This window comes from Anomaloglossus baeobatrachus, chromosome 4 (assembly GCF_048569485.1).
Source record: "Anomaloglossus baeobatrachus isolate aAnoBae1 chromosome 4, aAnoBae1.hap1, whole genome shotgun sequence".
Taxonomy (NCBI): Eukaryota; Metazoa; Chordata; class Amphibia; order Anura; family Aromobatidae; genus Anomaloglossus; species Anomaloglossus baeobatrachus.
The window spans coordinates 88496687-88785044 of record NC_134356.1 but is presented as its reverse complement, the minus strand read 5'-3'; the positions used below and the strand labels follow the sequence as shown (position 1 = coordinate 88785044).

General features: G+C 44.3%; 1 protein-coding gene across 2 annotated transcripts; it reads right to left on the bottom strand.

Moving 5' to 3' along the window:
• Positions 1-68498: 68498 nt before the first annotated feature.
• Positions 68499-188543, bottom strand: MACROH2A1 (macroH2A.1 histone). Of its 2 annotated transcripts, none has more exons than XM_075344456.1 (9): positions 188218-188543; positions 164870-165061; positions 161799-161905; positions 154294-154491; positions 141649-141759; positions 136936-137035; positions 123458-123547; positions 97409-97583; positions 68499-69394 (listed from the first exon to the last, which is right to left on the bottom strand). In XM_075344456.1, the coding sequence occupies exons 2-9, from the start codon at positions 165039-165041 to the stop codon at positions 69229-69231; spliced, it is 1119 nt and encodes a 372-aa protein (XP_075200571.1). In that variant the 5' UTR covers positions 165042-165061; positions 188218-188543; the 3' UTR covers positions 68499-69228. The 2 variants fall into 2 exon arrangements, with proteins under 2 accessions (XP_075200571.1, XP_075200572.1); XM_075344457.1 differs by lacking the exon at positions 136936-137035 and adding an exon at positions 130028-130118 and having other exon boundaries at positions 188218-188538.
• Between the last annotated feature and the right edge of the window lie 99815 nt (positions 188544-288358).

Genomic DNA, 288358 nt, shown 5'->3' with positions numbered 1-288358 from the left:
GCTCATTTTAGCTGTCCATTTTTCTGTTTTGATAGGTAAAACAAAAAGATGAAGAAGCCATAGCTTATTTCAGCCAAGACAACAATCTTGAAAAATTTTTAAGCAAGGAGAGCATTTTGGTTGTAAATTTTTTTACATTTCTTGCCCACTGTACATATAGAGTACTGCCTATGAAGAAGCAATGGCTTTTAACATACCATCCAATTGCGTTCCCATTTTTGCATTGACAAACAGATTTGTTATTTGGAAAGTAAAGCAGCCACGGCAATTTAACAGTCTGAACAATAATTATCCCGTTGCCCTGGTGCGGTGGCAAACGGGGTAATAAATGCGGTTGATATCAGCTGTGAATTGCCAGCTGACATCAAGTCCTGGTATTAGTAATGGGTGGACATCTAATCCTGCCATTGAACAAAGAAAAATTTAATTTGGACAAACACCCCCTGACTACAGCCCGCATTCACCAATTTAAAAATATGTCCAACATAATCCATAGCGACGTCCCATTATGATTTCCAAAACCGAACCTGAAAGATGTGAAACGAGAAAATTATTAAAGAAATAAAGACAAGAGACAGCCTCATTGACCAATTTATTCCCCTGCAAAATCCCTACACTTCCCCCCCTCCCGAGGGCCCACTAGTCAGCATCGTATTTTCAATTGTATCGGCATCAATGCAGATACAATTGACAGCAATGATGAGAGAGGGAGCGGAGCGTTCCTTCTCACATCATTTGCTGTGTCTGTGATGCTCTGACAGCTGAGCACAGCAGAGCACAATGACGTCTCTACTGCACACTACTGTGCTGAGATGTGTAACACACAGGCCGCAGCTGGGGAATGAGGGGGGGGTGAGTATTTATATATTTAATAAATGAGTACACAGTGGCTGTGCCTAATGCTATCTGGGGCTGCATAATACTATATGGGGGTACATAATGCTATAAGGGGCTGCATAATACTATATGGGGCTGCATAATACTATATGGGGCTGTGCTATATGTGTGTGCATTATTCCTTATGGGGCAGCAAAATGCTATAACGGGACTGCATAATACTATATGGGTGTGCATAATGCAGGAGGACTATGAGGTGCATTATATTACATGGAGGACTATGGGGAAGCATTATAATTTATGGAGGACTATGAAGGAGAATTATACTTTATGGAGGACGATGTGGGCCAATTATATTTTATGGAGGACTATTGGGGAGCATTATACTATATGAAGGACTATGTAGGGCCCATTATTATATGGAAGGGAGAAAAAGATTCAGCTCACCTGCTAGCCAAACTGCTCAAATCCTTAGGGTGCAAGGGTCCGCTGGTAGGTCCACGCCAGCATGGGATAAGCAACAGCAAAATGGAGAGGAAGGATCCAGCACAAATTCCTTGTTGATAAAAAAATTTTCTTATTCTTTATTGAAGTTTTAAAAGCAAAAACAAAAGGAGACCGAAGATGGGAAACATACATTAAAGCATGGGTGCTCTTAACGCGTTTCGGACTTTAAATAAAAACAAACTAAGTCCTTAATCATAAGTGACCCATACTGTGCAGAGTACTGCTCTTATAGACTGACTAACAAGCTCTAAGTTAGGGGTAGAACGAAAAAGCAGTAATTAATTAACAAAAGGGTGTAATTGAGTTAAGCTAATTGAGAGGCAGTGAGTGAACCATGGGGATTGCAAGGTATATACCGTGGCGATGTTGAAATATTTCAGACATCTACAAAAAGTCCACATAACGAGCAAGATCCATAAATGCCTATATACAAACCTATACACGTATAAAAACATATTGTTATAAAGACTATATGAAAAAAATGTATATATAAAGAAAGGAGGATATATGTATCAGTAAATATATATACATGTATATGCATTTAAACGAACCCAATCGTGTGTCAAATAACCCAAATGTATGACAATATAACATAAATAAATAAATAAATAAATCACACAGCAAAACTACAAATGTGTGAATAAATAAATAAATAGATAAATATGATAGAGATGATGCATGTTGTAACACCCAGTTCATTGTAAATTAGGTCCATGTGTATTTCATTATAACATTTATACATTTACAAAATTGACTAAAATCCTTGGTTATAATGAATATAACAAATATCATAAAATGGATAAATAAATATATGATAGGTGTATGCCTGCATGATCCCTATCATAAATGAAAAATTTGAAATATGTGAAAAATATATATGAAAAATATACAAAAAATATATATATATACAAAAAAATATATATAAATATATATGCATATCCTATGATATAAAATATACAATTCAATCAACCACTGAAATGTAAGCACGGGTAGTCCTATAAATAAATAAATTGAACCTACTGCAAAGACATATAAGTCTGCACATACATAGTATAAATATGTGTATATACATATGTGTGTATAGCTATGTGAACACTAGCCGCCAAAATGGGGGTGTGGGTCTAATAAGGATTTATAATGAATATGGAAAAATGTGTACATATAAGTGACTGCTACCAGAGGGAAGGAGTGGGGGGGGGGGAAGGGAGGTGGGTGGGGGGGAAAGGGGGGGTATGGGGGAGGGGGGGGACGGGACGGATTCCGTTCTCTCACGTGGCGGTAATTAAAAAATATAACGGAGGTCTGAACGATAATTGAGACCCTCAGGGTACCTAGTATTAAGTCTGAGGATCCAACCTGCTTCTGCATATAATAGTGCCTGGAACCAATCTCCTCCCCGGAGAGGCCTGGGGATGTACTCGATACCTGTAACTACGAGAGAAGAAAAATCAGCAGCATGATGGTCTACAAAATGTTTGGTGAGACCAGACAGAGAGCGTCTCTGTGATGGAAGCGTACAGGAGAAGGCTGTATCCTGAGACTGAGGAACCCGTGTATGTTCTGACATTCTAACTCTCAGGGGTCTGGAGGTACACCCAATATAACTCTTTTTACAGGTAGTACACGTGGCTTGCCACCTTCATGCACAAAGCAACCTTGATATTTAAGGAGACCGAAGTCTAGAATATTTTTGGGCACATACATTATTTGTTGAGAGACTGCAGCATACTGTACATCAGTCAGTATGGACACTTCTGATTTCTTGGAGAATGAAGAACGGAGGAAGAGGGTGGATACTATTTTTTCTGAGCCCACTGATGCATATTCAGCTCAAGATACTCATTTACATAATGATGGTATACACACTTTCTGGGACCTGGAGAAATTGTCTGTACAAAGACTAAAAACTTGGTGGGACTCAATGACCCTTAAAAAATACATTGAGAAAAATATGGTCCCCAGGGGCCTTAGAATTAAAAAGAATCCCACATATGTTTTTTCGGACAAATTCCTGGAAGAATGGAATTCCATCCTATCATCCTGCTCGCTTAAGTTAATGGACCTTATTGTCAGAGAAGAGCTATTACGGATCTCAGATCTAGACAGTAAAATCAAGGGCGTTCATGATTACCTTGTTAAAACCTACGATAAATCTGACTTCGATAAGCTGAATTCTAGATTCAGAAATACCATTGACAACATTGAAGCTGATATAATGGAACTTAAACAAAGTAAATATCACAGAGATGTTAAAGATTACGAATCCAAGCAAGTGTATACTTGGCAGAGCATTAGGAGACACAAATCCATTCTAAAGAAACGCCAGCATTACCCTCAGGGGGATAGATCTGTAAATTTTTCCTCAACTGAGATGGATTCAACAGATGGTAGCCTGAGTTCTTACGAGTCTACCAGGGAGATCCATACCCCCACCATACAAAGGACTTACCGCTTGCAAAAAACGGAAATCGCGGAGAGGGGGGAGGAAACATAAGCACTGCAGAAAAGAGATATTCCCTGCGCCCCAAGAAACGCCATTACTGGAGGAATTAAAAACAACAGAACCTGATGAGATTGCTATCGTAAACCTTTCCGCATGCTCTCTAAGCTCCGCCCAAATTGATGTTTTGCAAAAGGGTCTTAATTTTGCTCCGAACAAAAGAGCTAATTTGTTCCAGACAATAAAGGACGTAAACAGATTTATTCGGAATCTCACGATTAAAAAACATTTCTTTAACATCGACCAGGACGATACGGATGGCAGTTATCCACTAACATCAGAGACGGATGATACTATTTCAATCCCTTTGCATCTTAATCTCAAGGAACAGATTTCCATCTCTAATCTCCAGGAACTCAGTGAATCCCATACCATTTTATCCAAGCAACCTCCTTTCAATATAAAGAACCCAGTCTTTTATCCTGTGGCCTCTAGGGTGCCTGTCATGGACACCTATCAAGATCTCATAGAGACAGAAGTCAAACAAATCCTAGAGTCCACATCAGGCATTCAGGACAATTTATCCCCTCATGAGAGGAACGCGCTTAAGACACTTAAGAGTAATAAGCACATTGTCATCCGAAAAGCAGACAAAGGGGGATCGGTGGTCATATTGGACAATACACTATATGAGAGGGAAATTAATCTGATATTAAGTGACACCACCACGTATAGATGTTTGTCCAATGACCCTACTTCCATTTTTCTAATTAAACTTCAGAAAATATTGTCACAAGGACTTGAGTGGGGTTTTATCAGTAAAAAAAACGTTTGAATACCTTTTGGTGAATAAACCAGTATGTCCGATATTTCAGGGACTTCCCAAAATCCATAAAGATGTATTCCCTCCCCCCCTAAGGCCTATAGTGGCGAGTACAGGGTCCCTGACAGGCAACCTTAGCGATTGGTTAGATAACATTCTTCAACCATTGATGAAGCGTACAACAGGCTACATAAGAGACACTAAGAGTCTGTTACAAAACCTGGAAAAAATGAGCTGGACCAATAATTCCTTTTGGATCACTAGTGATGTGATATCATTATACCCAAGCATTCCCCATGATGAAGCCTTGCAGGCTCTATTTTTTCATCTAGAAAAATACAGTTCACTGGAGGATGGTTTTAAGGAATTTATTCTTATGGTAACCGGTTTCCTCTTAAGGCACAACTATTTTCAATTCAATGGCACCTATTACCTTCAAATTTCGGGATGCCCCATGGGGGCTAGTTTTTCATGTGCCTTAGCTAACATCTATATGGCATATTGGGAGGAGCAATACATTCACATTGACAGTAACCCTTTTTTGGATCAAATTTCCTGGTACGCCAGATATATAGACGACCAGTTATTAATATGCAATATTCATGATCAGGGTACTGTACAAGAATTTTCTAACTCATTAAGTGCTTACCTCAATAATAACAACCTAAATTTGAGGTTCACAGTGAACGTTTATATGCAACAAGCTCCTTTTTTGGATATCTCATTATCCGGTAATTCCATCACTGGTGCCATCGAATCTGTCCTGTATAGGAAACCTATCAGTGGCAACGCATCCCTCCACGCGAATAGTTGTCATATGCCCCACACATTACAGAACTTACCTGTGGGAGAACTTTTGCGTGCGAAGAGACTTTGTTCCTCTGAATCATCCTATTCCAGTGAAGCTGTCCGTATTAAAAATAGATTAGGGAGGAGGGGCTATTCCAAGCACACCATAAATAGAGCATCCTCCATTGTGGATAATAAAACCCGTGCCAGTTTACTTCTTGACACTGATAAATCAGCTGGACGTATGGAGAGAATCACTTTCTCCACTCCTTATAGTGTAGATTTTTTTCGGATTAAAGAGGTTATTCTTCGCTTCCTCCCCCTTCTCCAACAGGACAGGATATTGAATTCCATTCTCTCGCAAGGTGTTAATGTAGTAGCTAAAAGAGCCTGTACTGTAGGTAACATGGTTGCACCAAGTATGTACACAACCCAGAAGTCAAATTCACATAAGAACTGGCTTAGTATTTCAGGCTCGTTCAAATGTGGTTCGAGTCGTTGTGGCCTATGTAAATTTATGCATACGACCAAAATTGTTACTGGTACCAACAATAGGGAATATAAGATCAACACTTTTATAAATTGTTCCTCGACACACATTATATACAAAGCCACGTGTACTACCTGTAAAAAGAGTTATATTGGGTGTACCTCCAGACCCCTGAGAGTTAGAATGTCAGAACATACACGGGTTCCTCAGTCTCAGGATACAGCCTTCTCCTGTACGCTTCCATCACAGAGACGCTCTCTGTCTGGTCTCACCAAACATTTTGTAGACCATCATGCTGCTGATTTTTCTTCTCTCGTAGTTACAGGTATCGAGTACATCCCCAGGCCTCTCCGGGGAGGAGATTGGTTCCAGGCACTATGATATGCAGAAGCAGGTTGGATCCTCAGACTTAATACTAGGTACCCTGAGGGTCTCAATTATCGTTCAGACCTCCGTTATATTTTTTAATTACCGCCACGTGAGAGAACGGAATCCGTCCCGTCCCCCCCTCCCCCATACCCCCCCTTTCCCCCCCCACCTACCTCCCTTCCCCCCCCCCCCACTCCTTCCCTCTGGTAGCAGTCACTTATATGTACACATTTTTCCATATTCATTATAAATCCTTATTAGACCCACACCCCCATTTTGGCGGCTAGTGTTCACATAGCTATACACACATATGTATATACACATATTTATACTATGTATGTGCAGACTTATATGTCTTTGCAGTAGGTTCAATTTATTTATTTATAGGAATACCCGTGCTTACATTTCAGTGGTTGATTGAATTGTATATTTTATATCATAGGATATGCATATATATTTATATATATTTTTTTGTATATATATATATTTTTTTGTATATTTTTCATATATATTTTTCACATATTTCAAATTTTTCATTTATGATAGGGATCATGCAGGCATACACCTATCATATATTTATTTATCCATTTTATGATATTTATTATATTCATTATAACCAAGGATTTTAGTCAATTTTGTAAATGTATAAATGTTATAATGAAATACACATGGACCTAATTTACAATGAACTGGGTGTTACAACATGCATCATCTCTATCATATTTATCTATTTATTTATTTATTCACACATTTGTAGTTTTGCTGTGTGATTTATTTATTTATTTATTTATGTTATATTGTCATACATTTGGGTTATTTGACACACGATTGGGTTCGTTTAAATGCATATACATGTATATATATTTACTGATACATATATCCTCCTTTCTTTATATATACATTTTTTTCATATAGTCTTTATAACAATATGTTTTTATACGTGTATAGGTTTGTATATAGGCATTTATGGATCTTGCTCGTTATGTGGACTTTTTGTAGATGTCTGAAATATTTCAACATCGCCACGGTATATACCTTGCAATCCCCATGGTTCACTCACTGCCTCTCAATTAGCTTAACTCAATTACACCCTTTTGTTAATTAATTACTGCTTTTTCGTTCTACCCCTAACTTAGAGCTTGTTAGTCAGTCTATAAGAGCAGTACTCTGCACAGTATGGGTCACTTATGATTAAGGACTTAGTTTTTATTTAAAGTCCGAAACGCGTTAAGAGCACCCATGCTTTAATGTATGTTTCCCATCTTCGGTCTCCTTTTGTTTTTGCTTTTAAAACTTCAATAAAGAATAAGAAAAATTTTTTATCAACAAGGAATTTGTGCTGGATCCTTCCTCTCCATTTTGCTGTTGCTTATCCCATTATTATATGGAAGGCTTTGTGGGGCCATTATATTTGGAGGGCTATGAAGGAGCCTTTATACTTTTATAGTTTTTCGAGTTATTTGAAGGCCATTATACTGTATTCAAATAATTATACAATGTGAAGGTTTGTGTAGGGTCTATCATATTGTGCGGAGGGCTGTGTGGTTGCCATTATCCATTATAAGATTTGGAGAGATAGTAGGGGCCATTATTCTATATGTAGTCCCATTATACTACATGGCAGGCTGTTTGGGGGTCACAGTTGGGAATTATTCATTGCTGGGGTAGTTGAAGGGGGGGTACAGAAGGGTCATCATACTGTGCATGTGAAGGGTACTGTGGATGAATTCACTGCGGGGAGCATACAGCATTTGTGGGGCCCTTTCGTTGCCATCATACTTTATGGCTGCAATGAAAGGAGAATCAGGAAGCTTCAATAGGAGGAAAATTACTTTGTTAGGACTGCAAAGTTGTGAAATATGCTCTTCTATGACCAAGACAATTTTTTGTGTGTGTGGGGGAGGGGGGAGTGCCCAATTAGCAATTCTGCTATGGGGCCTCGTGATTTCTATGGAAGTATAAGAGTAAGGTCAGGGACCTTAGATGAGAATCTCCACTCCAGTGGTAAAAGAGAAAAAACCTGGAGCAGTGCTTTAAGGAGTGTATTACCTTTTATTATACCCTGATATTAGCACTTTTTACCACACAATTGGTGCACTTATATTTATTTATATGAAGCTATAATGGGACTCAAGATTGATTTTCTCTGGTGGGCCCATAGTACTCCAGTCCAATGCTGGGAGGGACTGTGATTCAATTCTGCTACAATTTTAAAAAGAATCTGACTCCGAAAATGGGAAAGTCTTTGCACTCAATGAGAGGTCTTGCTAAAATTAAAAGGACTCATTGCAATACAGCAAGCAAGAGACGTAGAGGAGGGAAAATATTTTTTTTAATTACTAAGAAATAGGACTTCTAGACTGGTAAAGTGGATGCGCCATGTGCAAGGGGTGCCAAAAATTTGAAGGAGGCAATTCGATACACCCTGGAAGAGACGTAGAGGAGACCCTCAGAAATTGTTTTTCAGCCATTTGGAAGGAGTGGGACTGCTACACAGGTAAAGCCAATGCACTAAGTGCAATGGCTGAAAAACATTTACCTACCTCTGGGGGTATATATATATATATATATATATATATATATATATATATATATATATATATATACATATATATATATATATTTGAAATTATATGAGGTAGGCCGCTAAAAATGATGCATTAGAGCATCATACACATCCTTGAAATATTAAGAGGAGGGCCACATCATGACCATGTTGATATGGTGGAAGAAACAAAAAAGAAGAAAACAAAAACTGTATGCCCGTGTTTGGGTGGGAAGCAGTGCATGGGAATACATTGCAATATAAGGAACCATGCAATTGCCTTTAGATTCGACTGTTGTCATCCGCTGGGATTGAGAAGTCTGGAATAATCCAGCGCATCAGGGCCTGGGCATTGGGGGGGGTCTAATGAAACTGTCCCAGACCTTTGATAGTGCTCCCCTTTCTCTTTTGGTCCTGCTGTGTGTTTCCCTCCTTTCCACTCCTTGGTCATCCAAAGAACTGTGACCTCTGCCGCCAGCATTGTCTCATGGGAATTTTTTAATCAATTCTTTAACTATAGCCTTCTGGTTTTGTACCACTTTAGTAGCCCTCTTCACTGCAGAAAGTAGAGAAAGTAGAGATGTAAAGTTCTCCTTTAGTTGCATGAGTTGACAAGGTGCACAAGTAATCAGTGATGGCCAATATGTGCATAATGCGAGGCACATGGGAAAGGCAGTGAGACATAAAGTCTAATGTGTGCCAGACTCACAACAGGCAAGACTTCTATGTCCCCACCAGAAGGACGACACTCCACCTCATCTTGCTCGTCCTCTTCATACTATCCTTGCTGAACATATGAGAAGCTGGTGTTGGTAGTACCTTCTGTAATACCGACAACCATCTCCTGCTCCTCCTCAGCATCCTCATTATCACCCAATCTATACTGGGAAAATGAGATGAGAATGGGCTGGGTAGTATCACCCTGTGTACTTTCTTCCTCCATAACCATCTCGTCTACATAAAGCTTCCTATTTAATTGTGAGGACTGTGCGTTTGAGAAGAGCTAGAACTAGGATGGTTATGCTGATTATGGCATCATCGCTATTTAGCATCTTCATTGAGAACTCAAAGTTTTAGAAAACTGCACAGATGTCAGACATCCATGGCCAGTCATCAGTTCTTATGTTCGGAGGCTTACCTGAATACCAACAGGCGTGTTATAACTGTGACGCTCCTGAACTAGTCAGGGTGTCACAGGGTACTGCACTCTTTTATCTTTTGGTGCAGGACTCAACCCTCATGGTTCTGGGATCTTAACTTTTGGTATTGCTCCATCAGCATGCAAATCCTAGTCACACCTTACACCCTCACACCACACCCTGTCAGGCACACTAGTGGATGGTCTAGCTGGAACAGGGCCTCCCGCCTAGGGGTCAGATAGACTGGTGGGAGGGGTAGAGTTATTTCTGGAGTAGCTCCCAAAGAGTGAGGAGCTGGGAGTTGGAGCTCCCTCTGAGAATTTGGCTAGGTCGCAGGCGGTGGTCTGGGACCGAAGGAGTCGGAGACCCAGTCGCAGGGTATTGGAGAAAGGTGCCAGGCTTAGTTTAGGGGAACGGTGGGTCCTGGAGTATCTAGTAAGCGAACCGGTACCGAGCACGGCAGGGTACTGGACCCTAGATCAGGGAGTAGCTTCACGCAACCTGATAATAAACCTGTGGAGGATAGTATCTCTATGAACTTTCCCCAAGAGCTCAGAGATCGAAGGCATCAACACAACGAGGGGGATAGGGCTTTCAAGCTTATGAGGCGCACTGAAATCCCAAGTGTCAGCCATCGAGAGCACAGCTTCACTACTTAACAGTGGGGAGCAGGACCCCGACAGCTTCAATTATAGGGGTCACAATGAACACTAAAATTCAGTGCATGGAGGCAAGGTACAGATCATCAGCAATACCAAAGGGAGCGGACTCCCGGATGAGCTCCCCTGAAGTGGCAGCAGCACCCAGAGACTTGGTTTACCTTTGTGTCAGTCTGCTTTATGGTCGCATCACTACGAACACTGCCTGAGTGAGTACGCTGTCCTCCCCTGCTTCCAATCTGCACCACGCTCACCTACACCTCCACCATCCAGAGTTCCGGGCCTCCCCTACCCGTGGAGGGAACGTCATCTGGCTGCCCCACTCCATCTCTCCCAGGTACTCCCATCGGCAGCGGCGGTACTCCCCTTACCAGGAACCATGGGTGTCGTCATGAACTCTGTAAATACCCCCTTCTCATTTGAAGTGGCTGTGAGCCCCTGGGTCTGGAGACCCTCGAGCCACAGCAGATCCCGGAAACAAGTGGTTCAACCACTGTAGGGGTGGCACACTTCAAATCTCTGTCGTCACGAACAGGATTCAGACTGGGCCCACTAACCTGGGTGACGTGCGCCTTGAAAATGCAAGCTGCGGTGTCAAAATTCTGTTCCCGCCATTTTCTGCCATCTTTGGTGCCAAAAACGCCATCTTCCTGACCAAAAGAGCGTGAAACTGAAGCCCCGCCCCTTGTCCAGAGAGCGCAGCCGGAAGCTGGAGAGCTGGCTGCCAAAAAACAAGGGGGCGTGTCGGGATGTAGCAGCGGAAGTGGAGCAGGGACGCCAGGACTCTGCCCATAAAGTTCCTGGACACCGCAGAGGTAAGATGGCGGCAGCAAAGGACTGGTTACCGGAGCGCGCTGCTCCTGGGACCGCGACCTGGTTTGAACAAGAGACTGAGCAACTCTGCAGGAGGATGCGGACGCAGTTCCTCTATATCCTGGACCATTGGAGGGAAGAGATGAGGAGTCTGGCTATGGTGGTGCGGGCCCGTGAGATGGAGGACCCGCGCATGGAGCGGGTAAGCAGTCACCCAGTCTCGGTTGACCCGGCCTACCCAGCCGCGGGATCCGGTCTGCCTCCGGCCACCGCAAGCACTCAGCTACTGCCACCCTCGCCCTCGGCGGACGCCGAGCCGCTACCCCCAACACCGGCAGAGGAACCTCCAGTCCCAGTCTACAGAGAGCAGGCTGCAACATCTCCGGCTTCACCACTGGCCAGATGAGACCAGGCCGTGATGCAGCTAGTCCCAGCACTGGCCTGATCAGACCCGGCTGCATCACTGGGCCTATACCTCAGTACGGAGCACCCGGACTCTGCAATCCCGGCTGCGGAACAGCTGGTTTCTGTACCCACCACAGCGGAGGCGGAGCCTGTGGAGATGCCAGCTCCACCGCCGCGCGGCCACCTGGCAGCTGCCGGGGCACAGGAGCCGACTTGAAGCCGGTACCCGTCGGGGAGTTGTAGCCCGACATCAGCGCTCATGATTGGTTAAGGCATTGGCGACGGCTGATTCGGCTGCATGCTGAAGTGCTTGCTCGAGAGCAGCGCAGGAGGAGGACCGCCGCCCACCTCAACAAAGAGGGTCCAGAGTTGAGAAGGTCGACCCGTGTTAACTTTGGTCAGCCCCCACTGAGATATAGAGAGTAATGGTAGTGACACCCAGCTACCCCATGTATAAAGTTAAAGTTTAAGTTTTTATGCTGCTAATGTTGAAAATGTGATTGATTGCCAATGTTGAAATCATACCAATTACCCGAGTACCTCATCTAATTTACAATTTGCACCTAGTGCATGGACCCTGTTCTATTTTTGTTGCTAAGTAATATGGACCATGGCTGCGGGACTGGCAGCAGCCAGCATAAACTTGTGCTATTGTATATAGTTGTGCCTCGTGCACCCACCAGAGTCATCTTTAACACCTCCAGGACTTCAATGCCGTCACAAGGAACCGGGGGATACGGGTTGTTTGGGTGGCAGGTTGAAGGGAGAGGGACAATGGGAATGGACTGTTGCAGGAAGGGGCTGCAGCGGAGTAGGCTGAGCCACCGGCTACCACTACAAACGGTAGCATTCCCATGGTTCTTATAAATATGAACTCTGAGAGTTTTTTATGCAATGTTTAACTGATGTGCCTCCCCTGTGTGGGATGATAAATTGTTACATTAAAAATGTTATTTCCCTTTTCTTTCAGTTAAAACAAAAATAAACCTCTGGGTGTTCTGTAGCTCGGGGACGAGCTACATTTAACCAAGGGGGAATGTGACGCACCTGAACTAGTCAGGGTGTCACTGGGTACTGTACTCTTTTATATTTTGGTGCAGGACTCAACCCTCATGATTCTGGGATCCTAACTTTTGGTATTTATAGAGAAAAGAACAAAAACCGCTCACCACTGCAGAGTCAAGCCTGAATATATCCTCCTGTTAATGTCCTTTAGTCCGGCACGGATTACAGCAGCAAGCTGAGAAGGTAATGGAACAGAACAATGGAAAAGATCCAGCTGGACTCCAAGGAGATGAATAAAAATGCTTCTTTATTTGTAACTTGGTTAAAAATAAATATTCATATTGGAAATGAAAACACCGGCTTGTGCACACTGATGAATGGCAGATGTATACCACAACGCGTTTCGGCGGAACGCCTTCCTCAGGACCTGAGGAAGGCGTTCCGCCGAAACGCGTTGTGGTATACATCTGCCATTCATCAGTGTGCACAAGCCGGTGTTTTCATTTGCAATATGGATATTTATTTTTAACCAAGTTACAAATAAAGAAGCATTTTTATTCATCTCCTTGGAGTCCAGCTGGATCTTTTCCATTGTTCTGTTCCATAACTTTTGGTATTGCTCCATCAGCATGCAAATCCTAGTCACACCTCACACCACACCCTGTCAGGCACACTAGTGGATGGTCTAGCTGGAACAGGGCCTCCCGCCTAGGGGTCAGATAGACTGGTGGGAGGGGTAGAGTTATTTCTGGAGTAGCTCCCAAAGAGTGAGGAGCTGGGAGTTGGAGCTCCCTTGGAGAAGTTGACTAGGTCGCAGATGGTGGTCTGGGACCGAAAGAGTCAGAAACCCAGTCGCAGGGTATTGGAGAAAGGTGCCAGGCTTACTTTAGGGGAACGGTCAGCACCGGAGTACTTAGTAACCGAACCGTTACCGAGCATGGCGGGGTACTGGACCCTAGATCAGGGAGTAGCTTCACACAACGTGATAATTAACCTGTGGAGGATTGTATCTTTATGAACTTTCCCCAAGAGAACAGAGATTGAAGGCATCAACACAACGAGGGGAATAGGGCTTTCCAGCCTATGCGGCCCACTGAAATCTCAAGTGTCAGCCATCGAGAGCACAGCTTCACTACTTAACAGAGGGGAGCGGGACCCCGACAGCTTCAATCAGAGGGGTCACAACGAACACTAAAATTTAGTGCATGGAGGTAAGGTACAGATCACCAGCAATACCAAAGGGAGTGGACTCCCGGATGAGCTCCCCTGAAGTGGCAGCGGCACCCAGAGACTTAGTTTACCTTTATGTCAGAGTCTGCTTTGTGGTCGCATCACTACCAACACTGCCTGCTGTCCTCCCCTGCTTCCAATCCGCACCACGCTCCCCTACACCTCCACCATCCAGAGTCCCGGGGCCTCCCCTACCCGTGGAGGGAACGTCATCTGCTGCCCCACTCCATCTCTCCCGGGTACTCCCATTGGCAGCGGCGGTACTCCCCTTACCGCGAACCATGGGGGGCATCACAAACTCTTATCCCCTGTAAATACTCCCTTTGTATTTGAAGTGGCCGCAAGCCCCTGGGTCCTGAGACTTTCGAGCCACAGCAGACCCCGGATCCGAGCAGTTCTACCGCTGCAGGGGCGGCACATAGCTGGTGTTCAACTACTGGGCTCTGCTGCTCACAAAGCCTTGCCAACATATGTAATGTTGAGTTTAGCACGTGGAAAGGTCGCAAACCAATCAGTGAGCTGCTACTTGAAGCGCTGCTGCAACACTGCCAGATCAGTGGTAGATATAACTGACTTCACATTCAGCTCAATCAAATCTCGGAAGGCTTTTTAGAAACCGCTGAAGCACTAAACTGAGCACGTAGGCCAGGCATGGTACGTGTGGCAGCTTGCCAAGCTTCAGAGCCACCACCAGGTTATGGCCACTGCATACACAACCATGCCTGGTTGGAGGTTCAGCAGCGAGAGTCACAGATCTGTCTGGTCTGTTAGACCTTTCAACAACTCTGCAGCAGTGTGCTATTTATCACCTAAAGATAAGAGTTAGGCTATGTGCGCACGTTGCGTACTGTCCCTGCAGAAATTTCTGCAGTGGTTTGAACAGCACACGTGCTCTTCAAATCGCTGCAGAAAGAGTCCGTAATAAAAAAAAAAAAAAAGCCGATTCCATGCACTCTGACTGCAGCCCCTCCCATAGACAGAGCAGGGACTGCATGCAGAGCGCAGGAAAGAAGTGACATGTCACTTCTTAGAACGCGCGCTTCGGGCAGCAGCCGAAGCGCTGTGCTCTAATACGCCACGTGCGCACGTCTCCTGCATAATCTTCATAGATTATGCTGGGGACGCAGGACGCATGCAGTTACGCTGCGGTGGAGATGGCAGCGTAACTGCATGCAAATACGCAACGTGCGCACATAGCGTTACAGCAGAGCCTGTTACTGCTTCACCAAGGCAGTGCTGTAGGGCTTTCAGCTCACAACTGATAGGACAAGAATTCGGAGATGAAGTATGAGGAAGGAGTGCAGGAATTCTGAGGTGGGGGGGGAAACCCTGATGGACTTAGGGCCCACATTTCTAGGTGTTGGTAGCATTGGTTCCGTCCCAGAGTTCCGGCCTCCACAAGGTTCACCCAGTGTGCTGTCAAGGAAATGTGGCATCCCAGGCCATAAGCAACTGTGCACGTGATAGTGCTTAAGTGGACATTCCAAGTAACTGCATTGGTGAGGGCACAAGTGATGTTATGGGACAAGTGCTTGTGTAAGGCAGGGACGGCACACCTGGAGAAATGGAGGAGACATGAGACCTAGTACCGAGTGCCCAAGGACAGCTGTCGTCATTAGGTTGCGGAAAGGCTCAGTGTCCACAAGCCTAAACTACAACATTTCCAGGGCAAGCATTTTGGAAATGTAGCCATTTAGAATTTGGGTCTGTGGGTGAGTGGCTTGGTATTTCCACTTGCATTCTAAGGCCTGAGGTATACTCAACGATATACTGGGACAAGAAAGTGGATGTGGCTGCTGATGTTGGTTGCAAATGTGCAATGACAGATGCAGGGTAGGAGGAATCCATGCCTGCATCCTGGACATGGGATTGTCCAGCATGTAGCACAGCAGAAGAGGCAGTGATGTAACCCACAGACTCTAATTGTGGACACAGGCGTTTGGCCCACCTAGTTGGGTGCTTGGATGACATATGTCTGAACATGCTGCTGGTAGTCACGCTGGTTGTAGTCTGGCCGCTGCTGAGCTTGGTACTGCACAGGTTGTAAATGTCCATTTTCTTGTATTCTGCGCTTTCCATAAAAACGAATCAGACTGGGGAACACCTAACCCTTGGTCTGGGATTTGCCCTCATGTGGATGCTCTGGGGAGCAGTTGACGACTTCTCCTTCTGGACACCCAACTGAATATTCCTGCCTGTTGCAGTATTGTGGATCCCTGCCCCTCTGCACTGCTCTACATGCCATCTTGCCAAGTTGGGTCAATGACTTCATCATCCATCACCTCGTCTAAGGGGTGCTTCACACACAGCGAGCTCGCTGCCGAGATCGCTGCTGAGTCACGCTTTTTGTGACGCAGCAGTGACCTCATTAGCGATGTCGCTGTGTGTGACACTGAGCAGCGATCTGGCCCCTGCTGCGAGATCGCTGCTCGTTACACACAGCCCTGGTTCGTTTTCTTCAAAGGCGCTCTCCCACTGTGACACACAGATCGCTGTGTGTGACAGCGAGAGAGCGTCAAATGAAGCGAGCAGGGAGCAGGAGCCGGCGTCTGACAGCTGAGGTAAGCTTGTAACCAAGATAAACATCGGGTAACCAAGGTGGTTACCCGATATTTACCTTAGTTACCAGCCTCCGCAGCTCTCACGCTGCCTGTGCTGCCGGCTCCGGCTCTCTGCACATGTAGCTGCTGTACACATCGGGTTAATTAACCCGATGTGTACAGCAGCTAGGAGAGCAAGGAGCCAGCGCTAAGCAGTGTGCGCGGCTCCCTGCTCTCTGCACATGTAGCTGCATTACACATCGGGTTAATTAACCCGATGTGTACTGTAGCTAGGAGAGCAAGGAGCCAGCGCTCAGTGTGCGCGGCTCCCTGCACACACAGCTAAGGGGTGTGCGCTGGTAACTAATGTAAACATCGGGTAACCATACCCGATGTTTACCTTAGTTACCAGTCTCTGCAGCTTCCAGTCGGCGGCTCCGTGCAAGCGCAGCGTCGCTTGCACGTCGCTGCTGGCTGGGGGCTGGTCACTGGTCGCTGGTGAGATCTGCCTGTTTGACAGCTCACCAGCGACCATGTAGCGATGCAGCAGCGATCCTGACCAGGTCAGATCGCTGGTCGGATCGCTGCTGCATCGCTAAGTGTGAAGGTACCCTTACACTTTCTCATTCTGGTCCTAATCCTGACTTGTTGACTTAACATGACTTGTTAGCAACTGTGACTCCTCATCATCTACCTCTTGAGACAGTAATTGCTGATCTGCAACGTCAGCTTTTGATGACAGTGGCTGCTCACATATTTGAGCATCACTGCACATTATCTCACGTCCCTCTTGAAATGTGCATGGTGAGAGGTCAAAGAAGTCATAAATGGAAAGGTAACGAGCTCCTTGGAATGTCCATGTGTGGGGTCAATTGTCTCCTAGGACTCGTCATGGTGGGACGAAGAGGGATTAGAGTGAATATTATGTCGTCCAGGCTCTTGGCTAGTTAGACTGGATCGTGTGGTAGACAGGGTGGTTTTTGGAAACAGACTGGAAGCAGTATCTGCCATCTAACCAAAAGTAGCAATAGTACCAGCACAAATCCGTAAAAAAAATGTTTCAATTCAATTTTCAATTTTATTCAAGCAAAAAGGCATAAATACAAGAAGGTAGTTGGATTAAAAATAAAACTGATACAAGACAGGTACAGGTACTTGTGGCCCTTAGACTTAACCATCTTCCATCTAACCCACAACCTGCCTGCACTCTTCTGGCTTCAATAATAGTTTTCCATGCCCCCTTACAAGATGGAACAAGAAGGTAGGTCTAGATGATGCATGTGTTTGGTGTGCTCCTGCAGCAGGCACATTTTGCCCTGGCCCACGGCAACAGCCTTTTTGTGCACCACCATCAGCAGGACATCCTCTTCTACATCCCTTACCTCATGTCTTGCACATTTTAAATTATGTACACAGCTAAGAGAGGTATTATTAGGGAATAGAATCTATTTAAATTGTTCCTGAATTGAATTTTGTTTGTAGCGCAATGAGCCCTGCCTAAATGCCTCTAATACACTAGCCGTATTCTAACAGCTAACCCTACTCTCATTATAGAATAGAATCAGTTTGAATTAACCCTAAAAAGGACTTTTGATTGTACATGGCAGCACTAAAGACTGTAATGTAATTAACCCTGCCTAAATGCTTCTAACATGCTATCCCTACTCCAGCAACTAACCCTACATCATTTGCAACTAAAAGCAGTATTATTAAAAAAATAGAATCTATTTTAATTAGCCCTAAAAAGGACTTTTGCTGCACCAAGGAAAGTAATGTAAGGAACCCTGCCTAAATACCTATAGTGCACTATCCCTACTCTAGCAGCTAATACTGCACTAGTTACAGCTAAGATCAGTATTACTATGGAATATAATCTTTTTGAATTAATCCTGAAAAGGACTTTTATACGTGGCAGCACCAAAGACTGTAACAAAAATTAATTCTACCGAAATTACTCTAGTACACTATCCCTACTCTATCAGCTAACTCTACACTAATTTCAGCTAAGAGTAGTACTATTATACAATAGAATCTATTTGAGTTAGCCCTGAAAAGCACTGTTAGTTGTACATGGTAGCACCATGGGTTGTAATGCAATGAACTATGAATAAAATTCTCTAATACACTATCCCTACTCAAGTAGCTAACCCTACATTAATTTCAGTAAAAAGCATTATTACTATAGAATATAATCTATTTGAAATAGCCCTGAGAAGGACTGTTGGTTGAATGTGGCAGCACCAAGGACTATAATGCAATGAACCCTGCCTAAATGCCTCTGGTACACTATCCCTACTCTAGCAGCTTACTATACACCAATTGCAGCTAAGAGCGGTATTATTATAAAATAGAATCTATTAGATTTAGCCCTAAAAAGGACTGTGGGTTTAATGTTGCAACAACAGGTACTGTAACGCTAAAACACATTGTCCCTTCTCAAGCAGAAACTCTTCCTACACTATTTCTAGGAATAGTGCGCCGAGCATAGAGTCACCGGGTCTTATATAAACTCAATGGCACTATGCAGCTGGATAATCAAAGTAATTCCAGTAGACAACATAACTACAACATTACCATGACTTTCATGCAATCTTCTCATTTTTAGTGGCTGAAAATCAGCTACTACGAAACATGCCAGGTGGGGACTTGAGCATGGTGCCCAATTACCAGCATACTCAATCTAGTACCGAATGTCTCAAACATCAAGATGCTCAATTGAGTACCGAGCAATGCTGATCATGCTCACCCATCACTAGTTACTAGATCTTGTCCACCACCCAATCGTTACCATCATCATCCCTGACTGTGCATGTTTTTTTTTCTTTCTTTTACATTACCTTGTCCATTGTGATTGCAACTTTTCCTTTACCCTATATTTTTTTACTGCACTTAACTTTTGTGTTGTGAACCACAATTACGCTTTCTGAAAAAATAAGCAACGAAGAAATGCCAATTACACAAACAAAACGACAACAACAGTAACATGCAACGTTATTGTTCAGATTTGCTGGGCTCAGCGTATTCCTATATATTCAATTCACATTCGATTTGCATCAATATCGATTCGCTCATGTATAAAATTATCCTGCACAATACACTGGAAATGAAGCAAAAAGCTCAATAGTTTCATGTGTGTTTGCAAACATTACAAATTAAAGAGTATTTTATATTTCTCTTAAAACACACTGAGGTACTGCATGTGGTATGTAGTATATTGTTTGCAGATGTAACATGCTCCAAATTATCATGTATTTTTTGCACAGCAGGGGATTGAGATATCATATTGCAATGTGTCACTTGTACTTTGCAGTAAAGTAATACCTTGTTGCATTCTTTACTTCTACCACTAGGTTGCACATCAGAGTACTGTAGTAAGATCTGATGTTACTTGTGCTGTTTGTTGCTTTGAGACACACCTTTCCTTAGCAACTTAGTAATTAAATATTGTATTGATTCTGATTCTATCTATTCAGTTGAGTCTGACTCTTGGTTACTCTATAGGCCAGTTCTCACCATGCATCTCTGTTTTCCATGGCTTTTTTAATTGCTTGATATCCATTACTGTGCCATTCTTGATGTTGTTCAACCAATGGGCCTTCAGTGTCCCTATTTCTATTTACCACTGGCTATCACCTTTTCTAGTGAAATTGCCCTCATCGTATGTCCAAAAATAAGTCAGCTTCTATCTGGTGATCTTCTCTTTTCCGAATAGGTCGCCGCTATTCAACTATTCGTAAATATTCGATGTGCAATGTAAGTCTATGAGAAACCCGAATAACAACTATTCTGAACTATTCGGGCTTCCTATAGACTTACATTGCGCATTGAATATTCGCATATCGGCGACCTATTCGGAAGATATTCGCAAAGCCAAATATTTGAGGTATTTGATCATCACTAATTATCACGAACATCTTTGTTGGTGATCCTACCTGTCAACGGGATTTGAAGAAATCTTCTCCAGCACGACAACTCAAAGGCATCAATTTTTCTTCTGTTTTCTTTCATGACTGTTCACACCTCAAAGTCATATGCTGTAATTCAAAACACAATGGCAGTAATCAGTCTTTCTTTGACAGTGAAGAGGTTTGTGATGTGATCACATGGGTTCTTCGACCCTTATGAAATCCAACTTGGGCAACAGGAAATTCTGTATTAAAGATGTTGCCTAATAGCTTCTGAATAATCTTTAGAAGCACCTTGCTAGAATAAGGAGTCAAGGTGATTGTTCCATAGTTGGCACAGTCCCTGGTAGCGACGTTCTTCAAGAGTAAAATGAAAACTGATTTTTTCCAGTGCTTTGGACATGTGTAGGTCCTCTAGAACTTCTGGTATAATACGGTCAGTGCAGCTGTTGAGACTGGCTTGAGCAGCTCTGCACTAATACAATCAATGACAGGGGCTTTGGTGATGGCAACTTACACGTTTTGGACTATGAATAAGGACTATATTTATAGGGTCCAAAACGTGTAAGGTGACATGTTGCCTTTCCATTTTTAATGATGTATTAGATTTTAACCATACGTCAATAAAGAGTTTTTAATTTATCCTTTGCGAGACTCTATCAGTGCTGAATATTTCTCTCCTTTTTTCCCCCTTTTATGTATCAGTACTTCCTTTCAGGGATACAGACCCGAGATCCATCCTGAAATTAACTATCTCATAGATAACACCATAATGGTACTACGTTAGGCTGATTTTTTTCTTTTTCTTTCACCCTACATAAAGAAAACACAATTGAATTTATAAGTGTAGAATCAAAGCTGTTCTGTAGTAGTAATATGAAGTAAAAATACTGCTTCAAATCTGTACCAAAATCACATCAAATAAGGGGGAGAACACATTAGAAAAAGCAGCAAAAATGCTAGAATCAGAGAAGATTGTTTTTGTGTAGTGTGATAGCAGCATTTACTCTACACGATGCATGAAAATTGCTGTTATGGAAGGAAACAGAATGGGGAAGATGCCGGGACTCCCAAGGTCACTACTGGGAATTAAAGAAATAAATAGTTTTAAAAAATGGCATAGGTTCCCCCATTTATCATAACCAATCAAGGTAAAGCAGACAAGCTACAATCATCACAGTCACTGGGTAGAGTGAAGCCTGACCGGAAGTGACCTATGAAGCACCAGTCTCAGAACGAGGCTCTGTAGGTTGTACTCCAGAATCAATGGACATCGTGGGAAAGTCGGAGCTGTGGGGATTTTTTTTTAATTATAAATTGGTGACTGAGGGACTGACTCTTGTTTTTATTTCTTTACCTCTCTCTTTCTATGTCTCACAGGATCCCATGTGTGGACAACGTTGGATTTGGTGGACTACTTAAGATCTCCATTGCTATTTAAAAAAAAAATAAAGTGGTGAACCAGGGCAAGAGTTCGGGAGTGTTTTTTTAAAATAAAATATTTTTTGTGTATGTTCTTTGCTTTTTTTACTTATTAAAAGGACTATTTAGGATTTTGCAGCAGGAATGCTATCTCATAGAACGCACTGCACTGTCCCTATTCCTGGTTCTACGATTTACACAGCTGCTAGCAGCTACTGGACACTGTGTTCAGCCCTTACAAGGACTATTATTAGTTGGCTCCCGCACACAGTACAATCTATCTACAGTGCCTGCTCAAGCATGAATGCGTGCACAAAATGGCGGCTGCCTTATATAGCCCCTATGATGCTGTGCGGCTAAGCCAATCACAGTAAGACCACAACCAAGATGGCTACGGCGTTACTGTGAGGGAAAGCAACATCAGATGTGTTCATTGGCTGGCAAGAGGTGCCAGGAAGGCAGAAATGAAAATGAAAGTATCGGAGCGAATACCATATTAGCCGTCGGATAGCGAATAACTCAAATACCCCATTAGCCGTGTGATGCCCAATAGTGGCGTATACATTTGCTCATTCCTATTAAACAAGTCTAGAAACACCCTTTAGTGCCACATGAAAGGAATTAAAGGGTGCAAGTGTACAAATCCTGCTCTAGTCTAAGCTCTTCCTCCTACATGAGCTCTTCTTGAACTGCTGGTAGAGGAGACTGGGCCAAGCATCGCACCTCCGGCTCTCATATAAGGCTCTATAACGCGAGCAGCCAGTTAATGACAGTAATGCCAGTAGACAACATGGCTACAGCATTATCGTGTATAGCAGACAATGCCTACATGCTTATTGGTTGCCTAATAACCATGATACTCAATCAAGTAATGAGCGCCCCAATTCTTGATCGAGTATTGAGCAGTGGTGAGCATGCTCGCTCATCACATCATAACAGCTTCAACACACCTCCTGTATGGAGAAACTAGTTGCATGCATTTCTCAGATGTGATTTTCACTCATTCTTCTATACAAACACACTTCAAATCCTGAAGGTTTTGTGGGCTCCTTCTATGAACTCTCAGCTTTAGTTCCAATATTTCTATTGGGTTCAGGTCAGGTGATTGGCTGAGCCATTTGTTTTCTTTCTCTGAAGCCAATTGAGAGTTTCTTGGTTGTGTGTTTGGGTTGATTGTCTTGCTGAATCTTCGTTTCATCTTCAACATCCTAGTAGATGGCAAAAAACTTTTTTATCAAGAATGTTTCGGTGCATTTTCCATTCATCCTTCCTTCAATCAATTGTTGATATGTTATTTTGGAAGTGAAAAACTGGCTTCCAAAGCATTCAATTTTGGACTCATATGACCCAACTATATTCTCCTCGTATTTCTCAGACTTGTCTAAATGTTGTTGAGTGAAATTTAGATGCACCTGAACATGCTTTTTGTTCAGCAATGGAGTTTTGTGTGGTGAGCGTGTATATAGGTCATAGAGGTTGAGTGCATTACTTAATGTTTTCTTTAAAAGAAATGTACCTGCTGATTCCAGGGCTTTGTGTAGCACTCCACAGGTGGTCCTAGGCTTTTGAACAACTCTTCTGATAATTCTTTTCTCTCCATTGTTTGAAATCTTGCGGGGAGTAGTGATGGGCAGACCTGGACTGTAAAAGTCCGGATCCGCGCATTTTCAAATGTACCTGAGTGTCGGGCCTGGAATAAAACTTATTGAAGTGTTGTGCCCGGAATTCTCGGATCTGGCAACTCGGGAAATAAAAAAATAAAAATAAAGGACAAATAAGGAAAATAAGAGGCAAGTGCTTCATACATACCGAGGCTCCGGCGCAGCTGTAACTGCTTCCACAGCTGCTCATTCATTCCCGGGGCCGCTTATTATCCTTCATTGAATATGCACTGCTTTCCCCGCCTACTGGCATCTTTGATTGGTTGTGCTAAGACGTGTCCCCACCCTGAGTGATAGCGTGTCTGATGCTTCCAATCACAGACCCTGTCTGCGGGTCTATATTGCAAAGGGAACACTGCACTCTCTTTATTGTACAGTAAAAATAAATGAATAAAATATTTGGCATAGGTTCCCCCATATTGTGATACCCAGCACAGATAAAGCATATGGCTACAGGTTGCAGGCTCCAACTGTGCACTTATCTTGGCTGTGTATCAAAATAAAAGGAACCGCATGTGGCTTTGTTTAATATTATTATTATTTAAATAAGTAATTTAAAAAAACAAAGGGCAATACCCCCCCCCCCCATTTTTCATACCCAGCCATGATAAAGACCTACAGCTAAGGGCTGGTATTCTCAGGCTGGGGAGAACCATGCTTATTGCCTCCCCAGCCTAAATATAGCAGCCTCCAGCCACCCAGAATGGCTGAATTCATTAGATGTGACAGGCACTTTACCAGGCTCTTCCCGATTTGCCCTGGTGCAGTGGCAATCGAGGTAATAATTGGTTAAAGTCAGCTCACAGCTCCCACTAAGTCCTAGATTAGTGATGGGAAGGGTCTATGAGACTCCTCTATTACTAATCTGTAAGAATCCTTGATTTGAAATAAAATACAAATACATAAAAAACCTCTTTCACCATTTTATTAACCTCAAAAACACCTCTTCAGGTCCAATATAATCCACACAAAGTCCCATGACGATTCTAGCTCTGCTATATTTGAAGCTCACAGTGAGCGCCATAGAACATAACTGCTAAATGTGAGCTTCAGGCAGAGACTGACTGAACCACGCGATACATCATGCTATAGCACAGACGCTGAAGGGTCCAAGTCCTCTGAGACAAAATACGAAGGAAAGAATGGAGGGAGTGACGTGTCTTTAGCCAAAGATTGTGATGGGAAAATACAAAATAAGAAAGACAGCTGAACATGCCCTGGAAGAAGAGGCCAAAATAGAGCTGCAAAAAGAGAATGCAGAGGATCTAGATATGGCAAATCCAATATCACAAAACCCTGAGTTACACCAGTTCTCTCAAGAGGAATGGATCCAGATTTCTACCAACTATTGTGAGAAGCTTGTTGTAGGATATCCAAAACAATTGAGTCAAGTCATACAGTTTAAGGGCAATGGTACCAGATACTAATGAAATGTATGTAAACTTTTGACTTTGCAGAAAGTAATAAAAATGCCTTTAAACATTCTCTCTCATTATTCTGGCAGTTGGCAAATATAAATCTAAAATGGGATAGGTTTATTTTAATTTCATGCCACATAGTGAGAAAAACATGCATATGTGTAATTTTAGATAGTGTATGTAAACGTCTGATTTCAACTGTATAATGCTCTCCAGGAACATAACTCAAGCCGTCCTCCATCTTCTAAGAATATAAACACGGTTTACTGTCCTTTTCCCTTGTGGTACCTCTGCACAGGTTTGGATACAACATCACCCCAGAGATGTCCAAGGAAGATGTAACTGTCTCCACACACCGAACTTGCCGGGCCAGGTTAAGCTAACCCTCTCTCTAAGAGGTTCCTTCTGGAGTTGCAACAACCTCCACACACTGACTATGTGTCAGAAAAAAGACACCATTTTTAGATATGAGACACACTCATGGTTGGAGGTGTGAGGATAGCCTGACCTGCCTGTTTCTTTGGCTATCCATTAAACATGTCCCCAGAACACCATAATAAGCTTCTTGGCACTACAGGTGCTAGAGTAAACTTGCAGGTTTTCTGTGATACATATTACAATATATATTATAAGGTAGCGACGTTGGCTATCCAGAAACGTGAGGCAGTGACCCAGGATCTTGTTCACATCAAACAGTCTTTTTATTGTCCAAACACAAATAAGCATTTTTCCACAGACCTGGAATGTCTTTCCAGAACTCAGCCTGCTCATGCAAGTACTGTCTTATACAAAGTCTGATTACCAATGCTGTAGGACTCTGTACATGTAGGGGTCCAGTTGTTGTCTCCAAGGTTCACAGTGTTGTCCTAAGGCGGGCTTTGCACATTACGACATCGCATGCCGATGCTGCGATGTCGAGTGCGATAGTCCCCCCCGTCGTACGTGCGATATCTTGTGATAGCTGCCGTAGCGAACATTATCGCTACGGCAGCTTCACATGCACTCACCTGTCCAGCGATGTCACTCTGGCCGGCGACCCGCCTCCTTCCTAAGGGGGCGGGCCGTGCGGCGTCACAGCGACGTCACACGGCAAGCGGTCAATAGCAACGGAGGGGCGGAGATGAGCAGGATGTAAACATCCCGCCCACCTCCTTCCTTCTCATAGCAGCCGGGACGCAGGTAAGGGGATGTTCCTCGCTTTTGCGGCTTTACACACAACGATGTGTGCTGCCGCAGGAATGAGGAACAACATCGTACCTGTCGCTGCAGCGGCATTATGGAAATGTTGGAGAATACACCGATGATACGATAACGATGCTTTTGCGCTCGTTCATCTTATCAAAAAGGTTTTACACACTACGACATCGCAAGTGACGCCGGATGTGTGTCACTTTCGATTTGACCCCACCGACATCGCACCTGCGATGTCGTAGTGTGCAAAGCCGGCCTAACTCCACACAGCCACCTCTCACAATCCTGCTGCTCCCACAGCCTGGCTCCCAACTCAGACACACCCTGCTGTACACTGCTAGATTAAATGCAATTCATGGCCATGAAAATGTTGCAAGACCCATACTGGAGAGAGAGATCTGTCCCAGTACCAATCCTTCAGATCTCTCCAAAAATAAAAGCCCCAATAGGTTTACCTAAACAACAGACTTTGTCAAATAACTTGATCTCCAGGATTGTCCTGTATATTGCTCAATCCATCTTCCCATCTTCCCATCAACTCTGATTAATCTAACCATCCCTTCTAAGGCCTCTGCCACACTTGCGTGCCTCCGGTACGTGTGTGCCTTTTTTTTCATGTACCGGAGACACAGGCCCACGTGGTCCTATGTATTGTTATTGTTTTGGACACACGTAAGTATTCAGGAACGGAACGTGTGTCCGTTCCGTACTTACGTGTGTCCGTTTTTTAAAAACGCTGACATGTCCGTGTTGCTCTGGCAGCACGGATGTCACACGGCCCGCGCCCGTACCACACGGATGTAGTGTGGATGCGGGTCCATGTGACACGCACCGGAGAAAGACACGTCACAGTGTAAAAATAATAAAAACACATACTCACCTCCACCATACCTGCAGTCTCTGCCGCGGCTGTCCCCTGCATCCGTCCCCCAGTGAATTTGAACAACGCTTCTTCTTCACTGGGGGCCGGAAGCAGCGTCAGCAGGGCATGGCCTGTGCCAGATGCTGTCATTCAGCACCACAGACAGCGCCGGATGATGCAGGTAAGGCGGGGCTTTACGTTCTCCGTGTGTTATTACGTATAACACAAGGAGAACACGTACGTGCCATAAACACAACACACGGGGACCAAACAACCCCTTTAACACGTACGTGACAAAAATGATACGTTTTGTCACGTAAGTGTGGCAGAGGCCTAAAGAAAAGCATCCCCACAGCATGATGCTGACGCCATTATGTTGACGATGGGATTGTTTTTTTCAGGGTGATGTGCAGTATTAGGCTATGTGCCCACGGGACTCTGTATCTGCGGATTTTTCTGCATCAAAATCCGCAGCTTTCCCCCGGAATCCGCACCTTTTCTTAGGTGCGGATTTTGTGCGGATTTGACGCGGATTTAGTTGCGGATTTTACGATTTTTTTTTTAATTCAATTGAATAGGCAAAATCCGCACGAAAATCCGCAACAATAATTGACATGCTGCAGATTTTTCCGCACGAAAATCCGCACGATTTCCGCTGCGGAAAAATCTGCAGCGTGGGCACAGCATTTCCCAAATGCCATAGAAATGGCTGGGGAGTAGCTGTGCTGCAGATTTCTGGAAAATCCGCGGCTTTTCCGCGAGAAATCCGCGGCAAAATACGCGCCTTTTCCGCAGCGTGGGCACATAGCCTTAAGGCTAAATGCAAAATGCTATGTGTGGAAGAAATGCCATGTACGGTGACCTCTGAGTCCTGGTCGCAGCCAATACTATCATCCTGGATTGAACAGGTAAATGATGCGACTGAGGAAATGTAAAACTCAGGCCAGATATGCAACAGGCACAATGGATGACTGAGTTGTAACAGCAACAGATTTTTATTTAGGTGGGAACAAGGAGATAGAGAAGGGATTGGTACGCAAACATAAACAATACAGAAGTTCAAAGCAAATAAATCAAATCCCTCAGTCTCTGAGTCCCTTCTCTCTCTCACACACCAGCCTGACAAAAAGAACTGAGATGCATTTCCAGGGTTGCTGAACGGAAATGGAAGAGATCTCATTCCACCAAGCATTTCATCACATACAAGCATCCCTCAACAATTTTAAGTCTGCACTCACTGCTGCAAAACAAACCTACTTCTTATCTCTAATATCCTCCCTATGTCACAACCCTAAACAGCTATTCAACAGTTTCAATTCTCTCCTCTGTCCCCCAGCACCTCCTCCATCTCATCTCAGCTGAAGACTTTTCCCATCTCACTACCTGTGCACCTGACCCACCCCCGTCCCACCTCATCTCCAACCTTACCGCAGTCTTTGTCCCGACCCTAACCCACCTCTTCAACCTATCCCTAACAACTGGTGTCTTCTGCTCATCCTTCAAGCATGTGTGGCGCTCCTGACCTGGTCAGGCACCACTGAGTACTGCACCCATGCTGGGTAATCCAGAAGGCTGACCGAGGTGTGACTACACAGGCGCATAGTAATCAGGTCTCACACATCTACCTTTGGGAGGACCCCTGAGAGATTACAGGAGGGGGCGTAGCCTCCATGTCCACTCAAGGGGTGTGGTAGATGTCACGCTCCCCGGCTCCCCTGCCACGCTCCCCGGCTCCCCTGCCACGCTCCCCGGCTCCTTTGCCAGGCGTCCCTCGCTCCACGGCCTCCATGCTCCCTCACCTGCGCCCTCCAGGCAACCCGGTCCCCGGTCCCGGCGCCCATCTGCGATGCTGAGCACTCCTGCCTCCTGTGCACCGCTCCCTGCTCTGGCTTCTGGCACCCGGGCCTCGCGCATGCGTATTAGGGCGCGCGCGCGGTCCTTGACCCTCTCTGAAAGGGCCAGCGTCCTCCAACAGGATATTGAAGATTCAGGTGCAGGGTATATAGGGGGTTCATTTCCAAGTGGGCGGGGCCTGTTCTTCGTGTTTGCTAAGCTAGGAGTCAGGTCTCCCTGTGCCATTGTCTCGTACTTACCTATCTCTCTTGTAGAGCCGCTCCTGTCTCGCCAACCGGCCCTGACGGTTCCAGAACCCCGAACGGACTGTCCGCCATCTTCTCAGTTCCTACCGTCTCCGATCCCTGGATCCGTGTGGTGACCGACCTCCCCGTTCCGCTGGTTTCGGACCCTACCTGACATCATCTCGGCCTCCGAACCTGCGCTCCGTCACCCGGACTACCTTCAGAGACTCCGTGGTCCCAGGGACTTCTACACCCACTCCTCTGAACGGACTGTCCTGCTACCCGTAGTGCTTCGGCTACCGGGCACCTTGCCCTCGGTGGGGTGCTCAGTCCAGTGGATCCACCTCCTGGGCCTACCCGTCATCCTGGTCCTAACAGTAAGAACAGGCCATGGATCCCGCCGATGCATTAGCGTCCCAGCTGGCTGGATTGCAGCAGGAACTCGGACGACAACGCGAGACCCAATCCCGCATGTTAGCCTTCATGACCTCAGTGGACACCCGTCTGAATACGCTGCAAGCCACAGCTACGTCCCTGGCATCACAGTCCACGTCCACGTCCACACCTTCCGTGGCAGCCTCCTCAGAAGCCTCTAAACTCCGCTTGGCCTCTCCACCCCGATATGCCGGAGATCCTAAGACCTGCAGAGGATTCTTGAACCAGTGTTCCCTCCACTTTAAACTGCTTCCGCATCTGTTTGCCTCCGATCAAGCCAAGGTGGCGTTTGTGATGTCCCATCTAGAGGGTGAGGCACTTGCCTGGATGAACCCCTTGTGGGAGAAGGAGGACCCTGTAACCACTGACATCCAGGAGTTCCTGCAGGCGTTTAGAACCACCTTTGATGAACCCGGACGTGCCGCCGCGTCCGCCTCATCACTCCTCAAACTGCGCCAGGGGACCTTGATGGTGGGTCAATACAATACGCCATCCGCTTTCGCACCTTGGCCTCTGAATTAGGGTGGAATAATGAGGCCCTAACCGCCGCCTTCTGGGAAGGACTCTCCAGTCGTATTAAGGACGAGCTGGCCGGCCGCGATGTTCCTTCCACCCTGGATTCCCTGATCGCACTAGCCACCCGCGTGGACCTCAGATTCCAGGAACGATCCAAAGAGGTGTCCCGCGAGAGACGTCCGATATGGCATTCCTCTCCTCCGCAGAAGCCCGCCGTACTTCAGTCGGCGTCATCTGGTGTCTCTGTCCACGAGCCCATGCAGATTGACCGTTTGCGGCAGTCTGAACAACGCCGAGCAGAACAGCTCGCCAAGGGCCTCTGCTTCTACTGCGGAGAGGGCACACACCTGCTACGTTCCTGTCCAGAGAGGCCGGGAAACTCCAAAGCCTAGGGCTGGTAGGAGAGGCCACCCTAGGTACTGGGACTCTCTCAGACCCGGTTACGTGGACGGTTCAAGTGACAGCAGGAGAGACGCGGTTCACGGCGGAAGCGTACCTCGATTCCGGGGCAGCAGGCAATTTCATCCAGCAGGCCACAGTGGACAAGTACCAGGTGCCTGTTACTCCACTCGACAAACCCCTCGTGATTGCCTCTGTAGACGGGAGACCCCTCTCTGACACCATCTCTTGGATCACCAAGCCTGTAGTACTATGCATCGGTGCCCTGCACACTGAGAAAATCACCTTCTACGTCCTCCCGCATATGTCTCATCAAATCCTGCTGGGACTCCCCTGGTTACGGACACACGAACCGTCGGTCAGCTGGCGTGCTGGCGAAATTACCCGATGGGGCCCCTCTTGCCACGAGAACTGCTTGAGGTCCATACAGCCCATCCGACGACCTCCGGTCCCGGAGTCCCTACCAGGACTGCCTTTGGCCTATTGGTCCTTCGCGGACGTCTTTGAAAAAAAGGAGTCAGAGGTGCTGCCGCCACATCATCCTTACGACTGTGCCATCGACCTACTCCCGGGAACCACACCACCTCGAGGACAGATATATCCTTTGTCCCCTGCTGAAACAAGGGCCATGTCTGCCTACATCACTGAGAACTTGGCAAGGGGATTCATCTGGAGATCCTCCTCTCCTGCTGGAGCAGGCTTCTTCTTCGTTAAGAAGAAAGAGGGCGACCTGCGCCCATGCATTGACTACCGGGGATTGAATCAAATCACCGTAAAGAATAAATACCCCCTGACGCTCATCCCCGAATTGTTTGATCGGCTTAGAGGAGCTCGTTTGTTTACCAAGTTGGATCTTCGTGGTGCCTACAACCTGGTCCGCATCCGCTCTGGGGACGAATGGAAGACCGCATTCAATACTCGCGATGGGCACTACGAGTATTGTGTGATGCCCTTCGGCCTGTGTAACGCACCGGCAGTCTTTCAAGAGCTAGTGAACGACGTGTTCCGGGACCTTCTCTACGTCTGTGTGGTGGTATATTTGGATGACATCCTGGTCTTCTCTCCGGACCTCCAGACCCACAGAGAGAACGTGCAGCTGGTACTACAAAGGCTTAGAGAGAATCGCCTGTACGCCAAGTACAAGAAGTGTGTCTTCGAGCAGTCTTCTCTTCCCTTCCTGGGTTACGTAATCTCCGATACCGGCCTGCAGATGGATCCGGAGAAGGTCTCTTCCGTTCTCAACTGGCCCCCTCCTTCCGGACTGAAGGCAATTCAACGTTTTCTCGGCTTTGCGAACTATTACCGTCAGTTCATCCCTCACTTCTCTGCCCTGACTGCGCCTCTCTCTGCCTTGACCAAGAAGGGGGCTAATCCGAAGGACTGGTCACCTGCGGCCGACGCCGCGTTTGGCTCCCTGAAGCGGGCATTTGCTTCATCTCCTGTGCTCCACCGTCCTGAGTTAAACCGACAGTTCACCTTGGAGGTGGATGCCTCCTCCTCTGGGGCCGGGGCAGTGCTCATGCAGAAGTCCTCCACCGGGAAGATGGTCACCTGCGATTTTTTCTCCAAGAGCTTCTCAGCGTCCGAACGCAACTATACCATCGGTGACCGAGAGCTATTGGCAGTCAAACTGGCTGTGGAGGAATGGTGCTACCTTCTGGAGGGAGCAGTGTACCCCGTGATCATTTACACGGACCACAAGAACCTGGAATACCTGCGGTCTGCTCAGCGACTGAACCCACGACAAGCCAGGTGGTCCTTGTTCTTTGCCAGGTTCGATTTTCAGCTCCATTTTCGGCCCGCGGATAAGAATGTGCGAGCAGATGCCTTGTCCAGGTCATTCGTGCCCATGGAACAGGAGGAGGAGACATCCCAGCCCATCATCTGCCCAAGTAAAATCATTCCGGTGGCTCCTGTCACTCTGGCCCAGATACCGCCCAGGAAGACCTATGTCTCTGAAACTGACAGACAAAAAGTGTTGCACTGGGGCCATGCCTCGAAAATAGCCGGCCATGCTGGTCAGAAGAGAACATGGAGTACAATTGTACGTCACTATTGGTGGCCATCCCTTCGCACGGACGTCGCGTCCTTTGTCTCAGCCTGCTCCTCTTGTGCCCGGCACAAGACGCCCAAACACCTGCCATATGGTCGTCTTCTGCCGCTGCCAATTCCCTCCGTTCTGTGGCAACACATTGCAATGGACTTTATTACAGACTTGCCCTTGTCCTCCGTACACACAGTCATATGGGTCGTGGTGGACCGTTTCTCCAAAATGGCTCATTTCGTCCCTATGGCTGGACTCCCCTCTGCCCAGGAACTCGCTGATGCCTACATACAGCACATCTTCCGGTTGCATGGCTTTCCCTCACACATTGTGTCCGACAGAGGAACTCAGTTTACCTCCCGCTTCTGGAGGGCTCTCTGCAAACATCTGGGAGTGACTCTGGACTTTTCTTCAGCCTACCATCCTCAGTCGAATGGCCAGGTGGAACGAGTCAATCAGATCCTGACTTCCTTCTTACGTCACTACGTTAACGCCCATCACGACGACTGGTCCACGCTTCTTCCTTGGACTGAATTGTCCCATAACCATCACGTCAGTGACTCCTCCTCCAGCTCTCCCTTCCATGTCGTTTACGGACTTCAGCCTTCCGTCCCATTGCCTGTATCTTCTTCCTCGGATGTCCCTGCTGCTGATACCGTAGTCCGTGACTTTTCAACGATTTGGGACTCTGTCAAGACAACCCTTGGACGTGCTTCCCTGCGGATGAAGAGACACGCAGACAAGAGGCGTCTGGATCCTCCTTGTTTCTCTCCAGGAGATCTGGTCTGGCTTGCTTCCAAATATGTCCGATTGAAGCTACCATCATACAAGCTGGGCCATCTCTACATCGGGCCGTTTAAAGTCATCGGCAAAATAAATGAGGTCTCCTACAAGCTGCAGCTGCCAGCCACGATGAGGATACCCAACTCCTTCCACGTCTCCCTGCTCAAGCCGGTTGTCCTTGGTCCCTTCTCCGCTACTGCAAGTTCTGCTCCTCCTCCTATTGCTGACGATGACATTTATGCGGTAAGGGATATCGTGGCCATGAAGACCGTGCGGGGCCGACAGTTCTTCCTGGTGGACTGGGCTGGGTATGGTCCTGAGGATAGGTCCTGGGAACCCCGGGAGAATGTGGGTACTCCCCTGATACGTGCCTTCCTGTCCCGGTTGCGGGGAGTGGGGTGTGGGGGAGGGGGTACTGTCACGCTCCCCGGCTCCCCTGCAACGCTCCCCGGCTCCCCTGCCACGCTCCCCGGCTCCCCTGCCACGCTCCCCGGCTCCTCTGGCACGCTCCCCGGCTCCTTTGCCAGGCGTCCCCCACTCCACGGCCTCCATGCTCCCTCACCTGCGTCCTCCAGGCAACCCGGTCCCCGGTCCCGGCGCCGATCTGCGATGCTGAGCACTCCTGCCTCCTGTTCACCGCTCCCTGCTCTGGCTTCTAGCACCCGGGCCTCGCGCATGCGCATTAGGGCGCGCAAGCGCAGTCATTGACCCTCTCTTAAAGGGCCAGCGTCCTCCAACAGGATATTGAAGATTCAGGTGCAGGGTATATAGGGGGTTCCTTTCCAAGTGGGTGGGGCCTGTTCTTCGTGTTTGCTAAGCTAGGAGTCAGGTCTCCCTGTGCCATTGTCTCGTACTTACCTATCTCTCTTGTAGAGCCGCTCCTGTCTCGCCAACCAGCCCTGACGGTTCCAGAACCCCGAACGGACTGTCCGCCATCTTCTCAGTTCCTACCGTCTCCAATCCCTGGATCCGTGTGGTGACCGACCTCCCCGTTCCGCTGGTTTCGGACCCTGCCTGACATCATCTCGGCCTCAGAACCTGCGCTCCGTCACCTGGACTACCTTCAGAGACTCCGTGGTCCCAGGGACTTCTACACCCACTCCTCTGAACGGACTGTCCTGCTACCCGTAGTGCTTCGGCTACCGGGCACCTTGCCCTCGGTGGGGTGCTCAGTCCAGTGGATCCACCTCCTGGGCCTACCCGTCATCCTGGTCCTAACAGTAGAGAGCCTGGTTGCTAGGTTGCGTAGGCAAGAACAGGAGAGGAGGAAGTAGTGAGCCCGTAATTAATTGCAGCTCAGGGAGAGCAGTCGCATGCAGCAGACCCTGGAGTCTGTCACAATCTGACAACGTACGCGCAGTGACTACCGACAGGGGAGATCGGTCACCTGGCAGTGCCACCCGAAATCCACCCAAGGCTGGAGAGAGCAACGGAGTGGCAGAGTAAGGGGACTGCCAGGGAGGTACTAGGCCCGAAAGGGTAACAGGTCCCAGTGCAGAGATAGATTCACCTTTCTTCTGCCAAACCTGCTGGTGGGGGCACTCCAGACCCACACCATACCACCACAAAGTCCGCAGCCACGTAGCAAAGAGAGGGCCCATAGTTCACAGGAGGCAAGCAGCCGGAGTGACCTGGTCCAGGCTACAAGCAAACGGGCCGAAACGAGGGGAGAACAGGCAGCAGCAACTTCTCTGGGTGACCCCCGTAGGGACTTCAAGTCGGGGTCACCACAAAAAGACACAGGGCTAAGGAAGACGAGTTGGTAGTCAGTTAGTCACCCTCATCAGCCAGCCGGAAGGATACCTGGTTCCAGCCTGGTTCATCCCAGCTATGCCCGGGTTACTCACCCTGCCATCTACTGTGAGTAAAAAAATCCTGAAAGACTGTCTGGACTGTGCCTGAGTCATTCTGCGCCTTGTGGTTCCACACACTTAGACAGGGCCCTGGGGCTTGCCTCACTCTCGGGAGGCCACTACAACTGACTGCACCCACCATGAGCCCCAGGCACCCCTTAATCTGCAGTGGCGGTCCCCACTGACCGCAATACCGAGAGTGGCGTCACGAAATCCTAAAAGAAGGTTACCTACCTGTTACCAGACTGTTCCATCCACGTGGAGTCCCTGAAGGTAATGCACCGACACAACACCTGTGGGGCTTCACACATGCATCAATAACACCTATCCTCAAAAAAGCGTTTCCTCAACCCATCCTTTGTTTCTAGCTATTGCCCCATATCACTTCTCCCCTGTGCCTCCAAACTGAAACAGCACATCCATCTTAAACTTTCCTCCTTCCTCTCCACGAGAAAACTCTTTGACTGGCTACAATCTGGCTTCCGACTGCATCATTCCACTGAAACTGCCCTCACTAAAGCCATCAATGACTTACTAACTGCCAAATCAATGTGACACTACTGTGTCTTCCTCCTAGACCTTTCCTTTGTCTTTGACACTATGGACCATTCCTTTCTACTACAGATTCTCTCTTCTCTTGGCATAACAGACTTGCCTCTATCTTGGATGTCTTCATAAATAAGCAAACAAACTATCAGCGTCCTCCACTCTCACACCACTTCCTCATCTGGACCCCTATCTATCGGAGTCCCGCAAAGTTAAGTTCTTGAACCTCTGCCCTTTTCCATCTACACCTTTGGCCTGGGACAGTTCATAGATTCCTAAGGCTTTCAGTATCATCTCTATGCTGAAGATATGCAGATCTACCTCTCTGTATCTGATGACCTCCTTATTATCAAGAATACCACAATGTCTGTCTGCTATTTTATCCTCTTTCTCTGCTTGATTTCTAAAACTTAACATGGACAAAATGAAATTCATCAACTTTCCTCCTCCTCACTCAAACCTATTCATCAAAGTCAATAGCTGCTCACTCTCCCCAGTCCCGCATGCTCGCTGCCTCGGGGTAACCTCCGACTCTGCACTCTCCTTCAAGCCACACATCCAAGCCCTCTGCACTTCCTGCAAACTCCAACTGAAAAATATGTCCCCAATCCTTACATTTCTTAACCAAAAATCTGCAAAAACACTAGTGTATGCCCTTATTATCTCCCGCCTGGACTACTGCAACCTCCTGCTCTCTGGCCTCCCTTCTAACACTCTATTCTAAAATCTGCTGCCTGACTATGCCATCTGTCCCCCTGATATTCCCCAACTCCTCTCTGCCAATCCCTTCAATGGCTTCCCATTGCCCAAAGACTTCAGTTCAAATCCGTCACATGACATACAAAGCCATCTACAACTCTGTACTCCAAGATATCAGAATCTCACCTACCTTAGAAACCTTCAAAGGGAAGTAAAAAACTCAGCTCTTCTGACAAGCCTACAACCTGCAGTGATCCTCACTCCACTATAGTGCTGTACAACCAGCTCTACCCTCAAGTACTGTATCTTCACCCATCCCTTGTAGACTGTGAGCCCTCGCGGACAGGGTCCTCTCTCCTCCTGTACCAGTCTGTGCAATTGGATTGTTCATGATTATTGTACTTGTCTCTCTTATGTATACCCCCTTTACACATCTCCATAGAATAAATGGTGGTATAATAATAAACAATAATGATAATTATGCAGGAAGAGAGAGATAGATAAAGGATGGGTAAGCAAAAATAAACAATACAAAAGTTCAAAGCAAATAAATAAAATCATAGTTGAAACATTTCACAGTTACACTCGACTGTTCAGGTACATGCAATCACATCAAGTTATTATAAACAGATTTTCTTTAACAATAACCTAACGCATCAGGAGAGTATTAGTTTCACCCTTACTTATAGTCACAGTATGCAATTAAACAAGAAAAACGTAGACAAACGTAGATAAATCAATCTACAAAACTGTTTTTTAAACATGGCGCCGATATGTTGCAATGCACTACACCAACAGTTAGGGGTACTTTGCACGCTGCGACATTACTACTGCGATATCGTCGGGGTCAAATCGAAAGTGACGCACTTCCGGCGCTGGTAACGACATCGCAATGTGTAAAGCCTAGATGCGCCGATAAACGATCGCAAAAGCGTCGAAAATCGGTGAGCTGTGTAGCGTCGGTCATTTTCATAATGTCGCACCAATAGGAGATACAATGTTGTTCCTCGTTCCTGATGCAGCACACATCGCTGTGTGTGAAGCCGCAGGAGCGAGGAACATCTCCTTACATGCCCCCACCAGATATGCGGAAGGAAGGAGTTGGGCGGGATGTTTACGTCCCGCTCATCTCCGCCCCTCCGCTTCTATTGGCCGCCTGCCGTGTGACATCGCTGTGACGCCGCACAACCCGCCCCCTTAGGAAGGAGGCAGGTCGCCGGCCAGAGCGACGTCACAGGGCAGGTAAGTGCGTGTGAAGCTGCCGTAGCGAAAATGTTCACTACGGCAGCTATCACAAGATATCACATGTGCGATGGGGCATTATGGGGTATTATCGCGCTCGGCATCGCTAGCTGATGCTAGCGATGTCGCAACGTGCAAAGTACCCCTTAATGTTGGTAATCAACTATTTTCTCTCTTAGAACTCTCTCGTTAAGGCGATAAGTAATGGCCCAGCTCACTTGGATTGTGCTCTGGAACAAATATTACTTTCTCAGTCTCTGGTTTTCGATGTCTAATCTTCGGTGTTTGACCGCATAGTCTGATCCTCTTCTGGTAATGGTATTCCGTCCTTTGGTGATGGCATTTGGTCTTCGGGTTACTCTGGGCTCAGTGCACTTCCAGATGTTTCCCCCGCAAATGACACGGGTCTGTCCTGGTTCGCACACATTGGTTTTCCTGATAGTCTTGGCGTCAACTCCACCTTCTTGCTGCTGGCTGAGCCTTTTATATTTTGTAACTGCGGCATAGTTGTCATCTGAATCGATATATCCCCTTCTAACTCATGCATCATGGAAAGCCACTTATTACAGATCGGTTTTAAGTGACCCTGGTCCTCCGGTAGATGCCGATTTTAGTGTACAAATGTAATGGAGCAAAGGATATGAGTAATCTCTTCTGGCCACCCGCATACAGAAGCAATAGAGTCAAGCGACATGCGACAATGCTCATTGCCTGCTATCTGGTCCTCAGGAGCTATTCTTTCTACAATCACAACTTCAGCCTCTCCACTATAAAGGTTACTCACATCACACATCACATATTAAATTAAAATTTTATCAGATCCACTCATCTCTAGCCACAACCTCAGAGTTTGGCTGTTCATCACAGAGTTCTAAGCCTCCTACATGGCTGTTTCTGTCTCAGTGATACTTCCTGTGAATGAAAATGAAAATCATTATCATCTGTTTGGTATATTTGGTTTGTGAAAATATAGCTAAAAGAATTAAAGGGAACCTGCCACCAGATTTGTCCCCTATATGCTGCAGCCACCACCAGTAAGCTCTTATACACACGTCCTACGTCATCAACACAAAGTCCGCCATTGATCTCCTGTGTACATGCAATTCTCTCTGCCCAGCTGAAGGCAGATCAAAGTATTGTAGTGCACAAGCAACGGCGTTCTTTGACCTTTCCCTGCACATATGCATTACAGTACTTTGCTCTGCCCACAGAAGGGCAGAGAAAAATGTGCATGCGAGGCCTGCAATGAGTTTTGACCACCATGCAGCAGCTCAGTTCCAGTCTGTTGGCAATCTTCCTATGACCTAGGCCATCTTTATGTAGAGCAACAATTCTTTTTTTCAGATCCTCAGAGAATTCTTTGCCATGAGATGCCATGTTGAAATTCCAGTGACCAGTATGGGAGAGTGTGTGAGCGATAACACCAAATTGATCATACTTGCTCCCCATTCACACCTAAAACTTTGTAACACTGATAAGTCACATTACACTGGATAGGGAAAATGCCTAATTGTGTACAATTTGAGCATTTTCATTTAGAGGTGTACGCACCTTTGTAGCCGGCTGTTTAGACATTAATGGCTGTGTGTTGAGTTATTTAGAGGGCACATCAAATTTACACTGTTATACAAGATGTACACTGACTACTTTACATTGTACCACCACAGATAGAATATTTACAAAATTGTGAGGGGTGTATTCACTTTTTTGATGCACTGTATATAATATATACCCGTATATATATATATATATATATATATATATATATATATATATATATATACAGTGCCTACAAGTAGTATTCAACCCCCTGCAGATTTAGCAGGTTTGATAAGATGCAAATAAGTTAGAGCCTGCAAACTTCAAACAAGAGCAGGATTTATTAACAGATGAATAAATCTTACAAACCAACAAGTTATGTTGCTCAGTTAAATTTTAATAAATTTTCAACATAAAAGTGTGGGTCAATTATTATTCAACCCCTAGGTTTAATATTTTGTGGAATAACCCTTGTTTGCAATTACAGCTAATAATCGTCTTTTATAAGACCTGATCAGGCCGGCACAGGTCTCTGGAGTTATCTTGGCCCACTCCTCCATGCAGATCTTCTCCAAGTTATTTAGGTTCTTTGGGTGTCTCATGTGGACTTTAATCTTGAGCTCCTTCCACAAGTTTTCAATTGGGTTAAGGTCAGGAGACTGACTAGGCCACTGCAACACCTTGATTTTTTCCCTCTTGAACCAGGCCTTGGTTTTCTTGGCTGTGTGCTCGTTGTCTTGTTGGAAGATGAAATGACGACCCATCTTAAGATCCTTGATGGAGGAGCGGAGGTTCTTGGCCAAAATCTCCAGGTAGGCCGTGCTATCCATCTTCCCATGGATGCGGACCAGATGGCCAGGCCCCTTGGCTGAGAAACAGCCCCACAGCATGATGCTGCCACCACCATGCTTGACTGTAGGGATGGTATTCTTGGGGTCGTATGCAGTGCCATCCAGTCTCCAAACGTCACGTGTGTGGTTGGCACCAAAGATCTCGATCTTGGTCTCATCAGACCAGAGAACCTTGAACCAGTCTGTCTCAGAGTCCTCCAAGTGATCATGAGCAAACTGTAGATGAGCCTTGACATGACGCTTTGAAAGTAAAGGTACCTTATGGGCTCGTCTGGAACGGAGATTATTGCGGTGGAGTACGTTACTTATGGTATTGACTGAAACCAATGTCCCCACTGCCATGAGATCTTCCCGGAGCTCCTTCCTTGTTGTCCTTGGGTTAGCCTTGACTCTTCGGACAAGCCTGGCCTCAGCACAGGTGGAAACTTTCAAAGGCTGTCCAGGCCATGGAAGGCTAACAGTAGTTCCATAAGCCTTCCACTTCCGGATGATGCTCCCAACAGTGGAGACAGGTAGGCCCAACTCCTTGGAAAGGGTTTTGTACCCCTTGCCAGCCTTGTGACCCTCCACGATCTTGTCTCTGATGGCCTTGGAATGCTCCTTTGTCTTTCCCATGTTGACCAAGTATGAGTGCTGTTCACAAGTTTGGGGAGGGTCTTAATTAGTCAGAAAAGGCTGGAAAAAGAGATAATTAATCCAAACATGTGAAGCTCATTGTTCTTTGTGCCTGAAATACTTCTTAATACTTTAGGGAACCAAACAGAATTCTGGTGGTTTGAGGGATTGAATAATAAATGACCCTCTGAATAAACTTTTCACAATTTAAAAAAAAAATAAAAAAAAGAAATAACATTCTTTTTTGCTGCAGTGCATTTCACACTTCCAGGCTGATCTACAGTCCAAATGTCACAATGCCAAGTTAATTCCGAATGTGTAAACCTGCTAAATCTGCAGGGGGTTGAATACTACTTGTAGGCACTGTATATATATACAGCTCTGGCAAAAATTAAGAGACGACTGCAAAATTGTCAGTTTTTCTGATTTTCTCTTTATAGGCATGTTTTTGAGTAAAATGTAAATTGTTATTTTATTCTATAAACTGCTGACAACATGTCTCCGAATTTCCAAGCAATACATTTTGTATTTATTTTCTGAAAATGAGAGATGGTCAAAATAACAAAGAAATGAAAGCAAAGAAAACAAGTTCATAATCATTTAGAAACAACAATACTAATAATGTTTTAACTCAGGAAGAGTTCAGAAATAAATATTTTGTGGAATAACCATGATTTTTAATCCCAGCTTTCAAGTGTCTTGGCATGCTTTCTACCAGTCTTTTCACACTGCTTTTGGGTGACCTTTTGCCACTCCTGGTGCAAAAATGTAAGCAATTCTTTGTTTGATGGCTTGTGACTATCCATCTTCCTCTTGATTACATTCCAGAGGTTTTTAATGAGGTTCAGGTCTGGAGATTGGGCTGGCTATGACAGGGTTTTGATGTGGTGGTCCTTCATCCACACATTGATTGACTTAGTTGTGTGGCATGGCGCATTGCTGGAAAAAAAACAGTTCTTAGAGTTGGGGAACATTGCCTGAACATGCAGCTTGATTCATACGTCCTTCGCAAAGTGTAATCTGCCCAATTTCTAGAGTAAGGTAATCTTCTCTGATGAGTCTAATTTTCAGCTTTGTCAAACACCTGGTCGTCTAATGGTTAGATGGAGACCTGGAGAGGCATACAAGTCACAGTGTTTTGCACCCATTGTGAAATTTGGTGGAGGATCAGTGATGATCTGGGGATGCTTCAGCAAGCCTGGAATTGGGCAGATTAAACTTTGCAAAGGACATATGAATCAAGCCGCATACAAGGTTATCCTGGAAAAACAGTTGCTTCCTTCTGCTCAGGCAATGTTCCCCAACTCTGAGGACTGTTTTTTCCAGCAGGACAATGCACCATGCCACACAGCTAGGTCAATCAAAGTGTGGATGAATGACCACCACATCAAAACCCTGTCATGGCCAGCCCAAGCTCCAGACCTGAACCCTATTGAAAACCTCTGAAATGTATTCAAGAGGAAGATGGATAGTCACAAGCCATCAAACAAAGAAGAACTGCTTGCATTTTTGCACCAGGAGTGGCATAAGGTCACCCAAAAGCAGTGTTAAAGACTGTTGGAAAGCATGCCAAGACACATGAAAGCTGTGATTAAAATCATGGTTATTCCCCAAAATATTGATTTCTGAACTCTCCTTGAGTTAAAACATTATTAGTATTGTGGTGCTCCTGAAACTTCAGTCGCCACAGGGTACTGCATCTCACTTAAGGTGCAGTACTCATCCCAGGTAAGGAAGAGTTTAATTGCTGGTGTTCACCTCACTCACAAACCACACACAGTCAAGTGCTTTCCCACTGGGATTGGCCTGGGGTAGACAGGGGGGTGGCCATCATGAGACATGGGACTTTTCTGGTCACTTAGACAACAACCTGGGGGGTGGGCACCACTTGGGGAAAAGGAAGGAGCATCTACACACTTAGAGAGTTTTATCCCAGGCACAGCTTGGGGTAAGGAACACAGTCAGGACCTCGGTCCGGCATTTTTCTGCCTCATACTTCTGGAGCACTGCAAGACCCGCGCCTTGGAGCATGTAGCTCAGCCCGGGCTCTACACAGCTACAATGGATTCCAGGATCTGCGGAGAGTTCAGGAAACACCCGCAGCCCATTCCACATTCCACCCATGGGATTGGAGGGACCCCGACCAGAAAGGACACACAGTGGGAACACCAGTGGTGACCTCCAAATTATCCAGGATCAGCTGGGGCCCATCACGGCAGAGTCCGGCTCTCCTAGCGTGACAACTGGACTGTGAGTAAAAGACCATGAGCTGCAACCACTGAGTCAGCCCCTTCATTGCCGGCGCCGTCATCTCCAATATCCTCAACCCCTTCACCCTTCTCCACTTCACCTTTCGTGGACACCTCAGGGTAACGAAACCGGGCAGGGCCACCCATGACAACTCCGTGACGAGTATTCCCCAGACCCCGTGGGGTGCACTATTTTGGCGTCTGACAGCATAACGTGACCGCAACAATGGGTACTGTGCGCCTTAAGGAACTGTGTAAAACTAATTCTCCAAAAGCAACAGTCGCCATTGACCATTCCGCACGGGAAGAAGAGGGGTCGTGCTGTCGTGGGTGGCACCTCAAAAAGCTCGCGAACAGAGGCCCCGCTGTTGGAGTCGAGTGCTACCCACCTGGGGAACCAGGCAGAACTGGAAGGAAAGATCCTGTCGATTAAGACAGATGACCAGGATGATCCAGACATCGCACCCGTGACACCAGAGATGCTGGACTCCAGGCCTTGTACTTCGGGAGAGGAGTGGGCACCGCGGTGCTCAGAAGAAGTGACCCTACTGAGTGTGGGTGGGGACAGATTCTGCAATTTGTCAAAAGCATGCCCCCCAATCGAGACTCTCCTGATGTCCCCTATGGCCCACCCGGGTCCCTGGGTAGTCCAGCGTTGGCAATATAAATACCTGGAGCTCCGCGATGGAGGAAAGACTGAGGTAATTGCAATCCAGCCTCTGCAGAGTGTTTTACCAGGAGGGCGCTCCAGAGGTGCTCCTGAGGAGAAACCCACTGCTGACACCATTGACATCCTAATAAAGGTTTGTCACTGTTGTGAGCAGGCTGTACATTTCCCCAGAGGATGTCCCTTGAGTATCCAGAGCCAGGGGGCTGAGACTGGCCCTCTGGCAAAACCAGCAGACAAGGAGTAAATGTTTTCTTATACAAATGTTGATGTTTCTTTTCTTGATGCATTCGATCACACTGCTGACCGGTAAATGTTTATTGTTGAAATGTTTGACTGATAATGCCTCCCATAAAGAGAAGATTGCTTATATGTTCATTGCATAACAAAAACTGTGATGCTCTTGTCGCGGGCGGGGAGGAGGGTGTCAGCACTGCGCTCACCCCTCTGCTCGGGTCCGGCTGCTGCTGCTCAGTGGTGGCTCGAGCGGTGGGCCGGATCCCGGGGGTTCTCGAGCGGCGCTCCTCGCCTGTGAGTGAAAGGGGATTGGGTGTTGGGATAAAGTCTATTGTCCGTGACGCCACCCACGGTTGTGGTGATTTGTTAGCACCACCGCTGCTCGGTGTAGGGATCCCGGGAGTGATGGTGTGAAGCAGCAAGTTGTTGTGTTGCTCCTCCGTGGGTAGGGGTTGGTGATCCCGGGGCCCAGTGATGAGGTGGGAGATGCAGGGCTTGGTGGGCGCAGGGACGCGGGTGCAGCGCTGTGCCTTGCGGCACTGTGGTACTCACTCAGCCTGAGACGTTGACACAGTTCTCGGTAAAACACACGGCTGGAAAGACGGTTCCCACGGACGGCTGCACTTGCTTTCCCCAGTAGGTGACGGTGATGTCCCTTTTCCTGCACCTGATGTTGTTGATGGTCTCGATGGGTTCCCATTGTTGCCTTCAATCGGGACTTGGTTGTTGGGGGATCGACGTCCCCTTCACTGATGGATTTGGCAAATTATGGCGACTCCTAGCCTTGCCGGGGTCCAAGAGGCCCCTGCCCTGTTGCTGACTGTCCTTTGTACACTGCTCCAGACCGCCGGGCCACCACCCGTCCGCGGTACTTCCAGGAGCTTCCAAACGGTCACCCCTCCGGACAATCACCGCCGTTGCTGACCTTGCTGACTCTGTCCTGCACACAGCTGGACCAACTTCAGGCTTTTCTACTCTCAATTTTACTCCTTTTTTCCAGTTTTCTCCTTTGCTCCTCTACCACTTCACTTCCTTCTACTTTCACTTCCTTAACTCATCTTAGCTGTTTACACCTTCACTTCCCTAGCTTATTTGCCTGGTTCTTCCCGCCTCCAGAGCTGTGAACTCCTCGGTGGGCGGAGCCAACCGCCTGGCCCACCCCCTGGTGTGAACATCAGCCCCTGGAGGAAGGCAACAAGGATTTTGGGTTAGCTTTGGTGTTCCTAACTGGGGTGTAGGGTGTGGTGGTGTAATGACCTGTGACCCCTGGCTTGCCCAGGGCGTCACATTCCCCCTTAGCAAAATTCAGACCGTCCGCGGGCTGCCCGTCCAACACCGGTTTTATTTTTCTGAAAATGCATAAAAGTAAACGGTAACATATTTACATATTTAATACTTCTTCCCACAACGGGAGGCACATTTCTTAAACGTTGCATAACGGTTTACGGTTACGGTTTCCGCTCTCTCCCACCCAAGCAACCTGGCCCTGATGCTGCCCCTAAAACCCAGGCACCACCCCTTGACCCACAGTCCAGCACAAGTTACCCGAGCGGGATCTGTCCTTCCCCTCCAGAGGGTAGCCACCAGTTCCTTTGGTGGCTGGGCCCCAGCCTGCTCTGCTGAGGGCCCTCCCTCTAACCTGCCTCTCCGGAGGCGGCATTGCAGAAACGGTAACGGCAAACAACTTATTTACAAGCCACTTAACGTTTGTGGGTGCCCTGCAAGTTCACGGGCTTGTCCATGAGCAGTTCCTCATGCAAAACAACTTTCAAACGGTCCCCACGGGGACAACGGTGCCGGCTCCGGCTGGTTCAATCACTGTTAGACAATCTGGTTAAACTTCAGTAATCATTTTCATCATTTTCAAAACTTTCACACAAACTTTTAAACAAAAACTCAGTGGTGGCCCTAACGGGGGCTGCTGCAGCGGGCATCCGCTGCCCTACTCCGGACTTTCAGCTTCTTCCGAGGGAGGGGGTGCGGGACTCACCCTGCTCTCCTGGCTGCCCCGCAGTTTTACATCCAGGGCAAACCAACCTCTCTCTCCACAGTGCCGGGTGTACTGTACAATATCGCCCGGCATTAGGTTACGGCCGGGATGTTCTTCAGGCAGGTGGGCATTCACATCCCGCCGGGCTACAAACACTTCGGCCTCCAGGCCCGGTTCATAGATAAACCCGTAGCCCCGGCGGACATCAAACCGCCTCACCTGCCCCTCGTACAGCGGTCCCCGGACACGGAATGTTGCTTGTCGGAGGTTTTCTTTTTCTCTAATGGCTCTGGCCACCAGCTCGGCCTTCTTTCTCTCCCGTTCACCGATCTCCATGCCCAACGGTACCGGCTCCCTATCCCAATATGGCGCTGCTGTGAGCTCCGGCGCACAGGTCGGGCCCCGCGGGACATTCTGGACGTTGCCCACTGTCAGGAATCTGGGCGGCGTGTCCCGCGGTGTCTTGGCTTTGGGCGCTGCCTTACAGCAACAACCCGGCGCTACCTCAGCCGAGGTGTGGGGGATGGGCATAGGGGCTTTCCGCTGGTGGGCCTTCGGCTCGGAGCGGGGTCCGGCTGCTGCTGCTCAGTGGTGGCTCGAGCGGTGGGCCGGATCCTGGGGGTTCTCGAGCGGCGCTCCTCGCCCGTGAGTGAAAGGGGATTGGGTGTTGGGATAAAGTCTATTGTCCGTGGTGTGGTGATTTGTTAGTACCACCGCTGCTCGGTGTAGGGATCCCGGGAGTGATGGTGTGAAGCAGTAAGTTGTTGTGTTTCCCCTCCGTGGGTAGGGGTTGGTGATCCCGGGGCCCAGTGATGAGGTGGGAGATGCAGGGCTTGGTGGGCGCAGGGACGCGGGGGCAGCGCTGTGCTTTGCGGCACTGTGGTACTCACTCAGCCTGAGACGTTGACACAGTTCTCGGTAAAACACAAGGCTGGAAAGACGGTTTCCACAGACGGCTGCACTTGCTTTCCCCAGTAGGTGACGGTGATGTCCCTTTTCCTGCACCTGATGTTGTTGATGGTCTCGATGGGTTCCCACCGGTAACCCGCTCCCCGGCTTCAAGCTGGACCGGAGGAGCTCTACTCTTTGCCCGCAGGCGCTGGCCCTTAGAAACTGGTGCCCTGGCGGTGGTGGTGTCTCTACTGTAATGGTTGGGCTGTTGCCTTCAATCGGGACTTGGTTGTTGGGGGATCGACGTCCCCTTCACTGACGGATTTGGCAAATTATGGCGACTCCTAGCCTTGCCGGGGTCCAAGAGGCCCCTGCCCTGGTGCTGACTGTCCTTTGTACACTGCTCCAGACCGCCGGGCCACCACCCGTCCGCGGTACTTCCAGGAACTTCCAAACGGTCACCCCTCCGGACAATCACCGCCGTTGCTGACCTTGCTGACTCTGTCCTGCACACAGTTGGACCAACTTCAGGCTTTTCTACTCTCACTTTTACTCCTTTTCTCCAGTTTTCTCCTTTGCTCCTCTACCACTTCACTTCCTTCTACTTTCACTTCCTTAACTCATCTTAGCTGTTTACTCCTTCCCTAGCTTATCTGCCTGGTTCTTCCCGCCTCCAGAGCTGTGAACTCCTCGGTGGGCGAAGCCAACCGCCTGGCCCACCCCCTGGTGTGAACATCAGCCCCTGGAGGAAGGCAACAAGGATTTTGGGTTAGCTTTGGTGTTCCTAACTGGGGTGTAGGGTGTGGTGGTGTAATGACCTGTGACCCCTGGCTTGCCCAGGGCGTCACACTCTATTCTGTTTTGTTGCAGCCCCAGAGTGCTGCGATTTGCTGTTGGTGCAGTACTCATCCCGTGTAAGGAAGAGGTTAATTGCTGGTGTTCACCACATTCACAAACCACACACAGTCAGGTGCTTTCCCACTGGGATTGGCCTAGGGTTTTCAGGGGAGTGGCCATCACGAGGCATTTCCCAGTCACTAGGACAACCACTTGGGGTCGGGCACCACTTGGGGAAAAGGAAGGAGCATCTACACACTTAGAGAGTTTTACCCCAGGCACAGCTTGGGGTAAGGAGCACAGTCAGGACTTCAGTCCAGGCATTTTTCTGCCTCATACTTCTGGAGCACTGCAAGACCCGCGCCTTGGAGCATGTAGCTCAGCCCGGGCTCTACACAGCTACAGAGGATTCCATGGTCTGCAGAGAGTGCAGGAAACACCCGCAGTCCGTTCCACATTCCACCCATGGGATTGGAGGGACCCCGACTAAAAAGGACAAACAGTGGGAACACCGGCAGTGACCTCCGAATTATCTGGGATCGGCTGGGGCCCATCACGGCAGAGACCGGCACTACAAGGGTGACAACCGGAATGTTAGTAAAATACCTTGAACCGCAACCACTGAGTCAGCCCTTCATTGCTTGTGGCATCACTCCGCACTCTGGCGTCAACGGCCATTATCGTTCCTATCATCCTCCCTGGGGCCTAGCTCTACCTGTGCGGAGCTTAACCATCCCAGCTGCGACACCATCCGCCCCAGAGGACAGCACCAGCAGCGGCGACTAATCCCCGGCCGCCCACCACAGGTGGCGTCACGAGACAACTACTACTTCTAATATCCTCAACCCCTTCATCCTTCTCCATTTCCCCTTTCGTGGACACCTCGGGGTCACGAAACTGGTCAGGGCCACCCGTGACAACCCCCTGACCCTCACCATCCCAGTGAAGAGTATTCCCCACACGCCATGGGGTGCTCCAGTATTGTTTCTAAATGATTATGAACTTGTTTTCTTTTTCATTATCTGAGGTGTCTGAAAGCAATGCATTTTTTGGTTATTTTGACTATTTCTCATTTTCAGAAAATAAATACAAAATTTATTGCTTGGAAGTTCGGAGTCATGTTCTTAGTAGTTTATAGAATAAAAGAACAATTTTACATTTCATATATACGGTATGGTATGTACATATATATATATATATATATATATATTCATATATATGTACATATATAGATGTATATATACAGACATACACATATGTATATGTATATATATATATATATATATATATATGTACATATATATATATATTTATATACATATATGGACATATATAAATGTATATATACAGATGGACACATAGGTATGTATATGTATATATATATATATATATATATATATATATATATATATATATATATATATATATATTTTTACATGAATAATTCTATTTTATTGCTATTATTTTGTGTACATAAATAAAAAATATTCCCTAAAGAATCTCCACATAGCAAATTTATTCGAAAGAAAACACCCTGTACAGTTACTTCTACAATTCTGCGATGGCCTATAAGAGAGAGATGTAGAAATGAAAGTGTAACTACTACATCTAATGAGAGGCTGCAGTCCATTCAATTATCCTAAGCAGTCTGTCTTTTTGCTGTTTGATTGACAGCTAATTATTGCGGTGCCATTTTTTTGGCTGTGGGATTTAATCTCCCAGATGGAAAGCAAATCAGCTGGTCCTTGCATCACAGCTGAGGTATAGTTTGGCTCATATTTAATTTATTCTTTTAAGCCAAAAGCGACTCGTAATTTTAAGGTACAAAAAAGCTGACCAGCCAGACTTACAGGTTTTATGATTTTCTGGGGAACATTGACACAATTTGATATGCAACTCTCTCAAGTAATGTCATATGTGGATGATTCCCATTTCGAGATGTAATGGTGGCATTTTGACTTGGGAGCTTTTTGTGATGGTTAAACATGAGGTAGGGAAAGCATTAAGTTGGATTGTAGAGAGGAACGAGACAAATCTCTGAACAACACAGCGCAGTGAAGAATCAGTCACAATTTTGAATTTTGCGAGCTTTCAAAACATGTCAGTTCCCAAGTAGGTTTTACACCAGGGATATAAGAGCAATCCTTTTACTTACCTGTACTACTGAGATCTATCAATTATCCTCCTGCCTTACAGTTCCTTGGCCAATTTAGGTATTATCCAACCATGTACAAAATGTAACATGCATAACCAAGTGATATCCCATTCTAACTATATTCTCTGCAGCAGAAAGTCATATAACAAGAGAAGAATTAAAGTGTTTAGTGGCTAAAACTTTGTAATACCCAACTTGTTGGAGAAGACAATACATTTTTCAAAACAGAGTACATATCGTTTAGATTGTGTATAATGTTTTTCACACTCGAGTGCGTCTGAAATATTCAACTTTTATCATTCATGATAAGTTGGTAGAAAGGAGAATATTATTTGAAAAGTCTACTAATATTTAGCAGTTATGTATAGAAGCATTGAAGTAAAGGAGAGGTCGCGGAGATTACGGAATAAGGAAAACCAAGTAAATTAGGAAAATAGATTACAAAATGTATTTATGGTGGCCAGTATTCAATATACCCAATGAGCAGCCAGTACCAAAATACCAACTAAAGGCTTCTTTCAGACATCAGTTTATCATATACAAGTTCTGTTTGTATTTTTCATAAGACTATCAAGCTATTCAGAACGGTGTAATTTTGGAGACCAAGCAGTCCACTTGAAAATCACAGAGGCAAGTCCGATTTTGATCCAACTCATAGATAACAATAGCCAGTGTAAAGCGGGCTTTATATGCTACGATATCGTTAATGAATTATCGTCGGGGTCACGGTGTTTGTGATGCACATCCGGCGTCGTTAACGAGATCGCAGCGTGTAATACTTATGAGAGCTCTTAAACGATCGCAAAAGTGGTGAAAATCGTTTGCTGCTGAGAGGTCGTCCTGAAACAAAAAAATCAATTTTCAGCTTATTAGCGATGTTATTCGTCGTTCCTGCGGCAGCACACATCGCTGTGTGTGACACCGCAGGAGCGACGAACATCTCCTACCTGCGTCCCGCCTGCAATGCGGAATGAAGGAGGTGGGCGGGATGTTACATCCCGCTCATCTCCACCCCTCCGTTTCTATTGGACGCCTGCTGTGTGATGTCGCTGTGACGCCGAACGAACCGCCCCCTTAGAAAGGAGGCGGTTCGCCAACCAGAGCGACGTTGCAGGGCAGGTAAGTCCGTGTGACGGGGTTAAGCGAGGTTGTGCGGCACGGGCAGCGATTTGCCCGTGTTGCACAACCGACGGGGATGGGTACGATTGCTTGCGATCTCGCTAGCGAGATCGCAGCGTGTAAAGCCCGCTTAAGTCTATGGGTCTTTGAAATAATTGGACAGCACTCGGATTTTCATGTTTGAAAGAAGAAGCAAACTTTTCTTATGCAAAAAAATAAATATGATAAAACTGACACATTGACCAAACATTGATGAAAACCTAATCTAAAACAGTGATAAAAATTGTTTAGTTTTTTGCATTACAAGAAAAATATCTGACATTAGTATGAGGCCTAAAAGAGGTAGAATAGCGAGCATTAAAAATGTTTAAAAAAGGTTATATGAGATAATGCCACGTGAGAACTTCAACTAATCAGCAGTCACTGATGGGCTGCACCGCTCACACTTCCCTCAGACACCTGCCGAAAGCGTGAACAAACCAACTCATCAGTGTCATCGGTGGCCGGTACTGTGCCATCACTGTGTACATTACACCTGTACTGTAAGGAGTGTTACTATAGCACCTAAGGCCATAAAGGGGGTCATAATCATTACCATTGTATGGGTGAGACAGATGTAAACATTTATATTGTATGTGGGGAAGGGCACAATAGGGGCATCGCTACTTTAGGCCAAGTTCACACATTGTAGATGTTTTTTGGATTTGTGGTATGAATCTACTGCTCTTTGTGTAGTGAGTTTTGCTCAGTAACAGGACAGTGCTTATATTTAGACTCTATGTGGTGATAATATCACGTCATGATGTGGCGGAATTATTTTGCAATATATAGTAGCATTATTGATCTTGGTATGGTTGGTGTTTTGGCAGCGCCGACTTCCCGGTCTTTAAGTATGGTATCTGGTATCCATGCACTCTCCTCTCCCCAGCAGGGATTTCTCCCATTCAGCCATCCTTGTGCTGCGTGGTCTTCTATTCGCCCACATGTCCACCCACGTTCTTTGTGGGAGGGACATAATGACTTTTTATCAGGTTATCTTTACGATTACGTGCCTGCCTAGCTGTCATTAGGGAGGACTCAGGCAAAGAATTGGCCAAAATGAGATCCATTTGAGTACTGCGCAATGTAACAGTGCCTGACTCTCTCTGAGCACTGCAGTCCCTGCAAACAGCGGAGTAGCTGGAGCCAACAAACCAAAGGACTCCACAGTAAACAGTGCTAAAAATAGTCTGACCAAAGTGCCTCACAGTATTAGTGATACATAGAGATGATCGGGTACCTAACTATTCGCACTCGCTATACTCATAACGAGTACTGTCTAATACTCACGTATTCGTTCCGAATAGCGTGTGTCAACCCTAGTGATATATTTACTGCCTCCACAAAAATAATTAAATAATAAAAATCTATGAATATCTCTACATTTTTTTTAGTAATGCATCTACAAAAAAGCTATACAATTACCAAATAACACATACTATGTAGTCTAACTGAGCAACATTGTAACACTGACCGTAGTATGTAGAGTGGTCATCTGCAACCCTGTTTTGCCGTCCACATGTAGTGCGGTCCCCGGTTCTCAGCTCCCGCCTAGGCCAGGGGCCTGTTTCCTGGTCTCAAGCTTAGGAAATGCACACGTGCTTTCTGTTCCTTTAAGAGGAGGCGTGCGCATCTTACAAAAGTGTCCCCAGACTGTTGCTGGGAAGCACCAGGTATTTAAGGCTCCCTACCCCCTGATGGGAGGTGCCAAAACAAGACTGTAGGATTCTATCCCGCAACCTGTGTGTCGGCCCAGCCTGTCTTCTCTGGTCTGTCAGTCTCCAGAACCAGTGCTGCATTCATCCAGTTCTGCTCAGCTGTGTCTGTCCTGTCCGTTTCCCTGGACCTGTCCTGTCTTTTCCCTGATACCAGCCTGTATCCTGTACCTATGCCCCTACCAGTCTGTATCTAGTACCCGTGTCCGTACTAGTCTGTATCCTACACCTGTGTCCATACCCGCCTGCACCTGTCATCCTGTGTGCCTCAGCTGTCACGGCTACACCTGTCTTTAATGTCTTGTACCTTGTGATCCGTGCCTGATGACCTCGGCCCTGACGACCAGAGTTCTTCCTGAAGTCCTGTCGCAGCTGCACCTATATCTGATGTCCTGTGCCTGATGTCCCATGCCTGGTGACCTGAGCCTGATGACTCATGCCTGACGTTCTGTACCAGCATGTACCCACCCTGCCAGTACCCATCCTGCCTGTCCCTGTATAGACTGTGCTTCCTGTCCCCTGCTTGTCCTGCCAGTGCCTGTCCTGTTTCTGCCCTGCCAGTCCTGCTAGTACCTGTCCTGTTGTCTCCCTGCTCTGCTCAGCTGCCACAGTCCCAGTTATTGCTTTGGGAGTGGCACTAGGTGTTATGCCTCACGACGAACACTTAGTTAAGCCCCTCCTACTAAAAGGTAAGCCTGCGTTCCAAAATACATAAATTAAATACAAAAGGGTGGCATCAAGTATTGTGTCATAGAAAAGGTACAAGGCATGGGTTCCCCCTGGGTAAGCCTGGTCCAGTGAGTCTACTCCCACTCGCCACCTTCACCAGCGGTCAGTGTTATAATGTTGCTCAATGTTGAACACTATATAGTATGTGTTATTTGGTAATTGTATAGCTATTTTGTAGATGCATTACTAAAAAATGTAGATATATTCATAGATTTGTATTATTTAATTATTTTAGTGGAGGCAGTAAATGTATCACAAGAGTTGAGCGAGTACCTAACTATTTGTACTTGCTATACTCATAACGAGTACTGTCTAATACTCATGTATTCATTCCGAATAGTGTGTGCAATACAAGTCAATGGGGAAAAACTCACAAAGTAACGAGTAACTCGAATGCCGTACTATTCATGTGAGTAGCAAGTAATGCGGAATTCGGTTACTTGTTACATTGCGAGTATTCCCCATTGACTTGCATTGCACACGCTATTCAGAACAAATATGCAAGTATTAGACAGTACTCGTTATGAGTATAGCGAGTACGAATAGTTAGGTACTCGATCATCTCTATGTATCACTAATACTGTGAGGCACTTTGGTAGGACTATTTTAGCACTGTTTACAGTGGAGTTCTTTGGTTTGTTGGCTCCAGCTACTCCGCTGTTTGCAGGACTGCAGTGCTCAGAGAGAGGCAGGCACTGTTACATTGGCCAGTACTCAAATGGATCCCATTTTGGCCAATTCTTTGCCTGAGTCCTCCCTAATGACAGCTAGGCAGGCACATAATCGTAAAGATATCCTGATGAAAAGTCATTACATCCCCTCCCATAAAGAATGCATTTGGCACAAGAAAACCAGTACAGGGATGCTTCCCTTGCTGTCTGACTGCACCAATGTTCTTCATTGTACCACATTTTATTTCACTGATGGAAAACGTATTTTTGACATTAAAAATGTCATTATTTGTGGTATAACGCATGTGGTATATTTTGCTACATGTGCATGTCTCCTCACCTATTTGGGGCTCACTTCCCGGGAGCTCCATGTGTGGGTGAGGAAACATGTGAGGGGCATTGGCACGGCCAAGTTGGTGAACAATGTCTCTCTTCTTAAGACTTTGCCACACTTTAAGTTCCACCATGGATGTGACCCCAGATTACTTAAATTAAGGGGAATTGATGTGATCCATCGTGGGAACTGGGGTGGAAATTTAAAGAAATTGCTGGTCCAATGTGAGGCAAAATGGATAGCTACATTAGGGACAATTGTACTTGGGGGACTTAATGAAACCATTCATTTTTCAACATTTTTGTAGAGGTTGTCCATCCACGGCTTCATTATCTTTCTTTTCCACATGTTTGCTCCTTCTTTCTTCTTTTTCTTTTCTCTTTTCTTTGTTTTTCTCTATCTGGTTTTAGTATTTCTTTCACATTTTATTTTATTATTTTCTCATACCAGATTTATCCATATTCTGTGCTGGAGTCGTTGGTTGTAAAGATGAATATTGGGCCAAGAACTGATCAAACTAAGTTAGCAATTAATGTTTATATTGAAGGACAAACTTTATTGGATATGCCGATGGATGTTATTTGGGCATATGATATGAACACCACTATTATTATCATGGACATTTTAGGGCACGTCATATAATTCTGCCTTTGAACTGTAATGTATGCTTACCCAATGATGTAACAGTATAATCGGCATCTCATCTGTCCTTCTGACTGTTGTGCGCATGCATGTGTACTCGCGTGTTCCCGGCCTTTCTCTCTGGCTTCCAATATTGCGCTTGCCTGGGAGCCATGGATTTAGTCATGTCTCCCACACATGCGCTGGGTGCTTGGATCACCGGGGCATCGGCACGGGAACACGTCGACTACACGCGCATGCACCTCTATCCCAGTCCACACCTGATCTGAATCATCAGGCTGGTGTTACCTTTAAAAGTCACCTCCAGCACTTTCTTGTACTATAGGTTTGTCTTCCCCTTAATGATGCTGTTTTGATACCAAACAATGTGAAACGTACATTGGGGTCTCTTACCCGGAACTTGTTCACTCTGGCATTCCGATGCTGTCCACAGTTCAGTTACCTTACTTGCATTGGTATGTATTTACTGATAATAGTATGCTGTTACATACTATGTTCCATGCAGAGTATCTTTTTTTATGATGATTGCAGGCTAACAACTCCTCCCCATCCCCCTTTTTTCTATATGCACTCAGGCAGTGTGACTTATAATTACCTATTGGTTTGCCTTATACCCATTACTTTTACACTGTTGCTTTACGGGCTGGTATGCAATATTCCTTGATTGTGAACATTGTATGTGGATGTACATTGTATGATGTGCCGGTGGGTTCATATTTCTGGGTTCTATTATCTTTTTTTGGAAACCATTGGTATTTTAACTAGTCACGTTAATAAATAAAAATAAATATATTTTTGCATCATACTTCAAGTTTTCTCCTCTATTTAATTATACTCCTGTAGTGTTTGCCCTCCGATTCCCTCACTTAATTGTGAGAATTGGTGAGTTTGAGTTAATCTAGATGGATATTGTGATTTATTGTGATACGCTGGTGGGTATTACTCTCTGTGCCACATCACCGGATCAACCAAGAGGGGGGTAACTAAGCAACTACCTCGTCTTCTCTAGAGCCACTGATGGTGAGTATACGCTTGTGCTGGAAGGTAGCCACAAGGTGGAATTCCAGGAATATCTTGGCACTGTGGGAGCTGACTCCATGGGTCGAGGATGCAGGGTCAGTCTCAGGTATAGGTAGAACGGCTTGTGTAGACTGGACCGATTAATCAAGCCGGTAAGTTGGTTCAGGCTGGTACAGCGGGTACGGCAGGTATGTTCAGTACAGAACTTGCAACAGGTATGGCAAATATAGCAGGTATAGAAGGTACGACAGGTGCAGCAGGTGAGTCAGGTATGGCAGATACGGCAGGTACTGCAAGTTCAGGCAGGTACTAGAACATAAGTATGGGTTAGCAGGCATAGGTAACAGAGAGTATACAGGAAACAGAAATGGGACCTGATAACTAGCAAGCGTGTCTCTAGCAGTAAGACCACGTGCTCAGGCACCTCCCACAGGAAGAAGATGCCTTAAGTACCTAGTACCTCTCAGCCATAGTCTCCAACCAAGTTTTTGGGGAAACTCTAGAGGAGATCCTTGACTGTAGGGTTACCAGAGGCGGTAGCCAAAGGTAAAGGAATATTGGTCTGCTGTCCATATACAATGGAAAATGGAAAATTAGTGGAGGACTCATTCATATGAGTGTTGTAGGAGAATTCAGCCAAGGTAAAAGTTTGCCGCAATCGCTATGGTGTGCATTGACGAAGTGCCACAGGAAATTCATTAAAATCTGGTTGACCCAGTACACTTGACCATTGGACTGAGGATGGTAGGCTGATGAGAAGTCCAGGGTGACATTCAGCAACTTGCAGATGGCCCTCTAGACTCTGAATGTGAATAACCTTTCTACCTTTCAGATATTTGTAGATCGCTATTAAGTCTCCTCTCAGCCGTCTCTTTTTCAAACTAAACATCCCTAGTTCTTTTAGTCGTTCTTCATATGACATGGTTTGCAGACCTTCTACCATCTTGGTTGCTCTTCTCTGGACTTGCTCCAATATATTGATGTCTCTCATGAATTGGGGCGCCCAGAACTGTACAAAGTATTCCAGGTGTGGTCTGACCAGAGCAGAGTATAGGGGAATAATTACCTCTCTTGATCTAGATTCAATGCTTGTCTTGATACATCCCTGAATTTTGTTGGCCTTTTTAGCTGCAGCTCCGCATTGTTGGCCATGTTGAATCTGGGATCCACTATTATGCCCAAGTCCTTTTCCCTTGTGCTATTACCTAGTTCTATTCCTCTCATACTATATATTATTTTTTACATTTCTTTTATACAGATGTAGGACTTTGCCTTTTTCCATGTTAAAAACCATTCTGTTCTACTCGGCCCATTGTTCGAGTGTGTCTAGATCTTTTTTAATACGCTCTCTTTCCTCTCTGGTGTTGGTCATTCCTCCTATCTTAGTATCAGCTGCAAATATTATGAGTTTCCCAATAATTCTGTTGTCCAGATCATTTATAAATATATTAAACTGCACTGAGCCCAGGGCAGAGCCTTGCGGTACCCCACTTTTGACTTTCCTCCAGGTTGATGTGCAGCCATTTAGTGTCACTCGTTGTGCGCGATCATTATGCCGGTTGTGAATCCATCTAACTGATTTTTGAGGATGTTATGGATACTTTATCGAATGCTTTACTGAAGTCAAAGTATGCTATATCCACAGCATTCCCCTGGTCCAATCATTCAGTGACTTTGTTATAGAAGGAAATCAGGTTGGTCTGACAAGATTTATTGTTCATAAAGCCATGCTGGCTCTGGTTAATTAATGCCTTCCCATCCAGGTATCTAAGTAAATGTTTTTTGACAATTTGCGCAGAGATTTTTCCTTTAACAGATCAGGCTTACTGGCCTGTAATTACCTGGGTCCTCCTTTTCCCCCTTTTTGTAGATAGGAACCACATTTGCCCTTTCCTAATCTAAGGGTACCTCTCATGTTTCTCATGACTTATTGAAGATACTGGTAAGCGATACTATTTTTCCTTAGCTATCTCTTTCAAGACTCTTGGGTGTAAATCATCTGGACCTGGGGACTTGGTTTCCTTTAACTTGACTAAAGGCCGCTTTACATGCAACGACATCGCTAACGAGATGTCGTTGGGGTCACAGAATTCGTGATGCACATCTGGCCTTGTTAGCGACGTCGTAGCGTGTGCAAAGCACGAACGACCGTTAACGATCAAAATTACTTACCTTATCGTTGATCGTTGACACGTCGTTCAATTCCCAATTATCGTTGCTTTTGCAGTACGTAGGTTGTTCGTCGTTCCTGTGTCAGCACACATCGCTATTTGTGACTTTGGAGGAACGAGGAACATAACCGTACCTGCGGCCGCCAGCAATGAGGAAGGAAGGAGGTGGGCGGGATGTTCCGCCCGCTCATCTCCGCCCCTCCACTTCTATTGGGCGGCCGCTTAGTGACGTTGCTGTGATGCCGCACAAATTGCCTCCTTAGAAAGGAAGCGGTTCGCCGGCCAGGCCACAGCGACGTTGCTAGGCAGGTAAGTATGTGTGACCGTTCTTAGCGATGTTGTGCGCCATGGGCAGCGATATGCCTATGATGCGCAACCGACGGGGGCGGGTACTTTCACCAGCAACATCATTAGCGATGTCACTGTGTGTGTAAAGTGCCCTTTAGTGTTCTAATATCAAATCTTTGCTTATTGTCAACGTGGACTCCTCCTGACCATCATTTCTACCATGATTATTTTTGATGCTTCCATTAGTTGTTTGGGAGAAGACAGATATGAAATATAAATTTAGTAACCCCACCTGCTGTTCCAACTTGTTGACTGTTTCACCTTTTTGATTCTGCAGAACTCCTATATTCTCCTTCACTTTTCTTTTGCTTTTAACATACCCCCAAAATCCTTTTACCTTACTCTTGGCCTCTTTTGCAATCCTCAATTCGTGTTTGGCCTTAGCTACTTTGACACTTGTCTTGCAGAGTCTGCAAACTGCCATGTATTCTTCCCCAGGTACGATCCCCATCTTCCTCTTGATGTATGTTTCCTTTTTCATTTTAAGCAGGTGATGTAATTTTTTGTTCATCCATCCTGGTTTCTTTAGGACGTTCCCATTTTTCTTCTTGTTAGATATTGTTAGTTCTTGTGCATTAAGGATTTCCTTCCGGAAGATTTCCCATCCTTTGTGTGCAGTTTTGTGCCTAAGAATTAGGTGCAATGCAATTCTACCAATCTTTTCCTTTAGGCCCTTGAAGTCTGGTCTGCTAAAGTCAAGTCATTCTGCCTCCATGTTTTTTCATCCTGCCTTCATATGTCTCTTCATTCTTTCCCCATGTGTTGCTTCATCCTGCCCTCATGTTTATTCATACTGATCCCATGTTTCTTCATCCTGCCTTCATGTTTTTCTTCATTTTGTCAACATATATCTCTTCATTCTGCCCCCATATGTTTCTTTATTTTGCCCCCATGTTTCTTCGTCCTACCCCCATGTTTTCATCGTATTGCCGCCTCCCCCCCAAAAAAAAAGTTCCTCCTCACCTGGATGTGGTCCATTGATGTCCTTTTTCTTCCTCATATATGCCGGTGCATGACAGCTCCAACGTCGGCTATTAGCCACTGATTGGCTGGTGGCTATTAACTCTTCCCAGGTCGGTAATAAGCAATATATTTGTTGCCATTTTTTTTTCCAAGAAATGCAAATTTGGTGCTGAAACTTATACATCATATTCATGCACCTCCTGGCAACAAAAAAAAAGCATCAAAACAGCATTATAACACAACTGGTTTTGATGTTTTTTTTTGCCAGGAGATGCAGGTTTGGTGCAGAAATGGTGTGTATAAATTTCAGCATCAAATATACATCTCATTTTTATGCTGATTTGCTGCATTCTTTTGCCAGGAGGTGCAAATTTGGTGCAGAAATCTGATGCAGACAATTCATAGTTTTCTGCCAGGAAATAAAGCTGAGTGAACACAGTGACCTCACCTGAGGTGAGGTAACGGAGTTTAATGAGGTCACCTAAGGTCAGGTTATCTGTGGGCACAGGTGGAGGACTGGGAATGTCACCGCTCATCTCTGCAGCTAAGTCAGTCTCTGCCTGAAGCCCACAGCGTGCAGTCATGTTCTATGCCCACGTGTTGTGCCTTCAGTAATGTAGCGGAGCTGGAATTGTCGAAGGACCTACTGTAGATTACGTTGGAACTGGGTGTTTTGGGGGTTAAAAAAACAGGAGAAACTAGGTGTTTTTTTTAAAAAAAAAAAATAATTTCAAATAAAGATTTTTTTTCTTTTTCTTTGGTTTGTTTCTTTTCACTTACAGATTAGTACTGGGGGTCTCATAGACACCTCCCATTACTAATCTAGGGTTTACTGGCGACTGTGAGCTTTCATTAACCCCAGATTTCCCCGATTGAAACCATACCAGGGCAATCGTGATGAGCCTGGTAAAGTTCCGGGATTGTTGCATCTAATGAATGCGACAATCCTGGGTGGTTGCAGGCTGGGTGGGGCCCAATAACTATGGGTCCTCTACAGCCTGAGAATACCAGCCTCATATGCTTTATCTGTGTCGGGTATCAAATTTTTTTATGTATTTTTACACTATTGACACACAGACTGCGTCTGTGATCGCAAGAAATCAGACATGCTGTCACACAGGATGGAGGCGCATGTGACTACAACCAGAGACATGGAGACTGCTGGTAGGCGGTGGATGTATTACATATGCATGAGGGATAATGAGCCCCGGAAGTAGCATTATAGTCATGCGGGATGCTGGTAAGTATATCGCACATGCTTTTCCTTTTTTTTATTTGTTTCTTTATATTTTTTTAGTTACCCAGGTGGCCGGATCCATATCAGTACCTAGAGTTCCTGGAGAACTCTGGGTCCGGGGTTGATTTACAGGCACTTTTAAACGCCATGTGGATCTGGACTTTTACAGCCCAGGTTTGCCTATCACTAGTCCAGAAGTAAAAGCAGTGAATAATATCATCAAAAATAGGATCCCTATATTGCACCAAGACGAAAACATCAGCAAAATTCTATCAAAACCCATTAGATTCACTGTAAGGAAAGCACCATCATTAGGAGACATTTTATCAACAAGCCTATTTTTGAATATTAAATCTGCAGAAAAGGCCTTGCTGTTAGTCATTGGTTCATATAAATGGGGGCATACAATTTGCACATGTTGCAAACACATGGACAACACAAACAATGTTTATTCATCTGTCATCAAGGAGTATAATATTGATGGTACATTATTTGTAATACCAGTATTGTTATATATATATATATATATATATATATATATATATATATATATATATATATATATATATATTAGTCAACTGTGTAGCATGTAATATCCAATGGGTTGCACTAGTGTCCCTTTAAAACTACATATTCGGTGCCACATATCTGATGCAAACAACAAAATTATTCACAAGAGTTCAGTATTACCAAACACTTTATTAAAACACACAATTGTAACACCACCGATTTTTGAGTTGTAGGTATTGAACGCGTGAAGCCACTAAAACGTGGTTAGCAATAAGATGCAATTTAACCAACAGGGAGACTTGATGGACGTACATATTAAAGACTAAAGCACCACTAGGTGTGAACATTCACCAAGACATTATTTGCCATTATTAGAGGTCTTGTGGATTCACTTAGTTTTGACCCACCAAACTAATTATTTTGATAATTGAAAGTGAATGTGCAGGGAGTGACCATTTGCTTGTGGAGGATATCCAGTATCAAATATATTTGGTGATACTAATTATGTCGCTTCTCACATCTGCTTTTCAGGTTTGTCTCGGTCTGGAGCACAGCCAACTCTCTGTGATAAGATTGGTAAATCATATACATCACATAACAGACGCTGTAGATACATCACAGGAGACCCTGAAGGCACATATATTACATAGGAGATACTGGGACTGCTGTATATACATCACAGGAGACACTGGGGGCACATACATCACACAAGGGGCTAGGGGCATGTATATGCCCCCAGCACCTCCTGTGATGTATATGTCCCCAACCCTTTCTGTGATGTATACGCCCCCAGCATCTCCAATGTGATGTATAAGTCACAGGAGACGCTGGGGCACACACATCACAGGAGACACTGAGGGCACGGACATCACAAGAGATGCTGGGGGTACGAACATCACAGGAGAAACTGGGGGCATACACAACACAAGGGGCTGGGGCACAGACACCACAAGAGGGGCTGGGGTACAGACACCACAAGAGGGGCTGGGACACAGACACCACAAGAAGGGCTGGGACACAGACACCACAAGAGGGGCAGAGGCACAGACCTCACAAGAGGGGCTGAGGCACAGACCTCACAAGAGGGGCTGAGGCACAGACCTCACAAGAGGGGCTGAGGCACAGACCTCACAAGAGGGGCTGAGGCACAGACCTCACAAGAGGGGCTGAGGCACAGACCTCACAAGAGGGGCTGAGGCACAGACAGCAAAACAGGAGCTGAGGCACAGACATCACGAGAGGAGCTGATGCACAAATATCACGAGAGGGGCTGAGGCACAGACATCACTGGGAAAGGAGTGGGGGGGGGGGCACAAACCTGGGGCGATACAAAGCATTGGAGGGCACACAGCACTGACGGTTGGACGCAACTCGGGAGGGTGGGGGTGGTAGAACTGGGAGGGGGGCCACAAAGCACTGAACGGGGCACACAGCAGCAGAGGGTGGGCGTTTCACACACTTCAGACACACACACCGGAGGGAGAGGGCGGGCACACAGCTCTGGAGGGCAGAGGGTGGGCATAGATCGCTGGAAGCTGTGAGGCTGCTGTGGGACAGAAGCGTAGAGCGCTAAACCTGCCCACAAAGTAAGTCCTCAGCATGCTGACACTGGTCAGCGCGAGAACTAATTGCACGCACAAGCAGCATATGTGGGGATTTAAAGGGCCGGCGGGCCGCAAGACCAAAGTGACAGCTCGAGCACTGCCACCCCAGGAATGTGCCCAGGGGCTGCAGAAAAGGTCATGGCACGAAGGTTCCAAACTCTTAGCTTAAAGGTGAGCTGACTTTTTTCACGTTTCTCCCTACCACTGCTATACATAATTATTTCAGCATACATTATATAGAAACACAATACATTTCCCAATACTCAATATGCTTAGTGTCTCAGGGGAAAATGTGACAGCTCATCCACATTCCTCCCCTCTTTAAAGATGGTCGTCCTCGATCATCTGGAAGACACAAATATATAATACCATTCACAAAATAATATTTACACAACAGCTTAATCTATTCTTCTTTGGAACTTAGAACCAAGATGATGTCTTCTCTTTTTTTTAGAGCAACACTGAACCTGTCCTACTAGGTCAGGACCCCGTAACCAAATACTCCAAGTCCATTTTTTTTTTTATAAGGAGCAGTCCAAAAATCCATCAGATAGTGATAAAGTCCTTGACTCCAACCTGATAAAGTGATCGGGCACTCCACTTTCCGCCCTACCCGCAACAAAAGTCCTTAAGTCACACGCAGAGTCCATGATGTATAAAGTTCGTATAGATTAAGGCAAAGTTCATAGGGGGTTGGGCAAAGTTCTGTTTTTGAAGGGAAGAGTCCATAACTGAGGGTGTTACCTCTCCAGTCACTCTTGAGCCCCTAAATAACCAGTAGAAGAAGGTGCCACAGGCACAACAATAAAAACAACCAAAAATAAGTTCAGCATATAAAGCACAGTTGAGGCCTATTTGCCCTTGAGGGAGAACAAAAACAGTTCTTCTTTTTTCCAATAGACCTGACTGGTTCCAGCTTCATTTTTAGAAGGGCTCTCTCAAACTTGCCCCACTCTTAACATGGCCTCTCCTCTGCATTGATCCTCTTCATACTCTTCCTTCTCCAAGGAATATTGAGACTACTCTCTGTACTCCACACCTTCTCTTACTTCCTCTGCTGGGAGATCCCTCTCTGAGCTGGTCTGTGGGCCATCCGAACTCTGACGATATGCCTGTCTCACACACAAAGTCCACAGCTAGATCACAGCAATCTAAAAATAAAACTGATGGCACATCCTACCTTTTTAATGTGAACAGGTAAAAAACTAAACATGAAACACTAATAAAAAGGAGACAGTTGAACTCTGTAGTGCTAAGATATGTGGAACAATAAATATGGGAATATAGACATGCATTACTACTATGAAAAACATGAAAAAATCTAGATACTTAGCACACAAAAATGGCCGGTTTTATGTGAGCCCAACAGCCAACGGCAAGGTGACCTCTTTTTGTTGCGTCCCTATCAAACTAATGCCTCTCGGAGTTAAAAAAAAAAACCTACAATTTATGGGCGAACAGGAGCCTGCAAATGGAGGGTCACACTCTATTGGGCCAGGTACCAGCTGCCAGGCATATCTTCTTTTGGGCCGACTCTCCAATGGACGAGGCACATTTTTGCGCAGTAGACTGCCATGAAAGGCAGATGCTCCCCCTTCCTGTCCATGACCCATCACCATCTTGAAGCCCCTGCTTCTGGACGCCATCGTGGATTGAACAACTTCAGTCGCTTTTCCACTTGTGCCATGGGTCTTCACTACCCTGTTTTCTGCTTGTGATGTATATAGGGATGTTAGCCGTCGGCAAGGTACTCACTTTCCTCTTTCTGGCATGCTACAGAAATAAGGGGCTCCTGGGTGTATGTGATGTTGTTGTTACCGTGGACACCTTCGCATTCAGACCTGACATGCACTCAACAGCATTCGACCCCTTTATCCCCAGGAATGAGGATGCCAGACAAGTGGGTAAAAATAAAGTTCTCATTACTTAAGCACAAGCTCAGGTAAAAAGGGTGGCGGTATACTTGTTACCTTCTGCATAATAGAGAGGCATATACATTGTGGTTTTGAGTGACGGCACTTGTCACCATTAAACAGGCAGAACAGATACAGTAAACCTCCATCTTCCTGATTCAGGACCAAATGGGTCAATGGGTTACGCTGTGATCCCTGACAAGAGCCACTAGCAGAGCCGTTACCATCTTCACGTGTCCACATCTGGACAGATCCTTTTCCTTCATAAGGTCCTCCATGACTGGTCAACACTGGACTCTCTTCCGTAACAAGTCTCTCTCTAGCAGGTTTCACCCACATTACATTTCACAGTACATCAATGCCATTGGTGTCTTCAGGGAGGAACGTGACAGCGTGTCCACCTCCTTCCATACATAATCAAAGTTTTTAGATTTAGCCATGCAACAGAGCTCAAAGAGAAACCCCCACCCTCACCAGGCTCTGTATACAGAGTACAGACAGTGAGAAGCTGCTAATCATAGCAGGGGGTGTGCCAGAAGAGTTCCCATAGGCCAGCTAGGCACATCAATAAGCTACTGGTGCTAAAACAAACATTGCAGGTAAACAACACACTTTGCTGGATTTTTTTGTGTTAACCCTTACAGCATGCCGACTTCATATAACGTAACAAAAACCTGCTAACATATTAGTAATAGCTTTCTTTTCATTCTTCACACAGTGCAAACAACAGGGCAGTATTAAATCCCTCCTGGCTATTTTTGCAACTATAACAAAATCCTTAATCCAATGATATGTCACAGAATGTGTGCTTCCTACATTGGAAGAAAAGCAAGCCATTTATTTTTTTTTTGCTTTGCGGTTGAAGGTGCTAGATTTTGAAACAGGAATCTAACTTTTCTTGTCTAGTCTTATTTGGTAAAGACATCTAGCAGTGTTTTTTCTTTTAAATCTTTTAAATTAAGGTCACGTTTTAGCTTTTGAACATGTGTTAAATTGTCCAATTTATCAAATGTACACTCCAAGACCATATTGTATGTGGTTAATGGCTTTTCCTTAACGGTTGTGAACCTTCGTGTAGCTATTTCACACATTGCATTTTAGCGTTCTATTGCTTAAATTATATTTTTGTTAAAAGAAGGGGTTAGTTAAAATGTAAAAAGAAAAAGATTTTACATATACAGCTCTGGCAAAAATTAAGAGACCACTGCAAAATTTTCAGTTTTTATGATTTTTCTCTTTATAGGAATATTTTTGAGTGAAATGTAAATTGTTCTTTTATTCTATAAACTACTGACGTCGTCTCCAAAATTCCAAGCAATTAATTTTGTATTTATTTTCTGAAAATGAGAAATGCTCAAAATAACAAAAAAATGCATTGCTTTTAGACCTCAAATAATGCAAAGAAAAAGAAAACAGGTTCATAATAATTTAGAAACAACAATACTAATAATGTTTTAACTCAGGAAGAATTCAGAAATCAATATTCTTAAATCACAGCTTTCGTGTGTCTTGCTATGCTATCCACCAGTCTTTCACACTGATTTGGGGAGACCTTGTGGCACTCCTAGTGGAAAAATTTAAACAGTTCTTCTTTGTTTGATGGCTTGTGACTATCCATCTTCCTCTTGACTACATTCCAGAGGTTTTCAATGGGGGTTCAGGTCTGGAGATTGGCTGTCTGTGGATGGACACCATGTTTGGTATAGGTGGTCTCCTTGACTGGAGACTGCCCTTCCCGTGGTTGTTTCTTCCCGGTGAAAGACCTGGCTAGTTTCCTGCCAGCGTTGAGAAACACGTGATGGTGTCTCCGTGGCTTTCTTATTTGCATACTTCCCAGGGGGCAATGCTCTAGAATCACTGCGTTGAGAAACACGTGATGGTGTCTCCGCAGTGGATATGTTGATCTCCCTAAGGTCAACAATGCTTGCTTAAGTAGTCTTTTACTAGGCATTGCCCCCACTAGCCAGATTCCTACTCCACACTGATGAGGGGCAAATACCCCGAAACGGCTGTCTGTGGATGGATACCATGTTTGGTATAGGTGGTCTCCTTAACTGGAGACTGCCCTTCCCGTGGTTGTTCCTTCCCGGTGAAAGACCTGGCTAGTTTCCTGCCAGCGTTGAGAAACACGTGATGGTGTCTCCGTGGCTTTCTTATTTGCATACTTCCCAGGGGGCAATGCTCTAGAATCACTGCGTTGAGAAACACGTGATGGGGTCTCCGCAGTGGATATGTTGATCTCCCTAAGGTCAACAATGCTTGCTTAACAGGTCTGGAGATTGGGCTGGCCATGACACGGTTTTGATGTGGTGGTCCTTCATCCACACATTGATTGACCTAGCTGTGTGGCATGGTGCATTGTCCTGCTGGAAAAATCAGTCCTCAGAGTTTGGGAACATTGCCTCAGAAGAAGGAAGCAACTGTTTTTCCAGGATAACCTTGTATACAGCTTGAGTCATACGTCCTTCGCAAAGTTTAATCTGCCCAATTTCTAGAGTAAGGTAATCTTCTCTGATGTGTCAGCTTTACCGAACACGGTCGTCTAATGGATAGACGGAGACCTGGGGCCCAGTTACCACTTATTTTTGGGTCTTGAGTGGTTTTTAAATTATACCATTTTTGGCTAGATGCGATGTTTTGATCTCGTGTTACTGTACTTTAATGCAATGTTGCGGCGACCAAAAAGCGTAATTTTGGAGTTTTGGTTTCTTTTTCTTGCAATGCCCTTTACCGACCAGATTAATTAATTTTATATTTTGATAGATCAGGCATTTCTGAAAGCGGCGATACCAAATATGTGTATTTTTTTATTGTTTTATTTTCAATGGGACATAAGGAGGTGTTTTTTTTTCATATTAAGCCTTTTTTTTTTTTTACATTGTATATTGATTTTACTAGTCCCCTTAGGCCCTTAGGGAACTTTATGCCTGCACTGTCTGATTGCTTCTGTTAGAGCAATGCTTCAGCTGATCAGCAGAAATGCTGATCTCCTGTGAATGTCTGTGCTCTACCGGCATTCAGAGGAAGTGATTCATGACAATGACAGGGGTCATCATCTGACTCCACACTGTCATGACAACCCATTGGCGCCCTGTGACCACGTCAAGGGGCCCCCGATGGCGGAGGCGAATAGAGCAATCCTCTCAAGGCCGTGTTAGATCGTGCTATGAGAGTTTGACAGCACTATCTAAGGAGTTAACAGGAGCGGGTGGATTGGAGATCCACCCGTGCCTGTTAACTGCAATGTCTGGGGATCAGATTAACAGATATGTGGGGGAAATAAAGTGAGCTCGCCGCGTGAGCCCACATTAAAAGGACAGGAACGGCCAAGGATGTTTATATACATCCTAGGTCATGAAGGAGTTAAATCACCTGGACAGGTGATGATTCCAACACCAGTGCAATGCTAAGGAAATCCTGAAAAATGCACTGTTGGTGGCTCTGGAGGACTGGACTTGGGGATCACTGTTGTATAGCATACTGTTTGTTCCTAGCAAAGCAAACAGTTCAACTCATTCTATATTTATGGCATGAAACTGACAAGATCTCAGCTATCGTTCTACGAAAGTCTCTATCTAGACACAACCCATAAGCCAGTTTTAGACCGTGATAATATTGCAAATATCCCCTTCAATAGCACAACCTTATAGTGATCAGTAGACATTTGGTTTAGAGGACCCATGGTAGGTCAGGATTTCTGAGCAGTAATACAGATGCTTAAATGCAATATATAATGTGCAAGACCTTTTATGGTGCAGAATTGTTTACAGCAGACAGTCCATTTCTTCAAAATCAGGAAAGAGGAAATAAACTTGACATTTATTTAGCAAATTCATGATATTTCCAATGCACAGAATATATACTTCTCCATAGTAATGTCCCTCTAAGCTCAACTGTCTGTTTATGACCTTTTCTTCAATAACAGATGGCATCATTAACCGCTGAGTCCTTAAACAGTTGCAATAGCGTCCATCGTTCAGTTTACTTGTGCTTGTAAAATATCCCTAATGAGCTAAGGGTTCAGAATTATGGACATTTCTTCATTCATTGGAGGTTATTAGGAAGGCTGATTCAATTAAGCTACCATAAAATAAGCAGAAAGATATTTTTGTGTTTAAATATTGGACTATGAGACATTAGACACAATGTGAACATCTCTCTTTACAAAGGGGAAAAAAAAAAAAAAAAAAATAAAAATCGAACACCATATACTATACGATAAAGCACCAAAACACATTTACAAAATAGTTCTTCCGTGTCATCCACATACAAAATACAATATACTCCCGACTACAATCTGTATAATGTCATACCTCAGTAAAATAAAACTATAAAAATCTTCTAAATTAAAGACGCCGCAAATATAGTGCATCAAAAAATGTAATGCCAGCTATCAGTGCCACAAGAATTTTTTTGTTTTTTTTTGAAAGGTCACGTGGAATCCTTGGTTTCCCAAACTGTGGTGCAATGTTGCAAAAAGGTGTAAATATTGTATTTTAGTAAAGAGAAGAGTTGGGGGTTTGCTGGATTCGAAGGCTTAGTTGGCATCTAGTTTTGCCATTTCCTGCACGTATATGCCTATGCTTTCACTGTCAAAAAGCACAAAATACACAGTTTTGATTGAAGATGACATTGTAGACACAAAGTAGTTGGAAATCGCTTTCAGGATAAGCTGCGCCGCGGTCTGCTTCGGGAATCCATTTCTGCAAAACCAAAAGGGTAAAATTACAGTGGGAAGAAGTCACATTGGATCATCAGAATAAGAATAGTAAATTACTGTAAAATAAAGTGACACACAAAAATTAAAACTACCACATTTAATTAAAAGCTCATATAAGAAAAATAAGAAAACTGATCTATGGAGGTCAGATTACTACTCGTAGAAAATGGACAGCAGTAATCACAGGAACACGAAGCATCTTTGTGGTTTATGAAAGTTTGGCATATGTGTGCTAGTCATCATATACACTGACAAGGAAAAAGATGTTTTGAACTTTTATGCTTTCAGGCTGCATATGTCACCATCTACTACAGCTTCGATCGTTGGACTACCTTCATTTTATAGACAATCATCTCGGCTATCTCATACGTAAATTTGACTTGCAACTATTTAGCATATGATTAGTTATGCAGATACTTGTCATGGCATTACGTTGTAACTGTTTTACTACTAAAAATTTAAATTTGTATTATTTTGCTAGTATTTTGTAAATCCACCTTTGGCTTTCAACGTTTCCTGAATCCTTCTTGGCATGCTCTTGATGAAATTCAAGCGTGTCTGGACCAAAATCTGATCCCAGATCTCTTCTTCACATTCCCAATGTTGGTGCATATTGGGTGACTCACTTGGGTATGTATACAGCTTCAAACAAAAGTGTTCGATTGGTTTGAGGTCTCAGAACTGTAGGGGTCAATCCAGCATCATTGTCATTGAACCACTTCTTTGCCTTCTTTTCCTACTAGAACAATAAGTTATCTTTTTCATACCCATAGTACTCCAGTGTACAAAGTAACTCATCTTGTAGGATACTGACATATAGCTCAGCATTGTCTTTGAAACAAGACAATATATCGTCTACCGAACTTGGACCGTTCCTTTACTTTTTCGATCCGTTAGCCCCTTTTTCCCTTGTTTCTGTCAGATCCATTTACACCCATTAGAGCCTAGTCTATTGAAATTTGTCTTAATGCTCCAAATAACCTGTTTCCAATCTTCTACTGTCCACTTTTCAGACTTTTTGCAAACTCAAGTCGACACTTCTTATGACGATAATGAAGTCGAGGCTTCTTCACCTTTTTTCAGGCCACCATTCCAGACTTCTGTAATATGCGTCGCACGGTGCTTGCATGGATGTCTGTGATCACACTATTACAAGGAATACGAACCACCTCTTCTACCTTGTTTGTTGCTCCAGAACTGATAAGACTGATGAGTCAACTTATTGACACCGATATAAGGCCTGGATGTTCACATCTACACTTGAATAGATGGACGGACTTCTTTTTGTATTTTTCAAACTGTCATGGCACTCACATGATGCAGTTTAGCAATTTTCTTGGCGAAGAGACTGTCAATGATGGGCTGGATGAGACTGTTTCTTTTTTCTTTGGAAATCTTCCTCATGGCTGCTCCTCAAGTTGAACCAGTGACCTTTCGCTTGGGAATCAACCTAATAACACACTGAGCTATTAGGCAATGTAAGAACAGGTTGTCAATTGTAGTATACCAAAAGAAAAAGATTTTTCTACCACTAGGAGCAAAACAGTACCAATGCAGTGACATGACAAGAATCTGCATACCTAATCATATACTAAATAGCTGCAAGTCAAATTTACGTATAAGATAGCCTGGATGATTGTCTATAAAATGATGGTAGTCTCACGTTCGAAGCTGTAGTGGATGGTGAGATATGAAGCCAGAAAGTAAAAAAAGTTCAAAACACTTATCTTTTTGCTTGACAGTGTATTTGATGACTGGCGCACATACACTAATCTTCCATAACAGTAAAGCGGGCTTTACACGCTGCGACATCGCTAATGCGGAGTCGTTGGGGTCACCGAATTCGTGACGCACATCCGGCCGCATTAGCGATGCCGTTGCGTGTGACACCGATAAGCGATTTTGCATCGTTGCAAAAACGTGCAAAATCGCTAATCGGCGACATGGGGGTCCATTCTCAAATCTCGTTACTGCAGCAGTAACGATGTTGTTCCTCGTTCCTGCGGAAGCACACATCGCTCCGTGTGACGCCGCAGGAACGAGGAAGCTCCCCTTACCTGCCTCCCGGCTGCTATGAGGAAGGAAGGAGGTGGGCGGGATGTTACGTCCCATTCAGCTCCGCCCCTCCGCTGCTATTGGGCGGCGGTTCAGTGACGTCGCTGTGACGCCGCACGGACCGCCCTTTTAGAAAGGAGGCGGTTCGCCCGTCACAGCGACGTCGCCGGACAGGTATGTATGTGTGACGGCTGTTGTGCGACACGGGCAGCGATTTGCCCGTGTCGCGCAACAGATGGGGGCGGGTACCCACACTAGCGATATCAGGACCGATATCGTAGTGTGTAAAGTACCCTTAAGGCTAAGTTCACACGTTGCTTTTTTGTTGCTTTTTTTCTGCAGCTATAACCTGATTGCTTGCTCAATTTTCCTGATTGCCAATACGTGACCTTCCAGAACTGACTATTCTCTAGCTGTCCAACGGATATCACGCCTTGACATGATGTCTGTCCCAATATAAATGTGGTTGTGTTCAGAATTAGCCAATCACATTTACACTCATGTTAAATATTAGTAAGTACACAGCTGCCATTTGCAGTAATTCCGATTAATCCCATGTTCTAAAAGAATTTTCCTGACATTTCTTAGTTGCATTTTACAGCAAAAGCCATGGTTCATAACAGCTTACAACACAGCAAAGGGATCTCCTTGTTGAAAGTTACAAAAATGTTTCTAGGGTATGAGATGTACCATGGAATACTGTGAAGACTGTCATCAAGAAGTGGCTTAAGTTTGGCAAAACAGTGACATTAGCTAGAATTACACATAGTTCAAAAATTGCAGAAAAGACAAAAACGAAATTGCTCCAGAAGGCTGCTAAGGCTATGTGTCCACGGTAGAATGTTGCTGCGGATTTTTCTGCATGAAAATCCGCGACTTTCCCGGCAAATCCGCACCTTTTCAAAAGGTGCGGATTTGCCGCGGATTTACCGCGGATTTTTTTTTTTTTCCCCAATTCTATAGCCAAAATCCGGATCAAAATCCGCAACAATAATTGACATGTTGCAGATTTTTCCGGATCAAAATCCGCAACAATAATTGACATGTTGCAGATTTTTCCGGATCAAAATCCGCGGCAAATCCGCAGCATGGGCACAGCATTTCCAAAACGCCATAGAAATGGCTGGGAAGTGCCGCTGCTACAGATTTTCGGAAAATCCGCAGCTTTTCCGCGAGAAATCCGCGGCAAAATCCGCGCATTTTCCGCAGCGTGGACACATAGCCTAAGAGGCCTACAGCAACATTAAAGGAGCTGCAAACATTTCTGAGAAATACAGGTTGTTTACTGCATGGAATCTCAATCTCTCAGATTTGTAATATATATGTTCTGTGGGATGAGCTGTCAAGGTGAACACCATTTCTTACAAAGAAAGAATGCCAAGCCTAGCTATGTTTTGCCAAAACCTATATCAAGTCTGCCAAAAGTATGTGGGAAAACAAGTTATGGTCTGTTGAGACCAAGGTTGAACCTTTTGGCTATAATTCCAAAGGGTGTGTTTGGTGCAAATCCAACACTAACACTATGCAACACTGAAGAACACCATACCCACAGTGAAGAACGGTGGAGCCAGCATTAAGCTTTGGGGTTCTTTTTCGGCAGCTGGAATGGGAGAGTTAATCAAGATGGAGGAATATAGGAAAAGTTCTAAAGATCAGTCAATTTTGCAATAAAACCTTCAGGTTTCTGCTAAATAGCTAATGATGAAGTGCAATTTTAACTTTCAGCATGATAAGTACCCATATAAAAGATCAAAAACTCAAATCAAATGAAGAATGGCTTCACCAGAAGAAGATCAATGTTTTGAAATGATCCAGCCAGAGCCCAATGGAATCCAATAGTAAAATCTGTGGATTGACCTGAAGAGAGGGCTGTACAAAGGAGATGCCATCACAATCTGATAGATTTGGAGTGCTACTGCAAGGTACAGCGAGTTAAGATTGCCAATTCTAGTTGTGCTATACTGATAAGATTCCTACCCAAAATGACTGAATGTTTCCATAAATTCAGAAGGGAACTTCAACAAAGTATTAGTTTAAAGCCTCTTTCACATGTCTGTTAAAAACCACGCACGTTTTTCATGGACGTGTCAAAGGTGCGTTTTGCCCTCCGTGAGACGTGTTTATGGCTCACGTGTGTTCTCCATGTGTTGTCTGTGATAACACACGGAGAACGGAAACTTTCTGCTCACCTGTCCCTGGCGTTGCTGTCCGTGGTGCTGATCTTCGGTCTCCGGTCCTGCCGACTCCCCACTGCTGCTGCTTCTGGCCGCAGTGAAGTGAATATGCAATGAGCATAATGAGCGGCGGTCTGAAGCAAGTGACAGCTGCGGCAGAGACAGGAGGGCTGGAAAAGGTGAGTAAAGTTGTTTTTTTTCTCGCAGATACATGTGTTTTCTCCGATGCGTGTCAGACGGAACACATCCGTGTGGTCCGTTTGCGTTCCGTGTGACCTGTTTGCATTCCGTGTGACACCCGTGATGCCGGAGAAAACGTGGACATGTCTAAGTGTGGAGCACACGTATGCTCCACACGTACATACGGTCCATGGCAGAATACGCAAATGAACGCAGACCCATTGATTTTAATGGGTCTACGTGTGCCCATGTCTCCGGTACATGAGAAAGCTGACCATACACGTACCGGAGGCATGGACGTGTGAAGGAGGCCTAAGGGTGTGCATATTTGTGCAAGCAGATCATTTTAAATTTTCATTTTTCTACCTACAGATTTTTTTCAATTGTACAAATTAATAGGTGACATTAAAATCAAATGATTTTTCTTGGTATAATTTTTTACATGACAAAAATCTGTAATTTTAACATGAATATAGACTGTTTATATCCACTAAAATCTGTGCTATTTACCTTACCTGTCAGTGGTTTACTAATATGATTGTTATGGTAATGGTTGATGGACTTGCCTCATCTTCTGCATGAGCACAATGATGAATTCGGAGCTAACAGTGCTATACAACAAATCACAGCAGAGCTTACAAGCTGTATAGAAAAGTGTTTGTATGCACTATACATTTTTAGCCACTGCAGTGGTGGCTGGTTCCCTAGGCAAATACCAGTCAAAGTATTGATGTGCTACAATTAAAAACAAAACTACAAAAAAAAAACCAAACACTGCAGCTCAAAAAATGCAAGGAAAAAAATGCAGTGTGAATAAGATTTTAGAAATCTAATGTATTTTGCTGCTGCTGTAAAACACTTTGTTTTTATTGCACAAAAAAACAGCCGCGTGAACATATCAGGATTGCTAGGATGAAGTAGAGACTCGAGGAGACTTGCCCCTCTCCAAGACAGGAATAGCTGGTTGGATTTTGACACAATTCCGGAACTTTATCCGGCTCATCCCGATTGCCATGGTGTTGTGGCAATCGGGGTAATAAGAGGTTAATGACAGCTCACAGCTGCCACCAAGCCCTAGATTAGTAGTGGGAGGCATCTATGAGACCCCCCCTCATCACTAATCTGTAAGTGAAAAGAAATAAACAGAAACACTAAAAAAATCCTAAGGCACACCGTAGGTCACAACTCAATGAAAGCCTCGTTATTGCTCTCAGAGTTGCCTTGGCAACTTGTGACATAACTTCTCAACTGTACAAGTAAAATATATCTTAAAACTGTAGTCAGTCAAAAGTTAGTCACGGCGCTGAAAAACCAAAAAAATGTGGGAAGGTGAGTAGAATAACAGATACAGCAGCTTAGGTTTACAGCATCCCTCCAGCACTGAAAAAAATGCTGGCATGGTGCTTTAAGGCTATGTGCCCACGCTGCGGAAAATGCGCGGATTTTGCCGCGGATTTCTCGCGGAAAAGTCGCGGATTTCCCGAAAATCTGCAGCAGCGGCACTTCCCAGCCATTTCTATGGCTTTTTGGAAATGCTGTGCCCATGCTGCGGATTTTTCCGCGGCGGATTTGGTGCGGATTTTGATCCGGATTTTGGCTTCAGAATTGGGAAAAAAAAAAATCTGCACCAAAATCCGCGGCAATTCCGCGGCAAATCCGCACCTTTGAAAAGGTGCGGATTTTGCGGGAAAGCCGCGGATTTTCATGCAGAAAAATCCGCAGCAACATTCTACCGTGGACACATAGCCTAAGAGGTTAAGATGACAGAATAGTGACATGCCTCCCAACCCAAACCTACTGAGAACTGTGGATCAATCTTAACAAGCAATTTAATGGGAAGCAAAACAGTACACCTCTCTGAACAGTGTTGGGGAAGCTGTGGTTGGTGCTGCCTAAAGTTAATAGTCAACAGATTAAGAAACTGACAGACTCAATGGATGGAAGACTTATGATTTGTATTGAATAAAAAAGTGGCTATATTGGTCACTGATATTTTTTTGTCTGAAATGTATTTTTTACATTTTGATTTGTTAGATTATTATTCTCACTTTAACAGATGAAAATAAAGAATTGAGATAAGAAATGTAAGTAATTCATTTAGTTTTTTTAATAATTCTGCACACTAATATTTGCCCAATAATTTTACAGACATGTATCCCTAAAAATAAGATATCTGTCTTATATTACTTTTGGACCTGAAAATGCTTATTTCCGGGGGAGGGCTTATTCTTGGGGAAACTGGGTTGGAGGTAAGTTTACCCCCCAAAAAAGCCGACCCCTTCAAGAGAATCATACTTGTCAGACCCTGGAAGTCTGCGTCGCTCCCAGGCACTCCTATGATCCTTTGCGGTCACTCACAGAAGGTATGCTCCACAGAGGTCCGCCCCTGCTTCCGGCCGGCATTTAAACATCAGATTGCCACACAAACACACAACATCCAGTGATACTTATTGCTTCCGGCCAGCAGGGAAATCTGGGAAGCAGTCAATGGAACGTGAGGACCTGCGGTGGAACCCACTGCGTCCCAGGATCCCCATCCAACCTGAAGCATTAGATATCACCAGATGTTGTTTGTGTGTGCGCGAAATGATGTGTGGGCATGCATTTCACCGCAGGTCCTTGATGGGTTCCACCACAGGTCCTTCCGTTCAGGGTCTGATGAGTATGATTGTGGGGGTGTCTGCTTTCTATAATGAAGTGTCTGGCAGTATTCTTTAACTTTCTTAGCTGCACTAACACTATTATTGAACGGCAACTAGGGCTTATTTTAGGGGTAGGGCTTATATTAAAAAAAAAAAAAGCTGAAAATTCCTGCTAGGGCTTATTTTTGGGAAACACGATATATATTCTCCTAAGAAAGGCAAAATCTCGCTTTTACGCTATTAAATATTCATATTTCAGGTTTATTAACCTTATGGATTGACCGACTGCACTGTAGTTGTGCAGTAATAAAATGAATAATCAAAAATACAAATTTCCTAATTGTGCACACAATATATTTTCGGAGATATATTTTATGATTTTTTTTTTTCTATTTAAATAATTTATCATTTTTTTTTTTTAAAGTGCATTTTTCTTTTACATAATTTGAGTTCATAAAACATCTCAGGGAAACATTTTTTTTTATATCTTTTTAAACTCTTTGGGAGCCACAGGGAAAAAAAACAGCATACTACAGTGACACAACTGGAGCTATTCTGGGTATGCTACCACCTAGGAGTTTTGCTCTTTCAGCAGACAACCAGCGATCACATCTTTGCCAGTGCCAGGTTATTTTTGTTTCTTTCTCGTACACAAGCATTGATGCTTATGTGCACTGCTTAGCGCTCATTGACTGCCATGTAACCAGCAAAATAGAATACATAAGTGGTGTTAAAACACTTTCTTATACCTAAGGTCTGAAAACCTGAGACCAGACCCGCTCCTGATATGCTGCAGGAGATTTAGCCCCATGCCGTAAATTTTCTAAAGCGCATAGTTAACGCTCTGAACCAAGCACAGTAAATTTACAGCACTGTGTCATTAAGAAGTTAAATATCTGAGAGAGTTCCTAACAAGGTTTTACTCCAATACTGTTGGCACGCTAATCCAGTATTTTGGAGGAATTAGATGTCAATAAATTAGTATTTAGGGCTGTGATAACCACATTTGCAGTATTAAGTAAATCATGAAAATATGATCTGTTGGTGTGCCTTAAAGGGGTACTCCCATTTGCAAAATCTTATCCCAATATGTAGTAGGCATAATAATATTAGCAAATACCTCCAATTAGAAATGTAGTATAGTTCTCCTGACAGCTATGTCTTTTACCTCATGTGCTGGGCATTGCAGCTTAGGCACCTATGGTTACATCCACTCGTAAAGTAACAGTTAGTTGCTTGTGGTCATAACCATGGATACCTAAGCTGCAATGCCCTGCACATAAGGTAAGAGACATGGATATAGCAGAGATATACTGCATTTCTGCTAACATTATTATAATTACACCTACTACATACTGAGATAGGATGTTGGAGATGGGAATACATCTTTAAGGACTAATGATGAGGAACTTTTAGGGGATTGTTATTTAATTAAAATAATTTAATTTAAAATTATTTAAACACTGTATAGCATTATATGACTACAGTGTTGTGTGGGGAGTTGGTCACCAAACGACATTACAATTTAAATACTAAACATCATTCTTGTTTGGCCATCCTAGTTGAAATGTTCAACACTTCATGTAGAAATATAAATTTGTCTGTTCTATTTTCATTCAAACAAAGGGAGACAACAAGACGACCATTAGAAGCTTCCTTATAAACAAAAATACATTCTACTTGTTACACTGTAGAGTCCTTATTTTGATTTCTAAATCAAAAGAAGTTCTGATGTCCTTACATCATTATCTATAGAAACAAATACCTTTTCAAAAGCTTTTTGTTATGGTGCCACACAAAAGGTTGGTAGATAAAATGATAATATGTGTAACTGGATTAACAACTGGCTCAGTGATAGGAAACAAAGAATGGTTATTAATGGCATAGTCTCGGATTGAGTCACAGTTAACAGTGATGTACCGTAAGGGTCAGTACTGGGCCTTCTTCTTTTAAACATATTTATTAATGACCATGTAATGGCCATACAAAGTAGAATTTCAATATTTTTAGAGTATACTAAACTCTGCAGGATAATCAACACAGAGGAGGATTATTTAATATTAAAGAAGCATTGTAAGCTAGAGTCTTGGGTTGAGAAATGGCAATTGATATATAATGTACATAAATGTAAGAGCATGCATGTGGGCAGAGGAAATATAATGTATAAATATGCACTAATTTGTAAGACTGGGTAAAACTGTCACTGAAAAACACTTGGGTGTATGGCAAACTCAACTTTAGTGACCAGTGCCAGGCAGCTGTTGCCAAGGCAAATAAAATAAATGGGATGTATTAAAAGAGGCATACATGCTTATGATAAGAACACAATTTTACCTTTATACAAGTCACCAGTGCAGCCAAACTTAGAATACTGATTACAATTGTGGTAACTGGTGTATAAGAAGAACATCACTCAACTTCATCAGGTACAGAGAAAAGCAAACAAGGCTATTAAGGGAATAGATGGACTGCAATACCATGACAGTCTTTTAAACTTGGGGTTATTTAGATTGGAAAAGTGAAGGCTTAGGAGTGATTTTATTACAATGTAAAAGTATAAGGAGGGGGCAGTACAGAGATCTTTCTAATGATCGTTTTACACCTAGGCAGGGGACGAAGACAATGTCACGATTCCACCCTACAAGTCTGGGGTGTGCTGGGCTGTCAGTATGGTGAGTGACAGCCCAGTTATCCAATTTGAGTTAGGCGCGTGGTGGGTGTGTTAGAATTATTATTGACAATCAGCTGCCCTGTGCGAGGTTTTCTACAGGAGTCACCCATTATAGGTAATTACCTGGCTCTTTCGTTTGCAGTGATCTGATCACTGCCAGTGGTAGCTTTAGCTCAGTGGTGTATGCGTGCCTTGTTTTCCAGTGTTCTGTCTCTGATCTATTGATGCCAGACCTTGGACCTCTATTGATGCCAGACCTTGGACCTCCCTTTTGATTATGCGTTTTGCCTAGCCCCTTTGTATTGATCTGCTACCTTCCCGGTATTCTGACCTCGGACTTTGGTCTGTATATGGCTTTGTTTTACCACTTTATGACAAGTTCACTCGGTTTCTGACCCCGGACCTCTTGATACCCTACCTCACGGATTCTCTGTGAGTAGTGACTAGTGTCAAAAACAAGGGGGTATCTTCTACGTCTAGAGAAAAGAAGCCTTAATCATAATCACAGATGCAGATTCTTCACTGTAATAGCAATGAGACTATGAAACGCTCTGCAACATGATGTTGTAATGGTTGATTCATTACTATTAAGAAGGGCCTGCATGCCTTTCTTGAAAAATATAATATTACAGGTTATGGGCAATAGATTCTGTGATGGGGTGTTGATCCAGAAACTAATTTGATTGCCATATGTGGAGTTGGGAAGGAATTTTTAACTTAACATGGAGCATATTGTCTGCCTCATGGGTTTTTAACCTTCTTCTGGATCAATGTGTTAGACTTAAATCCATCGTTCAACCCATAGCCTATCTTCAACCTTAAAAACTATGAAACCATGAAATGAGTAGCAACCACATTGGTGCCTCCATGTCCCACGTAGAAACATAGAACAAATGATGCTCTACAGTAGACAAAAAAAGAATCAGAAAACAAGTCTGGGGGAACATTGAACCCAAACATGACAGAAATAACCCCACAAAGGAGTAAAGAGTTCACTTGTCAGGTTATCATATAGTTTATTTCAGCATAACCATTGTTGCAGGCAGCACATTAATACATGCAAGCAGGAGATGTTCTGCTGATAAGATGATACTGTATGGGGATGGAACGCTTGTATTACTCAATGTTTTTTACCCATAATTGATTGTCAGTCTGTATAAACAGGGGATGTGTTGCGGAGAAAATAAAGACTAGCATGAGTAATCATTTTGCCTTTACCACTGTTGGTCGGCCTACGTAAACAGACCATTAAACGAGCGCTGGACTTGTTCTATAGACATTAGTGCCCAGCAAGGTGCATAAATGGGCCACAACTAAACGCACCATTAAAGAGGTGGTCCACTACAAAGAATAGTGGCCACATCGATGTAAAGCTGTGACAGAAGGGTTTTTCTAAATACCTTCTGTTGCCAATTCTGCCTGTGAGTGGCGGTCTCGCTGTCCGTTCATCCCCATCACGTGACCTGGGTTGCAGTGACCTCTGATGTGCGATGAGGTCACATCAACTTCCGGAATTGGAAGTTGACCCGGCATCATGGAGGCAGGACCCAGTCTCCGTAAGTGACTGGGCTATGGGCGGCGTTTCATTGCATGTCACAGCACATTATTTTGCGTTTTTTCCTTTACCACAGAGCGCCGCAAGCAGGAGTGATGCTGGGCTGTGATGAGTGGTGAAACGTTGCCCACAGCCCAGTCACTTGCGGACACTGGCTCCCGCCTCGGTGATGCTGGGTCAACATCCAATTCTGGAAATGGAAGTTGATGTGACATCACAGGTCATTGCAGCCCAGGTCACGTGATGAGCAATGAGCAGGCAGCGATAGCGCCTCTCACAGCCAGAATTTGAAACAGAAGGTATTAAGAAAAAGCCTTCTGTCTCAGCTTTCCATCGATGTGGCCACTATGCTTTGTAGTACCTCTTTAATGGTGTGTCTAGTTGTGCTGGTTGTGGCCGATCAATGCACCTTGATGAGCAATAATCGTCTATATAACAAGTCAAGCGCTCCTTTAAAGGTCTGTTTACACAGTCCGACCAACAATGATAAATGCAAAACGATTACTAATGCTATTCTTTTGTAGCCATTTGGCATCACTTTCTCTGCAGCTCATCCCCTGTTTATACACACAGAAACAGAAGGTATTTAGAAAAAGCCTTCTGTCACAGCTTTACACTGATGAGGCCACTATACTTTGTGGTGGACCACCTCTAAGTGTAAAAAGCAGAAAAAAGGACCCTATGGAGCTGCGAGCCACCTATACTTCTGGAGTAAAAAAAAGACCTAACTTCACTCAAACCTGAATTTCCCATTCTTGGGAAGGACATATTTTTCAGCAAATACATTTATAGTCAAGTTTTACCATCCGAAATAGAAAATGATATCTTCATTTAAGTTACCATGAAGAAAATTATAGAAAGTGACAGATGTGTTATTTACGATGGATAAAAACGTAAAAAGAAGGTTTTCAAAGTACAAATGTGGGATTTGTACCAACACTACACATATAAAAGTACTGTGCAAAAGTTGTGTTTCATTTCAGCTATGTGAACATAAGTCTTTTTTCTCTCCTTGAAGTAGAACATGATTTATTTGATCCTTCTGCCCAAAGCATAATCCTATTCTGCAGTTATAAAGAGGAATTAGGCTGTTTCTGTTGCTTTCAGAAGTCGGGTCTGCCCAACAGATGTTTTCAGTTCGGCAGCTGCACCACTAGAAGTACTGTAGATTGTTTTCCTAATGCAGTTTGACTTTTAGTCCTTTTATAAATAGGCTTATTTTCTGAAATGTATCTTGATCACCAGAGTCTATAATGGGGAAATACTACTATTCCACTGGTGAAAACAAAAAAAAAAATCAAACTTATGTTGTCAATTTGAGCTATTACGACCGAAAAACCATTGTTCATAACCTGCGTCTGGTTTTGCAACTCGGCCCCATTAACTTCAATGTGAGCTGAGAAAACTAGGCAAAGGCCTAAAAGACAGACATCATGGTAGAAAAAAAAAAAAAATCAGACACATTTTTAATCCTAAATATTACATTATGTCCCCACGGTTCTACTGAACTAAAGAAGGGCACAATATGCCGTCTGGAGAAATGAACATATACAGAAATGGAGCAGAAGTAAGGAACAGATGCGAAGGGAGCAGGCTACATAAAACACTTCTGGCTGCGCTACATTTAATATACATCTATAGATGGATAGGTTTGTTATTTTTTTTTTACACATTAACTAAATTATCTGTGCTGCATCGTCAATGTGCGCTATAGAAATACATTTTTCACGGTTTTACTATTGTAGATATTTTCTGACACATTGCTCCGATCATTGTAATGAATGGAAGAGAGTAAAGGGGGCTTTACACGCTATGATATCGCTAACTTATTATCATCGGGGTTACGGTGTTTGTGACGCACATCCGGCACCGTTAGCGACATCGCAGCGTGTGACATGTACGAGCGACCTTAAACGATCGCAAAAGAGGTAAAAATCGTTTGTCATGGAGAGGTCGTTCTAAAACAAAATATTGTTATTTGGGCACTAGCGATGTTGTTCGTCGTTCCTAGGGCATCACACATCGCTATGTGTGACAACGCAGGAGCGACGAACATCTCCTTACCTCCGTCCACCGGCAATGCGGAAGGAAGGAGGTGGGTGGGATGTTACGTCCCGCTCATCTCCGCCCCTCCGCTTCTATCGGCCGCTTAGTAACGCCGCAGTGACGTCGCTATGACGCCGAACGCACCGCCGCCATGAGGGAGGGATTGTTCGGCGGTCACAGCGACGTCGCTGACAAGGTATGTGCGTGTGACGCTGCCGTAGCGATAATGTTCACTACGGCAGTGATCACCACATATCGCACATACGACGGGGGCGGGTGCTATCGCACTCAACATTGCTAGCAAACGTTAGCGATGTCGCAGCGTGTAAAGCACCCTCAAGTCCCATTCTTAGCTAAAGTGGGTAATAAGGAGCTTTTTCCTTTAATCTACCAATTACTTTTTCATGTCTTGACCTGACTATGGCTAACATGGACAAGGCAGACATGGAAGGGTATTAGAGTGCAAATAATGTTATGGTAGATAAAAATTTATACAAGTCTTATTACTTGAGTGCCCAAAGAAAACTTTCTAAAATGTCAATATCTGCTAATGCTCTTCTAATAAGGCTCCCTTCACATGTCTCCCGTACATGTGGTGTCTGTTTCCACACGTACTGGAAAGACGGACACATGTAGGAGGGTATATTTGCACGTCCATGTTTTGACATGGACTGTGTGGAGCACACACGTGTTCATGTGCGGCACATGGAGACATGTTCGTTTTTATTGGCAGCACGGATGTCACATGGACCGCACACTGATGGGATCCGTGTGCCATCAGTGTAACTAAAATGTGAAATTAAATGGATTTTTAAACTTGCCTATCTCCATCGCTGCTGTTGCTTCTGGGTCCTGCTCATTATGCCTCATGAATATTCACTGCACTGTCTGCAGACCCAAAAGCAACAGAAGCTCCTGAGACAGCAGCAACAGAGACAGGCAAGTATACAAAGTTCATGCTGTCCATGTGCTATCCGGATGTCACACAGATAGCACACGGACAGCACACTGATGGCTCACACACTGACACACGGATTGCCCATGGAACTCCACAACGGACTGAAAATTGTTCAGTTTTTGCACAGACGTGCGAAGGAGGCGTAAAACAGGAAAAAAAAGAAAACGTTGATGCATTAATTGCAAATCCTGGATGTAAAATACACTGCAGACAAAGTAAAGGGAAAAAACACACAATACTAATTATTATTATTTTATAGGAATTTTCTCAAAAAGAACTCAAAGCACCGTATGTAAAAGCTAAGTAGCCAACATAGGCGAAAAGCATTTCAAAAATTGGCCTAGGTTTAAGTATTTAAAGGGATTTTCCCCACAAACAAAGTTAGAAAAAGCTTGGGAACAAATTGCCTTTAATTACTTTTTGCAACACTCGCCGGTGTTGAGTCGAGCAGGAGTAGGAGTGGACCAACTGTACCATGTGGGGGACATCAGGCTTACACTTTGGTATGAGGGGCTTGACTAAGTCCTGTCTGCCAGCCATTCTCGCAACAGGCAAAGCTTGTACAGACTGGTATGGTGGGCACAAAAGGGACAGATAGGTATGGGGAGGCGGACTCAAGAAAAGGTAATGGGACAGGAGCACAGGACCTGACAACTAGCTAGCAGACAGATGACTAAATAAGGACGTTGAGCAGGCACCTCCCCTAGTGGGAGGATGCTTTAAGTACCTAATGCCTCTCAGCCATTGGCCGAGGCACTTTTAGCAAATAGCTTGTAGGCCTTATAAGAGGAGGACATGTGTGTGCGCGCGCCCTAAGACCACACCCAGGGAATCTGTGCTGCATGCACAGGCCCCGGGAGGAGGAAGAAGCAGGAGCACATGTGGATGGCCGTGGGAGTGCGGGGAAGGGTGCAGCCCGGCCGCGGCAGTGAGTGAGTCTGCATCCCTGATAGGGAGAGGCAAGGTAGGATAATGCAAAGACGCCGGCGCTACAGATTTACTGCATTCAAATTCTATAACTTCAATTACGAAAAGCTGGGCTGCTGTAAAAAGTGTAAAATGTAAGACAACGAGAATGCAATGATATGGAAATCTCTTACAGCCATATTATATTCACAAAAGAACAGACAGCTGAGATCAAAAGTTGAAAGTTTAATATTTTTTCTATTTAATTTGAAATAATGAACTTATTTAGAAATTGATGGCAGCAGCACATTTCAAAAAGTTGGAACAGGGGTAACAAAAGACTGAAAAAATAAGGTAAAACAGCTGAAGGGTCAATTTTCAACTAAGTCACATGACCGTATAGAGAGAGCATGTTAGAGAGGCAGAGTTTCTTCGAAGCAAAGATAGTCAAACTGTGAATACCTGCATCTAAAAATTGGGGAACAATGTAAAAAAAATTTCCGCAATGTAAATTTGCAAACATTTTGACTATTCCACCATCTATCGTAAATGTGACCAAAAGATTCAAAGATTGTGGAGGAATTTATGTGCACAAGAGACAAGGCTGACAGTGAATATTGGATGCTTATGATCTACAGGCTCTCAGGCAGCACTGCATTAAAAACAGGCATGGTTCGACTACACAAATCAATTCATTGGCTCAAGAATACTTCCAGAAATCACTGTCTGTGAATATAGTTTTCTGAGCAATCCACAAGTTCAAGCTCTATCATGCAATGAAGAAGCCATATATCAGCACAATTCAGAAACACAGCCTGTTATAAAAAGAGAGAGAGGATGCCAACAATAGTAAACATGGCCCTGCCCCATCTTTTGTAGATGTGTTGTTGCCATCAATTACTAAATAAATTTAATTATTTTCAATCAAATGGAACATTTACTGATTTTCAACTTCTGGTGTTAGTTCTATGTTCTTCTGGAATAAGAGATTTACAAATAATGCATTTTTGTTTTCTATACATTTTACAAAGCGTCCAAACATTTTTGGAATAGGGGTTGTATTAAAGGGAATCGGTCACCAGATTGTTCATCTATAAAATCAAAACTAGCACCTTCAGCAGCGCCTGCGCTGCATTCCATAAAGGTGCATGTTATCTCTTGCCTCCCCCTGTATACCTCCAAATGCCTTTGAAAATCTCCTGCGCTGTATGTAATCTGGATGGCCAGGTCTGATGGGTGGGCTTCTTCTACCTGTCTGTGCAGACAGCAGTCCTCTTGTTAAGATTGTTATTGTAGCGCCTGGTCCCACCAGACCCCGTCGGGGGCGCGCTCCCTCATATTTGCCCAGTCCCAGCATGGTTCCCACGTGCACTCCCGGTCATAGCCCCAGGCAGCGACGGCCTTCCTCTTACCGGTCCCATGGCTCTGCAGGAGCTGCCCCTGGTCCGGGTCCTGCTGTACGTCCTGCTCCCAGGCCTGCTGCAGCCTCTTCCTGTCTCCCGTCCTCACACAGAATTGCAGTGACTCTAGGCTGCGCGTGAGGCCATGCACCCTTTCTTAAAGCGGTATGCCCTGTTTTCTGGAAGTGACCTCAGAGGTCACCTGTTACCTAATGGGTATTTAGGTTCACCTCCCCCGGCAGCAGGCGCCCGAGCAACGCTTCCATTAGAGTTTTGCCAGTGTCCAGACCCCTTTGTGCTGTTATCTGTGCATTTGATACCTGGTTCTAATCGCTTGTCTCACCGTAGTGCCATCCATACCATTCTGGCTGTGGACGTCACTGCTCATACCTGCAGTGGACGTCACCGTGCCCTACCTGCCGTGGACATTATCTGTGCCGTACCTACTGTGGACGCCACCTGCTGTGAACATCTCCGGTGCCATTCCCATGTTCTGCCGGCTGCGGACGTCACAACTTTGCTACACCTGGCCTTACAGAGACTCCTACTACCGGTTCCTGGCTGCCGTGCATTTAGGCCTTCTGGGGAGGCGCCGCACAGTCCCTGTATAGGGGTTCGCTGCTGGTCGCCTTCTCAGGGGAGTCCGGTGCACGGTCCAGTGGGTCCACCTCCGGACGCTTGACGCTCCTCGGTGAGCCTAACAGTTATGTTATGAAGTTGTTGGGTGAAATGTAGCGCCTGCACAGAAATCTTGCCGTTCTGCGCATGCGCAATTATATATTAGGCTCTTCTGCAGTAGGGTAGAGCAAAGTGTGTCTGTGCGAGCTGGTGATGTCTCTGCGCAGGTGCCAGATTTTAGCTGACTGCGGATGAGGCAGGAGGCATCATCCATGTCAACGATAACAGGAGGACAGCCATCAGCGTAGAGAGGAAGGACAGATGCCGCAGCAAGCACGCCCATTGGACTGGATCGTCCAGGTTTACATACAGCACACCAGATTTTCAAAAGGTATTTGGAGGGTGTACAGCAAGAGTCAGGAGATAACATGCACCTTTATGGAATACAGCACAGGCGCTGCTGAAGGTGGTAGTTTTGGTTTATACATGAAAAATCTGATGACCGACTTACTTTAAATAAGTCTGTGTCCAGAAAATTAATAGGAGTTACTCTAAACTTCCTGAAATGTATAGTCATCCTTTATAAAAGTAAGGATAAGCATCACTGTCTGAGTTTCTTTTCATAGCCTTTTTAGAGTAGACATAAGATTGATGCAGGCTTGAATATATTTAGAATCGTAGACAAGTCAGTAATAAGAAACTGGCTGGAACACAACAGTTGGAGATCACCTGTAAAGTAGGGATTGTTTGCAAACATATACAGTGCCTTGCAAAAGTATTCGGCACCCTTGAATTTTTCAACCTTTTCTCACATTTCAGGCTTCAAACAAAGATAAAAAGTTTAATGTTATGGTGAAGAATCAACAACAAGTGGGACACAATTGTGAAGTTGAACAAAATGTATTGCTTATTTTAAACTTTAAAAAAAAAACAAAAAACTGAAAATTGGGGTGTGCAATATTATTCATCCCCTTTAAGTTAATACTTTGAAAAAAACAGAGAAAAATTGTATGAAAAATACCCTGAATAATAATGAATAAACTGCAAGTGCTTAATAACAGGGTACTTGGTATATACATTTTTGCAAAAACGTAAGAAGCCGTCCCACCTCGTCACCGTGTAACCATCTGGGACGGTCCCTAACCAACTAAAGTTAAAACCATTATACATACTTGACTTGTGTCTATCAAAACTCCAATGTGAATGGTAACAAGTGGTCAGCTGGGTCCCAGATTAAATACACAGCGCAGTGGGAAGCAATTAGTTGTTTAGCCTCAGTAAAGGGAGGGCTGCACCCCCAACTTGCAATAAAGCAAGATAGACAAAAAACACCAAAAACTGAGCTGTAACAGTTTATTCATTATTATTCAGGGTATTTTTCATACAATTTTTCTCTTTGTTTTTTTCTTGTCTAGAGGCTGCCATTTACATGCTTGTGATGTTGCATGTTTACTGTTTTTTTTTGTTGCAGCTCAGTTTTTTTTTGTCTGCCATCTTGCTTTATTGCAAGTTGGGGGCGCAGCCCTCCTTCTACTGAGGCTGAACAACTAATTGTTTCCCACTTTGCTGTGTATTTAACCCCTTAACGACCCATGACGTACTGGGTACGTCATGGATCGTGTGCCGGTAAGCCCCGCCCCTGCCGCCGGCGAGACGCACACATATCAGCTGTTATCAACAGCTGACGTGTGCCTGCTAGCCGCGGGTGGAATCGCTTCCACCCGCGGCCATTAACCCCTTACATTTCGCTGCCAAAGTCTTGGCAGTGATATGTATATGGGCGCCGCCATGACAGTGACTTACCCCACCCCCACCGGAAGTCACGTGAAATGATCACGTGACTTTCAGCGGTTGCCATGGTAGCACAGGGTCATGTGATGACGCCTGTAGCTAACATGACTCACTTCCTCTCAATGCCGGAATACAGCCGGCATTGAAAGTGAAGCTGCAAATCTGCAGTTCTCAGCTCTGTAGCCGAGATCTGCAGATAGTGCAGAGCGATTGGATTGCTGATCACAATAGCCCCCTAGGGGGACTAATAAAATAAAAAAAAAAAAAAAAGTAAAAAAAAAAAAGTTTTAAAAAATTAAAAAAAAATAAAAAAACCTAAAAGTTCAAATCACCCCCCTTTCACCCCATTGAAAATTAAAAGGGTTAAACAAAAAAAATACACACATTTGGTTTCGCCACGTTCAGAAATGCCCGATCTATCAAAATATAAAATCAATGAATCTGATCAGTAAACGGCGTAGCAGCAAAAAAATTCCAAACGCCAAAATTACGTTTTTTTGGTTGCCGCAAATTTTGCGCAAAATGCAATAACAGGCGATCAAAACGTAGCATCTGCGCAAAAATGGTACCGTTAAGAACGTCAGGTCGAGACGCAAAAAATAAGCCATCACTGAGCCTCAGATCCTGAAAAATGAGAACGCTACGGGTTTTGGAAAATGGCGCAAAACGTGCTCCACGTTTTTTGGACAAGCTTGTGAATTTTTTTTAACCCCTTAGATACAAGTAAACCTATACATGTTTGGTGTCTACAAACTCGCACCGACCTGAGGCATCACATAGATACCTCAGTTTTACCATATAGTGAACACTGTGAATAAAATATCCCAAAAACTATTGTACAATCCCACTTTTTTTGCAATTTTTCCGCACTTGGAATTTTTTTGCCGTTTTCCAGTACACTATAATGGTAAAACTTATGGTTCCATTTAAAAGTACCACTCGTCCCGCAAAAAACAAGCCCTCATATGGCAAGATTGATGGAAAAATAAAAAAGTTACGCCTCTCGGAAGAAGGGGAGCAAAAAACAAACGCAAAAACGGAAAGTGCCCGGGGGCTGAAGGGGTTAATCTGGGACCCAGCTGACCACTTGTTACCATTCACATTGGCGTTTTGATAGACACAAGTCAGGTATGTATAATGGTTTTAACTTTAGTTGGTTAGGGACCGTCCCAGATGGGTACACCATGACGAGGTGGGACGGCTTCTTACGTTTTTGCAAAAATGTATATACTAAGTACCCTGTTATTAAGCACTTACAGCTTATTCATTATTATTCAGGGTATTTTTCATACAATTTTTCTCTTTGGTTTTTTCTTGTCTAGAGGCTGCCATTTACATGCTTGTAATGTTGCATGTTTACTGTTTTTTTTGTTACAGCTCAGTTTTTTGGTGTTTTAAGTTAATACTTTGTAGCACCACCTTTTGCTGCGATTACAGCTGCAAGTCGCTTGGGGTATGTTTTGCAGATCGAGAGACTGAAATTCTTGCCCATTCTTCCTTTGTAAACAGCTGGAGCTGAGTGAGGTTGGATGGAGAGTGTTTGTGAACAGCAGTTTCCAGCTCTTTCCACAGATTCTCGATTGGATTCAGGTCTGGACTGTGACTTGGCCATTCTAACACCTGGATATGTTTATTTGTGAACCATTCCATTGAAGATTTTGCTTTATGTGTGGGATCATTGTCTTGTTGGAAGGCAAATCTCCGTCCCAGTCTCAGGCCTTTTGCAGAAACCAACAGGTTTTCTTCAAGAATGGTCCTGTATTTGGCTCCATCCATCTTCCCATCAATTTTAACCATCTTCCCCGTCCCTGTTGCAGAAAAGCAGGCCCAAACCATGATGCTGCCACCACCATGTTTGACAGTGGGGATGGTGTGTTCAGGGTGATGAGCTGTGTTGCTTTTACGCCAAACATATCGTTTGGCATTGTGCCCAAAAAGTTCGATTTTGGTTTCATCTGACCAGAGCACTTTGTTCCACATGTTTGGTGTCTCCCAGGTGGCTTGTGGCAAACTTTAAACAATACTTTTTATGGATATCTTTGAGAAATGGCTTTCATCCTGCCGCTCTTCCATAAAGGCCAGATTTGTGCAGTGTACAACTGATTGTTGTCAGCTGTAGATCTCTGCAGTTCATCCAGAGTGATCATGGGCCTCTTGGCTGCATCTCTGATCAGTCTTCTCCTTGTTTGAGATGAAAGTTTGGATGGTCGGCCGGGTCTTGGTAGGTTTGCAGTGGTATGATACTCCTTCCATTTCAATATGATCACTTGCACAGTGCTTCTTGGGATGTTTAAAGTTGTGGAAATCCTTTTGTAACCAAATCCAGCTTTAAACTTCTCCACAACAGGACCTGCCTGTTGTGTTCCTTTTGTCTTCATGATGTTATCTGCACTTTAAACAGAACACTGAGACTATCACAGAGCAGGTGCATTTATACGGAGACTTGATTACACACAGGGGGATTATATTTATCATCATCAGTCATTTAGGACAACATTGGATCATTCATAGATCCTCAATGAACGTCTGGAGTGAGTTTGCTGCACTGAAAGTAAAGGGGATGAATAATATTGCACGTCCCACTTTTCAGTAAATATTTTAAAAAAAAAGTTTAAAACAAGCAATAAATTTCGTTCAACTTCACAATTGTGTCCGACTTGTTGTTGATTCTTCATTCTTCACCATAAATTAAAATTTTTATCTTTATGTCTGAAGCCTGAAATGTGGGAAAAGGTTGAGAAATTCAAGGGGGCCGAATACTTTCGCAAGGCACTGTACACAAAACTGTAGCATCAGACTAAACAAATTATGACCGTAAGTCGGTTTTTTTTGTCTAATTATATTATATATATACAGTTAGGTCCAGAAATATTTGGACAGTGACACAATTTTCGCGAGTTGGGCTCTGCATGCCACCACATTGGATTTGAAATGAAACCTCTACAACAGAATTCAAGTGCAGATTGTAACGTTTAATTTGAAGGTTTGAACAAAAATATCTGATAGAAATTGTAGGAATTGTACACATTTCTTTACAAACACTCCACATTTTAGGAGGTCAAAAGTAATTGGACAAATAAACCAAACCCAAACAAAATATTTTTATTTTCAATATTTTGTTGCGAATCCTTTGGAGGCAATCACTGCCTTAAGTCTGGAACCCATGGACATCACCAAACGCTGGGTTTCCTCCTTCTTAATGCTTTGCCAGGCCTTTACAGCCGCAGCCTTCAGGTCTTGCTTGTTTGTGGGTATTTCCGTCTTAAGTCTGGATTTAAGCAAGTGAAATGCATGCTCAATTGGGTTAAGATCTGGTGATTGACTTGGCCATTGCAGAATGTTCCACTTTTTTGCACTCATGAACTCCTGGGTAGCTTTGGCTGCATGCTTGGGGTCATTGTTCATCTGTACTATGAAGCGCCGTCCGATCAACTTTGCGGCATTTGGCTGAATCTGGGCTGAAAGTATATCCCGGTACACATCAGAATTCATCCGGCTACTCTTGTCTGCTGTTATGTCATCAATAAACACAAGTGACCCAGTGCCATTGAAAGCCATGCATGCCCATGCCATCACGTTGCCTCCACCATGTTTTACAGAGGATGTGGTGTGCCTTGGATCATGTGTCGTTCCCTTTCTTCTCCAAACTTTTTTCTTCCCATCATTCTGGTACAGGTTGATCTTTGTCTCATCTGTCCATAGAATACTTTTCCAGAACTGAGCTGGCTTCATGAGGTGTTTTTCAGCAAATTTAACTCTTGCCTGTCTATTTTTGGAATTGATGAATGGTTTGCATCTAGATGTGAACCCTTTGTATTTACTTTCATGGAGTCTTCTCTTTACTGTTGACTTAGAGACAGATACACCTACTTCACTGAGAGTGTTCTGGACTTCAGTTGATGTTGTGAACGGGTTGTTCTTCACCAAAGAAAGTATGCGGTGATCATCCACCACTGTTGTCATCCGTGGACGCCCAGGCCTTTTTGAGTTCCCAAGCTCACCAGTCAATTCCTTTTTTCTCAGAATGTACCCGACTGTTGATTTTGCTACTCCAAGAATGTCTGCTATCTCTCTGATGGATTTTTTCTTTTTTTTTCAGCCTCAGGATGTTCTGCTTCACCTCAATTGAGAGTTCCTTAGACCGCATGTTGTCTGGTCACAGCAACAGCTTCCAAATGTAAAACCACACACCTGTAATCAACCCCAGACCTTTTAACTACTTCATTGATTACAGGTTAACGAGGGAGACGCCTTCAGAGTTAATTGCAGCCCTTAGAGTCCCTTGTCCAATTACTTTTGGTCCCTTGAAAAAGAGGAGGCTATGCATTACAGAGCTATGATTCCTAAACCCTTTCTCCGATTTGGATGTGAAAACTCTCATATTGCAGCTGGGAGTGTGCACTTTCAGCCCATATTATATATATAATTGTATTTCTGAACATGTTTTTGTAAACAGCTAAAATAACAAAACTTGTGTCACTGTCCAAATATTTCTGGACCTAACTGTATATATAAATATAAAATGCAGAAGTGAAGAGGTGCTTACAATGTCTAATGTGCACTGATTTACATAATAAGCTTTCCTGAAAACAGTTTTCATGGAATATGGGTCTTCCACATGTTGTGATGTTAGTTACATGTGTGAGAATAGTGGGTGTACCATTATTATTTTAGAGTTTACCTCTAGATACTTAAAGTTTAGATACATTGTAAATAAAGTAAAATTAGGTGAATTTGCTACTTGGTGGTCTTAAAATCCCATTAATCAAAAAAATTCCAAGTGGATAAACAGGAGTGTTACTTTATTATTGAGCACAAGTACAGATGTGTCCTTCCCTACCTTCACTTGGTTTAACATATCCAGAAATGTGTATCACAATATATGAATAGCATTTTTTAAAAACATGATTTTCTAATATTCGATCACAAGATATGAATGTTGCATGTATGTGTGTTTGGCCACCCAGTGGTTGCGGTGGGAGTTTCAGCTGGTCAAGGGTTTTCAGTAGAGATGAGCGAATCTTCTTAAATTTGAATTCACCGAATATAAACCAAAACTTAGATTCCAATGTAAATAAATGTGCTTAAAAGCTCAGTACTGGAAAGTTATTAATTGATGGGAAAATACACATGGGGAGAGGAGAGAGAACCTCACTGACCATATGAGCTTACACTTCACAGGCAATAAAAATAAAACCCTGCCGACAATAACAGCTTACAATTTGCATGTGAGAAAGAAAGAAAAAATGACCATAAGAGCTTGCACCCTGCAGAAGAAACAATTAAGGGTGCTTTACACGCTGCAACATCGCTAGCGATAGCACGATAGCACCCACCCACGTCGCTGTTTCGTCATGGGGGTGATCGCTGCCGTAGCGAACAATATCGCTACGGCAGAGTCACACTCACATACCTGCTTAGCGACGTCACTGGAGGCTCGTTCTGCGTTACTAAGCGGCCGCCCAATAGCAGATATGGGGCGGAGATGAGCGGCCGGAAGATGCCGCCCACCTCCTTCCTTCCTCATTGCCGGTGGACGCAGGTAAGGAGATGTTCGTCGTTCCTGCGGTGTCACACATAGCGATGTGTGATGCCGCAGGAACAACGAACAACCAGCGGCATGCACTACCAACGATATTATGAAAAGGAGCGACGTGTCAACAATCCACGATTTTTGACATTTTTGCGATCGTTGATCGTCGCTCCTAGGTGTCACACGCTGCGATGTCGCTAATGACGCTGGATGTGTGTCACAAACACCGTGACCCCGACGATATATCGTTAGCGATGTCGCAGCGTGTAAAGCACCCTTTAGGGCCAGAGTCACACTTGCGAGTGACTCGGCGAGTCTCGCATCAGCATCACCGGGCACGGACGCTCACGGTCTTGACAAGAACAGGTCGGCTGTGTGTTTCTATACAGCTGAGACGCTCCTGTCAGGAGAGTGTGCGGCCGTGCCTGGTGATGCCGATGCAAGACTCGCCGAGTCACTCGAAAGTGTGACTCTGGCCTTACCCAATGACTCTGGTGATCAAAGTGTGCTCTACTGGGAACCACTAAGGCTAAGTTCACACATCCTGTGTTTTCAATCCGTCAGGTCCGTCAGCAACGGATCAGTCATTTTCAAGATGTCAACTGATGCAACTGATGTGTTTTTCACAGGATTCCTTTCACAGGAATCCTGTGAAAAAACGGATCAGTTGCGTCCGTTACATCCGCTGTGCGTCCGTTTTTTGACGGATCAGTCATGATCCGTCTGTGTTTGGGACAGCCCAGTGGGCGTGCCAAGCATGCTGGGCATGCTCAGTAGAGCATGACGGAATCCTGCGCTGGATTCCGTTGTAAGACGGATTACGACGGAATCCAGCACCATAGACATGCATTACAAGCTTGACGGATGGCGACGGATTCCTGCGCGGCGCGTTAATTTTGACGGCCCGAAAAACGTTACATTCTGCGTTGCTCCCCGCTCGGCGGTCAGTCAAAAACGACGGACCGCGACGCAGCGGATGCAACGCAGGGTCATCAGTCGCAATCCGTCGCTAATAGAAGTCTATGGGGAAATACAGGATTCCTGCAAAATATTTTGCAGGTTACCGTAATTCCCCAAGGCGACGGATTGTGACTGATGCAAAACACAGGATGTGTGAACTTAGCCTAATCTGTGGAGGCCCAGGTATTGACCCCCAGTGTACAAAGTATGATAAGACCCTAGATATCATAGATGCAGGGAATTATGGGGAAGCTCGCATTGCAACACAAATAAAGTTTTCCTGCTCTGTGATGTTTCAAAAGTTTTATTTTGCGAAGAGTGAATTGAATCTCAAAATATTAGAATTTGTTTGAAAACATGAATTTCAGGAAATTCGACTCAAACTCGATTCTTTGCAAATCGATCCATCTCTAGTTTTGAGGACGTCATGATATACTATTGACTACACCTTCACGCAGATTTTAACTGTTCATTTGCTTCCTAAATGGAAACTTGAGCAACTTTCATCAATAAAAAAAAAAAGTTCTACAAATTTGCTGTTACACAGCGCCTGTATATCCTTTAATTAGGTGGGTGATCTGCAAAAAAGGATACAAATCAGAGCTCCTATGCTTTACAGTATTCTGCGCTCTCCTACATATAAAAGGTGGGGAGAGAAGGGGTTAGGATTGCTTACAGATTTGCAGTGGAGACAAAGGAAAGTATCTAAAGTTTTATGGAGGGCAGAGAAAACAGACTGTAGACTGGGAGGAAAGCACATGGAGTGGAAATAAGGACAGTATTGGAGTTTTGCAAATATATGAATAATGCTAAGATAACAGATACCTAAATACACAGAGCTTCCAACCCATGTGTATTAAAAAGAGAGGTATAAGACCACAAAACAAAAATATGAAACTTGGATCAGGACACAAAGTGATTATCATGGAGCCTTATAATCAAAGAAGGAATGAAGATTACAAAGTGAAACTTTTGGAATTTTTTTTTGTCACCTAAATGTAATCACGAACATCTGAAAAATATATATATTTTTGATGTAAAATGTGCTCATAGCTTTTAACAAAACTCAATCAAAAGTGGACACCTGTAAAAAGTCGGCTGTGCGCAGTTGGTGACAAGAGGTCATCTGTGGGCAGCTGGTGACAAGAGGTCATCTGTGGGCAGCTGGTGACAAGAGGTTGATAACTGTACAGATTTCTAACATATTATTAAGTATTCCTCTGGCCCTGGAGCCAAAATAAGTAAAGATGAGTAAATGAATTTGTCAGGGCCTGGTCAAGTGGTCACGTTATTAGTCTGTGGCTCCCAGATGGAAGCCCTGAAAACTGCCTCCTATGTGCCAGTATAGTCAGCTTTACCATTGGCTCTTTGACTAATAGGCCAATAGGAGCGGGTAGAAGGAGATTTTCAAGGCTACAGTCCAGTGGCTAAGGAATACTGACATAGCTGCTGGAATGAAACCTGCAAATTTGCTCAACTCTAAAAAAGTATTGAAAAACAACGGTGTAAATGTCCCAGTGTCCTCATGTTGATACTAGAAGCCATGCATTGTAGGCCGTAATGGCTGCCAAGGTCTTGCTTGCCATCCAAATCTTACTACAGAAAGCCACTTGGTAAGTATCCATGAGTGTTTGGAAGTAGAAGTTTGTATGTAAATGTCGATGTCCCATCGTGCAGCCTATTTGATCATCTAGAATGTGTTCATTGCGTTCCTTATTCTGACAAGTTGTTCCTGAGAACTGTCAACACTTATCAGACATGTTTGCAGCTCCTAGGAAGAACTTGTCAGAATAAGGAATGCAATGTACAGATTCGAGATGATCAAATATGTGTCGATTGGACATCAACGCATAAATACAAACCTATACTTTCAAACAGTGAGCTCCAATAATGTAGTGGTCCAATAACCCTATCCTGGCATCCACCGTACATGTGAAGTTGGTAGAAAAAAAAAAATATAAAATGTGATCAAAATTTTATATAGAGCCCAAAATTATATCAAAAGGTGAGCTTACAAGTTTCAATAAAACTAATAGAGGAATTGCGAGTTTTTTCACCGCATCTTCAATTTTCAGTACACAATATAGTAAGATGAATGATGTAATTCAAAACTACAACAACTTTTCCTTTAAAAAAACAACAAAAACAAAAAAAAACAGCCTTTATACGGTTATGTCAGAGTAACAAGAAGAATAGGAAGAAAAAGAAAACCTCAAAAAAAGTAAAATTGGCTGTCGTGGGAAGAGGTTAGAGGAAGAGGGTACAGTACCATAAAACCATCATCAGAGCAGTATAGACACTGAACTAGAGAATTCTCTGATATTTCACCTCTGAAGAATACAGAATAGTGAGTACATACTATAAAATTACTGACAACTCAGTACCAGAGATGAAAGCAATACATCTATGATGTTACTGATTTTTTTTATGTACTACTTGTACCCTGTAAAACGTGACTTTACATTTGAAGATCATCGCTACCAGCTGCCACATTAAAATATCACTCACCTTCCGCTACCAATTGAAGGGAACGCGATTGATTTGATTTTTTTCTCATCCGCCAAAGCCAAGCAGTTCTTCACTGTCTTTTCCAGTAGTTCTTCACACTTGTCAGAGCCCCAGCTCGGGCTGTTGCAGTGGATTACAAACTTTGCCGGCAATCCATGACCTGAACTTACTGCGGCTGATCAGACACGGGGGAGAAGAAATAACAGTGTAAGAAAGGATATAGTAATTGGAACCATTCCCCGTGTGCTCCATTTCTCCTGTTGTGTGACAATGGGATCCCTCATAGATTACAGATGATAGTTGAACATTTTGATCAGCTTATAGGCAAAAAGTTCCTTCTAGAAAATATTTCAATAGGATAAGGCACTTCTACCCAAAAATAATTGCTAGGGTGCTCAGGTAGGTTTCTGAACCATATGTAGCAAAATATAAACAAGGCACTCCTAGATCCAGTGAAAAAAATATTTTTTATTAAATACTCAATGTAGTTAGACGTTGCGGCTCACACATGGCCTTCATCAGTAATGGAAACAAATTAACAAAATATACAAAATTACCAGAAAGTAAATAAAATAAAATATATGTATATATAGTGTCATTTATCCATAGAAGAACAACTGTCTGGATAGTGATGCACAAGATAAAAGTAGAGAAGACCAGTAAAATTGGGGAACATCACATGAATAGATACATACAATATATTAAAGAATCTGGATCCAAGAGGAAAAGCAAGAAAACAAGAGGGTGATGTGGGGAAAGAAAACCAAAACAGAAACTCAGGTGCTAGGTAACATGGGTGCACATCTCTATACTACCACTATTCTACTACCATTGTTTTCTGTTTTGGTTTTCTTTTATTTTATTTACTTTGTGGTAATTTTGTATATTTTGTTAATTTGTTTTTCAGTTAGGCTGGGTTCACACATAGCGATAGCGACAATGACGTCACTGTTATGTCACCATTTTCTATGACGCAACAGCGACCTTGTATGTCGCTGTTATCATCGCTGCTTAGCTGTCAAACACAGAGACGCAGCAGCGATCATAACGTCGCTACATGTGCAGAGAGCAGGGAGCCGCGCACACTGCTTAGCGCTGACTCCCTGAGCTCCTAGCTACAGTACACATCGGGTTAATTAACCCAATGTGTATTGCAGCTACATGTGCAGGGAGCAGCGCACACTGCTTAGCGCTGGCTCCCTGCGCTCCTAGGTACAGTACACATCGGGTTAATTAACCCGATGTGTACTGCAGCTACATGTGCAGAGAGCAGGGAGCCGGCACTGGCAGCGTGAGAACGGCGGAGGCTGCTAACGAAGGTAAATATTGGGTAACCACCTTGGTTACCCGATGTTTACCCTGGTTACAGCTTACCGCAGCTGCCAGATGCCGGCTCCTGCTCTCTGCTCGCTTCATTTCGTCGCTCTCTCGCTGTCACACACAGCGATCTGTGCGTCACAGCGGGAGAGCAACAATAAAAAAACGAACCAGGGCTGTGTGTAACGAGCAGCGACCTCACAGCAGGGGCCAGATCGCTGCTCAGTGTCACACACAGCGAGATCGCTAATGAGGTCACTGCTGCGTCACAAAAACCGTGACTCAGCAGCGATCTCAGCAGCGATCTCGCTGTGTGTGAAGCACCCCTTACTGATGAAGGCCATGTGTGGGCCGCAACATCTAACTACACTGAGTATTTAATAAAAAATATTTTTTCATTGGATCTAGGAGTGCCTTGTTTATATTTTCCTTCTAGAAAATAGGCATTGTCTAAAGTGGAAAACAAAAAAGTATTCAGCAACAAAACAAAAGTAAGCAACTCAATCTGTAGGTAGAAACAAGACCTTCTCACGTATGCAAGATTTATTTGGGTTGGCGCATACTACAAGTTTTAGCTATTTAATAGTTCCTGTGAATTCAGACAACTTTTTATTGTATATAGTAATTGGATAGATAATGTGATAAATATACAATAAGCTATTCCCTTCATTTAAAAATTACTTTGTCTAAGGCCCTGTGCCCACAGGAGCTTGCTTCTGCGGATTTTGCCGCGGAAAAATCTGGATTTTCCAGATAAATCCGCAGGTTTCAGCAAGTACAGACACTCCCCATGTTATCCTATGGGACATAGGGAGTGTCTGTGTCCATGCTGCTGAATGTGCGGCTGCGGAATATGCTGCGGAGGTCCCGCAGCCGCACATAACTGCATGTCAATTAATCTTGCGGAAATCCCGGACCTCCACTATGGAGATAGAGGCCGGGATGTCCGCAGGTAAATCGCATGAAAGTCAGCAGGATTATCGCAGCTATTCCACTGTACTACCGCAGCTAAAAATAGCTGCGGATGCCGGCGGGCAGCTGCGGTAAACCTGCGACTATACCTGCGGATATATCCGCAGGTACGAGCTCCCGTGGGCACATAGCCTTACATCTGAAAAATCACTTCTAAGTTATGGCAACTAGGTGTTTCCTTTTCCCTCTAACGTCCTCTTTGCTGCCTGTTGTCAAGTGTAATCCATCTTCAGAAGACCAGCTGCCCAGACGGGTTAAAGGGAACCTATCACCGGGATTTTCGTATATAAGCTAAAGCCAATGCTGTACTGGTGGTATCAGGCTGATTATCTACATACCATTAGTGGTCAGCTCGAATGTTTAAAGCGGGCTTTACACACTACAATAAATCTTACGATGTGTCGGCAGGGTCACGTCGTAAGTGACACACATCCGGCATAGTAAGTAATATTGTAGCGTGTAGAACCTACGTGTGATTGCGATTGAACAAAAAAAAAAACGTTCATCGCATGTACGTCGTTCAAATCCTAAAAACTGTACGTCGGGTTGTTCAATGTTCCCGAGGTAGCACACATCGCAGTGTGTAACACCCTGGGAACGATGAACTCAGCTTACCTGCGTCTCGCGGATCCCGCCGGCAATGCGGAAGGAAGGAGGTGGGCGGGATGTTTACGTCCCGCTCAACTCCGCCCCTCCACTTCTATTGGCCGGCTGCCGCATGACGTCGCTGAGACGCCGAACGTCCCTACCACTCCAGGAAGTGGATGTTCGCCGCCCACATCAAGGTCGTATGGAAGGGTAAGTACATGTGACGGGAAATAATAGTTTGTGCGACACGGTCAACAAATTGAACGTGCCGCACATACGATGGGGGCGGGTCACATCGCATACGATATCGTATGTGATATCGTAACGTGTACAGCAGGCTTTAGTTTTCAAATCCAAGAAAGTAAAGTTTATAAAATCAGCAGCATCTTGATTGGCATTTGCAACAGAGCAGATAATCTCTGGGTGGTTATTCATATGGATTCCCGTCCCCCTGTCTGTTGTTCCTCCCTCTCTCTGTTCTCTATGGTAAGTATTATACAAACGATTCACTGTGCTCAAGGACCTGTGTGAGGCCATACCCATGTGACCAGAAGGGGCGGGGCCTCAGCCAACAAAACTAGATACCGGGTCACATGGGTATGACCTCACATAGGTCCTTGAGCACAATGAATCGTTTGTATAATAACATAGAGAACAGAGAGGGAGGAACAACAGGCAGGGGAGTGGCAATCCATATGAATACCCCCCCCAGAGTAGTTGCTTAATTTATAAACTTTACTTTCTTGGATTTGAAAACCTAAACATCTAAGCTGACCACTAGTGGTATGTGGATAATCAGTCTGATAGTGCCAGAATAGCACTGGCTTTACTTTATATACGAGAATCCTGATGATTGGTTCCCTTTAAAGGATGTGGGAGGAAATACAATACAAAAAGGTTATCTATAAATGAGGCACAACCAGTAATCAAATAAAATCTACAAAACAGTAAGAGTTTGTTTACATCACCCCTCCAGCGGGGTTTGTCTTCTGCAATGGAGTGTCACTTTAAATGTCCCTAGAGGTACACTTACCCGATGGCAGTCAGAACTTACATTACAAGCTCTAGATGCAACTCTATGAGAGCCAGAATGAGGCTCTCATAGACCTGTATTGAGATGTGACCTCCAGCGTGCTCCAGCACACACTGACAAGTCCAAATTGCTAAAAATCGAAGGGAGTGGCGGCGAAAGATAAAGCCTCCAGAAGGTGAGTATTAGACAGGAGTCTAAAATTTAAAGCACCCCTCCAGCGGTGCAATAAAAAAAAAAACAAATGCTGGTGTGGTGCTTTAAAAGAGACCCCATCGGGAGATTCATGCTGCCCAAACCGCAGGTAGCGGGAAAATCAGCCTTTGCTGAATGATTGCTGTCAGGTAGATTGTTCCCTGAAACACTCTGGCTTGTCACTTCATTACCACCGGAGCTGTCGCAACGAGCCCACGAGGAAGCCCACTGACAACACGTGTCAGGGTTGCAGGCTTGAAGTCTGACAGAAAAGACTCAGGATTTAGGATACCGACTGTTTACTGGAGTCTTTACAGTAACTCTTACAATAATCTAGTGACCATTCATCCTTTCCTTTACCTGTGATCTCCTTATTTCTCACTACATTATAAGTGTAAATTACTGCAGTCAGTAGATGCACAATGTTATAGGCCCTATTTAAGTTGCCCCTCTTTATTCCTCATTGGAACCTGCCGCCCCTTTACACTTGAGTCTTCGCCTTTGATTTTATTGCTATACGGCTACTTTTTTTTATATGAATTTTGCCATTTTTTTTATTTTCTCAATAAATTCTACTGTTTATTATATTTTGTGGTTTGACTCCATGTTTTTGTAGGAATTATCTAAGTCTACAACGGTCATCTCCTGTAGCAGCCTCTGACTGTTATTTTGTTCATTGTATTTTATAGTTGTATTTTGTATGTAAACCCCTTTTCACATGTACAGTACCATGGAATTAACGTTGATCTAAAAATAAATAATAATACTAATAAAAACAGACTAATGTTAAATCGAACCTGACGATATCGATAGTCAATGGTCTAATGTGTATGGAGGTGTCGGCCAAATCATGGCAGGGATAGATGTCAATTGCACATGTCCCATTTTGAACTTCCCATTGCATAATGTCATGCTCAAAGTGGGAGAAGTCCACATGCATGGCGTGACAGATGCACTCAGACCTACGGTTGTCTGGCACACTACGAAAAACACCACAACCAAAGAGGGAACACTAGGTAGTGGGAAGAAGGGACACCTCCTGCACTCACCTGCTGCTGCACCATGCACACCTAGACAGTCCTGAACAGGTTCCGCTCCTGTCGCCTAGCAGGATACCTGAAACCCTCGGAAAACCCTGCAGTAGCCCTAGCTAGTGAGCTGGCAGGTATCAATAGTCCCACCACTGCACTAATACAACATAAGGGAAAGGTACACACAGGGGGAAAATGATACAACACAAACTCCATGGCTGCAGCTAGACTCCAAGGTAGCAGACGGATAGGCTCAGGTCAGAACCCCAACAACGCCTTCCACCTAGGCAGCCAGAACAGAATGAATTCTATCAACAGCAATAGTTGCTGGGAATTGCAGCTGCTTAAAGGTGATGGACGTGGTAACTAAGCAGCTACACTTGACAAGTACTGATAGAAAGCTGCTGGCAATAAAACTGACATTAACCCATAATACACCAAAGGAAAGGAAACTAAATTTAATCACCAAAGTCTCACAAGGCTAAGTCACAAGGCCCAAACCTGTCACAAATCTCCTAATATCAGAAGATGTGTGTGACACATTGCTCTCTCTGAGATAAGCCACTGGCTAACATGTCATTCAGCGGCATTCTCACAGAGAACACACACAGGAGGCCTCAGCTGAATGAGTGCTCCTGTGTATGGGAGAAAAATGAAAAGACAGCGTCTCCAACAGGGTGAAAAAACTTACATCCTTAAGTGCTTGATAAAGACCCTGTGTAGTCAAAACGTTGCAATGGTGGAAAAAAGTAAGGATGTAAGTTTTTTCACCCTATTAGAGAAGCTGTATTAATTTTTTTGAGATAGAGATATATATCTATATATATATATCTATATATCTATATCTATATCTATATCTATATCTATATATATATATATATAGCCAAGTGCACTCCTTAGAATTTTTTGACGTTGCGTCCCATGACCTTGTGGACTTTGTGTCCAAAGAAGGTGATGCAAGTAGTTATACATTTCCTGTGTATGGAAGACTCTGTTGACTTAGCTGTTTGTCAAAGAATTCCCAAAGCATCGCTCTACCAACAACCATCTAATGTGTATGTCCGACCTAACACACAAGAAAGAGCTCACGGCACGGAAAGTTAACTCTTAAAATCCCATAAAAGCCATTTCATTTGTATTGTTAGGTATCTGGTCACCCTCTTCTGTGCAGAGATATCTTTGTTATTTTTAGTTACATAGGTTGAAAAAAGGCCTAGGTCCATCTAGTTCAACCTTCCTCCACAAATTCTACATTTTGTCCCTAAGTCACTTATAATCAACAATGTTGTGTGTACTGAGGAAATCATCCAGCCCTTTTTTTAAAAGCTGTTATAGTGTAGTCTCTGCCATTACTACATCTTGTGGTCGGCATTCCACAGTCTGACTGCTCTAACTGTAAAGAACCCTTTCCTATTTAGCTGCCAGAATCACTTTTAGAAATGGCTACATCCAGGGCTGTGGAGTCGGAGTCGTGGAGTCGGAGCTCATTTTGGTGGGGTCGGTATAAAATGCACCGACTCCGACTGCTAAAATATATAATAAATTGGGGACAGTAGTGCAATGCAGAATGTGCTGAATATTTTACTAAATAATATTTAGTATAATGCTTATATTTGAGTGAAACATTTATTGTAGTACAATGTGAACATCAGACATTTAATTATTTTTATGATGTAATAATCAAGATATATATGTAATCTACTGTATATTACATAGTGTATTACTTATTTACAATTTATTAGTTTTTTGTGTTCTAAAGTTGTATTCCAATAAATATTTTATGTTCTATCCAAATATCTTGATTATTGTATCATAAAAATTATTAAATGTCTGATGTTCACATACACATGTTCATGTACTACAATAAATTTTTCACCTAACTATAAGCAATATATGTAGGAGTCGGAGCCGAAGTCGTAGTCGGAGTCGGTGCAAGAGAAATTGAGGAGTCGGAGTCGAAGGTTTGGCTTACCGATGCCACAGCCCTGGCTACATCTGTACTCTTTTCTCAAACCAGCGCTGCTTGTCTACTCATAGTGGTTTGTCTCCTGACGATCTTATGACCTTATTTACATGCATTATGACATATGAGAGATAAAAACTAGGAGTGGTGCTGCTTCAAAGGTTACGTATGCACTTTTCTTATTTTATGCAGTACATGAGGCACATTGAAAAGGGTAGATTCTGTCAAGAATTATATTGGTAGCCCATTTACACCATCTTCTTTCATCTCCTAGGCATGTTCACCAAAATGTACGCTTTATTGGAAGCTATTAGTGAAACATTTACCATTGATGAGAACTCTCTAAAGGTCCAGTCACACTAAGCAACTTACCAGCGATCCCAACAACGATAGGGATCGCTGATAAGTTGCTAGGAGGTTGCTGGTGAGATGTCACCCTGCGACACTCCAGCGATCCCACCAGCAACCTGACCTGGCAGGGATCGCTGGAGCGTCGCTACACGAGTTGCTGGTGAGCTCACCAGCAACCAGTGACCAGCCCCCAGCGCCGTGTGGAAGATGCTGCGCTTGGTAACTAAGGTAAATATCGGGTAACCAACCCGATATTTACCTTGGTTACCGGTGCACGGAGCTACACGTGCAGAGAACAGGGAGCAGCGCACACTGAGTGCTGGCTCCCTGCTCTCCTAGTTACAGCACACATCGGGTTAATTACCCGATGTGTGCTGCAGCTACATGTGCACAGAGCAGGGAGCAGCGCACACCGCTTAGCGCTGGCTCCTTGCTCTCCTACTTACAGCACACATCGGGTTAATTACCCGATGTGTACTGCAGCTAAATGTGCACAGAGCAGGAGCCGGCACTGACAGTGAGAGCGGCGGAGGCTGGTAACAAAGGTAAATATCGGGTAACCAAGGACAGGGCTTCTTGGTTACCCGATGTTTACATTGGTTACCAGCCTCCGCAGAAGCCGGCTCCTGCTGCCTGCACATTTAGTTGTTGCTGTCTCGCTGTCACACACAGCGATCTGTGCTTCACAGCGGGACAGCAACAACTAAAAAATGGCCCAGGACATTCAGCAACAACCAACGACCTCACAGCAGGGGCCAGGTTGTTGCTGGATGTCACACACAGTAACATCGCTAGCAACGTCACAAAAGTTGTTCGTTAGCAGCGATGTTGCTAGCGATGTTGCTTAGTGTGACGGGGCCTTTAGTCTTTCTTCAGTCAGTTGTAATATATTATCTTAATTAAATAATATCCATGAACTCCCTACAGCCTGTAACATTAGGAATAGTGCCCGCTACTTCTGACCTAAATTTACCAAAGCGCCTGAGGCTAGAAGGAAGCTTCACATTTATGGATGGAAGGCAGATGTTCTCCCAGCTTTACCACGTAATAAGTTGCCATCAAATCATCTGTTCTTGCAACCCAACCAATATGTTTTACAATGTAAGACAAATTATCAGTAATGATCGTGTGCCTTTGATGCTCCTCGGTCTGCACAAATCCATGTTTATCATATATGCCCCATTATTCTGTGGAAGCCGTACGCACATGTGTGCTCACCATAGTCTTCCAAAAGATCTCAATTATGAAATTTCTTTGCAAACATGGTCATAAAACCCTATGGATGCGGTGATTTTCACAGTTACACTCCGCCGCTCTGTGTCATGATACATCTGCAGCTTTTAAGTTAAACAATTCAAGACACTGCTGTGTAATAATATTGCAATATGTGCACGTAATTGAAAGCCAGTGTTCGTCAGATCAACATCTTTCAGGAGGTGACCAAAAACCCCTGCTTTTATTTGGTATGAACAAGCTCATTTCTTCGACGTTATTGCTTTTCTTTTTCTGCACAGACATAAAAGAGCCATCATCAAGGACGAAAATTAAAGTGATTGCAGGAAAACCTGGGTCACCTATAAATTTCATAGAGTAAGGGGAGCACCAGGAACTATTGTGCACTTGGGCGTTGTTCTCTAACATATTGAAGAAGTTGAGCGCTGGACATTTCCAATTTGTTCTAATTTATGTTTCACTGTTTCATTTGGCATATGGAGAATGCTTCATAAATTCAAGAGAAATCTAATAAAACAACCTGACATTCCTGTAATCAGATGGGGAATTATATGCAAAATGTGGCCAATATGGCAACTTAAGCGTTTCACCTTAGCACTACAACTTTTCCTCCAGAATTAGAAGTTATCCATGGTGTGTGTCTGTAAAGTTTTCTTGTCCTTGAAAGATTACGCACTTGGGGAACTTTACAGGTTAACACAAAACAGCGAGCAGTTAATAAACCACTATCACAAGTGTAAAAGGAGTTGAACGGAAGAGTAAAATACCATTAATTGGTTCCAAGAAACAGGCCAATACCATTATATAGCTCTCTCCATCTATATATATATATATATATATATATATATATATATATATCTATATATCTATATCTATATATCTATATATATATATATATATATATATATATATATATATATATATATATATATATATATACACACATAATGTACATGTGTAATGACACTTTGATACAACGTAGTCAGTGTACAGCATATTTAGCAGTTTAAATTTGGTGTGTCCTCTGACTCAACATAGCTAAAAATGTTTAAACTGCTTCCAACACAAGTGAGGACACCCCTAAGTAAATATGGCCAAATTGTGCCCAAAGTGTCAATATATTGTGTGCTCACCATTACTTTCAAGCACTGCCTTAACTCTCTTGGGCATGGACTTCACTAGAGCTTTATAAGAGCCGCTGGAATCCTCCATCCTCCATAACGACACTACAAAGCTGGTCAATATTTGAGACCTTGCGTTCCTCCACCTTATGTTTGAAAATATCCCACAGATGCTCAATAGAGTTTAGGCCTGGAGACATGCTTGGCCAGTTCAGCACCTTCACCCTCCGTTTCTTTAGAAAGGCAGTGATAGTCTTAGAGATGTGTTCGGGGTCCTTATGTTGGAATACTGCCTTGCAGCCAAGTTTCTGAAAAGAGGGGATCTTGTTCTGCTTCAGTCTTTTGTTTTTCAGATCCACAGAGAATTATTTGCCATGAGGTGCCATGTTGAACTTAAGTTATTTAGAGAGAACATCAAATTTACGCTGGTATACAAGTTATACACTGACTACTGTACATTATATCAAAGTATCATATCTTCATTGTTGTCCTATGAAAAGATATACTAAAATGGTCACAAAAATGTGAGGGGTGTACTCACTTTTCGAGGTCCAGAAATATATGGACAGTGACACAAGCTTTGGCATTTTGAGACTTAAACCGAAACTTATTCAAGATACAGGTAATAATCAATATGTGCTCCAGTGCAGACTCTCAACTTCAAATTTTAATGTATTCACATCTTAATTGAAGTAAAGCTTTAGGAATTACAGCTTTTTAATATGTAGCTGCCTCTCTATAAAAAGGGACCAAGATAAATGGACAATTATCTCAAAAACTCTTAAATGGGCTGCATGGGCTATTCCCTTATTAATCCATCATCAATTAAGAAGGTCTGGAGCTGATTCCAGGTTTGAAATTTGCATTTGGAAGCTGTTGCTGTGAACCCACATGCGATCAAAGGTGATCTCAACGAAAGAGAAACAGCCCATCACTGGATTGAAAAAAGGAGAAATCCATCAGAAATGGCAGAAAGTGCCAAAATCAACAGTTTGGTACATTATGCAGAAATAATAAAGAGCACACTGGTGAGTTTGGGACCTCAAGATGGCCTGGATATCCACAGAAGACAACAGTGGTGGATAATTGCAGAATCCTTTCCATGGTGAAGAAAAACCCTTTCAAAATATCCACCCTCATGAAGAACACTCTTCAGGAATTAGGCGTTTCAGTATATAAATCTACCATAAAGAGAAGACTTCATGAGGGCAAACACAGAGGGTTCACCACAAGGGGAAAACCATTAATTAGTTTTAAAAATAGAAAGGTTACACTTTGGCAAAAAAAATCCAAAAAAATCCAGCCCAGTTCAGGAAAAGCATTTTTTGGACAGATGAAACCAAGGTCAACCTGTACAAGGATGATGGGAATAAGAAAGTATGAAGTAGGCTGGAAACAGCTCTGTAACACATGGTGGAGGCAATGTGATGGCCAATCATCCATGGCTTCCAATGGTACTGGGTCACTAGTGTTTGTTGACGATGTGACTGAAGACAGAAGCAGCTCTCCAGTGCAAGGTCTAAGGCTGTTTTAATAAAGTGCTAAATACTTCTTGCCTTTTGAACTTGTAGGCTTTTTGCCTAGAAGAGGTAATTGGTCACTCGGGATTTTCTTTAGGGGTATCAGAGTACAGGGGGCTGAATACAACTGCACATCACTTTTTACAAATTTATATTTTTAAAATATTTAGAAAATCATGTATCATTTCCTTATACTTCACAAATACTTTCTACTTAGTGTTGGTATAAAACAAAATCACAATAAAATACATTTAAGTTTGTGGGTGTAAAGTAAAAAAAATATGGAAAAGTTCACGGGGTATGTTTGAGCATATTGGGATCTCTATTGGGAGACTGTATCGAAACCTTAAACTCTGTCATATTTCTCAAACCACTCCAAAACAATACCTGATGTGTGGTGGGGTCATTATACTGCTCGAAGAGGTCATTGCAATTAGGCACTACCATTTTCATAAAGGAGAGTACTTGGTCTACAATGTTTAGGTAGGTGGTTCTGGTCAAATTAACAACAACATGCATGTCAGGTCCCAAGGCAAGATATTGACCAGAGCATCACACTGCCTCTGTTGTCTTCTTTCCATGTCTTCTCCACTAGACATACATCCACAGAGCCATGAATATAATTTAAAGAAAAGTAGGATTCATCAGAACAGGCCACCTAGAACCAAAGCTCCATGGTCCACTGCTGATGTAGGCGCTTTTGCCAGCATCATTGCAACTATGACTGCTCTACACAACCCCACTGTACGCTGTGGTGCAGAGTATCCGTGTATCCTGACAACTTTTTATCACCATCATTAATTTGTACTTCAGTCGCTTTTTAGTGGCATCAGCCCAAACACACGACCTTTCACTCCCCATGACCTTCAGTGAGCCTGAGTTATCCAACATCATTATTTTGGCCCTCGTCATACACATCAACTTCAACTATAAGGCCACACATAATGAGATCGTGAACGAGATCGTTGCTACATCACAGTTTCTGTGATGCAACAACGACTTCACCAGCGATCTCGTCCTGTTTGACACGTACCAACGATCCGCCCCCTGCTGTGAAATCGTTGGTCGATGCTGAACAGCCTTGGCCACTTTTGGCTCATTGGAGTCCTGCTGGGAAGGATGGATCTGTATGTTTGACACCTAGCTAACGATTTCATTAACAACCTATATAAGTGATTCGAGATCGGAATTGTTACCACAGCTGTTGTGTGACAGGGACCCGACGATTTACAAGATCGTTACACGGGTCGCATGTTCGTTCCTAAAGTTGGTGTGTGTGACAACTCACATACGATTTCACCAACAACTCAGCAACGATCCGGGAACTGTGACGTAGTAGCGATCTCGTTCACGATCTTGTTATGTGTGACTGGACCTATAGACTTTACTTGCAGCCTATATATACAGTATATCCCAAGGTAAGCAATGATATCTATCTACTTCACCTGTTGATTTAATGGAACGTCTTATCAGTTTACTTTTACGATGACTATATCCACTAATAGAAAACTATCCTTTAAAGTAGCATTCCAAAATTATTTTTTAATTCATTATGGAACTGATTCGCCCACATTCCAAAGACATACTGATAGGGGCCTTAGATTATGAGCCAATGGGGACAGTGCATGATGTTTTTAAAGCGCTTTGGCATTAATAGCGCTATATAAATGAATAAATATATATACACTGGTCTGCTCATCTTCACTGAGGAAGTGTGCAGCACTATCGCCGCATAAGTGATAGCCGAGCTTCGGCTGTTACTGCCAGGACTGTTGCTCCCGCTCCAGAACTGTTGCACCAGTCCTGGCTGTTTAACCTCCTAAATGCCGCGATTAATAGCGATTGCGCCATTTAGGAGGCTAGGAAAGGAAGTGCACTCCTTCTCCAAAGCGATCGGCACCCCCTTGATGTAATCGCAGGTTACCAATCATGGCCATGGCAACCTGAAGTTAAATAGTAACCTCAGGGTCTGCCAGCTACAGTGGCCTGTTAGATCATGCCAGGAGCATGGTCTAAAAGGTGTTATGTCAGTGTAACACTGACAGCTGTAATGTATTACAATGCATGTGCATTGCAATGTACTAGACCAGTGATCAGTTTAATAAAAGGTAATGTCCCATATAGGGGGTTTACACGTTACTGGTAGCAAAAAGGCTCTGAAAAGGCTCTATGGCCCCTCGACCCCCAAAAGAAATTCAGCAAAATCTGTGCTCCCAAATTCAAATGCCATGCTCTCTTTTGAGCCCCCACTAAACTACACTTAGCGTCCATTTCTGTAGTGAGGAAAGTCCACTAAATTTACGGGGTGCGTGTCTCCAGAAGAACGAGCTTTGAACAATATACGGGCACTACAATATACAGGCACTACAATGTAGAGGGCACTATAATGGCAGATTTGCTATTTTCACTTACATTTCTGCTTGTTTCTGGAAAAAACGAATGGAGTCAAAATCGTCACTACACCCGTAGATCAATTCCCAGAGAGGTGTAAATTTTAAAAGGGGGTTACTTGAGAGGAGTTTTTACTCTTCTGGCACCTAGGGCCTCTGTATATGGAGTCTGCAAACTATTCTAGGAAAATCTGTGCTTCAAAAGTCAAATAGCTCTACCTCCTTCCCGAGTCTCGCCGTGTGACTAAGCAGTACTGTACAGCCACACATTGGGTATTGCCACGTTCATCAGAAGTTGCACTACAAATTTTTGTGCCAGTTTTACCCATTTCCCCTTCTAAAAGCATAAAATCCGGGGCTAAAACAACATTTTTGAGGTAAAAATGTAATTACTTTTTTTTACTACTCAATGTTAAAAAAAAAATTCTGTGACACACCTACAGTGTCAACATGATCACTGCTTCCCTAAATTAATTCAGTGAGAGGAGTATTTTGTAAAATGGGGTCACTTGCGGGGGTTATGCTGTTCTGGCACCTCAAGGGCTCAGCCAATGTGACATGGCATCCACAAACCATAATAGCAAAATCTGAACTCGAATATGGTGCTCCTTCATTTCTAAGCTTTGCACTGTGCTTGACAAGCAGTTCCCAGTTACATGTAGGGTATAGGTGCACTCAGGAGAAATTGCACAACAAACTGTGGTAAATTATTTTCTATTATCTCTTATACAAAATGAAAAACTTGGCACTAAAACAACATTTAAGTGGTAACAATATAATTATCTTTTGTTTACCACTCAATGGTATAAAATTCTGTGAAGCACATGGTGCCAATATACTCACTACACCCTTAGATTAATTAATTTGAGAAGTATAGTTTGTAAAGTAGGGTCACTTATAGGGGGTTTGCTTTTTTTGGCCCATCAGCGGCTCTGCAGGGATATGTCACCCTCAAACCATTCTTGCAAAATGTGCACTCCAAAATGGTTCTCATACATATTTCAAGCCCTGCCATATGCCCCGATAGTAGTCTTCAACCATATATTGGTTATTGGATTCTGGAGAAACTGCACAACAAATTGTGAAAATGGAAAATTTGGACAAAACCAACATGTTTCTGGGAAAAGTATATTTTTTCATTTTTACAGCTCAACATTATAAAAATTCTGTGGAGCACCTGTGGGTTCAAGGTCCTAATGGCACCTCTAAATAATTTCCTTGAAGGGTGTAGTTTGCAAAATGGGTTTACTTGTAGGGGGTTTCTACTGTTTAGGCACATCAGGGGCTCTGCAAATGAGACATGACATGCGCTATCTATTCCAGCCAATTTTAGGCTCCAAAAGGCGCTCCTTCCCTTCTCTGCCTTGGCCGCAATCAGTAGTTTTCCATCACATGTGGAGTACCCGCGAATTCAGGAGACATTGCCCAACAAACTGTATGGTCCATTTTCTCCTGTTATCCTTGTGAAAACGGAAAATTTGGGGCAAAACCAACAAGTGTGTGGGAAAAATGTATTTTTCCATTTTTACGGCTCAACGTTATAAAATTCTGTGAAGCACCTCTGGGTTCAAGGTGCTCTCTATACCTATAGATAAATTCCGTGAGGCGTCTACTTTCCAAAATGGGGTCACTTTTGGGGGTTTCCACTGTTTAGGTACATCAGGGGCTATGAACACACAAAATGGTATCTGCTATCTATTCCAGACAATTTTACGTTTGAAAAGTCAAATGGCGCTCCTCCCCTTTCGAGCCCTGCCGTGCGCCCAAACAGTAGTTTTCCACCATATATGGGGTGAAAATGTAAAATGTGGGGCTAAAGGTGGCTTTACATTCTACGAGATCGCTAAAGCGATCTTGTTGGGGTCACGGAATTTGTGACGCACATCCGGCTGCTTTAGCGATGTCGTTGTATGTGACACCTATGAGCGATTTTGAATCGTCGCAAAAACGTTCAAAATCGCTCATCGGTGACATGCCCCCCTCTTCCCAATTATCGTTGCTGCTGCAGTAACGATGTTGTTTGTCGTTCCTGTGGCAGCACACATCGCTATGTGTGACGCCGCTGGAACGACAAACATCTCCTTACCTGCGTCCACCGGAAAAGGAGGAAGGAAGGAGGTGGGTGGCATGTTCCGACCGCTCATCTCCGCTCCTCCTTTTCTATTGGGCGGCGGTTCAGTGATGCTGCGGTGACGTCGCTGTGACGCTGAATGAACCGCCCCCTTAGAAAGGAGGCTGTTCGCTGGTCACAGCGACGTCGCAGAGCAGGTATGTGCGTGTGACGCTGCCGTAGCGATAATGTTCGCTACCGCAGCGATCACCACATATCGTGCCACCGACGGGGGCGGGGGTGCTATCGCACACGACATGGCTAGCCAAAGCTAGCGATGTCACAGCATTTAAAGCGGCCTTAAAGCAATATTTTTTGTGAGAAAAGAAGGGAATTTTGTTTACTTACCGTAAATTCCTTTTCTTCTAGCTCTAATTGGGAGACCCAGACAATTGGTGTATAGGCTATGCCTCCGGAGGCCGCACAAAGTATTACACTCAAAAGTGTTAAGCCCCTCCCCTTCTGCCTATACACCCCCCGTGCTCCCACGGGCTCCTCAGTTTTGGTGCAAAAGCAAGAAGGAGGAAAAAGAATTAAAAACTGGTTTAAAGTAACTTCAATCCGAAGGAATATCGGAGAACTGAAACCATTCAACATGAACAACATGTGTACACAAAAAAACAGGGGCGGGTGCTGGGTCTCCCAATTAGAGCTAGAAGAAAAGGAATTTACGGTAAGTAAACAAAATTCCCTTCTTCTTTGTCGCTCTATTGGGAGACCCAGACAATTGGGACATCCAAAAGCAGTCCCTGGGTGGGTAAATAATACCTCATAATAGAGCCGTAACGGCTCCGTCCTACAGGTGGGCAACCGCCGCCTGAAGGACTCGCCTACCTAGGCTGGCATCTGCCGAAGCATAGGTATGCACCTGATAGTGTTTCGTGAAAGTGTGCAGGCTCGACCAGGTAGCTGCCTGACACACCTGCTGAGCCGTAGCCTGGTGCCGCAAGGCCCAGGACGCTCCCACGGCCCTGGTAGAATGGGCCTTCAGCCCTGAGGGAACCGGAAGCCCCGAGGAACGATAAGCTTTGAGAATTGGTTCCTTGATCCACCGAGCCAGGGTTGATTTGGAAGCTTGTGTCCCTTTACGCTGGCCAGCGACAAGGACAAAGAGTGCATCCGAGCGGCGCAGGGGCGCCGTACGAGAAATGTAGAATCTGAGTGCTCTCACCAGATCTAACAAGTGCAAATCCTTTTCACATTGGTGAACTGGATGAGGACAAAAAGAGGGTAAGGAGATATCCTGATTGAGATGAAAGGGGGATACCACCTTAGGGAGAAATTCCGGAACCGGACGCAGAACCACCTTGTCCTGGTGAAACACCAGGAAAGGGGCTTTGCATGACAGCGCTGCTAGCTCAGACACTCTCCGAAGTGAAGTGACTGCTACTAGGAAAATCACTTTCTGCGAAAGGCGTGCGAGAGAAATATCCCTCATTGGCTCGAACGGTGGTTTCTGAAGAACCATCAGCACCCTGTTCAGATCCCAGGGTTCTAACGGACGCTTGTAAGGAGGAACGATGTGACAAACCCCCTGCAGGAACGTGCGTACCTGTGGAAGTCTGGCTAGGCGCTTCTGGAAAAACACAGAGAGCGCTGAGACTTGTCCCTTAATGGAGCCGAGCGACAAACCCTTTTCAAGTCCAGATTGAAGGAAGGACAGAAAAGTGGGCAAGGCAAAAGGCCAGGGAGAAAAACCCTGAGCAGAGCACCATGACAGGAAAATTTTCCACGTCCTGTGGTAGATCTTGGCGGACGTTTGTTTCCTAGCCTGTCTCATAGTGGCAATGACCTCTTGAGATAATCCTGAAGACACTAGGATCCAGGACTCAATGGCCACACAGTCAGGTTGAGGGCCGCAGAATTCAAATGGAAAAACGGCCCTTGAGACAGCAAGTCTGGTCGGTCTGGTAGTGCCCACGGTTGGCCGACCGTGAGATGCCACAGATCCGGGTACCACGACCTCCTCGGCCAGTCTGGAGCGACGAGGATGACGCGGCGGCAGTCGGCCCTGATCTTGCGTAACACTCTGGGCAACAGTGCCAGCGGAGGAAACACATAAGGGAGCTGAAACTGCGACCAATCCTGAACTAAGGCGTCTGCCGCCATAGCTCTGTGATCGTGAGATCGTGCCATGAACGTCGGTACCTTGTTGTTGTGCCGGGACGCCATTAGGTCGACGTCCGGCCTCCCTCAGCGGCAACAGATCTCCTGAAACACGCCCGGGTGAAGAGACCATTCCCCTGCGTCCATGCCCTGGCGACTGAGAAAGTCTGCTTCCCAGTTTTCGACGCCCGGGATGTGAACTGCGGAGATGGTGGAGGCCGTGGCTTCCACCCACATCAAAATCCGCCGGACTTCCTGGAAGGCTTGCCGACTGCGTGTTCCGCCTTGGTGGTTGATGTAAGCCACCACTGTGGAGTTGTCCGACTGAATTCGGATCTGCTTGCCTTCCAGCCACTGCTGGAACACTTTTTAGGGCAAGATACACTGCCCTGATCTTCAGAACATTGATCTGAAGCGAGGACTCTTGCTGAGTCCACGTACCCTGAGCCCTGTGGTGGAGAAAGACTGCTCCCCACCCTGACAGACTCGCGTCCGTCGTGACCACCTCCCAGGATGGGGGTAGGAAGGATTTCCCATGCGATAATGAAGTGGGAAGAAAGCCACCCCCTAAGGGAAGCTTTGGTTGCCTGAGAGAGGGAGACGTTCCTGTCGAGGGACGTCGGTTTCCTGTCCTATTTGCGTAGGATGTCCCAATGAAGAGGACGCAGGTGAAACTGCGCGAAAGGAACTGCCTCCATTGCTGCCACCATCTTCCCCAGGAAGTGCATGAGGCCCTTCAAGGGGTGTGCTTGACCTTGAAGGAGAGATTGCACCCCTTTCTGTAGTGAACGCTTGTTGATCAGCGGAAGCTTCACTATCGCCGATAGGGTATGAAACTCCATGCCAAGATATGTCAGCGATTGGGCTGGTGTCAGATTTGACTTTGGAAAATTGATGATCCACCCGAAACTCTGGAGAGCCCCCAGAGAAGCGTCGGGGCTGTGTTGGCATGCCTCCTGAGAGGGTGCCTTGATCAGCAGATCGTCCAAGTAAGGGATCACCGAGTGACCCTGAGAGTGGAGGACCGCAACTACTGTAGCCCTGACCTTGGTGAAAACCCGTGGGGCTGTAGCCAGGCCGAACTGCAGTGCCACGAACTGCAGGTGTTCGTCTCCTATGGTGAAGCGCAAGAAGCGTTGGTGCTCTGGAGCCACCGGTACGTGGAGAAAAGCATCTTTGATATCGATCGATGCAAGGAAATCTTCTGGGGACATTGAGTCGATGACGGAGCGGAGGGTTTCCATCCGGAACCGTCTGGTCTATACGTGTTTGTTGAGCAGTTACGGGTCCAGGACAGGACGGAAAGACCCGTCCTTTGTAACCACAAACAGGTTGGAGAAAAACCCGTGACCCTGTTGCTGAAGAGGAACAGGGACCACCACTCCTTCTGCCCTCAGGGTGCCCAGCGCCTGCAGAAGAGCCTCGGCTCGCTCGGGAGGCGGGGATAACCTGAAGAATCGAGTCGGGGGACGAGAGGCGAACTCTAACTTGTAACCGTGAGACAGAATGTCTCTCGCCCAACGGTCTTTTACCCTTGGCAGCCAGGAGTCGCAAAGGCGGGAAAGCCTGCCACCAACCGAGGATGCGGATTGAGGAGACCGAAAGCCATCAAGAAACCGCTTTGGTAGCGGCACCTCCGGTGGTCTGTTTGACTTAGACCGCCATGAATCGGAGAGCCCTTGATCTATTCAGAGGCCTTTTGGACGAGGAGAATTGGGACCTGCCCGCGCCCCGAAAGAACCGAAACCTCGACTGCCCCATCCTCTGTTGGGGTATGTTCGGTTTGGGCTGGGGTAAGGATGTATCCTTTCCCTTGTATTGTTTGATGATTTCATCCAAACATTCGCCAAACAGTCGGTCGCCAGAAATTGGCAAACTGGTTAAACGCTTTTTTGGAAGCAGAATCTGCCTTCCAGTTCCGTAGCCACAAGGCCCTGCAGAGTACCACCGAATTGGCGGAAGCAACCGCCATACGGCTCGCAGAGTCCTTCGGTCTGGATTGCTCAGTGGATCCTGCCGGCAGAGGGGTCGTACATGCGGCGCAGGCAGCATAGTAAGCCTGTGGTTTGGCGCTCCTGCCTTTTATGGGCGCCATGCTGTTGACTTCCCTGAGCAACACAATATATATACAGAATCAACTGTGCACCATACAGTGTAAAGCATATCTTATAAACATATGATTTAAAATTACACTCCTGCACAAATGGGGCTAGCACCACAGATGCTGCATACCCCCCGCATAAAGCGGTTGTGAGGCCACCAGGGTCCCTGCCTGGGTCTGTCAGAATTTGTCCCCCTCTGCAGCATTCAAGGAGCTGACAGGAATGGCTGCCGGCTTCTGAGGAGAGGACAGTGAGGGGGGTGGAGTATGCAAAGCATGCTCCAGCCCTCAGTGCTGCTCATCCTGTGCAGCGTCCCGCCCTTCCCCTGCTTGTCAGGGCTGTGGGCGGGAGGAAGAAAGACTAGGCCGCAAAAGCCGGGGACTCGAGTAATAAACGCGGCCGCCGTAAAAGCGCGGCCGCGCGGAAGTCCCCGGCGCACTACAAGTCCCAGCCGCGCCTCAGTGTCAAAACATGGCGGCGGCGGTCAGCGCGGTAGTCTCCCTACATAAACACACTCAGCGATGCTGAGTGTGTAATGGCACGGCTGCCGGCGTCCTGAGAGAGGAGGAAGACGTGGGCGTGACCCTTAGAAAGTGCGGGAACTGGTGCCTCACAGTGCAGTGAGGGGAGTGGAGTATGCAAAGCATGCTCCAGCCCTCACTGCAGCTCGTCTGTAAAGCGTCCTGCCCTTCCCCTGCCTGTCAGGGCTGTGGGCGGGAGGAGGAAACACTAGGCCGTACAAGCCGGGGACTCAAGTAATAAGCGCGGCTGCCATAAAAGCGCGGCCGCGCGGAAGTCCCCGGCGCACTACAAGTCCCAGCCGCGCCTCAGTGTTAAAAACATGGCGGCGGCGGTAGTACGGTAGTCCCCCTACATAAACACACTCAGCGACGCTGAGTGTGTAATGGCACATTAACCCGGTCAGCGCCGCGGTCCCCGGTGCACTAGCACACCCAGCAATGCTGGAGTGTTGCTGTGCGCGGTCCCCACAGGGACACAGAGTACCTTCAAGTAGCAGGGCCATGTCCCTGAACGATACTCGGCTCCTATCCAGCAGAGTCTTAAAGGCTGTGGATGGAGCACGGTCTCAGTGCCTGGAGACCGGTAAGATCCCACTTCACCCAGAGCCCTGAGGGGGATGGGGAAGGAAAACAGCATGTGGGCTCCAGCCTCCGTACCCGCAATGGATACCTCAACCTTAACAACACCGCCGACAAGAGTGGGGTGAGAAGGGAGCATGCTGGGGGCCCTATATGGGCCCACTTTTCTTCCATCCGACATAGTCAGCAGCTGCTGCTGACCCATCTATGGAGCTGTGCGTGCATGTCTGCCTCCTTCGCACAAAGCAAAAAACTGAGGAGCCCGTGGGAGCACGGGGGGTGTATAGGCAGAAGGGGAGGGGCTTAACACTTTTGAGTGTAATACTTTGTGCGGCCTCCGGAGGCATAGCCTATACACCAATTGTCTGGGTCTCCCAATAGAGCGACAAAGAAAGTAACATTTTCATTTTTTTATTTACACATTCCTGTGGAGTATCTAAAGAGTTAATAAACTTATTGAATGTGGTTTTGAGCAGTTTGAGGGTGTCACTTGAGTATTTTCTGTCAACTAGGTCCTTCAAAATCACTTCAAAATGGGATGTGTTCCCTAAAAAAATGATTTTGTAAATTTTGTTGGAAAAAAAAAAATAGATAAAAACTCAATCCTAACTTCCTAGCAAAAAATGATGTTATGTATTAACTATTTTGTATGGATAACTATCTGGTTTAAGGGCATAAAAATTAGAAGTTTGAAAATTGCTAAAATTAATGTTTTTTGGCAAACTTTCAATACTTTCAGAAATAAATGCAAATCATATTAAACAAACTTATAAGTAACATGAAGTGCAATATATCACAAAAAAACAAATCTCAGAAACAGTGGAATTTACTACAAAATGACACTGATCAGAATTGAAAAAATTGGCCAGGTCAGAAGCTAAAAACAGGCTCGGGGGTGAAGTGGTTAAAATACAGCCATTGAGGCAGTTTTTACCCAGAATCACCACTGAAAAGGTACCACACAATTAAAGGGAATCTGTCACCACATTTGAGCTATGTAACCTATTAATATAGGCATACAGGTTAGAGAATACAGAAAAAGTGGTAATTGTATACCTCATACCAGACGCAACATGCGGACAGATTCCCTTTAATGACAGTCTATGAAATACAAGACCAGCTTAAAGGGGTATTCCCATCTCCAAGATCCTATCCCAATATGTAGTAGGTGTAATAATAATAATAATAATAATAATAATAATAATATCAGCAAATACCTCCAAATAGAAATGTAATATAGTTCTTCTAAAAAGCTATATCACTTACCTCATGTGCAGGCCATTGCAGTAGCTTAGGTATCCAAGGTAAAGGCCACACATATAGTTACAGTTAGTTAGTTGCTAGTGCTCATAATTATGGATACCTAAGGGTACCGTCACACTTTAGCGACGCTCCAGCGATCCCACCAGCGATCTGACCTGTCAGGATCGCTGGTGCGTTGCTACATGGTCGCTGGTGAGCTGTCAATCAGGCAGATCTCACCAGCGACCAGCCCCCAGCCAGCAGCAACGTGTGGAAGTGATGCTGCGCTTGGTAACTAAGGTAAAAATCGGGTAACCAAGCGCTTGGTTACTTGATATTTACCTTGTTTACCAGCGCACACCGCTTAGCGCTGGCTCCCTGCACTCGTAGCCAGAGTACACATGGGGTTAATAAGCAAAGCGCTTTGCTTATTTACCCGATGTGTATTCTGGCTACGTGTACAGGGAGCAGGGAGCCGGCACTGGCAGCCTGAGAGCGGCGGACGCTAGTAACCAAGGTAAATATTGGGTAACCAAGCAAAGCACTTCACTTGGTTACCCGATACTGTATTTTTCGGACCATAAGACGCACTTTTTTTCCTCCAAATTTGGGAGGAAAGTGTGGGGTGCGTCTTATGGTCTGAAGCTGCGGGGTAGGGAGCTGTGTGGAGTCAGCACTATGCAGTGGGATCACAGGAGGCACGAAGGGTCGCTGCTGTAGGAAGCCGGCGCTGGAGAAACCACGTGTGCCCGCTGCTTAAAGTAAGTAAATATTCATTAGCTGCTCCCCGCCCACCTCTCTCTGCAGTCAGTGGGGGTGAGGAGCAGCTAATGAATACTTGTTTAATGTAAACAGCGGTCACACGTGGGTTCTCCAGCCGCCGGCTTCCTGCAGTGGCTGGGGAGACTGTGTCCACTGTTTAGGAGGCAGGAGCAGGGGGCCGCTGCAGTCATGTCTGGCCCGGAGGAACTGCACATCACTGCAGTGTCCGGTCCAGAGCACGGCATACCATCACAGCACAGCCGCAGTCTCTGTGCTGAGGGCTCAAATTACTTCCACTTTGCTCCTGCTGGCTCTGCACTAGAAACTGTCTCCCGTAGCTGACAAGGACCTACAGTGATGTAATGCAGAGAGGGGTGGCCAGGGCAGCACAGAACAGCACAGTGCCCGCCTCTTCATTACATCACTGCAGGTCCTTGAAATATGGGAGACTTTGTAATGCCCGGACCAAACAAGCATGGTGAGCAGCACAACAGTAAAAGTAAGGCAATAAATAATATAGTATAGGCATTACTGTACACCTGGATGGGGTTGGATCATATATATATATATCACACACACACTATATATATACACACACACACACACACACACACACACACTATATAATTCTATACACACACACAAGATAACTATATACACACACACACAAGAGATTTATATATATATATATATATATATATATATATATATATATATATATATATATATATATATATATATATATATATATATATATATATATATATATATATATATATATATATATATATATATATATATATATATATATATACACACACACACACACACACACACACACACACACACACACACACACACACACACACACACACACACACACACACACACCAGGTTGGGAGGATCACACATATAATGATGAAAAACGTACATATTCCACGGTGGGGGCCATATATACCTGAAAGGTACCCAGAATGGGGTATATGAGGACAGAATTTGGGGATATTATTACCTCAGTAACACTGTCAGCAGTAAAATAACAGTGTGTCATGACCACAGTCTTTTACTTTAATTTTATTTTTTTTCTATTTTTTCCTCCTTTAAAACAAGGATGCGTCTTATAGTCCGAAAAATACGGTATTTACCTTGGTTACAGCTTACCGCAGGCTGCCAGACACCGGCTCCTGCTCCCTGCACATTCAGATTGTTGCTCTCTCGCTGTCAAACACAGAGATGTGTGCTTCACAGCGGGAGAGCGACGTCCAAAAAATGAACCAGCACTGTGTGTAACTAGCAGCGATTTCACAGCAGGGGCCAGATCGCTGCGCAGTGTCACACACAGCGAGATCGCTAATGAGGTCACTGCTGCGTCACAAAAACCGTGACTCAGCAGCGATCTCGCTATGTGAGAAGTACCCCTAAGGTACTGCAATGCCCTGCACATGAGGTAAATGACATAGCTTATTAGGAAAACTATACTACATTTCTAATTGGAGGTATTTGCTAATATTCCTATTATTACACCTACTACATATTGGGATAGGATGTTGGAGATGGGTAAAACCCTTTAACTCTACCACAATGGGAGCCATTTGCACACTCCGTATTGGCTAACAGAAGGTGTGTCCTAAGCAGGAAAACCGCATCTACCATGTCCATAGGTCCTAATATATTTTTAGGATGCATTATGCTTCCACTACAATTGCAAAGCAGTAAGGGGCATTTTACCTATTATTTAAGCTACAATTGCTCTTTCTCCATTCCATAGGAATTCATTGGAACTATATAAGGTTACTTACTTATTGACATGACCACTGGTTTCCCTTAGTAATAGATGATCTGTACAAAACTGGTTCATAAGAGAGGATATTAGGATAGTGTCTACAAGTACTGGTTGCAGTGCATAAGGAATATAAAATGGTATATAGGCAATCCAATTAGCCATTTAAAGATTACCCTTAATGTCTGTTCACCACACAGGGTGCAGAGTTGTTCACAATATGCATCACAAGAATAGGCAATAGTCCAATTACTGGCCCCGGTGTGGTATCATCAAGGATGGCGATTGGCCAGAGTGGTCACAATAATAGCAAGGGACATTATCATTGGAGGTCAGAGAGGAAGGAGCTTGTCACGCTACCAGATATGACAGGCATGGCACATGCATTAAGACCTATGGACGTCTGATGCATGACAGAAATACAAGACAAAAATAAGAGGGGGGGGGGGATGCCGGGACCCAATTACAACGGTGCGTCCTAGCTCTAATGGGAGGGGTACATGGGACACCTCCTGCACTCACCTGCAGCTGTCTCTACTTTTCTAGCCAGTACAGTCTCCTCAACGGTCATCGAGCCGGAACCTGAGACCTTAAGAAAACCCTGTAGTAGCCCTAGCTAGTGCATCGGCAGGAGGGAGACGCTAGCCCCACTGCTGCATTATTATGAGACAAGAAAGTTAAGACAAACAGGGGGAAAAACGCAACAAAATGTATAAAGTCCGACTTCAGGAACAAGCCTTTACAGGACCTTCCAACAAGGCAGCCAGAGAACAAATGGATTTGTAACTTCAGCAAGGATTGCTGGGTAACACCTCTACTTAAACCCGAAGGGACGTGGCTACATAAAGGCTGTAGCTGAAATACTCAACTAGGAACTGCTGGCAACAAAACTGACATTAACTCATGATGCACTGAAAGAAATTAAACCACATTTACATGCTGAGTGCCAGATGGAAATGAGGGATCCCAACCCTAAATCAGCCACTAGTCTCTAAAAATAGAGAAATGACCATGACAGAGCTGGGCTGGAAGAAATATGTACTTTAATTTCTATATGGGCATTACCCCTTTGTCTAATTTTAGATTTCCTTCATTAAAGTAGCCCTACAAAGCAGAACAGCATGTAGAGTCATTACCTCCGGCTATGTCCAAAGGTCCATTCTTCTTCTTCAGCTCAATGACCGCTTCCATGAACTCTTTCCCTCCTTTCTTCTCTAAGGCACTGCCTAAGTGCAAACATGGATCAGTTACATACAGGCACATTTATCATGTCACAGTCATAAAGCATTTGTTTAATTAACCTTGATTGTCATAAGATGTAAACTTGATAGGAAAGTAGTGCGCAATAATCAAATGATAGTGACTAGTAAGAACACCATTCACTTTACAGATCTGGATAGAAGATATGGATAAGCCATTCCCTGAATTGTAGAGCGGCATCTCTACAGAAAGACCATACACAAGTAATAAACATAGCTCTTCCCCTCTCCTTTATACACTTGTGATCACCACTTTTGGCATCCTTGATTGCTTTTTTTTTCAAAAATTCTGTATTTTCAAAAATATGTAGATATGTGCCATCTGTGTATCAATAGAATACTTTAATAGCATGTCAAACAAAGATTTGGTGACCACGAAAAGTAATTCTGGCATTTCGATATTTTTTCTCTTTTCGGTACCGTATGGATTACATAATTTTAGATTTTGATAGATTGGACTTTTATAGGCACTGCAATACCAAATATGTATATTTTTCTTATTAATTTTTAATGGGGAAACCAGGTTGATTTCAATGTTTATTTTTTTTAAACTTTTTTTTCTTTTGTTTTACCTTACTTTTTAGTCTCTTTAGAGGATTTGAACCTGTAATCATTTGATTGCTTTTTAATGGTACACTAGGTAGAAAAAGAGCAAGCACTCACCGGTTTTTGCTGTGTGAATCAGTGGACCTTTAATCGTGCATGGAAGTTACATGTGGCAAGCGGGGAGGGGGTGAGACCGGACAGCACATTTAGACGACGGCCATTTCGCACTCGGGTTAGACCTGTCGAAGCACTACTATAGAGTGCGAAACGGCCGTTGTCTAAACGTGCTGTCCTGTCTCACCCCCTCCCCGCTTGCCACATCTTCCATGCACGATTAAAGGTCCACTGATTCACACAGCAAAAACCGGTGAGTGCTTGCTCTTTTTCTATCTAGTGTACAATTGGAATTTTTTGTAGGCTTTTTTGAGCGTGCACCTCGGAGCTGTACTACTGTTTTCCTGTGGCCAAATCCCTTGTGCTTCATTTGCCTAGAATGTGGTGGTTCAACACATCATGTGAATATTAACTAAACCAGTAACAGAAGTAGTGCCCTGCTCACCTTCTCCTCCATTACATTTGATTGCTTTTTGTATACACTACAATACAGCTTCTGAGTCCCCTCCCTACCATGTGGACCCCAGCACAGAACTATATTATGTCCTTTTGCGCAAAGAGGTTAATAGAACAGTGGACCCATATGTCCAAGCCTCAATGGGATTACAGTTTCGGGACTGCCAACATGCAATGATATATCATAATAAAATGTAATAAAATTTTAAAGGCAGAAAATCCCTATAATAAGACAGTTTCAAGTAAGCATGTTGACACCCATACTTAACCTTTTTATGAATGGTCGAAATTTTTTTGTAAATCTAATTTTTATTGGGTTTTTAGTATAAAATCTTGAAGCATAGTACATTAATTATTACATTAATCATTTTATAAACACAATCAACCTATACTATGCCCCAATAACCTAAAGTCTCCCCAGTGGAGACCCCTATCTGGTCCATTCCAACCTGAAAAATGGGGGGGGATGGCCCCCGAAGGCAGTTAATCTCAACGTGGACCAATGTTGCTATAGGGCAATAATACAAGACATGACAAACAAGGCTGGGGAGGGAAATGGGGGTGGGGAGGAAATGGAGGGTAGGAACAGAAGGTTCCCATCTGGATTCATCCACAGCTAGTAGGTAGTAGATTGTGTCTAAAGTGTGGTCTGCAGCATCTCAGTTTAATCAGCCCAAATCCTGAAGCCATGCAAGGAATTCCGGGGTCTCCCTGAGCATAAGCCAGGACGCCCAGATCTCAACAACCTTCTCCCACGTACCAATATGTTGACCTATCAACGCCTCCATTCTATACATCATGTTGAATTCCGATAAGAGTTCCGCTCGCAAGGGAATCTCCTTCCTTTTCCAGTACCTAGGGATTAGGCTTCTCGCCACAGTTAAAACGTGCTGTGCCTTCCCCTTTTGAATCCCGAGATTTGCCCCCCCCCCAAGAGAAAGGAGCGCTACATCCAGTGTGGGTCGGAGTTCCTCAGATTAAAGTTTATTTATCAGTTCAAACACAGCGTCCCAGAAGCTCGTCGACTAGACAAATTTTTAGTCTTGTCCTTTTGTTTTTTCCTCCCCTCCTCCCAAGAGCCATAACGTTCCTACTTTTCCGGTAACATAGTAGTATGACCGCTTATTTATTCTCCTGGAGTGAGTTGAGGTTTTGATGGACACTGTTCGTTTTAGCATATAAAGTACTTAAAAATGGAAAAATTCCAGCAACTACAAACTTTGTGTAGTGTTTTTATACTCTAGTGAATGAAAAAAATTCTTAAACTTAGAGAAAAAAAAAAACTTTGTTTCTGTCGACGTTTTCTGCAAAACATTTTTTTTTCTCATTTTTTGCATCTGTAAGGTGAGCAGAAAAGTCCAGAAAGAGAGATATATATCAACAAGGTTGATCACTGTGGTGATGTAAGCCCGGAAGCAAGCTTCAGAATGTCAAATGCTGAGAAGGTTAATAAGGCATGACGGGGCTGGAATTACGAACAGTCAGAGAGATGGGTGGCAATGACTACTCACACATCTCCATTGTGGGCTTGTGGTGTTTCAAGCAAATTGGAGACCTTTAATCTCATTCAGTGTCTGTGTGTGGAGGTGTGAAGACCTCCAGCGACCTTTAATCTCATTCAGTGTCTGTGTGTGGAGGTGTGCAGACCTCCAGAGACCTATTAATGTCATTCAGTGTATGTGTGGAGGTGTGCAGACCTAGAGCGATGTTACTCTTGTTAACGAGTCTGATCTTATCCTGTTTGTTACTTTGAAACCCGTGAAAAGGTGGTTTATGTTTAACTCATGGAGAGGTTTATGAAGAATGAATAAGCCAACCGACATTTAAATAGAAATGGTTCCTGTTTCTACCTCCAATAGTAGCCGAATGAGCCGTACCCTCACATATCCTGGGTGTAGTTTTTAATGGTCCTACTTTGTGGTACATAAGATTTGTTCCTTTTTTATTACACTTTATTATGGAGGTGTTCTAATCTAAAAACACCAAATTCTGGCACTAACTTTTTTCCTCTTCACAGTGTTGACTGTACAAATTAGTTTATTTTTTTATTGTAATAAATTTGACTTTTATGGACGTGGCAATACCAAATATGTTTATTTGTATTTTAAAACTGGGAAAACACAATGTGATTAACACTGTTTTATTTTAGTCTTTTTAGGGGATTTGAACCTACTTTGATCACTTGTTTTGTAGACTGCAATATTAGAGTTGGTAGGAGGACAAAGGTCTTCAGAAAGTTCCTGGAAACCTTTGCAACCTGTTGGCATCCTCAATCATGTTAGCCCGAATTCTGGACCCACTACAATGTACTTTGTCTTATGTTGGGAACAGGGTAAAGCACCCCTCCACTCCTCAATTAGCTGTGATTATACATGATTTTTCAGTACTTTTCATTTGGATAGAATGATAGTAGAGATTTTTGGAAGTAAATACTTGTACGGTGGCTTTACACACAGTGTACCTCTTAATTTGCAATTAACACTGAGGTGGTGGGAGTAGACAATCTACTAATGATCTCTCCCATACATAGGACATATAGAGGAATATCTGATGTTTACTGACAGAAGCAAATGGGGGGAAAATGAGGAAATTCTACAGCAACACTGAGCTGTGTGGATGTGAATTCAGCTCTGAAGTGCGGTAAAAGACTTGTCAGAAAGCTCAGCACAATCTTTCTGTGTCTCCCTCTGCCCGTTTTCTTATTGTGCTACTCCCCTCTCCATAGATTATGATAAAAGGTGTAACCTGACACGTTCCTAGAGTTGAGTTGTTGTTTTTCTAACGTATATAGTGAGTTTAGGGAGTTCAAGAGACTGGGGGAAGGGAAAGAATTTTCTTATAAGTGACGAATGAAGCAGAATTCTATGATAAGATATATTACAAAGTTTCTTATATTCACTTTGCACAATTGATTTAAGATATACTGGAGCAATAATGTAATGGCTTCAAACTGCACATTGCCTTCTAGCAGCCGTTAATTAATTTATCCAGCTCAAATTACAGCAAGTGTAAAATGAGCAGGAGCAGACCCCAACGTGCAGGGTGAGACGGGGCATTCAGGAATGTTTAGATAGAGAATGAATGGACGTGGAGCTCCGTGGTATTTTATTAGCAGATGATGTGCTGACGTATTTGCCTTATAGAACAGCTGCAACGACTTGTATATACAGTCTCCTCTTCTGGGAATTCCCATATTATCACACATTTAAGAAACAGCTCTCAGAGGTCACCGTGACTCTGAAAGGTAGTGGAAGAAATGTTTCCGAGTAAGTTTAGGTAAAGGTAGACACCTGCTCTTTTCCAGCTCTCAGCATTTGTATTCTATGGGCTGCAAAATAACACATTTTTAATTAAGGCTGCCGTTAAATCGTGTATATTAGGAATCCTAAATTAAAGGTATTGACTTGTAGAAAAAAAATACACTGGGAGAATAAATAGGGATATAACTAATAACCCTTAAGAATGGTCTTATTTGGGGCCTGTTGGGATTAAAAACATTTTTCTAGTTTTACTACTTTTGACATTAAAAAGATCAGTTAAAATAACAAAAAACTTTTTTGGGGCCCCTACAATCTGAGAACAATGCAAAAACAAAGGTTAAAACACAGGAGTCGCGCAGCAGAAGATGCGCCAAAGAAAGTATGACAAAGAATGTACAAATATACTAAGTAGTAACAATGATGCATTAATCCTGATGGAACAGGGAATATACAAGATCTAAAAAATTATTACAAAGTTAGTAAGGTGGTTAATATAGCAAAGTATACATACAAATGTATGTGTATTAGTAACTGTGTCCTTCTGTACTGTCTCCAACTCCATACGTTCCTTTCAAAAGAAGCTGCAAACACGCTAGTACATGCCCTTATTATCTCCCGCCTGGACTATTACAACCTCCTGCTCTCTGGCCTCCCTTCTAACATTCTTACACCCCTACAATCTATCCTTAACTATGCTGCCCGACTAATCTGCCTGTCCCCCCCCGCTACTCCCCAACCTCTCTTCTGTGCCAATCCCTTCACTGGCTTCCCATTGCCTAAAGACTCCAGCTCAAAACCCAAACCATGACCTACAAAGCCATCCACAACCCTCCTCCATACATCTGTGACCTAGTCTCCTGGTATTTACCTGCACGCAACCTCAGATCCTCACAAGATCGTCTTCACTACTTCCCTCTTATCTCTTTTTCCCACAATAACATCCAAGATTTCTCCCGTGCGTCCCCCATACTCCGAAATGCTCTGCCCCAACATATGAGACTCTCACCTACCTTGAAAAGCTTCAAAAGGAACCTGAAGACCCAACTCTTCCGGCAAGCCTACAACCTGCAGTAGCCCCTAGTCCACCATAGAGCCGCACCACCCACTCTACCCTCACCTACTGTATCCTCACCCATCCCTTGTAGACTGTGAGCCCTCACGGGCAGGGTTCTCTCTCCTCCTGGACCTGTCTGTGCCTTGAATTGTTTGATTATTGTACTTGTCCCTATTATGTACACCCTTTTCACTTATGCGCCATGGAATAAATGGCGCTATAATAATAAATTATAATTACCCGACGGCACAAGCCCTTGTCACATTGTGGCCATTGTATAATTGTTACTATTTGATATACGTTGTCCATTATTTCTGTCCTATATTATTACTTCATTCTACCTTTTGTTGGTCAATATTTTTAAAAACTTGCAAATGACATTTTTGTAGCATTTTAGAGGTTCAATGGTATATGTGTATACAGTGTTTACAGTCTTCTGCTTAGTTTGCCGCATCTGTCGCTATGTGATTACCATCCTTTTAACCTGTCTAATTGCATACAGTATATGTAAAAAAAAAAAAAAAAAAAAAAAGGAATTGATGTTTTTCCTACTTTTTGGCCTTTTATCCCCCATTTATCTATATAAATCAGCTGGCACTGTATTGTGCTGCAGACCTTTTGCATGAAAATCAATGGATGAGCATTCCGGCTCAGATGGTACAACATGGTGCTTTGATTTGGGGAAGGAAATGGTACCGAAAAGGAAAATAAATCCATTAGCTATGCGTATATACATGATGAGGTCCTTCATCATCACAATCAATATTCCTGAGAATGTACAAATAGAACGTACAATCCCGTCTCAGGCAATGATGGAAGGTCCAGATCCTAGGAGTATTGGTTGAGATGATGAAGGCCGGTCTCCTACTTGTGACATGCATTTGTTAATGTCAATCCTCCTTGGTTAGGTGACATTATGGAATACAGATTGGGTTAGCTGGAAAAATTAGTAAGATTAAGCTCCTATGTTACCATGCATAAATATATGAAACTCTGCATCACTAAACTTTTCATTACCTACTTCACCACCGGTGTAGATGTCAGAGCCTGTCGGGTGAACGACAGCATCACTTTCGAGGGTGGCAATGTCAGCCTTTACAACTTGCAACTACAATAGGCAAACATATGTACATCAACCATTTTGGGTAAGGAACACATTGGACACATAGTATGATTTACCTAATGCCTGGTCATCCGGCCTTAAAAGCTCAAAGGAAAAAGGAAGCAGGTGTCCAGCCATTGTTATATATAACCGAGAGCAGACACAGGGCCGGGGAGGCCACTCCGGCCTCCTACCACTAGCCACATCAGCACGTAAAGAGCAGTCTGGTGGTCTTGTCCTGAGGTAGGGGAGCTGGTTGTAGGCTATTGTGTTAATACCACACCAGTCATCTGTTATTCCTCCTGGAAATCTATCCATCAGGTGAGATAATAGCTGGAGTTGAGCCCCTTCGGACTCTGATAGTGTCTAATCAGTACTCGCAGTGCCAAAAAGTATCTGTCTAGGGAATAATCCCCAGTGTACAATCTATTTACACATTTTCATTAGGAAAAATAAAAGTACTGCAGAGAAATTAAAATAAAAGGACAATTAAAAATGGTATTTCATAGAAAATACAAGTGACTCTACAGGCGAAAAAATGTCCCAAAACCTTATTTAAAGGGGTTGTTTGGGACTTTGACATTGATGACCTGGGATATCAGTATCTGATCGGTGGGGTGTGCCTCGTTCCAGGGGTCATGCTGCCTTATCTTGGAACTGAAAAAGAAAAATAGAGAGAAAGCCGGGCACTGCTGCTCCTGCTGGTGAATTCTCAAGTTCAAATGATCCCTCTTTGACCGCTCAGCAACAGGTGCACAATCCAGAAAGTAAGTCCATGTTACAAGTCCGTAGAGGAGAAACAAATGGCAGCACTCGCTGATGCTTAGAAAGCGGTAATTTATTTTACCAGGAAAACGGGTACATGTGCAGGGGGAGGTGACGGGAGGCTATAGACGTCGGACGGCGGCAAGCCGTTTCGCACGTCTGTGCTTTGGCAGGTCCTGTGTCAAACACTATCTAGGTTAAAAACATCCGTGTCTGGGCAGCTAGACTAAAAAAAATCTAACTTGACATGCCACTATTTGGACTAACCTCCATGTTAGGGCAGCTAGGACTCCTGCTATAAAGGTTATGAACACAGCCTGGATTATAGGGCGGAGTGCTCAGTCAGAAACAGGCTCACTACAAATATTTCAAAACAATTGACCCGCTCCTCCAACAAGTGTGAATAGGTGCTAGCTGAAAAAACATAGCAAATATAAGATGCATACAACTGCACAATAAAAAGCCAACACTGTATAAGGGAACTCTGGTACTGCATTACTGCTATATGAAAAAAATGAGATTTATAGTTTATGAATTGGCCAATGCATGAAAACCCGGACCACCAACAGCAAGGTAATCTCACTCAGTGACTAAGCACTCCGCCCTATAAACCAGGCTGTGTTCATGATCCTTATACCAGGAGTCCTAGCTGCCCAGACATGGAGGTTAGTCCAGATAGTGGCATTTCAAGTTAGATTTTTTAGTCTAGCTGCCCAGACACGGATGTTTTTAACCTAGATAGTGGCATTTTAGTTAGGGACCTGGAATATTGAGATTTACCTTGCCATTGGTTTCCAGGCTTACATGCATTGTCTAATTCATAAACTAAAAATCCCATTTTTTCATATAGCAGTAATGTAGTACCAGAGTTCCTCTATACATTGTTGGCCTTTTAGTGTGCAGCTGTATGTATCTTATATTTACTATGTTTTTTCAGCTAGCACCTATTCACATTTGTTGGTTATGCGGGTCAGTTTTTTTGAAATATTGATAATTATATATAGTTGTCCTGATTAATTATCAGATCTCTTCTAGCTTCTATTTCACAGCAGTAGTATGAATAACAGAAGGATAGAAAGAAATTGCTGTATTTGCAATCCTCAAAATGGAATATTAGCTGTGAAGTATGGCTTCACAGATGTAGAAACGTTCCTTGTGGGATTGTGGACATATTGGCATTTTAATGCCTGCTTGGCTGCTAGTTATGAATGGGTGGTTGTTCCATAAATAAATGATCCTTTGAGGGTCTGCAGGAGGGATCCACGATTATTCACACTTGTTCTTATACTGTAGATGATATTCCAGTGAAGAAACACCCAATGTATTGGGACCTTCAATTATGAGGTCTGTGGTTTAGAAGAATTAGTGACTGGACAGTTTGTAACAGCCAGTACTATTAATTGGGAAATGTTCACCTATGTGGGATTGCCTCCTATATAATAGAGTAATGTGGTAATATATACAATGACTACAACCAGCTCCATTACCTTCATTCAAAACCAAATAAAAGGGAGGAAATGATTATCAGCCCCTAAAGACGACATTTCTCAATTTTACTCATGACAAGCCAAAAGTATATTTGAAAAACCGCCACAGCATTACAAATGGGTTGTCCCACAAACCGCATAGGTTAGGCGATATATGTATGGCTGGGAAGGTCACAGATCACGAGATCAGGGCACAAAAGACCCCTGTGTGACCACAGAAGTGTAGTGAGCATGTGCGACCACTGCTTCATACACTGTCTACAGGAGTGGTGGTCGCACATGCTCACTAGATGACGTTGGGCCATCCATTGTTGGGATCGGTGGGGGTTTCACAGCTGTACCAGCAGTGATCATGCATTTGCTGGGAGATGCAGTTTCTCAACAGCTGGAGAGTAGACCCCTGGTTCAGCAAATAGGACTGGTGGTCGGAGGTGTGTAATGACGCTAGTCAGCCCACCTGCTCTACAGTGCGAAAAGCTATAGCCACGGCAGTGGCAATGGTGGTGGTCTGGGATTCTCCATCACACGCACTATAGAAGGTGGTCTCCAATGTAGAGGGCTACAGATTGGGAAGGTGATGTGTGTAAGGAAGTCTATGCTGGCCACATTGAATAGATTTCCTTCAGCTAAAGGTAAAATTGAGAAATTATCTTTTGGGAGGCAAACAGAAAACAAATACCATACGTGAAAAGAGAGAACAAAGCAGCTGATAGTGGGAGATAATTTTAGCACAAAATACCAAAACTTGGTAACTCTTAAATATCATATATAGTGCAGTAGACACATCTGCTATGGGCCATTCCCATTAGAAGGAAATTTGGAGCTGGTCCCTTTAAACGTGCAGGTGATTGTAGGAGGAAATGTAATAATGCCACCCTACTGATGGCACTGCCATCCATGACAGGCTGTATTCAGGGTAGAGACTACTTACAATGAGAACATTAGGGTAGAATTATCAAAACTGGTGCAAGGAAAAGCGGCTTATAATATACAGCCAGACTCCAGTGCTCATTTTCACCAGACCCTCAAAGGGGACCTGCCATTCTATTCACGCTGCCAACCCCACGGGCAGCATGAATCAGAGCCTGGCTGCACAATAGCTTAAAATGAATCTGTCAATAGGTTTTTGCTATTTAATCTGAGAGCAGCATAATGAAGGGGTAGGGAGGCTTATTCCAAGGTTGTGTCACTATCTAGGCTGTGTGCTGTAGTTTCAACACAATAAGTGTTTTATCAGCAGGCTATTATCACTGCCTGACTAGGTGCCTCCTGTAAACCAGTCAGGCGAATCTGTGTTACTTGAGTAACCATTTGCTGCCTATGCATAGTGTACACAGGAAGCTGCAAATCAGTGGTGTAGATAGGGTAATACACAGCTCAGTATTCAGACCATTGCTACATCTACAGTAAAAAACAAAACAGGGATTCTATTAAAACTGTACCAAGCAGTCCAATAAGTGACACATCACAGAAATCAGGGTCTGCGCCCTTATATCATGCTACTATGAGATTGCAAATCAAAAACCTGCTCCCTTTAAAGAGCTTGTCCTTCTCCTCGTACTGGTCTGGGTGACTGACACATCTCTCTAACACATAAGAGATCATTATGGGAAAAAAGGGGAGGAGCTGGGGAGCAGAAAGGGGAGAAGCCGGTCAGTGGCGGCACCGGACTGGTCTCGCCTCTGCCTATGGGCTCTTAATCTATAGACTCTCCTTATGGATTCTTTAAGCTACATGTTCTCTGAAACACCAGAGAGTTAAAAAAACAAAAAAACAAAAAAAAACAAAAAAAAAAAAACATAGCTGGCTGCTATTGTGCGCCCAGGCTCTGATTCATACTGCCTGTGGTGTGTGCAGCATTAATCCAGTAACTGCTTCCCTCTAAATGCTAAAGTGAGTCTGGCTGCCATTTAGACTATCAGCTAGAAACACTTAAAACCTATTTAAAGCATGACCGTCAGTTTCATTTTTATTTAATAAATCTACTGTACAAATTAAAATAAGCAACTTTGTAAAATGTCTTATTGGACAAATCTGTTTCTGATCTTTAGTTTTCAAAATTTTACATTCCCAGGTATAATCTGTATTCAGTAAATATTAGGCTTCTATACAGAAATGAGGTGAGTGGGGGGAGGGGAGGGAGAGCTCTGCCTCTAGCTCCTCCCTCTACATCAAACGCCTTCCTCTGCCTCCAGCTCCTCCCTCTGCCCCAGCTTATCCCTCCACATCAAGCGCCTTCCTCTGCCTCTAGCTCCACCCTCTGCCTCTAGCAGCTTCATTTGCCTCTAGCTCCTCCCTCTGCATCTAGCTCCACCCTCTACAGCTAGCGCCTTTCACTGCCTCTAGCTCCTCCCTCTCCATCAAGCGCCTTCCTCTGCCTCTAATCCCTCCCTCTAGCTCCTCCCTCTGCCTCTAGCTCCTCCCTCTCCATCAAGTGCCTTCCTCTGCCTCTAATGCCTCCCTCTGCCTCTAGCTCCTCCCTCTCCAGCATGAGCCTTCTCGCTGCCTCTAGCTCCTCCCTCTGCCTCTAGCTCCTGCCTCTAGCTCCTCCCTCTACATTCAGTGCCTTCCTCTGCCTCCAGCTGCTCCCTGCCCCTTCCTTCTACAATAGAATTTTGTCAGTAGTAAATACCACTCCTATCTCAGTAATATAAAAATATACATTCATTGAATACATATTTTACCCGGGAATTGAGAATTTTGAGCGTGAAAGATCAGTCGAGGATGAGACAAAAGCAGATTTGCCTGATAAGATATATTACAAAGTTCCTTCTTTTAATGTGTGCTATTAATTTATGAAATAAAAATAAAATGACGGTTACACTTTAAATAGGCTTTCATGCATTTTCTTCATATCAGCTCACTCACAGCAAATGCAAATCCGTCTAAAGATGGTGGTCTCAGGTGCAGTGACCTGGGCTCTCTGCACCGAACACTCCTAAGCGCCTCGCTCTGCTATACATGTGTCAGGCAAGGCAAAGTGCTCTGGGATGTCTTTTTTTTTTTTTTTTTTTTTTTACATATTTGGATGTACAAATTGTTATTCCATGACTGAATCTCGAGATCTTCTACCTTCTTTTTCCATGTTTGAGCATTTTGTTCCCATGAATGGTCTCAAGTGGAAGTTTATAAGCCTGGTCTGACCATCCTTTAGTGCCTGTACTCCCAGCTCCACAGCCTCAAGCCTTTGTCTATGCTGCGTCACCTCGTTCTGAACCAGTGCAGAGTTGGTATCTGATAGGACCTAGTGTCTCCTATATATTGCTGCTAATATCTTTGTAGTCGATCTGATCACCGCACCTATCCTCTCCTGCATAGGCGCAATTTTCCATTATACCCTGAGAAAAGGGGTCTTCATCCATATTGGATAACTATGAGGTTGACTTGGCAGTCTTCCTAAACGAAAAGTCCATACAAATGCACAATGTATTGTTCAGTGATCTGAGAATGATATTCTAAGCTGCAAGAGCCTGGACCAGCTTCACGTGGTGGCTCCAGACATGGAAGTCCTCTTGCTCTCCACTGCTCATTGGTAATTACTCTAGTGTCCATCTCTCTAATCCCAATAGCTGTCACTCAGAGAAGAGGGGAGGGTAAGACAGGGCACTCAGCGCAGTGAGCCCTGAACATGAAGGAAAGATGAGTGAGCACTACAATCCTCGGTCCTTGAGTTGAGGCGGTCAGACGCTCTGAAAGGGCTCAACTTGAGTAATGAGTATATGGAAGTCAATGATTGGGCCTGCACTTGATCCTGAAGCAAATTGGAAGTCAATAACGGGGCAGTTTGGCTTTCCGCCCACATACAGCCAGTCATAAAGAGAGCATTTCCGGGTTGAGGGAGGGCGGTTTTTTATTTTTTCTTTTGGTCACACTACATCCGATATCGTTGCTTTAACCCCATTGAGAGCTACTCAGACTGTGACTGGCTCTCATTGGGGTGCCTGCTGACATCATGCAGTGAAGCAAGCCTGTACGTTATGGTTGTTGTTTCATGGACAACACATCCGAGCACCGCAATTCTCAGCTGTGCACTTCAAGTACCGGAGCACCACAATCGACTAGCTAATAGTGGCGAGCATGGTGTTCCAACGCTAGAAGGAACCACCTTCAGAAAGGTCTCTGACTACAGAGCAAGGGGGATTCAAAATTGTTGTCCTTGGTCTTGAGGAAACAGACAAAGCAGCTCTCAGTTCTCCTTCCTAGTACTGTTAGCAATTTGGTAAGATGAAAAAAGATGGACCATTCCCTTAAAAGCAAAGATTTGATTGATTTTTCAATCTGTTTCCCTACATTTGCTTTACACCAGTTTTGGTAGATTTTCCCAAAGTTGCATTTGGATGTTAAGTCGATTCACAAACTTGAAGGTATTCCTCTGACAGGTTCAGCCTTCTAAAGGGACTGAAGAAAATATATTGAGAATTCATTCTATAATAGAATTGATGTGACTTCAAAGGGTCACTTACTTTCATTAAAATAGACCCTATTGACTTCTCCAAATCGGATTGTCCCAATTTTGAAATCCAAAATTATCTCTCAACCATTAGCTAGTGTAAAACCCATGTCCCATTTACCTATGTCGTCTTTAAGGTCAATGTCAGCATTGGTAGGGTTGATAACAGCCTCCACCTCAAATCCGGCTAAATTATTGATCTCACTGTGAATAAGGTTGAGCTGCAAAGAAAAGCATGAGCGGGGAAGTAGTAGAGCAGCGGGAAGAGATCAGGACAGCGGAAAAGTAGCAAGCGACAGATGCAGGACTTCGAACATAAAATGCCGGCACACGTAAAAAAAAAAACAGGTCACAGGAGGAAGGCGGCCGTGGTTAGAATAACTTAACCCATGCAGAATTACATCTCATACATTTACAGCCAGCATATAACTCCACTATCTTCCATAAAATCATCTCATGCATTAATATTGTCGAGGGTCGGAGAGAATCTGGATGTCATGAGCATGAGGTCTACAATGACCCGACTAATTATGTGCTTTATGTATTGTACTGATATTACACACTAATTCATCAACTTTCTCTCTGGTCCAGGTAATCTATGGAGTGCTTTCAATACATTATATACATAAGGTGAGTCAAAAGTCAGGACGGTGCGATAATAACTGTATGATCATTATTTATTAGCTCAGTGAAGGTATTAATGACATCTCGTGATGAGCGAGCACAACCATGCTCAGTGCTTGTGATGTGAATACAAACTGGTGCAGAAAGGGTTAATGCCGCACTGCTATGACTAAGAAGAAACTCCAGGAGAGATTCGATGGTGATTTTATCAACATGTTTTGGAGATCTTCATCTCCATCTTGATTTGTGATTTTGACCTGATGAAGGAGATTAATTTCTCCAAAACGCGTTAAGAAAATCACCATCGAATATCTCTGGAGTTTCTTCTCATTCACGGTAGCGCGGCATACAACCTTTCTGCACCAGTTTGTATTCACCTTTCATGTGGGGCTGCAGCGGCTGTATTCTACGCTATCATAGCAGTTGTGACTATAACAACCCTTCAAGGTGAGCCTCTTTCATTGTCCTGCCTTCATCCTCTCGCCCGGATAATATTTGTGCTCCTTTGTCTTTTTTTAATTCGGTACTAGTAACGAGCATTTTGACTCTCGGACGGGCTTCACTAGTATACCAAGTATAATGGAAGTCAATGAGGAACACAATGATTTTTCCAGAGAATCTAAAAGGGAAAAATGCTCAAGTTGACTTCCCATTATACTCCGTACACGAGTTGCGCCCATCCGAGTATCACAATGCTCATTACGAGTACCGAGTACGGTAAGTGCTTGCTGATTACTAATGACACTGTGTATGTCACTATCATACACGGATTGTCTTCAGAAGTCGCATACTGGCCCCATAGGAATAGGAAGAGAGAAGATCAGCTGGGTCGCAGACTTTCCTACAGGGGAGCGTGAGGGATATACAGTTGTGAAGATGTGTGCACATGTACATAGGACCATATATGACAAGCTTTTCACCCCCCACCCATTCACCTTTTGTGCCCCCCTATTTCCTCATAGACTACAAGCTTACGAGCAGGGCCCTCACTTCTCTTGGTTTCTGAATTGTGTTATTCTGTAAAGGTCTGATATTGTCTGTACATGTTCCCTCTGAATTGTAAAGTAATGCGGAATACGTTGGTGCCATATAAATAAAAAAATATTATTATATGAATCATGTAGGAGCTCTGCCCACTGAACTTTATGACGATTTAAAGGTCTCATTCACTACCTGGCATAATACTGTCATGCAGGTCCTGGGAGACTTGGCGCCAATGTCACTGTAACGACGTCGGTGTAGTAGATGAGTATATGTCACTTTTAGGGTACGTGCCTACGATCACGGTCTCTCGCTTGTGTTCTCCTTGTGGAGGACACTTGCGACTCTGCAGTAAACAATTGACATGCTGCGGCTCAAAAAGTCGCACCGCAGATCTGTGTTTGCTGCAGGAAAAACAACCACAGTGGGCACGTGATTTCTCGAAATTACGTCCACTGTACTTGTACTCTACAACACAGCATTTTGGACGCAGCTGAAGCATGCTGCGTCCAAAACACGGATCGTGAGCACATACCCATATTTTAAGAGGGGGCTTATTTTATTTAAAGAGTGGGTTGTCCGGGTTGTGGACAACCCTGAATCCCTTCCTTACCGGGTAATTTGTGTTTTTGCCATCCATTTCATTTTATCCTCCTTTTCTTCTAAGAGCCATAACATTTTTACTTTTTTAAAAATAACAATAACTGGCGCTCTAATCAATGCCTTATTAAAGTGTGAAGTGTACTTGTTAAATATTGTAGGAATGAAGCAGCTAGTAGGCACAGGGTATCGTGTGTATATCCCCACTGCGCTAAACTTTCACCATCTATTGAGTGTGTAGTAGAATATAATTACCTGTAGTATAATTGAAGAAAACAATATATTGATGGTAACTGCTGGTGGCAGATAAAAAAAGTGAGACACCCTATTGTACAAAGCAAAAAAATAAATAAATAAAATTAAAATTTATTTAGTTGATGGATGCAAGGATACTACAGCAGATATCTAAATTACATGAATAATAATTAGTATAATATTTACTATATCTAATTGAAGTGGTCTGATATGTATATTGTATAATAGTCGATGTATACTTATTGTCCTGCACAGGATAAATCCCTCAATAAACGACCCACAATAAGTTTTTAAGTTGGATGTGTTCCAAGATAAGTAGGAGTCAGGTGACAATAGAGGTATGATCTATAATGAGATTATACTAATTATTCATGTAATTTAAAGATATCTGCTATAGTATCGTTGCATCCATCAACTAAATACATTTTGCATTATTTTTTTTTTTTGCTTTGTACAATAGGGTGTCTCACTTTTTTATCTGCCACCAGCAGTTACCATCAATATATTGTTTTCTTCAATTATACTACAGGTAATTATATTTTTACTTTTTTGTTGGCATGGCTCTGTGTGGGTTTGTTTTTTTTACAGTTTTAACTTTGAATTTCAACATTCAGGTTACCATATAATGTTGAGAAAAACGAGAAAATATTTCAAGTGCGGTAAAAAAAGTGAAAAAAAAAAAAACCACAACTTTTTACAGTGTTCATTGTGGGGGGGAAAAAAAAAAAACAAACTGACCGGGCAATATGATTGTTAAGTCAGTATGCTAGAGAGATTATATAGTTCATTTTTATTTTATTTAAAATAAAAAAAAATGGTAGAACAAAAAGTGAATTGTGTCGCCACTTTCTCAGAAGCATAAAGTTGCATTTTTTGCAGGGACGTGCAGCGGTGATTAACCAACAATTCTGGTGTTTTCTTTTCTGCTTTACGTTGTTTATTGAATGAGTTAAATCATTTCCTATTTAGATAGATTAGACTTCTACAGACATGAGGATGCCAAAAATGTTTTGTTTTTTTTCATAATTATCACGCATTTTATTTTAAATTTTTTTTTTTTACATTAGAAAACATTTTTTTTTTTTTTTTACTTTATTCTGTAGTTCCCTTAGGAGACTTGCAAGCGTTTGAAAGCTTGTTCTATATACTCAAGCGCCACATTACTGCAGTATATAGGGAAAATGATGGTCATTTATGTAGCCTAGCTAGTGCCTGGCCTTCAAAAGAGCACCAAAATGGCAGTACATGCACGGCACCAGACGGCATCACAGTAGTACCAAGATACCGTGCATGTATGGCACCCAAAAGTGCAATGTATGTAAGGCTATGTTTGCATGCTGCATCTGGTGACAACAATACTGCACATTTTAGACCCAAAAAAAAACGCATCCAAAAATGCAGGCGTTTTGCTGCGTTTTTGTCCAATGCGTTTAAAGTGAAATCTGTTGCCTGGAAGGGCTTAAAAACACTGGCAAAAATACAGAAAGAATTGATGTTGCATCTTTGTGGTCACCATAAAGACGCAGCCAAAAAAAGCTGCAACGTGCGGACAGAAAAACTGAAATCTCATAGTCTTTGCTGGGGAAGGAAATACATGCAGTTTGGGGACCAAAACTGCACCCAAAAACGCGGCAAAAACAAAACAAAAAAGTGTCAAAGACGCAGTGTGTGCATGAGGCCTCATTTGTAGGGAAGGGACTAAAGCAAAATTGCATGAAAGCATCCATTAATTTAACGTGGCAAGTGGTATGTTTGGGAAATGTATGCATATGGGGCTACAATAAACAGGGTGGTCAAAAAGTAGGTGGACAGTATGTGTAATAGGGTTATCAAACATGGTGTAAAGTGAAACTGACTCAGTTGCCCTTAGCAACCAATCAGATCCCACTTTTCATTCTTTACAGACTCTTTGGAAAATGAAAGGTGGAATCCGATTGGTTGTTAAGGGCAACTGAGTCAGTTTCACTTTACACCACGTTTGATAACCCTATTACACATCCAGTCCACCTACTTTTGGACCACCCTGACTTTTTAGATTATAAAGAAAGTCTTATTTGTGTTATAAAATGTTGCTACCAGCATAAGGGTTAAACAGCCGCCATTCCGGTGAGAATGCCGCTATGATTACCAGCCGCCTATCAGCTCCGGGTTATCAGGATATGTTTCTGGGGATCGTAGTCCTGATATCTGACTCACCTTGTGTTATTAATTGATGTTATTTAGCGGTCATGCATTTAAATGTACTGTATATTCTATGCTCATGACTCCCATAAATCTAAAGGGATAAGTAGCGCAGGATATAATGTTCTTGGTTACATCTCCGCTTGTTATGTATAATATACTTTCAGTTTCTGTTTGTATAAATAAAGCATACCTTTTGTCCAAGAAAAAGGCTTTTTGTGGAGAGGATTGTGAACCCATCTGCTGGAGTACCTTCAGTTGTGCTGTCTGCACTCGCTGCTTTGCTGCCTTCTCCTTGCTTATTCTGAGCACAGACATAACCGGTGAATTAGTTACATACTAGAGACATACTATCACAGAAGTCAGGAGTATTATTATCAATAGTTGTACAGTTACATATTTTCATCTGTGCACACAAGTGTAAGCGGTGACCAAAACCTGTCCATATGATTCACCAGTCTCCCACATCCTATCATTAATGCAGAGCGGTCATATTTGTGAAGCTATAGCAAAGGGGCTGATTTACTTCTAAAGTGGTCCAGAATTCTGCTAAATATTTTGTGCCTTACATTAAATTGTAATTTAATGAGGAATGCAAATATTCCCCAAAACAGACATGTCCGGAGAGGTGAGAGGTCATCTTTAAAGGGGACCGGTCATCAGATTTGGCCCCTAAAAGCTGTGGCCACCACTTGTGGGCTCTTATATACAGCGTTCTAGAATACTTTATATAAGTGCCCAGGCCATACTGTATAACGTAAAAAAGACCTTTATTATACTCACCTAGGAGGAGGTCCAGTCCAATGAGTGTCGCTGCTCTTGGTCTGGTGCCTTGTCTTGGCAGCGATCATGGTCCTCCTTGTTCGGAGGCCCCTGTGGATAACATCCTACGTCATCCACACAGGCTGGCATTGAGGTCCTGCGCAGGCGCACTTTGATCTGCCCGCTGGGGGCAGATCAAAGTAATGTAATGCGCAAGCGTGAGGAAAAATCAAAGTCCGCCTGCGCATGCGTACTACAATACTTTGTATAACACACTATGAAGAAAAAGACATGGATCGCACATCCCAAAAATACAATGATCTAAATCCGCTAGGCAAAAAATTAAATAGAACATGAGGTTCTTTTGTTACCATTCTGATCAGATTGTATTAAGCCCACTGCCACGTCACGGCAAACCTCTTGAGTTGGTCCCTAACCTGACCTTTTTGTGCGGCACTGTGCACTGACCACCGCCACAGCGACAAAGCGCCAGCAGGGCGGGCGACCTGGTGCCTCACAGCACCCATGCTGCAAGGCGAAGCCCCCAAGGCTCCAGGCCGCGCCGCCCCACTGACACGACACCACCACAACAGCAGCCACCACACAGCACCAGCACACAGTGAGAGGAGCTGTGCACTCACCTCCCACTGGCTCCCATATGTGGACTGGGAGCAAAAAGAAGGCTGACCCCTCTTGCAGTCTCCTGCTGATTAAAATCACCTGTGCCAAATGGGGAGAGTGCAGATACAAGCAAAAAAAAGAGAGAGGGATAGAATGTTGTATAACACACTATGAAGAAAAAGACGTGGATCGCACATCCCAAAAATATGGCGCTTTGTCGCTGCAGCGGTGGTCAGTGCACAGTGCCGCACAAAAAGGTCAGGTTAGGGACCAACTCAAGAGGTTTGCCGTGACGTGGCAGTGGGTTAATACAATCTGATCAGAATGGTAACAAAAGAACCTCATGTTCTATTTAATTTTTTGCCTAGCGGCTCTAGATCATTGTATTTTTGGGATGTGCGATCCATGTCTTTTTCTTCATAGTGTGTTATACAATACTTTGTACTGCCCTCAGCCGGGAGATCAAAGTGAGCCTACGCAGGACCTCAATGCCGGCCTGTGTGGATGACGCAGGACACATCATGTACACAGGCCTCAGAAGAGGTAAGACTGCGATCGCTGCAGAAAGGAGGCACCAGACCGGATGATACTGACACCCATCAGAACGGACCGCCCCCTAGGTGAGTATTATAAAGGTGTTTTTTACATTCAACAGAGGAGCCTGGGATCTTATATACAGTATTCTAGAACAATGTATACAAGGACTAGTGGTGGCGACAGCTCATAAGGGAAAATCTGGTGACAGGTTCCCTTTAAGAAGTGTAGATTACATCTTCACTGTGCTCCTTAAAAGGGAATATGTCAGCAGGTTTTTGCTACTTCATCTGAGAACAACATGTTGAAGGCAAAGAGGTTCTGAAACTAACCATGTTTAACTTAGATTACTGTGTGCAGCTGTTCTGACATTACCTAAGAATTGAGTTGACTAAGCTGGGAGACCTGTCCCCCCACACCAGTCTCTCAACAGAGATTGTTTATTGACTGTGAGGTGTCAATCACAGCAGGGGGCGAGCCAGACAAAGGGGCACCAGCCAGCCACACCAATGATAAGGTCCGGCTGCTAAATCAAACATTACAAATGAACAAAAGATCTGACAGTGACCAGACAGGCATGCCTGAGCTTTCTGTTTTAGCCCTTACAGCATGCTGGCTTCAGCTTACAGTATATAGAAAAAACTTGCCGACAGAGTCCCTTTAACCCCTTAGTTAGGATACAATTAAACTCTAACATTGAAATTACAACAAGCAGGACAATTCATGAAATCTCAGCATCTATGGGCATGTAAATGATATGCAAATGATGAAAAAATGGTAACATTTTCAAAACATTGCGATCTATGTAGCTTTGAGTGAATTCCATGCACTTACACGCCATGACGTGCATTAAATAATAAAATGTAGTAATATTATGTATATGGCGTCAACATATTCTACAGCACTTTACAATTATGGGGGGAAATGAACAGACAAAAACAAAGTAACACATAGTTCAGCAGTTACAGGAGGAGTGAGGGCCCTGCTCACAGGCTTACAATCTATGAGATTATTAATGGTTGTGTGAGGACTCTTCTGTCACACTGAACGCAGCTCACTTTCCCAATGGCGACCAAAATTGTCCCAGATGGGCTTGATAGGAGACAAGTCCGGAGACAATGTAGGCCATGGTAGCTTGTTCAGACCACAAAGGCTGCTCACAGTAGTATAACCAACATGTGAGGTTGTGCAGAAAATCAGCTGATGGGACATGTTTGAAAAATGGCCGTACCACTGGTTCTACGATTAATCCGTCCTGTACAGCAAGTGACATTGGATATCATATACCAAGCCTAAAGCGTGAAACCGTCCACACAAAACATCAGAATACAGCACCACAACGATCTATGAGGAGACACGGGGGTCAGTGGGTGCTGTTGTCCGCTGGCCCGGCCCCATTTAGAAAGACAGCATGGTCCAGGGCTCATCCCAACTGAACGCCCGACCTCCTTAACCGTGGGCGGAACACTACTCAGATAACACAGGGTGAGGGAATTACAATATTAAGACTTTATTGGATCCCCAAACAATTAACGGCACATAACAAGCAAAACACACAAATGTAACCGGCAACAGTTTCTCACCCTTACGGTGGCTCACCAGGGATTAAAATGTCCATGCCTCAGAGCTTCCAGGGCTACTTACTCCAAACCAGCAGCACCCCGCTTTCGGTGGGCACCCACTGCGAATGGAATAACGCCAGATTTAGGAAGTTGGCTGAGGGCCGCAAAGCCTGTAGTCAGGTGACGGGATTGTCCCAAGCTGGATTCCTTCCTTAGGTAGTTTTTGATATCTCAGCCGAATCCTTGCATTTGATGCTGAAGTCCATGTAGTATTATAATCCAGGTTCGGTTATGGCTTGCAAATCAGAGCTGCAGATCCTAGATTGGTATTATGTAGCAAGAGTCTAACCAGGCAATGGACAGTCCTCCTACCCCTGAGCTCTCCATTCAAACCATTGAGGTCTTCACAATTGGTGGATAAGACTAGGCTCTTATTGGCTAGATTTCAAGCCGTATACAAAAAATATTCCTAGTAGTAATGGTCTCTGGCAGAGACAGCTAAGTTACAATACATCTAGCAAGACACAGTAATACAATGGGAGGTTCGCATAATTGTTTTATATGGGTATCTGACCTTCACTGGCCAAGGCAATTACATGAGTCAACAAGAACTTTAACACTCGACTCCTAAGAGTCTTGTAGAAACAGTGAGGGGCTTAACCCCGTTTATAAACAAACGATCATCATGTCTGGCTGAATTTTAAGAAACTTAACCCATGCTAGGCACTGACAGAGTCCATGTCGTCACAAGCTACAAGCCAAACATCCGGCTACAGGTGTTTAAGTGACTTCACACCACCGTTCTCAAAGGCTATCGTGTTGTAAATGGAGGCTAGAATAGAGGCCTATCCTCTTCAGTGGGTCCCGCTGCCACAGACTGCTCTGGAGACCACATGGGAATTGTCATGAAGAGGTATTCACGGAAAATTGTGACACCAGGTCTGCTCCCAGGATTATGGCATGGGGTGGCATAATGTATGGTCCATTACTAACAGCTCTTTGTTACAGTGATTTGTTCATGGAACCATTGGTACGGTTATTGTTCCAAAGTGTCATAAGTCATTTTTCAACATGACAATGTCACGTCCCATTATGGTGATGTTACTGTGAGCACCCTACATGGCCTAACCGTACTACCATAGGCTGTAGGGTCTCCACACTTATCTCCCATCAAGCATATCTGGGGCCTACTATTAAATCCTATGTCAGGTGCTGGTTTATTGAGCAGACTCAGGCACTGTATGCCTGCGCCCAGTTTTACAAACCCAGAATCTGCCTCAAACAGCAGTCACCTGAGTTAGATACAGTCGCTGCTGTTTAGTCATTTAGATACCTCTGTCATAGACTGTGGTAGGCCCTGTGCGCACGCTGCGTTTTTTTGCCGCGGATTTGCTGCATGAATTGCTGCAAAAAATGTTCAGAACCTTTCTGCAGTCATTCCCCAGCAAAACCTATGGTAAAGAAAAAACAGTGTGCATTTTTTTCCCCTACAGGTTTTCCTGCAGACTTTCTGCAGCAAAAGGAATGAACATGTCAATTCTTTTTTGCAGGTACCTGTGGTTTTTGCCATAGATAATGGTAAAGAAGGGAATTTTGTTTACTTACCGTAAATTCCTTTTCTTCTAGCTCCTATTGGGAGACCCAGACAATTGGGTGTATAGCTACTGCCTCCGGAGGCCACACAAAGTATTACACTTTAAAAAGTGTAACCCCTCCCCTCTGCCTATACACCCTCCCGTGCATCACGGGCCCATCAGTTTTGGTGCCAAAGCAGGAAGGAGGAAAACTTATAAATTGGTCTAAGGTAAATTCAATCCGAAGGATGTTCGGAGAACTGAAACCATGAACCAAAAGAACAATTCAACATGAACAACATGTGTACACAAAAGAACAAAGAGCCCGAAGGGAACAGGGGCGGGTGCTGGGTCTCCCAATAGGAGCTAGAAGAAAAGGAATTTACGGTAAGTAAACAAAATTCCCTTCTTCTTTGTCGCTCCATTGGGAGACCCAGACAATTGGGACGTCCAAAAGCAGTCCCTGGGTGGGTAAAAGAATACCTCGATAAAAAGAGCCGTAACACGGCCCCCTCTTACCGGTGGGCAACCGCCGCCTGAAGGACTCGCCTACCTAGGCTGGCATCTGCCGAAGCATAGGCATGCACCTGATAGTGTTTGGTGAAGGTGTGCAGACTCGACCAGGTAGCCGCCTGACACACCTGCTGAGCCGTAGCCTGGTGCCGCAATGCCCAGGATGCACCCACGGCTCTGGTAGAATGGGCTTTCAGCCCTGAAGGAATCGGAAGCCCAGAAGAACGATAGGCTTCAAAAATCGGTTCCTTGATCCACCGAGCCAAGGTAGACTTGGAAGCCTGCGACCCCTTACACTGGCCAGCGACAAGGACAAAGAGCGCATCAGAGCGGCGCAGGGGCGCCGTGCGAGACACGTAGATCCGGAGTGCTCTCACTAGATCTAACAGATGCAAATCCTTTTCACATTGGTGAACTGGATGAGGGCAAAATGAAGGTAAGGAGATATCCTGATTGAGATGAAAAGTGGACACCACCTTAGGGAGAAAGTCCGGGACCGGACGCAGAACCACCTTATCCTGGTGAAATACCAGGAAAGGGCCTTTGCATGACAGCGCTGCAAGCTCTGACACTCTACGGAGTGAAGTAACCGCCACTAGAAATGCCACCTTCTGCGAAAGACGTGATAGAGAGACATCCCGCAGCGGCTCAAAAGGTGGTTTTTGAAGAGCCCGTAGAACCATGTTGAGATCCCAGGGTTCCAGCGGACGCTTGTAAGGTGGGACTATGTGGCAAACTCCCTGCAGGAACGTGCGGACCTGCGGAAGCCTGGCTAGACGCTTTTGAAAAAACACGGAAAGCGCCGAGACTTGACCTTTGAGAGAGCCGAGGGACAAACCCTTGTCCAATCCCGATTGAAGGAAGGAAAGAAACCTGGGTAAGGCAAACGGCCAGGGGATAAACCCCCTCTCAGAGCACCAGGCTAAGAAGATCCTCCAAGTTCTGTGATAGATCTTGGCTGACGTTGGCTTCCTGGCCTGTCTCATAGTGGCAATGACATCTTGAGACAACCCTGAGGACCCTAAGAGCCAGGACTCAATGGCCACACAGTCAGGTTGAGGGCCGCAGAATTCAGATGGAAAAATGGCCCTTGAGATAGCAAGTCTGGTCGGTCTGGGAGCGCCCACGGTTGCCCCACCGTGAGATGCCACAGATCCGGGTACCACGACCGCCTCGGCCAATCTGGAGCGACGAGGATGGCGCGGCGGCAGTCGGACCTGATCTTGCGCAACACTCTGGGCAGCATTGCCAGAGGAGGGAATACATAAGGCAGTTGAAACTGCGACCAATCCTGAACTAAGGCGTCCGCCGCCAGAGCTCTGTGGTCCTGAGACCGTGCCATGAATGCTGGGACCTTGTTGTTGTGCCGAGACGCCATGAGATCGACGTCCGGCGTTCCCCAGCGGCAACAGATCTCTTGAAACACATCCGGGTGGAGAGACCATTCCCCCGCATCCATGCCCTGGCGACTGAGGAAGTCTGCTTCCCAGTTTTCTACGCCCGGAATGTGAACCGCGGAGATGGTGGAGGCTGTGGCCTCCACCCACAGCAGAATCCGCCGGACTTCTTGGAAGGCTTGACGACTGCGCGTGCCGCCCTGGTGGTTGATGTACGCAACCGCCGTGGCGTTGTCCGACTGTACGCGGATCTGCCTGCCCTCGAGCCACCGATGGAACGCCTTGAGGGCTAGATACACTGCCCTTATCTCCAGAACATTGATCTGAAGGGAGGACTCTGTCGGAGTCCAGGTTCCCTGAGCCTTGTGGTGGAGAAAAACCACTCCCCATCCTGACAGGCTCGCGTCCGTCGTGACCACAGCCCAGGATGGGGGCAGAAAGGATTTTCCTTTCGACAGAGAAGTGGGGAGAAGCCACCACTAAAGAGAGGTCTTGGCTTCCAGAGACAGCGAGACGTTCCTGTCCAAGGACGTCGGCCTCTTGTCCCATTTGCGGAGAATGTCCCATTGGAGTGGACGCAGATGAAATTGCGCAAATGGAACTGCCTCCATTGCTGCCACCATCTTCCCCAGGAAGTGCATGAGGCGCCTCAAGGGGTGCGACTGTGCCTGAAGAAGGGATTGTACCCCTGTCTGCAGCGACCGCTGTTTGTCCAGCGGCAGCTTGACCATCGCTGAGATAGTATGAAACTCCATTCCGAGGTACGTCAGTGACTGGGTCGGAGACAATTTGGACTTTGGAAAATTGATGATCCACCCGAACCTCTGGAGAGTCTCCAGAGCAACGGTCAGACTGTGTTGACAAGCCACCCGTGAGGGTGCCTTGACTAGGAGATCGTCTAGGTAAGGGATCACCGAGTGGCCCGGAGAGTGAAGGATCGCTACGACGGATGCCATGACCTTGGTGAAGACCCGTGGGGCTGTCGCCAGGCCGAAAGGCAGTGCCACAAACTGAAGGTGTTCGTCCCCGATGGCGAAACGCAGGAAGCGTTGATGCTCTTGAGCGATCGGCACATGGAGATAGGCATCTTTGATGTCGATTGATGCTAGGAAGTCTCCTTGGGACATCGAAGCGATGACAGATCGGAGGGATTCCATGCGAAACCTCCTGGTTGTCACATGTCTGTTGAGCAATTTTAGGTCCAAAACGGGACGGAATGAGCCGTCCTTTTTTGGCACCACGAACAGATTGGAGTAAAAACCGCGACCACGTTCCTGAAGGGGAACGGGGATCACCACTCCTTCTGTTTTCAGAGTGTCCACCGCCTGAAAAAGCGCAACGGTCCGCTCGGGGGGCGGAGATGTTCTGAAAAAACGAGTCGGAGGATGAGAGCTGAACTCTATCCTGTAACCGTGAGACAGAATGTCCCTCACCATCGGTCTTGGACATGTGGCCAGCAGGCGTCGCAAAAGCGGGAGAGCCTGCCACCGACCGAGGATGCGGTTTGGGGCGGCCGAAAGTCATGAGGAGGCCACCTTGGAGACGGTGCCTCCAGCGGTCTTTGGAGGATGTGACTTAGACCGCCATGCAGAAGAGTTCCTCTGGCTCTTCTGTGGTCTGTTGGACGAGGAGGGTTGGGATCTGGCTGAGGGCCGAAAGGACCGAAACCTCGCTTGAACTTTCCGTTGCTGAGGTCGGTATGGCTAGCCGAGTCCAGGACAGCATTCATGGCGTAGGATGCAAATACTGATGCCTGAGAAGTCAAAGATGTTACTTGTGGCGCAGCGGTACGGGTGACCGCATTAATCTCAGACAGACAAGCTGAGATAGCCTGGAGTGCCCACACTGCTGCAAAGGCTGGGGCAAAAGACGCGCCTATGGCTTCATAGATGGATTTCAGTAGGAGCTCTATCTGCCTGTCCGTGGCATCCTTGAGCGATGCACCGTCAGCCACTGCTACTACGGATCTAGCCGCCAGTCTAGAGACTGGAGGATCCACCTTGGGACACTGAGCCCAACCCTTAACCACGTCAGCGGGGAAGGGGTAACGTGTGTCATTAAGGCGTTTAGTAAACAGCTTGTCCGGGAAAGCACTGTGCTTATGGACAGCATCTCTTAAGTTAGAGTGATCGAAGAAAGCACTCCGTGTACGTTTAGGAAACCTAAACTGGTGTTTCTCCTGTTGTGAAGCCGAATCCTCTGTAGGCGGAGTTGGGGGAGACAGATCTAGCACCTGGTTGATGGACGCTATAAGATCATTTACTATGGCGTCCCCTTCAGGTGTATCCAGATTGAGAGCAACGTCAGGAACGTCAGGATCAGAGTTCTGAGCTGCGACCTCCGCCTCCTCCTCTAGAGAATCCTCAAGCTGAGACCCCGAACTGCGTGAAGAAGTCGGGGAAGATTCTAAGCGAGCCCGCTTAGCTGGTCTGGGACTGCGGTCCGTGCCGGAGTCCTGCACGTAATAACTAGAGGCCACACCAGGAACACGCTTAGTCGCAGACCGAGAGGGGCCTGGGGGTGATCCCGCAGTGCCCGGGGCCTGTATAAGGGCCGGTCTGGACTGCAAAACCTCTAGAAACTTAACAGACCATTTATCCATAGACTGAGTCATGGAATGAGAAAGCGACTCAGAGTTTGTCAGCTAAAACAGCAAACTCTGTCCCTGCCATCTGGACAGGGGGGGCCGGTGGTTCTACCTGGGCCGAGGGACCCCCTAGTGCCTCAGGCTCCGGCTGAGCGAGTGCCACAGGGGCCGAGCATTGCTCACAGTGAGGGTAGGTGGAACCTGCAGGTAACATAGCCGCACAAGAGGTACAGGTAGCAAAATAACCCTGTGCCTTGGCCCCCTTGCTCCTTGTGAACGACATGCTGTTGTCTCCCAGGAGCGTGATCACTGAGGGTATATAGCCACAAGTTAACAATACAGCTGAACCGGAAAAGTATACAAATATAATGTATCTATATACAGGTCAGCACCCCAGGGGGACCAGCACCGGTAACCGGTGTGGCTTACCAACCGCTCCAGCGGTGTGTGGCCACCAGATTCCCTTTCTGCCTCGGGTCTCCCAGAGCTGCAGCCAGACGTCCTCCACCGGCAGGATATGTTAAAACATGGCTGTCGGCGTTCACAGGGGAGGAGGGAGCCGTGGGCGGACTTACAAAAGTGCGGGAATCTGGTGCCCCATAGGGAATAGTGAGGGGGGAGGAGGACAGCTATGTGTGCTCCAGCCCTCACTGTCGGCGTCAGCCCGACCGTCCCGCCCTTGCCCCTGACTGGCAGGCCCGTGGGCGGGCGTTTAATGTACTAGGCCGCAAAAGCCGGGGACTAAAGTAGAAACCGCGGCCGACAAGCAGGCATGGCCGGCGCGGTAGTCCCGGACAAAAAACAAACACTGCAGGCGCTGCAGCGTCTGAGGCCCAGGTGCTCCATGCACCGTCCCAAAGGGGACACAGAGTACCTGTAGTTGCAGGGCCTTGTCCCTGACGATACTCAGTCTCCTGTCCGGCAGATACCACCAGGGGCTGCGGAGGGAGCCCGGTCCTAGTGTCTGGATGACCGGTTAGGATCCCACTTCACCCAGAGCCCCTAAGGGATGGGGAAGGAAAGCGGCATGTGGGCTCCAGCCTCTGTACCCGCAATGGGTACCTCAACCTGAACAACACCGCCGACTCAGTGGGGTGAGCAGGGAGCATGCCGGGGGCCCTGTTAAGGGCCCTCTTTTCTTCCATCCGAAATAGTCAGCAGCTGCTGCTGACTAAAATGTGGAGCATTGTGTGCATGTGTGCCTCCTTCAACACAAAGCTAAAAACTGATGGGCCCGTGATGCACGGGAGGGTGTATAGGCAGAGGGGAGGGGTTACACTTTTTAAAGTGTAATACTTTGTGTGGCCTCCGGAGGCAGTAGCTATACACCCAATTGTCTGGGTCTCCCAATGGAGCGACAAAGAAAAAACGCAGAGACACAACCCGTGGAAAAAAAACGCGGCAAACCGCAGCAAAAACGCGGGTGCGGATTTTTCTTAAAGGGAACCACTCACCAGTTTTTTCCCTATTAAACCAAAAGTATCACCTTCTGGAGCTCCTGGGCTGCATTCTAGGAAGGTGCACCTTGTTGCTGCCCCCCTTGCAGACCCCTAAAAGAACTTTATAAAATCTTACCGTTTCCTATACAAATGAGTTTGTTGGCCAGATGGGCGGGCTCCAATTCGGCTCCTGTCCCCCCTCCTGCCGCTGTTCGCCGTCCCCCAGTCATGATTTACATGGATGATGCCGCCCCACGCTGCTGGAGTCTCGTGCAGGCGCATTTCACTGTGCCATTATCGCACGGCTGAGCATAAAGTTTCCCTCACATGAGCGCCGGTGATGTAGTTGAAGGCGCGAGATTATGGGTGGCACTGTGTATGACCTCACAGCGTCATCCTTGTACCCGCCCATAATCTCGTGTCTGTGCATTTAGCTCTGCCTCTACCTTTATGTGCAGGCGCTGGCCAATGCTTATCTGTATCATTCCCGGCACCAGGGAAAGCTGGGTACTAGGTACCGGGAATGATACAGATAAGCATTGGCTTATCCTGGTGACAGGTTCCCTTTAAGAAAAGTCCATTTTCTAGTGCGCACATAGCCTTAGAGCTATATAGCCCGTATAATTTCAAGGGTTAATATTGCAGTACCAACTAAATTATTCCGACATGTATTTGTCCCCATGTTGGAACTAGCACCCGCTCATGACATGTATACAAGGATGTCTACAAAAGTAGAGATATATTTGTCTTGTGCAGAGTTGAGTCACTTGTCCTTGATTCTATGATGAAGATATGACTGCAATTATGCCATACAGACCACTTCTGGGCACAGTTTTCCGATAATTGTAATTAGGCACATTGGATGCCATTTCTTAGTGTCCACAACGCTGAGAAATACAGGCCGATGTGTATCCAATATGCAATACCATCAAGGCGGCATCTGATTAGCTACAAATTTATTGTGCTGCAGAACAACGGCCCCAAACATACAGCCAATGGTATTAATCAGTCAGAATTTTGCAATGTAAGCTGAGGACAGCATACTGCAAGGGTTAAAGAAGAAAAAACAACTTTGCTTCTCTTATCTGTGTGTGAGCTATTATTTACCTAAACTAAAAGGGTTTGTCACCCTGTGATTAACATTAGAGGACTAGGAAATCTCTTGCCAGGTTGTCCAGCATGCCTCCTGCTGTGATTGACACCTCACAGTCAATGCACAATCTCTATTGAGAGTCGGGTGTGGGCGTGGACAGCTTTCAGCTGGGCTGCACTCAATTCTTTGATAATGACAGAACGGCTGTACTCAATCTAAGTTAGCATGGTTAGTTTAAGAATCTCTTTGCTTATAAAATCCTGTTCTGAGATGAAGTACCAAAAACTATTCTCGTTACAAACTATCTTCAGCATAAAGAAGAGCAAGGGAACATGAAACGGACGATTTGGCCCCCACAGAGCCCTGTTCTCAACATCATGGAGTTTGTGAGGGATTACATGGAGACAGAATGATCTGCAAAAGCCTCGTAAACAGAAGATCTGTGGTTAGTCCTCCAATATGTTTAGAACAATCTCTGTGCCAAGTTCCTTAAAACACGGTGTACAAAACGTATTTCGAAGAACTGAAGATGATTTTCAAGTGAAGGGTGGCGACACCAAATATTGATTCTCTTTGGTTCATTCACTTTCTATTCTGTTAAAAATAAACTATTAACACATTCTTATTTTACAGCATTATTGCCACACATGCCTAATAGTTTTGCACAGCACTGTACAACTAATATTTAGATACTTGGGATTATTTATTTGTAACTAATTGACTTCCATCATTAGAACAGAAATATAAGTAACGCACCTTGGGTTTCCTCACCCCCTTTTTGGCGCCTGGCTTTTTTGCTGTAGACTTTTTGGACGATGTGGTTTTGGCCTTCTTTGCTGATGGAGGTGTGATAATAGCTTCCAGTTTTCCTTTGGTTCCCCGCTTCTTTGCCAGCAGTTCAGGGTGAATATTTGGTAGCACACCACCACTTGCTATTGTGACACCTTTTAGCAACTAAAAATACATTTAGGTTAAATTTGTATCAAATTCATCCTTGTTAACCAGGTGAAGACAAAAAAAAAAATAAAATAATAAAATAATAAATATAAATATATATATTACACATATATATATATATATATATATATATATATATATATATATATATATATATATATATATTACATATATATATATATATATATATATTACATACACACATATATATATACATATACATACATATACATACATATACATACACACACACACACAACTGGATGATTTCCTCAGTACACAAGATGGTCAGTTGTAAAATGACACAATGTAGAATTGGTGGAGGAAGGTTGAACAAGATGGACCTAGGTCTTTTTTCAACCTATGTAACTAGACTACTAGTTCCAAAAGACTACTCCTATATTATGAGTATGGCCAAACACATTGTTTTCAATCATCATTGGAGAGACTCTAAAGGCCACTTAGGCCTAAAACACACGGTGACAAAAACAGTGCGAGTGGAGTGCGATAAAACATCGCACTTGGACCAATATTAGCCCGTGTGTCAGCACCCATGAGCGATTATTTTCTCAGCCCCAATCGGACCGAGAAAACAATCGCAGCATGCTGCTATTGTAATGCGAGACTCTTTCTCTCGCACCCATTCAAGCCTATGGGGCGAGAGAAAGATCGCACTGCACTCACGGAACACCGGTGTAATGCGAGTGCAGAGCGAGAATGGCAATAGCCGGCTACGCAGGAGAGAGGGAGATAAATCCCTCCTGCCCCTCCTCAGCGCTGGCCCTACCCTCCGCAGCTGAGGTTCGCTCGCACAATCGGACCTCAGTCGCAGAGATACTCGCATCACACTTGGCTCTGCTGTACTGCCAGCGTGCGCCGAGTGTCATGCGAGGGGATTGCAGTAATCCCCGTATGGCCCTGGCCTTACACTTTAGATGGATGTTGAACAAGGGAGAGTTCGGCTGATCGTCCTCCCGGCAGCTGTCAAGGCCGTCTCTTCCATATACAGGAGAGCTTGCTGAGCCGAACGCTTCGGTGTTCTCCATTAGAGAGCCGCTATCAGACTCCACTGGGAGAAGATAAGGAACAGCAGACTGAAATGCCGGATCGTTATCACTTCTAACATCATCTATCGGAGCCCCAAAACAAAGACTGTCGGCTGAAACCGTCAACATCAGCAGGAAGCCACTGATGTTAGTCTAATCTGTATGGGGGCCATAAGGAGGTATTCCCATCTCCAAGATCCTATATCAATATGTAGTAGGCATAATAATATTATGAGCAAATACCTCCAATTACAAATGTAGTATAGCTCTCCTGATAGTCATATGAAAAAGTTTGGGCACCCCTATTAATGTTAACCTTTTTTCTTTATAACAATTTGGGTTTTTGCAACAGCTATTTCAGTTTCATATATCTAATAACTGATGGATTGAGTAATATTTCTGGATTGAAATGAGGTTTATTGTACTAACAGAAAACGTGCAATCCGCATTTAAACAAAATTTGACCGGTGCAAAAGTATGGGCACCTCAACATAAAAAAGTGACATTAATATTTTGTAGATCCTCCTTTTGCAAAAATAACAGCCTCTAGTCGCTTCCTGTAGCTTTTAATGAGTTCCTGGATCCTGGATGAAGGTATATTTCACCATTCCTGTTTACAAAACAATTCCAGCTCAGTTAAGTTTGATGGTCGCAGAGCATGGACAGCACGCTTCAAATCATCCCACAGATTTTCAATGATATTCAGGTCTGGGGACTGGGATGGCCATTACAGAACATTGTAATTGTTCCTCTGCATGAATTCCTGAGTAGATTTGGAGCGGTGTTTTGGATGATTGTCTTGCTGAAATATCCATCCCCTGTGTAACTTCAACTTCGTCACTGATTCTTGCACATTATTGTCAAGAATCTGCTGATACTGAGTTGAGTCCATCAGTTATTAGATATATGAAACTGAAGTAGCTGTTGCAAAAAAACAATCTGTTATAAAGAAAAAAGGTTAACATTAATAGGGGTGCCCAAAAGTTTTCATATGGCTGTATAGATATATCTCGTACCTCATGTGCAGGGCATTGCATGGTTATGACCACGAGCAACTAACTGACACTATATGAGTGGATGTAACCATGGATACCTAAGTTGCAATGCCCTGCACATGAGGTAAGAGACAGCGAGAACTATACTACATTTCTAATTGGAGGTATTTCCTAATATTATTATTACCTTGCCTACTACATATTGGGACAGGATTTTGGAGATGGGAATACCCCTTTAATTATATTAGTCACCCTTATCCAAGTCTTGGGAGTCTGAGGTCTTAAGGGGGCTTTACACACTACGATATCGTTAATGTTTTATCGTATGGGTCACGTTGTTAGTTACGCACATCCGGCGTCATTAACGATATCGCAGCGTGTGACACTGACCAGCGACCTTAAGCGACCTCAAAAATGGTGAAAATCGTTCACCATGGAGAGGTCGTCCCAAACTCAAAAATCGGTAAGGGTTGTTTATCCATGTTGTTCATCGGTCATGCGGCAGCACACATCGCTATGTGTGACACTGCAGGAGCGAGGACCGTCTCCTTACCTGCCGCCGGCCACAATGCGGAAGGAAGGAGGTGGGCGGGATGTTACGTCCTGCTCATCTCCGCCCCTCCGCTTTGATTGGCTGGCCGCTTAGTGACGTTGCGGTGACGTCGCTGTGATGCCGAACGTCCCTCCCCCTTGAAGGAGGGATTGTTCGGCAGTCACAGCGATGCCGCCGACCAGGTAAGTATGTGTGACGCTGCCGTAGCGATAATGTTCACTACGGCAGCGATCACAAACAATCGCATGCGCGACGGGGGCGGGTACTTACACGCTAGATATCGCTAGAAATTGCTAGCAATATCGCTACCGTGTAAAGCCCCCTTTAGACTTTGTGATGCACAAAGCTCCTGCATTGTCCTGCACAGACATCAGGACACAGGAACAGTTTTATTAGCGCTCTATTATTTATCACAATCCCTTTAAAAAAGATTTACAGGTGCACATATAGTCTAATTTGGGCATCAGATAAGATCTTAAAGGGAACCTGTCACCACTTTTTTGGCCTATAAGCTGCGGCCAGGGCTCTTATATACACATTCTAACATGCTGTATATAAGAGCCCAGGCCGCTGTGTAGAATGTAAAAATCACTTTATAATACTTACCCAACGGTCGTGCGGTGGGCCATATAAGCGTCTCTGTTCTCCGGTGTCGGCTCTTTCGTCAATCTTCATCCTCCTTCTCTAGCCGCGGTGCAGGACGCGTCCAATGTTACATCCAACGTCACACACTTGCCGGCATTCAGGTCCTGCGCAGGCGCACTTTGATCTGCCCTGAGCAGGGCAGAGCCAAGTATTGTAGTGCGCCTGCGCAGGATCGGCAAGTGTGTATGACGTAGACGCGTCATGAACACAGGCTTCAGAACGAGGATGAAGATGTCTGAAAGAGGAGGAGCCAGCACCGGACAACGGAGACGCCCATATGACCGTTAGGTAAGTATTATAAAGTGTTTTTTATGTTCTCACAGCGGCCTGGGCTCTTATATACAGCATGTTAGAATGCTGTATATAAGAGCCCGGTGGTGGTGGCTGCAGCTCATAGGCCCCAAATCTGCTGACAGGTTCCCTTTAAATGTAAGTCTTGACATAGGATTAATACATAAGACTGCTGTGATCGCAGAGACTCTACAATGACCTGTGAATAGTGATCGGATGGGAAATGATAATATTTCTGGTCCTTCTAAATATTTCATTTTGTAAATCACTAATCAAATAAAATCAAAGTATATCATGATGAGAACTAATACAACATCGCCATCTAGTGGTCACCGTACTGTGCACTGACAAGAGGAAATGTTCACTACTCAAAAATATGGATTTCTTTATATAAAGAAATCAATTAATGAGCTATCCTGAAGAAAAAAAAAGGTATATATCAGGAAAAACTGAATACAGAAAAGCAAAAATCATTCTAGATGATGTGTGCCTACATATTGTTCTATATCATGTTTACAAAGCTGACTGGCACAGGTGATATGCACTACACATCCCAGCATGCCCTGTTCTGTTAAGTGTTCTGGGTCATGAAAAAGGAAAGGATGAGTTAAAGGGGTTGTCCTATGAACAGCATAGATGATAAATGCACAGCTTCGGGTCTGACCGCTGGAACCCCACCAATGCCATTAACAGGGGTTCTGAAACAAGTAGTGGGCATGCATGTCATCTCCGTCATTTATGAGGTCACACGTGAGCAATGCTGCCCCATAGAAGTGAACAGTGGTCAGGCATGTGCACGGACACATACGTATGTTTGATCCATGTTACATAAAGACACAAGGATCGGGGGAGTCAGACCAATCACACATACTGATCGGAAGCTGTGAGCATTGCTTAATTTACGCGTTAAAAAAAAAAAAAAAAAAGGGGATGCTACGCAGTGGCTCTGTAGAGCATCCGATTTATTTGTGTGCACCCATAGACTTTACCGGACAAATGGAAAAAAATGAGTGCATGCTGTGATTTTTCCCCTGTAGTGGCCCGGTCCAGATTGTGTCTGTTTCTTTAAGTACATTTACTTATATGTAATATTATGCTATATGTTATAAGTAAAGCATTTTTCATTTGTTGTGTTCTAGCACCATCTACTGGTGAAAACTGTAAGAATCTGAACTGTTCATTGGGTGTTATCCTATTGGCTAGTTCTTGGTCACATGGCTCAGTAGGTGGAGCTATTCTCCAGCCTCTGTCTAGAAACAACTGGAATGAGCTGGTTCTGGCTGAGTCTCCTCTGAGGGAAGACATTATGTGGAGAATCTCTTCACCACAAGACTCCTCCTAGAATTTCATCATTTCCTGATTTTTACAGCCAATATGCTGAAGGCTTCCTATCCTGACATTGTGCATCTCTTCAGACAGTAGGGCATACTGACTATATACCAGACCCTACTGCACGCAGATTGGGGAAGTTTGAGGGTCTCCCGCCCCACTGCAATATTAGTGGCTTTCATGCCATTGTCCACGCACCAGCCGTCCGCTCCCCGTAGCACGCTGGGCAACTGTCTTCATTTGCTTACAAGTACATGTCTGAACTAGCAGTGAAATCAACCCCAGGACTCCAGGTCTGTACAATCTTATCATATCTACCCTCTAAACTCAAGAGACTCTGAACCTAAAGCATACCAGTATTAATTCTGATACAAATCGTGCACTTAAACCTCCAGTACCCTAATTGCACTTCAGCATTCAACTCCAAGCTGTATTTGCCGTGGCCTACCCACGAGAGACTGTGAAACATATATTCCGTATTGATTTGCTTTGTTCCTGCTATATTAAAGCAACTGTTATCCCCAAGACCGTGTCTGTGGACTGTCCATCAGCTGTGGATACTGTGTGGGGGTGGATAGCAGGGAACATCTGGGCCCTTACACCCCCATACAGATTCGTTCTGTAAAGCGAACACTGGTCATCTGCACTGCCCCATTGAATAACATTGGTCCCGTACACTGTACGTTTTTTCACTGACAGTATTTGGACGCTCAGGTGAGGTAGTGGCCGTGCTCCAGCAAGTAACCCTGCACATGTATCAGCATTGTCTACAGAAACCTGTGAGCATACGTGACTGTCCTAATGCATGTACACGTACAGTGGGGAAAATAAGTGTTGGATACACTGCCAATTTTGCAAGTTTTCCCACCTACATAGAATGGAAAGGTCTGCAATTTTATCATAGGTACACGTCAACTGTGACAGAATAGAAGAAAATACAGAGAAATCACATGGTCTGATTTTTAAATGATTAATTTTTATTTTATTACATGAATTAACTATTTGAAACAATAGAAAAACAGAATTTAATATTTGGTACAGAAACTTTTGTTTGCAATTACAGAGGTCAGACGTTTCCTGTAGTTCTTGACCAGGTTTGCATTCACTGCAGCTGGGAGTTTGGCCCACTCCTCCATACAGATCTTCTCCAGATCTTTCAGGTTTCGGGGTTGTCACTGGGCAACATTGAGTTCCAGCTCCCTCCAAAGACTTCTGTTGGGTTCAGATCTGGAGACTGTCTAGACCACGCCAGGACTTTGAAATGCTTCTTATAGAGCCCGTCCTTAGTTGCGCTGACTGTGTGTTTTGGGTCATTGTTATGCTGGAAGACCCAGCCATGAACCATCTTCAATACTCTTACTGAGGGAAGGAGGTTGTTGGCCAAAATCTTGCGATATATGACCTTATCCAACCTCCCTTCCAAACGGTGCAGTCGTCATGTAAACTTTGCAGAAAATAACCCCCAGGGTATGTGGTTTCCACTCCCTGCTTCACGTTGGGACAGTGTTCTTGGGGTTGTACTCATCCTTCTTCCTACAAACACGGCGAGCGAAGTTGATACCAAAAATTTATAATTTGGTCTCATCTGACCATATGACCTTCTCCCATGCGTCCTCTGGATCATCCAGATGGTCATTGATGAACTTTATACAGGCCTGGGCATGTGCTGCTGTGAGCAGGGGGACCTTGTATTCCCTGCAGGATTTTAATCCATGGCGGTGAAATGTGTTAGTAATGGTAAGTTTTGAGACTGTGGTCCCAGCTCTTTTCAGGTCATTGACCAGGTCCTCCCGTGTAGTTCTGGGCTGATTCCTGACCTTTCTCAAAATCATCCTTACCCCACGAGGCGAGATCTTCCACAGAGGCCCAGACCAAGTAAGATTAACAGTTATCTTGTGTTTCTTCCATCTTCAAATAATTGTGGCAACTGTTGTTGTCTTCTCACCAAGCTGCTTGCCTATTGTCCTGTATTGTCCCAGCTTGTGCAGATCTACAATTTTGTCCCTGATGTCCTTAGACAGCTGTTTGGTCTTGGCCATGGTGGAGAGATTGGGGAGTGATTGATTGTGTAGACAAGATAAAAACAGGTGCAATTAATACTGGTAATGAGTGCAGAGTAGGAGGCTTCTTAAAGAAAAATTTAAAAAAATTGGGTCTGTGAGAGCCAGAATTCTTGCTGGTTGGTAGGTGATCAAATACTTATTTCAGGCAATAAAATGCAAATTAATTCTTTATATATCACACAATCTGAAACTCTAGATTTTTGGGGGTGATTCTGTCTGTCGCAGTAGAAATGTACCTACCACAAAAATTACAGACCTCTCCATTGTTTGTAGGTGGGAAAACTAGCAAAATCGGTAGTGTATCAAACACCTATTTACCCCACTGTACATGCATGTACAATGTGCGAAGGGTTAAACCTCAGGCACCTTGGTGGTTACTCACCTGATTCAATTCTTCATCATTTGCTATTGCCAGGAGAATGTGTCTGGGTGTGACTCTTCCCTTTTTATTATCTCTTGCAGCATTTCCAGCCAATTCCAGTATTTCCGCTGAAACACAAAGAATATATAAAGGACCATCAGGACAGCGCCCCTCCATGTGCCCATTAGGACATATAGTAGTCATTACTGCAAGCTTCCTATGTAGGCAAAGTAGGGATCTAGAGAACCTGTCAGGGTTAGGGTCACCAATCTAATAACACTGCTAGGTGGCCTGCTAACATACAAGTGATATTACACCTTCTGGAGGCAACTACATTTTCTTTTTCTGAGAAAGTAAATTTTAAATCACTATGTAAATGAGGATCCACGGGAACAAATGGGTAAAACTGTCACTGAAAGACTTGGGTGTATGGGCGGGACGCAAACTCAACTTTACTGACCAGTGTCAGGCAGCTGCTGCCAAGGCTAATGAAATAATGGGATGCATTAAAAGAGGCTCAAGGGAAGAAGATAGTTTTAGCCCAATACAAGTCCCTAGTGTGACCACACTTAGAATATTGTACACAGTTTTGGTCTCCAGTATATAAGCAGTATATAGCTGAGCTACAGCGGGTGCAGAGAAGAGCAACCAAGGTTATTAATGGATTGATTGGATGGTGGACTGCAATACAAGATGTTATTACACATGGGGTTATTCAGTTTGCAAAAATGAAGTCTAAGGCTATGTGCCCACGTTGTGGAAAATTCGCTGAATTTGCTGCGATTTTTTTGCGGAAATTCCACAGATTTTTCAAAAATTCGCAGTACAGCGAGTCCCCAGCCATTTCTATGGCATTTGTGGAGTGCTGTGCCCATGCTGCGTTTTTTTCCACAGCGGAAATAATGCGAATTTCCCTGCGGAAAAAACTGCAGCATGTGAATTATTCCTGCGGATTTCTCCGCACGATCCTATACTTACCTGCCTTGATAGAAGACACCGGAGTCACTTCCTCCAGTGCAGAGGAGCGCGGTGGAGCCAGGAGCAGGAGGTGGAGGGCGAGGCCTGCATGAGCTCCGGTCATGTGACAGCCAGAGCTAGTTCAGGTCTGCCCACCCATTCCTGCACAGTGCAGACAGACACGGCCGGAGAGAAGTGCTGCGTGATGGAGTCAAGTATGAACTCCCCGATCACTCAGCACTTGTTCTGCATTGAGGATGCAGTGCCCAAGCCATGGTACTGTATCCTCAATGCAGAATGCCCACAGCATATCCGCAGGACATTCCGCAATAAAACTGCAGCATGAAAACAGACAAAGCTGTGCTGCGGTTTTCTGGAAGCTCCTGCGGATATATCCACAGGCCACTTTCCCCGTGGGCACATAGCCTTAGGGGCGATTATTACAATGTACAAATATATGAGGGGACAGGACAGAGCTCTCTCTCTCTAATGATCTTTTTATACCTATGCCTGCATCAGGAACACGGGGGCATCCACTACAGTTAGAGGAAAGGAGGCTTAATCATAATCACAGGCGCAGATTCTTTACTGTAAGAGCAGTGAGACTATGGAACTCTCTGCCGCATGATGTTGTAATGGTTCATTCATTACTAAAATTCAAGAGACCTGGATGCCTTTCTTGAAAAATATGATATTCCAGGATATATTCACTAGACTATGATGGGGCATTGATCCAGGGAACTAGTTTGAATGCAGTGTATGGAGTCAGGAACAAATGTTTTCCCCTACTATGGAGATTACTGTCTGCCCCATTGGGTTTTTGCCTTCCTCTGCATTAACAGGTTAGGCTATGGGTTGAATTTGATGGACTTATAAGGAACCTGTCACGTGGAAAAAATGCTATTAACCTGCAGATATGTGGTTAATCTGCAGTTAATAGCATTCTAAATCTGCCCGGCTTCTGCACATTAAGCCCCGCTCCTGGGAGGAGAAGAAGAACTTTATTCAGTCCGGCAGTGTCCTGGTTTTAGTCATGGGGGTGGCACCAGCATGGGATCAGTCACCGCTGTGTGTCTGGAGAGTGGCGGCTGTAGCCACGTCCCCACACTGACTGACAGCTGGTTTTAATGCTGAGTGTCTGTTAGTCAGTGCAAGGGGCGCGGTTACAGCGGACGCAATCCATACGAAGAGCGGTGACTGGAACCTGCGCCCGAACGCTGCCGGGAGGATTAAAGTTAATTTCCTCCCAGCAGCTTGGTTTAATGTGCATGTACCGGGCGAGCGATGCTGCAGGGGAGTGAGGGAAGGGGAGTATAAATGTTTATTTTGTGTGTCACAGGATGCGGGCCATATAGCATGATGGGGTTATATAGCAGGATGGGGGTATTTATCAGGATGAGGGACAGGGACATATATACAAGGATGGGGATCATATACAAGGCAGGAAGATCATTACCAGGATGGGGTACCTTAGTTAGAGAATATGGGGACGTTACCCCCATAACAGTGTCAAATAGCAAAAACCTTAATGAAATCCCCTTAAATTCAAGAGAGTAATATATAGCAAAAATGGGGTCAAGACAAGGAAAAACTCCTAAAATATAACATTTATTAGATATGCGGATAAAAGGTGGACTGCCACCATAAAAGAATAAAACATCTGTCAAGGGCTGCAGAGAGTGTACTAACAGCCTCCAGACAAATCATATAAGGCACACAGTACAGGAGGTATGAATACAAGTCACACTCAAACCTGCATTGATAAACACAGCTAGGATGGTCGCTTCATCAGGGTCAAACAAATGTTCGCAACCATTAAAGTAGAAAAAAACGGCCTTACCGTATTTTCATAGGGCATGTAATGATATGGCTCAAAATCAGGTGACCTCCTAAAGGTCTTGCACAAATACCTTCACTTTGCTCGAACCATACCACAGTACCTCCCCGCATATCTAATAAATGTTATATTTTAGGAGTTTTTCCTTGTCTTGACCCCATAACAGTGTCAGCAGCAGATCCTCGCCCCATAATAGTGTCATGACCACACTTTTTGCTTAAAATTTTACTTTCCTATTTTTCTTCTCTAAAACCAAGGTGCGTCTTATGGTCCGAAAAATACAGCATATCAAGCTCACCGGTCAGATACTCCAGCACAGCAGCCATATAAACAGGGGCCCCAACGCCAATTCTGTATTTGGGGTGTCCTCTCTTAATGTAGCGCAGCATTCTTCCCACTGGAAATATGACCCCTGCCTTTGCAGACCTTGAGGTCTTGGTGGTCTTCTTTTTTCCTCCTCTGCTTGACATTGTGATTGTGTGCTATATAACTGTAAAACATAAATACATAGATATGAGCAAAACTTTGAGGTCTGGAAAAAAAATAAAAAAAAAAAAACAACTATCAAAGGATTTTTACTTATTAATTAAAACAAAGTGACTGAACAAATAAGAAATGTAAAACTAAATCTATATTTGGTTTGCCTGCCTCCATCCATTCTTCTAGGTTCACTTGCACAGCTTTTGAAGAAATTCAGTGGGGAGGTTGTTCCAAACATCTTAAAGGACCAACCACAGATCTCCTGTGTATGAGGCTTGTACAAATCCTTCTGTCTTCATGTAATCCCAGACAATGGGGTCAAATCATCACATACCTAACGCCTTGTTCTTCTTAATGCTGCAGACAATTCTTAATCATATTGGCTATTTGTTTTTGATCGTTGACCAGTTGCAGAATACATTTGGATCCAGACGCCTCTCTGATGGTATTGCATGATAGATCAGTGTCTGCTTGTATTTCTTCATTAAACCTGACCAAATCCACAAATTAATTTACTAAATGCATCCCCAAACTTGCAAGGACCCTCCACCATGCTTCACTGTTGCCTGCAGAGTGTGTATAATTATTAGAGATTGTGTGTGTATATTATATATATATATATATATATATATATATATATATATATATATATATATATATATATATATATATATATATATATATATATATATATATATATACACATATATACATACACATACATACCTACATATACATACAGTGCCTACAAGCAGCATTCAACCCCCTGCAGATTTAGCAGGTTTGATAAGATGCAAATAAGTTAGAGCCTGCAAACTTCAAACAAGAGCAGGATTTATTAACAGATGCATAAATCTTACAAACCAACAAGTTATGTTGCTCAGTTAAATTTTAATAAATTTTCAACATAAAAGTGTGGGTCAATTATTATTCAACCCCTAGGTTTAATATTTTGTGGAATAACCCTTGTTTGCAATTACAGCTAATAATCGTCTTTTATAAGACCTGATCAGGCCCGCACAGGTCTCTGGAGTTATCTTGGCCCACTCCTCCATGCAGATCTTCTCCAAGTTATCTAGGTTCTTTGGGTGTCTCATGTGGACTTTAATCTTGAGCTCCTTACACAAGTTTTCAATTGGGTTAAGGTCAGGAGACTGACTAGGCCACTGCAACACCTTGATTTTTTCCCTCTTGAACCAGGCCTTGGTTTTCTTGGCTGTGTGCTTTGGGTCATTGTCTTGTTGGAAGATGAAATGACGACCCATCTTAAGATCCTTGATGGAGGAGCGGAGGTTCTTGGCCAAAATCTCCAGGTAGGCCGTGCTATCCATCTTCCCATGGATGCGGACCAGATGGCCAGGCCCCTTGGCTGAGAAACAGCCCCACAGCATGATGCTGCCACCACCATGCTTGACTGTAGGGATGGTATTCTTGGGGTCGTATGCAGTGCCATCCAGTCTCCAAACGTCACGTGTGTGGTTGGCACCAAAGATCTCGATCTTGGTTTCATCAGGCCAGAGAACCTTGAACCAGTCTGTCTCAGAGTCCTCCAAGTGATCATGAGCAAACTGTAGACGAGCCTTGACATGACGCTTTGAAAGTAAAGGTACCTTACGGGCTCGTCTGGAACGGAGACCATTGCGGTGGAGTACGTTACTTATGGTATTGACTGAAACCAATGTCCCCACTGCCATGAGATCTTCCCGGAGCTCCTTCCTTGTTGTCCTTGGGTTAGCCTTGACTCTTCGGACAAGCCTGGCCTCGGCACGGGTGGAAACTTTCAAAGGCTGTCCAGGCCGTGGAAGGCTAACAGTAGTTCCATAAGCCTTCCACTTCCTGATGATGCTCCCAACAGTGGAGACAGGTAGGCCCAACTCCTTGGAAAGGGTTTTGTACCCCTTGCCAGCCTTGTGACCCTCCACGATCTTGTCTCTGATGGCCTTGGAATGCTCCTTTGTCTTTCCCATGTTGACCAAGTATGAGTGCTGTTCACAAGTTTGGGGAGGGTCTTAATTAGTCAGAAAAGGCTGGAAAAAGAGATAATTAATCCAAACATGTGAAGCTCATTGTTCTTTGTGCCTGAAATACTTCTTAATACTTTAGGGGAACCAAACAGAATTCTGGTGGTTTGAGGGGTTGAATAATAAATGACCCTCTGAATAAACTTTTCACAATTTAAAAAAAAAAAAAAAATAAATAAATAACATTCTTTTTTGCTGCAGTGCATTCCACACTTCCAGGCTGATCTACAGTCCAAATGTCACAATGCCAAGTTAATTCCGAATGTGTAAACCTGCTAAATCTGCAGGGGGTTGAATACTACTTGTAGGCACTGTATACACACACACACACATATATATTATACATATACATACATACATACATACATACATACATATATATATATATATATATATATATATATATATATATATATATACATACATATACACATACACATACACACACTCATATATACAGTGGAACCTTGGATTAAGAGTAACTTGGTTTGAGAGCGTTTTGCAACACAAGCAAAGCTTTCTAAAAATTGTAACTTGGTTTAAGAACAATGCTTTGCAATAAGAGCAAATACTCACCAAGCACACGTCTGGTTCTGTCCTTTCAACGAGCTCTGACCCACTTTGAGACGCTCTGTGTAAACCTACTGGAGATAACTTTCTGTACCTATGTACTGGATATGGTATACAGTATACCATTGTACAGTACAATATATACTATATAGCATGTCTATTAACCCTTTAGTGACGGAGCTAATTTTCACCTTAATGACCAGACCAAATTTTGCAATTCTGACCAGTGTCACTTCATGAGGTTATAACTCTGGAACGCTTCAACGGATCCCGGTGATTCTGAGATTGTTTTTTCGTCACATATTGGACTTCATGTTAGTACCAAATTTAGGACAATATTTTTTGTGTTTATTTATGAAAAAAATTGAATATTGGCAAAAATTTTGAAAATTTAGCAATTTTCAACTTTTGAATTTTTATACCGTTAAACCAGAGATTTCTGTGACACAAAATAGTTAATAAATAACATTTCCCACATGTCTACTTTACATCAGCACAATTTTGGAAACAAAATTTTTTTTTGTTAGGAAGTTAGAGGGGTTCAAAGTTTATCAGCAATTTCTCATTTTTACATCAAAATTTACAAAACCAGTTTTTTAGGGACCACATCACATTTGAAGTGACTTCAATAGGCCTAGATGACAGAAAATACCCAAAAGTGACACCATTCTAAAAACTGCACCCCCCAAAGTACTCAAAACCACATTCAAGAAGTTTATTAACCCTTCAGGTGCTTCACATGAACAAAAGCAATGTGGAATGAAAAAAAAGCAAAAATTAAATTTTACCTAAAAATGTTGCTCTAACCCAAATTTATTCACTTTTAGAAGAAATAACACAACAAAATGGACCCCAAAACTTGTTCCCCACTTTCTTATGAGCACGCCGATACCCCACATGTGGTCAGAAACCTCTGTTTGGACAAATGGGAGGGCGCGGAACAGAAGGAGCAATATTTGAATTTTGGAAAGCAAATTTGGCTGAAATAGATTGCGGGCACCATGTTGCATTTACAGGTCCGCTAAGGTACCTAAACAGAAGAAACCCCTCACAAGTGATGCCATTTTGGAAACTAGACCCCTCAAGGCTTCTATCTAGGGGTATAGTGAGCATTTTAGATCCACAGGTACTTCACAGATTTTGTTAACGTTACGTTGTCATATTGAAAATTTTAATAATTTTCTCAAAAATGTTGCTTTAGCATCAATTTTCTCACTTTTTCAAGAGGTAATTCCAAAAATTTGACCTCAAGGTTTGTTAACCACTTTTTTATGAGCGCGGTGATACCTCACATGTGGTCTGAAACCTTTGTTTGGACAAATGGGAGGGCTTGGAACGAAAGGAGCAATATTTGAATTTTGGAAAGGAAATTTGGCTGAAAAAGATTGCGGGCACCATGTCGCATTTGGAGGTCCCCTAAGGTACCTAAACAGCAGAAACCCCGCACAAGTGACCCCATTTTGGAAACTAGGCCCCTCAAGGAATTTATCTAGATGTTTGGTGAGTACCCTGAACCCTCAGGTGCTTCACAGAATTTTATAACGTTGAGCCATGAAAAAAAAAAAAAATATTTTACCACAAAATTGTTATTTCAACCAGGTAGCTTTTTTTTTTTACAAGAGTAAAAGGAAAAAATTCAGCATAACATTTATTGTGCAATTTCTCCTGAGTTTGGCGATACCTTATATGTGGTGGAAATCAACTGTTTGGGCGCATGGCAGGGCTCGGAAGGGAAGGAGTGCCATTTGACTGCAAAATTGGCTGGAATCAATAGCGGACGCCAGGTTGCATTTGGAGAGCCCCTGAGGTGCCTAAACAGTGGCGGTCCCCCACAAGTGACTTCATTCTGGAAACAATACACTTCAAGGCGTTTATCTAGGTGTATAGTGAGCAGTTTGAATCCACGAGTACTTCACAGAATTTGATAAGCTTAGGTTGCCATATTGAAAATTTTCATTTTTTTCACAAAACTGTTGCTTTAGCATCAAATTTCTCACTTTTTCAAGAGACAACAACAAACCGTGGACCCCACAGGTTGTTATCCAATGTCTTATGAGCACAGGGATACCCCACATGTGGCCAAAAACCTCTGTTTGGATAAATGGGAGGGCTTGGAATGGAGGGAGCACCATTTGAATTCTGGAAAAGTTGAAATAAATTGCGCGCACCATGTCACATTAGCAGGGCCCCTTGGGTACCTATACGTCAGAAAACCCCCACAAGTGACTCCATTTTGGAAACTGGATTTTATTCAGGAGTATAGTAAGCATTTTGAATCCACAGGTACTTCACAAAAATGTTGCTGTAGCAACAAATGTCTCACTTTTAGGCTATGTGGCCATGATCCAGCGACACGGCGTCTAGTACACAGTGTCAGCCTCCTGAAGAGATGTGAGTGTTGTCCACGGGAGAACGCAGCTGCCCATGCCCACGATTTGGGTTCAGGCTGCTGTGGAGCTCTATTCTACCTGCAGAGAACACTCATCTCCACAGCATAAATTGACATGCTGAGGCTCGGGAAGCTGCACCACAGGTCGGTTTATACTGCGGAGAAAAGAAGCACATTGGGCATGAGATTTCTAAAAATCCTTCCACTGTGCTTCTACTGCACAACGCAGCGTTATGGACGCAGGGAAAACAATCTGCGCCCAAAACGCTGCAAACCCTGATTGTGGGCACACAGCCTAAAATGCTACAATGGATGAATGGATAGATGTCAAACCAATATAACGTCCCACCCCCTGCATATTCTAAGCTGGCGCCCTTTAGTGCCTTTCATGTGGCACTAAAGGGTGCCTAGCCTTGTATTTAGCCCCCCAAAAAATTAATAATTAAAATAAACGACGTGGGGTCCCCCCTATTTTTGATAGCCAGCTAGGGTAAAGCAGACAGCTGTAGCCTGCAAACCACAGCTGACAGCTTCACCTTGGCTGGTGATCAATTTGGAGGGCTCCCCAGGCGTTTTTTTTAAAAGAAAAAAAAACGTGGGGTCCCCCCCAAATTAGATCACCAGCCAAGGTGAAGCGGACAGCTGGGGTCTGGTATTCTCAGGGTGGGAAGAGCCATGGTTATTGGACTCTTCCCAGCCTAAAAATAGCAGGCCGCAGCCGCCCCAGAAGTGGCGCATCCATTAGATGCGCCAATCCTGGCGCTTCGCCCCAGCTCATCCCGCGCCCTGGTGCGGTGGCAGACGGGGTAATATATGGGGTTGATACCAGCTGTAATGTCACCTGGCATCAAGCCCTGGGGTTAGTGATGTCACGGCATCTGAACAGATACCCGACATCACTAACCCAGTCAGTAATAGAAAAAAAAAAAGACAAAAAAAAAATTTATTTGAAAAAACACTCCCCGAAACATTCCTCTTTTACCAATTTATTGAAAATAAAGAAATTCCGGTCGCTGTAATCCATTTTGGAGGTCCCACGCCGGCTCTGGATCTTCTAGAATATGGGGGGCACGTTCAGGGAACGTATCCCCCATTTTCTGGAAGAGCAAGCTCTCCATGAGCAGTGTGGGTGCAGTAATCTGAGAATACTGCACTCACACTGCCCCGGTCCAACCTAGGGCAGAGTGACCTGCAGTAACCTCATTCCAGAATATGAGGGGCACGCTCACAGAACGTACCCCCCATTTTGTGGAACAGCAGTCTCTCCATGTGAGGAGTGTGACTGCAGATTACCGCACTCACCCTCCCCCGGTCCACAGTGGAGTAGCCTGTGCAGTTGCGACGTCAGCAGGATCCCTGCTTGCAGGGATCCAGCTGACAGCCGCTGTCTGCGCATGCGCCGCCAGCATTGAAGAAGGAGGCGGCGTGATCGCGGGACGGAGCGGCAGACCGGTAACGTATAACCGGGGGCTTGGGGGGGGGGTGACGGGGGGTGACCTAGTGGGACCTGGGGACACCTTTCTGCCGCATGTGACGTGTCACATGCGGCAGAAAGAGCAGAATGAATGCGGCCGCGCGCTGTGCGCCGCCATCTTCCGGAGGGGGGAGGGGGGGTGGTGGCTCTGGAGAACCGGAGGGGGCTCCGGTGACCAGAGAGCTCCAGTGGACTGGAGGAGGGGTCAGGGGGAGGACATTTCCCTCCGATCTGAAATGTTTGATCATTTCAGATCGGAGGGAAATGACTGCAGAGCCGGCGCCGGCGGCAGTTTTCTGTGCGCTTCGGCGCCATTTTGGATGTCCGGTGGGGGTAGGGGTGGGGGTGGGGGGACTCTCCGGTACCGGGGGCTTTGGGGGCACTAGGGGGTTAGATTTCTTTCTCATCTGACATGTTTGATCATGTCAGATGAAAAAGAAATCAGTTTTACTGGCCATTTCTTTTTTTTTCATGTGTTCGTCGGTATACAGTGTATACCGCCGATCACATGATCGGGGTCCAAAAAAAACACCCCGATTCATAATCTGGGGGGTCTCAGCTACCCCCGGTAGCTGAAACCCCCGAGATTTTCGGTCGCTGGGGGGCGCTACAGGGTTTTTTCGGGCCGCCGCTTTAAAGCGGCGGAACAGAATAAGTACCCTGTTTTGCCGCCGCTTTAAGTCGTACGGCTGTCGTTATGAGGTTAATTTGCATTTGTGGCTACAGTATTGTACTTTCTTTCTCCTAATCAGTACAGCACATTGCTTATACTGTAATCTAATTGCGTAAGCAGTAGTCCTACCCCAGATTTGGCATACTTCTACCCTTATTTTGGGGAGAATAGATTTGGGGGTGGTTTTTTTGTGTATTGTACTAGAATAAAGGTTGTCATATTTATACATTATCTCTTCTCTATACTGTACCTTCCGCACACCAACAATTCCATTGTAAGCTAATGTGCAGTTTAATTTGTTTTAGGTTTTTTACTGTACAGTATTGTCTGTTAGTGTACTGTAATAATTTTATATAAATACAGGACATTATTTTGTGTTACTGTAACAAGTTTGTATAAATACAGTAAATATTTTTGGGTTGTGAATGAATTATCTGGGTTTCAATTATTTCCTATGGGAAAATTCGATTTCATATAAGATCAACTTGGATTAAGAGCTCACTCCCAGAACCAATTTATGCTCGTATTCCAAGGTTTCACTAATATATATATATATTACATATACACAGTACAGACCAAAAGTTTGGACACACCTTCTCATTCAAAGAGTTTTCTTTATTTTCATGACTCTAAAAATTGTAAATTCACATTGAAGGCATCAAAACTATGAATTAAAACATGTGGAATTGAAATACTTAAAGTGTGAAACAACTGAAAATATGTCTTATATTCTAGGTTCTTCAAAGTAGCCACCTTTTGCTTTGATTACTGCTTTGCACACTCTTGGCATTCTCTTGATGATTTTCAAGAGGTAGTCACCGGAAATGGTTTTCCAACAGTCTTGAAGGAGTTCCCAGAGACGCTTAGCACTTGGTGGCCCTTTTGCCTTCACTCTGCAGTCCAGCTCACCCCAAACCATCTCGATTGGGTTCAGGTCTGGTGACTGTGGAGGCCAGGTCATTTGGCGTAGCACCCCATCACTCTGGTTCTTAGTCATATAGCCCTTACACAGCTTGGAGGTGTTTTTGGGGTCATTGTCCTGTTGAAAAATAAATGATGGTCCAACTAAATGGAAACCGGATGGAATAGCATGCCAATGTAAGATGCTGTGGTAGCCATGCTGGTTCTGTATGCCTTCAATTTTGAGTAAATCCCCAACAGTGTCACCAGCAAAGCACCCCCACACAATCACACCTCCCCCTCCATGCTTCATGGTGGGAACCAGGCATGTAGAGTCCATCTATTCACCTTTTCTGCATCGCACAAAGACACGGTGGTTGGATCCAAAGATCTCAAATTTGGACTCATCAGACCAAAGCACAGATTTCCACTGGTCTAATGTCCATTCCTTGTGTTCTTTAGCCCAAACAAGCCTCTTCTGCTTGTTGCCTGTCTTTAGCAGTGGTTTCCTAGCAGCTATTTTACCATGAAGGCCTGCTGCACAGTCTCCTCTTAACAGTTGTTCTAGAGATGTGTCTGCTGCTAGAACTCTGTGTGTCATTGACCTGGTCTCTAATTTGAGCTGCTGTTAACCTGCGATTTCTGAGGCTGGTGACTTGGATAAACTTGTCCTCCACAGCAGAGGTGACTCTTGGTCTTCCTTTCGTCCTCATGACAGTTTCTTTGTAGCATTTGATGGTTTTTGCCACTGCACTTGGGGACACTTTCAAAGTTTTCCCAATTTTTCGGACTGACTGACCTTCATTTCTTAAAGTAATGATAGCCACTCGTTTTTCTTTGCTTAGAATTTGTATTATGGCAAGAAAAAAGCAGCTAACAGTCTATTCAGTAGGACTATCAGCTGTGTATCCACCAGACTTCTGCACAACACAACTGATGGTCCCAACCCCATTTATAAGGCAAGAAATACCACTTATTAAACCTGACAGGGCACACCAGTGAAAAGCAAACCATTTGCGGTGACTACCTCTTGAAGCTCATCAAGAGAATGCCAAGAGTGTGCAAAGCAGTAATCAAAGCAAAAGGTGGCTACTTTGAAGAACCTAGACTGTAAGGCTATGTGCCCACGCTGCGTCAAATGCGCGGATTTTGCCGCAGATTTCTCGCGGAAAAGCCGCGGATTTTCCAGAAATCTGCAGCACAGCCATTTCTATGGCATTTGGGAAATGCTGTGCCCACACTGCGGATTTTTCCGCAGTGGAAATCATGTGGATTTTCGTGCGGAAAAATCTGCAGCATGTCAATTATTGTTGTGGATTTCTCCGCAGGGTCCCATATACTTACCTGCCTTGATAGAGACCCGAGTCACTTTCTCCATCCGGTGTAGCGGCAGCAGCACGGTGGATCCAGCCAGGTACAGGAAGGAAGAGGTGGGCGGGGCCTGCACAAGCTCCGGTCATGTGACAGCCAGAGCTAGTTCAGGTCCGCCCACCTCCAGCACAGTGAACCAGACGCTGCCTGACAGTGACCCGGCCGCCGGAAAGCGAGGTGCTGCATCATGGAGGTAAAGTATGAGCACCCCGATCACTGCAGCACTTGTTCTGCATTGAGGATGCAGTGCCGAAGCCATGGTACTGTATCCTCAATGCAGAATGCCCGCACCATATCCGCACGACATTCCGCTGTATATCCGCAGCATTGAAACAGAGAAAGTTCTATTGCAGATTTCGGGGAGCACCTGCGGAATGTCTTGCGGATATATCCGCAGGACAATGTCCCCGTGGGCACATAGCATAAGACATATTTTCAGTTGTTTCACACTTTTTTGTTAAGCATTTCATTCCACATGTGTTAATTCATAGTTTTGATGCCTTTGTCAATGTTGAAAAATACTAGTGGACTTTAACCCCACAGAGTCAGAATGCCAATTGACACCAGGTCATAATACAACTTCTTTATCTTTAACACTTTGCTCACCAGAATGCTGCGTACATTATACATGGTACATATACAGTCTTCAATTCCTAAATTGCAAGAATATTTTATATTACAATGCTCAATAGACATGAGACGGAACCAGAAACTAGGCTTTGTTTGCACTGTGTATTTGCCTTACATATTTGCATAGAGGAGCGCTCACAATTGAATACTGTAAGGTATCTATACATTTCCCACGCACCAAGCCTTATCCAAGTTAATGTACTTTTATCATATTTTCACCAAACTGAATGACATACCCTGGTAGATCATAGGATCGCCTGTATGTTGGAAGACCTGCATTGAAATCAGTGAGCAGATCTACAGTATATTGAGTAGCTGCATATTTTTTTTGCTGAACACTTGAAATATACATCTGATACAAAAATACCCCAAATGCAGCCTGTATCCTTAGGATAGACCATGAATGCCTGATTCATGGCGCCCGGCGATCAGCTGTTCCCGGTTCCTCTGACTATTGGAACTACTCATTTGTGGAGCTGCACAGCTCTATTGATGGAACAGTGACCATGGCCGGGTACTGCACATCGGCACCGTATTGATTCAAATATGGAGAGGATGGCCCCATTCTGTGGATCATGCAGTGCAGCTCCGTAACAGAGTAGCTCCGGCTGGCCGGCGGCAGCATCGCACAAAGCTGATTGGTGGAGGTGCCAGGGGTCACAACCCCACCGATCAGACATTGATGACTTATCCCCTACCAGACTTACCCAGATCAGTGAAATCAAAGTAAGGCTGGATGAGTCGTAAAACTGTACTAGATGGGTAGAATGAGATGGCTAAAATATTAAAACGCAGGCCCGATGACCAAGGCTTACTCTGTAGCTTAATACTATTTTGAGGTGTTTATCAATATAAGAAAGCACAAACTAGTCCTTCCTGATTGCAAAGAGAGCACAACCCACACCATGTGTCAGATAACAACAGCTCTATGTGTTTCCTGCTAAAATTGGATTTCAGGTTTAGAAAAATCTGTGTGATTGCCAGGAATAGGTAAGGAAGGTACTACTGGGGTGTGAGAAACGTGTGACATCTCATGACTCGTCTCATACCAAATCACTGCCATACTAGACACAAAGCTCTAGTATGGCAGTAGTAAAGGAGTACTTAATACTCGATTCATGCTGCTAAAACTCTGGGCACCATGAATCAAATCCAGACTGTTCAACTGCAGCCAGGTAGGAGTGTTTCAGGACCTATTTGAGAAGTCTTCTCCCTGCTCCGCCCTAGGTGATTGACAGGTCTCACTCTACGTGCGCATGGGTTACACTCTCCTTCTCTATGTACGCACGGGTTACACTCTCCCCCTCTACGTACGCACGCGTCTCCTCCTGTACGTACGCACGGGTTACACCCTTCCCCTCTACGTACGCACGCGTCTCCTCCTCTACGTACGCACAGGTTACACCCTCCCACTATACGTACGCACGCGTCTCCTCCTCTATGTACGCATGGGTTACACTCTCCCCCCTCCACGTACGCACGCGTTTCACTCTCCCCCTCTACGTACGCACGGGTTACACTCTCGCCCTCTACGTACGCACGCGTCTCCTCCTCTACGTACGCACGGGTTACACTCTCCCCCTCTACGTACGCACGCGTCTCCTCCTCTACGTACGCACGGGTTACACTCTCCCCCTCTACGTACGCACGCGTCTCCTCCTCTACGTACGCATGGGTTACACTCTCCCCCTCTACGTACGCACGCGTCTCCTCTTCTACGTACGCACGGGTTACACTCTCCCCCTCTACTTACGCACGGGTTACACTCTCCCCCTCTACTTACGCACGCGTCTCCCCCTCTACTTACGCATGCATCTCCCCCTCTACTTAAGCACGCGTCTCCCCCTTAAATATGCATATGTTGGCATGATTGCAGCCAGATAGGAGTGTTGTACAGTAAAACCTATTTGAGAAGCCTGCTCTCTGCACCGCTCTAGGTGATTGACAGGTCTCTATCTGTGTACGCACGGGTCTCCCTCTCCATTCAGAAAGGGTGTTTTTGTTGCATTTTCTCTGCATCAAAACCTGATCTCGACAGTACAAAAAGCTACATGTTTTGCTGCATTTTTGGTGTCATTTGTCTACGGTACATGTTTAAATAAAGTTAGTTTCAATCACCAAAAACGCAGAAAACACAGGTGCATTTTTTTTCTCATTGCTTTCAGTGGTGAACAAAGCAGCAAAAACACTAAAAGAATTGACACGCTGCTACTTTTAAAAATGCAGCAGTTTTCCATTTCAGTAAGGAAATAAAGCAAGTGGGTGTGTGTGCATGAGATTTCTTGAATCTCATAGGTTTGGCTGGTCCTGTAAAAAGCTGCTTTTTTTTAAGCATATATTTGCATAGAACCAATGATAAAAAAAATGCAAAAAAAAATGCTCTGTGTGATAGTAGCCTATTTGAGAGAAAAGGCAGTTCATGGAAAATGGGAGCAAAAACAGAAGTGTTGCATGTATATGTTAGTTCAGTACAGGCTGTTGGGATTCAAGAGGTTAAACTCGCTAGCCCAGTCAATGCCTTTAAATACCTGTTGCCAAGTTTACAGCTTCATAAACACATAAACTACAGTATTCTCTATACTTGACAATACAAATCTGAATGGGCAAAAGTTCTAGGGACAAGTAGAAAATGTATCATTAGCTTTAAAGGAGGAATTACTAGCTAAAATGTCCTTTAGAAAATGTATTTTTACACCCTAAGTAGTTATGTCATTTGCTTTATTATGAAAACCCTATATTAATCTTTAGCTAATTCCTAATTGTCATTTTTTACTTCACGTGATGTTTCGTTCAAGGCATCTTCAGGAAGCTGGAGCTGCACTCACTTCCCTCCAGCGTCCGGGGATGGCACTGAGGTCACTTAACATAGTTTCTATAATCACTGCCCTCTGAGGATGTCCTAAATCCAGGGCAGGTAGAAGCTGTGAGAGAAGTCACTGCTATGACTCTGCTTCTGTCCTCCCACGATGTCACCAGGGGGCGGTGATAGAAGCAGGATGAGGGACACCAGTGCCGTCACTTGATGACTGTTCGTATGAGGGTGGAGATAGAAGATGTGGGGCGGCAGAGGTGTCACCCTGCTTCTATCATGCTGTGGTCATTGGGGACAAACTGTCAATCAAAGAAGAGGGGGGTGGGAAGTGAAGACAGAGGGAAAACAGGCAAGTAGGAAGTTGCAAATAAAGGAGACTATCAGCAAGTATGACTGTTCAAACTATGTACAGGTGCTCGGTGCATCATGGCGGGGCTAATCATATAAATAGACTTTGCTACATGCATGGTTTCCCTTTATTTTCATAAAAAAAAAAGAGTGGAAACCATCAGGAGGGAAGGTGTAGTTACATGATTAGCCCCGCCATGATGCACAAGTCCCTGTGCTTGGTTTGAATAGTCATTCGCTACATGCGCACGCTGCTTCTTTTTCGTGTTCACAAACTGCAGCCAAAACTGCAGCCAAAACTGCACCTTGTCAGAGAGCCTGGAAATGTCACAAAAAATGTAGGTGCTTTTTTGTTGCATTTTTGCTGCTTTTTTGGTGCATTTTTGGCTGCAGTTTTGTCAACAATTGTTTCATGTACTTTTCAGTTCAAACAAGCCCATAAAGCTTGTTGAATTGAAAAAAAAAAAAATTAGAAATAAATAATTAAAAAAAACTGGCGTGCGGTCCCCCCCAATTTTAATGCCAGCCAGATAAAGCCATACGGCTGAAGGCTGGTATTCTCAGGATGGGGAGCTCCACGTTATGGGGAGCCCCCCAGCCTAACAATATCAGTCAGCAGCCGCCCAGAATTGCCGCATCCATTAGATGCGGCTGTTCTGGGACAGTACCCGGCTCTTCCCAATTTGCCCTTGTGCGTTGGCAAATCGGGGTAATAAGGAGTTATTGGCAGCCCATAGCTGCCAATAAGTCCTAGATTAATCATGTCAGGCGTCTCCCCGAGATACCTTCCATGATTAATCTGTAAGTTACAGTAAATAAACACCCACCTGAAAAAATCCTTTATTAAAAATAAAAAACACTAACAAATTCCCTCGTTCTCCCATTTAATAAGCCCGACAAAGCCCTCCATGTCCGGCGTAATCCAGGATGGTCCAGCGTCGCTTCCAGCTCTGCTGCATGGAGGTGACCGGAGCAGCAGCAGACACCGCCGCTCCGGTCAGCTCCACGCAGCAACTGAAGACAGCCGCGCGATCAGCTGAGCTGTCACTGAGGTTACCCGCGGTCACCGCTGAATCCAGCGGTGGCCGCGAGTAACCTCAGTGACAGCTCAGCTGATCGCGCTACTGCGTGGAGCTGACAGGAGCGTAGAGGACGGGACTATCAGCGGCGGCGGTGGCAGTGAGAGGGGTCCATCATCTCCCCTGTGCGTGCACGCTGGGGACAGCGGTACTTCGGGGAACACGTGAAGGACGGGACTATCAGCGGCGACGGCAGCGAGAGGGAAAAATCAATGTTTTCAGCTGCCAATGTCCATCCCCCTCTCGCTGCCGCCGCCGCTAATAGTCCCGTCCTCCACGTGTTCCCCGAAGTACCACTGTCCCCAGCGTGCACGCATAGGGGAGATGATGTGGAGGACGGGACTATCAGCGGCAGGTAAGGCAGGTAAAATGCACCACTTTTGATTAGCATGCATTTTTCCTGCGTTTTTGATGCCCTCATTGATTTCAATGGGTGACAAATGTTGACAAAAACGCAGGAAGAATGAACATGCTGCATTTTTGTTGTCACAAACTTTTGACAAAAAAAACGCTGACAAATAAACTGCAATGTGCGCATGACAAATCTGACTTCTCATAGACTTTGCTGGGAAGTCAGATGTCAGAAAGTTCTGCTGACAAAACTGCAGCCAAAAAAGCAGCAAAAAAAAGCAGCGTGCGCATGTAGCCTAATACAGTGTTGATACTCTTTCTAAACTTCTTGAAACGCTTCTACAACATGCAACTGACCAGTCAGGGTGTAGTCGGACTGACACTTCTTGTGTTCTTGGTTTAGTCTGAGTGACACTTATTGTAACATACACAAAAGGTGACTGATCCTGGAGAAGTTTGACTAAGACTTCTTAGGCTATGTGCACACAGTGCGTGTTTCGTGGCGTTTTTGCGTGTTTTTTGGGCGCGTTTTTGTGCATTTTGGGGCTTAAAACTGCATGACTTTGCTTCCCCAGCAAAATCTATGAGTTTTCATTTTTGCTGTCCGCACACAACTTTTTTTTTTAAGCTGCGTTTTTGAGCTTTAAAAAAAAAAAAAAAGAAAAAAAAAATATGGACATGTCAATTCTTTCCTGCGTTTTTATGTGTTTTCCACCCATGCAATGCATTGGAAAAACGCAGCAAAACGTAGAAATCAAAAACGCAGCTATAAAACGCACCAAAACACGGTGCGTTTTTTCCGCGTTTTTGCTGCGGGTGCGTTTTTATGCGTTTTTAATGGCCAAAAACGCACAAACGCAGCGTCAAAAAAACGCTCAGTGCGCACATAGCCTTAGGGCCGCTTTACACGCTGCGACATTGCCAGCATTTGCAGGCGATGTTGAGCATGATAGCACCCGCCCCCGCCGTACGGCCGATATGTGGTGATCGCTGCCGTAGCGAACATTATCGCTACGGCAGCGTCACACGCACATACCTGTTCAGCGACGTCGCTGTGACCACCGAACAATCCCTCCCTCAAGGGGGAGGTGCGTTCGACGTCACCGCGGCGTCACTAAGCAGCCGGCCAATAGAAGCGGAGGGGGGGGAGATGAGCAGGACGTAACATCCCAACCACCTTCTTCCTTCCTCATTGCGGGCAGGACGCAGCTAAGGTGAGGTTCCTCGTTCCTGCGGTGTCACACTGAGCGATGTGTGCTTCCACAGGAACGACGAACAACATCGTACCTGAAGCAGCAACGATAACTGGGAATGGACCCCCATGTCACCGATGAGTGATTTTGAACATTTTTGCAACGATTCAAAATCGCTCATAGGTGTCACACGCAACGACAATGCTAACACGGACGGATGTGCGTCACAAATTCCGTAACCCCAACGACATCGCTTTAGCAATGTCATAGCGTGTAAAGCGGCCCTTAGAGTACTTTCACACTTGCGTTGTGCGGCACCCGTCACAATGCACTGTGTGACGCATGTGACTGATGTGTTGTAAATAGAGAGAGAGCCCCCATCATCACCGCACACCCCCTGGCACTACAGCCCCCATCATCACCGCACACCCCCTGGCACTACAGCCCCCATCATCACCGCACACCCCCCGGCACTACAGCCCCCATCATCACCGCACACACCCCGGCACTACAGCCCCCATCATCACCGCACACACCCCGGCACTACAGTCCCATCATCACCGCACACACCCCGGCACTACAGCCCCCATCATCACCGCACACCCCCTGGCACTACAGCCCCCATCATCACCGCACACCCCCCGGCACTACAGCCCCCATCATCACCGCACACCCCCCGGCACTACAGCCCCCATCATCACCGCACACACCCCGGCACTACAGCCCCCATCATCACCGCACACACCCCGGCACTACAGCCTCCATCATCACCGCACACCCCCCGACACTACAGCCCCCATCATCACCGCACACCCCCCGGCACTACCGCCCCCATCATCACCGCACACACCCCGGCACTACCGCCCCCATCATCACCGCACACACCCCGGCACTACAGCCCCCATCATCACCGCACACACCCCGACACTACAGCCCCCATCATCACCGCACACACCCCGGCACTACAGCCCCCATCATCACCGCACACACCCCGGCACTACAGCCCCCATCATCACCGCACACACCCCGACACTACAGCCCCCATCATCAGCGCACACACCCCGGCACTACAGCCCCCATCATCAGCGCACGCACACCGGCACTACCGCCCCCATCATCAGCGCACGCACACCGGCACTACCGCCCCCATCATCACCGCACACACGCAGGCACTACCTGAGTGACGTCTCCGCTGACAGCGCAACTCACTTCAGTTGCTGCGTGGAGCTCACAGCGAGCGGCGGTGCTCTACGGCCGCTCCTGTCAGCTTCAAGTAGCAGAGCTGGATGCATCGTGTTACCTCGTGTGGATTACGCTGGACCTGGAGGGGTATTTAGGGATTAATAAAGGGGTGAAAGAGGGTGTTTTTTGTCAATTCGGGATGAGCCAGGTAGAGTCCCAGGACTGTCGCTATTTTTGCTGAGGGTGCGTTTTTATGCGTTTTTAGTGGCCAAAAATGCACAAAAACAGTGTGCACATAGCCTTAGGGTACTTTCACACTTGCGTTGTGCGTCACAATGCACTGTGTGACGCATGTGATTGATGCGTTGTAAATAGAGAGAAAGACCCCATCATCATGTCACACACCATCACCACACGCACCGGCACTACCGCACCCATCATCATCGCACACATCGGCACTACCGCACCCATCATCATCGCACACACCGGCACTACCGCCCCCATCATCACCGCCCCATCACGGCACACACACAGGCACTATCGCACCCATCATCATCGCACACACCGACACTACCGCACCCATCATCACCGCACACACCGACACTATCGCCCCCATCATCACCGCACATATGCAGGCACTACCTCAGTGACGTCTCCGCTGACAGCGCGACTCACTTCAGTTGCTGCGTGGAGCTCACAGCGAGCGGCGGCGCTCTGCATCCACTCCTGTCAGCTTCATATAGCTGGATGCGTCGTGAAACCTCGTGTGGATTACGCCGGACCTCGAGGGGTATTTGGGGATTAATAAAGTGGTGAAAGAGGGTGTTTTTTATCTTTTAATTCAAATAAAGGATTTTTTGGTGTTTTTGTTTATTTACTTTCAGTATATATTAGTCATGGGGGGTGTCTCATAGACGCCTGCCATGATTAACCTAGGACTTAGTGGCAGCTATGGGCTGCCAATCACTCATTACCCCGATTGCCACCGCACCAGGGCAATTCGGGATGACCCGGGTAGAGTCCCGGGACTGTCGCATTTAATGGATGCAGCAATTCCGGGCGGCTGCTGGCTGATCTGATATTGTTAGGCTGGGAGGCTCCCCATCCTGAGAATACCAGCCTTCAGCCATGTGGCTTTATCCTGGCTAATATCAAAATTGGGGGGGGGGGGAAATCGCACGCCATTTTTTTAAAATTATTTATTTATTGTACTGAACGATATAGACCCGCCTACTCGCAGCTGTGATTGGTTGCAGTGACACAGCTGTCACTCAGCGTGGGGGGCGGGTCTGACTGCAACCAATCATAGGCACCGGTGGGTGGGGGAAGCAGTGAATACGAGATGGAATAATGAGCGGCCGGCATTTTCAAAAGCAGAAGAAGCCGCCAGAGCAGTGTGACAGACGGGCAGCGCCGTGCCGGTGATCGATGAGTATGAGAGAGGGAGGGAGAGACTGACCGACAGAGAGCGATAGAGACATAGAGAGAGACAGAGATCGACCAACAGACTAACCGACATAGACCGATCGACAGAGAGAGACCAACAGACAGACACAGAAGGAGAGAGTGTGCTTTTAAACGATTTCGAACGTTCTGCTGGGCATGCTCAGTAGAACGTGACGGAATCCTGCACTGGAATCCGTTGCCAAACCCATGGCGACGGAATCCAGCACCATAGACATTCATTATGCCTCTTAACGGATCCCGATGAAATCCTGCCGAGTGCGTTTTTTTACAGCAACAAAAATCGCTACATGCTGCGTTCCTTCCGCCCGACGGTCACTGACAAAACGACTGATGCGCCGTGGGGCGGATGCAACGCAAGACCATTCATGGCAATCCACCCTTAATAGAAGCCTATGAGGAATAAACGGATTCCTGCAACAGTTACCGTAATTCCTCAAGGCGCGGATTGCAACGGATGCGGCACAACGCAAGTGTGAAAGTAGCCTTATACTCCTACAACATGTGAGTGATCAGTCATGGTCTAGTATGACTGACACTTCTATCCTTTCTACAACATGTGAGTGATCAGTCATGGTCTAGTCGACTGTTTCCCAAACACCAGTCTTCACAGCAACCAACAGTTCATGTTTTCAGGATTTCCTTACCATTGAACAGGTGATGGAATCGTTCTCAAGACATCAGAAATTGTCACATTTTCTCTCCCCTGTGCAATAGGAAGGAAATCCTGAAAACACGATCAGTTGGGAGCTGTGGTGAGTGGAGTCTTGGAACAACTGGTGTAGCTGGGCTGACACTTCTATCCCTTTTACAGTCAGTAGAAAAGATAGAATGATCTTTCAGTCCTGGTGTAGTCCAAACGATACTTCTTGTACTCCTTGTAACCCTTCTTTGACATGTGACTGATGAGTCCTGGTTTAGTCTGAGTGACACTTCTATCCTTTATACAACATGCGAGTGATTAGTCTCAGTCCTGGTGTAGTCCGAGGGACATTTCTATCCTTTCTACAGCATGCAAGTGACCAGTCCTGCTGTAATCTGAGTGACACTCCTACTCTTTCTACAATAGGCCAGTGATCAGTCCTAGTGTAGCCTGAGTGACATTTCTTTCTAGAACATAAGTGATCAGTCCTGGTGTAATCTGAGTGACACTCCTATCCTTCCTTCAAATGGTGAGTGACCAAGCCTGGTATAATCTGAGTGACACTTCTTCCTTCAACAGGTGAGTGACCAGGTGTAGTCTGAGTGACACTTCCATCTTCTCTACAACAGGTGAGTGATTGAGTCCTGGTGTAGTGTGAGTGACACTCCTGTCCTTTCTACAACAGGTGAGTGACCAGTCCTGGTGTAGTGTGAGTGACACTCCTATCCTTTCTACAACAGGTGAGTGACCAGTCCTGGTGTAGTGTGAGTGACACTCCTATCCTTTCTACAACAGGTGAGTGACCAGTCCTGGTGTAGTGTGAGTGACACTCCTATCCTTTCTACAACAGGTGAGTGACCAGTCCTGGTGTAGTGTGAGTGACACTCCTGTCCTTTCTACAACAGGTGAGTGACCAGTCCTGGTGTAGTGTGAGTGACACTCCTGTCCTTTCTACATCAGGTGAGTGACCAGTCCTGGTGTAGTGTGAGTGACACTCCTATCCTTTCTACATCAGGTGAGTGACCAGTCCTGGTGTAGTGTGAGTGACACTCCTATCCTTTCTACATCAGGTGAGTGAGATCAGTCCTGGTGTAGTGTGAGTGACACTCCTATCCTTTCTACAACAGGTGAGTGACCAGTCCTGGTGTAGTGTGAGTGACACTCCTGTCCTTTCTACAACAGGTGAGTGACCAGTCCTGGTGTAGTGTGAGTGACACTCCTGTCCTTTCTACATCAGGTGAGTGACCAGTCCTGGTGTAGTGTGAGTGACACTCCTGTCCTTTCTACATCAGGTGAGTGACCAGTCCTGGTGTAGTGTGAGTGACACTCCTATCCTTTCTACATCAGGTGAGTGACCAGTTCTGGTGTAGTGTGAGTGACACTCCTGTCCTTTCTACATCAGGTGAGTGACCAGTCCTGGTGTAGTGTGAGTGACACTCCTGTCCTTTCTACATCAGGTGAGTGACCAGTCCTGGTGTAGTGTGAGTGACACTCCTATCCTTTCTACATCAGGTGAGTGACCAGTCCTGGTGTAGTGTGAGTGACACTCCTATCCTTTCTACATCAGGTGAGTGACCAGTCCTGGTGTAGTGTGAGTGACACTCCTGTCCTTTCTACATCAGGTAAGTGACCAGTCCTGGTGTAGTGTGAGTGACACTCCTATCCTTTCTACATCAGGTGAGTGACCAGTCCTGGTGTAGTGTGAGTGACACTCCTATCCTTTCTACATCAGGTGAGTGATCAGTCCTGGTGTAGTGTGAGTGACACTCCTATCCTTTCTACAACAGGTGAGTGACCAGTCCTGGTGTAGTGTGAGTGACACTCCTGTCCTTTCTATAACAGGTGAGTGATCAGTCCTGGTGTAGTGTGAGTGACACTCCTATCCTTTCTACATCAGGTGAGTGACCAGTCCTGGTGTAGTGTGAGTGACACTCCTATCCTTTCTACATCAGGTGAGTGACCAGTCCTGGTGTAGTGTGAGTGACACTCCTGTCCTTTCTACATCAGGTAAGTGACCAGTCCTGGTGTAGTGTGAGTGACACTCCTATCCTTTCTACAACAGGTGAGTGACCAGTCCTGGTGTAGTGTGAGTGACACTCCTATCCTTTCTACATCAGGTGAGTGACCAGTCCTGGTGTAGTGTGAGTGACACTCCTATCCTTTCTACAACACGTGAGTGATCAGTCCTGGTGTAGTGTGAGTGACACTCCTATCCTTTCTACAACACGTGAGTGATCAGTCCTGGTGTAGTGTGAGTGACACTCCTATCCTTTCTACAACAGGTGAGTGACCAGTCCTGGTGTAGTGTGAGTGACACTCCTATCCTTTCTACAACACGTGAGTGATCAGTCCTGGTGTAGTGTGAGTGACACTCCTGTCCTTTCTACATCAGGTAAGTGACCAGTCCTGGTGTAGTGTGAGTGACACTCCTATCCTTTCTACAACAGGTGAGTGACCAGTCCTGGTGTAGTGTGAGTGACACTCCTATCCTTTCTACATCAGGTGAGTGACCAGTCCTGGTGTAGTGTGTGTGACACTCCTATCCTTTCTACAACAGGTGAGTGACCAGTCCTGGTGTAGTGTGTGTGACACTCCTATCCTTTCTACAACAGGTGAGTGACCAGTCCTGGTGTAGTGTGAGTGACACTCCTATCCTTTCTACATCAGGTGAGTGATCAGTCCTGGTGTAGTGTGTGTGAGTGACACTCCTGTCCTTTCTACAACAGGTGAGTGATCAGTCCTGGTGTAGTGTGAGTGACACTCCTGTCCTTTCTACATCAGGTGAGTGACCAGTCCTGGTGTAGTGTGAGTGACACTCCTGTCCTTTCTACAGCACGTGAGTGATCAGTCCTGGTGTAGTGTGAGTGACACTCCTGTCCTTTCTACAACAGGTGAGTGACCAGTCCTGGTGTAGTGTGAGTGACACTCCTATCCTTTCTACATCAGGTGAGTGACCAGTCCTGGTGTAGTGTGAGTGACACTCCTATCCTTTCTACAACACGTGAGTGATCAGTCCTGGTGTAGTGTGAGTGACACTCCTATCCTTTCTACAACACGTGAGTGATCAGTCCTGGTGTAGTGTGAGTGACACTCCTATCCTTTCTACAACAGGTGAGTGACCAGTCCTGGTGTAGTGTGAGTGACACTCCTATCCTTTCTACAACACGTGAGTGATCAGTCCTGGTGTAGTGTGAGTGACACTCCTGTCCTTTCTACATCAGGTAAGTGACCAGTCCTGGTGTAGTGTGAGTGACACTCCTATCCTTTCTACAACAGGTGAGTGACCAGTCCTGGTGTAGTGTGAGTGACACTCCTATCCTTTCTACATCAGGTGAGTGACCAGTCCTGGTGTAGTGTGTGTGACACTCCTATCCTTTCTACAACAGGTGAGTGACCAGTCCTGGTGTAGTGTGAGTGACACTCCTATCCTTTCTACATCAGGTGAGTGATCAGTCCTGGTGTAGTGTGTGTGAGTGACACTCCTGTCCTTTCTACAACAGGTGAGTGATCAGTCCTGGTGTAGTGTGAGTGACACTCCTGTCCTTTCTACATCAGGTGAGTGACCAGTCCTGGTGTAGTGTGAGTGACACTCCTGTCCTTTCTACAGCACGTGAGTGATCAGTCCTGGTGTAGTGTGAGTGACACTCCTGTCCTTTCTACAGCACGTGAGTGATCAGTCCTGGTGTAGTGTGAGTGACACTCCTGTCCTTTCTACAGCACGTGAGTGATCAGTCCTGGTGTAGTGTGAGTGACACTCCTGTCCTTTCTACAGCACGTGAGTGATCAGTCCTGGTGTAGTGTGAGTGACTGTAGTGAGTGCACCATTGTGAGCTCCACAGATAATCTAAGTATAAAGTCATGTGGAGAGAATAATCCCATACATATTAATGTCAGGTAATAGAGTGCAGTGAGCAGAAGTTTGCTGAGCGCAGCAGGTGCAGTCCCCGCTGCACAGGAAGGTGCAGACACCGGAGCCCTGCACGGCTCATACACATGCAGTAGGGGCGCGCCTATGACAGCTTGTGGCGGTCTGCACCCTCAGCCCCGGTCACATGTCAGTACTCACAGCTCCGGTGATCTGTCCGCCGTCTGAGCGCTCACTCCCGGTGTGAACTGGAAAGACTAGGCAGCGGCTGTCACCCACGCCCACAATGCACCGCGGCCCGGGCGTCATATCCCATCTTGTCCTGTACAGTGAGGCGGCGGCTGCTGACAGGAATGTTCCACGGTGAGGACTCGGTGTCGTCACTGCTCGCCTCTATTGGTGCAGCTACACGCGGTGCTATTGGCCGGCAACACGTCCAGCCTTGTATCCATGCACTGCCGGCCCCATGTGTGCGCTGCTGATGCCGGGGCCGGTAATGTGCGCGCAGTGTTATGCCCTACTCCCTGTATAATTGTGACCTGTAGGGGGCGAGTCACCAGTGCTTGCAGAGTGCAGGCTGCTATGTGTCCTGCTGATGGCGCCCCATCCTCCTGTACACGGATATAGCGGTCCCACAGGTGATAGTATGTCACTCTGGTCACCTGACCTCTGAGACTTCCACCGATCCCGAGAATACGGCTGAATGCCCCTATGGATTGGAGGCCGGACATGTCATGTGTGTTTCTATAGAGTGCATCCTCCCTACAGGCCAGCAGTACATTGGTTCTAGGTATGGATGGCGGCATGTTCCCCCTCTACAGCTCGGTATAAAGGTGGAGCAGGGAACCATCAGCTCTCTGCTCCACCATTCACTTGTGCTGGAGGCGCGATGACGTCACTAGATTGCGCCTGCTGCCCCCGACTACAAAGAGCGAAGATGGTCGTCAGAACATGGGAAGGGTGGCTCGTAATATTGGGTGAAGTTGTACCGCCCCGCGCTCTGCCGCCAGCCGAGCCGCTCAGATCCAGGCTCGTTTTGGTGGGTGTCTCGAAAGCCTCCGGACCTGGGGGTCACGTTGCTCTGAAGGGAGGCTGGCGCTACGTGTAGGGATTTCGGTGGGGAGGTTTACGGCCGAGGCCGTGGTGTTTTAGGGATGTAAGTTCGTGACGCCACCCACGGGTTGTGGTGAATGTGGACACCACCGCTGCCGTTAACTAGGCTCCCGGGGACGGTGTTGTGCAGCCTGGTGTTGACCCCTCCGTGGGCAGGGGGTGATGGTCCTGGGGCCAGGTGGTTGCGAGGTGCGGGCGTGTTGGTGCGGTGCGCAGCCCGAGGACACTGTTGTACTCACTATGACAGATACACCGGAGTCTCTGGTAAACCAAAAGGATGGTGGTCGGTGCCCGCAGCCGGCTGCGCTTGGTCCCCCACCAGGTTGGTGGTCCCCGCCTTTCTCCTGCACCTCTTTTTGTAGAACTTGACTGCTTATGCTTCAGCAACGGTAGTCCGCTCCCCGGCTTTATGTGTGTCGGGGAACCAGTTTGCCCGCAGGCGCTGGCCCGTGGGATCTCTCTGCCTGTGCGGTGGCTTTCTATCCCCCTCGGTGGGCTGTTGCCGTCTTTCGGGTCTTGGGACGGGAAAGGACCTAAGGTCCAGACCTCAATCAGTAAATTTGACGTGGTCCAGTGGCTTCTGGACCTCGTTCTGAGTCTGAGTACCCCTCCCGGTGCTCCGGTTTCCAGTTGGTTCCCCGATTCGGTACCGGCAGGCCACTACCCTGTCCCGGTCCCTTACGGTTCCACCAGCCGTCTTCCCGGCTCCTGTAGGTGGCAACCACTGTCTGCCTCCTGGTCACAGGGTATCCGGGCTACGACCCAGACCCCTGACAGACGTTCTCTACTAACTCCTCTCTCTTTCACCTCCAAAACGGATCTGCTCGTGTTTTTCCCGCCTCAGGCCATTCGAACTCCTCGGTGGACGTGGCCAACCACCTGGCTCCGCCCCCTGGTGTGAACGTCAAGAGCTGAGAGGGGTGACTCAGGGTTTTAGGTTGGCTGCTGTCACCTTATTAGGGGAAGGGTGTTTGTGCAAGGGCCTGTCTGTGACTACCTGGCTAGTCCAGGGCGTCACAAAGTCATCACATACAGAAGGGGTGGGCAATTACTTTTTCAAGGAGGCCACCTGAGAAACTGTTGTGGAGGGCTAAACCAACAGGCCACACTTAAAACTGCATTTAATTATTTTATAGTAATTTTTATCACTTAATATTGAGCAGAATTAGAGGGAATCTGTCAGCAGGTTTTTGTTACGTAATATGAAGACATCATCATGCAGGGGCTAACACACATATATCAGCGATGCGCCTCTTATCACACTGTGTGCTGTTATTTACCTGCTGTGCTAGTGTTAGAAAGATTCAGGAGGTTATCATTGCTGGACTAGATCAGCTAGTGTAGCACGCCCCAATCCTGCAATCCTGTGACTGGCAGCTCACGGTCTATATATATATATATATATATATATATATATATATATATATATATATATATATATATATATATATATATATATATATATATATATATATATATATTTTATTTGGATGTGTCACATGAGCGCATATCCGCCAAACTTTGAAGGCCTTGCAAAGTAATTTTTTTTCCTATTGAGCTCCTAGATTCCCTTTTTATTGCAGCCATAAAGAATGATGCCAACAATAGTGCCCCATAAATACTGTATGATCCCACACAGGGAATTCCTCCACACACATAGTGTGATGACCCTACTGTACCCCTTTCAACTACTCTGACAATGAATGGTGACCCTTGCGGTATGATCCCCAACTGTGGACTTCACACAGCCCTCCATGCATTATAATGGGCCTACCTACAGCATAATGGCCCCTACTAGCCCTCCATACAGTATTATGGCCCCCCCACAGTATGATGACCCCACACAAACCTGCACACTGTATAATTGCTTGCATATACTATAATAACCCTCAAACAGCCCTCCTATAAGTATAAAGGCTCCCACATAGCCCTCGAAGTAGTATAATGGCCTCCACAAAGCCTTTCAAATATTATCATGCCCCTCCCCATAATCTTCCATATCTATAATGGCCCCCATAGTCCTCCATATCGTATAATACCCCCATAGTCCTCTATATAGTATAATGCCCTCCATGTATTATAATGCACAACTCATATTGTATAATGCATCCACATAGTTCTCCATGTATTATAAGGTAGCCCTCATGCAATTCCATTGAGTATAATGCACCTCCATATATTATAATGTTTCCCCCATTTGTCCTTCATATTGTTTAATGCTTCCCCATAGTCCTTTCTCCACCGTGCACCTCTCCTCGGTTCCCCCGTTGCCTCCATTCTCAGTGTGAGCGCTCTGAAGCTCTGCATGTCTCGGCACAGTGGTCGCACAGTAGTGACATCACCGTGATCGATGTGCTGAGATGTCAGAGGTCAGACGCAGCTGGGAATGATGGAGAAGGGAGTGGAGCGCTCCCTCTTTCATCATTGATTTCAATTGTATCGGGATCTATGATGCTGAAACAAATGAAAGTGCGATGACAGGCGGAGGGGCCCACAGGCAGTTGGGGGCCAGGTGCCAGAGCTGGTCGTGTGGTCTGCCACTGGAGGCTGAAGTGGGAGGCAGCTCAGCTGATGCATTGCTAAATTTAAAGTCTCCGAGTGTGTCAGAACCACTGCACCCTATAAACTAAGTGATACATCGTTGGATTTAGGGCTGCTTTGCTTACATTATGCTGCTCTCAGATGAGGTAGCAAAAACCTGCTGACTAGTGATGGGTGAACTCGCAGATATCCGGGATCGGCAGGTTTTAACCGGACTTAAAAAAAAAAAAAAAAAAAAAAAAAAAAATTGTGTCTTGCCCGAAATTGATCCCGAATATCTGGCCGGATGCCTGTCCCCATATAAATCTATGGGGACTATAATCCGACTATTATAAATTGTGGAAGAAGGGAGCAGGCACTCTATACTTACCGAGTGATACGTCACCACCGGAGTCCGCTCCAGCGACTTCTGCTAAGATCGCCAGGCGACGCCGTGTTCCTGCCGTGGATGGTGCTGGTGATGGGAGAGGAGTCGATGTCAGCTGCGCCGGTGGGCGCAGGCTCCGATCATCCACTGGGCTGGGTTATCTTGGGATCTGCAGTACTGCTGGCTGACTGTGGGTGGCGTGTGTCTTCCAGCGTTCAGCTACAGCCAATGGGAAGATACCACACCCTTCTTAGCTCCCCTCCTGTCTGTAACACTTGGAAACAAATTCAAAAAGGTAGTTTATCATAAACTTTGACCCAGGATGCTACCTCAATTTGTATAATATAAAAACAATTTTATGGAAATTCATTAAAACAATCAAAATAATTCCACCTGTGAAAAAATGTGACACATAAACAAAATCTCAGGACCATGGGACAGCTCCAGGATATCCTACCAGAAGAACGAAAACAATTGTTCCACAGAAAAAAAGAGAGCAAGGGTCATTTAAAAACTATCCCCCTGGCAAGTACTATTAATGTGATTTTTCTGTGGAACAATTGTTTTCGTTCTTCTGGTAGGATATACTGAAGCCTTCCCATGGTCCTGGGATTTTGTTTGTGTCACTCCCCTCCTGTTTGCTCACCTCTGCCAGAGATAGTTCTGATTTCCTGGCTCCTGTTCCGCCCTATTCTGTTTGGTGATTCCTGTGTGCTGACTTCTGCGTGTTTTTTGACTACCCTTCTGCCTGCTGTTTATGTACCTCGCTGCCCGATCCGGATTTGACCTCTGCTACGTTTTCTGATTACGTCCTTACCTGCCGATTCTGTCCCTGTTCTGCTATTCCTGGTTTAACCCTGCCTGACGACTACTCTCTCAGACTGCAGCCTTCCACAGGTAGTGATCTCCAGGGCCCTGTGTCATTCCAAATCCCTGTATAGGGGTTAAAGGATTTCAGGGTTCTGGGGGTCCTGCTTGGTGAGTGGCTACCCTCTAGTCTGTCCATTACATCCCACCTGAGTCTGTTGATCCAGGCAGGCGTTACACCGAGGCTCCGGCGGCAGCTCATTTGCTTATGGGGCCGCTTATTAGGCTCATGCATATGCACTGGTTACTTTGCCCACCAGCGCCTGTGATTGGTTGCAGCCTGAGTGACACAGCGTGTCAGCTGACTGCTTCCAATCACAGACCCAGTCTGCATGTCTATCGTGGTATAAAAATAAATACTAAATAAAAAAAATTGGCTTCCCCCATATTATGATACGTAGCACAGATAAACAATACGGCCACAGGCTTCATCCCCCAGCCGTGTGCTTATCTTCACTGTGTATGAAAATAAGAACTGCATGCAGCTTTTTTTTTTTTTTTTTTTTAATTATTTACATAAACAATTAAAAAAATTACTTATTTATAAGTAAAAAGAAATAAACACAAAAAACATTTATTTGAAATTAAATACAAAAAACCCAAAACACCATTTTTCACTAATTTATTAACCCCCAAAATACCCAGGTCCAATGTAATCCACACAAGGTCCCACGTCGATTCCAGCTCTGCTATATCTGAAGTGACAGCGTTTGGGCATAGAATATAACCTCCGCTATGAGCTTTAGGCAAAGTCTGAGCCACGTGATGAGCGGTGATGTCACTCAGGTTGATTGCAGTCACAGCTGGAAATTCCCACGATCTTCCACCTGTGAGCACAGGGAATCTGACCTTAGGTGACCTCAATGAACTGAGTAACCATCTTAGGTGAGGTCACTGAGTTCACAGACTTGCATCTCCTGGCAGAAAGCCTTGTTTTTTTGCCAAAAGTTGCAGGTTTGATGCTGAAATTTCTATATCATGTTCCTGCACCCAATCTGCACCTCCTCTCAAAAATCTTATCACTACCACATCATACTGCATGCATTTTTGATGCGTTTTTTTGCCAGGAGGTGTATAATGTTGAAAAAATAAATACTAAAATTGGCATAGGGTCCCCCCATATTATGATGCCCAGCCATGATAAAGCATATGGCTGCAGCTCCCAGCCCTGCACTTATCTCGGCTGTGTATCAAAATAGGAGGGACCTCATGTGGCTTTTTTAAAAATTATTAAAATAAATCATTTTAAAAAAATGGCGTACGGTCCCCGTCCTCCAATTTTGATACTTAGCCATAATAAAGTCGACAGGTCAGAGCTGGTGTTCACAGACTGGGTATACCCCTGCTTATTGGGGCCGCCCCAGCCTAAAAATAGTAGCCTGCAGCCGCCCAGGATTGTCGCACCCATTAGATGTGACAATCCCAGCACTTTGCACGACTCATCCCGATTGCCGTGGTGCTGTTGCAGTCGGGGTAATAAGTGGTTAATAACAGCTCAGAGCTACCACTAAACTCTAGATTAGTACTGGGAGGCGTCTATGAGACCCCCCCCCCATTACTAATCTATAAGTGAAACTAAATAAGCACAAACACCAAAAAAATCCTTTATTTAAAATAAAATACAATAAAAAACCTTATTTCACCACTTTATTAACCCCCAAACATCCCTGCAGGTCCAACATAATCACAGGAGATCCAACGACGTTATCAGATCTGCTACATCTGAAGTCACAGAGCGAGATCATAGAACTTGACCGTCCGCTGTGAGGTTGAGGCAGAGAATGAAGGAGCCGCACGATTAGCCGTGACGGCAATCAGGTTATTTGTGGTCACAGCGGAAGGTTTCAACGGTTCTACACCTGTGAGCGTAGGTAACCGGACCACGGGTGACCTCAGTAGACTCAGTGACCACACCTCAGGTGAGACCTGCATCTCCTGGAAGAAAACTGCGTTTTTTTGCCAAGAGATGCAGATTTGGTGCTGAAATTTGTACTCTATATTCCTGCACCCAATCTATACCTCCTGGCAAAAAAATGCATTACTATCACATCATCCCGCATCCGGTTTTGATGTGTTTTTTTGCAAGTAGGTGTAGATTGGGTGTATGAATATGGTATAAAAATTTCATTATCAAATTTGCATCTCTTAAGCCCGCTTTACACTCTGCAATGTATCTTACAATGTGTCGGCGGGGTCACGTCGTAAGTGACGCACATCTGGCATCGTAAGGTACATTGCAGTGTGTGACAGGTACGTGCGATTGTGATTGAACGTTAAAACTTTCATCGCATACACATCATACCTTTCTCTAGAATTGCACGTCAGGTTGTTCATCGTACCCGGGGTAGCACACATTGCAGTGTGTGACACCCCGGGAACGATGAACAGATCTTACCTGCGTCCTGCGGCACCCGGCCCACAATGCGGAGGAAGGAGGTGGGCGGGATGTTTACGTCCCGCTCAGCTCCGCCCCTACGCTTCTATTGGCCGGCTGCCGCGTGACGTCGATGTGACGCCGAACATCCCTCCCACTCCAGGAAGTGAACGTTCGCCGCCCACATCGAGGTCGTATGGACGGGTAAGTGCGTGTGACGGGGGTTACTCGTATGTGCGGCACGTTCAACAAATTGAACGCGCCACACATACGATGGGGGCGGGTACGATCGCATACGATATCGTATGCGAAATTGCAACGTGTAAAGCAGGCTTTAGCCCAAAAATGTGAAGAAAAAAAAAAAAGGTTTTGACGCCGTTTCGGTGGCATATTTCTACCAGGAGGTGCAAATTTAGTCCTGAAATGTCTGCACCAGATTTCAGCACCAAATTTGTACTTCCCTGTAGAAAAAAAACAAAACTTTTTTTGCATTTTTTTGGGCCAAGGGATGCAAGGTTGGTGATGAAATTTTTACACCATATTCATGCACCCAGTCTATACCTCCTGGCAAAAAGAAAAAAAATGGATCAAAACCGCATGCTATATAATGTGGTACTGATGTGTTTTTTTGTGTAGAGGAGGTGTAGATCGGGCACAAGAATATGGTGTAAAAATTTCAGCACTAAATCTGTATCCCTTGGCAAAAAAAGCATTTTTCTGCCAGGAGATGTAGGTCTGTGAACCTAAGTTTACTGAGGTCAGGTTACTTGCAGTTACAGGGAGAAGACTGTGGGATCCTCCAGCTGTGCCTGCAACTAACCTTAGTGAAGTCACCGCTAATTGCTTGGCTCATTCATTCTCTGTCTGAACCTTACAGTGTGGTCATATTCCATGATCGCACACTGTGACTTCAGATAAGTAGCAGAGCTGAAATCGTCTTGGGACCTCGTGTAGATTATGTTGGACCTGCAGGGGTGTTTTGGGGGTTAATAAAGAGGTGAAAGAGGGTTTTTTGTCTTTTTTGTCTTTTATTCCAAATAAAGGATTTTTGGGGTGTTTGTGTTTATTTACTTTCACTTACAGATTAGTAATAGGGAGGGGTCTCAGACGTCTCCTATTACTAATCTAGGGGTTAGTGGCAGCTGTGTCCTGCCATTAACCTTTTATATTATCGTGACTGGCACCACACCAGGGCAATCAAGATGAGCCAGGTAAAGCACTGGGATTGTCACATCTAATGGATGTGACACTTCTGGGCAGCTGCAGACTGCTATTCTTAGGCTGGGGGACTCCCAATAACCATGGGTCTCCCCAGCCAGAGAATACCAGCCCCCAGCTGTCGGGCTTTATCATGGCTTGGTATCCAAATTGGGGGGGGGGGGGAGACTGCACACTGTTTTCTTAATTATTTAAATAATTAAAAAAAAAGAAAGCCTCATGCGATCTCTCTTATTTTGATAATACACAGCCAAGATAAGCACATGGCTGGCTGCTGCAGCTTGTAGCCGTATACGTTATCTTTGCTGGTATTATAATATGGGGGGACCCTATGCCAATTTTTTTTATTTATTTTTTTTACTGTACGATACACCCGCAGACCGAGTCTATGATTAGAATCGTCAGACATGCAGTCACTCCACTTGGGGGTGAGTCTGACTGTAACCAATCTCAAACTCAAGGATGGCTGGTGTGCGGGGAAAGAGGTGCATATGCATGAGCCTAATGTGCGGACCCAAAAGTGAATGGGTGGCCTTGGGAGCAGTGCACAGCCTTGCCGGAGGCCCGGTAAATATAGCGTGTCTTGCTTTATTATTTTTGTTTTTTATTTTTCTTTTATTTTTTTGTATTTCTCATGTGCCAGACCCAGATCATTATCAGAGCTTCCTGGCACCCTGATACTTTTGAAACTACGCGAATCCGGACTTCTACAGTCCGGATCTGCCTATCACTACCGCTGACAGATTCCTTTTAAGTATGCTGACTTGCAGCTACTACTGATATACAGATATAAAAGAAAATGTATGGAAAATGCCGCAGCCTGCTATTGTAGATATCAGGACTTGTTAGGTGGATGCAGAGATTCAAAACCATTTGACCTGGTCAATTAGCACAAAAAAGAAGAAGATCAGCATTTCCTTATAATCATGTGTTCAATCTTTATTGTGACAAAAATGTCCATTAAAAACAATATCTACCCATTAAAAATGTATCATTTCTGTCTAATACATTTTTAATGGATGGACTTCTTATTTAATGGATATTTTTGTCACAAATACTTGCAGCAAAAAAGGCAGCAGTTTTACACTGCCCAGGCCAAAAACTACCGTATTTTTCGCTTTATAAGACGCACCTGATTATAAGACGCACCCCCAAATTTGGTGAAGGAAAAGTGAATTTTTTTTTATGTTAAATGGGGTCCATCTTATAATGCCAGTGTCCGTCTAACAAATCATATAGAGTATATGTCCCTCATAGCCCCCCCATCCTAAAATTAGCCCCCCTTAATCTGGATATGGCCCCCTTATATTGAATATAGCCCCCTTGTGCTGGGACACGTCCCCCTGTGCTGCCCATGGCCCCTATAGATGGCACACCTCCCCTGTGTTTGATATGGCCCCCCATGTGTGCTGCCCATGGCCACTATAGATGGCACATCTCCCGTGTTAGATATGCCCCCCATGTGTGCTGCCCATGGCCACTATAGATGGCACATCTCCCCTGTGTTAGATATGCCCCCCATGTGTGCTGCCCATGGCCACTATAGATGGCACATCTCCCCTGTGTTAGATATGCCCCCCATGTGTGCTGTCCATGGCCACTATAGATGGCACATCTCCCCTGTGTTAGATATGCCCCCCAGGCTGCTGCCCATAATAAAATAAAACACTCTATCCTTACCTTCTCAGCGCTGTCCCTCCGTGTCTCCCTCCTCGCAGTTAAGCTCCGGCTTCCTGCACTTCCTGGTTCTTGCTGCTGGTCATGTGATCGGCACGGCAGAGTGATATCATTTCTGCGAGCCTTATCACAGACAACAGCAGCAGGAGACCGGAGATCAGCTCTGGAGGAGGGGAGTAAAGCTCTTTTTATTTTACTATGGGCAGCAGTATGGGGGCCATATCTATCACAGGGGGATCATGTACGATCAAAGGAGGGCACAGGCAGATATAATATGCCCCGCTGCCCCAGCCCCTCAGCGTGATGCAGTTTCAGCACCACACTACTGGACAGCGGCTGTGCATATTATATGAGCAGTAGCAGGAGATCTAACGCTGCGGCCCGCAGCTGTCACCTGCCCCCAGCACCGCTCAAGAATGGACACTGCAGTAATATATATATGTACACCCCCCCCGTATATTCGGTTTATAAGACGCACCCCCTACTTTCCCCCAAAATTTGGGGGAACAAAAGTGCGTCTTATAAAGCGAAAAATACGGTAATCTACTAGCAGGATGCAGCAAAACCCCACTAGGTGGAGGCATCACAGGAGCAAATCACTCTCACACTTCCAAAATATGGAAGGGCGATTGCTGGATGATGAAATTGCACACAGATGGCTTGTATAGAGCGCTGTTCACAGGTGCACAGTAACTGGCTAGCAGCCTATTACCACGTCCATACTATTCGATCAGGCGGGCTGCCCAGTACAATATATGTGCACCATACAGGGGCAGTGACTCCAATATGCAAGGCCTAACATAAAGGGGCCTGGCTGCATTCTGTATAAGATATTATGTGCATTAAAATATGAGGGGTTTAGTTGGTATCATGGCCAAAATGTGTGAACAGCTCTCTATGCAAGCAATCAGTGTGCAATTTTATCATCCAGCAATCGCCCCCCCTCCATTTTTTTGGAAGTGTGTGAGTGATTTGCTCCTCTTGCTCCTGTGATGCCTCCACCTAGTGGGGTTTTGCTGCATCCTGCTAGTGCATTAGTTTTTTGGCCTGGGCAGTGTATACCGTAACTGCTGACTTTCTTTGCTGTAAGTTTTTGTTGAATTTTTAGAGGATATTTTTGTCACCAATAAAGATGGAACACATGATTTTAAGGAAATGCTGGTCCTCCTCTCCTTTGTTTTTGTACTGCTGATATGTTGCTTTAGGGCTCATTTTAATATGTATTCTTATCAGTACAAGCTAACCAACGCCATATAATTTACTACTGTTTATAAAGTGATGTGGGACTCTGACCTTCACAAGCGGAATATAATCAATTCATCGTAGTATGTGGCGGCACATGATTAAATAGAGCGGTGTGCTTCAACTAAACGGGATGTCTATGGCACATATTGGTCCAGTCTGTATCCGGCACTCTGGCTATAAATGACCCCATTTACTGATCCCCCCTGATGAATCGTAATGGACGAAACACGTAAGGGATATTTCTTCACATATCAAGGTGGATGGTTGAGAGTTTTTTCATGGTGGTATTGGCCTAACTCAGAGGATACGTTCCCCCTCCTAAGTATATCTTTCCCTTTTATCTACGTAGGACAATCCCGAGGTTGTTTACCACTAGATGATAAAGGACAAAGTCTTTAATATGCTTGCCTGACCCTTGTACATGATTACAGCTTATTGTTGAGGACCTATTTGTGAATGATACCCCTATAGGGTTTGTATATGTTTGAGTATTGCCTTTTAAAAATATTCTTAAAAAAGTTTTAGACTTCTTACTTTATTTGAGTTTCAAATACTCAATTGGTGAGTTGTAATTTTGGACCCTTCCCTAATTGGGATGTGGTCTTTTCCTATTCATGTATATAAAGGTTTAGTAAAAGCAGCACACCATCCTGTTCCTGCTATTCTGTCTCATAGGGGTTATCAGGCATGATTCTTTTTTTTTGTGGGCCTAAGAAGTTACAAGCAGGTAGTTGCTAATTGTCCTACCAGCTCATATCTCTCCTGGCTCTGAGCAATCACAGACCGCTGCTGCCGGGGATTCTGCAGCTTCCTGTGGCATCATGTCCAAAGAGCAGCAGCTTTTCCTCTGCTCTGCTAGTCTCATGCTGAATGACAGCTGGCTTCCCACTTCCTAGCTGCAGGGAGCCAGCTGTCAGTCAGAAATATGTCAGCAGTCACACCCTGTCAACAGAGCAGCCCGGAAAAAGAAGATCCAGCAGTCACACCCTATCAAATGAAGCAGCACAGTAGTCGGTATGCGCGGTCAATGACCACTTTGAGCCGATGCCAAGCCAAATAGGGAAGTAGTTAGCAACTACTACCTGCCTTTCAATTCTTAGTCCCATGAAAAAAAATAGTCCCAAATATCCCCTTTAATTATAGTTAAAGGGAATCTGTCAGCAGGTTTTTGCTATATAATCTGAGGACAACATGCTGTAAGAGAAGCACAGTAGATTTTTGTTTTTTAACTCTTATCTTTCTGTGAGCTATCATTTACTTAAACTAAAGGGTTTATCACTTGGTGATTAACATTGTTGGGGCTAGCTGTCTCATGCCTGGCAGCCCAACACGCCACCTGTTGTGATTGACATCTCACAGTCAATGCACAATCTCTGTTGAGAACCTGGTGTGGGCTGCAGGGAATATCAATCAGCTTTGGTGTTTTCATGGATCTAAATTCTTGTGTGAGAACAACTGCATCCAGTGATCTGTGATACACCGATGGATTCAAAATCTCCTTGCCTACGTTATGTTGCTGTCAGATGAAATAGCTAAAACCTGCTGACAGATTCCCTTTAATAAGTATAGATGTACCTTGATCAACAGCTCTTCAACACATAGTATGATACCTCCACACACAGTATAATGCTTCTATAGCTCCCCACACTTAAAGGGAATATGTCACCATTTTTAAGTTTTGTTAGTTATTAATTTGGGCATACAGATGGCACAAAGGTGAAATTAGCCATTCCTCTATGCCTCCTGGATGCTAGGTTGTTTGACAAAAGTCATCTTTTATATCTTCTATCTTCCAGGCTATGGGGCGTGTGATGCCCGGAAGATAAGTCTGCCTCCAGTCTTCATTATACAGGACTCTTCCTCCCCTTCCCTTTATAGTTCCTATGATGTCAAGTGCGCGGCCAGATATTCTGCGCATGCTCATTCTGCCTTCTGTCTCTCCCCTGCACTGCGAGGCAGCAGTGACTCCCCGGTGCCTGCGCACATCAAAATTGAAGCCTGTGCCCACATAAGGATTGAATAGTGCATGAAGAACAGCAGGCATAATGTGCAGGTGCGAGATTTCACAGGGACACCAGGGGAAAGAAGCTGAGGAGGAATCCCTGTATAATGAAGGCTGGAGGCAGCCTTATCTTCCGGGCAGCGCACGCCCCATAAGCTGGAAGATAGAAGATATAAGGCCCTGTGTGTACTAGAAAATGGAATTTTCTAAAAAAAAATACACACCCTCTGAAAGATTACGCACTCAGTACTAGTACCAATCGCGGGTGTTTAACCTCTCTGATGCCGCTGTCAATAGTGACAGTGTCATCGGTCTACTTACTAGAGGAAGGGATTTCCCACTTTCTTCCAATTGGCACAACACAATTGCAGTCGCGTTGGGGTGATGGTCACCATGATGATTCCAGGTCTAAGATTAGCCGCCAGGGTCACCCAGGTATGGTGGCTTGTAAGGTCTTGTCTTGAGCAGGAGCTGACAAGCCTTCTGCCTTTGTGTGCTTAACTGCTTTAATACCCTGCAATGTAAAAGCATTTCAGAGTATTAGACCAACGATCAGAGCAGAGAAACTTTATTTCACATACTGATACTACAGTCATGGCCAAAAGTTTTGAGAATGCTACAAATATTAATTTTTACAAAGTCTACTTCTTCAGTGTTTCTAATGGCAATTTGCATATACTCCAGAATGTCATAAAGAGTGATCAGCTTAAAAGCAATTACTTGCAAAGTCAATATTGGCTAAGAAAATGAACTTTAACCCCCAAAACACATTTCAACATCATTGCATTCCTGCCTTTAAAAGGAGCAGCTAACATTGTTTTAGTGATTGTTCCATTAACACAGGTGTGGGTGTTGATGAGGACAGGGATGGCGATCAATCAGTAATGATTAAGTAAGAATGACAACACTGGACACTTTAAAAGGAGGCTGGTGCTTGGTATCATTGTTTCTCTTCAGTTAACCATGGTTATCTCTAAAGAAACACGTGCAGCCATCATTGCTCTGCACAAAAATGACCTAACAGGGAAGAGTATTGCAGCTACAAAGATTGCACCTCAGTCAACAATCTATCGCATTATCAAGAACTTCAAGGAGAGAGCTTCCATTGTTGCCAAAAAGGCTCCTGGGCGCCCAAGAAGGACCAGCAAATGCCAGGACCATATCTTAAAACTGTTTGAGCTGCGGGATCGGACTACCAGCACTGCCGAGCTAGCTCAGCAATGGCAGCAGGCTGGTGTGAGTGCTTCTGCACGCACTGTGAGGCGGAGACTCTTTGAGCAAGGCCTGGTTTCAAGGAGGGCAGCAAAGAAGCCACTTCTCTCCAGAAAAAACATCAGGGACCGACTGATATTCTGTAAAAGGTACAGGGAGTGGACTGTTGAGGACTGGGGTAAAGTCATTTTCTCAGATGAATCCCCTTTTCGATTGTTTGGGACATCTGGAAAACAGCTTATTAGGAGAAGAAGAGGTGAGCGCTACCACCAGTCTTGTCTCATGCCAACTGTTAAGCATCCTGAAACGATTCATGTGTGGAGTTGCTTCTCAGCCAAGGGAATCGGCTCACTCATAGTCTTGCCTAAAAGCACAGCCATGAATAAAGAATGGTACCAGAATGTCCTCCAAGAGCAACTTCTCCCAACTGTCCAAGAGCAGTTTGGCGCCCAACAATGCCTTTTGCAGCATGATGGAGCACCTTGCCATAAAGCTAAGGTGATCACTAAATGGCTCGTGGAACAAAACATAGAGATTTTGGGTCCATGGCCTGGAAACTCCCCAGATCTTAATCCCATTGATAATTTGTGGGCAATCATCAAGAGACGGGTGGACAAACAAAAACCAACAAATTCTGGCAAAATGCAAGCATTGCTTATGCAAAAATGGACAGCTATCAGTCAGGATTTGGTCCAGAAGTTGATTGAGAGCATGCCAGGGAGAATTGCAGAGGTCCTGAAGAAGAAGGGTCAACACTGCAAATGTTGACTTGCTGCATTAACTCATTCTAACTGTCAATATAACCTTTTGGTACTCATAATATGATTGCAATTATATTTCTGTATGTGATGTAAACATCAGACAAACACAATTAAAAACCAGAGGGCAACAGATCATGTGAAAATATCATTTTGGTGTCATTCTCAAAACTTTTGGCCATGACTGTAGGTCAAATAAAGTTTGTAAGAATGTGAAAAAATAAAAATGAAAGTACAAAAAAAATGTTTTGGAAATAAAAATGTTTTTTTGTAAAATTTAAAGGAAAAAAAAGTACACATATTTGGTATTGCTGCGTCTGGAACAAACTAATTCTATGTGTCATATTATTTAATACGTTTGAACACTGGAACAGAAAATGAATAAAAAAAAAACTTTGAAAAAAATATATCTTTTTTTCTCATATTAAAAAATGGTCTAAATAATGGTATCAATAAAAACACCCTCTTGTTCCACTAAAAAAAGAATGTTCCTCATCCTTGTATATATGATCCCCATCATGGGCCCATCCTGGTGTACATGATATACAATATATGTCCTCCATCCTGTTCCTCTTCTTGATATATATGTCCCCCTTCCTGGTTTTTATGATCCCCATAACAGACCCACCTTATATATATTTCTCTAATCCTGATATATATGATCCCACCCTGGCATATACAGCTCTGGCAAAAAATTAAGAGACCACTGCAAAATTGTCAGTTTTTCTGATTTTTCTCTCTAAAGATACAGTATATTTGAGAAAAATGTAAATTGTTCTTTTATTCTATAAACTACTGACAACATGTCTCCGAATTTCCAAGCAATAAATTTTGTATTTATTTTCTGAAAATGAGAAATGGTCAAAATAACAAAACAATGCATTGCTTTCAGACCTCAAATAATGCAAAGAAAACAAGTTCATAATCATTTAGAAATAACAATACTAATGTTTTAACTCAGGACAAGTTCAGAAATCATTATTTTGTGGAATTGCCATGATTTTTAATCACAGCTTTCATGCGTCTTGGCATGCTTTCCACCAGCCTTTCACACTGATTTTGGGTGACCTTATGCCACTCCTGGTGCAAAAGTTTAAGCAGTTCTTTGTTTGATGGCTTATGACTATCCATCTTCCTCTTGATTACATTCCAGAGGTTTTTAATGGGATTCAGGTCTGGATATTGGGCTGGCCATGACAGGGTTTTGATGTGGTGGTCCTTCATCCACACATTGATTGACCTAGCTGTGTGACATGAAGCATTGTCCTGCTGGAAAAAAAAACAGTCCTCAGAGTTGGGGAACATTGTCTGAGCAGAAGAAAGCAACTGTTTTTCCAGGATAACCTTGTATGTGGCTTGATTTATATGTCCATCGCGAAGTTTAATCTGCCCAATTCCATGTTTGCTGAAGCATCCCAAGATCATTACCGATCCTCCACCAAATTTCACAGTGGGTGCAAGACACTGTTGTTTGTACGCCTCTCCAGGTCTCCATCTAACCATTAGATGACTAAGTGATGGGCAAAGCTGAAAACTAAACTCATGAGAGAAGATTACCTTACTCTAGAAATTGGGCAGGAATTGGGAAGATTAAACATTGCAAAGGACATATGAATCAAGCCGCATACAGGGTTGTCCTGGAAAAACAGTTGCTTCCTTCTGCTCAGGCAATGTTCCCCAACTCTGAGGACTGTGGCAGGACAATGTGCAATGTCACACAGCTAGTTCAATCAATGTGTGGATGAAGGAGCATCACATCAAAATCCTGTCATGGCCAGCCCAATCCCCAGGCCTGAACCCCATTGAAAACCTCTGGAATGTAATAAACCGGAAGATGGATAATCGCAAGCCATCAAACAAAGAAGAACTGCTTACATTTTTGCACCAGGAGTGGCATAAGGTCACCCAAAAGCAGTGTGACAGACTGGTGGAAAGCATCCCAAGACACATGAAAGCTGTGATCAAAAATCATGGTTATTCCACAAAATATTGATTTCTGCACTCTTCTTGAGTTAATATATTATTAGTATTGTTATTTCTAAATGATTGAACTTGTTTTCTTTGCATTATTTGAGGTCTGAAAGCAATGCATTGTTTTGTTATTTTGACCATTTCTCATTTTCTGTAAATAAATACAAAATGTATTGATTGGAAATTCGGAGACGTTGCAGTAGTTTATAGAATAAAAGAACAATTCACATTTTAATCAAAAATATACCTATAAAGAGAAAAATCAGAAAAACTGGAATTTTGCAGTTTTTGCCAGAGCTGTATGTTGTCCCTAATCCTGGCATATATGTTCTCCATCCTGGTATATATGATCCCCATTGTGGGCTTGTAGTGGCCCGGTCCAGATTGTGTCTGTTTCTTTAAGTACATTTACTTATATGTAATATTATGCTATATGTTATAAGTAAAGCATTTTTCATTTGTTGTGTTCTAGCACCATCTACTGGTGAAAACTGTAAGAATCTGAAGTGTTCATTGGGTGTTATCCTATTGGCTAGTTCTTGGTCACATGGCTCAGTAGGTGGAGCTATTCTCCAGCCTCTGTCTAGAAACAACTGGAATGAGCTGGTTCTGGCTGAGTCTCCTCTGAGGGAAGACATTATGTGGAGAATCTCTTCACCATAAGACTCCTCCTAGGCCCGAGGCCTAGAATTTCATAATTTCCTGATTTTTACAGCCAATATGGTGAAGGCTTCCTATCCTGACATTGTGCATCTCTTCAGACAGTAGGGCATACTGACTATATACCAGACCCTACTGCACGCAGATTGGGGAAGTTTGAGGGTCTCCCGCCCCACTGCAATATTAGTGGCTTTCATGCCATTGTCCACGCACCAGCCGTCCGCTCCCCGTAGCACGCTGGGCAACTGTCTTCATTTGCTTACAAGTACTGCACGTGTCTGAACTAGCAGTGAAATTAACCCCAGGACTCCAGGTCTGTACAATCTTATCATATCTACCCTCTAAACTCAAGAGACTCTGAACCTAAAGCATACCAGTATTAATTCTGATACAAATCGTGCACTTAAAGCTCCAGTACCCTAATTGCACTTCAGCATTCAACTCCAAGCTTTATTTGCCATGGCCTACCCACGAGAGACTGTGAAACATATATTCTGTATTGATTTGCTTTGTTCCTGCTATATTAAAGCAACTGTTATCCCCAAGACCGTGTCTGTGGACTGTCCATCAGCTGTGGATACTGTGTGGGGGTGGAAAGCAGGGAACATCTGGGCCCTTACAGGCTCATAGTGGTATATATGTTGTCCCTATTCCTGGTGTATATGTCCCCCATTTTGGTATTTATGCAGCCAGTTATGCCGCTAACATTAAAAAATGATTCTACTCACCTTCCATCCGCTCCCCCGGTTCGCAGTGTTCTCTTCTGATGCCTGCAACTGTGACTTTGGCGTGTAAGTTAGGCAGTGCATGACGTCACTGCCGTGCACTCTCTTTTACACACAGACGTCAGCTGACGGCTTTTCCAAATTGAATATTCCCTGCTCCTCAATCTCGTGATTATGGGCGTGGGGAGCAGTGAATATTCATATTTTCATTTCATATTTCATTTTGAGCACAATGGCCTGCTCGGACATGCCTTTTGGAAAGTAGTTGGCCACTAGATTCAAAAAAGGCATCTCCCAGCAGGCTATTGTCCCAACTCTCCTAGGTCTCCTGATGAACCCCAAATGAATCAGTGGGGGGTAACGTGTTGAGTGACTGAGGATATGTTTGATATTTTGATCTGACCATGACACCCCAATTTGATGACTGCATAAATATTTACATAAGTAACAACTACTGTCTATAATTTTTTACTTTTCCCTAAATAGATTTGCAACACTGACCACAGCACATTAAATCTTTATAATAGCGTTTTTTTTTTCATTGGGTGATAGACCAGGGAGGTCCTAGGGTCAATCATCAGGGACAGCGGTTGTTAAACCTCCATTGATAGAGTTAATTTTTGCTGTAGGAAACAGTTTCTGGCCACTACATATTTATTACTTGGTATTTGTATTGGGCTCTTCTAATTAAAGGGTTGTATTTGATACCCCTGTTCGATACCTATTTTAACATATTATTGTCTGTCTTGTTTAGTCTCACTGCTTTTGTGTAGATGGTTTTAATTATTTGTATAATAAAGATTTTTAATATTTACATGTAAAGTATATTGTTAGCTGTTCTAAATTGTATACCTTAGTTATAATATACTCTTTAAACTTTTAACCCTTCTAACAAAAATCAATAGTTTCCAAAATTATTCTATTCTCCTTGCGGAGACCTGACAAACCAGTCTGGCTGCCAGTGAGGGGACTTATAGCTGCAATGCACCTCTGGGAAATATTTCCCAGAGGGGCATTGCAGCTATAAGTCCCCTCACTGGCAGCCAGACTGGTTTGTCAGGTCTCCGCAAGGAGAATAGTCTTCCCCGTTGGCCCCACTATAGCTTCTCATAAGCCAGATCAGTTCCCACACTTTGCACTGATGAGGGGCAATCGCCCCAAAACACCGTGTCTGCAAATTGGGGTTCTGATCAGGTATAAATCCTATGTCCTATTGAAAAGGCTTGCTAAAAGGCCACTTTTGACTTGTAGGATTGCTACTTCCAATAGGTGGCGCTAGAGTCTGTCTCCTTCCTCCCTGGAGAAACACTTTCAAAATTATTCTGACATAAAGTAAACATCGTAAATAATATCTGTTATTTTTATTTGTGCTGTATGACTATTTCTTTTGGGTAATAAACTCAGATAGTATAAGTTATAAGGAAAGTTACCAAGGCTCTCATTAGTATCTGGAAAATTGTTTTTAGCTATACAAAAGCGATCATTTATTAGATATGCATTGAAAGAAGACAGACAGCATATACACACAAGTGCTGGTGCGAAAAAGTGCAAGTGTATAAAAAATAAGAATGTACACCTCAAAAAGTGTACACCACAAAGGATGTATACTTCAAAAGATGACAAAGTATACTTCAAGGTAAATGATTTGTTTTTAGCTATATAAAAAGGGATTTTCCAGATAAAAATTTGGATAATTTTTCAAAATTTTTGTCAAATTTTAGATATGTTTATACATGTTTGCAAATCATATCAACTTAAATTCAGTACCATCATGAAGTACACTGTCACAAAAAAACAATCACTTAGATATGTTGAAGGTTGAATAATTCTAGAGTTATTATCTCATAAAGGGACATTGGTCAGAATTGAAAAATTTGGTCTAGTCAAGAAGGGGAAAATAGGCTCAGGGGTGTGACTGTTACATCACCACCAGAGTCCGCTCCAGCGACTTCTACTTTGATCATCAGGCGATGCTGTGTTCCTGCTGTGGATGGTGCTGGTGATGGGAGAGCAGTCGATGCCAGCGGCGCTGGTGGGCGCAGGCTCCCCTCATCCACTGGGCTGGGTTTCCTTGGGATCTGCAGTACCACTGGCTGACTGTAGGTGGCGTGTCTTCCAGCTGAAGTTACCATCATTCAGCTACAACCAATGGGAAGACACCACACCCTTCTTTATTCCCCTCCTGTCTGCTGACCACTGCCAGAGATAGTTGTTTTCATGTTTCCTGGCTCCCTCCCTGTTTTTTTTAGTGATCCCTGTGTTTGGACTTCTCCTTGTTTTCTGACTACTCTTCAGCCTGCTGTTTCTGTACCTCGCCGCCAGTCCCGGATTTGACCTCTGCTTTGTTTCCTGATTACGTCCTTGCCTGCCTGATTCTGTCCCTGTTCTACAATTTCTGGTTTGACCCTGCCTGACTACTACTCTCATCGGACTTCAGCCTTCTACAGGTAGTGATTACTGGGGCCCTGTGTAATTCCAAATCCCTTGTATAGGGGTTAAAGGGTTTCAGGGTTGTAGGGGTCCTACTTGGTGAGTGGCTATCCTCTAGCCTGTCCATTACAGCCCATCTGAGTCTGTGGATCCAGGCAGGTGTTACAGTGACGGGGTTAAAGGAGTTTTCTACTCCAATGAGGATGTCATCAACATCTTGGGATGACTTTAGGAAAGATCAGCAGTCAGCACTAGATTGATGTTTTGTTGACTCCCAGCACCCACACTGATCAGCTGCAAGGAGCTGTTACTGCAAATAACTGCCATCCTATTCAAATATTTAGCATCTGATTTGTATTACCCTGTAATTGCCACAAAGCAGTGTTTGGAGCTACAGTGTTCTGCTAAATATTCTGTTTACATATCAAGTAGGAGTTCAGCAAAGGCCAGACAGTTGGTGGTTGAGAGCTCTATGATAAGGTGGACAAACAAGATTATCTGCTGCCAAAACCATGAATGCCAAACAGTATGTTGTCTACTAGGTGCTTAGATTCAGCATATTGTGGATCACATTGACAGATTACTGGGTGGGGCAGGGGAAAATCCAGTGGTAATGATAAGGATTGATATCAATTACAAAGTCGGGGAAATGGAAGGTGCTTAACACCTTAGACCAGTTAGGGTACAGTCACACTTTAGCGATGCTCCAGCGATCCCACCAACGATCTGACCTGGTCAGGATCGCTGGTGCGTCGCTACATGGTCACTGGTGAGCTGTCAATCAGGCAGATCTCACCAGCGACCAGTGACCAGCCGTCAGCGACGCGTGGAAGCGATGCTGCGCTTGTTAACTAAGGTAAATATCTGGTAACCAAGCGCTTGGTTACCCGATATTTACCTTTGTTACCAGCGCACACCGCTGGCTCCCTGCACTCTTAGCCAGAGTACACATTGGGTTAATAAGCAAACCGCTTTGCTTATTTACCCGATGTCTACTCCGGCTACTTGTGCAGGGAGCAGAGAGCACTGGCAGCCTGAGAGCGGTGGACGCTAGTAACCAAGGTAACTAACGGGTAACCAAGCAAAGGGCTTCGCTTGGTTACCCGATATATTTACCTTGGTTACAGCTTACCGCAAGCTGCCAGACGCCGGCTCCCTGCTCCTGCACATTCAGATCGTTGCTCTCTCGCTGTCAAACACAGCGATGTGTGCTTCACAGTGGGAGAGCAACATTCAAAAAATGAACCAGAGCAGTGTGCAACGAGCAGCGATCTCACAGCATGGGCCAGATCGTTGTTCAGCGTCACACACAGCGAAATCGCTAATGAGGTCACTGGTGCATCACAAACACCGTGACTCAGCAGCGATCTCGCTAGCGATCTCGCTATGTGAGAAGTACCCCTTACTTATGTTGTACAAAACAATCCAATGAATAACATTTCCATGTGTCTACATCTGCATCATTTTTCAAATTTTATTTTGTTAGGATGTTAGAAGGGATAGAAGCTTAGCAGCAATTTTAAATGGACTTTAAGGGGCTTAGATATTGGAAACTCCCCAAAAATGATACTATTTTAAACACCACATTCCTCAAATACTTACAAACTGCAGTCAAGTTTTTTTTTGTTTTTTTTTTTAAACCCTGAACAAGCATGAACAAAAATAAATTCTAAATTTCCCTCTAAAATTTGGATTTATCACCAATATTTATACTTTTACAAGGAATGACATGACAAAATAGACCCAACAATTTGTTACCCAGTTTCTTCTCAGCTCGCTGATACCCCACATGTGGTCATAAACATGTGTTTGGCATGGCTTGAAAGGGTAGGAGGGACATTTGAATTTTGTAAAACAAATTTGTCTGAAATAGATTGCGGGCACCATGTCACATTTGCAGGGCTCCTAAGGTGCCTAAACAACAAAATCCCCTACTAGTGGCCCCAGTTTAGAAACTAGACCCCTCAAGGATTTTATTCAGTGGTATAGTGAACATTTTGAACCCACAGATACTACACAGAATTTGATAACATTAGGTTTTCATTTTTTCCATAAAAATGTTGGTTTAGCCCCAAATGTTTTACTTTTGTAAGAGGTAACAAAAAAGTGTACCCTATAATTTGTTACCCATTTTCTTCTTAGTGTGGCAATACCCCATAGGTAGTTAAACTGTTCTGTTTGAAAAGACACCAGGGATCAGGTACTTAGAATGTAAATTTCGCAGGAATAGATTGAAGATACCATGTCTCATTTGCAGAGCCCCTGAAGTACTTCAAAAATACCCTCATTTTGGACCCATCAAACAATTCATATCTGTGAATGTTGAGCATGTTGAATATGTATGCTTCACCCAACTTTTTAAAATGTACATGTCAAAACAAAAAAAAAATTTTTTCTAGTAAAAGATTGTTTTAGCCCCAAATTTGTAATTTTCACAATGGATAGGAGAAAACGGACCCCATAATGTGTTAGGCAATTTTTCCTGAATGTGATGATAGCCCACATATGGTCAAAATCTGCTGCTTGGGTTCATGGCAGGGCTCAGGAAGAAAAGAGCTCTATTTGATTTTTGTAGACTCAGTTTGTCTGGAATAGACTGTGGATGCCATGCCACATTTGCAGAGCCCTTGACATGCCGAAACAGCAGAAACCTCCACAAGTGACCCCATTTTGGAAACGACACCCTTCAAGGAATTCATCTAGTGGTATACATAGAATTCATCTAGGGGTATAGTGAGTAATTTGAACCCTCAAATGCATCACAGAATTTTATAACATTGGGATATGGAAATATAACATTTTAGTACCACAAATGCACAGCTGGACATTTGGCAGTTACATAAAGGTTAAAGGTGAAACTGGACCACACTATTGCTGAATTTCTCCCAAATGTGGTGATGTCCTATATGTGGTCAGAAAACTATTGTTTGCCTGCATAGCAGTGCCAAGAAGGAAGGAACACTATTTAGCAATTGGAGCACATATATTGCTGGAATAGTTTGTGGGCAACATTTGTGGAGCCCCTAAGGTGCCAGGACAGCCAAAAATCCAGAAAAGTGACCCCACTGTAGAAACTGCACATCTTGAATTTATGGCTGATGTGACTATTTTGTAACATCCAAGCTGTGCTCTTTTTTTGGAGAGAATTTCAAATATGTCAGTTTAGTGCCCATACATTGTCCCCAAGTTGTGCTTTTGGTGACATGCACCCTGTAAATTGTTAGTGTGCTCACCCTGCTATAATAATGCCACTGTAACGCTAACCACTGGTGATGATGAGACGGCTAGTAGGAGTGGATCAGGAACAAAGTTGGTGTGTAACTGTTACTGCGCTGCTGAAGATATGACATGAACCCAGGAAAATGTTTCGAAGTGTCTCCTCACTTCTTCATCAGGAAATCCACCAATATCATGATATTGGTGGATTTCCTGATGAAGTGGGGATACATTTCGAAACACGGAGGATAAAACCACTTTCATTCAGTTTTCCCGGATTTATGTCATATCTTCAGCAGCACAGTAACAATTCCACATCAACTTTGCTACTGATCTGCTTCAGCTTTTTAGTACATGGACTCTGCAGCAGCTGGATATATTCTTTGAATCTGGGTGTGTGACACACAACCACATAAAGTTAGTACATTCCCTTATCACTTTATATGTCCGGTGGGTAAGACCTTAATGCACTTTTTTCCCCTTAGCCTTCACAGAAAGTAGGACTGGACACACTAGATTATAGGGTGAACAAGGCTTTACCCTTTAGTGGGAGGGACTTAGCTAAACGCCTGCTGCTAGACAGATGCCAGGTACCACTCCCAGGCAGGCAGCTAGATTATTACATGGGGTGGAAGGGTTCTCCTATGATGAGCAGCTAGAAAAGTATTACATGGGTGAGTTTAGAAAAAAAAATGACACCTCAGATGAGAATGCATATACAATCATAGCTGAAAGTGTCGGCATCCTTGAAACTGTTCCAGAAAATTAAGTATCTCTCCCATGTTTTGTTATACACATGTTTATTTCCTGTGTGTTGGAAGAGCACAAAAAAAAAGAAAAAAATGCAAACGAGACGTAATGTAACACAAAAGTCCAAAAATGGACTGGATAAAATTGTTTGCACCTTTTGAAATTGTGGGTAAATAACTGTTACAACCATGTGCTACGTCAGAAATCAGATAAAAAGGGTAGAAGTTAACTCAATCTTTACATTGTGTGCCTGTGTGTGCCACACTAAGCATGGAGAGCAGAAAGAGGAGAAGAGAACTTCAGAAAACTTGAAAACCAAAATTGTTAAAAAATATAAACAATCATAAGGTTACAAGTCTATCTTCAGGGATCTTGAGTGAATTAGGTGAACCCAGGGAAGCCTATACTGGCCATAAAGCTGGGGCCCCTGAGTTCACCCTAACCCTGGAGGTACCCTCGATGGTAGGGAGGTCCCGGTCACCACCCTTGGCCCTATCTCCTGTCCTTTTCTCTTATGTTATGACCCCCCTCCACAACCCACCAGCCGGGGGAATGGGCAAGAACATGAGTCAACATCCCACCTACAAATTTGGACAGACAGGTATCAACAACAGCAAAGCCTACTCGTACACACGGCAACCACACACAAAAGGTGCACGAGGGGAGATAACATAAAAGGGGGGAATAAACAGACTATTGGGGGACTTCCAAGCCAGAGCAAACACACCTCAGAATGCTGTATCATAAAAACAATGCTGCAGCCAACAGAACAACTGAGAGAGTAAATAACAGCTCCTTCCACCTGCTGGCCAAGCTTCCTAATTATATAAAATAACCGACACCCTCTGGTAGACATAGAGGGTATTTATAGAACCTTGGCGTGGTCCCAACCGGAAACACCTGACCAGGAGACAGGAACTGTTAGAATTAAGCCTCAACAATTTTGTCTGGGCCTTTTTTTGAAATTTTGTGTAAAGTATGTACAATTTTGCTTTTTTTCTCTGTTTTGGGCTACTGTATCATATTAAGAAATTGTAAGAATATGTTGATTCTATTGATGTGTGTTTAAATGTATATCATTAAAGTCCTTTAAGTTTTTGATCTACTGTATTTATTTATATATACATACACACTAGTATTTTTTTTAAACATACAGTGTCTTGAAAAAGTATTCCTACCCCTTGATCTTTACCACATTTTTTCATGTTACCCCCCATAAACGTGTCATTATAGTGTCAATACAGTAATTATGTCATGTACCAACACAATGTAAAGGAAATTATACATAATATAAATCTGAAAATTGTGACATGCATTTGTATTCAGCCCCCTGTAGTCTATTACCCTTAAATAAAATCCTGTATGACTAATTGTCTCCAAAAGTCACCTAATCACCCTGAAAACACAATCATTATCATCAAAAATGGTGGTGGCAGCATCATGCTGTGGGGATGCTTTTCTTCAGCAGAGACAGGGAAGATGATCAAAGTCGATGAGAAGATGGATGGAGCAAAATACAGGGTTAAATACTGGGCTGCAAAAGACTTGAGACTGGGGCATAGGTTAATCTTCCAGCAGGACAAGGACCCTAACCATACTGCCAATGCTACAATGGAATAGTTTTAATGAAAATATATGCAGTCAAAGTTCAGACCTAAATTCTGTTGAGAATCTGGGGCAAGACTTGAAAATTTCCATCCAGTGGAAAAATAAAAGTGCAAAAAGAATGAAACTGGGGGAAAAAGAGGTCACTGTCAACTGCTGCAGACAAAAAGGACGATGCTGACAGTTCCAATGATAGTCCACAAGATGAAGATATAAGTAGGTTTTAATTGTCTACGCATTTCAAATCCTAATGATTCTTCAGGACAACCACATGTACAAAAAAACTTTTTTGTACATGTTGTCCTGAAGATGTCACTAAGATTCTGAAACGGGTAGACAATAAAAAAAACAACACAATATGTCATTTTTGGGCTCTTTGCAAACCAATAATGATCCAAAATTCTGTTCTTGTATAGGGGCCCTTTTCTGACTGTGTCAACGACTGGGCAGGATTATAATAAAGGGTAACTACACTGCTCAAAAACAAAATAAAGGTAACACTTAAACAACACATCATAACTCCAAGTCAATCACACTTCTATGAAATGAACCTGTCCAATTATGAAACAACAATGATTGTGAATTAATTTTTCCTGCTATTGTACAAATGGAACAAAAAACAGGTAATAATGATACACAATTAGCAAGACAAACTCTGTAATGTAGTAGTTCTGCAGGTGGTGGTGACCACAGACCATTTCTCTGTACTCATCCTTTTTGGCTGTTGTTTTGGTCTCTTGCGTTTTGTCATTGCTCTCACCTCTAGAGGTAGCATGAGATGGAGTCTACAACCCACAGAAGTTGCTCAGATAGTGCACCTCATCCAGGATGGTACGTCACTGTGAGCTGTGGGGACAAGGTTAACTGTGTCTGTCAGTATAGTGTCCAGAACATGGAGCAGATACCAAGAAACAGACCAGTACACTAGGGGACATAGAGGGGGCTGTTGGAGGGCAACAAGCCAGCAGCAGGACCGCTACCTACTTCATTGTGCAAGGAAGAGCAGTTCCAGAGCCTGCAAATTGACCTCCAGCAGGCCACTAATATCCATGTGTGTGCTCAAACTGTCAAACAGACTCCACGAAGGTGGTATACGGGTCTGACGTCCACAAGTGGGTGTTGAGCTTATAGCCCAACACCATGCAGGGCGTTTGGCATTTGCCAGAGAACACCAAGATTGGCAAATTCAACATTAGCTCCCTGTGATCTTTACAGATGAGAGCAGGTTCACACTGAGTACGTATGACAGATATGGCAGAGTCTGAAGGCACCTTGGAGAATGTTCTGCTGCCTGCAACATCCACAAGCATGACTGGTTTGGCAGTTGGTCAGTAATGGTAATGTATGGCCACACAGCCCTCCATGTGCAAGCCAGAGGTACCCTTACTGCCATTAGGTACTGGGATGAAATCATCAGACCCATTGTGAGACCATATGCTGATGCATTGGTCCCTGGGTTCCTTCTGATGCATGAAGATGCTAGGCCTCATGTGGCTCAAGTGTGTCAGCAGTTCCTGCATGGTGAAGACATTGATGCTATGAATTGGCCTGCTCATTCTCCAGACCTTAATCCAATCAAGCACATCATGTCTTTTTTATCCACCAATGCCACATTGCATCCAGACTCTCCATGAGTTGACTGATGCTTTAATCCAGGTCCATGAATAAGATTCTACTTCTATCGAAACGCATCGGATATGCCCTCTGAGTTGTCTGTTTGGTGCCACTGCCGCTGTACATATCATTTTAATGGTTTCTAATACAGAATGAAGATTTTATGCCTTCTCCACTGGAATCCTTTCACTGTTTCTTTGGAAGCTAAAGCCCAAGCTGGGGTATTATCTGTGCGGATCTGTTGACTCCTCTCCACAGCATCCTAGAGAGTAAGCTGGCTTTTGTACTAGATCTATTAAAATCAATGGGACAGTAAGGTTGCTTTTCATAAAGCAAGTATTTTTCAACAACAACAAGACTATGAAAACCTTGCCACTATAAAAATAGAAGTTACATTTGACTTCTTTGATACAAATTTCTTATGGAATTTGCTCTAAGCGTAACACTAGTCAAGTAAAAAAGCTGCAAAACAAAATTGTAAAAAACACTTCAAACACTGCAGAAGATCTGAAAACTGCATAAAAAAAATATTGATTTCTGATGTGCATCTCTCCTGAAAATCATGCCTGTTCTTTCTATCTCAAGCTCATTGTTAGGCCGGAGTCACATTTGCGATTGACTCGCACTAGTGCAATGTGAGAAAACCTCGCATTGCACTTGAACCAATGTTAATCAATAAGGCAGCTCCGATCTGCTTTTTTTTCTCATTTCAAATCGGACTGAGGAAAAAAATTGCAGCATGCTGCAATTTCAAGAGTATCTCGCGCGAGACTCTCCAATGCAAGTCTATGAGTGTGAGAAAAAAAAAATGGATGCCGCACGGACGGCACATGGACCATCCTATTGACATCTGTTTTTCTAAATACAATTCTATCATGCAGCTGAGAACACTGTAAATGCTCCTGTACATGACTGTAAATGAGTAATAGCTGCTGAGGAAAAAAATGGATTGCACACTGACAGCACACGGATGAAAAGTAAGAAAAAAATCGTCCTACTCTCCGGCATGAGAATCGGACCGATTTTCCATACGCAAGTGTGAGTCCGGCCTTAAAGGGGTTTTCCGCTACTTTTACATTGATGGCCCACCCTTAGGATAGATCATAAATGTCTGATCGACTGGGGTCTGATACCCCGCATCCCCGCCAATCAGCTGTTCTTGGTCCCACCGGGCAGCCGGAAATGCTCAGCTCCGGCACTGCTCTGTCTTCTGATAGTGGACGCGGCCGGGTACTGCACATCCGCTTCCTATTGATCTGAATGGGAGGAGGATGTGCAGTACCCAGCCGCGGCCACTATCAGAAGATGGAGTAGCGCTGGAGTTGAGCATTGCCTGCTGCCACCGCCAGGACCAAGAACAGCTGATTGACAGAGGTACGGGGTGTTGGACCACGGCCGATCAGACGTTGATGACCTATTTAGGCCATCAATGTGAAAGTAGTGAACAACCTCTATAACATAATGTATGTAATGCCTGCCTGGAGCCACAGACTCAGACTGGCTGTAAGGGGAGTCTAGAAAAAAGCCGCTCACAAAGCAGGACCCCGGGAACTCCGCAACCCTTTAACCCCTATACAGGATTTGGAATTACACAGAACCCCAGAGATCACTACCTGTGGTAGGCTGTAGTCCATGGTTGTCAGGCAGGGTCAAAAACCAGGAAATGCTAAACAGGAACAGAATCGGCAGGCAAGGGCGTAGTGAGGAGACAAAGCAGAGGTTAAATCCGGAACTGGCAGCAAGGTACAAAAACAAAGGTCAGCGCACAGGACTCAAAACACAAACAGTACGTGAACCAGGAGTAAAGAACTATCTCTGGCAGTGGTCACATGACAGGAGGGGGAATAAGAAGGGTGTGGTGTCTTCCCATTGGCTGCAGGTGAATGATGGCAACTTCAGCTAGAAGACACCCGCCACCTACAGTCAGCCATTGGTACTGCAGGTTCTAGGGAAACCCAGCCTAGTGAATGAGCAGAGCCTGTGCTCAGCAGAGCCACGGGCACTGACTCCTCTCCCATCACCAGCACTATATATTGTGGGAACACGGCGTCGCCTGGCGATCGGAGCAGAAGTCGCAGGAGCGGACTCCGGTGGGGACATGACAATGTAACAATCAGCTCTTCACCTCCCTGCATGTTCACAACATTCGCACATGTGTCATTTCCTGTGTTTGTTTTCTTATTTCCAAGTGCTGACTTTTAAAAACATTTTTAGGGTTTCTTCTTTTCATAATTTTTAGCAGACAGCTTCGGTCAGAAGGGTGTCCCAAAAAATCATACATGAAGATCTATACAAAACAAAATAATATTAGTATGTCTTACTATATGTATATAGGTATAGGATGTGACGGGGTGTACATCAGAGCAAAGAGAGACAACAGGCCGAGGATGATCCAACAGGTTTACTAGCAGGAATACAGGAACAGCACACGACAAGTCCAAATAAAACAGATTCGGGGCACCTCCCGATAATCCAAAGTGCCAGATCACAACGTAATAGTCCTTTTCAGAGTCCCAGAAATCCCACACAATCCACTGGACGGCGAGGTCTGTCCGCAGATTCAGATCTCGCTCCCTTCCTCTTCAAAAACTCAACTCCCAACTGCATTTAGAAACAGGAGTGAATTGTTTGAGCTCGTGGGCCCGCCCCTCAAGGGTAGGGGTCTATGCAATGGTTGGGCCCACTAGAAGATTCTAGAAGGTTGGCTCCGAGATGTCTACAGGTTTGTGTAGTTGGCGTTATCCACTGCTTACGAAACAATGAGAAGTTCCCCTGGCTGTGTGGACAAGAGATAATTGCATTATGGGCCCAGAGACACAGGAGATGGGGGGAAGGTATGGTTACTTACATCCCAAGACATTTCAAAGTGTTCAGTAAGTACAACCAAAGGAAAGTGACATCACATCCTGACATAGTATTACAGCAAATACAGTGAGAGGGTAAATTACATCTTCACAATCCCTCCCCCTCCCAACTTGTGTACGTACTAGGGACCTCTACAGGTCACTGGTTAAGTACACACAGGCAGAGCGTTACTTACATGTGGCTTCATGCAGCCACGAATTGGCATCGTAGCTCTCCCACATCATTGCCCAGGAGAACAGCTGCAGGCAGACCACCCATCACCCCAACCACACATCGCCTGACCCCAAAACCAAAGTTCAGATCCACAGTGGCTGTGGGAATAGTCCTCCATTGTCCACCAGCCAGTTCAATAACAATCCCAGGTCCTCTATGGATTGCCTCAGGCCGAACCACTCGGGGATCAGCCAGTGTGAGGAAAGCACCCGAGTCACAAAATCCAACAAGTCTCTGTCCATCCAGCACAACCTCCTGCAAGTGCTTACCTCGATGAGCAGAAGTCGTCATAACTGCGGGTCGCACCCCGTAAACTCCTGGTGGTGCAACATGGGGGGCTGAGTCACTAGGCCAGTCCTCACATAACGGTGCCACATCTTCCTCCATGGCACTGGGCTGTAAATAATTAACAATCCGATTGGGTGCAGGATCAGTCCTCATTTGAACAGCTGGGCAGGAGACTTGCCGATGCCCTGGCTGTCCACATTGATAGCATCTGAGCTGGGTCTCCCTCCATCCAAGGCGTCCTCTTGGGTAAGGGGTAGGGGAACTTGGAGGCCGGCTCCCACCTGAAGGTGCTGTAGGGGTTTGAGGATGATTCCTCCATGGCCTGGCTGGGCATGAGGCCTGCAAATGCCCGGGATGCCTACAAACATAACACCTGCGCTCTGTTACTTCCTCTCCCCGGCGTATTCCAGAAAGTGCAGTAGAAGCAACTGGAGGCACATTAACACGGGTATCAACATGTGGTGGCTTAGAGGAACGGGGAACAATGGGGACAGAATAACTGGGGGCATCCGGTGTTGTGGAGCTGTTAGGCGTCTCTCCATCCTCCAACAGAACCCTCCACTGAGGCTTGATGGTGAGAGCCTCATCAGCGAGAGCAGCAGCTTCCTCCACTGTCGCTGGTTTTCTCTCACGCACCCATTCCCGGATCTCAGCGGGGCACTGGGCAAAGAATTGTTCTTTTAGGATGACCTGCAGGAAGGTCTCCCAAGATAAGGCCTCCTCTGCCTCCAGCCAGCGATTACATATTTGTTTGAGTCTATGAGCATATATCTTAAAAGACACTTCCCCATCACAGGCTAAAGCACGGAACTGAGTCCTGTAAGTGTCTGGGGTCACAGCATAATGTTCTAGAATAGTCTGTTTAATATCCGCATACTCACAGTTCCACCGAGGGTCCATAGCTCTATAGGCTTCAGCAGCTCCCCCCTCTAGGAGCCCAACCAGATGCCGGACACGCTCCCTGTCCGGGACTTCCATTAATCGACACTGATGCTCAAAGTCCTGGAAGAAGCCCTCAATGTCGCCTGCAGCCTCATTAAACGGCTTAAAGTCTTTGCGGGACACCCTGGGAAGTTCCCTCATGATGGGTGCTGGGGTTACAGTCTGTCTGGAACCTCTCGCGGCTTCCACAGCGAGCTGCTTATCCAGCAATGCCATCTCCTCCATCCTGCGCTCCTTCTCTTCAGCTCCACGCATGGCCTCCCTCTTATCTTCTATGGTGGCCTCATCTCCAAGCAGTGCCATCTTTTCCTTGTACCACACAACCCATTGACTTTTTTGGGTATTCACCTCCGGCTCCCGTCTTTGCTCCCCTTGCTGTGGAAATTGTTCCTCGGTGCCATCTTGCAGGCAAGCGTGTTCCAATGCCTCAATTAGTTGCTCCTTAGAGAGTCCTTTGTAGCCGACACCTAATTCACGGGCCTTTGTTTGTAGACTCGCCACAGTCCAGTTCCTGTATCCTGAGGTTCTGGTTTCAGACGTCGATTGGCTGTTGTCCTCCATTTCTTCTGCTCTGATCCCGCCGCTGCCAACCAGTTTGTGACGGGGTGTACATCAGAGCAAAGAGAGACAACAGGCCGAGGATGATCCAACAGGTTTACTAACAGGAATACAGGAACAGCACACGACAAGTCCAAATAAAACAGATTCGGGGCACCTCCCGATAATCCAAAGTGCCAGATCACAACGTAATAGTCCTTTTCAGAGTCCCAGAAATCCCACACAATCCACTGGACGGCGAGGTCTGTCCGCAGATTCAGATCTCGCTCCCTTCCTCTTCAAAAACTCAACTCCCAACTGCATTTAGAAACAGGAGTGAATTGTTTGAGCTCGTGGGCCCGCCCCTCAAGGGTAGGGGTCTATGCAATGGTTGGGCCCACTAGAAGATTCTAGAAGGTTGGCTCCGAGATGTCTACAGGTTTGTGTAGTTGGCGTTATCCACTGCTTACGAAACAATGAGAAGTTCCCCTGGCTGTGTGGACAAGAGATAATTGCATTATGGGCCCAGAGACACAGGAGATGGGGGGAAGGTATGGTTACTTACATCCCAAGACATTTCAAAGTGTTCAGTAAGTACAACCAAAGGAAAGTGACATCACATCCTGACATAGTATTACAGCAAATACAGTGAGAGGGTAAATTACATCTTCACATAGGATTTAAAAAAAGTTAGATGATCCCTTTACTTTAAGATCAATACTTTTCTTGAGGTGATCAGCTGTGATGAACTTTGGGCAAAAGTTAGCTCCAAAATTGTTTCACTAATGAAACTGTTACAAATCATCCCGAATAGACAATGTGCATGGTTCCTACAAATGTAATTCATAGCGAGCCATCAGGTGGGAATTAAAATTTAATTTAAAGTGTAGTATCAGTGTAATGGTGGCAAAAGTGGTGAGTTATGTGATTAACGGCTGTTTTCTTTCACCTTTACAAGCATTAGGTTTTTACTGTTGGAGGAAATTAAGGCAGAATTGTAGCAGGAAATTCCTTGTAGCCAGGTGTTTCTGGTTATCAGATGAATAATGTGTCCAGAAGTCATGAGGGAGACTTTAATATTATGACGGGAAGATTTGCAATCTCCATGAATATGCAGCCTAGAGTATCCTTCGGACAGCTGTGACATAACTTTATGGCGGAGGAGTAAAGAATTCATGTTGAACTAAGTAACAGGTATAGCCAGCAGAGATAATTTTATTGCTATATTTTAAAACTGACTGAAAGCTAAAATGTGTATTTTATTGGATTTTTATGAATTGAAGAAACCAATTTCATAAAATTGTGAAGTTCCATATGGCTGATACAAATATGTCACTCTTAATTTATAGTAATTAATTTTCTTTTTTTTTCTTTTTGAATAGCTCTGGTTTCATGGCAACATTTTTAGATATCCTACTCAAAATGTCAATATTTAATAAAAAGGAAAAAAAAGAATTTCTACTATAGTTTTTTGAAAACCTTGAAATATTTTTTTTTGCATTCACATGGTTGCTTTACTTTTTGAATAGGCCATTTGGTTTATGGATCTTCCAACTGTTGATAAAAAAACAGAGTTTATAAAATTATTATAACAGGAAAAACTAATGCTAAAACTATACACATTGTGATTTGGGAAGGTTTAGTGCTTTTTTTTGCAAGGGTCATTTTAATCAAAAATCAGAATGTAAAAGCTAAGACTGTTTAGACTTTTTTTTCACGTGGGCTTCTCGCTAAAAAAAAACCTACTGTGTAGAGAGGGCATCAAGTCCACGTGACTCTTCTCCATCATTGCCGATATTAAAATGATACAGGTAAAATATATCTTTGTAGAGTGTTAGCCAGTAGAGATAAAAAAAAATTGTTTAAAAGAACAGAAAGTCCTCAGTGGTTGATACCTTTTAATGGCTAACTGAAAAGATGGTAATAGCAAGCTTTCGAGACTACTCAGGTCTCTTCATGAGGTTTAGTAACTAAGTATCATACTAAGCCTGATGAAGAGACCTGAGTAGTCTCGAAAGCTTGCTATTACCATCTTTTCAGTTAGCCATTAGAAGGTATCAACCACTGAGGACTCTCAGTTGTTTGAAACGATATTAAAATGGTGTTACACCACTATATGAAGGAGCGCCACTGACTGACCTACACATCTTTTATAGAACTTAACAAAGGTACATTCAATGGAACTTGCCCAATTTTAGTTCTCTAGTAAAAAAAAAACACCAAAAACCTGAGCTGAAACAATGTTCAGTAAACATGCAACATTAAGCATGTGAATTGCAGCCTTAAGACTAGAAAAAAAACAAGGAGAAAAATTGCATGAAAAATACCCTGACTATAAATAAATAAATTGCAAGTGCTTAATAACAGGGTACTTAGTGTATACATTTTTGCAAAAAGGTAAAACGCTGTCTCACCTCATCAAGGTGTACCCATCTGAGACAGTCCCTAACCTACTGAAGTTAAAAACATTTTCTGTACCTGACTAGTGTCATGTCAAAACTCCAATATGAATGGTGGCAAGTGGTCAGCTGGGTCCCAGATTAAATACACAGCAAAGTGAGAAGCAGGTAATTGTTCAGCCTCAGTATCAGGAGGGCTGCGCCCCCAACTTGCAACAAACCAAGATAACATACAAAAAAACACCAAAAACCTGAGCTGAAACAATGTTCAGGAAACATGCAACATTAAGCATGTGAATTGCAGCCTTAAGACTAGAAAAAAAACAAAGAGAAAATTGCATGAAAAATACCCTGACTATAAATAAATAAATTGCAAGTGCTTAATAACAGGGTACTTAGTGTATACATTTTTGCAAAAAGGTAAGAAGCTGTCTCACCTCATCAAGGTGTACCCATCTGAGACAGTCCCTAACTTACTGAAGTTAAAAACATTATCAATACCTGAATTGTGTCATGTCAAAACTCCAATGTGAATGGTGGCAAGTGGTCAGCTGTGTCCTGTTATTAAGCACTTGCAATTTATTTATTTATAGTCAGGGTATTTTTCATGCAATTTTTCTCTTTGTTTTTTTTCTAGTCTTAAGGCTGCAATTCACATGCTTAATGTTGCATGTTTACTGAACATTGTTTCAGCTCAGGTTTTTGGTGTTTTTTTGTATGTTATCTTGCTTTGTTGCAAGTTGGGGGCGCAGCCCTCCTGATACTGAGACTGAACAACTAATTGCGTCTCACTTTGCTGTGTATTTAATCTGGGACACAGCTGACCACTTGCCACCATTCATATTGGAGTTTTGACATGACACAAGTCAGGTATTGATAATGTTTTCAACTTCAGTAGGTTAGGGACTGTCTCAGATGGGCACACCTTGACGAGGTGAGACAGCTGTTTACCTTTTTGCAAAAATGTATACACTAAGTACCCTGTTATTAAGCACTTGCAATTTATTTATTTATAGTCAGGGTATTTTTCATGCAATTTTTCTCTTTGTTTTTTTTTTAGTTCTCTAGTATTTGTACATCAAGATTGGAATAAAAGTTAAAAAAAAGAAAAATGGAATTGTTTTTCTGCATTTTCCTTAAATTTAAAAAATCTAAAATTGTATGTTAAACTGTACTTTATACATTCCTCAATGCTGAAATGGCAAAACCCAGAAGGAAATGTGGATTAAATCACAGGCTTGGTAGTCATGTGAAATAGAGATGAGCGAACCTTAAGGCCACTTTACACACAGAGATAAATCTGTGACAGATCTGTGGTAGGTCTGTGGTTGCAGTGAAATTGTGGACAATCAGTGCCAGGTTTGTGGCTGTGTACAAATGGAACAATATGTCCATGATTTCACTGCAACCACAGATCTGCCAAAGATTTATCTCTGTGTGTAAAGTGGCCTTTAGACTTGGGGCTCAGGAAATGACGTAAAAATCACCAATATGAGTATAGCGGTGTGCTAGTGTGTGAGTGATGGCCTTCATTGTGCACGTTGTGGTTAGTGTTTGATAGGCTCAAATTTGGCTTACTTTCAGCGTTCTCAGATGTATTGATCATGGAGAATAAAAAAAAAAACACTGCCCACCCACCTCCGGAAGTGTTTTACTGTGGGCCAAAAGCAAAACATTTCCAGAGGTGGGTGGCCGGTGGTTTTTTTTTTTTTATGCTCCGTAAACAATACATCTGAGAACACTGACTGTAAGCCAAATTTGAGTTGATCAACTACTAACCGCAGCGCATACAATGCAGGGCATCACTCACACACGAGAACAGCGCTATACTCACCAGGGTGATTTTCCCATCATTTTGCGAGCCCGAACCCTGAGCCTCGAGCCTAAAGTTCGCTCATCTCTAATGTTAATTATATACAGTACAGACCAAAAGTTTGGACACACCTTCTCATTCAAAGAGTTTTCTTTATTTTCAGGACTCTGAAAATTGTAGATTCACATTGAAGGCATCAAAACTATGAATTAAAACATGTGGAATGAAATACTTAAAAAAGTGTGAAACAACTGAAAATATGTCTTATATTCTAGGTTCTTCAAAGTAGCCACCTTTTGCCTTCATTACTACTTTGCACACTCTTGGCATTCTCTTGATGAGCTTCAAGAGGTAGTCACCGGAAATGGTTTTCCAACAGTCTTGAAGGAGTTCCCAGAGATGCTTAGCACTTGTTGGCCCTTTTACCTTCACTCTGCGGTCCAGCTCACCCCAAACCATCTCGATTGGGTTCAGGTCTGGTGACTGTGGAGACCAGGTCATCTGGCGTATCACCCCATCACTCTCCTTCTTAGTCAAATAGCCCTTACACACCATGGAGGTGTGTTTGGTGTCATTGTCCTGTTGAAAAATATATAATGGTCCAACTAAACGCAAACCAGATGGAATAGCACGCCGCTGCAAGATGTTGTAGGCATACTAGTTCTGTATGCCTTCAATTTTGAATAAATACCCAACAGTGTCACCAGCAAAGCACCCCCACACCATCACACCTCCTCCATGCTTCACGGTGGGAACCAGGCATGTAGAGTCCATCCGTTCACCTTTTCTACAAAGACACGGTGGTTGGATCCAAAGATCTCAAACTTGGACTCATCAGACCAAAGCACAGCTTTCCACTGGTCGAATGTCCATTCCTTGTGTTCTTTAGCCCACACAAGTCTCTTCTGCTTGTTGCCTGTCCTTAGCAGTGGTTTCCTAGCAGCTATTTTACCATGAAGGCCTGCTGCACAAAGTCTCCTCTTAATAGTTGTTCTAGAGATGTGTCTGCTGCTAGAACTCTGTGTGGCTTTGACATGGTCTCCAATCTGAGCTGCTGTTAACCTGCAATTTCTGAGGCTGGTGACTCGGATAAATGTATCCTCTGCAGCAGAGATTATTCTTGGTCTTCCTTTCCTGGGGCGGTCCTCATGTGAGCCAGTTTCTTTGTAGCGTTTGATAGTTTTTGCCACTGCACTTAGGGACACTTTCAAAGTTTTCCCAATTTTTCAGACTGACTGATCTTCATTTCTTAAAGTAATGATGGCCACTCATTTTTCTTTACTCAGCTGCTTTTTTCTTGTCATAATACAAATTCTAAAAGTCTATTCAGTAGGACTATCAGCTGTTTATCCACCAGACTTCTGCACAATACAACTGATGGTCCCAGCCCCATTTATAAGGCAAGAAATCCCACTTATTAAACCTGACAGGGAACACCTATGAAGTGAAAACCATTTCCAGTGACTACCTCTTGAAGCTCATCAAGAGAATGCCAAGAGTGTGCAAGGCAGTAATCAAAGCAAAAGGTGGCTACTTCGAAGAACCTAGAATATAAGACATATTTTCAGTCGTTTCACAATTTTTTGGTATTTAATTCCACATGTGTTAATTCATAGTTTTGATGCCTTCAATGGGAATCCACAATCTTCAGAGTCATGAAAATAAAGAAAACTCTTTGAATGAGAAGGTGTGTCCAAACAATTGGTCTATACTGTATATAAATGCATTCTAAATGAGAAATACATAATTGTACTGGTTTTCAACCAGTTTAAGACCAGATCAAGTTTTCCAGTTATTACCAAGCATAATTTCACTTTCTTTGTACTTGTGCTTGAAAACTATAATAGTTTTTAGTTTAGATTTTAAAAGGTAGCAGCACTCGTTAAATATTCACTGACAGAAATTGGTAAAAATGGAAATAACAATAAGAATACTGGTACAAATTATTATCCCTAGCTAAGTAGATAGGGCTAGAGATGACAAATATGACGAAAAATACTTTCCATATTTTGCTCTGCCACATGACTCTGCCTGACCTCAGAGGTTTGCACCCTAATAGAGAAATATGATATGTAACCCCCAACTTGTACCTATTTATTTAAAAAGACACTGGCACAAAATAGTTAATGCAAAAAAAGTGCAAATAACAGCTTGTCATCTAGCTGACAAAGATTTTGACCATCTCTGCAGATGCTTTTCTCCTCTTGAATCTGTGAATCTTTACAGCAGACCTCTGATGCCCATGGAATAGAATGTGTGAACAGCTCTGCAGACTCGCTGATCTGCGGTCCACCACAATCAAAGGTGACACCTCTGAGTACTGTGCTGTGTGTAATGTTGAGGTGGATGAAGAGGAGGAGAGGCCACTTGATGCAGCGCTTGCCATCCACTGTAGCACATGTGCTTACTGGTCCTCATCTCAAGTCAAGAGAAAACGTGTTCCAGCTCACCGCTCTGATGTATAAGTCTGAGGAGTAGACCAGCTGATCCTGCACGGAAATCCCAGGCACAAGGGGATAATAGCAGATACAAAGTAACGAAATCCAGTGGATCACAGGCAGATGAATTAAAAACGTTCCTTTATTTTCATCGCTTTAAAAATGGATAGACAGCATCCACAAGGCACAGTTCATCCAACGCATTTTGACATAACGCAGTGTCTTTAGTTCTTATTCATGGATATATAACAACTAGTACAATACCTCTATATATTATACAAACAGTCTTCCCTTTTGCTAGGGATCCAACCCACAATCAATTAGTTGATTACATTAATTACTCTACATGTGTTGGAAACCTGCACCAGGGGAATAGAGAAAGAACACAATAAGGTTTAAAAACATACAAAAAAGAAAAAAATAAATTCTCCTCTTTGCATATAAAAACAGTTCCACATGAATAATAATTTTTCTCAATCAGTTATATTGCATGATCATATCTTGGCGTATGTTGAGCCCTGCAGGAGTCCTAGTATTTAATTTAAATATCCAGAAGGATTCACGGTTAAAAACTTTCCTCTGGAAATCTTCCCCCTCTCTAATTTATTAACCTTTTCTATGGCTCAAAAACGCAAACCTTTCAAATTACCACCATGGCACATCGCAAATTGTTTAGTAACCGCAGAGGAACCGCACACATTTATTTTGTTTATGTCAGAAATATGGCGCCTAATCCGATTTTTTAGTGGCCCTATCGTGCAACCCACATATTGTTTACAACAAATAGTGCAGTCAATCAAATATATGACCCCTTCACTATTGCAATTCATATATTTATTAATTTGATAGCAAGTTTAAGTAGAAAAGGAAATAAAAGAATCTCCCTTCACTACATACCGGCATACTTTGCATGGGTAGTGACCACACCTAAAAAAACCTCTTTGTGTGAGCCAGGTATTATTTAGACTAGTAGGGTTTTTGTAATGACTTGGACAAAAAATATTTCCCAGTGTTGTAGCCCGTTTAGGGACAAATTTAATAGAGTTTTCTTTAAGCGTAGTTGCTAAAATTGGGGTTTGATTCAAAAGTGGGATATATTATACAGAACCAAATATTTTTTGCTACTTTTTATATAAAAACCATGTACTTTATTATAACAAATGCACATACATACATAAATTGTTTAAAATCAGGGAGGAAAGGAAGGATAATTGACCCTATTCTTTTCCTACCTCACAACAGGGGTCGGCGTCCTAATTAGAGAGACGCCCCCGTTCCACGACGGCTGACCCTGAATATTCCCTCCCTATGATGTTTGAGTGAAATCCCCTTAAGAATGAAATACCCCAACAGTAGTAACACCACAGTGAGGAAAAAAGGGGTGCTCAGTCAATAATGGCTAATTTGTCTGTATCACCAATATGACCTCTGGGGATTGGGAGTTTGGGGTCAGGAGCTGTCAAGTAGGTCTGTGTGCTCAGTATTAGATGTAGAGAGTTAGATATTAATAATTAGCTATGTAAGAAATGCCCGACAAATTGTTGCTAGCCGTATCAAAGACTGCCCGACTGGTGGTATGTCCCAAAAGATATCAAAATGAGGACATGACCTGCATGGATACAGATAACTTATTAGTACCCATCATTGATTACTATCCCTATCATGCTGTAGTCAATAACTATGATCAGTACCTCCTCTGTGGATGATTCTGTTGTCCAAGGTTTAGCACTGATGTGTCCAGGGTATACCTAAACTTTATCAAGGGGACAGAACACACCTTATTGTTCATTATATAAATACATGTGAATTGTGCACCGGCATGCATAGTACTAATAATTGCATACTTGTTCTCAGGCGCCAGATTGTTCCACTTTCCTGGTATATGTCTGTCTATTCAGATTCTATAGCTCCATAATGCCTTTGACTCTTAAATTCATGCAATTACCACAGTAAATGTACTGTCAGTAGACAACAACCTGTGACAGAAGGAGGGGGGACACATTTGGTCTAGGTGCTGGCACTCTAACGTACAGTATATTACATAGGCTTAAGATGGCAAAATTAGATGGAATATCTTGCCTGAGTTCAGGAAGAACAATGCCTCCAGGCGGGCGATCCCCAGGACGTCCTGTATTGGTTTAGTACTGTCCTTAGTATTAGCAGGCAGTAACCAGCATGCTCTTGGTCCTGTATATAAGTAACATATTTCAGGATTGCAATGCCTGATATTTTAGACAGCGGCCACAAACATATATAGTAGCGGCCCTATACCTGATTAAACGTCCCACAGTGGGGTAACGGTGAAGGAATCCACCGCAATAGGTATCTATAATATAAAATATATAGCGCTGTTTCAATATCTGAATACACATTGCCACATCATATTCAGGGGTCCTACCTTCTCCGGTCTGTATAGGGAGTCCCAGGTCCAATGCTCCGTGATCGCTAACCTGGCTACACTGAATCCACCATTTAAAGCCATGTTTAAACCTGTCTCCACTGTTGGGAGCATCATCCGGAAGTGGAAGGCTTATGGAACTACTGTTAGCCTTCCACGGCCTGGACAGCCTTTGAAAGTTTCCACCCGTGCCGAGGCCAGGCTTGTCCGAAGAGTCAAGGCTAACCCAAGGACAACAAGGAAGGAGCTCTGGGAAGATCTCATGGCAGTGGGGACATTGGTTTCAGTCAATACCATAAGTAACGTACTCCACCGCAATGGTCTCCGTTCCAGACGAGCCCGTAAGGTACCTTTACTTTCAAAGCGTCATGTCAAGGCTCGTCTACAGTTTGCTCATGATCACTTGGAGGACTCTGAGACAGACTGGTTCAAGGTTCTCTGGTCTGATGAAACCAAGATCGAGATCTTTGGTGCCAACCACACACGTGACGTTTGGAGACTGGATGGCACTGCATACGACCCCAAGAATACCATCCCTACAGTCAAGCATGGTGGTGGCAGCATCATGCTGTGGGGCTGTTTCTCAGCCAAGGGGCCTGGCCATCTGGTCCGCATCCATGGGAAGATGGATAGCACGGCCTACCTGGAGATTTTGGCCAAGAACCTCCGCTCCTCCATCAAGGATCTTAAGATGGGTCATCATTTCATCTTCCAACAAGACAACGACCCAAAGCACACAGCCAAGAAAACCAAGGCCTGGTTCAAGAGGGAAAAAATCAAAGTGTTGCAGTGGCCTAGTCAGTCTCCTGACCTTAACCCAATTGAAAACTTGTGGAAGGAGCTCAATATTAAAGTCCACATGAGACACCCAAAGAACCTAGATAACTTGGAGAAGATCTGCATGGAGGAGTGGGCCAAGATAACTCCAGAGACCTGTGCCGGCCTGATCAGGTCTTATAAAAGACGATTATTAGCTGTAATTGCAAACAAGGGTTATTCCACAAAATATTAAACCTAGGGGTTGAATAATAATTGACCCACACTTTTATGTTGAAAATTTATTAAAATTTAACTGAGCAACATAACTTGTTGGTTTGTAAGATTTAAGCATCTGTTAATAAATCCTGCTCTTGTTTGAAGTTTGCAGGATCTAACTTATTTGCATCTTATCAAACCTGCTAAATCTGCAGGGGGTTGAAGACTACTTGTAGGCACTGTATATAGAGGTATTGTACTAGTTGTTATATATCCATGAATAAGAACTAACGACACTGCATTATGTCGAAACGCGTTGGATGAACTGTGCCTTGTGGATGCTGTCTATCCATTTTTAAAGCGATGAAAATAAAGGAATGTTTTTAATTCATCTGCCTGTGATCCGCTGAATTTCGTTATTCTGTATCATCTCAAGTCATACCACTGTGCAGCTGCTAAAGAAAGGGAGTCGAGTAGCCCGTCCAGTAAGAGAAGTTGTTAGTTGTCTTTGGCTAGAATGAGCTGGTGTTTGTTCAGTAGAGCTTTCAGTAATATTATCACCTCTCCCACGTACAAGTCGAACACCACTCCTATTCCCCCTTCCACCATGACCTTGGTATTTCCCACTCATGTCTGATTTCCCGAGGTCATGCTTGTCTCCAGTAGGGTGGCTCCTTAAGTGTTCAGCAGAAATATACCAAATATGTAATCCATGATAGCCATTCCTGAATGTCATCAGTAGTCTTGGTCTGACAACCCATCTGTTTAATCTATAGATATGTCTGTAATAACAATACAACATCATAATATCATGAATATTGCCCCTTCCACGACCGCCGTATTTCCCACTCATGTTTGATTTATCCTTCATTTTAGCTCTATAAGATTTCCAGACTAATGCTGTTTGGGTATCCTTGATGTGTGTTGCGTGTAGGAGTGGGGCTCCCAGACTGGCAGGCATGAAGCTACCTTTCACTCATTTATCTCTCTTATCCTTAAATGTGTCTTGCAATAAAAGTCTATAAAGCGAATATTACTACCACATGACTGTAGCAGAGCAGAAAAGCAGTTTGAGCTGTTGCATGAGGTATGAGTGCTCCCAGCACAGCAGGCCTACATCAGTCACTCACCCACCTACCTCTTCATTTTACCTTATTTTTAAAGCTGCAAATGCTGAGCCAGCGCCTGTCTCATCTATGGCCCATGCCTGACTGCTGCACAAAGACACTATGGGTACTCTAATGTAATATGTAATTGATGCCACTTTTCCTGGTGTCTGCCCCTAATTTTTGGAAATGTTGAGAGTCCAAGGTGAGTCTTCAAGTTGTGTGTTGTCTGTAGTGGCAGGGATCTTAGAACACCAAGCCTATACCGTTCATTTACCCACTCTTCATTTTAGCTTATTTGAAAGCTGGAAATGCTGGGCCAGACACTGTCTCATGCATGGCCCAGGTCTGACTGCGGTGTCATTATGCTATTTGTAGTCTGGGGCATTTGATGCCACTTTCCAAGTGTCTGCCCCTAATTTTGGTAAATGGGGATGAGGACTCATAGTTGGGTCTTCTTGTGTGTTGCCTGTAGCAGTAAGGCTCCTAGACTGGCAGGCATGCAGCTACCTTTCACTCATCTAGCTCTCTTACTATCCTTAAATGTGTCTAGGAATGACAGTCTATGAAGCTAATATTAGTTAAACCTAAGTGTGGCTGAGCAGTAAAGCAGTTTGAGCTGTTGCATGAGGAGGGCTCCCAGCCCACCAGGCCTATATCTGTCACTCATCCTCAATATTTCTTATGTTAATAATCTAGGAAGCTAATGGCTGTGCCACAACAGTTTGGCTCCACTGTAAAATGATTTGACCTGTTTTGGCAGCTTTTGGGCCTCCCTAAAGATGTTGTCTATGTCTTTTTTTTGCCTCGCATTGAATTCAATGGGGTTAGGATATTTTTGTCGAACACAGGTAAATTCGACGAAAACAAACCGAACCTTGGGAGGTTCGCTCATCTCTGTCAGTCCATTAAAGTGGCATAATGACTCCCAGGTTGCTGCTGGGAATAGTGTTGTTAGAGATGTGTCCAGGCACCTTTCCCATTCTATTCCTATTCCATTTGAGCACCTTTTCCATCCATTTCAGCGATTTTACTGTCCCCTGACCTCCTGAGAGGAAGGGCCTGCTGGAAAAAAGCTTGAGTTTCCCATTGACTTCCATTATACTCGTTACTTGAGATGAGAACCTGAGCATTCCAGTTTACTCGATTCGAGTACAAAGCATCCTAGCATTTTAGTGCTAGCTCATCACCAATTATTGTCAGTGATGAGCGAGCACTAAAATGCTTGTGTGCTCGTTACTTGAATCGAGCAGGTGCATCGCTCGGACCTGCTTTTTTTAATTAACGAGTAAGTAAGGAACTCAAGCATTTTTCCAGCAGACGCTACTGGAGGGCAGAGTATGCCGGAAAAATGTATGGGGAAGATGTTTGAACACATCTCTGACTCCCCAGTTGCTGCTGGGAAGTAAATCATTTAATAATTTAAAAAAATGCCAGGGAGTCTCCCCATTTTTTATAACCAGCCAAGGTAAATCAGACAGGTCTGCTTTACCTTGGCTGGGTATCAAAAATAGAAAGGACCACAGGGTATTTTTTTTTTTTATTATTTCTTTAAAAACATATTAAGAATGGCATGGGAACGCCCACCCCCCCCCCATTTTTTAAACCAGCCAAGGTATAGCAGACATCTGTGGGCTGGCATTATCAGTCTAGGACGGCCCATGGTTATTGGGCCCTTTCCAGCCTTTCAATAACAGCCTGCAGCTGCCACAGAATTGGTGCATTACATGAGATGTCCCAATTCTGGTGGTTTGCCCTGCTCAATTGGAGTAATTGAGGTTAACCTGTGTATTATCAGGCAGCATCATGCTTATGGGTTATTAATGGATAGGCGTCTATCAGACAACCACATTACTAATCTCCCTAGTGTAAAGTTAAAAAACAAAAACCCACACACTTAAAAATAAATAGTTTATTTGAGTAAAGACTTTCCCATATTTTACTTAGTTCACCAATTTATTTAAAACAATGTATCCAGAAGCTCCGCTATATTCCACAATCCAGGACTCTGACTACTGTAAAGTAGGATGCCTTGTCATAACCATGACTTTATTCTCTATCAGAAATTCCACCTCTGAGGTTTTGCAGCAACCTAGTCAAAGTGCTAACTTGAATCCCTATGAGATGCTGCGACTATACTTCTAAGGGTTCAATGAGTTGACCAAATAAATCGGTCCGAGATCAGACTGAAATGTTCGGAATGGCTGCTGCTCTCCTGACCTGAGCATGACAGCTTCATATATTTCTCTATGAAGAATTCCCCTTTCTCAGTGTTTTTCTTTTTGGGGAATCATTTACATTGAACTACAAGCTTTACTAAAGGGTGCTTTACACGCTGCGACATCGCTAGCGATTGCTAGCGATGTCGCGAGCATTAGCACCCACCCCCGTCGTTGGTGCAATATGTCGTGATCGCTACCGTGGCAAACATTATCGCTACGGCAGCGTCACACGCACATACCTGTTCTGCGACGTCGCTGTGCCCGCCGAACAATCCCTCCTTCAAGGGGGAGGTGTGTTCGGCGTCACAGCGGCGTCATAAAACAGCCGTCCAATAGCAGAGGAGGGGCGGAGATGAGCGGCCAGAACATGCCGCCCACCTCCTTCCTTCCTCATTGCCGGTGGATGGAGGTAAGGAGATGTTCGTCGCTCCTGCGGTGTCACACATAGCGATGTGTGATGCCGCAGGAACGAGGAACAACCTCGCTACGTACGAGACAACGATTTTTGGTAAATGAATGACCTCTCATATACCAACGATTTTTGTCTCTTTTGCGATTTGTTTAAGGTCACTCCTTGGTGTCACACGCTGCGATGTTGCTAACGGCGCCGGATGTGCGTCACAAACACCGTGACCCCGATGATATATCGTTAGCGATGTTGCAGCGTGTAAATGGCCCTTTAGTCAACTGAGGTCTGTAGTTCATTAGATGTTGGTCTTGGTAGTTTGTGACTTCCTCGAGGAGCTGTTCATGCGCTCTTGGAGAAGTTTTATATGGTAAACAGCTTTCAAGCGCAAACTTTTTGCCCAGGAAACCGGCCTGTAAAATTGGCAATAAGCTAAAGCTATAAATTATAACATTAAAAATCTCTGTTATTGAGAATGGAGAGGATACAGTATTTAATGAGCTAAATTGCAACGTTGCTTGTTTTGACAGTTTGCAATTTTACCAATTTAATTATGAGACAAAACCTTTAATAAGCCCAGTACAATGTTAAACATTTGCAAATATGACACATTTTGATGCTAAATAGCTCCATATATCAGCATATAGTTTTGTACTGGAGATTTTTATTATTATTAGTAATAATATGAATAAATAGAGGAGTACAGTTATTACTTGCACTCACTGTTGCTACCCTGGAGGAATGGAGAAAAACCACGGCTTTAATTGGTACTGCAACTTATAAATGTCCCTGTCATTTATAAATGTCTCTGTTAGTGGGAAGTGTTGGTGTATAGTTTTTGTTTTATATGACAATGGTTTGTTAGGAACTGAATTGTCTACATTAGAAACCAGACAAGCAAGTAACCCTTGAACTAGCAAGCCCCATTATATAGGAGCATACCATACATTCCACCATAGTGATTACTTCCGCTGACTGCAATGAACTTATCTTTATGATGTGGGCAGTGTACCTTAACTATTATCCTTATTTGTACACTGTTAGGCATTAGTAGTTTAGTTAAGCAGTAATATTAACTGACACTTTTTTATTTATTACAGATTGTGTTTCTAGAGTACATACACAGTGTGAACAGGTTGCCAATCAACTTTCTTTAAAAAGCTGTAATACTTACTGCTCAATATCCCTTCTGCCCCAATTTTTTCATTTTCATAAGGGTAACAGGTGAAAATGGCCATATAATTTGTTGTGCGATTTCCTGAGTACACTGATACCCCACATGTGGAGGAAAACTACTGTTTGGGCGCACGGCAGGGCTCTGAAGGGTAGGAGCACTATTTGACTTTTGGAGCATCAATTTGTCTAGACATCATGTCATAATTGAAGACCCCTGACAGGGCAACACAGCAGAAACCCTGACAAGTAACCCTCTTTTTAAAATAGGGAATTTTATCTATGAACACTTTCCACCCTCAGGCAATTCACAGGTATATTGGATCCACAATATATGGAAATTTATCTGAGAGCTTTAATTGCAAGTTAAATTGCAAGTTCCTTGACCACTCTTTAGTTATGATTATTCCTGCAGGGGTAGTGTGTTATTTTAAAAGTCTTTTTTCCATTAACCCCTTACATACTGGAATGAATCTGTGACTGTTAGTTATCTGAGAGGTTTATTTGTGCTTACCTGTTTTTGACCCCTTACTAGTCACTGACATTCTGGAACTGGGTACACTTATTTGTAATATACAGTGCTTGTTTTGATGTTTTTAATAATTGTTTTTTTTGCATGTGTGTCTATATGTGTCAACAAAAATATCTTTGTATTGTATCATGAGTCAAAAGCTCCTTCTCCCCTTTTTTCGAAACTATATATGCTAATATGGAGTGACTACTTACGTGTGTGATAATTACATTATATAGAGATCCGAGAAAAATGATTCTAATATTTAATTCACAGAATTGCATAACATTGGTCTGAGTAAATGAAAATTTCCAATTTTTCTCAATGCAATGTTGCTTTGACCCCAAGTTTTTAATTTTCAAAAGGGTAATAGGAGAACATGATTAGTACAATTTTTTTTACACAGTTTTTCCTGAATTCGTCAATACCCCATATGTGGTTATAAGCTGCTTCTGCGAAAAACAAAAAAAAAAGTTGCACTCTGAAATGCTAAAGCATGCAAATCATGAATGTAGAAATATATACTCCTTACGGAGACTTGACAAACCAGTTCCAGAAGACTGGGGATGCTCGAGAGAAGTCTTGGAGTCGGTTGCATGAGGAGCGAATGAGAGAGGAAGAGAGAAGGAGATCTTGGGAGGACCGGAGGTGACGTGTTGGAGAGTAGTGTGAAATTAGTTCAGAGATATACGGAGGAGATAGATTATGGAGGGCTTTTTAGGTCAGTGTTAGTAGTTTGAATTGGATACGAAGGAAAATTGGGAGCCAGTGGAGGGACTTGCAGAGAGGAGAAGCGGGGTGGTATTGAGGCAAGAGGTGGATCAGTCGGGAAGCAGAATTAAGGATGGACTGGAGAGGGGCGAGTGTGTTAGCAGGGAGGCCACAGAGGAGGATGTTACAGTAATCGAGGTGGGAGATTATGAGGGCATGCACTAGCATTTTTGTATATTGGGAATTGAGGAAAGGACGGATTCTGGAAATATTTTGAGTTGAAGGCGGGAGGAGGTGGTGAGGGATTGGATGTGTGGTATGAAGGACAAGGCAGAGTCAAAGGTCACTCCGAGGCACCGAACTTTGGGTGTAGGTGAAATGGAGGAAAGATGATTAGTTCAGTTTTGGCCACATTGAGCTTTAGGAAGCGAGAGGAGAAAAAGGAGGATATAGCAGATAGACACTCTGGGATTCTGGACAGCAGAGATGTGATATCTGGACCAGAGAGGTAGATCTGAGTGTCATCAGCATATAGGTGGTACTGGGAGCCATGGGACTTTATGAGTTGTCCCAGGCCAAATGTACAGATAGAAAAAGTAAGGGTACCAGGACAGAGCCTTGAGGGACGCCAACAGAGAGAGGCCGGGATGATGAGGTTGTGTGGGAGTGGCAGACACTAAAAGTGCGGTTGGAAAGGTATGAAGAGATCCAAGAGAGGGTGAGGTCTCTGCCACCAAGGGAAGAGAGGATCTGTAATAGGAGGGAGGGGTCGACAGTGTCAAAGGCTGAGGACAGGTCTAGAAGTAGGAGTATGGAGAAGTGCTTGTTAGCTTTGGCAGTAAGTAAGTAATTTGTGATTTTAGTCAGGGCAGTTTCGATAGAATGATGTGGATGGAAGCCGGACTGTAGGTTGTCAAAGAGAGAGTTAAATGAGAGATGGGAGGAAAGTTCAGCATGGACGAGCTGTTCCAGGAAAGCAAATTGAATAACTAGGTCCATAATAATCATATAGTATACAACATGGAGGTTCACCATGAATATCAGAACAGCCTACAAAGAAGCTCCATAATCACCAACCATAGGATCCTACTCAGATTAAATACCAAACAATGTTTTCTTTATAGAAATCTATGGAAATTTATTCAGATACAATTTTATAAAAAGTTTTGCAGGGACATAAGAAAGTGCAACACAAAGTACAGAGATGTGTTTAAAAACATATACAGAGCTGATCAGGGAGGTGTGTCAGTTCAAACCAAGCTGGAAAATATGCATGACATGGCCCACAGAGACAGCACGACTAAAGTGCATAAGTATATCAATTGCTATAATACAATCAACAGTACACTGAAATACATTGAGTATAGGTAAAACAAGATATTATATCAAAAATGTGCACTGTGTATTCAGAGACCCATGCAAGATTGTGGGAGTCACCATACATAGCTCCCATGCATTAATACATCAATACCATGAAATACAATCATAAGTACACTGAAGTACATTTTAAAAAACTCAAATGACATGTCATATCATATGTATGCATGGAGAGCCATGCAGGGTGTGAGAAACACCATGCATGCTGTCCGATGGGCATGGAACAAAACTCAATTGATTAGGATGACAGGACTATCCTGTGAGTTATGTGCCATTGTTCAATGTGTGCAAATGCAAAGAAACCCGTCCTTACAGCAGAAAAAACCAGCAGAGTTCCAAAGTATATCAAGGTACTATGACCCACCAGGGACGCTGCTGTATTCAGCCTGGCACACCCCCCTGCACCTCAACGCGTTTCGCTTATCGCTTCATCGGGAGGTGCAGGGGTGACATCCAGGGCTGCTTATATCTGGGGTGAACATATCTTACCATCCTATCGTGGCGCGCCCCGGAGATCCGATGCCCATCCTCCACTGTGTCCGGCGTTCAGGAAGCGGGTGTGCGCATGCGCACAACCCGACAACCATCAGATCACCAGGCACAGAGAGGAGGAGTGATCAGAGCCCCGTGCGCGCACAGGATGGGGTCCATAACCGCCATATTGCATGAGGGCAAACAAGAGGGCAAATGAGAGTAGAGCACAGGAAGTAATTGCAAGAATAAGCATATGAAAGGTTAGGCGATATCCATGTAATAATATCCATAAATCTTCTAAGATGCAATCATTCCGGATCTTGATGATGCAAGCAATCCAGATGTATCCTCTTGTTATAGCAGCCCCAGTATACACAGGTACAAGCAGCCATCTCTAAAGGGTATGAATTGATGAAAAAAAGGGGGAATAAAATATAAAATAAAAAAGAATAAAAAAGAGAAAAGAATGTCAGAACATAAAACGGCAATTGGCGCACAAACACAAACCAATCCCTCCACTACACATTTGCAGAACGTGAGCAACATGTTCAAAACAGGAAGGGCTTATAGCTGATCATATCATTCAGCCCCCGCGGTTTTACTGTATCAAGAGTTATAATCCATTTAGCCTCTTTCTTAAATATGGCATTCCTAAGGTCACCCCCTCTTGCACCAAGATAAACTTTGTCAATGCCTCTGAATCTGAGTAACCGCCAGTTACAATCATGACACTCCCTAAAATGTTTAGGGATATTCTTTAAAAGCTGAATTTCCTCCGGTTTAGTGGCCTTAGCCGCACTCTTAATATCGCGAATATGTTCCAAGACGCGTGTCCGGAACTCTCTGGTGGTCAGGCCCACATAAATGAGGCCGCAGGGACATATTGCCCAATAGATAATCCCGGTGGATCGACAATTTATGGAGTGTACAATTCTATAGGTGTTCTCTCTAGAAGAATCCCAAAATTCACTTGTTCGATCCATCTGTGGGCAAGCCCCACAGTCCCCACAAGAGCGTGACCCCCATCTAGGACCCCTATTTGCCCCAAAGATGTTTCTAGCTGCTGGGATGTAGAGGCTTTTCACAACTTGATCTTTTAGTGTTTTAGATCTTTTTGGCGTCACTGCAGGTCCAGAGGTAAGTATAAGGGACAGGTCATTGTCAGTGAGAAGCACTGACCAGTATTTCTTGACAATGGAGAACATCTCCCTCCATTGCCCATGATAGGGGGTGATGAAGCGAACGATGTCATCATTCTTTTTAGGATGGGTTTTAAGTAGAACATCACGTGGGGTATCCCTCGCTCTGGTATAACCCTCCTGTATAGACTTTTCTCTATAATGCCGTGCCCTAAATCTTCTTTTTAAATCCTCAGATTGTTGCTCAAATAAAACATTATCAGAACACACCCGTCGGGCACGCAGAAATTGCCCAGTAGGAATGGAATCAATCACCTTTTTCGGATGTGAAGACCTGGCGCTCAAAAGTGAATTTACAGCCGTGGTTTTACGAAAAATATCCGTGCACAATGTTCCGTCCGTCCCCTTCAATATTCGTACATCCAAATATTCGATCCGTTCACTACTGGAGACATAAGTCAATCTGATGTTATTCATATTATCATTGAGACGCTGCATAAAGATATCCAGCTGATTGATCTCCCCCTGCCAAATCAAAAAAATATCGTCGATGAAACGCAGCCACATGTGAACTGCATCTTAGAAGATTTATGGATATTATTACATGGATATCGCCTAACCTTTCATATGCTTATTCTTGCAATTACTTCCTGTGCTCTACTCTCATTTGCCCTCTTGTTTGCCCTCATGCAATATGGCGGTTATGGACCCCATCCTGTGCGCGCACGGGGCTCTGATCACTCCTCCTCTCTGTGCCTGGTGATCTGATGGTTGTCGGGTTGTGCGCATGCGCACACCCGCTTCCTGAACGCCGGACACAGTGGAGGATGGGCATCGGATCTCCGGGGCGCGCCACGATAGGATGGTAAGATATGTTCACCCCAGATATAAGCAGCCCTGGATGTCACCCCTGCACCTCCCGATGAAGCGATAAGCGAAACGCGTTGAGGTGCAGGGGGGTGTGCCAGGCTGAATACAGCAGCGTCCCTGGTGGGTCATAGTACCTTGATATACTTTGGAACTCTGCTGGTTTTTTCTGCTGTAAGGACGGGTTTCTTTGCATTTGCACACATTGAACAATGGCACATAACTCACAGGATAGTCCTGTCATCCTAATCAATTGAGTTTTGTTCCATGCCCATCGGACAGCATGCATGGTGTTTCTCACACCCTGCATGGCTCTCCATGCATACATATGATATGACATGTCATTTGAGTTTTATAAAATGTACTTCAGTGTACTTATGATTGTATTTCATGGTATTGATGTATTAATGCATGGGAGCTATGTATGGTGACTCCCACAATCTTGCATGGGTCTCTGAATACACAGTGCACATTTTTGATATAATATCTTGTTTTACCTATACTCAATGTATTTCAGTGTACTGTTGATTGTATTATAGCAATTGATATACTTATGCACTTTAGTCGTGCTGTCTCTGTGGGCCATGTCATGCATATTTTCCAGCTTGGTTTGAACTGACACACCTCCCTGATCAGCTCTGTATATGTTTTTAAACACATCTCTGTACTTTGTGTTGCACTTTCTTATGTCCCTGCAAAACTTTTTATAAAATTGTATCTGAATAAATTTCCATAGATTTCTATAAAGAAAACATTGTTTGGTATTTAATCTGAGTAGGATCCTATGGTTGGTGATTATGGAGCTTCTTTGTAGGCTGAGCTGTTCCAGGAGTTTTGAGGTGAACGGGAGTAGTGGTATGGGGCGATAGGTGGTAGTACAGGTTGGTTCAAGGGAAGGTTTCTTTAGGTTAGGTGTGACTGTTGCATGTTTAAAGGCCGAAGGGAAGGTACCAGTCATTAAAGATAGGTTGAAAAGATGGGTTAAGGCTGGAATAAGGATAGTGGTGAGGTTGGGGAGGAGGTGGGATGGGATGGGGTCAAGTGCGCAAGGAGTGAGGTGCGCTTTTGAGAGAAGACGTGCAAGCTCTCCTTCGGTGATGGTGGGGAGGAAGTTTATGGGAGAGGGGCAGTGATCATTTATATGAAGGGGTTGTGGTGGATGAGCAGAGAAGACTTGCCTTATTTGGTCGATTTTTTCTTTGAAATAAGTGGCAAAGTCTTCTGCAGAAATGAGGGAAGTTGGAGGGGGCAGTTGTGGGCGAAGGAGGGAGTTGAAAGTGTTGAATAACTGTTTGGGGTTGTGTGTTAAAGAGGATATGAGGTTTCTGAAGTATTTCTGTTTAGCGGAGGTCAGGGCTGAACGAAATGTGTGAATTGCATTTTTGAATGTGAAGTCTTCCTGGGAGTGCGTTTTTTCCACCGCCGCTCTGCAGCCCTTGACACTTGCCGAAGTTTTTTAGTGAGGCTGTTGTGCCAGGGCTGTCTATTGATTCGTCTCTCTATGCCATGCACAAGGGGAGCGACTGAATCAATAGCTGATGTGAGAGTGGTGTTGTAGAAAGTGGTGGCACTGTTTGTGTCGTGGAGTGATGATATGGAGGACAGCGGTAGGATACAGTAAGAGAGGGTGTGCATGCAAGGTTTCTGCGGGGGTCTGCTAGGTGCTGGACAAGGGGGCAGGTGACAAGGACAGGGCTGAAAAGTTCAGTAGATGGTGGTCAGATAGGGGGAGAGGGGAAGTTGTGAGGTCAGAAAGGGAACAGAGATGGGTGAAGATAAGGCCTAGTGTTTTTCCATCTTTATGGGTGGCAGAGGTGGATCACTGAGTTAGACCAAAAGATGAAGTGAGGGACAGGAGTTTGGATGCTGCCGACTGGCGGGTGTCAGTGGGGATGTTGAAGTCACCCATGATGATAGTGGGAATGTCAGCAGAGAGAAAGTGTAGAAACCAGGCAGAGAGCTGGTCGAGGAAGGCAGTGGTAGGGCCCGTGGGTCTGTATATGACGGCTACTTGGAGGTTGGAGGGAGAGTAGATTCGGACAGAGTACACTTCAAAGGAAGGCAGGACAAGAGAGGGTAGAGGTGGGATTGGGTTAAAGCTGCAGTTGTTGGAAAAAGAAAGGAGACCCACTCCTCCACCCTGTCTATTGCCAGGGTGAGGAGTGTGGGTGAAATGAAGGCCACTGTAGCATAATGCAGCAGGGGAGGCGGTGCTGGAGGGTGTCAGCCATGTTTCGGTGAGGCCCAGAAAAGATAGATTGCTAGAAGTAAAGAGATCGTGAATGACGTTCAGTTTATTACAGACAGAGCGGGCATTCCAGAGCACTCCAGAGAAAGGGAGCGGTGGAGTGGGTGAGAGGGGAATAGTTTTTATATTGGAGAGGTTGCGGTAGTTACTAGTATGTGGGGAGTGATAAGTAAGTGATAAAGAGGGGTGTACTAGATGGGGGGCCAGGATTGGGGGATATGTCACCGGCAGTGAGAAGAAGTAGAGAAAGGGAGAGCAGGTGGGAAATGGAGAGTTGACAGCATGTTCTGCGTGATATTAGGAGCGATCGGAGGTTTAGGAGCAGGTCAGCAGATGAGGACAGATGAGAAGGCAGGAGGGAAGGGGAGATGAGTATTTGTTTGGAGAGTGCTGGGGTTTGGGGATAGCGAAGGAGAGTGAGGAGGAGAGGGGTAAGGACTGTGTGGGCATAGGTGAACATGGTGGGAGTAAGGTTTTAAATATGGGAAAAACAAACAAACTGTGACAGTGGCAAACACAGTTAGAAAGAGTTAAATTTTACCTTCTGGTCACTTCTGGGACATTTCTGGTATATTTGTGATGCTACACTTAAAAAATCCCACTTCTGAAATCACACTAAATCAGAGCTGTGGCTGACCATGCTTTGATGATTCCTTAAAAAGACGGATACCACTGGATCATAGGCCAGAGAGAGGCCACAGTTTCTCCATCTGCTTCATTGTAGGGAATGTTCCATCAGGCTTTCCTTCTGAATCATGTATTTCAGAGATTTACATGTAAAGCCTGATGTAAGCACTAAGGCGGGCTTTGCACACTACGACATCGCAGGCCGATGCTGCGATGCCGAGTGCGATAGTGCCCGCCCCCGTCGCAGCAGCGATATGTGGTGATAGCTGGCGTAGCGAAAGTTATCGCTACGCCAGCTTCACACACACACTCACCTGCCGTGCGACGTCCCTGTGGCCGGCGACCCGCCTCCTTGTTAAGGGGGCTGGTCGTGCGGCGTCACTGCGACGTCACACGGCAGGCGGCCAATCAGAGTGGAGGGCGCGGAGATGAGCAGGATGTAAACATCCTGCCCACCTCCTTCCTTCCGCATATCCTACGGAAGCCGCAGTGAGGCCGGTAGGAGACATTCCTCACTCCTGCGACTTCACACACAGCGATGTGTGCTGCCGCAGGAGCGAGGAACAACATCGGACCATTGCGTCAGCGTAATTATGGTTTACGCCGACGCTGTACCGATGATACGATTACGACGCTTTTGCGCTCGTTAATCGTATCATCCAGCCTTTACACACTGCGATGTCGCATGCGATGCCGGAAGTGCGTCATTTTCAATTTGACCCCACCGACATCGCACCTGCGATGTCGCAGTGTGCAAAGTGCCCCTAAGTGTAGAGCGCAGGATAATTGTGAGATGAGCATTACTGCAATCTTTGGGATCCAGAATAAACAAATCAACAGCAGGTAAAAAATTTATTTTATTATTTTATACCATTCACCATATGGCATAAGTCATAATATGGTTTTATTCTTTGGGTCTGTGCTATTACAGTGATACCAGGTTTATATTGAGTTTCTATGTTTGGCTTCAATCTCAAACTAAAATAACGCTTTAAAAAATGTTTGCATCACAATATTTTGAGAGCTATAGTTTTTTTCATTTTTCTGCTGACAGTCTTGTGAGGGCTTGTTTGACATTTTTATTGATATCCATATTGTTTTACCTAAAAAAAATGATTTTGCATTGCTGTATTCTGACAGCTGTAGCTTTTTTTTTTTCTGCTCACGGAGCCGTATGGAAGCTTGTTTTCACGGGGTGAGATGATCTTTTCAAGGATATCACCTATTTATTTGTGACTTTTTGATCACGTTTTATTCCATTTATTGGGGTGGTTTGGCGACAAAACAACTAATGTTTGCCACTTTGTTTATTTATTTTACAGTGTTCACTCAATGAATTAACTAGTGGGACAGATTTATAGATTGGGTCATTCCAAATGCAGCGATACCAAGTATGTAGTTTTTTGTTTATTTTTGTATTTACATAAATATGCATTTAGTGGTATAATATTTTTGTTTACTTTTTGTTATTTGGGGGATTTAAAAAAAAAAAAAATGTTAAACTTTTTTTTACTCAGTCCCTATATGGAACTGACTTATTAGTGTGATCACTGGTATAATGCATTACCATGCCGAAGCATGGCAGTGCATTAGACCTGTCAGTGAGACAATGACAGAATACCTTGCTCCTGGTATGGTCTAACAGGCCACTGAAGCCAACTAACTCGTAGATAGTCAATTCACCTCGGGTTAAAGATCGGGATCCCGTGATCATTTCGTGGGGTCTTGAATTTGTGGGAAAGGTAGCTCTCTCCCTCTCCCAGCCTCCTAAATGCTGCAATTGCTATTAATTGCGGCATTTAGGAGGTTCAACAGCTATGAATGGCATGGGCACTGGACCTGTGATAATAGAAAAAAAAACAAAAAGCCGAGTTTTGTTTATATGTGCTGGACCTACTATTTTTTTCTCATTTGAATCACTGGACCTGTGATAGCCAGACCTCAGCTATCACTTAAGCCGAGCTCACAGCAGCAATCAAGTGAGCACAGCTTCTGTGCCCGTATGATCACTAGGACATACTGGTTTATCCATGTGCAGGAACACACTGCAAAATAGGATGTACTGGTATGTCCAATGTCTAGAAGGGGTAAACTTACATTTATTGCATGGTGAACTGTATCACAGACAATGATTTCTGGAAGTATTTCTGAGCCCATTCCTTTATGAATGGTATACAATATCTGTCCTGCTGTATTCTGTTGACTGTTTTATATAGAAAGACAAGAAGTCTTTATATATAAGTATAGGTTATATATATATATATATATATATATATATATATATATATATATATATATTTAAAAAGTATCAATAATGGCACCCTACAAAATTTTTACATGCCGTAAGAATAAATGGGGCTATAAACCAAATAGCATTGAAAAATACCTATTCACAAATGATGTATAGTCATTAATAATTATAAAAGTATATCTTTATTTCTTGTATCTTGTATCAAATATCACAAAAGTCTCACAGGCAGTCCAGAAAAATTATAATATTTTGGCTCCGATATTCTCATCTTCATCAGACACTTAAAAAAGACAAATACAGAAAAAGAATATAAATAAACATACAGTGCCTAGCGAAAATATTCGTCTCCCTTGAATTTTTCAACCTTTTCCCACATTTCAGGCTTCAAACATAAAAATAAAAAGTTGAATGTTATTATGAAGAATCAACAAGTAGGACACAATTGTGAAGTTGAACGAAATTTATTGGTTATATTAAACTTTTTACAAAAATAAATTACTAAAAAGTGAGGCATGCAATATTATTCATCCCCTTTACTTTCAGTGCAGCAAACTCACTCCAGAAGTTCATTGAGGATCTCTGAATGATCCAATGTTGTCCTAAATAACTGATGATGATAAATATAAACCACCTGCGTGTAATCAAGTCTCCGTATAAATGCACCTGCTCTGTGATAGTCCTACCTCTTGAAGCTCATCATGAGCATGCCAAGAGTGTGCAAAGCAGTAATCAAAGCAAAAGGTGGCTACTTTGAGGAACCTAGAATAGAAGACATATTTTCAGTTGTTTCACACTTTTTTAAGTATTTCATTCCACATGTGTTAATTCATAGTTTTGATGCCTTTAATTTGAATCTACAATTTTCAGAGTCATGAAAATAAAGACAACTCTTTGAATGAGAAAGTGTGTCCAAACTTTTGTTCTGTACTGTATATATATATATATATATATATACAGTTAGGTCCAGAAATATTTGGACAGTGACACAGTTTTTGCGAGTTGGGCTCTGCATGCCACCACATTGGATTTCAGATGAAACCTCTACAACAGAATTCAAGTGCAGATTGTAACGTTTAATATGAAGGTTTGAGCAAAAATATCTGATAGAAATTGTAGGAATTGTACACATTTCTTTACAAACACTCCACATTTTAGGAGGTCAAAAGTAATTGGACAAATAAACCAAACCCAAACAAAATATTTTTATTTTCAATATTTTGTTGCGAATCCTTTGGAGGCAATCACTGCCTTAAGTCTGGAACCCATGGACATCACCAAACGCTGGGTTTCCTCCTTCTTAATGCTTTGCCAGGCCTTTACAGCCGCAGCCTTCAGGTCTTGCTTGTTTGTGGGTCTTTCCATCTTAAGTCTGGATTTGAGCAAGTGAAATGCATGCTCAATTGGGTTAAGATCTGGTGATTGACTTGGCCATTGCAGAATGTTCCACTTTTTTGCACTCATGAACTCCTGGGTAGCTTTGGCTGCATGCTTGGGGTCATTGTTCATCTGTACTATGAAGCGCCGTCCGATCAACTTTGCGGCATTTGGCTGAATCTGGGCTGAAAGTATATCCCGGTACACTTCAGAATTCATCCGGCTACTCTTGTCTGTTGTTATGTCATCAATAAACACAAGTGACCCAGTGCCATTGAAAGCCATGCATGCCCATGCCATCACGTTGCCTCCACCATGTTTTACAGAGGATGTGGTGTGCCTTGGATCATGTGCCGTTCCCTTTCTTCTCCAAACTTTTTTCTTCCCATCATTCTGGTACAGGTTGATCTTGGTCTCATCTGTCCATAGAATACTTTTCCAGAACTGAGCTGGCTTCATGAGGTGTTTTTCAGCAAATTTAACTCTGGCCTGTCTATTTTTGGAATTGATGAATGGTTTGCATCTAGATGTGAACCCTTTGTATTTACTTTCATGGAGTCTTCTCTTTACTGTTGACTTAGAGACAGATACACCTACTTCACTGAGAGTGTTCTGGACTTCAGTTGATGTTGTGAACGGGTTCTTCTTCACCAAAGAAAGTATGCGGCGATCATCCACCACTGTTGTCATCCGTGGACGCCCAGGGCCTTTTTGAGTTCCCAAGCTCCCCAGTCAATTCCTTTTTTCTCAGAATGTACCCGACTGTTGATTTTGCTATTCCAAGCATGTCTGCTATCTCTCTGATGTTTTTTTTCTTTTTTTTCAGCCTCAGGATGTTCTGCTTCACCTCAATTGAGAGTTCCTTAGACCGCATGTTGTCTGGTTACAGCAACAGCTTCCAAATGCAAAACCACACACCTATAATCAACCCCAGACCTTTTAACTACTTCATTGATTACAGGTTAACGAGGGAGACGCCTTCAGAGTTAATTGCAGGCCTTAGAGTCCCTTGTCCAATTACTTTTGGTCCCTTGAAAAAGAGGAGGCTATGCATTACAGAGCTATGATTCCTAAACCCTTTCTCCGATTTGGATGTGAAAACTCTCATATTGCAGCTGGGAGTGTGCACTTTCAGCCCATATTATATATATAATTGTATTTCTGAACATGTTTTTGTAAACAGCTAAAATAACAAAACTTGTGTCACTGTCCAAATATTTCTGGACCTAACTGTATGTATATATAATGTATATATAATGTCCCACTCCCCTACATATTGTAATCTTGTACCCTTTAGTGCCTTTTATTTATCACTAAACGGTGTTTAGCCTTGTACTTAGCCAAAATTTAAATAATTTAAAAAAACGAAGTGGGGCCCCCCCAAATTGGATCACCATTCAAGGTAAAGCAGACAGCTGTGGTATTCTCAGACCTGGGAGGTTACGGTTATTGTACAATCCCCAGCCTAAAAACAGCAGGCCGCAGGCACCCCAGAAGTGGGGCATCCATTAGATGCACCAATATTAGCGCTTTGACCCGGCTCATCCCGGTGGCAAATGGGGTAATATATGGGGTTGATGCTAGCTGTGTAATGTCACCTGGCATCAAGCCCTGGCATTTGTGACGTCACGACATCTATTAGATACCCAACATCACCAACCCTGTCAGTAATTAAAAAAAAATAGATGACCAACAAATTTTTAATTGAATAAACACTCCCCAACACATTCCATTTTTCACCAATGAATTGAAAGGAAAAAACAAATCCGGGTCTGGCATAATCCAATAAGGGGTCCTACCACGATCCATACTCACTGTCTCAGTCAGTGAAGAACAGAATGTTCCCGATTGGCTGGGAGAGCAGTGCAGTGACCTGAGCTAACATAAGGTAAGGCCAGGTTACCACAGGGCATGACAAGTGCTGACACCATGAGATTAGCTTAGTTCATTAACTTCGGTGATGAACTCCGCTGAACTCGTGACGTCAGCGCTCGTCACTGAGTTCAATGACTGCAGCATTGTCACATGAAGTATCACAAATGACCCATGATGTCACCGCTAGTCACAGCCTTGGGCCGCTCGGGAAACTTGAGGTGTTATGGCTGCGAGCATGGAACTCAGTGATGAGCGTTGACAACACGAGTTCAGTGGACCTTATCACCGCAGATAATGAACTTTGCTAATCTCCTGATGACAGCGCTCGTCATCCCCGCATCTGCTCACATACTCATGTGAGCCGCTGCGGGGATGGCAGGGGAGTGGGACACAGACTGCAAGGGCACCAATAGACAGAAACCACATGGAGTGCTTCAATATAGCTTCCGGGGATTTTGAGGACCTATTGACTTGTATTTTGTCATGGTTTGCATTTGCGGAAAAGAATAGGACATGTCCCATAATAATGAAATGGACATGATTGTTTTTTGGAGGAACTGATGGCTAGAGTTGAGCGCGGTTCGTGATTCGTGGTTCTCCAGTTCGCGGTTCGAGTGATTTTGGAGGCTGTTCTAGATTTAACTAGGACTCTAGCTTTTTACTAAAGCTCGATAATTCTAGTTACGTTCGAGAACAGTTCTAGCAGCAAAAAGCCAAGCTAATTACTAGCTGGCTTTCCGCTGTAATAGTGTAAGTCACTCTGTGACTCATACTATTATGAAATTTCAGCGTATAGTGTGCGGGAACAGCGCATTCAGATCACTGCTGCTGGGATAACGGCGATCGCCATTTTTTTTTTCCTTGTCTTCCTTCCCTAAGCGCGCGTGTGTAGTGGGGCGGGCCAGCATGTCAGCCACTCCCAGACACACACACAGCTAAGTGGACTTTTAGCCAGAGAAGCAACGGCATGTGTGATAGGATGTCAATGTCACATGTCCCTGCGTTATAAAAACGGGTATCTGCTCATCAGGACGCCATTATCTGCCTTCTGCGTCTGGGTGTCAGTCACCGCTGGCGTAGCTCCTGTCTCCGATACTGCTGTGTACGCTATACAGAATAGGGATAAAGTTTCTTTTAGCCCTTGTAAGGGCTAATTATTACAGCAGGCTCAGAGCCATAGGTGACAGTCAAGTCCGTGGAAACAGATTTTAACAGCTACAGATAAGAGCGTCTGTGTAGCTAAGGTCAGGGACTTCCTCAAAGGAAGCCTGCATTTCCCCATTAGGAGGGATAGAAAAGCAGGCTTCCTTTCCTCTACACTGACCCACAACCCGACCACTGTACCCTCCTGCCCTTTGCACACTCAAGCTCATTGTTACAAAGCCATTATACTAGCAAACACTGAGGAAACTTAGTGGCATCCTAAAAGTGGCTGTTGTACTCCATTTGTGCCCCACTAGTGCCAAGCTATATGCAGCACCACTGCATTGCACACTCAAACTCATTTTTACTAAGCCATTATACTAGCAAACACTGAGGAAACTGAGTGGCATCCTAAAAGTGGCTGTTAGACTTTCATTAGTGTCCCACTGGTGCAAAGATATTTGCGGCACCTCTGCATTGCACACTGAAACTCATTTTTACTAAGCCATTATACTAGCAAACACTGAGGAAACTTAGTGGCATCCTAAAAGTGGCTGTTGGACTTCATTATTGTCCCACTGGTGCAAAGATATTTGCAGCACCTTTGCATTGCACACTCAAGCTCATTGTTACTAAGCCATTATACTAGCAAACACTGAGGAAACTTAGTGGCATCCTAAAAGTGTCTGTTGGACTTCCATTAGTGTCCCACTAGTGCAAATCTATTTGCAGCACCTCTGCATTGCACACTCAAGCTCATTGTTACTAAGCCATTATACTAGCAAACACTGAGGAAACTTAGTGGCATCCTAAAAGTGGCTGTTGGACTTCATTATTGTCCCACTGGTGCAAAGATATTTGCGGCACCTCTGCATTGCACACTGAAACTCATTTTTACTAAGCCATTATACTATCAAACACTGAGGAAACTTAGTGGCATCCTAAAAGTGGCTGTTGGACTTCCATTGGTGTCCAACTAGTGCAAATCTATTTGCAGCACCTCTGCATTGCACACTCAAGCTCATTATTACTAAGCCATTATACTAGGAAACACTGAGGAAACTTAGTGGCATCCTAAAAGTGGCTGTTGGACTTCATTATTGTCCCACTGGTGCAAAAATATTTGCAGCACCACTGCATTGCACACTTAAACTCATTTTTAATAAGCTATTATACTAGCAAACACGGAGGAAACTTAGTGGCATCCTAAGGCTATGTGCCCACGGGGACAGTGTCCTGCGGATATATCCGCAGGACATTCCGCACGTGCTCCCAGGAAACAGCACCACAACTTGTGTCTGTTTCCATGCTGCGGAATGGCCTGCGGATATGGTGCGGTATTCTGCATTGAGGATACAGTACCATGGCTTCGGCACTGCATCCTCAATGCAGAACAAGTGCTGCAGTGATCCGGGGAGTTCATACTTACCAACATCACGCAGCACCTCGCTTTCCGGCAGCCGGGTCACTCTCTCAGCATCTGCAGAAGAAGGTGGGCGGGCCTGAACTAGCTCCGGCTGTCACATGACCGGAGCCCGTGCAGGCTCCGCCCACCTCTTCCTTCCTGTACCTGGATGGCTGGATCTACCGCGCTGCTGTACACCGGACGGAGAAAGTGACTCCGGTGGGGCAGGTAAGTATATGGGACCCTGCGGAGAAATCCGCAACAATAATTGACATGCTGCAGATTTTTCCGCACGAAAATCCGCACGATTTCCGCTGCGGAAAAATCCGCAGTGTGGGCACAGCATTTCCCAAATGACATAGAAATGGCTGGGGAGTAGCTGTGCTGCAGATTTCTGGAAAATCCGCGGCTTTTCCGCGAAAAATCCACGGCAAAATCCGCGCATTTTCCGCACCGTGAGCAAATAGCCTAAAAGTGGCTGTTGGACTTCCATTAGTGTCCCACTAGTGCAAATCTATTTGCAGCACCTCTGCATTGCACACTCAAACTCATTTTTACTAAGCCATTATACTAGCAAACACTGAGGAAACTTAGTGGCATAATAAAAGTGGCTGTTGGACTTCCTTATTGTCCCACTGGTGCAAAGATATTTGCAGCACCTTTGCATTGCACACTCAAACTCATTTTTACTAAGCTATTATTCTAGCAAACACTGAGGAAACTTAGTGGCATCCTAAAAGTGGCTGTTGGACTTCATTACTCTCCCACTGGTGCAAAGATATTTGCGGCACCTCTGCATTGCACACTGAAACTCATTTTTAAAAAAGCCATTATACTAGCAAACACTGAGGAAACTTAGTGGCATCCTAAAAGTGGCTGTTGGACTTCCATTAGTGCCCCACTAGTGTAAATCTATTTGCAGCACCTCTGCATTGCACACTCAAGCTCATTGTTACTAAGCCATCATACTAGCAAACACTGAGTAAATTTAGTGGCATCCTAAAAGTGGCTGTTGGACTTCATTATTGTCCCACTGGTGCAAAGATATTTGCAACACCTTTGCATTGCACACTCAAACTCATTTTTACTAAGCCATTATACTAGCAAACACTGAGGAAACTTAGTGGCATCCTAAAAGTGGCTGTTGGACTTCCACTAGTGTCCCACTAGTGCAAATCTATTTGCAGCACCTCTGCATTGTACACTCAAGCTCATTGTTTCTAAGCCATTATACTAGCAAACACTGAGGAAACTTAGTGGCATCCTAAAAGTGGCTGTTGGACTTCCATTATTGTCCCACTGGTGCAAAGATATTTGCAGCACCTCTGCATTGCACACTGAAACTCATTTTTACTAAGCCATTATACTAGCAAACACTGAGGAAACTTAGTGGCATCCTAAAAGTGGCTGTTGGACTTCCATTAGTGGCCCACTAGTGTAAATCTATTTGCAGCACCTCTGCATTGCACACTCAAGCTCATTGTTAGTAAGCCATTATACTAGCTAACACTGAGGAAACTTAGTGGCATCCTAAAAGTGGCTGTTGGACTTCATTATTGTCCCACTGGTGCAAAGATATTTGCGGCACCTCTGCATTGCACACTGAATCTCATTGTTACTAAGCCATTCTAATAGCAAACTATGCTGCCAGTCTAAGGGCCGTAGTTGTATTGTCAGGGATAGTTATTGTTGTTTATTCTGCTGTTAATAAAGCTAGACCACCGCTGCAATCTACACCACCTCTCAATTTTTACTACAACATTTTAAGTGCATAATCTTGTCGCAATCAAAATGAGTGGCAAAATGACAGATGCTGGTGCAAAGGGGAAGAGGCGTGGTGGAAAAGGAAAAAAAGGGTTTGTCCATGGGGAAGGTGGCAAAGCTCCATTAACATCTGCTGGAGATAGACCATCTTCCAGCAAAAGTAAGATGTCTGCTACTTACCGTGGACAATCCGATGTGCTCCCTTTTTCACGGACACGAACAGCTGGAACAAAGGAAGATGATGGCCAAAAAAAGAAAATGCTTGAATGGATCTCAAGTGGTCCAACAAGTGCCCTCTCCACCACCTCAACTACCGCATCCAAAAAACACCAGTCCTCTGAGTTGTCATCCCAATCACACTTGCTTTCTCCCAGCTCTGAAGTCTCCAACTGCCCTGCACAGTATGGTGGAACTGAGATGGCTGAGTCTGCAGAGCTGTTCAGTCACACTATAGCCTGGGAATCAGAGGTCTGCTCCCTAGCTACAGTGAGTACAAACCAGGAAATGTTCTGCAGTGATGCCCAGAACCTTTGTGACTCAGATTCAGGCCGTGATGAACAGGTTTCTGAGCATAATGTTGACCCTTATTCACAAACTGAAACACCTGTTGTAATAGACAATGAGGAACATACTGATGACGATGGGACGCAGATACCAGATTGGGATGACAACTTAAATATTCGGTCTGGGCAAGAAGAGGCTCGGTCTGAGGGTGAGGGGACTGGAAACACAACAATTGATGAGGAAGTTCTAGATCCCACCTACTGTCAACCCACAATCAGGCACTCGAAAAGGTCAACAGAGGCGGTGGAGGAGGATGCAATTGACAATGAAGTTACCTTGCGCCTTCCTGAACAGAGTCGGAGTACTGGTAGCAGGTCTACAACTGCATCCTCAGCCACCACTCTGCCTCTGAGCACTAGTCGGGGTGGATCAGCAGGTCGCATGCCCTCTAAGCCTTGCCTAGCCTGGTCCTTTTTTGACATAGCAAAAGATCACCCAAATCATGTGATATGTAAAATTTGTCGTGATTCTGTTAGTAGAGGGCAAAACCTCAGCAGTTTGACAACTTCTTCCATAAATCGTCACATGAATAAATATCATATGTCCAAGTGGGAAGCTCACCGCGCTGCAATGCGGCCTAGCGGAGCGAACCATCCACCGCCTGCCCCTTCCAGTGCATCCGCGCGCTCTTCATCTTCTAGGACTGTAGGGACAGCTGTTACACCTGGTTTTCCATGCACAACTTCCACCACTGTAACCGCAACAGGCAGTTTGCTTTGTAGGTCGTCAGTTGGTTTGGAAGGGGAAACAAGTGCGTGTGTACAGCTCTCTCAGACATCGATAGCACCAACGTTGGATGAAGACAACATCATGTCTACGCCTGCACTTTCCTCACAACCTGCATTTTTCCAGGGACACTCTACTCAACACCGTCTACACACAGCAGCCAGATCTCTGTCCCTCAGATGTGGACAAATAAAAGGCCAGTTCCTGCGACCCATGACAAATCTAAGAGGATGACTTTATCCCTCTGAAAGCTCTTGGCTACCGAAATGCTGCCTTTCCACCTGGTGGACACACAGGATTTTAGAGACCTTATGTCTGTCGCTGTGCCCAAGTACCAGATGCCCAGTCGCCACTACTTCTCTAAGAAAGGTGTGCCTGCGCTACACCAGCATGTCGCACACATCACCGCTTCCTTGAGAAACTCTGTGTGTGAACGGGTGCATTTCACCACCGATACTTGGACCAGTAAGCATGGACAGGGACGTTACATGTCGTTGACTGGGCACTAAGTAACTATGGTGATAGATGGTGAAGGGTCTGCTGCACAAGTCTTGCCATCCCCACGACTTGTGTGTCAATCCTCTGTCTGTCCAAGTTCCGCCACTGCTTCTGCCTCCTCCACCTCGTCTGGGTCCTCCACCTCCACCCCAAGCCTGCCTGGTCAGGCCACCAGCGTTCTAACTGCGCAGAAGGAATCACGCACCCCTCATTACTATGCTGGCATCAGAGCGCAACGGCATCAGGCGGTCTTTATCTTGAAATGCCTTGGAAATGAGAGTCACACAGCGGCTGAGTTGTGGGCAGCTCTGGAGACTGAGTTTGGTAAATGGTTGTCTCCACTCAATCTGCAGCCTGGTAAGGCCATGTGCGACAATGCTGCAAACCTGGGTGCGGCCCTTTGCCTGGGCAAGGTGACACACGTGCCTTGTATGGCTCACGTGTTGAACCTTGTTGTCCAGCAATTTTTAACACACTATCCTGGCCTAGATGGCCTTCTGAACAGGGCACGAAAACTGTCTGCTCACTTCCGCCGTTCAACCACCGCTGCTGAGCGACTTGCATCGCTCCAGAAGTCTTTCGGCCAGCCGGTTCATCGCCTGAAATGCGATGTGCCGTCACGCTGGAATTCGACTCTCCACATGTTACAGCGACTGTGGCAGCACCGTCGAGCCCTGGTGCAATGCCCTCTAGGTGCAGGAGAACATGAAGAAATGGAGGACGAACTGTCCATGGACATGGAAGACTCAGCAGATGAGGGAGATCTTGGTCAAATTTTAGTTGAAAGAGGTTAGGGGGAGATGTCAGAGGAAGAAAGAACGGTTAGCACCTATATGCCACAAACAGAGTGTGGACTTGGTCCGCATGGCTGCGCAAGACACATGAGCGCCTTCTTGCTGCACTACCTCCAACATGACCCTCGTATTGTCAAAATTAGAAGTGATGATGACTACTGGCTTGCCACACTATTAGATCCCCGGTACAAGTCCAAATTTTGTGACATAATTCTAGCCATAGAAAGGGATGCACGTATGCAGGAGTATCAGCAAAAGCTGTTACTCGATCTTAGCTCGGCTTTTCCACGAAACAACTGTGGTGCAGGGAGTGAATCTCCCAGTTGTAACTTGCCAAACATGGGACGGTCTCGTCATCTTCAACAGTCTACCCGTACTAGCAGCACCGTATCTGGTGCTGGTAACAGCAATTTTATTGAATCTTTTCATCCTTTGCAAGGCCACCAGAGACAACAAGTCTGACACATAGTCAACGGCTGGAGAGGATGATACAGGAGTATCTCCAAATGAACATCGATGCCATGACTTTGCAAATGGAGCCTTGCTCATTTTGGGCTTCAAATCTTGAAAAATGGCCAGAGCTCTCCACTTACGCCTTGGAGATTTTGTCGTGTCCAGCTGCCAGCATTGTCTCTAAACGTGTCTTCAGTGCTGCTGGGTGTGTGCTGACAGATAAGCGCACGCATCTGTCCAGTGACAATGTTGACAGACTAACATTCATCAAAATGAACAAGTCATGGATCCACAAGGAATTTACTACTGTGTCATCCTGGGGAGAGTAAATGCTTGTGGATTTTGAATGTGCTTGATGCAAATCTAACTGTGAAGTGTACAACTGGGGCACAAATGATGTCACTGAATGGGTGGGTGGGTGTGTGTGTGGCCCAATTTTTGGAAAAAAGGGAGATTCCGCTTGGTGTAACCCTTGCTTACATTGTTTTTAAAAATGATCCAAGATGAACAGAGCTGGGATCAGGAAAGACTTAGCTACCTACCCCGGTGTCATCCTGGGGACGGTTAAGTATGGCATATTTTTGAATGTGCTGGATGCAAATCTACTCAGTGGCGTAACTAGAGTTGGATGGGCCCCGGTGCAAAGTTTAGACCCGGGCCCCCCCTCCACATACACAGACACTTGGGGTAAGGCATACCTCCTAACTTTTAAAGAAGGAAAAGAAGGACAAAGTTTGCGGCGCGCGTAGGCCACGCCCCCTAACCACACCCATTTCACAGTCACGCCCATATCCACTCCCCATCCACACCCATTCAGCATGGACACGCAGGCAGCCGGCGGGCCTCCAGCATGGACACGCAGGCAGCCGGCGGGCCTCCAGCATGGACACGCAGGCAGCCGGCGGGCCTCCAGCATGGACACGCAGGGAGCCACAGTGAGGCGGCCGGTCGCCCACACAGTGAGGTGGCCGGTCGCCTTCACAGACAGGCGGCAGGGGGGCGCCCGCACAGACAGGCGGCCGGGGGGCGCCCGCACAGAAAGGCGGCCGGCCGACCGCACAGACAGGCGGCCGGCCGACCGCACAGAGAGGCTCCGGCCGGGGGTGAGGGGGGGGAGGGAGGGAAATCAGCGCTGGGGAGATTTTACTGTATCAGCAGCAGCACAGGCAGCGCTCCTCTCTGTTATGCCACGTCTACTGGGATGGTAGGAGGGAAAAGCAGGGAGGCGGAGAGAGAGTGGGTGGGCGGAGCCCGGGAGCCGGCCGTCCCGATCGTGGCAACGGGACAAACAACGTAAAGCGTGAAAGTCCCGCTGTATCCGGGACGGTTGGGAGGTATGGGGTAAGGGATAATGACACTGACACTCGGGGTACAGGATAATGACGCTGACACTTGGCTCTCACCCACAGCACCCTGAAATCCCTCTATCAGCACCCAGCTTTCCTATGTTCTGATATTTATCTTGTCCTCAGCACCCAGCTTTCCCATATCAGAGCATGAGAAAGCTGGGTGCTGAGAGATGTATATCAGAACATAGGAAAGCTGGGTGCTGAGAGATGTATATCAGAACATGGGAAAGCTGGGTGCTGAGAGATGTATATCAGAACATGGGAAAGCTGGGTGCTGAGAGATGTATATCAGAACATGGGAAAGCTGGGTGCTGAGAGATGTATATCAGAACATGGGAAAGCTGGGTGCTGAGAGATGTATAGCAGAGCATGGGAAAGTTGGCTGCTGAGGGAAAGAGCCTTTTTCCCTCAGCACAAAACATTTCCATCCCATACTTGTATCTTTGTCCCCCCTGTATAAAGTTCTCAAAATACTATAACAGCCCCCACATAGCCTTCCAAATAATTGTATAAAGGGTCTCACATAACCCTTCATATATTAGAATGCAGATACATAGCCCTCCATATATTATAATGCACCCCCATAATCCTCCATGTATAAAGTAGCCCTTCAATTATAATGCATTTCCCATAGTTCTCCATGTATTAAAATTCACCCCATAGTTCTCCATATATTATACTGCACCACATAGTCCTCCATGTTTTATAATGCACTTCCATAGTCCATGTATAAGGTAGCCTCCATAGTCCTCCATATATTATAATGCAGCCCCCATAGTCCTATATGTATTATAACACAACCCCATAAAACTTCAGATGGTATTATGCAGCCCCATACTCCTCCATGTATAATTCACCCCTATATTCCATGTATAAGGCGTCCCTTCATTTTGTATTATACAGCCCCCCCCCCGACCTCCATTTTAATGCAGCCCTATAGACCTCCAGTATAATGCAGCCTCATAGACCTCTATGTATATTACACCTCTATATTCAATGTATAAGGTGTCCTTCATGTTTATTATGCAGCCTCACCAGGCCTCCATATATAATAATGCAGCCAACCTCTCCAGGCCTCCATGTATAATATAGCAGCCAGCCTCCCAGGCCTCCATGTATAATATAGCAGCCAGCCTCCCCAGGCCTCCATGTATAATAATGCTGCCAGCCTCCCCAGGCCTCCATGTACAGTATAATGGAGTCTCCCCAGGCCTCCATGTACAGTATAATGCAGCCTCCCCAGGCCTCCATGCACAGTATCATGCAGCCTCCCCACCCCAGGCCTCCATGTACAGTATCATGCAGCCTCCCCACCCCAGGCCTCCTTGTACAGTATCAGGCAGCCTCCCCACCCCAGGCCTCCTTGTACAGTATCAGGCAGCCTCCCCACCCCAGGCTTCCATGTACAGTATCAGGCAGCCTCCCCACCCCAGGCCTCCATGTACAGTATCAGGCAGCCTCCCCACCCCAGGCCTCCATGTACAGTATCATGCAGCCTCCCCACCCCAGGCCTCCTTGTACAGTATCATGCAGCCTCCCCACCCCAGGCCTCCTTGTACAGTATCAGGCAGCCTCCCCACCCCAGGCCTCCATGTACAGATGCAGCCTCCCCACCCCAGGCCTCCATGTACAGTATCATCCAGCCTTCCCACCCCAGGCCTCCATGTACAGTATAATGCAGCCTCCCCACTCCAGGCCTCTGACCACCGTGTACTCATATATATATAAAAAAAAAAACCAAGTACTCACCGCTCTCCTCCTTCCACTGCTGCTCTGTCCTGACGTCTCCTTGTTCCACTGATGCTGTACTCCCTGCTCTCCTCCTTCCACTGCTGCTCGTCCTCCCGGTGCTGCGGTCGGCGTCCTCCCTCCCTGCGCTCTGTGCACTCAGCACAGCAGTCGCACAGGAGTGACGTCACCGCCAGGGCCGGCTCCAGGTTTTTGTGGGCCCCGGGCGGAAGAGTCCCAGTGGGCCCCATCCACACGCAGACACACATACATACACATACATATACATATTTAACGACAAACTCACAAAAATACATATAGAACTGACACATCTATACAGTCATATACACTGACATACATAGATACACATTATACATGCATACAGACACACACAACACAACTCTGCTAGATACATACATACAGACACAGCGCTGCTACATACATACACACATAGCTCTGCTATATACATACAGACACAGCGCTGCTACATACATACACACATAGCTCTGCCACATACATACACACATAGCTCTGCTATATACATGCACACATAGCTCTGCTACATACATAGCTCTGCTACATACATAGCTCTGCTATATACATACACACATAGCTCTGCTACATACACACATAGCTCTGCCACATACATACACACATAGCTCTGCTACATACACACATAGCTCTGCTATATACATACACACCTAGCTCTGCTACATACACACCTAGCTCTGCTATATACATACACACATAGCTCTGCTATATACATGCACACATAGCTCTGCTATATACATGCACACATAGCTCTGCTATATACATGCACACATAGCTCTGCTATATACATACACACATAGCTCTGCTACATACATACACACATAGCTCTGCTATATACATACACACATAGCTCTGCTATATACATACACACATAGCTCTGCTATATACATACACACATAGCTCTGCTATATACATGCACACATAGCTCTGCTATATACATGCACACATAGCTCTGCTATATACATGCACACATAGCTCTGCTATATACATGCACACATAGCTCTGCTATATACATACACACAGCGCTGCTATATACATACACACATAGCTCTGCTATATACATACACACATAGCTCTGCTATATACATACACACCTAGCTCTGCTATATACATACACACATAGCTCTGCTATATACATGCACACATAGCTCTGCTATATACATACACATAGCTCTGCTATATACATGCACACATAGCTCTGCTATATACATACACACATAGCTCTGCTATATACATACACACATAGCTCTGCTATGTACATACACACATAGCTCTGCTATATACATACACACATAGCTCTGCTATATACATACACACATAGCTCTGCTATATACATACACACCTAGCTCTGCTATATACATACACACCTAGCTCTGCTATATACATACACACATAGCTCTGCTATATACATGCACACATAGCTCTGCTATATACATACACATAGCTCTGCTATATACATACACACATAGCTCTGCTATGTACATACACACATAGCTCTGCTATATACATACACACATAGCTCTGCTATATACATACACACCTAGCTCTGCTATATACATACACACCTAGCTCTGCTATATACATACACACATAGCTCTGCTATATACATACACACATAGCTCTGCTATATACATACACACCTAGCTCTGCTATATACATACACACATAGCTCTGCTATATACATACACACAGCTCTGCTATATACATACACACATAGCTCTGCTATATACATACACACCTAGCTCTGCTATATACATACACACCTAGCTCTGCTATATACATACACACATAGCTCTGCTATATACATACACACATAGCTCTGCTATATACATACACACCTAGCTCTGCTATATACATACACACATAGCTCTGCTATATACATACACACATAGCTCTGCTATATACATACACACATAGCTCTGCTATATACATACACACCTAGCTCTGCTATATACATACACACATAGCTCTGCTATATACATACACACATAGCTCTGCTATATACATACACACCTAGCTCTGCTACATACAGACAGAGACAGACACGCGCGGCTCCGGGGGGGGGGCATAAATCGGGGTTGGGGAGGGCACATACCGCTCAGGTCACGGTGGAGAGGGGGCCCACACAGCGCCGGAGGGACACGCTGTGCTGGGGGTCGCTGGCTGGCACTGCAACTCTCATCTGTGGGACTGAGCAGGATGCCGGTCTGTAGCTCCGCCCACAGATGAAGTTCAAACCAGGAAGTCTGCGCGCCTTAAAGAGACGGCGCCGCAGATTCCTGCCGAGGACTGCGGTCCCCGGAACTCGGCCCGGGGACCGCAAAACTAAGGAGAGTGGGCCCCGGCCAAGGTGCACCAGAGCTGACGAGGCCGAGTGGGCCCCCCCGGCTCTCCAGGGCCCCGGCATTTGCCCGGGTATGCCGGGTGCTGACGCCGGCCCTGGTCACCGCACAGGCACAGGGGCAGAATGATGATGCAGAGCGGCGCCGGCCGCTCTTTGCTTCATTATTACTGTGCGCGGTGACGGGGGAGGGGGGCCTCGGTGCCGCCGCTGACATCGGGCAGGAGGGCCCGGTGTCGGGGGCGGCAGCGGGTCATATAGTGGGCGCGTGCACTGTGATAGATCAGCGCAGCTTCTCTCTCACTGAGAGGAGCTGGCTGCTGATCTGCCGGGTCCCCGCGGGCCCCAAACCGCCCGGGCCCGGTCGCGATCGCGACCGCTGCGACCGCGGTAGTTACGCCACTGAATCTACTTGTAAAGTGTACAACTGGGGCACAAGTGCTGCCACTAAAGGGGTGGGTGTGGGTGTGGCCCAATTTTTGGAAAAAAAGGGAGACTCCGCTTGGAGTAACCCTTGCTTGCTGTGTTTTTTAAAAGGAGCCAAGATGAACAGAGCTGGGATCAGGAAAGACTTATCTACCTACCCTGGTGTCATCCTGGGGATGGTTAAGTATGGCATATTTTTGAATGTTCTTGATGCAAATCTACCTGTGAAGTGTACAACTAGGGCACAAGTGCTGCCACTGAAGGGGTGGGTGTTTGTGTGGCCCAATTTTTGGAAAAAAGGGAGACTCCGCTTGGAGTAACCCTTAGTTGCTGTGTTTTTTAAAAGGAGCCAAGATGAACAAGTCATGGTTCAGCAAAGACTTGGCTACCTACCCCGGGGTCATCCTGGGAACGGTTAAGGATGGCGTAATTTTGAATGTTCTTGATGCAAATCTACCTGTGAAGTGTACAACGGGGGCACAAGTGCTGCCACTGAAGGGGTGGGTGTGTGTGGGGCCCAATTTTTGGAAAAAAGGGAGACTCCACTTGGAGTAACCCTTGCTTACATTGTTTTTAAAAATGATCCAAGATGAACAGAGCTGGGATCAGGAAAAACTTAGCTACCTACACCGGTGTCATCCTGGGGATGGTTAAGTACAGTTAGGTCCAGAAATATTTGGACAGTGACACAATTTTCGCGAGTTGGGCTCTGCATGCCACCACATTGGATTTGAGATGAAACCTCTACAACAGAATTCAAGTGCAGATTGTAACGTTTAATTTGAAGGTTTGAACAAAAATATCTGATAGAAATTGTAGGAATTGTACACATTTCTTTACAAACACTCTACATTTTAGGAGGTCAAAAGTAATTGGACAAATAAACCAAACCCAAACAAAATATTTTTATTTTCAATATTTTGTTGCGAATCCTTTGGAGGCAATCACTGCCTTAAGTCTGGAACCCATGGACATCACCAAACGCTGGGTTTCCTCCTTCTTAATGCTTTGCCAGGCCTTTACAGCCGCAGCCTTCAGGTCTTGCTTGTTTGTGGGTCTTTCCGTCTTAAGTCTGGATTTGAGCAAGTGAAATGCATGCTCAATTGGGTTAAGATCTGGTGATTGACTTGGCCATTGCAGAATGTTCCACTTTTTTGCACTCATGAACTCCTGGGTAGCTTTGGCTGTATGCTTGGGGTCATTGTCCATCTGTACTATGAAGCGCCGTCCGACCAACTTTGCAGCATTTGGCTGAATCTGGGCTGAAAGTATATCCCGGTACACTTCAGAATTCATCCGGCTACTCTTGTCTGCTGTTATGTCATCAATAAACACAAGTGACCCAGTGCCATTGAAAGCCATGCATGCCCATGCCATCACGTTGCCTCCAACATGTTTTACAGAGGATGTGGTGTGCCTTGGATCATGTGCCGTTCCCTTTCTTCTCCAAACTTTTTTCTTCCCATCATTCTGGTACAGGTTGATCTTTGTCTCATCTGTCCATAGAATACTTTTCCAGAACTGAGCTGACTTCATGAGGTGTTTTTCAGCAAATTTAACTCTGGCCTGTCTATTTTTGGAATTGATGAATGGTTTGCATCTAGATGTGAACCCTTTGTATTTACTTTCATGGAGTCTTCTCTTTACTGTTGACAGATACACCTACTTCACTGAGAGTGTTCTGGACTTCAGTTGATGTTGTGAACGGGTTCTTCTTCACCAAAGAAAGTATGCGGCGATCATCCACCACTGTTGTCATCCGTGGACGCCCAGGCCTTTTTGAGTTCCCAAGCTCACCAGTCAATTCCTTTTTTCTCAGAATGTACCCGACTGTTGATTTTGCTACTCCAAGCATGTCTGCTATCTCTCTGATGGATTTTTTCTTTTTTTTCAGCCTCAGGATGTCCTGCTTCACCTCAATTGAGAGTTCCTTAGACCGCATGTTGTCTGGTCACAGCAACAGCTTCCAAATGCAAAACCACACACATGTAATCAACCCCAGACCTTTTATCTACTTCATTGATTACAGGTTAACGAGGGAGATGCCTTCAGAGTTAATTGCAGCCCTTAGAGTCCCTTGTCCAATTACTTTTGGTCCCTTGAAAAAGAGGAGGCTATGCATTACAGAGCTATGATTCCTAAACCCTTTCTCCGATTTGGATGTGAAAACTCTCATATTGTAACTGGGAGTGTGCACTTTCAGCCCATATTATATATATAATTGTATTTCTGAACATGTTTTTGTAAACAGCTAAAATAACAAAACTTGTGTCACTGTCCAAATATTTCTGGCCCTGACTGTATGGCGTATTTTTGAATGTGCTTGATGCAAATCTAGCTGTGAAGTGTACAACTGGGGCACAAGTGCTGCCACTAAAGGGGTGGGTGTTTGTGTGGCCCAATTTTTGGAAAAAAGGGAGATTCCGCTTGGAGTCACCTTGCGGTGTTTTACATGATTTTAGAAGGGCATGCCATGCCTATATCTTTGTCTCATCCTCTTTACCTTGTAACGCTGTTTTGTTTTCGCATGGGAATTTGTTCTTGTCACTTTCCCATGTGTTTGTGTTGTGTTGTGAGTTGTTTGTCACCTTTTGGACACCTTTGAGGGTGTTTTCTAGGTGTTTTTATGTGTTTGTGATTGCCTCCCATTGTTTCCTATGCGGTTCGAGTGGTTTGCCGAACCGGTTCGCCGAACTCGAACGAGACCTCCGTTCGGCAAACCGAACTCGAGCCGAACCACGGCCGGTTCGCTCATCTCTACTGATGGCACATGGAAGCACTTCCGTGCTTCTGTGTGCCATTTGATCCTACACAAAACACATTGAAAAGATGGTTTTGTCAGTAGATCCACAAAAAAAAAAGGAACTGATCAGGACAATTGGAACAGTCATCTGAATGAGCCCTTAATCACATCAGGACCTCACATAAAATAAAAGCAGTATATACTTACCTCCATTCCCACAATGTTTGCGTCCCTGCTCCCAGAGAGTGGTGTAACATTGTTATGTCATGTTCAGATTATCCACCCTGAAGGAATATTAATGAGTTGACAGTGACTGCCAATTGGCTGCAGCCTGAACATGACACAAGGTCAAGTCACTCTCTGGGAACAACATTGCAGGACCGGCACCACTGCGGGAGTTCAGTAAAGATTGTTTTTATTTTATAGAAGGTCCTGAATGGATGGAGCTGGGGTTGTCCGCTACGTTAACATTTTATTGAAATAACAAAAATAACAATGTTGCATGTTTATTGAACATTTGTCACAGCTCAGTTTTTTGTTTTTTTTGTCTGTTATCTTGCTTTAATGCAAGTTGGGGGTGCAGCCCTCCTGATACTGAGGCTGAACAATTACCTGCTTCTCACTTTTTGCTGTGTATTTAATCTGGGACCCAGCTAACCACTTTACCATCCATATTGAAGTTTTGACATGACACTAGTCAGGTACAGAATATGTTTTTAACTTTAGTAGGTTAGGGACTGTCTCAGATGGGTACACCGTGACGAGGTGAGACAGCTTCTTACCTTTTTGCAAAAATGTATATACTAAGTACCCTGTTTATTAAGCACTTGCAATTTATTTATTTATTTATAGTCAGGGTATTTTTTCTACAATTTTCTTCTTGTTTTTTTCTAGTCTTGAGGCTGCAATTCACATGCTTGTAATGTTGCATGTTTATTGAACATTTGTCACAGCTCAGTTTTTTGTTTTTTTTGTCTGTTATCTTGCTTTAATGCAAGTTGGGGGTGCAGCCCTCCTGATACTGAGGCTGAACAATTACCTGCTTCTCACTTTTTGCTGTGTATTTAATCTGGGACCCAGCTAACCACTTTACCATCCATAATGAAGTTTTGACATGACACTAGTCAGGTACAGAATATGTTTTTAACTTTAGTAGGTTAGGGACTGTTTCAGATGGGTACACCGTGACGAGGTGAGACAGCTTCTTACCTTTTTGCAAAAATGTATATACTAAGTACCCTGTTTATTAAGCACTTGCAATTTATTTATTTATAGTCAGGGTATTTTTTCTACAATTTTCTTCTTGGTTTTTTTCTAGTCTTGAGGCTGCAATTCACATGCTTGTAATGTTGCATGTTTATTGAACATTTGTCACAGCTCAGTTTTTTGTTTTTTTTGTCTGTTATCTTGCTTTAATGCAAGTTGGGGGTGCAGCCCTCCTGATAATGAGGCTGAACAATTACCTGCTTCTCACTTTTTGCTGTGTATTTAATCTGGGACCCAGCTAACCACTTTACCATCCATATTGAAGTTTTGACATGACACTAGTCAGGTACAGAATATGTTTTTAACTTTAGTAGGTTAGGGACTGTCTCAGATGGGTACACCGTGACGAGGTGAGACAGCTTCTTACCTTTTTGCAAAAATGTATATACTAAGTACCCTGTTTATTAAGCACTTGCAATTTATTTATTTATAGTCAGGGTATTTTTTCTACAATTTTCTTTTTGGTTTTTTTCTAGTCTTGAGGCTGCAATTCACATGCTTGTAATGTTGCATGTTTATTGAACATTTGTCACAGCTCAGTTTTTTGTTTTTTTTGTCTGTTATCTTGCTTTAATGCAAGTTGGGGGTGCAGCCCTCCTGATACTGAGGCTGAACAATTACCTGCTTCTCACTTTTTGCTGTGTATTTAATCTGGGACCCAGCTAACCACTTTACCATCCATATTGAAGTTTTGACATGACACTAGTCAGGTACAGAATATGTTTTTAACTTTAGTAGGTTAGGGACTGTCTCAGATGGGTACACCGTGACGAGGTGAGACAGCTTCTTACCTTTTTGCAAAAATGTATATACTAAGTACCCTGTTTATTAAGCACTTGCAATTTATTTATTTATAGTCAGGGTATTTTTTCTACAATTTTCTTCTTGGTTTTTTTCTAACAAAAATAACAAGTAGAAAAAAACCCTTTTAAAATCTAAACTAAAAACTATTATAGTTTTCAAGCACAAGTACAAAGAAAGTGAAATTATGCTTGGTAATAAATGGAAAACTTGATCTGGTCTTAAACTAGTTGAAAACCAGCACAATGATGTATTTCTCATTTAGAATGCATTTATATACAGTACAGACCAAAAGTTTGGACACACCTTCTCATTCAAAGAGTTTTCTTTATTTTCATGACTCTAAAAATTGTAGATTCACAGTGAAGGCATCAAAACTATGAATTAAAACATGTGGAATGAAATACTTACCAAAAAAGTGTGAAACAACTGAAAATATATCTTATATTCTAGGTTCTTCAAAGTAGCCATCTTTTGCTTTGATTACTACTTTGCACACTCTTGGCATTCTCTTGATGAGCTTCAAGAGGTAGTCACCGGAAATGGTTTTCCAACAGTCTTGAAGGAGGTCCCAGAGATGCTTAGCACTTGTTGGCCCTTTTGCCTTCACTCTGCGGTCCAGCTCACCCCAAACCATCTCGATTGGGTTCAGGTCTGGTGACTGTGAAGGCCAGGTCATCTGGCATAGCACCCCATCACTCTCCTTCTTAGTCAATAGCCCTTACACAGCCTGGAGGTATGTTTGGGGTCATTCTCCTGTTGAAAAATAAATGATGGTCCAACTTAATGCAAACCGGATGGAATAGCACGCTGCTGCAAGATACTGTGGTAGGCATTCTGGTTCAGTATGCCTTCAATTTTGAATAAATCCCCAACAGTGTCACCAGCAAAGCACCCACACCATCACACCTCCTCCTCCATGCTTCACGTTGGGAACCAGGCATGTAGAGTCCATCCATTCACCTTTTCTGTGTCGCACAAAGGCACGGTGGTTGGATCCAAAGATCTCAAATTTGGATTCATCAGACCAAAACACAGATTTTCACTGGTCTAAAATCCATTCCTTGTGTTATTTAGCCCAAACAAGTCTATTCTGCTTGTTGCCTGTCCTTAGCAGTGGTTTCCTAGCAGCTATTTTACCATGAAGGCCTGCTGCACAAAGTCTCCTCTTAATAGTTGTTCTAGAGATGAGAAGGTGTGTCCAAACTTTTGGTCTCTATTGTATATTATGTACATCTTAACATTCGTTCAGCCTGGTGTACTGTACAGCAATAAGTTTCAATCTATCGCGTCCAGCACAATTTTGATCTTCCATTTTAAATGCTGTACAAGAGGACTAGAATATTGCAGAAAACTTTTTTTTTACCTTCTTCTAAATATTTAATTAGTTTTTTGGTTTGCCACATATTATATAATCTTCTGACAGACTTAGATAATTCTCCGTGCATATTATATATATATGGATATATTTTATATATATATAATTATCCGTATACATATATGTTTTTATATATATATATATATATATATATATATATATATATATATATAATATGTATATATACTTATTTTTGACATCCTGGATACGATTATAGCATTTATCCAGGAGATGGCGCCAAATCCTTTAGCTCTAATAAAGCTTTATGGGAACATTCCATTATGGAATTCTAAAAACAAGCAGCAGATCCACACAAATGAAGAACATGTATACATTAATTGTTGACTGATTCACCTCAACTATTATATATATTATGTAAAGCAGTTTTTAACATATCTCAAATGTTTAGCTGAAAATTTGAATCGATGCTTCAGGAAATTGTTTAAAATCAAATTAATGTCAGTGTGCTTTTATTAGAAATCATCTCTTTATAGCTACAGGATGTATTGACTGTTTTTTTAGTTGCTTTCCACATTTTTAAACAGTTTATATTCTACAAGGCATTATCAGAATTTTGGCTGACACGTTAAAAAACACATAAAACGTGCAAGACAACAGCAGGAAAAACCATATATCTGAAACATGCGACGTAAGGAAAAAACAGCTCTTCACACCTGCAAAGAATTTATCCTCGGTGCTCGGCAGCTTGAGCAAAGAGATGAAGATTCAAATTGTAAATAAGCTCCATCTTCCTTGAAAAAACAGTATTTAATCTCTGTTCTTGGACAACACTAAAACACAGATATTCAACCACTGACGCGTTTCGGAAATACACTTTGTTATTCAGAGCTTTTCTTAGTGTATTTCTAAATAAAGAGTGTTTTTCAAGGAAGATGGAGTGCTGGCTTATATTTGAAATTTCTCATGACCAAAGGGAGACTTTCTGAAAATAATTTATTTACTATGGGCTGTTCTCATTGCACAAAGTCATAACATATCACTCTGATGTGCCATCACTTTATGATCAGTATAAATCTGACCTCTGGGATCCTTACAAATCTGACAAGAGGGCTTAGGAGTCTTCCGTTTGTATGGTGTTGTATGGGGGTTGTAAGACGTGGCTGCACCTGTCCAGCAATCCACCATTTATTTAAGTAACTGTTTAGTGTTTGAAATTCATATGATATATGATGGTGTAATGTGTGCAGTTAGCCACTAGGAGGCCACAATGCAATGACTGCTTCCCCGGGACCATTAGGTTAGGTACAGTCAGTGCTTTTTTTGTAAAAACATATTTGCCGGTACGCATCTCTGAGGCGAAGAGCAAGGGATGGGGGGTGCTGTCAGGCGCTGGCGGCCGAGATTGAAGAGCGGGGGGGGGTGGGGGGGACTGTCAGCCGCAGGCAGAAATTGAGGAGTGGGGGAGTGGGTGCTGTTGGGCGGCCGGGAGATCCTGTGCACGGTTTACCTGTTGAGTCACTGGGCGGCGGAAAACGGCAGTCCCCATACAGCTCCGCCCCCCTGAATATAGTGCCGCCTGACCCAACTGCTCAACTTGTCCAATGGACGGTGCGGCCCTGTTTCTCATTATTCAGTTTTGTAGTCTGTACGCTAATTTCAATGAAGAACTATGGAATTCAGATTTCAAAATAAAAAATGACTAATACTGTATAATCGGTTTTTTTCACTTGCAAAATATGGTTTTCCACTTACCTAGGCTGTATTTTATAAAAAACGACAAATTTCAATCGAATTTCCATGAGCCACGACGTCTCGAGTTCATTCTTTACTGTTTCTGGCAATGGCTGATCGCCGACCTCGAAGTATCCAAAAGTCAACGTACTTTGTTGGATCAAACTGCTTTTTCTCAGGCCCAAGTAGCCTGAGAAAAAGCAGCGAAGAATTAGTCTTTGTCAGCAAAGATGCACGGGATGGTGTTGCTATCAGGTTCATTTGCAAAAATCCCCGTTCACATTCGGTGGAGGAAATAGGAGTGGCACAGAGTGCATGTTGCAGTGGCACCATTTGGATCTTCCCCCCCACCTATTCTCATGTTGATGTCCCATGTACGGGCCCTTTCAGATTTCTAAATCCTATAAATACATGTTACTCCCCCTTCATTATGTAATAATGTCCACCATCCTGGTATATATAGTATGTCCCCATCCTGTTGTATATGGGCTGCCAGTCTGGTGTATATGGACCCCGAGCCTGGTGTATATGGGCCCCCGAAATGGGCCCCATTCTGGTGTATATGGACCGCCAACCTGGGTCCCATGCTAGTATATATGGGCATCCACCCTCCTGGGCCCCATGCTAGTATATATGGGCCCTCAGCCTGATGTATATGGGCCTTCAGCCTGGACCCTGTGCTGGTGTATATGGGCCTCCAGCTGGTATATATGGGCTCCCAGCCTGGACCCCATGCTGGTATATTGCCACCCAGCCTTGGTATACATGTCCCCTGTTCTGCGTTTTACAAAAAAAAAAAAAAATCATATACTCACCTGCTCCATAAGGTCTTGAGTGGTGCAGTGCAGGCAGGACATCACGCACACAAGACAGCAGAGTCCTGGCGCTGAACGATGACGTCACCAGCCTGCGATTCTCTGTCTTGCGTGTGCGCTGTCATCAGCAGCAGTGCAGGGAGATCATGTGACTTCCGCACTGCCGCATAGGTTAACTATATCTGCGCGCTGTGCAGGCTGATATAGTTAATGGTATCGCAGCTCCGGGTGGGCCCACTCTGAGCACGGGGCACGGGGTGGCAGCACCGGTACCGTTCTCTTTAGTTATGTGTTCTTTCTTATGAAAAAAGATCACACGCCTTGGTGGCTACACTGGATTTTCTCCACCTTGCAATCCTTTAATGTGCTGCACGAATTATAAATGTATGTGAGTTCTGGTCCCCGCACACATACTATCTTATATATAATACACATTTGTTAGATATATTTTCGCTCACTCGCATCACAATAAATACACATTTTTTTATACAGATTTTAATATTTATTTCATGTGATTCTTTGTATATACATATCTTTATTTATAAATGTAAATATATCCGTGATGTCATTATTTTACTGCATTGCTTGGTTGTTTTTCCCGCTCGTTTTTTTCCAAGAGGGATGGTCCTTGTGACGTCAATGTGGCTATTTAATGTATGTCTGCCTTCACAATTGTAGATTTGATGTTTCTTTGATGCTTGTCGGTCCTGAGGAAGGGAGCAGAGCTCCTGAAACGCGTAGACCTATGCCAATAATAAAGATACGTTAATCTGATATTGCAAGTGATCTTTTGGCGCGGCATTATCACCCCTCTCTACTATTCTCTGTTAGTCTCATAGACAATGTATGGGGTGCATATACTCATGCGTGACCAAAATCCATTCAAACAGGCGGGCTTTAGAGCCTTTTATTCAGGATCAAATATAGTAGGTGCTCCAGAGGGGGTCAGAGATCTTCTGTAGACACATGGATAGGTGACTGAGCCACTTTATAAAAATCACAAATGCTAGACTGAAAGATATAAAGTGGTCTCTACTTTTAGCAAACTGGGCCTCGAAATGCTTGCAAGCATTCAACACAGCAAAACCAGTTGGTACTGTGGCGCCCTGACCTGGTCAAGCGCCACTGAGTACTGCACCCATGCTGGGTGAGTGCAAACAGGTAATCGTAAAGGCTGGAGTAGGGTGTGTACACACAGACACATAGTGACCAGGTCTCACACACCAGTGAGGGGTCCCCTGGGTAGACCCAGGAGGGGGCGTACCTCCACATCCAATCAAGGGGTGCGGTAGAGAGGCTGGAAGCTAGGTTGCAGCGGCAGTCAGGAAAAGGAGCTGTAGGTAGCCAGTCTGAAGTGGAGACGCAGGAGAGCCGACACGCTAGGCAGACCCTGCACGTGTAGTGGCCGTAGGCGGGGGAGAATGTTCACTAGAAGTTGGACAGAAAGACGCTGAGGAAGTCAGCTGGTCATGTACGGAGACCTCTGGTGGCTAGGCACCCACGGGGAACAGGTCCCTAGAGCAGATGTCCATTTATTTGGTCTGCTAAACCTGACGGTGGGGAGGACAACAAGTCCCACACCAACCAACTAGAGTCTGAGCATCAGCAGCAATGAGGGGGCCCATAAGGAGGATTGAGCCTGAAGCTATCCACCTTGGTCCACGCTGCCAGCAAACAAGCCAAAAAGGGGAGAAAAGGCAGTTTTGACTTCCCTGGATGAACCCCATGGTACTTCAAGTCAGGGGTTGTCCGAAACAAGAAGTGCTAGGAAGGTGAGCTAACGGTTACCCTTATATCAGCCTGAAGGATACCTGGTTCTCTCTTGGTGTATCTCAGCATCGCCCAGTTACCTCACAAAAGCATCTGAAAGTGAGTAAAAACCAGTTGCAAGACACTTTGGACTGAGACTGAGTTATTCTGTGACCTGTTGTTCTACACACATACACCCGAGCCCCTAGGCCAGCCTCACTCTCAGGAGGCCATACCATCTGACTGCAGATGCCATCAGCCCCAGACGCTCGTTAAAACTGCAGTGGCAGTCACCCATAACCTTGACCGCAAACCGAGAGTGGCGTCATGACTCAGATGTAAATAACCTGACATACCTGTTGCCAGAAGATCTTAAAGAGAAGTCCTTCGGCATCCCTGGAAGTGGAGCGGTGTTCCCGGGGCGACCACTGCAGCAGTGGGCATCACAGTACAAACCCTACCCGGCTCCAGCCCTGGTACGCCACCGCTGCTCCAGTCTGAGTTTTGGCTGCAGTGGTGACATCTCGTTGTTATTGCGCATCATCAGCTAATTACTGCTAATTGCTAAGTACAGTTGCTATCCTCATGTCAATAGTACAAGCCGCTAAGCTCAGTCATTGACAACAGCAGTAATGCACAATGTCAATGACACAGGAGCAGTTGGGCAGAGATACTCCTGGCACTGAGGGAGGATGAGTATCATCAGACTGTTATTTTACAAGTCTGTAAGCATTTGGGTCCAATTTAATGTTGTGGGATTTTTTAACACATGAAATTACATTTTTCATTCTAGTTTTTTTAAAGAAATTTGTGATGAATAAATCATCATAAAGTTTTAACATAATTGGGTTTATCATGTTTATACAAACTATTCTAAAATTCCCACATTTCTTAATAGATACAGTTAGGTCCAGAAATATTTGGACAGTGACACAAGTTTTGTTATTTTAGCTGTTTACAAAAACATGTTCAGAAATACAATTATATATATAATATGGGCTGAAAGTGCACACTCCTAGCTGCAATATGAGAGTTTTCACATCCAAATCGGAGAAAGGGTTTAGGAATCATAGCTCTGTAATGCATAGCTTCCTCTTTTTCAAGGGACCAAAAGTAATTGGACAAGGGACTCTAAGGGCTGCAATAAACTCTGAAGGCGTCTCCCTCGTTAACCTGTAATCAATGAAGTAGTTAAAAGGTCTGGGGTTGATTACAGGTGTGTGGTTTTGCATTTGGAAGCTGTTGCTGTGACCAGACAACATGCGGTCTAAGGAACTCGCAATTGAGGTGAAGCAGAACATCCTGAGGCTGAAAAAAAAGAAAACATCCATCAGAGAGATAGCAGACATGCTTGGAGTAGCAAAATCAACAGTCGGGTACATTCTGAGAAAAAAAGAATTGACTGGTGAGCTTGGGAACTCAAAAAGGCCTGGGCGTTCACGGATGACAACAGTGGTGGATGATCGCAGCATACTTTCTTAGGTGAAGACGAACCCGTTCACAACATCAACTGAAGTCCACAACACTCAGTGAAGTAGGTGTATCTGTCTCTAAGTCAACAGTAAAGAGAAGACTCCATGAAAGTAAATACAAAGGGTTCACATCTAGATGCAAACCATTCATCAATTCCAAAATTAGACAGGCCAGAGTTAAATTTGCTGAAAAACACCTCATGAAGCCAGCTCAGTTCTGGAAAAGTATTCTATGGACAGATGAGACCAAGATCAACCTGTACCAGAATGATGGGAAGAAAAAAGTTTGGAGAAGAAAGGGAACGGCACATGAACCAAGGCACACCACATCCTCTGTAAAACATGGTGGAGGCAACGTGATGGCATGGGCATGCATGGCTTTCAATGGCACTGGGTCACTTGTGTTTATTGATGACATAACAGCAGACAAGAGTAGCCGGATGAATTCTGAAGTGTACCGGGATATACTTTCAGCCCAGATTCAGCCAAATGCCGCAAAGTTGATCGGACGGCGCTTCATAGTACAGATGGACAATGACCCCAAGCATACAGCCAAAGCTACCCAGGAGTTCATGAGTGCAAAAAAGTGGAACATTCTGCAATGGCCAAGTCAATCACCAGATCTTAACCCAATTGAGCATGCATTTCACTTGCTCAAATCCAGACTTAAGACGGAAAGACCCACAAACAAGCAAGACCTGAAGGCTGCGGCTGTAAAGGCCTGGCAAAGCATTAAGAAGGAGGAAACCCAGCGTTTGGTGATGTCCATGGGTTCCAGACTTAAGGCAGTGATTGCCTCCAAAGGATTTGCAACAAAATATTGAAAATAAATTTTTTTTTTTTGGGTTTGGTTTATTTGTCCAATTACTTTTGACCTCCTAAAATGTGGAGTGTTTGTAAAGAAATGTGTACAATTCGTACAATTTCTATCAGATATTTTTGTTCAAACCTTCAAATTAAACGTTACAATCTGCACTTGAATTCTGTTGTAGAGGTTTCATTTCAAATCCAATGTGGTGGCATGCAGAGCCCAACTCGCGAAAATTGTGTCACTGTCCAAATATTTCTGGACCTAACTGTATATCATAGGCAAAATGTCATCTTATATTTGGATAAATTGTTTTGACTTTAAAGTCAACCCGCATCGCTTACATCCTAATGACTCTGTAATACAATTAGAAATGCATACATTTTTTTAAAAAAACATATAGAAATTCCAGTAGGCCACTGCACTGTGCATTTGGCAGATGGGTGCCCAGCCAGTTATCAGAATAACCATCAGCAAACGTGAACTAAAATTCTTATATAGACTAGAAATACTATTTTTTAATCCACAAATAATCTATTTGTCCATATGGCAATTTTGGTCTAGATATATGAGCTCTGTATGTGCATAACTGGCTTCCTAGTCAATCTGAGGTTCCAAGGTGCCCTAGCCTGAAATTATTGGTCTGATAGCTCCTCTGACTCTTGCTTCGTTCTTTCCTGGGCATCGACTCACAATCAAGAAAGTGTAAAGTCCAGCTCACTATGTTGCTAATCATCATTCCATATGCTGCTTGGCCAACAGCTTTGCATTAGCCAGTGTAATCTTTAATGGTACACTTTTTGTGCAGATGCTACGTTTTGATCGCCTGTTATTGCATTTTTAAAAAATTTAGCGGCGACCAAAAAACGTAATTTTGTCGTTTGGAATTTCTTTCTCACCACGCCGTGTACCAATCAGATTAATTGATTTTATATTTTTATAGATTGGGCATTTCTGAATACAGCAATACCACATATAAGTATATTTTTTATTTATTTTTTAACTGTTTTATTTTCAACGGGGAGAATAGGGAATGATATGAACTTTTAGGGTTTTTTTCATATTTTTTAAAAACTATTTTTTACTTTTTTTAATTTTACTAGTCTCCCTTGGGGATTTTATCACAACTGCACAGCTCTGATCAGCAGAACAGCTTATTTCCTATGAGTGGTGGCGCTTTGTCGGCTCTGACAGGAATTACATCATGATAGTAACAGGGGTTATTACATGACCCATCACTACCATGGCAACCATCAGCTCCCTGTGATGGTGTCACAAGGCCTCCAATGGTAGCAGGGTAGAGTGTGTTCCCCGCCACGGGCATTTACATCGCGCTGTCACATTTTGATTGCATGATCTAAGGGGTTAACAGGTGTGGGTGGATCGTGGATCCACCTGCGCCTGTAACCACACATGTCTGCTGTTCAAATGAGCAGACATGTGCAGGTATTACCGCCAGCTCACCGCAGAATACCCCGACATATTAGTATAGGTACGTCCTTGGTCGTAAAGGGGATAAGGGTGCTGAGTGCACCTGAAACGCATCAAACAATATCTATGTATTCACTGTTTTCTTTATGATGCACTGTATGTGAACTGGAATAAATAAAGATTTCACAAGTCATTGCTGGACGTGTACCCTTTTCCTATGGATGTGCTCTCAATGTCCTTACAGTCACATGTCTAAGCAGTTTCATGGTAGCTGTAACAGACCTGTTGTTCTGTGGTACATGCAACAGGACCTTATGGCAATGCACATAGTTTCTACCACACTTATGGACTACTACGGTATTGGTATCTCTGCCTGCAGCAATGACACGACGCGGAAGTACACACCATAAAAGTGCCCTTACATGACATGAAATTAAGTTCGTCTTCCTGCAAGCTGGCAAGATTCCATGAATTAGCAATGCCACCACATACAGACGCTCACCAAACATTAGTAACATTGACTATACATGTATCATTCCCCGATGCTAGTTTTCTGGCATAAAGAAGACTCAATCTTGGTGTAAAGGCCGCTTTACACGCTGCGACATCGCTAGCAATTGCTAGCGATGTCGAGCGCGGAAGCACCCGCCCCCATCGTACATGCGATATCGTGTGATCGCTGCCGTAGCGAACATTATCGCTACGGCAGCGTCACATGCACATACCTGCCCTGCGACGTCGCTGTGACCGGCGAACCGCCTCCTTTCTAAGGGAGCAGTTCGTTCAGCATCACAGCGACGTCACAGCAGCGTCACTGAACCGCCGCCCAATAGAAGCGGAGGGGCGGAGGGGCGGAGATGAGCGGGACGTAACATCCCGCCCACCTCCTTCCTACCTCATTGCGGGCGGCCGCAGGTAAGGTGAGGTTCCTCGTTCCTGCGGTGTCACACATAGCGATGTGTGCTGCCGCAGGAGCAACAAACTACTTCGTACACCGAGCAGCAACGATAATTGGGAATGGGGGGGATGTCACCGATGAGCGATTTTGACCGTTTTTGCGACGATTCAAAATCGCTCATAGGTATCACACTCAAAGACATTGCTAAAGCGACCAGATGTATGTCACAAATTCCGTGACCCCAACGAGATCGCTTGAACGATGTCGCAGCGTCTAAAGCGGCCTTAAGTAAATGATTGTGCAATATGTTGAATCTTTTTTATTTTTTCCACTTCTTCCGCCACTTTTAAAAAGTGGTTTGAACTAATTGCAGGTCACACATAACCTGCAAAAATTTTTTTATCATATATGCCAGAAATTGGCTGCCAGATTTTATGTCATGGCACATGCACAAGAAGAGATGCATCAAATTTATTAAAAATTATGAACTAATTCTTGGAGCTTTCTAGTTAAAACTCTGGTTTTAGTAAATTCCCCACCAGTTTTTTGGAAAAAATTTATTTGCAATAATTTATACAGATTTACGTTAAAATGCAGATGTGGATATATGAGGAATGTTAAATATAATTAAAATTGGAATTGAAATTAGAATTGAAAATATAAAAGAACTTATGCATTGGATATTAGAAAGTTAAAATGCCAGGTTTTTGTCATGCAGAAAAATAATTCCAGAAAGGATCATTTCAGAGCTTTTTTTACCTTTAATGTAACCAATAATCTGCACAAGTCAATTGAAAAATAAACTGAAAAATTTAGGTAAAAAAATAAAAAATAAAAAAACAAAATAATGTAGATGCATAACTGTACACACCCTTAAACTAATGCTTTGTTGAACTACCCTTTGAATTTATGAAAGAATTCTACCCAAAAAGACTGAATGTTATCAGCAGATTACATCTAGAATTAGCAATCGCAGTAATGCTCCAAATCTATCAGATTGCCAGGCATCCCCTGTGTACAGCGCCCTCTTCAGGTCAACCCACAGATTTTCAATTGGATTCAGGTCTGGACTCTGGCTGAACTGTTACATAACCTTCATTTTTTTCTAATTAAGCCATTCTTTTGTTGATGTAGAAGTATGCTTAGGGTGATTGTTGTGCTGAAACGTGAAAATTGCCTACAGCCTCAGTTTTTTAGGAGAGGCATGAAGGTTTTGTTTGGAACTGTTCATAATTCCCTCCATCTTGATTAAACATGCAGTCCCAGCTGCTGAAAATCAGCCCCAAAGCACAATGCTGCCGCCATCATGCTTCACTGTGGGAATAGTGTTTTTTTGGTGATGTTCAGTATTGGTTTTGCACCAAAACATAACTTTTAAAATTATGGCCAAACCATAATTTCAACCTTGGTCTCACCAGACCACAACACATTTTCCCACATGTTTTTGGCAGATTAATGTAGGTTTTGGCAAAACATAGTGTTAAGGTGCTCACTAAGCAAGGTAAATCCTCTAAGCCCAAGGTCTTGGTGGGCACATGGGCCATGGGCGTGTTGGTGCAGCAGACGGGTGAAGCATGCAGATCACAGACAGCGGAGGGACTGAAAATTGTAGACAAGTAGGCAGCTGAAAAACTGGAAACTGTAGGTAGTTGAAAAATGGAAACCACAAGCAGGTAAACAGCTGAAGATCTGAAAGCCACAGACAGCCAGGAAGACAGCTCAGAAGCCACAGACAGATAGACAGCAGACAAAACTTCGGAGTAACTTGAAAGTCTTAATACAACGGAAGACGCACATAAAGAACACAATGTATTAATTTGTGCCAATTTAACAGATTTGTAAATGTGCCCCATTTTACACAGATCACCCCAAACTCTACTTACTTTTACAATCGTTATTAGGTCCATCCTGCTACAGTCCCTATGCTCTTGGTAGGTGATGCCAGTTTCGTATCTCTCACCTGTCTTGCCAGCTTAGTCTGGTGTGTCTCCACCTCTGGCATAGAACGTATCCTACCTTTAGAATACAGTCTGTGTCTCTATACACCTTTTTGCTCATGTACAATACTCCACTTGATCGAATTTATCTTCTGCCATCTATATCGGTATAGCAGTCTATGTGGCTTTACAACATTGTTAGCTGTTTTCTAGCAGAGCTCAACTCTCTTGCCCTCCTCCACAATGAAGTTTGGAGCCATTATAGTGCATGTGGGATCAATGTGAAGACACCATACTTTGTGTTGGAATTTGTGGGGACAGCATACAGGGTGTGTTGCTGTGTGGAACATTATGCTTTTTGATGGGATATCATACTATTTGTGGGAAGTGTGTGGGCATCATACTGTATTAGTGGCTGTGGGGGTAAATGTGGGAACATCATACTGAGGGGAGGCTTTGTAGTGAAATCATAGCACATGGGGGCTGTGTGGGGCCATCATACGGTGTAGGATGATTTGTAGGAATATCATATGGTTTGTTGGGATGTATAGTGGACATGATACTGTTGGGGACATCATACTCTGTGTGGAACTGTGTGGGAACATCATGCTGTGTGGGTTGATATCATACTGTATGAGGTGCTTTATGAAGACATGATACTGTGTGGGGGGCTTTGTGGGGAAATTAAATTGTGCACTTTGAGGAGACTTCTTACTGAGTGGAGTGCTGTTGAGGAACATCATAATTTGGTGCTGTGTGGACAATATCATACTCTGATCAGAGTTGTTAAAGGTATGTGAGAGGACTATGGAGGCACTATAATTGGGAGCTGTTATTATTAATAATAATAATAATAATAATAATTATCAAAAATAAGTTTGGCATGTTGGTTTAGCGCTCCACAACAGTCACAGTATCACATGTGGCCCATTGGGTGAATTATGTGGTTCAAAGAACTATAAGTTGACAACACCAATAATTTTATACTATGTAAGACACTATTCATATACACTGTGTGCAGAATTATTAGGCAAGTTGTATTTTAGAGGATTTTTTTTTATTATTGATCAACAACTATGTTCTCAATCAACCCAAAAGACTCATAAATATCAAAGCTTAATATTTTTGGAAGTTGGAGTGTTTTTTTTTTTAGATTTGGTTATCTTAGGAGGATATCTGTTTGTGCAGGTAACTATTACTGTGCAGAATTATTAGGCAACTTAATAAAAACCAAATATATTCCCATCTCACTGTTTATTTTCACCAGGTAAACCAATATCACTGCACAAAATTTACAAATAAACATTTCTGACATGCAAAAACAAACCCCCCAAAAAGTAGTGACCAATATAGCCACCTTTCTTTATGAGGACATTCAACAGCCTACCATCCATAGATTCTGTCAGTTGCTTGATCTGTTTACAATCAACATTGCGTGCAGCAGCCACCACAGCCTCCCAGACACTGTTCCGAGAGGTGTACTGTTTTCCCTTCCTGTAGATCCCACATTTTATGAGGGACCACAGGTTCTCTATGGAGTTCAGATCAGGTGAACAAGAGAGCCATGTCATTTATTTTTTCATCTTTTAGACCAGTGTTTCTCAACTCCAGTCCTCAAGACCCACCAACAGATCATATTTTCAGGTTTTCCTCAATCAGGTTTTCAGGATTTCCTTAATGTTGCACAGGTGATGGAATTATTCCCTGTCTAACATTGAGGAAAACCTGAAAACATGATCTGTTGGTGGGTCTTGAGGACTGGAGTTGAGAAACACTGTTTTAGACCTTTACTGGCCAGCCATGCTGTGGAGTAGTTGGATGCATGTGATGGAGCATTGTCCTGCATGAAAATCATGTTTGTCTTGAACGATACTGACTTCTTCCTGTACCACTGCTTGAAGAAGTTGTCTTCCAGAAACTCGCTGTAGGTCTGGGAGTTGAGCTTCACTCCATCCTCAACCCGAAAAGGTCCCACAAGTTCATCTTTGATGATACCAGCCCATACCAGTACCCCACCTCCACCTTGCTGGCGTCTGAGTCGGAGTGGAGCTCTCTGCCCTTTACTGATCCAGCCTCTGGCCCATCCATCTGGCCCATCAAGAGTCACTCTCATTTCATCAGTCCATAAAACCTTTGAAAAATCAGTCTTAAGATATTTCATGGCCCTGTCTTGAGATTTTATCTTATGTTTCTTGTTCAAAGGTGGTCGTTTTTAAGCCTTTCTTACCTTGGCCATGTCCCTGAGTATGGCACACCTTGTGCTTTTTAATACTCCAGTAACGTTGCAGCACTGAAATATGGCCAAACTTGTGACAAATGGCATCTTGGCAACTTCACGCTTGATTCTCCTTAATTCATGGGCAGTTATTTTGCGTCTTTTTTGCCCAACACGCTTCTTGTGACCCTGTTGGCTATTTGCCATGAACCGCTTGATTATTAGGTCATCACACTTCAAAAGTTTGGCAAGTTCAAGACTGCTGCATCCCTCTGCAAGACATCTCACAATTTTGGACTTTTCAGAGCCCGTCAAATCTCTCTTCTGACCAATTTTGCCAAAGGAAAGTAAGTTGCCTAATAATTAAGCACGCCTTTTATAGGGTGTTGATGTCCTTACACCAAACCCTTCCTCATTACAGAGATGCACATCACCTGATTTACTTAATTGGTAGTTGGCTCTCAGCCTATACAGCTTGGAGTAGGACAACATGTATAAAAAGTATCATGTGATCAAAATATTCATTTGCCTAATTATTCTGCACACAGTGTATACAAAGATAAAAATATCTTCCTGTGTCCTACATTATCTAACATATAATTATATATGATCATGAAAAGGTATTTATTTAGTGAATACTCCATCATGGCATTAACTAGTATAGTGCAGGCTGTGTGTAGGAAATATAAAGTATGTTTACAGGGGTATGGAGGGGTGTCAAGATGAAAGCACCGGGACACAGAATGTGTCACATCAGCGCTTGCCTGTAGAGATGGCCACATGTGCAATGATGTTTGAATGGAAAGGAATATGAGGCGTACAAAATGCATGTTTTCTTAGACAATGGTCCCTACAGGCCATAATAGCAGGGTAATGCATACTGTAGGCCGGAGCATCCATGCTGAGACTCTACAATGGCGGTGCCATGCATGGTTAATTTCTAATCCTTTTAGTGTTGACTTTTACAAATTGCTACTTTAGACAGTAAGACTTCACTTTGAAGGGGTTGAAAATCATTTTGGAATAATAACAGATATAGACATTGATAACTTACTATTCATAGACCAAAATAATTGTGGATTTTTAAAATAATATTTGAAGTATGTAGATTGCTAGTTTTTATTTTGTTTTTTGTTTTTTTAAATGAGATCTAGAGCTATACAACTATTGATAAACCCTCAATATTCTAATCCATGCTGGATAATCCATCTGTCCAATCCCTTTATAGAGCAAAGTCCTGCCAGCAATCACTAACCTTCAGTAGCCTGGTATCAATAGAATAAAGATCTGCTCATATTCCCCATAGTGGCCACTGGAGGAGACATATTATTACATGAAATATATTCTAAAGTGCCTGCAGGCAAATGGCAGCGCTTAACCCTGAAAAAAACCTGCTATATTCTTGCAGCTTGGTTCTATTGGCAAAGACACCACTTTACTTAGCCAGGTTTTAATAAATTATATAAGGGATTTTATACAAAAAATCCACAAAGAACCAGCGCTAGATGGGTTTTTTTATATATAATTTTATTAAAGAAAATATTGCTATCCTTGTTCCAAGGCAGGGTATTTAATAGTACACAATACACTAAAAAATTTTCTTAGAACCACATATACCAGAAAAAACACAATATAAATAAGTCAGAATTGCAAATACAAATAAAAATAAAGATAGAAATAAAAATATTAATAATAATAAAAATATGAAAGATAAATCAAAAACCACACAAAGGGTTTTGGTATGAACCCGTTTCCTCAGAGGTGATCCGATATTCACAATAATTAATTTCTAACTCAGCTATCGTAATGCCCCGGCCGGTGGCATATACTTGATTTAGTAAAATATTGTGACTGATAGCATATAGGTGTACCACACCACCTCTGACTAATTTGCAAGCCTATTTTGCACACATCAAGCTTTGCACAAAATGTTGTAGAAATCAGAAACCCTCAATCCCCAATGTGATGTCAGTGGGATTTTGCCAGCAGATTTTGATCTGTAGTAATATAGACCTGATTCCTCCGTTAGATAAACTGAAGTTGTTGTCAATGCAGGATTAACTTGTTAAATTTTCCAAGCACCTACTTGGAAGCATGGTTTTTGATTTATCTTTCATATTTTTATTATTATTAATATTTTTATTTCTATCTTTATTTTTATTTGTATTTTCAATTCTGACTTATTTATATTGTGTTTTTTCTGGTATATGTGGTTCTAAGAAAATTTTTTAGTGTATTGTGTACTATTAAATACCCTGCCTTGGAACAAGGATAGCAATATTTTCTTTAATAAAATTATATATAAAAAAACCCATCTAGCGCTGGTTCTTTGTGGATTTTTTGTATAAAATCCCTTATATAATATATTATTACATGACTTTATTTCTCTCACTTTGAAGCAACTCCTTGCCCTGATCACAGAGGGACCCCAAAAGGGGAGGTCCCCCTTAATGAAAATTTGTAATTGCATAATGACTAGAGCTGTGCGAGCACTAAAATGCTTGGGTGCTCGTTACTTGAGTTGAGCAGGTCCGATGCTTTGAAAGGGCTCAACTTAAGAAACAAGTATTATGGATGTCAATGATTGGGTAGTTCGGCTGTCTGCCCGCATACAGCCAGCCGTAAAGAGAGCATTTCCATTGGCAGGTTTTATTTATTTTTTATTTTCTTGACACTCTGCATCCAAAAACATTATTTTTCCCCCAGGAGAGCCATTCAGACACTGCAAATGGCTTGTAATGGAATGCCGGCTCCTATCATTCAGTGAAGGGAGCCGGCTCTTTGTGTTCTTGTTACAGAGACGACACATCCAAGCACCTACGATACTCGACCGAGCGCAGTGAGTACCCGAGCTCCCCAATACTTCATCGAATATTGAGCAAACTCACTCCTCACTGATAATTACACATTATTGACACTTGTAGAATGGATTTTATATATGCTTGGTCATATTTATCTGACCTTGTCTAAAAGATTACTATCCTGGTTTTGGCTTAGTTGTCACTAGTGATGAGCGAGCACTACCATACTCGGGTGCTCAGCACTCATAATGACCTGTTGGATGCTCGGATGGACGTGACTCAAATACCCGAATATAATATAAGTTAATAGAGATCTTGAACATTTTTCTGGAAAATCTTTCGGAAAAACGGTCACGTTTCCCATTGCCTTCTTTTATACTCAAGTACTCGAGTTGCGCCCATCTGAGCATCCAACTGCTCCTTTCGAGCATCAAGCACCTGAACAGGGCAGTGCTCGCTCATCACTAGTGGTCACATCTCCATGTGGGGGCATCTGCAAACTGAAGCCATATAAAAGCTCCTTCACACGTCTTAAGCGGGCTTTACACGCAACAACATCACTAACGAGATGTCATTGGGGTCACGGAATTCGTGATGCTCATTCAGCCTCATTAGCGATGTTGTTGCGTGTGAAACGCACTAACGACCATTAAACGATCAAAATTACTCACCTAATCGTTGATCGTTGTCCGGTCGTTCTAATCCCGATTATCGTTGCTGTTGCAGGACGCAGGTTGTTCGTCGTTTCTGCGGCAGCACACATCGCTATGTGTGACACCGCAAGAACAAGGAACAACATCGTACCTGCGGCCGCCGGCAATGAGCAATGAAGGAGTTAGGTGGGTGGGATGTTACGGCCGCTCATCTCCGCCACTCCGCTTCTATTGGATGGCCCTTTAGTGACGCCGCTGTGACGCCGCATGAACCGCCCCCTTAGAAAGGAGGCAGTTTGCATGCCACGGCGACATCGCTAGGCAGATAAGTACATGTGACGGGTGTTAGCGATGTTGTGCGCTACGGGCAGCGATTTGCCCGTGACGCACAACCAACGGGGGCGGGTACGATCGGCAGTGAAATCGCTAGCGATGTCGCTGCATGTAAAGCTCGCTTTAGAGTTGACATGGATATTGTTGAGTATTACATGTTACATTCTCGCCGAATATGACTATCCACATCCCATGAATTGATATGCAGTTTTCCAAACTCCACTCACATGCTATGGAAAATTAAAAAGAAATCAGTCATACAGCTAAGTAGCTCGGTTTTTATTTCCTCAGAGTCTGGAAGAAAAACCTAAAAATTAGTCCCAATGAATTGCAATGTGCAGATTTACTGTAGATCACATCTCATGTGAGATAATCTAATACCAATGTGGTAAAAAGGTGAACCTATGCTGTAACAGGGAGCTCAATGAGAGAAATTTACTAAGGCCTCCTTCACAAGTCCTTGTGTCCGGAACGTGTGAGGTCCGTTTTCACACATACCGGAGATATGGATACACGTAGACCCATTAAAATCAATGGGTCTGCACACACACGAGCTTGTTTTCACATGAACCGTGTGTCTGTGTGGAACATACATGTGTCCATGTGCTCCACATGTAGACATGTCCCATTTTTCATCGGCAACACAAGTGTCACACGGACCGCATATAGAGTACACTGATGTGATCCGATCAGTGAGATACGTACTGGAGAAAACCATGTGCCTGTGAATTAAAGTGATTTTCTATACTCACCTGTCTCCACTGCTGCTGTCTCCAACCCTGCTGTCACTTGCTTCCAACTCCCGCTCATTATGTTCATTGCATATGCACTATACCGAGGACCGGAAGTAGCAGCAGCGCCGGAGACAGCAGCACCATGGACAGGTAAGTATGGAAGTTCATGCAGTTCATGTGCTATGCGAATGTCACATGGATAGCACACTGACAGCATACGCTGAACACACACACAGACACATGCACACACATACGCACCTACACCACGGACCATGCAAAACGTGTGTGTTTTGCACGGATGTGTGAAAAAGGCCTAAAGGCTGCTTTACACCCAGCGACATCGCTAGTTATGTCGCTGGTGAATGCACCCGCCCCCGTCGGTTGTGCGTCACGGGCAAATCGCTGCCCGTGGCGCACAATATCGCTAGGCCCCGTTACACCTGCCTAGCAACGTCGCTGTGGCCAGCGAACCTCCTCCTTTCTAAGGGGGTGGTTTGTGCGGCGTCACAGCGATGTCACACAGCAGCCGTCCAATAGAAGTGGAGGGGCAGAGAGCAGCCGAAAGAAAGTGACACCCACCTCATTGCCGGAGGATGCAGGTTCCTTGTTCCTGGGGTGTCACACATAGCAATGTGTGCTGCCTCAGGTCGACGAACCACCTGCGTCCTGCAACAGCAATGATATTTGGGATTAGAACGACGTGTCAACGATCAACGATTAGGTGAGTAATTTTGATCGTTAGTGGTCGCTTGTACGTTTCACACGCAACTGCGTCGCTAACGAGGCCGCATGTGTGTCACGAATTCCATGACCCCAACGACATCTCATTAGCGATGTCATTGCGTGTAAAGCCCCCTTTAGACTGGTGTCTTCAACAAAAGCTTTCTAGAAAAATGTGAGCTAAAGATATTAGAAGGCTTTTTACAATATTTTGGGCATCTTGAGATGTCCATCATCCTCCACAAACTAAATTTATTACAAAATTCAGCTGCCATAGACTTCTACTGTATGCCAGTATCTGGTCAATCTAGTTAATTTGGCAGACTGTGATTGACATTCATACTGCCCCTCCACTGAGCCCCGTCCACTTTTTATGAAAAATATCCAAAGTGGCATAAAGCTAAAAGCAAAAAATTATCCAGATCAAATAGTTGTAGAGTTCATGTTATGATGGCATTCCTAAGTTTTTTGGGGGCATTAATGAGACGGTTTAGGGTCAGACCTTATATGGGGCAAAGAAGTCTTGGTAATTATGGTGTCTTCCAAGTTTAAGTGGTCCAGTGAAAGGGCATGGAATGTTTATCTTGGTGTTTATGGAATAAATGCAAAGTTTATAATGGTAGTCATTTTTATTCCAATTGATGTTACAATATGTACATTAAGAAATGTAAAGAAACACTGTAATATATCCTATTGGTCACTTCTCTCTTCACATTTCACTTTGAAATATTGCTAATCCTTCTCAGATAGTCCAAATGACTTTCGGAAATCAGGTTACATTCTATATATAGAGGTTTTGAGAAAGGGGTGAAGAGGAGACCATTCTGAGAGATTCTTGTAAATATTTTGTCTCATCCTATTGCTGGATTCACAGATACACTGCTTAGTACTCCTGTACAGTTGTGCTCCAAAGTTTACATACGCCGGCAGATTTTTGTTTTCTTGGCCTTCTTTCAGAGAATATGAATGATAACACAAAATCTTTTTTTCCACTCATGTTAGTGGTTCGGTGAAGCCATTTATTGTCAAACTACTGTGTTTTCTCTTTTTTAAATAATAATGACAACCAAAAACATCCAA

Excerpts from the sequence above, each read along its gene's own strand:
- MACROH2A1 (XM_075344456.1), bottom strand. The coding sequence starts at position 165,041 with ATGTCAAGCAGAGGAGGAAAAAAGAAGACCACCAAGACCTCAAGGTCT. Across the intron at positions 161,906-164,869 it reads TGTGCTGGAGTATCTGACCG|CGGAAATACTGGAATTGGCT; the intron begins GTGAGCTTGATA and ends TTTGTGTTTCAG. Across the intron at positions 123,548-136,935 it reads TGACCTTAAAGACGACATAG|GCAGTGCCTTAGAGAAGAAA; the intron begins GTAAATGGGACA and ends GTTTGCACTTAG.